General features: G+C 39.6%; 1 protein-coding gene, 1 long non-coding RNA gene and 1 other non-coding gene across 4 annotated transcripts; 1 reads left to right on the top strand and 2 right to left on the bottom strand.

Moving 5' to 3' along the window:
* Positions 1-78,701: 78,701 nt before the first annotated feature.
* On the bottom strand, positions 78,702-183,234 carry CYYR1 (cysteine and tyrosine rich 1). Its single transcript, XM_040484120.1, has 4 exons — positions 182,809-183,234; positions 177,199-177,301; positions 92,068-92,225; positions 78,702-79,866 (listed from the first exon to the last, which is right to left on the bottom strand). Exons 1-4 carry the CDS (start codon positions 182,879-182,881, stop codon positions 79,682-79,684), a joined length of 519 nt encoding a protein of 172 aa, XP_040340054.1. The 5' UTR covers positions 182,882-183,234; the 3' UTR covers positions 78,702-79,681.
* LOC121036048 (uncharacterized) lies at positions 106,718-175,342 on the top strand. Of its 2 annotated transcripts, XR_005793202.1 has the most exons (8): positions 106,718-112,023; positions 120,690-120,863; positions 129,113-129,319; positions 132,746-132,814; positions 135,895-136,648; positions 142,411-142,494; positions 166,491-166,602; positions 175,252-175,342. It is a non-coding gene; the product is annotated as an uncharacterized LOC121036048 (long non-coding RNA). The 2 variants fall into 2 exon arrangements; XR_005793201.1 differs by lacking the exons at positions 106,718-112,023; positions 120,690-120,863 and having other exon boundaries at positions 127,102-129,319.
* LOC121036610 (U6 spliceosomal RNA) lies at positions 162,919-163,021 on the bottom strand. Its single transcript, XR_005793420.1, has one exon. It is a non-coding gene; the product is annotated as a U6 spliceosomal RNA (small nuclear RNA).
* Positions 183,235-288,358: the final 105,124 nt, after the last annotated feature.

Below are 288,358 nucleotides of genomic sequence, written 5' to 3'. Positions count from 1 at the left end.
CTGAAAACAAAGTTGCCATAATAACCACAACATGGAGGGTGAGAAGAGAGGCGTGTGGGTGTGGGAGTGCTGCCACAAGGATTTCCTACTCTCAGGCTGTGTCTCAGACTATGGTTTACATAAGAGGTTAGTTTGTCTCTTGGATAGCAGCAAAGTCACATTTTCCTCATTGAAACACAAACACCGAGGCCTAGTTCTAGAAATCACCAAGGATTATGACATAGGTTGTTTAGGAGAGAGGAGTAGGACTAAACCAATTCTGAAATCTCCAGAGAGGGCTGCAGATAACAGCAGCAAGGAAAGCCGGTATCTGAGTTGTGTTAGCCATCCAGGGCTGCCATAACAAATACCACTGGCTGGACAGCCTAAACAACATTTATCTTCTCACAGTTCCAGAGGCTAGATATATCTGAGATCAGTGTCAGCAGGATTGGTTTCTTCTGAAGCCTCTCTGCCTCGCTTGTAGATGGCTGTCTTTTCCCTTTGTCCTCATATGTTCTCTCCTCTGTGCATGTCAGTGTCCGATTTGCTCTTCTTATAAGGACACCAGTCATATTGGATTAGTACTCACCTCAGTGACCTCATTTAATAGTAATTAACTCTGTACAGACCCTGTCTCCAAATATAGTCACTTTCTGATGTCCTGGGGGTTAGGACTTTAACACGTGAATTTCGGGGGACACAACTGGGCCCCAAACACTGATGATTATTGTTACGAGACCAGAGAGGGAGGTTAAGGAAATCAGAGTGAGAGTTGCCTCGCAGAACAGTGAGGACACCTACCCTACCGTTAGATCCAGTGTTCTCAAAGCCATTCCCAGAGAGGGCAGCAGGGAAAACTGTACAAAATGTAAAGGAAGGATTCAGAGAAGAGGGTGAAATTGTAGGAGTTTTGGTGGCTAGGTGTATGGTAACATACTTTATTCTTTACTAACATGATCCCCTGTTTCTTTTGTAGACCCCCAATACTTCTAGGAGTGGGATATCAAATATATGTTTATGAACATTCTTCTCATGCTTCTCATTCTACCCTAGCTCATTTGAGGAGCCTCCCCTTTCTGACAGTTTCTGGAAGACTTGCAATTCCCACTGTCTCAGTGGTGGCACCCTGAGTGAAAACCTGCCGCTACCTGCCCTTTCTACACCCCTCAAAGTATCAAAATGGTGTTCTTTTCCTCTTTGTCCATAATGAGCATGAAATACACTGCACTTCCTAAGAAGTAGGGGGCATGATCCTCATGTGCTCTGGAATGTGCTTTGTCCCCCAGACCATTATTCTTTTGTGTCTCATGAGCCCCTTGTGAAAACAATGCATTCCTCCATCTCAGATGGTGGTCTTTTCATTCATCTCAGATGTTGGTCTCTGGATCCAGGCTGGATAAGACACCTGACTGGTCTTCCTCAGTGCTTCTGTCTTCTTTTATGGGTCATTACTCCTTTCTCTTTCAGCCAAACCCCAAGGGCTATGGGCAAATTAAATCATGGAAACCGAGATCTCTTGGACCTGAAAGCCAGTTCATCAAACATGCCCAGACATGCTTGAGCCCTAGCAGCAGATGCTACTTAGCTCTTTGCTTGGAACTCCGTTCCCCTGCTTGTTCCTTCCCACCATTCAGGTCTCAGTCAGAAACTACACCTTGTTGGGAAAGACCCTTCCTGATCACTCTGTTTAAAGAAGTCATTTCACTTCCCCTCCACAGTCAGTCTCTATTGTAAGGTCCTGCTTTATTATCCTCCCACGACAATCAATATCTGGAATCATTTTGTATTTTTCTTGTTAATTCTGTGGTACCCACCCCATTAGGATAATCCACCAATGGTGATACTTAGAACAATGCCTACCATATGTCAACAAATGTTTGCTCAATAGATAAATTAATGAGTTAATGATTCTGCAAGCAGTGAGCTGCCATGGTGTTGCATCTGGTTTTATCCTTCAATTTTTTTAGTTAAAAAAATTTGTCTTTTTAAATACGATTCATTGTGAATCTAGTTGGATTTTACTGGAGGCTAATTTGCATTTGAAAACTTAGTCTTGATGAAGGGCAGATATGCTCTAGAACTGACCTGATTTACTAATGGAACCCCATACCAGTAAGTCCTAAGACTTTGCATTACTTCTGTTACCATCCTTTCCATTCTCCTTTCTAACTTATTTCTCACACCTATCTTTTGACTGTCCCCTCAGTCAGTAGCCAGTGGCCAAGAAGGTCTGGAAATACCCTTCAAGCCAGTCTTAATGTTCAAGTGCCCAGAGGCAAATGGAACCTTACCTGCTAGGCAGGAGCATCTCATTGCAACCCTATCAGTGACAGCCTTTCCTGTGTGATCCATTTGTGGGTTTGGCTAGGTGTGGGCTGCAGTGCTAACACTGATGTCTCAGCCGGTGGACTGGGGAGTTTACTATTGCCATTTCATTCTAACCCATGCCCCAGGTTATTGGGTGTTTACTTTGTATGCATGCCTCCAATCGCAAATCCCCTTGTCTCACGTGAGGCGTTAACAGCTGCCATTGCAGACAACTCCCAGTGCCTCATTCCATCCTGGTTCCTCAATACAGACCCCTTCTAGGCTGTCCAAGACTCAGGTTGAGTTTATTCTTATCCTTTTTACATAAATGTTTTTCTCCTTCTGCATGGAGCCACTTCTCCTTCTGTGAGTTAGTATTTCTCAGCTTCATCTAATTTGGTGCTAGCCGAGCCTTTCATTCAAAGCTTCATCTCTTCATAAGGGTTCCCAGCATATTTTCCTGCTTATGCATTATTCCAGCTGCAAATTCACTCAGCCGTCTCCTATTGAAACAGGTGTTCATAAAAATAAAAAGTAGAGAGATAGCAAATATGGAATACATTAAAAGGATTTAAACTCAGCTTATTTTCAGAAGGTGGACCTTAACAGAATGTTAAAGCTCCACTGGGTACATATTCAAATAACTGGGATAAAACCTAATATTACACAGACATTTAATGTAAAGGATACCAACCATCAAATTAAGCTCTTGAATGCTAAGAGCTGCATACTATAATACTCTGTGGTGATACGATTAAATTATGGTCATTCGGTCTGTTTTCTGACACCAACATGTAAATGGGCTTTTCCTGTGCGTGGGAAATAGAATAATTTATATTAGTCATTAATAGGATACACCAGTATTTATCTTTATGAATCTGTATTCAATATTAACTAATTGTGAAAATTATCAATGCCGCTGTAGCAAAGAAACATTCTAAGATAAAGAGAGGAGAAAACCCATAGCCGTATTGGTATTAAAGTAACAGGGCCCAGATGGTGTGTTGTACCAAAAGTCGATAGTCACTGTATTTATGGAAATACCATAAATTCTGTCTTTAGAGAAACACCAGGAAGGTAGTCCTTAAAGTTAGAGTTATAGTCCAGGGACACATTTGTTTATGACACTGGATGTCCATGAGAGCACCTTTGGGTGGATATTTCATGATAGTTAAGTACAATCATTATTAATTCTAAAGACTGATTTAAATGCATGTATCATATTGAATCATTGTGGGGATATAAAATATTTAAAACAAATCAGAAGATCCTGGGTGGCTCAGTCAGTTAAGCATCCGGCTCTTGATTTCAGCTCATGTCATGATCTCGTGGTATGGGGGATCAAGCCCTGCGTCGGGCTCTTTGCTGACAGCATGGAGCCTGGTTGGAATTCTCTCTCTCCCTCTCTCTCTGCCCCTCCTGTGTGCACATGCTCTCTCCCTCTCTTTCTCTCAAAAAAAAAAATAAATAAACTTTAAAATATAAACCAAATTGAATAGAGACACATATATTTAAAAATGCAAAGAAATGTATTTGTCTGGATTCTTTAGAATTGGGACATTTTAGGAATCAATAAACCACTTTAAGATTTTTAGAATGCTAAAGTGTTTGCTCACTTTCCACTATGGGCTCTTTCTAGGGAATAAAATACAGTTTTACTTTCTGCTTTATTACCTACGGGTGGTTTGTGGTTTAATTTTCTTTGCGAAGGAGATGTGAAAAATAATGAGAATCAGTGACATACTGGATTTAGGACAGTTAAATGTTTTGACCTTAACTTCCACTGGAGTTTTAAGTAATTGGACCAAGAGGCATCTCTTACAAATAATGTACATCAAGGAACATATAGTCTGATATCTATAGATAAGGAAATTTCATCCCTTGTGCCTATGAGTAGGAAGTTATTTGTTATTTATGGGGAATAGGGTAATGGAAAAATCTTTGTGTGCCAAAATGACCTCCCCCAAAAGCAAGCCATGGGACCTGAGATGCTGTCATTGTAGATGCCTCCCTGGGTGCTGATTCAACAGGGCCTGGTAACACCACGGGATGAAATGGCATCAGGGTCTAACGTGGAATCATTGGTGTCCATAAGCACCTGACACTCAGAAATCTCAGTTTATACTTTATTTTATTTTTTTTTGTAATATCTGACACCATGGTAAGTATACAGGATACGTAATACTGAAAAAAATGCAATTATGAAACATCACAGTGTTTACAGTTATAAAAACACTGAAATGGTAGCTGTGGTCTAAAAGAGGAAATTAGTTTTACAGATGACAAGAAAGAATTAAAGGGCTGTCTACATAAGACAAGTCCATTCATTCATGAACTTATCAGGCATTTGTTGAGCACATGATACGTATTCGCAAAGAGAACATATGCAAAAACATAATTGCAATATAAGAATGATAGCTACCCTAGCTACAGGCTTGTTTTGGGGTGGGATGATACTCTGTGGGTACTTGCAGAAAAGCCTGTACCTGTTGTTAAACATTAGAATGCTTCTTCACTGATTTATGTTCACTCTTTAAAGTTCCCGAAATGACCCTTCAGTGCCCCGGCTTCCCGGACCCCTTCTTAGGATCCTCAGGGCCTCACTTTAATTCAGCAATTAAAACTTGACATTTAGCACAGTGGGAGATCTCTCTGATCCTCCCACCCCCACCCCAGCTCAATTGCCATTGCACATATTGATTGGTTGGTGTCAACTTGTTTTTAGTGATTTTAGATATTACGCCTGTGCACCTGGTGAAAGAGCTTCCATTATTCTTTTGTTTCTTTATTCAAACTTCCATGGTTCTTTGGAGTCCATACCGGTGACTAAGCCTACCCTGGAACTCTCACATTAACCCCCCCACACCCCCAGGTGGGATCTGTAGGCAGGTTAAGAACTAGAAGAACATAGCCTGAAGGTATGGCCTACTATTTGGAAAGGAATTCGCCAGTTACACAATGAGTCTGTTGTCAAAGCTGAGGAAGAAACTCTAAGCCAGGTGGTCTCCATCTTGGTTGTACATTGGAGTCACCTGCACATAAGAAAAAAGACAAAAATCAAACAAAAACCAAAGATGATATCAGAGTCTTAGTCTAGGGATTCTAATTCACCTGGTCTGGGGTACGTACTGGACACTGGGCTTTTTAAAAATATTTCCTGGGGGATTTTAATGTGTAGCTGAAGTTAAGAACCACTGCTTTAAGCAAAGGATAAAACAAGTTAGAGCATCTAGCCTTGGCAACAAGTATAAAGGGCTTGAAAAAAGAAAAGCATAAAAATATATTGATAAGGTATATGTGTGTGTGTGTGTGTGTGTGTGTGTGTGTGTGTGTGTGTGTGTGTGTGTAGGTATGAGACTGAGAGAGAATAAACTAAAAAGGAGATGGTATAAATGGCCTTAAAGCTAGACATCCTTAAGATTTTCCTATATTCTAGCAACTATGTTATTATTACTTTTGGTTTTCTTTAATGTGTCTCTGGGTGATTGAGAGAGTTGACAATTCTGATCACAAAGATCCTGGTTTATAATATTTCAAGGCTTTACCAGCATTATAAAAACAGCTCAGTTCACTAATTGGTGCTTTCTTCTCTATTCGCCCTCATTTCCCTAAGTCCCTCCTGTAGGCCCAAGTGTTATTTGTCATCTTAAACAGCCTGCTTTCAGGGGTGCCTGGGTGGCTCAATCAGTTCAGTGTCTGACTTCGGCTCAGGTCATGATCTCGCAGTTTGTGGGTTCAAGCCCCTCATCAGGCCCTGTGCTGACGGCTCAGGATTTGGATTCTGCTTTAGATTCTGTGTCTCCCTCTCTTTCTGCCCCTGTCCCACTTGTGCTCAGTCTCTTTCTGTCAAAGATTAATAAACAGTAAACAAAAAGAAGAGGCAACTTTCAGCTGGAACTGTGACATCAGCCCTACTTCCTGGTGTGGTTTGGAATTAGGTTGTGCTGAGAACTATTTCCAAGACCCTGGGCCCTGGGACAAGCCTCGCTGCTGTGTAGCTCCTAACTTGCTGCAGTTTTAATAAGCGTTCGTCCTCTACATGTTGGCCCATTCTTTAGACCTGGGCTTCTGTCTTGAACCCAACCTTGTGGTGTCCATGCCCTCCAGCCAAAGACCACCGGGAACGTACCTGTGATCCACCAGTTGGGTTTATTACTTGTGTTGGTGAGAGAGAACACACACCACGGGAAACCACAAGGTATCTCAGTAGAGGGTGTTAGATCCACTTGCAGGATTTAGCCTTTGGTTGATACGAGGGAGGGTCTAAGAAAGCAGGAGTTCTCCCTAGATTGAGTGCTCGCAGAAAGCATGGGCAATTCTATGATTGAGGATCAATAAATCTTATCTATAGAGAGGGCAGAGTAGGAAAGAAGTAGCAGTCAATTATTTGTGCCAAGAGATGGAGTGTTTGGTGTTTTATGGGTGATATGGTGACCTGGTTTTATCTGCACTTAGACAAAATTATGAAGTAGACTTGTTTGTCTCACTTTATTATGGTCTCCGAGTAACCTTGCCTGATGTTGGTATTCACTGAGATTGTTTATATCCAACAGGAGAATAACATGGCCCAGCCATTCGTGCAAGGCCACTTTTTGTTCAAGAGCTGTTTTTTCTGTTTTCCTCTTCTCAATAGTTTACATGGTAATACCACCCAGTTTGCTTTTCTTTTCTTTTTTCTTTTTCTTTTCTTTCCTTTCCTTTTCCTTTTTCTTTCTTTTTCTTTTCCTTTCCCTTTTTCTTTTCTTCTTTTCTTTTTCTTTTCTTTTTTCCTTTTCTTGCCCAGTTTCTTTCTAATAGGACACTGCCACAGTCCATGTACGTTGGGGCTAATGCTATGTCCATTTCCAGACAGTCCCTTTTACAGAGAATGGCAGTGGTGATGGTTAGGGGGCTGCTAAAGATAGGATAATGTTGTGAAACCCTAAAATATGACTTCATATCATAGCCTGCCACCTTGATTTCTCCTTGCCAGATCTCCTTCCCAATAACTGAATTGAGCCCACTGGTATCACCTCTTGCTTTTATCAGACCCATTCTGACAACTCACTGGACCACTCAGTGACTCTGCTACCCAGACTGTACCTGGGGTGGGTGCACACAGGTCATGGTGGTAACCCAAATTCCCTTCTTTTTCTTCTTTTAGTAGTGCAGTGCTCTCCTCCTACATGTCTCCCATCCAGATGAGTCTGCGTGGGAAGAAAACATTTATGTTGAGTCAAAATTTATCTCTTTGAAACTCTCTCCCAACATTGTCCTGTTTTTGTCTGACAGTCACGTTGTTATTGATTACGTACTTGTTGGATGAATAAAGCATCTGGCATGTACTAGAACTCAGTAATATGGGGCGCTTTCTTTTATTTAGGGAGTTTGGAATGTTGAGAAACAATGTGGGCTACATAAAAGAAGACTGGGGAAGGGACATGGAGCAGATATGAAAGAAATAAGGCGATTAAGAAAATACAGTTCACAGTGGATAAATTTTCAATGAAGAATGAGAAATGAAGGAGAATGATAGGCCTTTACAGTTCCCTTATCATTTTCAGTTACCTTTCTGCCCAAAGAAATATTTCCTTGGACTCTGATGTAATTACACAGTTAACCAGGAATGTTGGATGGCTGTATCATAAGGATTGGCAAATAGAAAACCAATAATAAAGAGAATGCACATAATAGGAAGAAATTAAGGTGATACTAGAATGATCCCTACAAAGAGAAAATATGTATAAATTTTTCCATTGTTGTAGAAAGAAACGAAAGTGCAAAGAAAAGTCCAGATGACTTGGTTAAGGTTGCCTGAGACCTCAGAGCAGGATGGGGGAGTGGATTATTTTCACGGTGTCCACCAGCCCACGATGTTTCTCAGTCGCAGCCTATCTGCAGGCTAAACTCAACCTATAGCAGAGTTAGCACCGTGCTTCCTGCAGAGACTTGTGCAGACTGGCAGAATCACCATTTCAGGAGAAAGATTTATAGCTGTACTTAATGAATCTGAGTAGTTGTTTTTGGAAGTATTGTTACAAATATCTTTAGTATGAAGAAATAGAACTTGGCTTTGATGCCCGCCTCGTAAATGTCATAACAAAACGCTGGTTAGTGACACATCTAGCTAAAAAGGAAACATTATATTTATGAACTGCCATGAAAAAAATGTCTGCAAGATTCACATTTGGACTATAGTGCAATACAGGTGATCTTATGGATTATTAGAGGGAAATGTCTTGGGAACCGGCTACTGCAGGGATTTTGAGAATTACCTATATAAATAAAGTCAAATTGGGAGGGTGTACTATTCCCTCTTGACATAGAAGAAGTCATTTTATTTTTTAGGAGAGTATCCAATATGTACTAAAATAGAGTTTATCACTTGCTTATTTTATTGAAAACCTATTGCCCCTAGGACAGTACAACAGAACAGTACAGGTCAATAACTGGATTTAAAGTCAGGGATGCGCCCGGGCATGCACACATACCCATGCATAAAGGTTTCACAACATATTCTGAATTATTATATTTATAGCCATTTGAAGGAGGCTAAAGGTAACTACTATATAATGTCAAAGACTGGACCTATAAATGGCAAGGTCATACCGATTATAGCATTCTACAGCGTTGAAACCCAAGTACAATTGAATTACATCTTTTTCATTTTAATTATCAGACCTTAAAGATACATTTAATCTAATGCAGGCCTTTGTTATACTTTTTATCAAATTATATTCTGTCTGCCTTGAAATGATGATGACATTCTTTATGAGGTGATTAGATTAACCTGAATCATGAGCTTTGTTGGATATTTGGAGCCAAGAAGAAATAAATGGTGACCAGAATGACCTGTTTTCTGGGTAAACATAGCTTAGGGGAACGTTTTCCTGGGAAGGTACTCTCTACTTCCTCTAGTTAGTCAGCTGACCCTTTACTTCTTCATGTAGGCTCATGCACCACTGCCCAGAATATTCTTAAGACATTCCCCCCATTCCACCATGCCCAGCTTCCTTATATTGCTTTCTTATGCCCTCCCAGGACAACTACAAGAAGAAGAGTAGAGAATCAAATTGATGGATGCCCCATAACACTTCCAGTCAAGGTGTGGACATGGGGTTCCATTGAGTAATTTGGTGGCTCACTTCTATAAATGCCGTATGTGTGACTAATGCGTTCTTGAGATGCGTCCAGGACAAAGCAGCACTCATCAGCGGTATGATTTATGCTTTGTTTGCAAACATGGACCTTATTGTGGCCTGCAGCTCCCCACTGGCTCTCTCCCCTGAGTGTCGAACCTCTTCCAAAACAAGCCTTGCCATGATGGGAGGGCCATCTCCTCTCATCTCAGGGGCAGCCATCCTGCAAACCCTTTATTCTCAACCAGCTGGTTTCAGCTGGTTTTGACTGTGGCAGAAATGTTGTTGACATAGCAGATGGTCTTGATATTTCTGAAAACCAGCAACACATTTGCCATTTCCACCTCCACACACTTGGCTACTGTTTCTCCTTCAAGTGGTTTGGGTCATTTTTAGCAAACCTGTATATTCTGATGATTTTTCTTAAATATCAGATTAAGAGCAGTATAACACATAAATACCCTTGCAGAATATAGGCAGAGGAAGAATATCCAGGCTTCTCCACGCCCATGCAAAAAGACCCTCAAGCTGAGATAAATTTTGTTTGGCATGATGGATTCTTATTTGAATTAGAATGAGCAAATAGTGAGTAGATTTTAAATATTTCAGGTATGAAGTATCAAGCAGTGAGATGTGCTAGAAGAAATAGAGTCTAATATTCATGTGTTTGAAACCTTTTTGAAGAGTAACATACCGTTGAGTAATGCTTCTCCTTATTGAACCCAAGAGGACTCGAGAGAAGGGTGAGTATAATTGGGTTAGATAATATTCCCCAGCAGTGACTCCAGAGCCAAAGCAAAACGAAGGTGCCATAAGAACTTGATGATCTGGGACCCAATCCAGCCATTCTGAAAAATTAAAGCAGACTGATTTATTCCTTCTTGTTTGCCCCATGCAGGCAGGCAATGTGAACAGTCTCTTAACTCGTTAAATAATGGTATAAAAACCTCTTCTTCACTTGAGCTGTATAAATACCATTTTGGAAAATGTTCATTCTCCCGGAAAGGACTGCACAGATGGGAAGGAGACATGAGTAATGGTGGCCCCACAAGGTTCAGCCAGCCTCTTATGAGTCAGCATGCTTTTCCAAGTCTGTAGGACTCACTGACTGAGAGTGTACTTTGGGTTGGCTAACAAAGGACAGGTGAGGACCCTGTCTCCAGAATGTCACAGTTAAGACCCAGTTTACCAGATACAAGTCTTTCCTTCTCAAGGTAGTAGTAATGATCACAACAGCAGTGAGGTTTAGGCAATTGATTCCTCCAGATGCCAAAAGCAGCGTTCTAAGGATGAGAACATGGAACCATATGGACAGAGGGAGTAAGTATAAAGGATGGGAGGAAGTTGTGTAGGTGAACATCGATGTCCCAGGTAGGGCGAGTTGAATGAGGAAAATCAATTTGAGAGTGAGGTGTATGTAGGTAGGGAGTGGGAAGGGATGGGATGGGAAGAAGACATACACATTGCACAACAGAGCAGAAGGGCCAGCTCCGTGGGTCATTAGGAGAACCTAGGGATAGAAAGGCACTGGGTGTATGACCTAATTTTCTTTTTTTTTTTTCAACGTTTTTTATTTATTTTTGGGACAGAGAGAGACAGAGCATGAACGGGGGAGGGGCAGAGAGAGAGGGAGACACAGAATCGGAAACAGGCTCCAGGCTCTGAGCCATCAGCCCAGAGCCTGACGCGGGGCTCGAACTCACAGACCGTGAGATCGTGACCTGGCTGAAGTCGGCCGCTTAACCGACTGCGCCACCCAGGCGCCCCCCTAATTTTCAATTCCTACCTGCCCTGCTGATAATATTAGTAGGGTCTCCAAAGTAATGCACTGCTTGAATTAAAAGGTTGACTCCATGATGGGGAACGGCTCACCCAGCAAAGAATATTCTGGTAACCCTACCATCAAATCTAGCTTACTATTGCCAAGCATAGAATAGCAAGAATAATTAAGAGAATTTAGATAATATGAAAAATATTTAACTGGATGGAATGGACGACAAACGATCAGAATAGACACAGTCATAGAACTGGAGTGTTTGCCAGATCATGGGGAGTTCAGGGGAGACAGAGGTTGTGGGGGAGGCAATACTGGGATAATTCTAAGGACACTCAAGGATTTTAGTATTTTAATAACCAGACATACCAGCCAAATACAAGCCCTGAAGACAACCAACATTCCTATAAGTCATGCAGTGAAATAGGTTTGTCGATAACAGGTTAAGAGTCCATTTCAGAAACAGTAATAAAGTTTATAAAGCCAGGGAAAGAGCCCACATCTGAGACCCTTCTCACCTGTGAAGACTCCTTATTCTTTATCAGACTACATCTGCGAACCACCTATAACAAATACTAGTGATAAAAAGGATTCTCCCACACATTTGTCTTTGATATTAGACAGGAACTTCAATGGAAAAGTATGAAGATTCAGCAAAATGTTTAAATACAGATCACATGGAACATTAAAATACAAGTTAGGTTGATCTGGTCCTTCTAGACTAACCTCTACCTTCTTACAGTGTTCACCAGTAAACACATATTCAGAACAGATGTTGAGCCCATCAGGGACGCAGTAATGGCCTGTGATTCAGGTTATTACTAGGAACTGTAGAACCCTTGACATATTTGAGAGTGATGCCAATTCCTAGAGCACGTTTGAGTTCTAAAGCATTTTGAAAACATTTGGTAACCATGTGCACACATACGATATGTATAATTGTCCTTGAAAACAGGTATCTAATTGTCTGTTTAGTGACTATATAACTTTTTTGTTTTTTGTGTTTTTTTTTCCTCAAGAAACTATAGGTGGCCAACATTTTAGGAAACTATACTTCACACAAAGCCATGGAACATAGCTCAGTGGTATGCCTATGGGTCTTGAATATTTATTACTCTTTCCCAATACAAAATGCATCTATCCATCCATTTTCTTACTACTTACTACAAATACCACTTTTTCTTTTTTAGCCTAAGGATAATCTTGTCAAAAGAAAAAAGAATGTTATATTAGTTTTAAAAATTGCTTTATAGCACATTTCAGAGAAAAAAATCATTTTTTTCACAAAGAGATTTTCTCTGTATTTAAAATAAAATATTTGATAACATGTGCCATATATGAAAAGTATGTATGGAGAGGTTGCGTCAAGCTCAAAATCACATTGTGGTAAATCGTACCAATTGGAGGTAGATTCCTGTATTAGAAAAAGTTGTTTTCCAGGCTTTCTCTGTTGTTTTTGTTTTCAGGCTTATGTGGTTTTATTTAACAGACATTCCACCCGAGTTCCAAATTTATTTCTCAAAGCAACTAAGCTTCTAGGAGAGAAATTATACTGCAAAATAAGAGTCTATATGGAAAAACACACAGATACCCCCTCAAAAATCACAGTGAATGCAATCCCACCCCACATCTACTACTTGATAGACTAGAATTCCAGATAAGAAGAATAGAAATATGGAATTACAGTGATTCTTTCAAAATCATAATGATTAATCAGTAAACAATTCCTGAAACAGGGTTTTAAAATTCATCTTTCATGACCTGTATTTTTAGCCTGCTTGGGTATTAGAGATATCCATTTACATCCCCCACCCCCACCCACCACCTTGAATTCACCAAGAGCTCTTGGACTTTGTCTTGCAGTAGATAATTTAAGACATTATATTTGTTCTGCCTCTCCTTTTTCCTTGCTCCATTTCAAGGCAGAATCCAGACTTTGAGATTCCTTGCCGTATGGATGTTTGGCTGGCAGAAAATATAAGCAATCTTAAATCCAAGGCTTCATTTTTGTTCTGTATATAAACATTAGCCCTCTAGAGGAGGTGAAGTCTCCAACTTGGTGAGATATGGGGGAGAGCTTTTGAAAAGCAGGGGAGAAGCTAAGTCAGAATGAGAAGGGGAGAGAGGACCACAAGCTGCTTGTGTTGTGGATTCGAGCAGTCCAGCGGCACTACCGGGAATGAGGAATCCTCAGAAGGAATGGCTCTGTTTTCCCAGACTCACCCAAATCCACATGCCCTAAGTGTGACCCAGGGGCCAGATCGCAGGACACAAGGAGAACATAAGTGTTCCCAGAAGTAGAGTGAAAATCGAAAGGTCTTAAAAGGACCTTTCCAGGGGCGCCTGGGTGGCGCAGTCGGTTAAGCGTCCGACTTCAGCCAGGTCACGATCTCGCGGTCCGGGAGTTTGAGCCCCGCGTCAGGCTCTGGGCTGATGGCTCGGAGCCTGGAGCCTGTTTCTGATTCTGTGTCTCCCTCTCTCTCTGCCCCTCCCCCGTTCATGCTCTGTCTCTCTCTGTCTCAAAAATAAATCAACGTTGAAAAAAAAATTTTTTTAAAAGGACCTTTCCAAAAACTGTAACTTTGTTTTATCCTAACCATTGCTTTATGTATAAAGTGTGTGTGTGTGTGTGTGTGTGTGTGTGTGTGTGTGTGTGCGCTTGCATGCACACCTAGGGGTGGGGAAGTTAGAGGATGGGATTAAACATATGTGGGAATTCCAACGGCATGGGTCACAGTTGAACTAAGTTGGTTTCAGCAAATAAAGATGTGCTATTTCTTCTACTTAATGTTAGACTAAATTCACCTCTACCCCAGATGACCACTGAGGATTACACATAAAGAACCAAACCTTTAGGCTTAAATGCAAATGGAATCTATTTGTTTTCCAGGAAGATACATATATCATACTTATTATGTTTATCCCCCACAGTTACTTCATGTTAAATTGTGCTATAATACGTGTTATCTACCAAACGAGGTCATTTATTGTTTTCACACCATCACCCTCTAGGGAGGTGCGGTGAATGTTACTTTTTGCTAACACTCAGAATGCACTGATTCACTTCACACATGTTTACAACCAGCGTTCAGCATACACTGTGTCTACCTGACAACCAAGCACTGGCCTAGGTTTTGGAATGTGAAGATAAATGGTGTACCATCCAGTTCCCGAGGCACTCAGAGGTCCTGTGCTGACCATCGACTTCATACCCTATAAGGGAACCCTTGTATTTAACCGAAATCAACTAACCAACAGTGTTCCGCATTTGGATGTTTTGCCAAGGAGTGTCAATCAGTCCATCCTACTCCTCTGGAAGATAAATTTGTACCTAGAGCAGATAATGCTTCCCATTCCCCATCATGTCTTACGATGCGTATGGCAGGAGTGATGAATATGAGCAGATGCTGGAAATAAGACCGTTTGTCACCAAAATGCCAGCGAATCTTTATATTTCAACATGGGCTTACAGATCTCCGCGTAATGTGATTTCAAGTAAATTCGCATTATACGGATCGGCCAACTTGCTACACTGGTCAGTCAGTGTCTTTATGAAATATCTCTCCATTGCTCAGATGGGATTATTGCCATCTACAAATAACTCTGCTCTGTTTTAGTCATTCAACAATCTGTATAACACAACAGAAGTGCCAAGAACTAGATTAGGTAATGGCGGGCGAGGGTTAGGCCACCCTCGCCACTTTGGTTAAGCTCAATACCTCTTCTTGATTGTATCAGAATTTTCTCAGCTTCTTCTATTTGAATAAATACTTTTTTTTTTTGAGAAAATACTGAGTTATGTTCCAGCAGTTATAGAAAGTGAGGTAAAGTTTAGAGATATTTTGTAAGTGATACTCTAAGTCAGGGTTTTGTCCTGAAGGTATTTTTTTCCTTTTTCTTTTTTCTTTTTTTCCTCTCTCTACAGCATTTATTTCCTCTGTTTCAAGCTGTCTGTAGCAGAAAGAATGACTCGGAGATTAAACATCAGTGTTATTCTAAAAGCAATCATCTGCAAAATTTAGATTCTCTCTACAATGACTGCCTTGAAAAATGAAAAGTTCAGTCACACAATTGGTTTTTTCAGTCTTGAGAATATCAAGCAGCTTATTTGACTGGTTTTTGCTAAATTGACTGTTTAGTCATTTGTGGGATGATGTGCCCCTGAGGTAGGACAGCCTGGGAAGTTGTTTCCGAAGCATTTGGGACTCACAGCTTTTTGCACCCAAATGATCAGCATAGCTTCAAGACCATCCACTTAACTACCAGACATCTTCTCAGGCACAGGTTTTTCAGTACAAAGGGTTTATCACCTTCATTTATTGAGCCCTTTGGAGTGATACTTCCGTTGCTAAATGTAAGAGAATTGGTTTTAACAAGTCATTTTTGCTCCTTTAATCCGTAAGTTTCTCCTGTTGGTCCCAATCTGAGGCCAGAGTGTTTTCCTTCCACTCTTTAATATTTTTGTTCACCTAGAGTCACTGTTCAAAGGCAACCTGGAAATTGCTCACAGGGAGAAATTTGTGATGCAGTGTATGAGACAACAGTCCTATGCTGTGCGTGGTTACTATAGCTTATATATCAGCCATAGCTGTGATCAATAACTGGTTGTGGAGTAAATGAATAAAGGGATGATTGAATGTAATAACCAAAAATCAGTGGGTAAAAATGAGTATAAAGGAGTTGTTAAGTAATAAGATGCCATAGGAATTACTTAAATATTTTTATCACATTGCATTTTTTTCCAAGTAAGAAATATTTTCAGTTTCAATATTAGCCAACTTAGGATATCCTGTTGTTTCACCCAGTGTCCAGGCAGGAAACAACATACTCAAAAGGACCATTGAAGAGAGTTTAAGGAAGGGAGTGTTTCCAGTGATGTGGGCAGGGGTAAGTGTAATAACACAACAAAGGGTGGTGTAGTAGCCTGGAACCAGAAAAAGCAGGAATTCTGAGGGGACTGTATGGGAAGCAATTAGTTGCTGGAACATAGAGAGAGTAACTGGGTGGAAACATTTGCTCAGTGGCCTCAGGTAGAGGGTCAGAGCCAACTTGTGATGGCATGGCAGGGAGGTTGCTATTGGATAAAAGTGCCCTCTTCACTCTCCACTGATCTTACAATTTATTGGCACATATCTTCCATTGGCTGCCCTAGAAACTACAGGACAAGGAAGCCTATTGGCGTCATCCCTAGAGGTTAGTCTTGGGGTTCAGAGCAGAGTGGAGAAGGGCAGAGAGTGGATCTGGAAGGGGACTCAAAAATATGAAGATACCTTTCTTTATTAGCTGAGGTGGCTAATTGGTGGTCTACAAACTGTTGACACTTTCCTCCATATCTGTATGTGCTGGGTAATCAGAAGTGGGAGAAAACAGAAGGAAAACATGTGTGTCAACAATGAAGGTCCAACCAAAAGAAAAAAAAATATTGCAACAGAAAAGAAAAACAGAATTTCAATCTATTTTAGGTTCCTAATGGTATAATTTATAGAAAACCAAAGTTAAACAGCATTAACATCCCTCAAATTTATTTGATAAAAGGGCTAAAAATTGTCCACTTAGTTTTTTTTTCAATTTATAGTAGAAAGAACGAAGTCTTTGATTCTGTCTCTAAAACATGCATTGGGTCCTCTAAAAATGGAGTGTGTACAGGGATCCTTTAAGGGAGTGCTTGCAGGAGAAATCTACAAGGATAGGAAGAAAGCAGGAAAGTGAAGGGGGGAACCTAAACAGAGGTGTGGTTACTGCAACCCAGCACCTAGTGTCTGCCTGATTCCACAGGAGTTCTGGACTGTGAATGGTGCCACAAGACTGTCCTGCAAGGATGCCAGGCGTAGAATGGGTCGTTAGGTACAGGCTACTCTAGTGGTGGTGGAAGCATTCCTCCCAGGCATCTCCAGGCAAGGGGGCTCTCCATGGCTGATGGCAAATATCCAGAAGAGGGTGCATCTGTGAGCTGCTGGAAACCAATACCAGCAGCCAACGCTGCATTGACCTAGTGAAGGAGATCTGTGTGGGGGCACATCTGCTAAATACATGCAAGCTTGTAGGCAGAATCCTCCTTCCCTACAAATGTTCCCATATTCTAACTTTGGGGGTTGAATATGTCTTTTATGACATTGCAGAGCACAGTTAATCATCTCCTCTCTTACTAAATATCAACCAGGGAGAGTTGTTTTCAGGCGTTAGTGGCTGTCATTGTGATTGTTGTGCTGTTTCAAGTTAAACCTTAATAGCTGTGGCTTTGAACCTTAAGGCAGTCCTTCCCATAACAAAAGAAGCCAGAAACCCATCCCTAATACAATTACAATCAGAGCCCTGACATCTCTGATTTAACCCCAAATCCAGATTCTCATGAATCTGGATTCATGCATGAATCTGGATTATCCCTTGCATCTAGCATAAACAAAAAATTAAATAGGGATGTAGAAACTTACTTTTATTATTAGGTCATTATTTATTGTACGTTTTGACAGCAGGTGGATAAGAATTTTCCAATCACTGGTTATAACCTTGAGGAAATGAATAGATACCAGGCTATCTTCACTGGTATGTCTATAGTCAATGATTTTTCTATTCATAACTTTTTAAACTGTGGCACTTTAATGCATGGTACTGCTAATTTATTTTTTTTCCAGCATCATTTGTACAAAGTCTCCTAAAATCCATCACGGTTGAGAACAGAGTCTAGACAGTTATTATGATACAATCAAAAGGAAAGCTGGCAAATAAAAAAAAGGGGGGGGGGGGATGTGAGTAGAAGTGCTGATTAAAATAGCAGTACAGTTTATATGAGGCTCCTTTTAAATTTGTATTTTCCAAATTTCATCTTTTGGAAGACTGAAATCACACAAAGGTACTGTACTACTGGAAGTCAGCTTTATTTTATAGGTCTAAAGAGGAAAGAAGAAAGACTTGCATTTACTTCTCCACAGAAAGAGTTCTGCAGCCTAATCAAATAAATATTATGGCAGTGCGTTTGAATAGTTTTCCTATCAGTGAGGAGAGAAAATGCTCTGTTTTCCTAAAGCCATCTATTTTAGGCCACTGTTGAAGAAAGGCAAGTTGGCCATTGCTGAATAAATGGTTTTGTCCAATCTATATCAGATTTGAGGAAGTGATCATTTTTTATGGGAACCAAAAAATGTGAAATTGACATAATCCAGTCCCCGAACACAATCTTCCCCTTTAGGTTTCCAGAAGAACTCCTATTTCAATCTTAGAGCCATCTGCTATTGTCTCTTGCCACTGAGTATGTGGATAGATAATTTCTCAGGGTGCAGTTAAATGAACATGAAGGAACTCGTTCATGCTATAAAGGGATCTGGAAAAGCTCACGCATAGATGATAACATCTGTGCAAGGTATGGAGAAGGGGAGGAGGCAGAGCGTGAACATTAGTCACACACCGTCAACACAGAAGTCCCAAGTTTCAGGCCACTAAGCTGAATGGGACGATGACTGACAGAACATAAACTCATCACTGTCAAAGGGATAGAAAGGATGAATAATTGGTCAGAGGCATTCACCTGGCATGGAAAGGCGAAAGGAACTCAACTGATTGTATTAGAAAACAAAAAACAAAACCAAACCAACGTGAATGAAAGGCTAATTAAAACTTTCCAGGGGCGCGTGGGTGGCTCAGCCGGTTGAGCTTCCAACTCTTGGTTTTGGCTCAGGTCATGATCTCACAGTTCCTTTGAGTGTGGGGCCCCTCGTGGGGCTCTACACTGCCAGCATGGAGCCTGCGTGGGATTCTCTCTCTACCCTTTCCCTGCTCATGCTCTCTCTCTCAAAATAAATAAATAAACAAAAACAAAAAAACAAAAGAAAAACAAAAATCCTTTCCAGTCTTAGATTTGAATGAGTCGGTTTGTTAGCACAGAGTTTCGTGAAGTCCAAAGTGTCATGATGGAGATTGGCTTTTCTTCCCAGGGACCAGGGTTTTTGTTCTTTCTCAGCCTCTGCATCACATCCCCCTGTTGTAAGACGTTGGCAGATGAGCTCTGTAGTAATCTTTTCCAGGAGCAAAGGTTCAGTCCTTCATACGGGAAAGTCACAGTTTGGCAGGTGTGAAGAGATTTAATTTCACTAAAAGCCTACAGCAGAGGTTGCCTTCTCAAATTCAACACAAAGGATGCCCGTTGGACGATTAATGCAACTTTCACATACTCTTCATTTTGGCTCTAAAGTGTCTCTTTCAATGACCATAATTCTCTGACTGATAACTATCCCGGATGGGCCATTTAACGCATAATTCACCAGATTAATGTTGAGAGAGTTCTTCAGTAAGTCTTTGTTCTGGTAGAAAATCCAGAATAATATGCCCTTGGTGGTAAGCATCTTATTTTTAGGGTCATTTTGAGCTTCAAGCACTGCAGTGTTGGATCTCAAGGTCCAAGTGAAGGATTAAAGCCAGAGGCAGAAGCCTCCACTCCCATTGTTTCTGTATCTCCGACTGCCTCTCCTCCTCCTGCCCAGCCACCTTTCCACCTCTTTTCAAGGCCCAGCCCAACGACCATTTCTCCCTTTTCACCTTCTCTGGCCCGTCTAGTATTTACTAGCCACACTGAACAAGTCATAGTTGTTCACGGTGAGCATTTTTGCCCCTGTAGGGCTGGGGATCCCACACTCCAGTCTGCACCAGCATCACCTGGAGGACTTGTTAAACACACATGTCCGGGCCCCAGCCCACAGTTTCTGATTCAGCAGGGGTGGGAAGGGGCCCCGAGAATTTGCATTTCTAGCAAGTTCTCAAGGTAGGCCACTGCTGCTGGTCCAGGGACCACACTGAGAATCTCTGCTTTGTATCCTTCTCCACTTGCCATGTTCAAACTCATTTTTCAAGACTTGTCTCCACATCACCTCCTCCGTGACAGCTTCTCCTGGCACAGTTAGGCTTCTCTTCAGCCTCTATTCCCACTCACGAACTGTCGTACCTTGACTAAGGCAGGGTAGCTGCTCTGGTTTCCTAGTGTTGCCATACAGAATACCACAGGCTGGGGAGCTTACACAACAGAAATGTATGTTCTCATAGTTCTGGAGGCCGGAAATCCAAGAGCAATGTGTCCGCGGGGCTGGTTTCTTCTGAGGCCTCTCTGCTTGGCTTGAAGACAGTCGTCTTCTCACTTGCCCTCACACGGTCTTTCTGCTGTGCCCAGACCTCCCTGATGTGTCTCTGTGTGTCCTTAATCTCCTCTTCTTATAGGGACACAGATTGGATTAGAGCCCACCCTCATGGCCTCCTTTAAACTTCATCACATCTGTAAAGGCCCGATCTCCCAATACAGTCACATTCTGAGGAATGAAGGGCCAGAAGTTCAACATAGGAATTTAAGGAGACACAGTTCAGCTCGTAGGAGTAGCAAACTCAGAGGACTACCAAAGGGGACCCAGACAGTTATGCAAATGCCTTTGGCAAGATGCACGACATGAGAAAGGAAAAGTGGTCGTGCCGGCAGCCTCCCAATGGATCATAAACATCTTCACAGAATATATACGCTGTTCAGACTGTGAACAGTGGCCACCCTGTGACCATATCTGGGGCTCAGTCACAGGTCAGACACAGTCACACTGCAGACCCGAAAATGACCCTACTCCCTTCTGTCTGTTGCTTTACCTATGATAACTCTAAACCTCGATTTAACACCCCCACCTCCTACATAAAACATAATAAACTAATCAGTCATGAGAAACCCCGCCTCCTGGCAGTCTCCAGCCCACAACTTGTTCCATCTTCCTTAAATCCTCCCCACAATCCTCCAACACAGGTCCACGTCTGGTAGGAAGCTCCTCCCAGCTCCTCTCCACTGCCCCAGTGGCAGTGGTTCCTGGGGAACGTGCTTCTCCTGTGCCCGGTTGAGTTCACTAATGGGACCCAGCTCTGTCCCCTGTGTGCCTTCGTCACTGGGTGTTCCAGACAGTAGGAATGATGTGTTTGGCTCTAACTCCACAGCGGGTTTGGAATGATTTGCCCCTTCTAAAGGTATTCCAATTAAACAAGACAGAGCATCATGCATGTGAGATCGTGGAAGTTGTGGGCATGTTGTGCCAGTGGAATGTTGCCAGCTCACAGCCCTGGTTCAGAGGTTCAGAACTTCTACTCTGTTGACGTCTTCAGTTCTTATCAGTTTTTCTCACCCTTCGCAGACACTGTAAGAGGAACGAAAAGAGCAGCAAACATTCACATTGTTTCTTATGGCCTACGAAACCTGTTTACAACCCTTGCATCATTCAATTTACATTCACATCTACTAGCTAGGTGGGGTCGATCCATTGAAAAAATGAGGAAACTGGTTCTTAGAGATGTAGGTGTCTTGACCAACCTTACATCAACAGTGTGACCAACTTCATATAGTAAAGAAAAGAGTCAAGGTCTGAACCCAGGTTCCTCTGGATCGTTTTGCTCTACTGTGTTACCTCAACCTCCCAGGAGCCTGCAGCATCCTCAAAGTTACAGACCGTGTTATGTATTTCCCTGGCATCTCCCGTCGCTAGATCTAATGTAATGCTGAGCACATACAGACCCTCAGTGAGAAGTCGCTGACTGAATGAAACTCGTAAACATTTCTCGGAGGCAGACAAAGGGAAGACATTGTTTCGGAACCCGGGCAACTTTTCTGTCTTTGTCTCACAGTTGCAGGACCAGAGGCTGTAGTTATTTTAATTCTTCAGGGTGCTTGGAGTCAAAGAATTTTTCATGTCTCACAGTTTTTCTTTTCCTACTATGATTTCTGCACTGAAAAGTTTGGAAGGTTCACTTCCTGGGATTTTGTGCATTTTGAAAATATACATGAGGAGCATGTGGTAGAGAGCATGATGTGCTGTCCAGATCCTCCTTTAAGGGATAATTTGTTGGGGTGCCTAGTGGCTGGGTCGCTTAAGTGTCCAACTTCGGCTCAGGTCATGATCTCACAGCTTGTGAGTTCGAGCCCCGCACTGGGCTCTGTGCTGACAGCTCAGAGCCTGGAGCCTGTTTTGGATTCTGTGTCTCCCTCTCTCTCTGCCCCTCCCCTGCTCACACACACACACACACACACACACACACACACTCTGTCTCTCTCTCTCTCTCTCTCTCTCTCTCTCTCTCAAAAATAAACATTTTTTAAAAAATGAAGAAAAGAAAGGATTTGTTGCTCCAGCTATTGGGATTCTGTTGTCATCAGCCCTCACCTGTCAGCCCCTTCTGGGACTGCCTGAGCTACAGTGAGCTGCCCTGCCCAAGGGTGGCAGGCACCCTTTCCTGGAATGGCACACATCCAATGACTGCTCAGTGACGGTTTAAAGTCCTGGCCATCTTGATCTAACTCAGGACAATTCTGAAGGGGCATGATGCATCAGAGCTGTCATTGCTGAGGCCGTCATGAGTCTGGGTTATGACTCAACTGCTTCTGCCAAACCCAGCTTTCTTTTCTTTACTTCCTCAGGTGTTGAATCTTAGGGCTCTCCTAAGTGCACATTTTGCATGTAAAACTCCGTCCTAGAGTGTGCTTCCTGTGGAAACCAGCTTGGGACAGAGAAGATTGGTGGGGAGTGGGGGTGCAGGGAGAAGGACAGGCTGAGTTGGTTCATGTGAAGAAGAGGTGAAGAAGAGTCTACGAACCCTCAAGAACATAAATAAGTAGAATGTGCTTGGCTGTGATCTGTTACAGCTGACTGTGCATTACACAGAGATTGTTTGGATATGTCTTGCGGCATTGCTATGCACCCTTTATGCCTCCTATACCCTGAGGGTGATAAAAAGGAAGCTGCAAGGGGCAGAGAGGGCTCCTCAGAGCTCTTTGGGGACCCTCAGGGTTGATTCAGCTGCAGAATATCTTTCCACATCCTCTTCCCTTAAAGCTAGGTAGACGGTTTATTTGGTATTGTAATAGTTACACGATCTTGATCATTTGTAATCCAATGCATGGGGCACGAGTGCATCATGATAGTCCTCGTGTTTTCTCCTAACACTGCTGGTATCCTTAACTTCTGATTGAGCTCATGGCATTTTCTTCCATTTCCACCCAAGTTCAAGCCTGGTAAAAAGCCTTTAGGTGGTCATTGGTTTACTCTTTGAATCTTCCTTTTCTCCCTGGAACCAAAGGCGTGGGCCTTCTTCTAATTAGCATCATTTTGGCTATGGTGTCGACAGTGGCAAGCTCGGGGCTCCATTTGCTTCTCTATGTTCCCTGTCACATAGATGAATTTCAGGGTGCTCTTGGCACCAGGCCTCCCTCTGGAGTTTCCTCAGCAGGACTAATTTGATATATTGCCTCAACAAATCCCATCAGCCCTGCCCGATTTGGAATCCAGGGTAAAGATAGTTTATAGGGGCAATAACAACAGAACTGTTCTGTCTGAGACAGGCAAATAATTTCCTCTCTGTGCCAGTCCAATACTATTTCCCTTAATCTTCTTAATGCTTGAGAAGCTGCTGCTTCCAATGTCCATAAAGTCATTTTTTCCCCTGAAGGTTAATACCCTGAGGGGAGAGCAGACCCATCATTTCTGCTCCTTTGGGCAGGCAGCCTATTTTCTTTAGTTTCATTTGGCATTATATTAGAATGGCTCATGTTAAAACACATGATTCATAGTCATTGATGGTGTGGAATAAGCTAAGACCCCATGTTGCCTCATCAAAGGGTCCTTTAAGACAGAACCAAGATGGCTACCGGAGTCCTACCGGGTCTCTTGCCCTTGGGGACGGCTGATGACCCATTAGCTTACTCACCCAACTAGTGTGCTTGTTGGCTTACCAGTCTCTCTTGGTATCTGACTCAACTTTATTCCCATTTCCTCCCTATTCCTGCAGGGCTTTCCCTTACCTTTCTTCCTACTTTGAGTTTCCTGTCTTTCCATCCTTCCTAAATTGCCCTGGAAAAGACCTCACTCCAGTCAGCTGACATTTTCCATCTCTGGGTACTGCCGGGTTAGGGAAATGAGGGGCCAAGGCTGGGCTGCTGTGAGTGCCTCCCTGAGTCTTCAGTGGCTCCAGTGAAATCTGCTTTGGTTCACTGTTTAATCAATGCCTCCATTCTCAAATTTTAAAAACCTTCTTTTCGGTTTAAAACAGTTCCCAAATTTAATAGGGACATTCACAGTTCTGGTGTGTCTGTCCAGCTGGCCTAGCATTTTGTCAGCTATCTTCTTGGACAAAGACCTGCTGTGGCCTGCGGCCAACACTTTTTGATGAGAAAGGAGCAGAACACCTTCAACTGGAAACCCTCTGCCCATAACAACTCCTTCCGGGTTTCTACTGTTGTTTTTGTTTATTCAGAGTCATTTTTGGTGAACTTATAATGAGTGAGGTTTTTTGGTAACTTTATGGTAATCATCTATGTGGTACATGAATAACTAGGTCATAAAACTTAAACTCTAGAGCATTATTTTCATTATTTATAATTCCCCTCTTCCATTTTTTACTGAATTGCTTAGTTTCATTCACAAAGAGGGTATATGCTGTTGAGATTCTTGAATTAGTTGTATTTTTTAGTGATCTCTTTTATATTATCTATTAGTGTCTGGATCCAAATGTCATCAAGGTTGTAGGCAAGTTCTTTAAAAAAGAAAAAGGTATATTTCAGAAGAAGTTGGGGCTGGAAGTGCAATCTCTCTCCTCTCCTTTCAGCTGTGTGATACAATCAGTGTGGCCTTGGCCCCTCTCCCTCACTTTGACTATCTGGGCTTTAGTTTATTTATGAACAAAATGAATGTTTTGTACCAGGTGACCTCTAAATTCCTTTCCAGACCTAGCATTCTATGTGTCTGTGATAATGATCAACATTTTGAAGTTTGGGTTTAGAGATTCGAAATCACATTCGAATATGTCATTTTGAAAAGCATTACATTTCCTTTTGTTCAGAAATATTTTTCCACACCCTGATTGGAGACTTGCTGGAGGGAGTATCTCTCAAATGAGACTCATATGAGAGAAGAAAAGGGGGAAGGAAGAACTGAGTTTCAAGAATTGAATGAACACTTCACAAATTGTAGCTGCTGTCTTCCAATGGGCCTTGGATGCTGGGAAAGCATATATATATATATATATATATGTATATATATATATATATATATATATATAAAATGTATATGTATATATATGTATATATATTACCAAATATATTATTTGTATATATATTGTGTGTATATATATAGTCTATATATATTGTATGTATATTGTGTATATATGTATGTATTGTATATGTATATATTATAAATAGTATATATTTTTGTGTATATGTATATTGTATATATACATATATATGTATGTTGTATGTATATTATATATATATTTCTGTGTATAATATATTTATATATTTATAATTTACCAAATCAGAGAGAAATCCCATATATCTTGGATATATACTATATAAATATATATGCATTAGATATCTCTCTGTTTTGGTAGCTAAATCGCAATAAGTACAACATCCTCATATTTATTCTAGCTGGAAATAAAAAGCTTTCCATGGAATAGAGCGCTGGCTTTCATAGACATTTACTCTGTGTTGCATTTTTTCTTTTCTGCACTGGCTCCTAATCTGAGTCCAGGCAGATCTTTCTTGAAATTCTCATAACTAAGGACATGACTAAGTGATTCCCTTAAGAGGCATTTCCATGAACCAGTCTCTCTCTTTCCCAGACATTTTTTGTCTGCCTGGACAAGTTTATTTCAATAGCTGCCTACAGCTTTCAAGCCTTTTTTTTTTTTTTTTTTTTTTTTTTTTTAATCTGATTCCCCCTGTCTGTTGTTGTGCCTTTTGGGACTTGCACTTCACTCCAAGCCCTCTGTCCTCTGCCCCCAATCCTATTTCCAATGTCTTGGTCTCCAGTTCAGGTATTCATTTGCTGGCTCACTGATTTTTTTTTTCAGTCACTAAATTGTAATTTTAACATTTCTAAATATGGTTTTTACAATTAATGTCACTTCCACCTAATGCTGGAGCAAACAATACTATTTTGGACATATAAATTTTGGGAAGAGATATTTCTTCCATGGTTTTTGGAAGAATGAGCTTTTTTGCAGTGCTGATGGACTATCTAGATGAGATAACATTTTAAAGACACCTAGTTTGGGCTTAGACTTCTAGACGGTACTCTGTAAATAAATGGGGATACCCTTTCACTGTGTCCTCACTGTGGACTTTCATAAACCACAGCTGGTGAATCAGGGAATATGTTTTGCTCAAGGTTCACTTTCCTGAATCCCCCCATCATACTGTTAGTACCCAGTCTGCCCATTCACAAGGCCCCCACAGACATGCTTCTCATTTTCTCATGGCATGAAACAAGGATTTATGTCTCTACAAATCAAGCCTTTCAAGGGAGATTGACTCTCTCATTTCCAGGTCCAAAATTCCCATGGAGGTAATCAGTATTCATCCATCTTGTGTGAGGTCCTCACTTCCTGACCTATCTAAAAGGCTTAGGTTTTAGGGAAGACGGGATTAACCAAATTTAGATTTTGATAGGGTCTTCTGCAGTACATATTTCACAGAGAGGGCAGAGAATTAAAAACTCTCCCAGGCAGCTATTCATAACTTTGGCTCTCTTCTAAGGCCTCCAATGTCACTGCTCCATTTCTCGGTCTCAACCTTGATTTTTATTTCACTGAAACTTGAAAGCAATTAAAAGGGAATCTGACATGTTCTGCTAGTAAATCTAATACTTCTTTCTTTGCCTTAACTCCAATAACCATGGTGGATCTGCCCTCCCTCATTTCATCTATAGCCATTTCCTCTACTTTATCATTAGTTCCCATTTTCTCTGTTACCCCAGGTCTTCTGTTCTCCTGCATCATCAATTTTCCCTCTCACCATATCATTTCCATCAGCATACAAATGAACCATAAAATCTACTGTTTAAAAAGTGCTTCCCTTGATCCACATGTTCCTCCAGCTATGACTCCATCTCTCTTAGAAGAGTTACTTATAGTCTATGTTTCTAGCTTCTCTTTCATTCTTGTTGCACCGCCTCCTGTCAGGCTTTCTCCTCTTCCACTTCTCAAAAACTGCACTTGTCATGGTCACCAGTGACTGAAAGTTGTTCAATTCAAAGGTAAATCTCAGTCTTCATTTTATTTTAACCATTAGCAGCAATTGTCATAGTCAATCATTTCTTCTTTCTTAAGGCACTTTAAAAAAACATGTAAACAGGGAATTAGTTTTGGTAATTAAAATATTAAAACTCAACACAAATTCTACACCAAGTGCTACTAAAACCCATTAAATACTCCATGGTCAAAAGAGAGATGATAAGCATTTGAGACACATTCTGTTCTTCTGGGAAGCGAACTGAGAGTTGTGCTTTCCACAGTTTTTAAAACTGAGGCTAAAGAGTTAATAAATCTGGATGTGCAATAAACCAATGTCCCTTCAGAGAGGAGTTAATTTTTCTCTGCTGTCTGTGAATGTTCATTTATTTCTACTACATAAACCATTACTCAAGATCTATGGCTCCTACTTCCATTAAGAAGCATAATACTCTTAAAGGATCGGTGATCCTTTATCCTAATCCACAAAAAATAAAACAGTTCTTTTCTAAAATACAGGATGTTCCCCCCTCTTAACTCTAATGCAGGAGAATGATGTCCTGAACACCTACCTTATATATTACATCACTGTTATAACTCCACCAACACAACACATCCTGATTTAAGTTCACATTATACATCTTTTTGGGATTACCTCTTATAGTGGTAAATGTTTGCTGTTATTATTTCTAGGCATCTCAAACACACCCCATCTAAAATTAAGCATTTTATTGTTCATCTTCTCCTAACCTTCAAACCACAGGGGGCATAGACAATTAAACACTTTCCCAATTGGTTCTCCTTTCTTTCTTCTCAACTTCTAAATCTCCTCTCCATTTTACTCTCAGATCATGATCTTGCTTCTTATTTCACTGAAAAAAACCTATTCCTCATGCTGGGTTTTCAAACTCAAGTGTAGGCACTTCTTTTCTCCCAGGTATGCGGACAAAATACTCGGTGTCAAGATTGACCCATTTTTTTTACTATAGCTCATATCTAATCATTCAGCAGATCCAGTTGGTTTTACAGAATTCAGAAGTTTCCACCACTGTTACAACCCTGTGCTAAGAAATGTCCAATTACCTCTTGACTGGACAACCTCGAGTGGATAGCTGATCTCCCAATGTCCACCTTTGCTCCTTTTCATTTTTTATCCTTACAGCAGCCCAGGTATTTATTGTCTGCTTTCCTTACTAGAGTGTCACTGCAATGAGAGCAGGAAACTTTTCTGTTTTGTTCACTGCTATCTTCCCAATGCCTAGTACAGTGCCTGGCATACAATAGGCACTCAAAGCAATGTTAGTTGAAAGATAGGTTAATTTGTGAGCTCCTTGTGAAGTGAAGACCTTGGCTTATCAACTTTCGTATTTCCTGTGCAGAATGCACTGTAGGCAAAGAGCAGGTGCCCAAAATGTATTTGTTCAATGGATCCCTGAGTTACTGAGGAATAATACAAGGAAAGCATAAATTCCTCTCTCTAGCTCCTTTTACAGGTTGTCCTTTGTTCCTCTCACTGTAAGGGTACTATAAGAAGTCAAAGGAATAAATCTCTCCAGAACTACTAAAGGATCATTTGTTGGGATGAAGATTTGCAGATCACAGTGGATACAAAAGGCTGGAGGCAGGGATTGGATTCAGTGGGGAGTGCCAGAACAGAACTGCCTGGGAGATTGTTTGCAGGGAGATGAAGTCACGGACTCTACACGAGAAGTTAAAACACCTCTTGTGGCAGGATAATGGGGTCTATGGGTTTTCAGGAGCTGAAGGACAAAAAAATGCCCAGAGACTTTAGCATAGTGAGAAATAGCTGTTTTCCCTTCTTTTATCCATTCATTCTTAACTTTTTGTTATTCCATCCCTTCGTTCTTTTTTTCATTCATCTACTTGTACTGAGCCCTTACTAATGTGTCAGATATACAATGAGGTGAAGAGACAGACATGATTCTCATAACTACGGAGTAGATGGCACTGGGTTGTGTTGGGGGGGCGGCAGGGGGAGAGAGTCTGGCTGAGCGGTACAAATAGAACAAGGTGATAAAAGCCTTAATATGGCTACAAGAAGATGTAGATATACCCAAGGAGCTGTTCCCCAGAATATAGAGGAAGGGAAAAGAGGACATTGCCAGGAGCCTGAGATTTGGTCTGAATTTTATAGAATGAATAGGAACCTTCTAGCTGATAAAAAGGAGACATGCATTTTATTTATTATTTTTTTAAATATTTATTTTTGAGAGACAGAGAGACAGAACTCACGTGAGTGGGGGAGGGGCAGGGAGAGAGAGGGGGGGACAGAGGATCCGAAGCAGGCTCCAGGCTCTGTGCTGACGGCAGAGAGCCCAATATGGGGCTCAAACCTCATGGACTGTGAGATTATGACCTGAGCTGAAGTCTGATGCGTAACCGACTGAGCCACCCAGGTACCTCAAGAAAGGCATTTTACATAGAGGTGTGATAGCAGTGTGGAGATGCTGAGAGTACAATAGGGTATGTTTGGGAAACTGCAGTGGTCCCATGTGTCCAGGGAAGAGACGGCATGTGGGAATGATTAAGGAGATGAAGTTAAAGGTGGGCAGAGGCCAAATTATGAAGTTCATAGAAATTAAAATGAAGGGTCTGAACTTATTCTGGGTGCTCTGGAAAGCAATTTTAGGATTCTAATCCGGAAAGAAAAATAACTAATCAAGTTATAATTAGGGAAAGTATTATTAGGCTCATTCTAATGTTTAGGAAACAGAAATTTAGACAACTTCCCATAGGGATATGGGGATTCTCAGGGTTCTCAGACCTCTAATTCGAAATTCTGAAACTTTTCATCACCATTATCAGTGGTGCCTAGAAAAGAGGCTGAGGGAAGAGTGGCAGAATCGGCAGAGGGCGATGAGTTAGCACACAATTTCCCTAAATCTGGAGGGAAATGCTGGGAGTGGGAACTGGAACGACAGCAGTGGAGATGAGGGAAAAGATGATTTTGAGACAAATGAAGAAGATATAATTTGTGGGATGGTGACTAGCGGGATGTGGAAGAACAAGTAAAAGAATGAATGTTTGCAAGGTTTATGGCCATGGTAACTGGGTGGAAGGTAGGGCCATTTGCAGAAATATAGGTATATTAGGCTTGGAAGGGTTCAAATGTGTTGAGTTTGAGGGGCTTGTAGAACATCGGCAGTTGGATGTACGGGATTGAGGCCCCATAGAGGGCTGTGAGCTAGAGGACAGCTAACTGTTAGCACATAAACACGGGTAATTGACCAAGGGATGGTTGGTAGACTAATTAGAGCCGAGAGCTTAGGGTAGAACCGTGGAAACTGAACATTTAGTAGATTTACAAGAGGAAGAAAACCTGCAGAAAGAGTCTGAGAGGAAACAGAAGGAGAAATAGGAATAAAGTGAGGAGAGAGAGATCCCAGACCCAGGAGGGATTCCAGATTGAGGAAATGGGCAACAATGGAAAATATCACAACAAGGACAAGTAAGGTAAGAACAGAAATATGTCCATTTTATTTGATGGCATCAGGCTCATTGTTCAAAAGATTTCGTTGTTCCAAAGAACAGCCCAGGTGTAGGCAAGGGAGGCGTGCAATGGTGGCTAAGGGCAGGTTGGGGTCACAGGAAGGATTTTTGGGAGGGGCTGTGGAAATGATTTGGGAGGGACGGACTCCAAGGAAACTCCAAGGAAAGATGATTCTTGAATAACGATTATGCTGGGAAACCTCAGAAATAGATTTCTGACTTGTTTCAAACATGCATGTGAGATAGGGGAGGAGGGGTGCTATTTATATATATCCTTTTACCTTTATTCAGGCTTGCAACCTGCACAAATATTACCTCTTTAAGTATAAAATAGTTTATGTTTTCTTTCTTTCCTCCTTCACCTCTCTTTTTTTCTATCTAATGAAGCATAGGACTTGGAGAATAGAAGTTCTGATTTTTAATTCACCACCAATACATTTGTTTTCTTTCAGTAAGTTAGTATTAGCACTCCCTACCACAGTACTGCTGGAAGAAGATTTTGAGCTGGACCAGATGCCTGTTTGACACACTGCAGTATCCAGAGTTATTAGCAATGTCAAACTGACTCTCTATTCCCAGAAGTCTTGATTCCTCCCTTCGAAGCAGTCTGTGTCCTCGATTCCAGCTCTCACTCTCTTGAGTGAAAGACTGAACAATGTCCTAGTTCAGGTGTTTCCAGACAAGGATCAGGAAATAGCTTCTCCCTCTCTTAACTGGAGTAGGGGCACAGGCACTTATAATCTTCTAGAGGGACCACCGTGAACATTATCTTCATCTTTATGTTCACAAGTTAAAGACTTTAAATAAGGTGGAGTTCATTGATTTCAGAAGCATTTGATTGCAATGGAGGTGGGTGGGGAGGGAGTGGAGATAGCGGGGGGGGGGGGGGGGAAAGGGGGGGGGGACACTTCCTCAGATGGAGTTGTTTTTTTATACCTCAGAGACAGAGGATGCTGGGAGATGTAGACTACCAGGTTGGCTCTGCCCTTTGGTACTTGTATGCAGACTTTCATTTTTCCCAAGGGCAAGTGCAGCGGTTGGCACTGTTCACATCTGAGTTTCAGTGACTTCACTCTTAGGCCACGTCAAATGGCCTGGAACCATTTTGCTCGTTCTGGTGGGGGCTTATGCTGACCCTGTTGGAATCCAAGGTTATTCTGGTAAGCAGACTTTGGTGCTCTAGCTGGGCACCACTGAATGCACCACTGAATGAACAAAATCTTCACACTGGCTCCTGTGGATACTCAATGGTAACTTGAGAGCTGGCACTGATTGAGCTGAAACCTGGTAGGTCAGTCGATCAATAAGTAGTGTTTGGGAGCCTTAGCACAGTTTGGTGAAAACGTGACCAGCTGCGGTGAGTGGTTTTGTTACAGTTAAGAATTGAAGTTTGCCCCGTCTCCCGTTTGCGCAGGAAGCTCAGGGTGCTGACATCGCTAGTCACTTGCATACTTGCACCACACTTACTAATTGTTAAGAATAACAACCAAAATTTGTTTTATGCATTTTATTTATATATTACTTTCCAACATGGCACCTTATCTGAAGCTCATAACAACACTGAAGAGGAGGTAATTACTACTGCTAATTTAGAGATGGGGAAAACAGGGCTCAAAATACGTAAGGGCTGTGGCTAGAGTCACAGAGCCAGCAAAAGGCTAAGGGGAACTTATTTTTCTGTCTTCCGTGGCTTTTCTCTGCCTATGGTTGCTCCTGCCCTGGTGTCAGGAATCTTTCAGCATTATAGCAGCCAGTAAAATCAGTAAGTTCCTGGGTTTAGGAGTTCTGGGGCAAAGAGAGCTTGGAGGTTGCTGGAGGATGGATTTCTTAGCATTGGTCAGCCTTGAGGTCAATGCAATATTAGTAGCACTGAATAGCTTTGCCCTTGAGAAATTAAAACCCGTCACCTCTAAGCAGACTTGGATGAAGCCTGTTCTTAGATCTCATGAAGCATCACATGAAGGATCTAGCAAATTCTATTTTTTTTTAACGTTTATTTATTTTTGAGACAGAGAGAGACAGCATGAATGGGGGAGGGTCAGAGAGAGAGGGAGACACAGAATCCGAAACAGGCTCCAGGCTCCGAGCGGTCAGCACAGAGCCCAATGCGGGGCTCGAACTCACGACCGCGAGATCATGACCTGAGCTGAAGTCGGCCACTTAACCGACTAAGCCACCCAGGCGCCCCTAGCAAATTCTATTTTTATGTAATGCACGGAAGCCAAAAATGTATTTTTGCGTATTTTTCACAAAAGCATGTAAAGGAAGAGCGAAAACAAGAATAATTGGAACATAATCAAGTAAGTTACCAATAAACCTTTTTTCCACAATTCAAGCATAGAGGTTTCTCATAAGCCAATTTTCTAAAGGAAACAGAATTTTTAAAAAATAAAATTTAAATATATGGTCCATTAAAAATAATGTATTGGTTGAGTAAATAATGGTACATCCACAGAATGAATCACTACAGAGTTTTTAAACTTGATGCTGCTGAAAATACATAATGAAACAGCACAATATATTGTTATTTTTTTTCAACGTTTTTTATTTATTTTTGGGACAGAGAGAGACAGAGCATGAACGGGGGAGGGGCAGAGAGAGAGGGAGACACAGAATCGGAAACAGGCTCCAGGCTCCGAGCCATCAGCCCAGAGCCCGACGCGGGGCTCGAACTCACGTACCGCGAGATCGTGACCTGGCTGAAGTCGGACGCTTAACCAACTGCGCCACCCAGGCGCCCCTATTGTTATTTTTAAAGAGCAGCATATATAACAGTCTGTGTGTGTGGGGGGGGGGGAGAGGGAGAAATAGGGACAGGACTAGAAGGATACATACAAACTCTTAGCAGTTGCTACCTCTGGTTCAGGTTGGGTTATCTGTGAAGCAGACATTGTGACAAAGTTAAGAGTGCCAAAGGATTACTGGGGATTCAACAAATGGTGCTGGGGAAAACTGATATCCACATGTAAAATAAAAAAGTTGGACCCTTACCATATACAAAAATTAATTCAAAATGGATCACAGACCTAAATATAAGACTTAAAACTACAAAACCCTTAGGAGAAAACAGGGGGAAAGGTTGATAGCATTGGATCTGATGATGGTTCTTAGATATGACACCGAAAGCACAGGCAATAAAAAGAAAAATGGATAAACTGGACTCCAACAAAATCAAAAACCTTTGTGTATCAAAGGACACAGTCATCAGGGCAAAAAAGCAACCAATAGAACAGGAGAAAATATTTGCAAATTATATGTTTGATATTAAGTTATTAATATTTGATATTAAATATATATATCAAATTAATATTTGATATTAAATATATAAATAATTCCTACAACTCAATAACAGTAACAACAAACTATTAAACAGTAACAACAATACTATTAAAAATGGGCAAAGAACTTGAATAGACAATTCTCCAAAGAAGACATCCAGATGCCTGACAAGCATATTGAAAGGTGTTCAACATCACTCATCATTAGGGAAATGCAAATCAAACCCACAATGAGATACAGCCTCATACTCGTTAGGATGACTACTATGAATCCATCAATAAATTAATAACAAATGTTGATGAGGATGTGGAGAAATGTGTTTATGAGGATGTGGAGAAAATAAAACCCTTGTGCACTGTTAGTGGGAATGCAACGCTATGGAAAACGATATGGTAGCTCCTCAAAAACCTAAAAATATACTTACCATATGATACAGCCTTTCCATTTCTGGGTATGTATCCAAGAGATCTGGAAGAAGAGTATCAATGAAATCTTTGCTTTTCTGTGTCCGTGTCCATAGCAGCATTATTCACAATAACCAAAAGGTGAAAGCAGCCCCAGTGTCCATAGACCATGAATGGGCAAACAAAGTATTCTATGTACATACTGTACTATTGTTTAGCTTAAAAAGGGAAGGAAATTTTCAAACATGCTACATTATATTAAGTGAAATAAGCTGGTCACACAAAAAAGATACTAAATGATTACACTTGCATAAGGTATCCGGAGTAGTCAAATTCACAGAAACAGAAAGAAACAAATTCATAGAAAACAGGCCCTGTGGTTCGCAGGGCCTGGCGGAGGGCGGGATGGGCAATTGTTGTTTAATGGGTACAGAGTTTTATTTCTGCAAGGTGAAAGCTACGAAGGTTGGTTGCTCAACAGTGTGAATATACTTAAGATGAATGAATTGCATACTTAAAAATGGCTAATGAGGTAAACTGTATGTTATGTGTATTTTGCCACAACTTAAAGAGATTAGTGGGGAGTAACACCTGTTAAGGAAAAAGGAAAGGAAGGAGAATTAGGCAGGGGACCTATCACACTGTGATGCAGACAGTCGCCAGTAGGCTAGTAGGAGTTCTGGAGCAAAGTTTGCCCATCAGAAGGGGTTGCATTGGGTGGGTATGGCTAGGCTTTCGCATCACCCCTTAATTTTGGTTATCATGAATTTGGCCACCTTGCCTTACTCAGTCATTGATGAGGGGTTGCTCTGAGATGAGCAGGACCTCCGCCTGAAAGCTGAGGCAGACGCTGAAGGAGTTAACAGTTGGAGGCTGTCAGGCAGGCATGCTCCTTAAAGCTGGGCAGTGATTTCTTCTTTGAAAAGGAATCTGAGTGACAGATCTCCATGTCTGCCATATGGGAGTAAGAGTGACTGTTATTTTCCTTCAGTTTGCATTTCTGTGTATCCCGCCTTTCTAGCAATGAATAAAAATGCCTTTTTAATAAACAATAAATGAAAATTAACATGATATATGGCAACCAGTAATCTTAACTGTTGAGCAGTTAGTTACGCATTAAGAATCCATTTCAGATTATTATGTGCAGGCCCCTACCATGTACACAAACACATTCCATCCTAATAAATCAAGGAATTATGAATTCTCCTGTGAAGCTGAAAGAAAATGATTGTTCTGCCATATTGGTTGATATTTGTCAGTTTGATATTGGCATATGAAATGGGAGTCACTTTAGATATTAAAAGGAAGGTGCAAGTGAAATCGTCAGAGTGACAGCTCTTTTTTTAAATTTTTTTTTTAACATTTATTTATTTTTGAGACAGAGAGAGACACAGCATGAACGGGGGAGGGGCAGAGAGAGAGGGAGACACAGAATGGGAAGCAGGCTCCAGGCTCTGAGCCATCAGCCCAGAGCCCGATGCGGGGCTTGAACTCACGGACCGCGAGATCGTGACCTGAGCTGAAGTCGGACGCTTAACCGACTGAGTCACCCAGGCGCCCCAGAGTGACAGCTCTTTTAACTTTAAATTATTTATGGTTTATGTACCTGCATCTTGGGTATGCTGATGTCAAGAGGGCTTCATTCACAGAAGAATAAAACTTTCCTAATTCCAATGAAAGAAAAATGAACTAAGGGAGCAAGAAGATGGTACAGAGAATTACAGATCCAAAGGCTGAGAGAAAGGCAGGGCTGTTGGCTTTTCGACATCTGTTGGGAATTTAACTGCACCGAGGTGTTGGGATTCATCCATGCAAAATTACTTGAGTAAAAAATTACTTTTCCCTGCAAACTCGCAAAATAGAGGATCGATACACTGCCAGGAGATAGAAAACACTGAGTAATCACACTTATCAAACTAAAACTGTTCCTGCTGTATGCTTCTGAGACCTGGCTTTATGTCTAATTAAGCAACTGAAATGATTTATGGACTTTAACATTTACTTTAAAAGTGGAATTTGAAGGGCAAATCTGTCTTTCTAAATTTTACCTGTTCAAATAGGAATCTTAAGTCACCGGTGGTGAGACTCAATAAAATCTCTAGTTAAATGACTCACCTGATTTTGGATAAGGCTAAACTCATCACAGAGTAATTTCACAAGATTTGGCAAGATTTTCAAGCTCTTTTAACTTTCTGGGGGTTTAGGAGGGCTTTCGGTTTGTTGTTTCTGTTTTAGTTTTGCATGCATTTAAAAAAAATGTTTATTCTATGATAACTTCTTACAGCTAGGCACTGTGAATAAAACCAAACAAAAATTTCTGCCTTCAGGGAGTTTAGCACCTAGTGGGGGGAGGGAGAAAGCCATAAATAAAATAAATTAGTGAATAGTTGATAGAGTAGAGGGGAACTTTAGCTTCTGGTGTGATTCTGCCCATCGTATCCATCAAGAGGGGTGGCAGAGTTTCTGAGATATGAAGAAGGTGCTTCCATGTGACGGTCAAGAGGCGGGAACGAGGTCTTGGTGCAGTGTACATTCAAAGTGCCAGAGAAAAAAAATAAAGTCGGAAAAACTTACAGGAAAAAGAAGGTGAGAAGTGCAAGTCTAAATCCGTAGAACAGGGAAAGCCTCATTGAGAAGGTGACGTTTGACCAAAGACTGAAGGCTTGGGAGTGAGTGAGTGATGTGGGGAAGAGTGCTGCAGGTAGAGGAAATAAAGCATATGCAAAGGCCCTGCATCAGTCTGAGCAGGAGACCAATGTTTCAATCAAATGGGATATTTTGAGGAGAGTTGACAAAAGTGATTATTTACAGAGATGTGCATGGGTTGTAGGGGAAATGACAAAGAACGGTGTAGTGTTTAGAGAAGTGCACAGGTTGTAGGGGAAATGGCCAAGAATGGTATAGAGTTCAGCAACTAGAGACAGTAGAGCCCTATGATCATCACTGAGCTTGAGCGGATGACTGGTAAGTGGTTATTGGAACTTGGAGTAACAAACAACTGTGTTGGAAATCTGCCTGACAGGAGCTGTAACCCGAGGTTGAGGGATATAGGACCTGCAACACTGCCGGAAAGAAGCACGGGAAAGGAGCGAAAAAGAGACTAGCCTCACTCTCTTCCCCACTTCAGATTTCTGCTGGGCTCCCCATTGGCCTTGTGAAAATTACTAAAGGGAAACCTCACTACCATGGACCCCGGAGGTTAGAAGGGGAGGCTGGAAAGGGGAGCTGGGTCACCCATTGTCAACTAGAGGGAGAATGGTCAGTTACGGACCCCAACAGAAGAACCTCAACAGAAAAAACATCAAATACAGGACCTAACAGGGAAAGATGTATATTGCATTTCCTAGAAAAGTTGACTATCCTTGCAGCTCAGCAGATGAGAAACTATTATCACCGTGAACTCTTGCTTTTCTGCAATGGACTTTCATTCAAAACAACCCCTCTCAACTTCCTCCTTCTTCTCCATAAAATAACATTCTTCTTTTTTGTTTGTTGGACTTCTCTATGATTTTGCCATAGTTTGCATGTCCCAAATTGCAATTATCTGTTATTCTCAAATGAACTTCTTTTTGCCGGTTAAAAAAAAAAAAAAAAAAAAAAGGAAAAAAAAAAAAAAAAAAAACAGACTGCTTTATTTTTTTTAAGTTTATTTATTTATTGGGGGGGGGTGCAGAGAGAGAGAGAGAGAGAGAGGGAGACAGAGAATCCCAAGCTGGCTCCATTCTGTCAGCACAGAGCCCAACTCGGGGCTTGATCCCATCAACCACAATAACAGCAGCAAAGTTAGTGTATAGGGGCCAATGCTGGTGGGTGGGTCAATGTAGTGGTGGTGGGAACTTAAAGAAGTTCTCTTTCAATTCTATTATCAGTGAGGTGAAAAGAAAGGTCATCATTTGGGAGTGTGAAAGGGTAAGAAGGTGTGGAAGATTCAGAGAGAGAGGAGGAGGTATCTTATAATCATTTAATACATGGGAGTGTGAGTGGCCTAAGGAAATGTGACACAATTTGGGGACATCAATAAAAGCTTACTTGAAATTTGAAGTCATACATTTAAAATGAGACTAACCAGCGTGTTTGCACATTTCACTCGAGCCACACTTAGTTGCATAGATGGAAGTGTAGATAAAGTAGAGAGATGCATTTGACCAGGGTTCAAGTTTTGCTCAATGAGTGCAGTGAAATAAGAGGGGAGTCAGGGATTGGGAGTGTTCACAAGGGAGGTTCTCTAATGATTGAAATGGAATTTACATTTAGGTAAGGAGGAAAACAGAGACAGTTGGGGAATGAGTCGAGAGGGGGCAAGGTTAAAGGAAGGAAGATTCATTGGAGCAGAGGGATTGTTGTATGTCAGAGAAATGAAGTTTTGAAATTGAGATCAAGGGGGAGTTGCATTTCTTTATTATGACAGTCCTGGGTTACGGCCATGGGAGTGTGTGGCTGAGGAATTGCTGAAATTGTGACTATGGGTGAGAGGAGTTTAATGAGCCAAGAGCCCGTGGTGTTAAAGAAATCATTCATATGAATATTGAAATCAGTAGGATGAGTGGTAGCAGTGGTTCTGGAAAGAGAGTTAACAGTGAGCTGGATGCTGTGGATTTGTTTGCAAAACAAGAGAAATTCAAAGCTGGGTTTCTTAGGAAGCATACAAGGGTGTGGAAGTGGCAATGAGAAACAGAGAAGACACTTGTCAAGATCCCCATTTAGGGCTGTGGGAGAAGACAACCAACCTTGAGGGGGCTTGAGGTGCAACATGCCCTCACAAGATTGATACTAGTTAAACTAAGAAGGGCAATAAAGCCCCGGGGAAAGGTTGAGGTGGTTGGGTGTTTGGGGGATAAGGGCACATGGAAGAGTTTCAAGAGTTGGGGAAGAGTCAGGGATTGGGACAGACTCGAGCATACGGATACCTTAAAGAGGTGAAGAGTTGCCTGGGAACCTGGGCCTCTTGGGATGATGCATATAGATAGTGCAAACAGCTATCATGTGATGAATCCTGGCAGTCTCAAGGCAGAGTGGTGTTGAGTCTTCAAATAGGGAAAGGTATTGAGGAGTGAGGACACCCCCTTCATGGCTTCTGAGTGATGTGTGGAGGCTGAGGAGATGGGGTGTTACTTTGAGGACATGAGGTTTTCTCTTGTCTCCAGAAGATGGGAATTTTGAGTTATGGAGGGGGCACGTTACCTCAGGATGCAGAGCCAAAATTATTTTAATTAAAGGAAATGCTCTTGCAAATGTTGCCAGACTCAGGGAAAAGAAACCCAAATGATTACGTGGCGAACTGATGCAACATTTTGGAAAGCCCCCCCCCACCCCCCCATGGCTGGTAAAGAAATCCATAAACAGTGAGATAAGAATGTAGGAGAATTCCCACCATCTATCCATCTCTTCGTTGGTTAATTCAGTTTCAGTTTTCTAGCTTTTACAGATTTCGTTTTAGATGTTTCTTACCCAAATTGCCCAAGCAGTCGCTTTGGCTTAATACTACACTTTAGGAACAAGGCCATTAAGATTTCTTGGCAGAGTCCTGATCGGTAGGCAATCTCAGATATTTTGTTTTGGCGTTCCTTTAGACCTTAATTTCTCTGGATTTGGTGGCATAAACGTCATTCCAACTGGAATTTATTGAGTTTTGGTATGCACAGTAATTGGTTATGCCCTCTGAGAGCTCCAGAAGAACTCTAAGACGCTCGGTAGCTTAAATGAAAGTGAATGTTGCTTTGCATTTCTCAGCACTTTTTCCTGCTGAACATTTCCAGATAATATGGAAAGTGCACCCCGAGCTTCAATTAGTTTTATTATGGCTATTATTAAAATTAAAATTTATAATTTAAGAGAAGGCCTGCACATTTAGAAACCCCCACCCGTGGACATTAAATTGATTATAGGGCAGAAGCTATTTTATAGTTGTAACCAGAAAATCTGGGATACATAAACAGGCTTCAGCTACTGCCACACATCTCTGTTCTTTATAGCAAAATTCCTGGAAGATGTTTTTATCCTCGTTGGCTACATTACCATCACCTTCCACGCTCCCTGGTATCCACTCTGTTCAGGCATTGTCCCTATATTGTTCGTGGAGGCCATTAATGCTCTCCAGCTTGATTTCCATGCAATGAATGTTTAGTCCTCATCTTGTTCTCTCAACCATGTCTGACTCAGTTGATAATTTTGTCCGTCTCAAAATACTTCGGTTGCCTTCTCGGCTCTCACATTTTCTAATTTTCCTGCTTCTTCCCTAGAGATTCCTTATCAGACTCCTTTGCTGACTTTTCCTGGCCTTCCATGTCTGTAAGATGCTGTTAAAAACTCAGGACTCTGTCTTTGGCTCTCTTCTTTCTGAATAGACACTCATTTTGCAGGTGCCCTCATCAATCCTGTGGTTTTAAAAATTATCAATAGAATGGTGTTTCTCCAATCTTTCTTTCTAGCTGTGAGCTCTCCCTGAACTGCAGTCTCAAGTGTCCAACTGTTAGACATCTCTGTTTAGACGCCTAGTGAATGTCTCAAACTTACCAGGACCCCAAACTGAACACTGATTTCCTCCTCTCTCCAGTATTTCTCGTTTCGGTAAATGACACCACCCCTCACCTGCTTGCTCAAGCCCAACTATCATGGCTCTTTCCCCTTATGCCCAAAATACATTTATGCATCCTCTGGCTCTGTCTCTGAAATAGGTCTAAAACCCAACTACTTCTAAGCTCCTTGTCATTATTGCCCTGGTCAAAGCCTTTGCCTGGAGTGTCAACAAAAGCCTTATAACTGGTTTTCCACTCTGGTTGCTCTCCTAGAGTCTAGTTTGCATACAGAAAACAAAGAGACCTTTTAGAAATGCCAGTCAGATTATGTCCCTTCTTATCTCAGAACTTTCCAAAAGACTTTGCATGACACTGACCACTAAATACAAAGACAAGGCCCTGTGTTTCTGCCATGCTCCCCCTTTCCCATGCACCTTAGCCACACGGGTCTCCCCATTCCTTGAACACCCTAGATATGTTTGGACCTAGATTTTCACCCTTGCTCTGTCCTTTGGCTACAGTGCTTTCTGCCAAAATCCATACAAACTTACTTTATTATTTTATTCAGGTCTCTGTGAAAATGCCATCTACTCAGAGGACTTCCTAGACCACTGTTTCCGAATACTAACTCCCCACCTGCTCCCAGCTATCTTTCTGAACTTTTTACTGCCTAACGTTAAATTATATATGTATGTGTTTGTTGTTGTTTCTTCCTATGGAATGTAAGCTTCTTAGAGTCAGAGGCTTATTTTGTTTCTTTGTTGTGTCTGAGGCACCTCGAACATTTTAAGACTGGGAAAAATTAAATTATTGCTGGTGAGGCGAGCCAGAGTTGGATCTTCCCCAAGGAGAGTTTTGAGAATGGTAAGCATTTGACAGATGGCCTGGAGTTATCTTCTTCTAGCAGTTGTGATGGTCCAAGGGACTATTTCTGATAAGGAAACAGAAAGAACATTTTAAACATTTTACATTTTTATGTTTTAAAACCGCACGGTGAGGAACCAGACCCATAATAAGTGCTCAGCAACTTTTTGTTGAACAAATGAAAGAATGAATACAAGTATATGTATATGGGATACACAGAGATCATGTTACAAATTACTAGATCATCAGATGATTTATTTTGCGGCTACTATCCTTCCCATATTAAAAATGTTATTTAGTGTGGCAAATAAAATATATTTCACTTAGCTTTGTGTGGCTCCATTAGGTTTCAAGGTAAGAATATTCTATAAGTGAAAGAAAAATATGAGTGTATCTTAATTAACTAAAGATATGAATTCTTAAAAATATACTTAAATTGTAGTCTGAGAACCATTGAAGACAAAAATTATCTGTGTTTTCAAGCTTTCACACATCAGGTAACCACATGACAGGAATTTCTTGAAAAACTGTATATCCACAGTAAAGACATATCCAAATATAAGCAATATAATTTATTCAGTTTTGGAGTATTGTTTTCTTCCAGTCTTGCATTTTCATCATACAAAGAAATTAGGGTTTGACATTCTTGGGCATGAAATTCTGTCCCCTCCTTTCTGTGCTGATCAGGTTAAATGCTTCTTTCCTTTGCATTTCACCCAGAGCATAACAAGAACTGAGTGTGGACAGAGCAGGGGTTTGGAATGAACATCAGTTAAATTGTCAGGAAATGTGGCTTCCAGTCTCCATTTTACCTCTCGTTAGCCATGTGACCTTGGGCAAACCACCTAACCTCTCTAAAAAAGAAGGTATTCTTCTTGGCCGCTAAGAGGGCTTTTCATTCTGCAAGTCTCTGGATTTATGGAGTTCCCAACAATTCATTCCAGGGTGAGATTTCCTCCCACCGAAGTGCACCCATCTTCAACATTGCATGCCAAGGATGAGACCAAAGCAGAGTGGCTTAAAATCATTTGGAATTCTAAATTATGGTCACTCTTTTTATTGCTTCAGCATTAACACGATTCACATTCCTATGTTTTTAAAGTCAGTTCTTTATCAGGAAATCACTTGGTTTGCATGAAACATAAGCAGCATTCAACAAGAGTTGGTTAATGTCATGCACAGGATGAATGGGCGTCTTTTTGCTGATTTTAACATGCCGGTTCTAACATAGTTGAAGGATGCAGAACAAAATCAAGGTTTGTCCTTTTAGCACACTATTGTGCTTAGAGAAGAACGCAAGTTTCTAATATGCATTTTACATGTCAGAATTTTCAGACATGTCCAATTTTTCAAAATCAACTTTATTGGACTATAATTTACAGGCAGTCTAATGCACACATTTTAAGTGTACCGTTCTATGAGTTGTGCCAAATGTACAAGCCATGGGCTATGAGTTGAATTGTGCTCCCCTCCCCCCAAAAGAGATATATTGGAGTCCTAAACCCTAGTACCTTAGAATGTGACCATATTTGGAGAGTCTTTACAGAAGTGGTCAAGTTCAAATAAAGTCATTTGGGCAGGCCCTAATTTAATATTAGTTAACTTTATAAAAAGAATAAATTTGAACACAGGGGCATGCACACAAAAAGAATGTCCTATGAAGATTGAAGTTACATTTCCAGCCAAACAACACCCAAACTTGAAGAAAGGCTTGGGTCAGAACCGTTGGTGCCTTCCGGGGAAACATGATTCCGCTGACCCCTTGATTTTAGATTTCCAGCCTCCAGAATAATGAGACAGTAAATTTCTGCTGTTTAAGCCACTCAGTTTGTGATACTTAGTGATGGTGGCCCTAGGAAACTAGGATATACCATGTAAGATATACAACATTCTCCTTGCCCCAGAAACTTCCCTGGCGTCTCCATATGCTCAATGTTTACTCCCTACTCAAGGAAAAATACTGATCTGATTTCTATCACTATAGATTAGTTTCGACTATTCTCAGACTTCATATAAGTAGGATTGTGCAATATATTGTTTTCTGTGCCTAGCTCATCATATTATTTTTGAGATCTGTCCATGGCTTTGAGGATGTCAGTAGTTATTCCTTGTTTATTGTCAAGTGTTTCCTACTCTCTGCTGGTTGTTGCAACTCAACTGAACAGAAATGTCTGAGTCTGTTTCTGCATTCTCTGTTTCTCAACTATTTTGAAACTATTTTTGTTCTGCTACTCCAAGAGTAACATGAAAATAAATAATTAGTATGCTCTCAAAATAAGTTATTGCTGAAACTCAACTCTAATCCTAAAAGAAATGGTTTGACCCAGTAAGTCAGTCAGTCAGTCCCAAAAGATTAATATTATCAACACATCTTCTGGTAGAGAGAACAAATGATGCCATCAAAGAAGCCATTCAGGGTACCATTTTGTCTCTCGTGTAAGATCCAAATACTTGAAGATATTTACATACACCCTAATTTAGGGATATTCCTTCTTTTTGCTTCCTCTTTGTCCGTACATGTGCTTCACCAAAAATCCTCTACACGAGGAACCCTGTCATGCCTACATGCAGAAGGTGACCCATTAAATATTTATGATATATCATGAAGCTTATCCTTAACTTTGATCCACCCCCAATCAGATAATAATGACTCTTCTCTCAAAAAGTTACTATAAAAATTCCTTTACGTTTAGGTGGTACTAGACCTTGGCATTCTATACTAAGTTTACATTTTCCAACACACTATACCCATTATAATCATGTCATTCTTCAACCTGTCCCTCATACGTGTGCATGCTTGTAACGTTTCACTTGGAATGTTCTTTATCCCTGCTATCTACAGGGCCTTAAATGGATTTCTGTTTCTTCTACAAGACATCCCTTAACAGTTCCATTTGGCAGCGACCATTCACTTGGTCTGCTGCACCAAGCACTATAAGGGATGCATGATGAACACTGTGTAAATGTTTATTGAAAAAATGAAAGAAATAAGCGAGCACATCTTGGTAATGTTTTTCTCCCTAACTCTTAAGTTCTATGAGGACAATAGTAATTTCCTGAACATAAGGAATTTTATATGAAAAACTAATCTTCAAAGTTCAAACCATATAATAATTCTAAAATGATTTTTTTAATGAGATTTCATTTTTAAAAATCATGCTCTGGTGATAATTTACAAATAGTCCAATTTGATTGAAGAGAAGGATGCGTAGTGAAAAAGTGTTAAAGATGTGTGATCTGGGGGTGAGCTCTAGATATTTGATGTCAGTCTGTAAGCTACAAGGAACCATTGGAGGCTTTTAAAAAATATTTTCTTTTTAAGGAATCTCTACACCCAACGTGTGGCTGAAACTCACAACTCCGAGATCAAGAGTTGCATGTTCCACTGACCGAGCCAGCCAGGTACCCCACCATTGGAAGCTTTTAAACAGAGAAGCCTAAGGACAGTTATAGGCTGAACTGAAAGAATGGAGGGCTAAGAGAATGAAACAGTTACAAGAGTATTATAAGAGTTAGGATTATGCAGATTTGGGAATCTTGCATGACACCACTATACTGGCAGAGTCGATGGTATGATTATGAGGATTTGGAAGAGGCAGCAACCGAGGGAAGGGCTAGAGTGGACGTATATTTAAAAGATAGGTGTATTGACCAGTTGGATATAGGAAATGGAGAGTGAAGGGATTCCAGAATGTCTTAGTCTATTCAGGTTCCTAAAACAAAATACCATAGACTGGGTGGTTTCTAAACAATAGCGATTTAATTCTCACAGTTCTGGAAGCTTGAAAGTCCAAGATCATCATGCTGGCATATTCAGTATCTGGTGAGTGTCTGATTCCTTGTTCATAGACAGCACCTTCTTACTGTTTCCTCACATGGTGGAAAGGCAAGGGGTCTCTCAGTGGCCTCTTTTATAAGGGCACCAATCCCATTCCTGAGGACTCCGCCCTCATGACTTAATCATCCCCACAGGACCCACTCCCAAATACCATTACATTGGGGATGAGATTTGAACATAAGAATTTTATGGGAAAACAAATATTCAGTGCATAGCATAAGACATCTTCAATTTTTAAACGAAAATATATCTAATATTTTTAATGTTCTGATTCCTCTCCATTTATTTATTATTATTTTTAAATTTTTTATTTTTTAAGTAATTTTTACACCCAGCATGGGGCTCAGACCCACAACCCCGAGATCAAGAGTCACATACTCCACCAACCAAACAAGCCAGGCACCCCCAATTTCTTTCCATTCTACTTTCCCTTGTCCTCTTTCTTTTTCTTAGAGTGTAAAGAAAGCTATAAGGCCAGAACAGTGGCTTCAGAATTTGTCTCCATTAGATGGAGTCTCTGATGAATAACAGACATAGCCACTGTATTATGTAGACATTTTAAAATGAAATCTATTTTAGTAATGTTTTTTATGTATAATCAAGTGTATCGAATTAAATTCGATGCATAAGGACAGAAGACTTACTTGGCTGAAAATCAGGAAAATGACACCATTTTGAAGGGAGAGCAAAGCAAAACGTGCAATGTGGGAAAGATAAGAAAGAAAACAGAGGAAGGGCTGTTGGTAATGTCTTCATGCTTTTGAGCTAATGCTAATCTTCCGTCAGCGATAAGTGTGCAGACATTAGCCAACAATGGCTCTTAATAAATAGCATTTCTGATTAGCCTGACATTCCACATTCCTTTTGGCTTCTCTGTACTTCTTCATATTTTATTGCTTTTGGAAGGCTTTTCAACCTGAAAGTAGTGTATTCTCTATATGCTTCGGTAGAGAAGTAAAAAGAGAAACAAGGAAGAAATGAAGTAAAAGAGAAATAAAATAGAGATTAAAAAATGTCTCACATTATCCTTATACGGTCACAATTGTAGTGTATATTTGTAGCACCTCAACTTTCTTCACATTTCACTTTCTTATTTTACATGTATGATAAAATTGAAAAAGCGACCTCACCCCCCCCCCTCATTTTATAGATAAAGGAACTGAGTCTTTAAACATTTAGGTGATGTCTAGTATTTTATAATTTATCATTAGCTTGGCTTTTGGTTCCTTAACTCTTTTTTCAAGTTTCTTATTCCACTGTGGATTGTTTTTTGGGTTTTGTTTTCTTGTTAGGGTAGGGGGGCATGGCAGAAATAACTGGAAGATCAGTAGAGAAAGACACTTTCCTTTTCTAAGCCAACTGTCTCTCCTGCACTCCATCTCACACACCCGAAATTCAATAGCAGCAGTGACAGCTATCTGCAAAGCGAGTCTGGCCAAATTCCATCACCTTCTGTGTAATTTTCAGTGGGTATAAGTCGCTGTAACTACTGTTTTGTTCTGCTGTCCTTGACTGTACAGTCTTGGAGATATGGTAGTTTGCTCCCTACATTATCTGGTCGGTCACTGAAGTGGTTTCACACACCTAATTCTTCTGACACATGAAAAGTGAAGCAAAGCTGGAACAAGCACTAACCAATGTGTGCCTTTTGTCCAGAGTTTAAAGAGTGACATCATAATGGGAAAGCAGACCCATGAACTCCCCATCTCCGTGGTTCCCCACCTGTCGTGTTAGTGAGTCATCCCTATGACATCTCTTTGGGTCCCAGTCTGGCTTTGTCTTGTGCAGACAGAGCTCAGCTTTGCTCTGACTCAGCTGGTTGCTGCTCTGACTTGATCGGTTCCCGTCATCTCTCTCAGAGTTGCTGCCAACTTGCATCTTCTGCAGTTTCTAGCTCCAGCAGCTCTTGGCTTCCTGCCTCCTGACCACTCACCTCTCTGTTGCTACTTAATTTGCCTCTGTCTGTCTTCTTTACCCCAGACTCCCCAATCCATGTGGCATTCCCCTACCAGCAGGGAGCAAGTACAGGTCTTTTGACTCTGAGATTTGCCTTTTAGTCACTTGAATCCTGTCTTCTCATTGCTCTTGGGGAAAGGGCCACTGGACAGTACCTACCTTTGTGCTTTTCATCTCCTTCCGCATCTGACTGGGCCTTGAATGAGGTGCATGTCTTAGCTTAGAGTGAGGATCTATTTTCCTAAAGGTTGCAGCCTGGCCACTGTCTTAACTTAAGTGGGTAGGGGAGGTCTTAGCTCCTCATGGGGCTTGTTCTCGTTATTCTTGGGGCCTGCTACTTAGGATTGAAGAGCTCCACCAGGAAGTGTGAATTAGATTGAAACAATTCTCCTGATTGCTCTAGCAACTGGCAAAGACAGAAGATCTGATTCATGCCCAGTATCCCCTGAAGGTGTCCTTTGAAGTTGAAGATCATGACTCCTCATCTATAACAGTGTTTCCATATTAAAATAATAGAATACAAGTATATTTGAAATTGCACAAAATTCTAATTGTCCATTAAGTGTCTGAAGAGACTCGTGTGCATTAGCAATCGCCTTCTCTTACCGATTTAATCCTTTTGGTGGCTGTGTTCTAACAACATTGAGGCATAGCTGATACCAACGTGGGGGAGAAGCAGGGCCTTGGACACTAATACCACCTATGTCATGACAGATTTCAGCAGTAAGTTAAAGCTGAAGGAGTCAAATATGAGGCATGTCGTGCTTAGGATGACAGGGCCATATCCAAATGTTGCCAAGTTTGGCTGTGGCTTGGGCTGGCATCTCCAACAATACTGTAAGCCAGTGGGAGAATGGAGAGACCAGGACTGAGAAGAACCAGTGGTGGCTGCAGAGGTGGCTGCTTGCTCAAACAAGTTCATCTCAGCTTGATCTGGGCTGGCCTGGATTCTCCTTCTGGAACTAATGGGAGGTTTGCAATAGTGAGAGGAGAGCCAGGTCTGGGGGTTGTTGTACAGAAATGAGGGGAGTAGTGGAACTCACTATCAGATGAGAAATTGAACTGGTTCAAAAGAAGACTCTGGCCTTCATCAGGGAGTACAAATGGCAGGCATAACCCTCTCGTGGGAAGGGGGGGAAGGGTGTGGCGCGTTGGTAAACCCATAGATAAGAGGTCGGGGCATTATAGCAGGATTTCAGATCCACTACAGGAATGTATTCTCAGTAGGCAAGTATCTGGCCAATGTCCTCTTCAGGCCCATTAGATGGCAGGTGAGAAATAGAACCACAAATCTAAATGGCGGTTCCTTATATAAAGTCTTTCTTGGTTGAAATGAAATCACTAACTGGGTGGAACGGAATCTTCTGGTTGAGGGGAATTAGTTCCTATAGGCTGTGGGTCAGAGTGACAGTAGCAGTGACGTGGTGACATGCGGTGACTAGCCTTCCTGGTTTGTCCAGGATTAAGAAGAGATTTCTGGGACGTGGGCCTTTGAGTTGTAAAACTAAGACAGTCCTGTTTTAACTGCTGGTCACCCTACGAGGAAATAAATATATCTGATAGTCTTGGTCAAGCACCTCCTCAAGTATTAACTCAGGGTTAAATATGAAAAAAAAATTAGCTCTTTATGTTTATACAAAAGTGTGAAATGTGGGCTTGGCAGTAATTTTGGTGAGAAAATAATATTCATTCATTTTTTTTGCTGATGTATTTAATCATAGAATCTTAGAATTTCTGAGTTGAGATGGAAAGTAGATGTCATTTAATCTCTCACTGAGAGAATGATAAAATTGAGAGCCAGGGAGTTTCAATAAATAACTCAAGTTTGGATAGTTAATTAAGGGCATACATTTTTTGCTTGGCCATCCAAATTCTTTGCTTGGCCTCACTAATTTGTTCTGCAGCACCTAAAGCTTTTTCCTTTTTCCTCTTGGCAAGAGACTTTAAAAGAATAGATCCTAAGAATTCTCATCACAAGGAAAAAAATTTTCCTTCCTTCCTTCCTTCCTTCCTTCCTTCCTTCCTTCCTTCCTTCCTCCCTTTTTCTTTCTTTCTTTCTTTCTTTCTTTCTTTCTTTCTTTCTTTCTTTCTTCCCTTTTTTGTGTTTGATGGTTTTTTGTTTTTTGTTCTTTATTTTGTTTCATTTTGTTTTGCTTTGTTTTGGTATCTGTGTGTTAACTGAACTTACTGTGATCATCACTTCACAATATGTGAAAGTCTAGTCACTATGCTATATTCCTTGAACTTTTATGGTGCTGTGTGTCAATGATATCTCAGTATAACATGGGGGAAAAAGAGACTTTACCACACATAGAATAGGCTGATTGTTCTTTTTTCAGTTAGATTCAGTCAGCCTTCTTTAGAAAGTTGTAGTCAAATCTATTATAGAACTCTAAGAATATCAGGCTGCAATGTTTCTATGACAATTATTGCTCTTACTACCGAGAGCATGACTACCATTATCACAATTACTGTAGTATGTGGGGGAATAGAAGACAATGCTTGTTTCAACCCCAATTTCTTAGGTGGGTTGCAGTGAAGAATACCATAAATTCAAGGAGTCTAGGAGTACTTCTTGGCTTACTAGATATCTCTTCATGGTCCCTACTGTAAATCTCTGAGATGGATGCTGAGCTCTGGGGTCAGTCGATTTATTCTTTCTTACATGTTGTCATTTTGGTTACTGCCTGGGCTATAAGTCATGTTGAGTTCTTGCATCCCTGCAGTAGGAAAAGAAATAGAGTATTGCACAGTGACCAAAGTTTTGACCCTGTACACTGTTACAAGAGAATTCCATACCTGCAGAGTGAGTGAAAATGACAAATAACTCTTTAAGCTTCAAAGTTTAAAGGAACAGATCGATTTCACCTGGAGGGTCAGCCTGTCATTTTTCATTCCATGTATTGTCAGGTCCATCATGTTTAACATGCCCAAAGTAGCTCCTGGGGGGATTGTCTGCTACCGAGAGTCACCAATAGAAGAATGTTTTGAACAAGTGCATGGATAAGATGTGTTCGGGGGCACTTGGGTGGCTCGGTCGATTAAGCGTCCGACTTCGGCTCAGGTCATGATCTCACGGTCCCTGGGTTTGAGCCCCACGTCGGGCTCTGTGCTGACAGCTCAGAGCCTGGAGCCTGTTTCAGATTCTGTGTCTCCCTCTCTCTGTGACCCTCCCCCATTCATGCTCTGTCTCTCTCTGTCTCAAATATAAATAAACGTTAAAAAAAAATTTAAAAAAAAAATTTACTCCAGAACATGATCCTTGAAATAGCTCGTTGGTGTTTCATCTGGTCCCCTCCAAGGTTGCACTGAAAATAAATTTGATCTGGGTTAGGAATTGAAGACATAGACTCATAGTTTGTCTCTTCAACCTAAAATTACCAAATGAAAGGTCAAATAATTAAATATCATCACCAATGATGTTGTTGTTGTTGTTAACATGACATCACAGATTTGATTCGGTTGAATAAGAGACTGATTTATTTGCCAAAAAAGTGCCCTGATTATTTTGGAATTGAACAGACACTATTTTTGAGAAAAAACAAACAAACAAACAAACAAAAAACCAAAAACTTCTCATTGTTCCTAGGGAAATTATGGATTGTTGGAATGGTGAAGAAAGAAAATGGATGTTAGGAGGAGTCCAGGAAAGATGTATCTGTCACAAAAAAACTGTGTTCTTCCATAGTAGTGTCGAGCCGGGGAAGGGGAATTGATGTTTCAGAATTAAACGTTTCATCCCTAGAATTCTAGGACTTACTTTCTAAACCACCCCAGAAACTTCCTTTAGTTTTGCGCCTTTCCAGGTAGTTCTAAAACGTCCCTTGTTGACCAGTAGGCAATTTCTAATGGGGAGTTTTTAAATTTGGCCAATGTCACCCCTGTCATGCTCCCACATAAGCACTAAGTTTAATGTTATATAAGTGGTAATAACCTAGAGTTTCAGGTTTCAGTAAATATAAGGCCTATTAAGTACTAAGTGAGGTTCGTTGCTTTTGATACTTAGTAAGTGTTTAGCTTAAAATAGTCACTTTTTTTTTTTATTTTGGCATAAAAGACCTTACATGTACTTGTTGGACAATTAAAGATTAGCTTCATGAGAAGATCAAATTTAGATGGTTAATAAACCCACACCAGATTGCTCTCACAGGCAGAATAAGAGTTTTTCCCTGTAATATATTGTTTTCAATAAAGAATCAGTCCCTACATTAGCTATTCCAATATTCATTACAAAGGAAAACATAATAAACCATATCTTGTCGGATTAAGAAGCTCTTGAATCAACCTTCAGAAGACAAAGTGGAGCTTCTGAATAAACAAATTATACTATGCAGGGCAATGCCAACAGGCAATCTTAATTATGCTATCTTCCAAAATGTGATAGTATTTCTTATGAATTATTGTGGACAAACACTTGGGACAGCCACCAATAGTGTAATTTTTAGAGTAGCTGCATTGTGTGGTGGTTCTTACGCTTTTCTATTGTGCTTCAGAATGCCTAGTTTTACCATCTTTCTTTAATTTGATTTAACTCACATTTGATCTTGTAATTTGACCAAGAATAAATTTCTATCTAATTAACAAAACGCAGAAGGGAAGTAGGGACAACACATCCCATGATTTAGCCACATGCAAATGAGCAGGTACCTTCTTTTGGTGCATGCCGTGGAGGTTGAAAACCTTTACATATTTTCCTGTACTGATACACTAAGTGAGAAAGGCAAGCCAGAACCATCTTCTAGCTTATTTTCTCCTGTATAAAAATGGAAAAAATTGCAGTTAATGGATGCTACTTTTAGAAGGATGGTACAAAAAAGTAGCAAGGAATTTGCCTCAAGCAATATAAAACATTATACCCATGTTTTATGCACAAAAACATTGCTGAAAGTTTTCATTGTATATCTAGATTATATGAATAGAAGATTAAATTCACTAAGGTTGAACTGGTTATTTGAAATGTCATTGATTAATCTTCCTGCAAAACAGATTTTCATTTCTCATGCTTGCTGGAAGCATGACAGAAACCATCAATAAAGCACCTGTGTTTATAATAGACTTCATGAAGGTAGACAGAGTTTCCATATTTTGTGATATGAAAATCTGTTTTGTAGCCACAGTTTGGTATAGCGTTAGAAGCACTTTGGGCCATTTTTCAAGTCTGCCCAAATCAAGGAATTCCTCTGAAATGATCTCAAAAATTTGTCCTGATTCACCTGAATGTGCTTCTAGATCAAGGTTTCTGCATAAAATATCACAGAAAAGCAAATTGCCTTTGTCAGTTAGTTTAGTAGTCTTATGTATGATGCACACCTTTCTACTACCTTTGATATATAAGCAATTCGAGGTCAGCAGAAATAGCTTCTAACCAACAGTTTCATTCCAACATTTCCGACATGTACTGTCTAAAATGTGACCAAGATAATGTGATGATTGCTTTCTGAACTTCTCCTGCTATTTCCTCTATAAAAAGCATCTTTATGGGCAGATAATCTGTGACAAGCTTGACTTTTTAAGGTAGTTTCTCAAAGTGACAACCGTGGCCTATCTAATTTATTTTCCCCCACCTATATGACAGCAATCAACCTGAATATTTAGGTTTTCTTGTGTCAGATAAGATGTCCTAATATTAATGAAGGATAATTTTATGTATTTCAATTTTAATTTTATTTAATTTTTAAATAAGCAATATATTCACATGGTTCAAAAGGCACCAAAGAATATTCATTGAAAATTCTCTCTTCACCCTTGTCTTTCAGCCACCCAATTACATTTCCTGGAGATAAGAATGTCACCAATTCCTTGGGTATCCTTCCAGAGAGATTCTGTGCTGCATATATAAACATATACATCTATAGATATAAATATGCTATATGTTGGGGAGCCTCTAATGAGCTACGTAGAGTTTCCTGATTTCCTGTGTGGTGTTGGCTCCCTCGTACTTCCAGATGGCACATGCATCAGAATGTCTGAGTGGTTTCCACAGGTGTACCAGGCAGTAGCAGCAGAGAAGCCATTGGGTAGAAAGTGGTGGTGGTGGTGGCAGGGGGGGTGGTACGGATGAGAAGAGGTGTGCGAAGCTACGCTTGCGTTGAGGTGGGTCTTGAGTGACAGCTTGTGGTAAAAAGTTGAGCCAAGAGGGCGTGAGAAAAGGCACAAGAGACATCCAATACACAAGACATTCTGGTGGGATACACAGCCAGCCCATCAAAGTTAGAGACAGGTCAGGAAACAGGTGTTGATACTGAGATTATAGCACAGACTCAGATTTTAATACAATCTAATTCTAAAAAGAGACTCATCTTGAGAATTTTCACTCCATGGATTGGCTTTTCCTACTAGGCTTCTTATTTTGTATTTTTATGTTTTGGGTAAAATGTACATAACATAACATTTCCCATTTTAATCATTTATAAGTGCACAATTCAGCAACATTAAGTACATTCACATTGTTGTGCAACCGAAGAGGCTTTTGTAGAAGAAATGCATGGTAGAAACTTTCAAATATTTGCTCACATTGCAAGTTGCTATTTTATGCCTATTTTTTCACTTCGGCCCTTGCTATATCCAAAAGTGTATGACTTTGAAGTCTTTCTGTGAATTCACCTTCTGCAGATCCCATGCCATGGAGATCATTAAAAGAACAGTGTTATGTCTGGAGTTCTAGAACTCCATAAATGGCTGAGAAATTCCAGGGGAGAAGAACCATTAAAAATGGCCATTAAATATTGTTTTGAGAAATGCCACTTTTTGAAGTACCTGGACATGCATTATTTGTACTGCTGATAAGCCTGGGAGACATCAAATTGTGCAAAGGTCTTTCTCCTAAGCGGAAAGAGGGATGGTTGATTCATGATAGGAGTTGGCTTTGGATAAGTGCTTTATGAAAAACCACATCAACTTCAGATTGTGTTGATGACCATTGGTAGAGATAGGATGTGTCTTGATTATATAATTCTGAGGGAAAAAATATATCTTTCTACCTTTTAGTGGGTTTGCGCACTGGCTGGCGTAAATACGATTTTTCTCCTTTAAATCCACAGTTCCTTAAAATGTGCCTTGGGAAAATACCTAGATACTTTTCAATAATCAAGTATCTCTAATGGCATGTATACTGAATACTAGAATACAAAATTCCAAGAACATGAAGCATTTTCCTCTCAAGAAGCATTTGAGCCTTCCTCTCTCTGTAGGATGGATGAAGCTTCTCACTAATGGTGCCACACAGCACATTTGTAAACTCCTACTTCAGCGATGTCATCAAGTCTGTGATTGTTAGACTCATGGACACAAGCATGTACACAGACACACATTCACACATACAAACCACTGGTTAAGGATCTTGACCCCAAAGATCCTAGTTAGAAATAAGTCATATCAGAGTCACCTTCCATCTTGTACACACAAAAATTTATAAGAATGGGGGTAAATGCTGCTGCTTGCTCTTAGTCTGTTGAGGCTGCTATAACAAATACCATAGACTGAATGGTCTGTAAACAACAGAAATTTATTTCTCACAGTTCTGGATGCTGGGGAGTCCAAGATCAAGGCACAGGCAGATCTAGTGCCTGGTGAGAATTTGCTCCCTGGTTCATAGTCGGCTGTCTTTTTACTCTGTCTGTGCACCTGTTGGAAGGGGCAAGGGAGCTCTCCGGGTTTTTTTTTTCCCTTAATTAAAAAAAATATTTATTTATTTTTGAGAGAGAGACTGAGTGCAAGCAGGGGAGGAACAGAGAGAGGGAGACACAGAATCCAAAGCAGGCTCCAGGCTCTGAGCTGTCAGCACAGAGCCCGACGACACGGGGGCTCAGACTCACAAACCATGAGATCATGACCTGAGCCAAAGTCGGATGCTTAACCGACTGAGCCACGCAGGTGCCCTTCTGGGGTTCTTTTCCTAAGAGTACTAATCCCATTCATGAGGGCTCAACTGTCTTGCCCTGATTGCCTCCAACTGCAAAAGGCCCCACCTCCAAATACCATCACACTGAGGATTAGGTTTTAACATATGAATTTGGGGGTGGCACAAACATTCAGTCTATAGTAGTTCTTAAAGCATCTTGTCTAGGGAGATTTACATATAACAAACTTTTAATCATCTTATGCTCATGTTAATAGTTTAATCTGAGCTCTTTGGGGAAATAACTTGCCAATTTTTTCTGAACATGTGGCTATTCTTAAAGAATCTGTGCTTGGTATTTTTGACTTTGCAAATGGAACATAAGTAAATTGTTCAGTGCCTTTGGTATGCCGAACTAATCTGAAGATGTTACTGTGTCTGAAGTTTCCTGTGTCTTATCAAAGAGCAAGAGAGATATGCTTCACATTATGAGGAGCACAGATATTCGCAGCTTTGAAGTTATTTCTGTGTCATGTCCTATTGGATTATTTGGGCCACTGAAATAATTAATTCCGTAAAGGAATATTATTAGAAGACTTTATTATAACTTTTATGCAAGGCTCAAGGCAGTATTTCTCAACTTCGGCACTATTGCCATTTTGGGCCATCTAATTTTTCCATTTTTTTTTTCAGTTGAAGTATAATTGATTAGGTAACTATTGTGGAAACCGTAGGATGTTTAGCAGCATTCCTTCTGTCTACCTTCTAAGTGCTAATAGCTCCTTCCCCCATTTGTGACAACCACAAATGTCTCCAGGTGTTGCCAAACACCTTCCTTTGCAGGGAAGAATGCCCACATTTTGTACTGCTGGCTTCAGGGAATCCTGATTTAGGGCATGGTTTCTAGAATTAGTCTTAATGCCAGTTGCATAAATCGAAGATGCATAAGAACAGCTGTAGCATAGTTAAAATATGGAAATAATCTTCAGCCAATAGCTAAGTAAGTGCATATTTGTCTTCCTTCTTTTAAATCGTGTCCTCAAATTGAAAATATAGAGTCAAAACATATGCACATTTTGCATTTTGGTGTATGTTATCAAGCTGCTCTTCAGGAAGATTTGCCCAACTTACATGCTAATAGGGCGTGAGTTGTCCCCGAACCCCACATCTTAACTAGACACATGTCTTTGGAAATAGGTTTTTCGATATGTTAAGAAAGCCACCAAAATTTTGAAATCATGAATTGGTTTAATTTGACTGTTGAAGTTTGTGATTGTGTTTTCGTAAGCCATGATCATAAAATTCAACATCTTCCCAAGTGAAACCATGTTAACCCATATTAGAAGGTTTCAGGGACTCTAGAGAGAGATGAGAGTAAATTATATGTCTGGTTATTGAGACAAAAGACTGTATCAATATTCTTACGAGAATAGTGTCAGCTCTGTAGTTGAGCTGATTTTGGTTTAAGTTTCTCCCTTGGAAATTCTGGTAAGGAGTGGTGATGGTATTTAAAGTATTGCATTATTTTTATCACATTCAGTGACAAAGAAAAGCCTCACCTTCACTTCATAGTGCTTCTTCTCATGGAGTTATTTTTGAATCCCTTTTCTTCAATTGCTTTTGAGAGGCCAGAGCCCAAGTGAAACACAGTTTGGGTCTGGGTTTGATGTGAGATGGTTTCCAGAAATCAGGCCAGTAGCTCTCATTTAAAAGATAATGATGCCAGCCAGGCTTAGAGCCCTCTCCTCTGGTGGAATAAGGCCCAGCCTAGGGCTGAAAGATAGCAAATTACACACTGGAGTTGTTTTTTTGGTTTTTTTTTGTCCCAGGAAGCTCCTGTGAGAGAGCTCATCCTGTGCGACTTTCATTCCTTTTGCCCCCTCCCAACTTACCTACAAAGCCCAAAGGACAAAGGCAGTTTGCTTTCAGAATTTGCCTTATGAGTGGATCTCCTGTAACTTTGGGGGCAGGGGAGAAGGAGTAATGGGGTAAGGGACCAAAATTTATCAAACATGTGCAGCATTCTAGCCCTGTACTGGACTTCTTTCATTTCCATGGCAACAACATGACATAGTATGTTAGTCAGGGCTCTCCAGAAAACAGAACCATGTTGTGAGTGAGTGTGTGTGTGTGTGTGTGTGTGTGTGTGTGTGTGTTCAGAGAGAAAGAGAGAGAGAGATTTTATTTTTAAGGAATTAATTCGTGTAATTGTGGGGACTGGCAGACCCAAAATCTGACTGGTAGGCTGAAAACTCAGGCAAGGTTTCTATGCTGCAGTCTTGAGGCACAATGATCTCCTCCTCCTTGGGAGAAACCTCAGTCTTTGTTCTTATGACCACCCATAATTTGGAAGGTAATCTATTTCAGTCAATTGGTTGCAATTGTTAATCATATACACAAATACCTTCACAGCAACATCTAGACTAGTATTCGTCCAAACAACTAGGCACTGTAGCCTAGGCAATTTGACACACAGAATTTACCCTCACAGATGGTTCTTGGAAGCTTAGACAAAGCAATAGCCCACACTAAATGGTGTACCATTTATAGATGAGGAAACCTTGGCTCAGAGAAACTATGTAAGCTCAACGAGGTCCTGTAGCTTGTAAGCAGTGGGACTGGGATTTAAATCTGTCTCTGACTGATTCCCAAGTCTACTGTGTTCATTGCATGTTCATGCCCCACCCCCAACATATACACCTACATGCATTCACACTTTCACACACCCACATATTCATATTCATGCAACACGCTCGACCTCACACACACACCTCCTCTGGCCCCACGCATTAACTCTCTTACCCTTTTAGCCTGATCCCTGGAAAATTCACGTCATAGAAAAGAGAAAGTAACCCCTATCATCTCTCATAATCACTGACATCTGAAGGGGGAGGATGCACCATCGAGTGGGGATAAACTGAGTCAGAAAGGAAAGCAGCTCTTACGCTAACAAACTGAAACCTCATGATTTTGTTTAGGCCGTCTTTTAAGAAAATATTCTGCCATTTTCAGACATATGAAAATTATTTAGGGAACTGTAGTTGGGGCTGAATCTTCTATGAGCAGAGCTGAAGAGGAAAGTCAATAACCCTATCAAGTGTTTGAAGTATTCTAAAATATATATATTTGGAAGCATCAGTCTTCATATTTGGGGAGCATTTTAGAACTTTTTAGACTCCTTTCTTACCCCTTCCCTCTTTTCAGGGAGATTAGAATATTCCATTTTTTATCAGATAGCTATATCTTAGGGTATTGCGTACCCTCATACATTCAGTGCGTGCATTGAAGCCACTGGGAAATATAAAATGTGAAATTTAAGCAGTTAGAAATCAAATGGCACTACTTCGTTGGAATATAATCATTCAACCCCTAAATCATCATGTTTTGTCTGTGAGTTAGGAGGGGGCATGGTTATTTCAGAAAAAGGAAAATTGATTGCAGAGATAGCAGATTTCTTGAAAATGTCCACATTTATCTTTTTTTCCTTTGACTCACCTTATGAGGATAGCTTTGGGAGAAAGCTGGGAAATGCTATGAACTCTTGACTCAAGGAAAATGCTGATCTTACAATGGAAAACAGTGTAGCTATTTTCCAATTGGAGATCTCTCCTTTGAATGTTTTAGGTAGGTGAGCAATTTAAATCTGGTAATTGACATAGAAGACATTTGGTTGGTTTGTACGTTTTATTTAGTAATTGACTAATTTGTGGACGAACAATAATTTATATTCATAAACATAAGATGAGTTCTCTAGATTTTAACATTACCTCCATATCCATCTGCTATGAATGCTTAAATGAGCATCAGACACGCATACACACACCAAATCACTCACCATTAGAAATGTCGAAAGTATTGAAAAGTTACAGCAATAAACTAGAAATTTCTACTTTAGATGTGCACACACTCCTTAAATTCATTTTAAAGGGGAAGGGTAATAATATTTCCCATCTTTACTTTATATCTGCCCAAAAGAATGCACAAAGAATATTAAATATATACCACAAAGTACAATACCTTTAGGAAGTGAAAGGTTCGTATGCTGCATGTCAGTTCTGGTAGAAAGCTAGTAAAACATTCCATAAGAACATTCATAAGATCCCAGGACTTACCAGTCCTCATATACTTTTAGTTATTGGCACAACCTTTCTCGTCTCTATTCACCAGCCGTAAAAGGGATGAAATCAGCTGTCTATTTTTGTGTGGTAGCATAGAGATGATACACATTCAGAATTATAGACAGAACCACACATAGAACCTGATTCTCCAGTCCAGGAAACAATAAATAGTAGTGGTAGAATATTTCAGGGAGAAGACCTAAGGGCTTTTAAAAATGAAAATGAGGGGAGCCTGGGCGGCTCATTCAGTTGAGCATCCGACTCTTGATCTCACCTCAGGTCTTGATCTCAGGGTTGTGAGCTCAAGCCCCCACGCCCAGTGTGGAGCCTACTTTAAAAAAGTAAATTAAGATGAAAATGAATATTTGAGACCTAATCTTATCCTGTGAATTTTTATTTCTCGGTGTGCCTTTCTGAGCCAGCTAAGAAGGGCTGGGTAGAACTTGACCACAGTATTCTCCAGGCATAAGGCAGGGGACATTTAGAAGTAAAAAACAACTCCCCCCCCCAAAAAAAACCACCCAAAACTTCAGGGAACCAGAAATCCTCCCTCTTAGCTTTTGCTCTTCCCTCTCCCAGTACATCCTTTTTAAAAAAATGTTTATCTATTTATTTTGAGAGATAGAACGCAAGCAGGGGAGGGGCAGAGAGAGAGGGAGAGAGAGAATCCCAAGCAGGTTCCATGTGCCCTCAGCACAGAGCCTGATGTGGGGCTCGAACATTTGTTTGGACAAATGTATAATGGACATGGGTCCACCATTAGAGTAACATATATTAGTTTCACTGCCCTAATAATCCTTCCTAAACTCTGGCAATTACTGATTGTTTTATTGTCTCCATCGTTTTGCCTTTCCCATAATGTCCAATAGTAGAATCATATACTATGGAGCCTTTCTTTTCACGTTGGCTTCTAGAAAGGGCTTTTTCCAACCGTAACATACTTGAGCCTTGCTAAAACAACCAAGAAGCAAATGAACCATAGTTGTATAACCAAAAGGCTTAATAAACAAAACCAAATGAAAACAGTCACCATTAAGTAAGTCACATTAAAACAAAACAAAAGGAAAACTCCTGGGTTTCCAAGACCATTGTTCTTCTGCGGCCCCCCTGATGTTTTTTTTTTCAGATACACCAATTTTTTTTTAATTTTTTAATTTTATTTAAATCCAAGCTAGTTAACTAATACAGTGTAATAATGGTTTCAGGAGTTGAATTGAATGATTCATCAGTTACATATAACACCCAGTGCTCATGGCAACAAGTGCCCTCCTTAGTGCCCATCACCCATTTAGTCCTTCCTCCCACTTCCCTCCCCTCCAGCAGCCCTCAGTTTGTTCTCTATATTTTAGTCTCTTTCGGTTTGCCTCCCTCTCTGTTTTTATCTTACTTTTGCTTCCCTTCCCCTATGTTCATCTGTTTTGTTTCTTAAATTCCACATATGAGTGAAATTGTATATTTATCTTTCTCTGATTGATTTATTTCGCTTAGCATAATACACCTTAGTTCCCTCCACGCTGTAGCAAGTGGCAAGAATCTTTAGATGACATGAGCTATGAGCCTAACTTTAGCTGAAGTGCACACACGGTTGTATTTTGTCTTTTAGTGGTCCTGTCAGCCTTAGGTGTGGATGAAGATCTTCTCTGCTTCCTCTGTGTTTACCTGGTAAGAGCCCCAGGCTGGCTGCTTCCTCTGATTACACTCAGCTAAGCCATTTCACCTCCCAGGATGTCAGCATTCCTGCCTCTGAGATAACATGTTCAATCTTAATGACCTATAAGGTTGCTCTTAGGATAATGCGACCTGACAGTTGCATTTGATAAATTCCTACAATTGAATTTAATACCTTAATTTTGTAGTGACTCGTGTTTTGTGTTGTTTTTTTTTTTCCTGGTACAGAACACGGAGATTACTGTAATCTCTATGAGTCAAGGGACCGTGCCCATTTTCTTCATTGCTAGCAACCCAGCCTTTAGTGTCTGACACAAAATATGTTCTCCATAAAAATCTGTTGATTGAGTAAATGCCCGAATGCATGAATAAGTGGATAAAAGTGATTTTAAAGTGGACGCCTACAAATGTACCAGGCTTACTTCTGGGTAACCTGATGGACTTTTCTATTTTGTTCCCCTTCATATCAGTAGAAATATTACCTCTACTATTTTAATTTTACCGCTATCTCATAGTTTTAAGGCCTGACTTACTTAAATCCATGCTGAGGGCAAGTAGAAGCCAATGTTTTTATTTCCAAACCATATTTCAAGCCTGATGACAAGAAAACAGTGCTGTCTGATTGGATTTTCCCCTAATGAATGGAGACCATAAAAAGGACTTATGTTCAATGTCAGTTATTCATATTCCCAACAACTTGTACACTCACAACTTATCACTGGCCTCTTCCCCGACAATAAAATGAAGCTCCGCTTTGAATAGAATGCAGGTTGCTCGCAGGTAAAAATACATCCTGACTCGAACAATGGATATTTGCATCTGTCTCTTGGAGGCAGCAACCAACGTATGGCCATCACTTGGGTGAAACGTAGCAGTCAAAGCAAAATTGCAGTGAGAGAGGCCAATACGCTACTTGAGATATTCTTGCTGTGTAATCATCAGTCTCTGAAGTTCGAAAAAAAGAATAGAGGTGGAACGTTTACGACTCCCTTTGTTCCTCAGGCCAGCCAGTCAGCTGACATTGCTAACGGCATGTGTTAGGGTCATTAACTATCTGAAACATTAAAAATTAATGATACTTCACGTAATCATGGATTTGTACCTTTTGGGTTGACTCGGAGGTATCTGAGGAAGATCTTGGAGAAAATATTGACCCCTGGGGCATTTGGGGCAGGACGATTTTTTGTTTTATGTGATTGCCATCTGTGGTGTACTAAATGCCAGTAGCATCTCCATAGACATAGTGTCACCTGAAATGCTACCACATTGTTTCAAAGACTCCCTGGTTCTTGGTGGTGGTGGTACCACCCGTCATTCTGAATCATTCCCATCAGGGAAGGCTGTAGAGAAAAGGAGAAAAGAGGGAAGGAGAGAGTGTCTTGAGATGATCGCTTCAAATTTAAGAACTGTGGGCTTAAATTTAAAAACGTTCTCTTATTATAGCATTTGGGCAACGACATCCCATACCCTAGTTTGCAGTTCTGGAAAACACATTCAATAATGAATTTAACAGATACTTTTACTGAGTGCCTATATTTTTCCAGACATTTTACTGGATGCTGGGTATAGAGTTATACATTAAACAGACATGCTCCTGGTTCCAGGGAACTTACAGTCTAATGGAGAAAGGGGACAGAACAGAAACAAGTAAACAATAAGTACATCTGGATATAAGTGCTGTGAAGGCAGCACACGGGAGATAGTGCTGCAGAGCAATGGTAAGGCGCCGTTAGAGACTTACTCAGATCAGGTTGTTAGGGAAGCCCTAATATTATCATTTGGTATTTCAAATGAGATCAGGAAATAAGAAACACGGGGCATCAGTATGTGCAAAGCACAGGAAAGGGTGTGGCAATAACACGCTGAACCAACAAGTGTGGAGAGAAGTGGCATAGTGCAGTGGATAAAAGCAATGACTTTGAGGTCCTGATGATGGCCACTAAGAAGTTTGCTTATCACCAGTGACTTTGAAAAAGTCTGTCTATTCTGTGTCGATTTCCTCACTTAAGAAATAGGGATGTTACATGAAAATATCCTTATGAGTCTATGCAATTATTTTTATTGGCTTGTTCATTCTTGGAAGGTGCCAGAAGAAATTTGTTAGTTCCTCCTAGGATCACAGAACTAGAAATGATCTTAGAGGTCATTTAATCTAACACCTTTATTTTGTTTTCAAGAAAACAGTGGTTCTGGAGAATTCTTCATGGTCCTGAAGCTGGTTAGTGGTAGAGCTGGGACTAGAATTCAGGTGTCCTGCTTGCTTTCTCAAATAAATAGGTAACAAAACCCAGAGCAGTCGAGAAGAGACCTCTGGTCTATTTTAATATATTACATGATTCATATTCAGATACATGTTCTTAAGAATGCATGTTTCGGGCACCTAGGTGGCTCAGTCGGTTAAGCGTCCGACTTCAGCTCGGGTCACGATCTCACACTCCGTGAGTTCAAGCCCCGCGTCAGGCTCTGTGCTGACAGCTCAGAGCCTGGAGCCTGCTTCGGATTCTCCCAATCTCTCTGTCATACTCTGTCTCTCTCTGTCTCAAAAATAAATAAAAACATTAAAAAAATTTAAAAAAAAGAATGCATGTTTCAATCAGGACAAGAAACAAATGGCACACTCAAACTGGGTAATTGGAAGAGCCTTTAATGACATGTGTGGGTAGAGTATAGGGAAATTGCAAGTGGTTGCACAGTATACCCAGGCTAGTATCAGTGTGGAGTGTTACCAGCCCTGGGTCTGAATGGGGCAGAGGAAAGAGTTGGCAGAAACAGCTGCTTGATGAGTGAATCCCATGAGAATCAAGACTTCTTTGTAAGAGGCACAGCCCAAATAAACAACCCAAGTAAATACCCTATCCTATTCTTTGTTTTCCTTCTGCTCTTTTGAGGGGGCTCCCTATTGGCCAAACTCAACCAGAAGCCCAATAGGCAAGGGAGCTCACTGATGTAGTCCATACAGTATGACTCCCTGGGAAGAGATACAGGGGAGAGGGGTGGAGATTAGATCTGGATGGACAAAATGGGAGGTATGTGATACAGAAAGGCTTTATGCAAAGAGTATTTTTAACTTTTCTGTCTATTCAACGTTTTTTTTTTTCATCAACACTTTAGGTTATCTTATGTCATGCCATATATTTGCTTAAAAATTATTATATTATAGATAAACATTTGGCCTTTATTTTGGTTTCTACTGACCTGTCTTTAAGAACATGTCTACTGATTGCCAAAATGACAGTCAAATTCACATAAAAAGAATGAAATAAGTAATGAGTCCATCTAAATAGGTTGATAAAACTATTTTCTCAGTTCATCTGAATTTGACCAAACACTAGTTTCAATTAAGTTCTGCTTTATGGAAATTTATTCTTATTTTCTTAATTTAAGTTTTTATTTATTTATTTATTTTCATAGAGAGAGAGCACGAGCAGGAAAGGGGCAGAGATAGAGAATCCCAAGGAGGCTTCGCGCTGTCATGACAGAGCCTGATGTGGGGCCCAAACTCATGAATTATGAGATCGTGTCCTGAGCCAAAAATCAAGAGTCAGACACTTAACCAACTAAGCCATCCAGGCGCCCCATGGCTATTTGTTCTTTACTGAGAGACATACTGGGAGTCATTGAAACCACTGTATTTTGCTTGTAGTGCAGAATGCAGTTGCCCACTTTGAATTTCAACTGTCCATTCCCAGCATGTCCGAAAGTCTAAGTGGTAGAGCAGATCCACTGAGATTTTATTTGTATGAGAGATGATGAAGTCTCCTGGGCAAGTTTCATCTCAAGGGAGGAAAAGAGGCAGAATTACGTTCCCATAAAATGTCCCAGTTTTCAGAGAAGAGTAGAATTTTTTTTTTTTTTTAATGAAAAGAGCACAATGTCTATCACAAGAATTTGTCCTACAGTTATTTCCTTGTAGATCTATGGTCTAAGTTTAAGGAAGAGAAAAGGATGCTAGGTCAAAAATGAAAGCAATAGTTTCACAAGATAGCCCCTGAGACATTGGGAACTGCTTTGAGCTTGGCATCTTCAGTAAAAGAGAAAGAGTTCTTTTCCCATTTAGCTCAGGGTACAACATTTTATTCGTTTGTTAAAAGATGGAAAGAATATAGGAAGCGCTAGCATATTGGGGTCTCTACCCTTTCAGTGGCCCAGGCCTCAAGGTTTCTGTGTCCTAACTTTATTGGAGTCCACAGCCAGTAGGTTTCAACAATAGCCAGAGGCAGACACAGCACCCCAGTCATTCTCCAGGATAGTTCTGCCGCTGCAATAGTGGACAGTGACGATGCAACACAGGATCTCCCACAGCAATGATGGTGCTGGTGGCTGGGCACACCAAACCATCTTACCAGTGTCCCTAGCAGCATGGCAGTGCCACGTGACCTTCGTGCAATTTAGTGGTTGGCATGTCCGGTCAATAACCTCGGTAAAAGAGGAGGTGCAGGGGCGCCTGGGTGGCACAGTCGGTTAAGCATCCGACTTCAGCCAGGTCACGATCTCGCGGTCCGTGAGTTCGAGCCCCGCGTCAGGCTCTGGGCTGATGGCTCGGAGCCTGGAGCCTGTTTCCGATTCTGTGTCTCCCTCTCTCTCTGCCCCTCCCCCGTTCATGCTCTATCTCTCTCTGTCCCAAAAATAAAATAAAAACGTTGAAAAAAAATAAAAAGAGGAGGTGCAGAAGATGCTACCTGATAACTGAGAGGTCCTGGTGACTCCCAAATCTAATCACAGGTTATACTTTTCAGGAGTCTGGAAGTCCTACAGTACGAATGAGGCCCAGAAAGGGGCAATACCCTTTATTAGATTGCTCTGGCCTGGAGAAACGCAGACCTCATAAATATTTTAATTTTGACATTCATTCATATATAGCTTTGTGCTGGGCAAAACTACTTTATTCCTGGATTCCTGGAGAACGCTGCTGTTTATGCAGAATTATCTAGAAGACTATTACTGCCTTTTTCTTATTTAAACATTTCCCCTAACTTTTCTAACATATTGCTATTGTCTAATTTATTATTTTATTGCTTGTAGGTATTTTTCCCTTTAAAATTCTGCAGGGATCTTGAGTTTTTTCTTTTACTTTTTGAATGTATAACAGAAAGCTAACAACCAGTTCCATAGGAATATTGAGATACTGACAAAGTAGATGCCAGTGTTTACAGTTTTCATATACTCTATCAACATTCATGACTGTCCCTTCAAAATCACTTAAAAATTTACATCACTCTGCAGATATCCTCTTCCTTTATCTCTCTCTTTTTTAAAAAAATAAATATTGACTCATTCATTTGTACTGGTCCAAAGAAATATAGGACATTCACAGAAAATTCAGAGTGGTTTCTGTATTGGTGAAAGTCATGCCCTGAGAGATAATTGGGTGCAGGTGTCTGCTGGGACCAGGTGCTTTATCAGGGAACAGAGGGACCTTTTACTCTCCATCACATCGACAGTGTACATAAAAGTGGGAACTGAAGAAGAGAAAGTGATGAATTGCAACAGAAGGATGAAAGGAAGGATATGAGTCATTAAGATTGTTCAAACACGTAAAATTATCTGTTTAGAACCCAAGCCATGGAAAGGCAGCTTCTGTGATCAGTGACAGGATCACCACAGGTAGCTCTACAAGCAAAGAGTAAATATGGATATATTTCTTTGCATCATTAGAAATCTGTTCTCACCGAAAGATTTTTTTTTTTTTTTTAGGACTATGAAATGATACATTTACAGTTCCTAGATCTGCAAAATGAGGATGATAATAATACCTATACGATGAGATCGGCAGATTCAATGTAATTAAATGTAAAATGTTTAGAACAGTGCCTGGCACCAAAAAAATTATTATGATGTAAGGTAATACATTTCTAAGGATCCTTTCATTGAGAATCTTTTTACAATCGTATAACTGCTTTTTCAGAACTTGGATAAACGCACTAATGCTCTCTATACATATCAAATGATAACAGCACAAAGGATGGCAGCCATTTTATAACCTATTTCCACCAGTTTTCTTTTTCTTTCTCCTTTTTTTTTTGCTTCATTTCTGAATATTCAGTGTTTTTTCTTTTCTTTCTTTTCTTTTTTCTTTTCTTTTCTTTTCTTTCTTTTTTTTTTTTTAACATACCCTGAGGAAATGGTAATGGGAAAACGATGAAATCTTATTTTAGTAAAAATGCCTTTAGCAAATCCTTTGGACACTGCTTGTGAAGTCTAAATTACATTGTAATCTGTTCTATGGGAAATGTGATTTATGAGACAATTATTTTCTGATATTTGGTTGGTATTCTTTTTATGTAAAAGATGAGCCCAGATTTAATCTGAAGAATTATAAGAGCACAGCTCCCAAACTGGTGTGTTGTCTCGTTCCCACTAAGTGAGTCAGTCAAGAGGAGCATGTTCATTTACTTGAGTGACATGTGTTAATACCGTACTTAATGACACAATCCAGCTACATCTGGATCGATGTATACCATCAATTAAAAACTGAGACTATAGCCTTTGTGCCAGTTCTCTGACCCTTATCTTGGATTACGGACCCCACTGAGAATATGCTACTCACTGTAAACTCTCTTCTTCTATTTCTTTTTTTAAAAAAATTTTTAGTGTTTTTTTTATTTTTGAGAGAGACAGATAATGAGTGGGGAGAGGCAGGGAGGGAGAGGGAGACACAGGATCCGAAGCAGGCTCCAGGCTCTGAGCTGTCAGCACAGAGCCTGACATGGGGCTCAAACCCACGGACTGTGAGATCATGACCTGAGCCGAAGTCAGAAGCTTAACCTACTGAGCCACCCAGGCGCCCCTCTTCTAATTCTTAAAAACAGACATTTAACAAATCTGTAACGAGGGATACAAGGAGAGTACAAACTAGGTAGAAGCAGGGGCAGAAGTGGGAATCTGTGAATTTTGACGGGAGAAATCATCACACCTCCCAGAGTATAAGCCCTTTTGCTACATGTGGGAAGATGAGCAGGGGGTCCACAGAAGTGAGAAGCCTTTTGAAGAAGCAAGTTTAGGGGTGCCTGGTTGGCTCAGTCTGTTAGGAGTCTGACTTGGGCTCAGGTCATGATCTCACGGCTTGTAAGTTCGAGCCCCACGTCAGGCTCTGTGCTGACAGCTCAGAGCCTGAAGCCTGCTTCAGATTCTCTCTCTCTCTCTCTCTCTCTCTCTCTCTCTCTCTCTCTGCCCCTCCCCTGTTCGTGCTCAAACTCTCTGTCTCTCAAAAATAAGTAAACATTAAAAAAAAAGAAGAGGAAGAAGCAAGTTTGTCTTATGTGTTCAGGGAGTGGTGAGAGACCCAGGGAGTGGTCTCCAAATGCATTTTCATAGACAAAGCAGAAAGGATTGGACTTTAACGACTTAATTCTTCTGAACTGCCTTCACATTCTTTCCAGTCAACCAGGAAAATAAGGCGCAAGTTGTGTGATAATGGAGACATTAACTCACAATGAGATACAGAAATGGGAAAATCAGATCACTTGGTTCTATCCATCCTTCAGACCATGGAGACAATATGAGATCTCTTATTCACTTATTGCCTACGACCAAATGTGATTCAGAAAGGGATCCCCCTGCCTCCCCTTCGCACTAATAGGAGGCGGGCTGCACACACTCGAAAGCTGCTCAAAGCTGGGTAGGAAAAGGGAAAGCAGAGCTGAAACAGGTTAAAATCGAAGGGTCTAGCTGGACATTTTAAAACCATTTATTTCTTAATGCATCCAGAGAAGGCAAAGTCCCCAGCACACGTTCCTGCGGTTGCAAACATTTCCTTAGATTTGTTTCCCATGTTTAGTGAAGGTATTCCAGATTAGGTTAAGTAGCAGCTTGGTCCACTGAACACTCATCTGGAAACTCGTCTGGGAATTCTCTTCTTAATGGAGATTAAATATCTTGGCACGAAGTTAAAACAAAGGTTAGAACCGGGGCCACGTTAAGACTTGTCCATAAGGTATGTGGTACATGGTTTACTTTGTTCCCCTGCCAAAATTCGATGTGCTGTATCGCAGCTCATAGATGAAGTTCACGAGAGACACAAACGTTGTGGATCTCGGTTCAGTGTTCCTTAGGAATGCAACACTCACCCAGTCAGCATGCCTCTGGGATCGTCGCAGCTCCTTTCTGCCCCCGTCAGTTCACTAAAAGCAATTTGATCACAGCCAAGCTTGGCCCTGTGATTCTTTCACCTGTGGAGCTGGTACAGTCCTGTTAGGAAAGATTGCCTAAACTCCACATGATGGATCCACAGAGGATGAGAAAAAATATCCCTCCTGTGGTAGGCTGACTACTAAGATAGCCAGTGCTCTCACCTCCTGGTATTTGTGCCCTTGTGTATTCTCCTTCTCTTTTGTGCAGACTTGACCTGGTGATCTTATTCGAAGGAACTGAACGTGGCAAAAGTGATGGGATGTCAGTTCCAAGATTAGCGTTTAACTCTGTGACTCCCCTCTCGTTGGCACTATGTTTTGCTAACGTGTTCTTTCGCCTTATGGCTCTCGTTGCTTGTTCGTGCTGGGGAAGCAAGCAGACATATTTCAAGTTGCAGGTGGTCCCTGGCCAACAGCCAGTGAGTAAATCGGACCCTTAGTCCAAAAGCCCGCCAGGAATAGAAGCCTGTCAACAGAGTCCTCCAGGCACAGGAAAGAACTTGGAGGCAGGCCCTCGTCAGGTGCACGTGGAGGTGACCCGTGGGAGTCCCTGAGTCAGAGGACCCCACTAAGCCATACCCAGGTTCCAGGCCTACAGAAACTGAGATTGTTAACGTTGTTTCAAGGTGCTAAATTCTCAGGTAGTTTGTTACGCAGCAATGGATAACTATTATATCTGCTCACAGAAGTGGTAAAGCTCAGAAGTGGGAGAACAAGCATTGGAAAGAGAATTGGCATATATATTTGTATCTGTCGGACTCACCAACCCAGAGAGAATCTTTATGACAGTTGTTTTCTGTATACTGTTTATAATCATGGCAACAACCTGGCAAGGGTGGTGGTGTTCCCATGTTTTGGGTAAAACCGAGGTTGTGGAGACCAAGTTACTCGGCTCAGAACACATAGCTAGAAGGCGACGGAGGTGAGAGAAAACACGGTCTCTCACTCTGAAGCCTTCATTCCTTCTTCTGCCTTAACCATTGTAAGTGGCAAGGGGTGTGGTGGGGATTAGGGTGGAAATCAGAATCATCTGGAGATCTTTTTGAATCCAGTTATGTTGCTTTCGTTTCTGGAGGTCCTGACTCAGTTTGAAATGAGTTATACCACACAGTGGGGTCATACCAGAAAAGCACTGGACTTACAAGTTCAGCTCTCTCCCTTGCAACTTGGCCCTTTAATTAAAACCGCATTTCAACCACATTCAGATTGAGGATCTGGAAAGCGATTATGTGACCATATGACTTTGGCATTGTGGTGTTAGGGTGTTTTAATCAAGTTAAAAATAAAGCAATAGCACCCAGCTCTCCACTATTTTGACAGACTCAACATAGTCTGATGCATCCTGGACTTGACCTCACTTACGGCCAAAAGTTGGCAAAATGGGTTTGGCTAAGCAGGGACGGATTGGGAATAGAATGGAAGAATGGTAAGCGCGGCTTTCATTTGGTGGTGGGAACAAGATTATGAGATAATGGAAGCGCACACCTCAGTGCCTCACCTTAGGAAGATACGTTTGGCCCTGGATGCTCCTATAATGGCTTCCACAGTGGAGCAGGGCAGTTCAGCAGAACTGAGTAGACTTTGAGAAGGGCCTCTGGTTCTGTCTCACCAGCTCCTGGGCCAGAGTCCCTCTTCTAGATGCAGCCCTTCAGCTCTTGCAATACCTCCCCTGCTTCTGGCCCTGAGGAGAGACCGAGTGGGCTTCTTGCAGACCCCAGCCTCACTTCCACAGCAAAGGCCTCTTTGTGCATATTTGTGGAGGATGTCACCATTAGCTGGCAAAGCTCAGTTTCTCCTGGACGAGATGACTGTATCCTTCTTCATAACCTCCTTCCTGCTACCTCACTGCACTTTGCCTAGATTTTTCTAGAGCAGCACTGCCCTGTATGGTAGCCACTGGTCACTTGAGGCTATACAGCATTTGAAATGTGTTAGTGAGACTGAAGACGTGAATTTTCCAAAAAAAAAAATAATAATAATTTTTCATCTAATTTAAATTTGATTTATTTAAATTTTTTTTTCCACGTTTTTATTTATTTTTGGGACAGAGAGAGACAGAGCATGAACGGGGGAGGAGCAGAGAGAGAGGGAGACACAGAATCGGAAACAGGCTCCAGGCTCCGAGCCATCAGCCCAGAGCCTGACGCGGGGCTCGAACTCACGGACCGCGAGATCGTGACCTGGCTGAAGTCAGACGCTTAACCGACTGCGCCACCCAGGCGCCCCATAAATTTGATTTATTTAAATTTAAATAACCATATGTAGCTGGTGGCTAATGTGTTGGACAGCACGATTCCAGAGGCTGCTGTCCTTACGTTATTCTTTTGTTAACTTATTTTTGGTTAATATTTAGAGAACATTTTCTATTTGCCAGGCACTATACTTAGAATTTTGCATGTATTCATCCAATTTTCACAAAACCTGATGAACCTCGTTATATTATTTACATTTTCCAGAGCAGAAAGTTAAATTTCATAGAGATGAAGTGGCCTCTCTCAAATAATACAGGCAGGAGTCGGGATTCAAAATAAAGTCTATCCGGCTTCAGCCCTGTGTTTCTGTACAAAAGAATGAGGCTAAATCAGCAGAAATGGAGGGTGAAACAAAACGGACACAAGGCAATTAAAATATAACCCTTGGTATAATGAGTCATTTCACTTTATTGCATATTGTAGACATTGGCCACAGCACACACATTGGTTTTTGAACAACCGTAATTCAAAGCTTTCACATTATATGCTGTTTTCCTTTCAGATGTATCATCTATGAAAATATCAGTGAGCCCCAAAAGTCTATACTGGTAACGTTCACCTTTATGCTCTTGTGACACTAACTACAAATAGTAAAAACAGTCATCAGTTGTAGGTCTTTGGGCCTGTGCTGAGCCTTAAGGGTAGCCATAAAACAACTCAAAGAAGAGATATGGTGTGGACTGAAATGGCTCCTATGGGGGTAATGTTTGCAGAACATAGGAGGTACGCAGTAAATGTTTATTGATGGCGAAGATGATGAGAATTCAATTTCCGCCGCTCCTTTCCTCTCCATTTTTCCTAAGGAATTTACGGTTCATTTGCAACCAACACTGTGAACGTCACAGAGACCCCAGCACTGAGTCACATAGCTGCAGTGTAATTGGATGTGATCACACTTACAGGAGAGAGAGAAAGCACATGTACTGTTAAAACTGTGCTAAAATCTCAGTCACTAGAATAGTCTGGAGCTCTTGAATGCTTTGTGTCTTATAAGCCAGAAAATCGTCAGTGCCTAAGACTCAAGCAAGTACATTCAAAACAAATCCAGCTTTTAGATCTCACTGACAGAGTGCATTTCAGTCAGATCAATGTATTTGAAAGAAAAATATGCTACATATATTAACTACTAAGTTTCCTAACTACGAGGACCGGAACTGTAATTTTAAACCTTAAGGCATTTCTTTTGATTATTTTATTCAGCAAAATTCTTAGTGTCATTTTGGGATTTCACCAAATTATGATAGTGACGTTGGATTAAACTTTTTAGATTTAATTGCCAAATGACACAAACATTTGATCATCTGCTCCCAGTGTTCTTTTAGGCATGCAGTGCAGTGTTTAAGCAGACTTGTAATAAAGATCTTTCTAACCAGCTACTAGAAAGTTATGATTATCACAGTGTTCTTTCAATGAATAGAAGTGATACACAGTTTTGTTGTTCAGTTTTATTGAGAAATAACTCACATGCATCACTGTGTAAGTTTAAGGCACACAGCATGAAGGTTTCATTTACATATATTGTAAAATGATTACCACAATAGGTTTAACTAACATCCGTCTTCTCATATAGATATGATAAAAGGAAAGTAAAGAAGAATAAAAGAAAAAATTGTCTTCTTACGATGACAACTCTTGGAATTTACTCTCTTAACACCTTTCCTATATACCATACAGCAGTGTTAGCTCTAGTCATTATGTTGTACATTACATCCCTAGTGCTTATTTATCTTAAACTGAAAATTTATAGCTTTTGACCACCTTCCTCTTATCCCCCCTCCTCCCACCTCCCACCTTTGGAAACCACAAGTCTGAGCTCTTTATCTATGAGTTGTTACTGTTTTAAGATTCCACATATAAGTGAGATCATACAGGATTACTTTTGTCTTATTTCACTTAGCATATTACTTTTAAGGTCCATTGTTGTTGTCCCAAATAGTAGGATTTCTTCATTTTTTAATGGCTGAATGACATTCCATTGTGCACACACACACACACACACACACACACACACACATACCACCCTACACCCCATACCTTCCTTATCCATTCATCTATTGATGGATACTTAGACTGTTTACATGTCTCGGCTATAGTAAATAATGCTGTTATGAACTCATATGAGGGTACAAGATATCTTTTTTGAGGTAGTGTTTTCAGTATCTTTGGTTATGTTCTTAGGAGCAGAATTGCAGGATCATATGGTAGTTCTATTTTTAATTTTTTAATGATTCCTCCATATTATTTCCCATAGTGGCTGCACTAATTTATGTTCTAACAGTCTCTTCTGTTCCTTTGAATTTCTATGGTAATAGCTGTAATGTTTCTTTTTCTATTTGTAATTTTGTTGATTTGTTTAATTTTTTTCTCTTATTTCCTTGGTTGGTCTGGCTAGGATTTGGTCAATTCTATCTTTTCAAAGAAGAACTCTTAGTTGGTTTATCTTTTCTATTGTTTTTCTATTCTCTATTTCTGTGCTGATCTTATTTCCTTTCTTCTGCAAACCTTGGGGTCAATTTGTTCTTCTTTTTCTAATTCCTTACGGCATACAGTTAGGTTGTTTGAGAACTTTCTTACTTCTCATGTAGGCATTTATTGTTATGAACTTCTCTCTTAGAACTGCTTTTGCTGCATCCCATTAAGTTCTGGTGTGTTGTGTTTCCATTTTCATTTGTCTCAATAAACTTTTATTTCTCCTCTAATTTCTTCTTTGACCCACTGGTTGCTCAGGAAAATGTTAATTTCTATGTGTTTGTGAATTTTCCAGTTTTCCTCTTATTACTGATTCCTAGTTTCACACTACTGGTATGAGTTCAGTCTTCTTGAATTTGCTGGCCTGTTTTGTGGCCTAACATATGGTCTGTCCTAGAAAATGTTCTAGGTGCTCTTGAGAAGATTGTGTATTCTGCTGTTGGACAGAATGTTCTGTGTACATCTGCTAGGTCTATTTGTTCTATAGTGTTGTTCAAATCCACTGTTTCCTTATTGATTCTCTGTCTGGATGATCTATCCATTGTTGAGAGTGGGGTATTAAAGTTTCCAACTATTATTGGATTACTGTTTATTTTTCCTTTTAACTCTGTTAGTTTTTGCTTTATGTATTAAAGTGCTCTTTTCTTGGGCACCTAAATATTTACAATTGTGTATCTTCTTGATGTATTGATTTCCTTTATCATCACATAATAACCTTCTTTGACTCTTTTTTATTATTTTTAAAGTTTATTTTGTCTGATATAAGTGTAGCTATACTTGCCTTTTTTTTCTTTTATTTAAGGTTAAAGTGAGTCTTTTTTAAGGCTGATATTGTTGAATTTTTTTATCCGCTCTGCCATTCTTTTGATTGAAGAATATAATCCATTTACATTTATTGTAATTATTTATAGGTAAGGGCTTACTATTGCCATTTTGCTAATTTTTTTCTCATTCTTTTGTAGATCCATTGTTCCTTGTTTCCTATCTTGCTGTCTTTTTTGTGTGTGTTTTTGATTTTTTTTTTGTATCAATATAGTTTGACTTATTTATTGTGTTCTCTTGTGTTATTACTACAAGATTTTCCCTTGTGGTTACCATGAGGCATGCATAATATATCTTAACTTATAACACTATTTTAAACCTATATTAAACCTATTAATAACTTAAATAGAATTTTTATACTTTACATTTTTATTTCGGCCCCTCACATTTTAATGTTTATTTATTTTTGAGAGAGACAGCACGAGCAAGGGAGGGGCAGAGAGAGAGGGAGACACAGAATCTGAAGCAGGCTCCAGGCTTCAAGCGGCCAGCACAGAGCCCAATGCAGGGCTCGAACTCACCAGCCGTGAGATCATAACCTGAGCCAAAGTGAGATGCTTAACCAACTGAGCCTCCTAGGCTCCCCTCTGCCTCTCACATTTTAGATTATTGTTGTTACAATTTATGGTTTTTTAATATGGTGCAAATAACAACAGGTTATTGTATTTATGGTTATTTTTGCTACATTCTTAAAAAATATTTTTAAACTAGAGTTGTGAATGGTGTATCACTATTACCATATTGCATAATCCAATTGTGACTATATATTTGCCATTGTCAGTGAGATTCATGCTACCTTTTTGTGTTTTTATTTTTGTGTTAATTATAAGGGGAGTTAAAGAACTCCCTTTAGCATTTCTTGCAAGATAGGTCTGGTTGTAATGAACCCCCCTCAGCTTTTGTTTGTTCAGGACAATCTTTATCCCTCCTTCATTTTTGAAGGACAGCTTTTCTGGGTATAGAATTTTTGTTGACAGTTATTTTCTTTTAGTATTTTGTATGTCACCCCATTTTCTCCTGGCCTGAAGAGTTTCTGTTGAGAAATTTACCAATAGTCATATGGGGGGTTCCTTGTATGTAAGTTCTCTTTTCTCCTGGTGCTATTAAATGTTGTTGTTGTTTGCCTTTTATTTTTGGCAATACAATTATAATGTCTCTTAGAGTAGCCCTATACCCTTAGGTTCAACCTATTTGGGATCCTTTGGGCCTCATGGATCTAGATATCCATTTATCTCCCCAAGTTCAGTAAGTTTTCAACCATTTTTGCTCTAAGTAGACTCTCTGTCCCTTTCTCCTTTTATTCCTTTGGAATTCTTATGATGCAAATATTGTTGGTTTTCATTATCCTTTAATTTCCATAGGGTTTTCTTTGCCGTTTTAATTTCTTTTTTCTCCTTTGACTGGGTAATTTCCAATGCCCTATCCTTCAGGTTGCTGATTTGTTTCTCTGCATGTTTAGGTCTACTTTTGAAACTCTCTATTGAATTCTTCAGTTCAGTTATTGTATCTTTTAACTGCAGGATTTCTGTTTTTGTTTTTATTTTTTGCTGGTTGCTATTTCTTTGTCAAACTCTTTTTGTTCCGGCATTGTTTTCCTAATTTTGTTTAGTTGTCTGTCTCTGCTTTCACGCCATTCACTAAACTTCCTTAGGAGTATTATTCTGAATTTTTTGTCTGATAGTTTATAGATTTCCATTTCATTAGGGTCAGTCACTGGGGCTTAATTTGTTTCCTTTGGTGGTGACGTATTTACCTGATTTTTCATGAGCCTTAATTTCTTGCATAGGTATCTGAGCATTTGAGTAATTAAAAAAATTTTTTTAATGTTTACTTATTTTTGAGAGAGAGAGAGAGAGAGAGAGTTGGAGAGGGGCAGAGAGAAAGGGAGACACAGAATCTGAAGCAGGTTCTAGGCGCTTTGCTATCAGCACAGAGCCTGACATGAGGCTTGAGCCCGCAAACTGTGAGACCATGACTTGAGCTGAAGTCAGACACTTAGCTGACTGAGCCACCCAGGCAGCTCTGAGCATTTGAGTAATTAACCTCCTTTTCCAGACTTTACAGGTTTGTTTTGGCAGAGATAGCTCTTCAGTAGTCAGCTCATTTTAGGTGGGTGTGTCTGTTGGAATGCCTTTGGGCAGGTGGGACCTGCTATTATGGACTTCTTTGGGCAAGGCATCTATTCAGACACTGAAGAGAGGGATGGAGTGTGTTTACCACTGGCTGAAAATACTTGGATATGATTGCTGGCTTGGTTCCCTATCCATATGAAGCTATAGGATGGGGTCCTCAGTTGTCTTATTCTCTGCTCAGACTTACTAGATGTTTGGGACTGGGTCTATATTCAGTAGTAGATGGAGCTATCTTACCTGCTTCTCTGCTCTGGCAGGGCAGCAGCCAGGGCTCAGGACCCATACAAATCATTGTTTGGGGCACAAATCAGGCCTGAGTGTCCACTGAATTCCCTTGTCAGGTGATGCTGTGCAGATGGAGGAAGCCAAGGGCTGCACTCTCTTCGAGTCCCACGGTATGTAGGGCTGTTAGATGGGCTATGCAGCTTCCTGTGCGCTCTGGTTAAGTTCCCTGCTCAGATAGGCTGCAGGCTGTCTTCAGCAATAAGCAAGGCTATGAATTAGATTCCCTGCCTGGATGCAAGAAGAGGAGCAGCTCTAAAACCAGTAAAGCTCTTTGTTGCCTTAACTCAAGCAGACCCACACCACAAGTTCCCTGGCCAAATGAGGCCATTGGCTCTGCAAACTATCACCTCTGTCTGCTCTTCTTTCAGCTCAAGTGTCACTCGGTCACGCAGCTTCCAGGAATTGTCTCTAGCCCTTCTGGTCAGATGGGGCTGAAGGCAATCTCCACAGTTGGTGGGGCTGTGACTCAGTACCCTTCCTGGGTGTGAGAAAACTGGGCTGTAGGGCTGGCGAACTTCTTGTTTGAGGATGTGAATAAGGCAGATCTGCACCCCTCTGGGTTCCCTGATCAGAGTGTGTCCCAACTTGGCTCTACAGATGAGCAAAGCCCCTGGCTGAGATTACTATTTGGGCACCGCCAGTATGAACTTGGTCTGCCAACATCCATGGGCTGTTTGTTGCAAGCTCCTCCTCATTCTCTGTCACAGTTATATTTACAGTGGCTGAGCCCTGCAATTCCAGTGGTATGAGATCAGAGTAGGGGTTGCCACAGAGTGATCCACCATCCTGGGGCGGGGAAAGGGCAGTTAGTTGTCCTCCTCTGGGTTCTCTTTTCCACTGGAGGAACTGGAGGCTCAGGAGACATCTCTTCCCGTGGTGCTGCACTGTCCTGAGGGAGGGGCAATGCAGTCAACATGTAGTCACTTCTCTTACCCCTCTACTATAGTCTGTCTTGGTCTCTGAAGTTCAGGGGGGTGCTTCAGCCTCACTCCTGTGTTCTAGGATTCTCTCAGTGGTGTCTTGTTTTGGATAGTTGTTACTTGTTCTTCTTGTGAGGGGGGGCAAATTCAGCAATGATGTAGGTCACCATCTTGGTGACATCACTCTCCCCCAATATTTTGTCAATGTAAATTTTAAAAACATGAAAGGACCCACATAAAAATATAAATGCTAAGGTTACTTGCAGCAAAATATGGCACATTAGAATTATTTAGTAAAAACTTTTATAGTTGAAGGTAGGCACTTCGTAACATTTGGATTTTGGCAAAAGGCAACCATTTGGTGTCACTATCATAACCTTTCTATTAACTGTATAACTTTTTCAAGGGAGTAGGTTTTTAAAGTATTGCAAAAGAAAAGGGAAACAAATTTGACTAAGCTACATATGAATGGAATTCCACAGAACAGAATCCAAATTCTATTTTCCTCTCTTCTTTCTGTAAATTGTTGTATATCTTTTTTGTCAAGTTCTACGAGTCTACTCCTTGATGTAAAATCCCATGGGAATATTTGGCTTCTAATCTCTTAATCTGAAGAGAAGTATTTGTTGCTTGTGGAACTCAATACGGGCCCCCCCCCCGCGGGGGGGGAACGTTTGTCATAATAAAACACTACTTAAAGTCACATGATTTTTAGATAGCAGTAGCTAGCACTTGGCTTTAAGCAGCTGTTGAGTCCCTTTGATCTTGTTTTAGCTGTCAAACTAAATAGAGAAGATTCAACTCTTCCAGTTGTTTTAATTCTTGGAGGCATAGAGACTTACTTCACACTTACCTAAAACATGAACAGAATGTTTGGGGCCCAGTGGATCCATCTACCATTTGATTTAGCTGTCCTTTCTAGAGCATGTCTCTATCAGATAGACAGATTCTGTTTGAAGTCTTGGTAATAGAGAACTTCAAAAAACAATCTAGTGAATAAGGAAGCTCCAACTCCTCTTTCTTATACTGAAACCAAAGTTCCTTGTTCTCATCCAGAAACCAAAGTTCCTGTAGCTTCCATCCAGTGCTTCACAAACAGTGGAAGACACAGAGTGAGCTCTTAGGCACTTGAATAGTATTTATTGATGAAGGAAAGAATGAATAATTCTTGTTCCAACTTTTAAAGCAACGCAGAATATAGTTGTCTCCTTAGGTAGTCCAGGCTGTCCTCCTGTCTTTCCTAATTCTTCTCTTTTCCAGGATCAGTATTGCAATTTCCTTAAGCAACATGATTTTCAGATGTTTTGTCTGTCTTGTTACTCTTCTCTGAATGTGCTTACATTGACCGGTACATCTCTTCAAATATGATACCATCAAATCGAACAGTACGTCAGATGGGGTCAGCTCAGAGAAGGATAAAAACTCAGTGTTTCTTAGCCTGGACATTCCACTCGACATATTGTTTCACCCAAAAATGTATTCCTTAGAGCAAGCCTTTTATTCCAAGCAAGATCTCTGATTGGCACATATTCTGTTCTGGGAAAAGGACTGTTTTCTTGAATTTCCAGGATAAGGAGGGGGTGGAGAACGCTGCGCGGAAGCCTGTGGGGTCGGAGAGTAGGGAGGCGGCAAGTCGGCACAGTATTCCATCTCATGGTCATAACTATAGGGTGGTGGTGCCACTGAAAAAGAAAAGGTAAAGGGCGTCAGACATTTAGCAAATACTTAAGTGTCTACTATGTTTCAGCCACTGGACTGAGCACTTTGGGAGGTGACATAATTTTTGTCTGAAAAAAATCTTAGTTTTATTTGGTTGAAGATGCATGTATATGAAAGGGTAGGTGCTATAAAAAATGGCGCCATTGGCCAAAATGTTTAGAATTGGCTGCTTAGGGAAGTTTCTTGGAAATATGTGAAAGGGCAGATAAATTAAAGACTAGGGGCTAAATCAAGACTGAGCAAAAGCACAGAAGCAGAAGAACACTTTTGTTGAAAGCAAAAAGTACGTAGAGGGTGGAAATGGGAAAAAGTGTTGAGGAATCTGATTGTAGCATCATCATGGAGGGCTCTGAATATCACATAAGGAGTGTGTGATGTGCATTTACCAGATATATATATAGATATAGATATAGATAGATAGATAGATATAGATATATAGATAGATAAATATAGATAGATAGATATTTAAAATTTTTTTTACATTTATTTATTTTTGAGAGACAGAGAGAGACAGAGCACAAGTGGGGGAGGGGCAGAGAGAGGGAGGGAGACACAGAATCCGAAGCAGGCTCCAGGCTCTGAGCTGTCAGCATAGAACCTGACGTGGGGCTCGAACTCACAAACCGTGAGATCATGAACTGAGCCGAAGTTGGACGCTCAACTGATGGAGCCACCCAGGCACAACAGATATATATATTAATATGCTGGTAAATATGCTTTGGGAAGGTGATTGTCTCAGCCGTATGGATTGAAGTGGGCAGAAGGAAAGGAGAAATGATGTAATAGCATATGTGAAAGAGTGTAAGGGAGTCATGGCATTGAGTGAAAAAATCAGAAGAGATCTTGAGCAGCTGAGTGCTTACTTGATGACTGGGTAGGTGAAGAAAAAGATGGAGAGTGAAAGAAGGTGTCCAGGTATTGGGCACCCTTTATTGAGCTCCTGCAACTCAGAAGGTCATGGAACCATTATAGGAATAAGAAAAAAAGTGAGGGTTTTTCTCCCTTTAGGCAAGCACGTTTGTGAATAGGAATGAAAAATTTTCTTAATTTTTTATTGTTAATATATGTCAGTGTGTTTTAAATCATATTTAATACACTTTATCACGACTCTGTATGGATGTCTATTTTGTAGTGTGCCAATCCCGTGTCGAGGGTTGGAAGAGAAGCACCCTTTATGTACTCTATGTCTTCAAGAACCAATCATTCTGCAACATCTGAGCAACCCCTCTGATGATTTGGCAGTAGTTGAATTATCATCACGATCATGATTCTAATTGGAAATTGACGTGCCTTAATTGCTTACTATGAATGTAGCCTAAATCACAGGACTACTGTCATAATGATGCAAAAAATGGCCAAGCCCTTTAAACGTTACAATGGAAGAAAAGAACAAGCAACATTTCAATAAACTTATTTCTAAAATATCTTCCAGGGTCACCTGGCTGGCTCAGTTGGTGGAGCATGTGACTTTTGATCTTCAGGTGGTGGATTCGAGCACCATGTTGGGTGCAGAGATTACTTAGAAATAAAATCTTTAAAAAAAGTCTTCTAAATTGTGCTCTTACCAATAAGATTACGATAGTGTTCTGATTAATATGCGTGCACAAACATAGGGCTTCACCCTGTATGCAACACGAACAATGTTTCTTCTAGATCCCTTTAACTTGGCTTGCTTTACCAAGAGCTTGATGACTTGAACCACTTACTGATCTGCCTGTACTCAGGGATGTGAGGACACAGGATTGAGTCACCTGAGGAAAGAGGAAAATGGAGACACAGAACTGGGCAGGATGTCCTCTGAGGACTGCTCTACTGAGCAAAGGCTTTGCCAGTGTCTAGTGGGCTCTACAGGCCAAGGCCTCATGGCAGAGGACGCAGCTGTATACAGCTTCTCTAAGCCTGCTTTAATTAAACATTTGGAGTCCGGGCTATCACAAGCTTTGTTTTCTATAACAAAATGGAACAACTCCTGTGGACTCAAAGCACACACTCCCGCTGTATTACACCCACTCCTTTGCTTCATTATATCTAGGAAGAATGAGACAAAGAGATTTATAATATACTTCGTCCAAGCCAAGAAATGCAGGCTCCATGTAAAACAGGAAGTTACAGCTGGATACCCATTGAACCGTTTCTTATAAGCATGTGGTTCTAAGCTGTTTTTATACGGAAGGTTTCCCTGCCTCCCACTTGAGGAGCACACGTAGAATGATTCTACAGATTGACTCTGCATCATTCTCTGTCATGAAGCCGTGACAGTGTCTATTTATGTAACAAAGTGTTTATGTTTTGCCATCTGCATTAAAACGGCTAGAGGACATTTCAGTGAGATTCCCTATGGTTTATACAGCTGCATGTTGAACATGAAAATTTAAGATATGATTAGAGCAATATAGCTTTCTACTCATACAGCCTTTGAATTTTGCTAAAGTGATAACATAATGCAGAAGAGCAATATTTTGAGGACTATCCATCATGAAATAAACATGGCACATCTTTTATAGCACCAGCTACTGGAAAATATTTTGAAATAAGACTTGTATAACTGTGGACTGTGATAATCTTTCCTTCTTGCGATAATAAGGTTTCACTAGGAAGTAAACTTTTTAAGGTATCAATTCTCGAAAATTCCTGACTAACTCTAAGAGGCTTTGTTCTTAAAGGTCAAATCATCTTTCAAAGATGTATGGATGCAGCTGGAGGGATGGTGCCTTTGAAATTCTTTCATAATCAATATTCCAATTCTATGATTTAAGTAGGGAAAATATGCCATTTATCCTTTTTTAAAATTTAAATTTATCTATTTTATTTTGAGAGAAAGAGAAACCATGGGGAGAAGCAGGGGAGGGGCAGAGAGAGAGAAGAGAGTGAGAGATCCAAGCAGGCTCCACATTGCCAACATGGAGCCCGATGCAGTGCTGGACTCACTGATCACGAGATCATGACCTCAGTTAAAGTCAGATGCTTAACCAACTGAGCCACCCAGGTGCACCTATGCTGTTTATCCTTAATGTCATTATAGTTTTCTACAATATTATAAAATTTACAGACATTATGTAATTCATAGAAGAAACATAATGCTTTTCATCCACTCAGGCCAACATCTCTAAAGCAAACGTAAAGGGGAAGATACACAGTGTTACCAAAACATATACAACATTATTTAAAAAAATTTGGAAGCAGGAAAATCATCCATAATTTTGTCGCCACGATTTAACAACTATCTTTATATAATCTCTTCTAGTCATTTATGGTTTTTATATCCTTGTAGTCATGTAAAATGGGTATATGCTTTTTTTACTTTGTATTATAACATGGTCTTTTTCATTCTACTACATATTCTTCATAAACTTTATTGTTAATGTCTGCATATTATTCTGACTCTTCAGTTATTTTGAAATTAACAATTTTTTATTATTATAAATAATGGAGTGATGACTTTCTTTCTACACATAGGTTTTTTTGGTATTATTATTTTGATTTAGTTTGTTAAAATAAAATTCCAAGAATCAACTAACTGGCTATCACTTAACACTTTGGTAATTTAATGGTAAAAACGACAGCTCTTTATTTTACATTTCTTTGGTAGTAGCTAGATTTCACATTGTTCTACAACTTGTTTGCTGTTTGTAGTTTATATTGGGTGATTTTTAGTTTGTTTTAGGTTGGTAATTTAAAAAGTGGGATCTTAATTCGAATCAAGATATATTTAGCATAATATGATATGAACAAATATACAGAAGTGTGTATCTTTTCTAGGTATTTTTCTAAAAATAACTGTCAAAATGATTACTTATATTTTTTTACTTGACATACCACAGTTGAAAACTTGTACTTAAAATATATGCTTCATCTTTTTTTATCTCTTCTGTGTTGTTTCTAAACTTAGACATTTATCTCCTCTTTCAGATATCTGATACGTAACCAAACTATTTCTGAGGTTTTCCATTTAAATTTATGTATTATTTTATTTGGTGTATATTTGCATCAAAGTTTATTTTTTCTAAATTTAAAATTTTTGGCTAAGCCAAATTATCTACGTGCCTTCTTTTTTTTTTTAATTTTTTTAATGTTTATTTATTTATTTTGAGACAGAGAGAGACAGAGCATGAACGGGGGAGGGGCAGAGAGAGAGGGAGACACAGAATCGGAAACAGGCTCCAGGCTCTGGGCCATCAGCCCAGAGCCTGACGCGGGGCTCGAACTCCCGGACTGCGAGATCGTGACCTGAGCTGAAGTCGGCCGCTTAACTGACTGAGCCACCCAGGTGCCCCTCTACGTGCCTTCTTAATCCTCATTTTTCACATTGCTTTGTTGTCTCTCCTTTTGTTTGTGAAATTTTAATCTATTTGTTCTATTCCAATGAACAAGGCATATATTTTTGTACTAATATCCCATTTAGTTATTATGGATTTTAAATGGTTTTAATATCTGGTAGGCCAGGTGAATCTCTTGACTTTTTTTTAACATGTTTCAAAAAAGATTTTCTTACTAGATAAATTGACATATAGCATCATGTAAGTTTGAGATGTACAAAATGTTGATTTGACATGTTTATATATTGCAATATGATTACCACCTGTAATATTAATTAAACAAGGAGCCCATTACACTGAGGTGACTCCACTGTCACGGTAAGCAAACCAAGATGTAAGCCTGTAAATGCTTCAAAGTTACAAAATCAAAACACTAAGGCAACCAATCACAAAGAGCCAACTAGGATTTAAGCTGTAGCCGAGCATTTCTTCACTTCCACACTTTCTCTATATAAGGCAGGGTACTCCTAACAACTTCTGGTTGGTGCTGTCTGATTCAAATCAATTTTTGCTCAGATAAACTCTTAAACATTTTAATATGCCTCAATTTATCTTTTAATATACTTTAGCGTTCGCTCACAACTTATTTTTAATTTTTTAAAAATGCTTATTTATTTTTGAGAGAGAGAGAGAGAGAGAGAGAGAGAAGGAGAGCAGATAGAGAGAGAGAGACAGAATCTGAATCAGGCTCCAGGCTCTGAGCTGTTATCACAAAGGCCAATGCAGGGCTCAAACTCATGAATCACAAGATCGTGACCTGAGCTGAAGTTGGCTGCCTAACTGACTGAGCCACCCAGGGCTCCAGCTCACAACTTATTTTTAAAGATAACTCCTAATATTATTGCTAGGAGAAAATCTTCTCCTCCATCGCCTCCCAAATCCCACTACTCACAATTTGCCTGAACCGTACTCACAGCAGAAGCCCACAGAGCTCCCAGCAGGACCTCTCTACTGCTTCCATCCCCACCACACAGACCCAGTCCTGCCCACTTTTTCTCAATAGTGGCCTAAGATGTGCTTCCCAAAAAGATGATATTATTAGAAGCTGTCATTCCCCTTCCCCTCAGATGACATCAAGACCTAGTCCAGTCATGTTTTACATTTCTCTGTCACCAGAGAAACAAGCTACTAGACAAGCTACTAGAGCATCCTTCATTGTAGACCTCTAACTCTGGAAGGCTTTGCGCATGAATTTAATTAATTGTCTAAACTTTCCCCACCCCCTTTCACTGTACTCAGTAGACCACAAAGTCTGTCGTCAGAAAAGCCCTTTGTATCCTCACCTTTTCATCCCTTTACACTTTACTCTAGCTCAGAATATGAGGAAGTCTTCTTCTAATTGTGCCTGTTTTCCAGAGAAATGAGATCTGCTGAGAGCGAGAAAAATAGAGGGGTTTTTGAGCTTTTGAGAAGAAGGAAGAATACAGGAGATAATTATCTCAGGAAGTGAACATTCACTTTCTGTTTTCATTCAAGTCAGATTTGTCCTGAGAGGGCAGCTTCCTCTACAGCAGTATTAAATCAGAGGTCTTCTTTTTCTCCCGTATCCTACGTCCTATAGGGTCAGCAGGTGCACTGGGTGTCTTCTGGGATTCTCATAGCCATTTTTCAAACCGTGGCTTATGTGCCCTCTTTAAAAACCTGGGCTCTTTTGTAGCACACACTGTAAGATTATACTACTTTCTACTCCTCCTCGTTATCAATATCTGTGGTCTGCTCTGCTCTAGACTCTCATCCATTGAAGATTTAGCATCCGGCCCATTATCTTTCTCCACATCATGACTTCTATTAGCATTGTTGATGATTTCAACATTCATGTGTTGAAGTAATTTCTAGCCCCAAGATGGAGCTTACTTCTGCCCAGGGTGCTATGGCAGCAAACCAAAGCTTAGATAACCGTCATGTCCCTACGAAGCTCCACTTGACCTGGAACTTAGTAGATCCAGTCAGCTAATCCCCAAACCCCAAGCCAACTCTGGGCTCTATACTTACTTCCTGTTCCTTCTCACTCCAAACAAGGTTTATGCGGCAGCCAATCAGATATTTCCTATTTTTCTCTTCTTTGTTCTTTATTTTTTTATCCTCTAAAAGCTCCCTTCCTTCCACCTATTTTGCAGCTTTCTGCATGAAGACTGTCCACTTCATGAAGTGTTAAACAGTATTTTTAACACTTGAACTTTTTTGCCTGCAAAAATCTTTTTCTCACCCTTGCTGTAACCAATAACGGAATGGTACGTATGTAAATCTGACCGCGACTCTTTACCTTTCTAGAATGCGCATGCCAACATATCTTGAACTTCACCTAGATTTCCAGTTTCACTGATGACATTTAAAAAAGTTAATTTAAACTGATGTCACCTCTTTCCTGTCTTCCTATCTTTCTTTATTAAGCTTAGATTTATCATCCATCAGTAAAAGTATTTCTGTGCATTTATCAACTTTCTTATCTCTTTTTCTCCCCATTGCCTGATAAATCTCCAATCTTGATTAAATTCAACATTTTGGCTCTCCCAGACTGGTACCTAGGAGCTTAAAGTGGCTAGAGAAAAATGAACAATTATAACAACTGATTTCACTTTCAAGGAATGACTATATTCTTAAGTGTGGAAACCCTTGGCATTGCTTGGAAATTATGTATTTCTTTAGGTATTTCCCTGCCCCTCTGAGATTCCTTAACTATAAACATCTCCTCAACCCACTTTCAGAACAAGACTTGTTTCTTTTTTTTTTTTTTTTCTTTTCAACGTTTATTTATTTTTGGGACAGAGAGAGACAGAGCATGAACGGGGGAGGGGCAGAGAGAGAGGGAGACACAGAATCGGAAACAGGCTCCAGGCTCCGAGCCATCAGCCCAGAGCCTGACGCGGGGCTCGAACTCACGGACCGCGAGATTGTGACCTGGCTGAAGTCGGACGCTTAACCGACTGCGCCACCCAGGCGCCCCTGAACAAGACTTGTTTCTAATTTCTGTAAGAATATAGGCACAATCAGAAGATACTATCCTCCTATCACCAAATCCTTTGATAAGTATATGAAAGTCTGTGTGTTCAGTGCAAATACTAATAAGGTTACCCTCATTTGTGAATTAAATGATGCAAATAGATTTTTGATTTCTTTTTTTGAATGTTTAATTACTTTAAAAGAGAGAGATGGCATGGGAGGGACAAAGGGAGAGGGGAGAGAGCAGGTTCCACTCAGCACAGGACCGGACACAAGCCTTCATCTCATGAACTGTGAGATCATGACCTGAGCTGAAATCAAGAGTTGGCCGCTTAAACAGCTAAGTCACTCAGGTGCCCCTAGAGTTTTGAGTTTTTTAAAATTCTTTAAAAGCTTTGTTTATTTATTTTGAGAAAGAGAGAGCATGAGCAGGGGAAGGGCAGAGAGAGGGAGAGAAAGTATCCCAAGCAGGCTTTGCACTGTCAGTGCAGAGCTTGATGCAGGGCTTGAACTCACAAACCATGAGATCATGACCTGAGCTGAAATTTAATCAACTAAACCTGCCAGGCACCCTAGAGTTTTGATTTCTTAATGAAATATTTCCAGGAGATTTTAAAGACCATAAGTCAGTTATTTTATAGAATGCTTCTCAACTTGGCTTTGTCAGATTTTTTTTTTCTTCATGCTTAGATTCAAGCTGTAAACTTTCAACCAGAATCCTACACATATACAATTGTGTCATCTTCAGAGTAACTAATACCCAAAGGTGCAAGATGTCCATCTGTCCTTTTTTGGTGACTTTACTGGCTGGTCAAGATGTTGTTTGATTTCTCTACTGTCTGGTTTCTATCTTTCCCCTTATAACTAGCAGCAAACTTGGGAGTAGATACTTGCAAATGTCCTGCCCCCCTGCAGCCTCTTCCCCCAGATTCAGCATCATTAATGACTCTTGTCCCAAACTTTTTTTTTTTTTAGGTTTATTTGTTTATTTTGAGAGAGGGAGAGAGGAGCATGGAGGGGCAGAGACAGAGGGGAAGAGAGAGAATCCCAAGCAGGCTCCACACTGTCATTGCAGAGCCAATGTGGGACTCAAACCCACGAACCATGAGACTATGACCTGAGCCGAAACCAAGAGTTGGCTGCCTAATCTACTGAGCCACACAAGCACCCCTAAACTTTTCTCATGATGGTTTTAAAAATGATGATTTTTTCCAATTCCACAACCCCTTTCTACATGTATCCTTTGTCATTTTTCTGTTTGCAAGAACTTCCCCCTCCTTTTCCACTGTTTACCCAAATCAGTCTGTCTATCTGTCTATCTATCTATCATCTATTAGGCAATCAGCAGGGGACTCAACAATATACTTCAGATCTCAGATTTCTTGATAGCATTGAAATTCCTTGCTTTCCTTTTGTTGATTTTTATATCTTTGCAAAGCCTTCTGTTGTGGTCTTTCTGTATTCTTTTCTTTCAAGTGTGTATCATCCAAACCTATTTTTAAAAACAGGGTTAGCACGATCACTTTCCTTTGCTCACAATGAAGTTCTGGAAAGTAGTGGAAGTTATAAGACTTGACAAATAATTGTAATTAAACTGGACACTGGTCACTCTACCCAACATGGCAGGAACAAAAACTATTTTGGAAGGTCATTGTCCAACAAAGTATCAGGGGGGGCAGACTACCTTTTCTCAGTAATCTCTCTAGTGCACAGAAATAGCGTTCACTGCAGGTGTCCTCACTGAGCCCTTTCAGCAAGGAATAAGATGACCTTGGCCAAATTATTTTCTACTCATGCATGTGGCCCGCAGGCTGTAGGACTATACAATAAATTGGGTGGTTGCCTCATTTATCACAAGGTTATTTAATTACTGTGAGGAAAAATATGTAATATGTCTACAGATGAAAGATTTTGAAAAGCATTCAATACTACTCTGTGTGTTTTCCTATCTCTTAAGTAAAAGCTTAATTAGTTACTTTGTGAAGGAAATGAGAAGTGATCAAGCACATTATGTCTGTGAAGACCTAGCCTTTTTGCAGTAAAAATGCTTCCACCATAAGGTTTATTATGTTTCTCACGGTATTCGGTTCCCAGAACAATGCATTTACTGAAAATGCAACATGCTGTCGTGATCTGCCAGAATATATGATGCCATTCAAAAACATGTATCCATGCATGAAATAGAAACTTCAAACCCGAGAAAACATAAGCCCTCACATTCAAATATGTTGTATTTTACATTCTACTTTTATAAAAAATATTAAAAAAAATTTTTTTATATTTATTTATTTTTGATAGAGAGAGAGCACAAGTGGGGAAGGGGCAGGGAGAGAAGGAGACACAGAATCTGAAACAGGCTCCAGGCTCCGAGCTGTCAGCACGGAGCCTGATGCGGGGCTTGAACTCACAGACCACGAGATCATGACCTGAGCCGAAGTCGGATGCTTAACCGACTGAGCCACCCAGGTGCCCCCCAAAATATTTTTTAATGTTTTTAAATGTTTAATGTTTAATTTAAGCTTTTTTTGGTCAAGCAAAAGTGTATCTGGGGGCTCCTGCGCCGCTCAGTTTGCTTGAGTGTCCAACTTTGGCTCAGGTCATGATCTCCCAGTTCCTGAGTTTGAGCCCCACGTCGGGCTCTGTGCTGAGAGATCGGAGCCTGGAGCCTGCTTTGGATCCTATGTCTCCCTCTCTCTCTGACCCTACCCCACTTTCTCTCTCTCTCTCTCTCTCTCTCTCTCTCAAAGGTAAATAAACATTAAGAATTTTTTTTTTTAAGTGTATCTGGAATATTATCTACAGAGGGCTTCTCCTTGTCTTCTTTCTAGTTAATGTCTCTCTCTGACTGCTCTCTGTTCTCTTGAGTTATGGGCTGACCAGGTAAAAACAGGGAGATGTGAAGAATAAAAAACAACCCCCCCCTTTTCTCCCCTTTCCTCGAGTTCTAACATCATTACACTAATCCCAACAAAATTTTTACTAAGTTGGAAAGAATCCACATTGTGAATTGCTTTTGTGTGAGTAAAAGCTACATATTCCAGGGTGGAATTTAAAGTAAATTCTCTAGGTTTTTGTATATAACTACATCAGATCTTGTCATGAGTGGTGTTCCTCTCTTGTTCAACTACATCTGTTTAAATGGCCATTATGTGCCAGTCCCGGTATTATACTTGGGATTGAGTGGTGAACAGAATAGACAATGATTTCTTCTTTGTGGAGCTAATATTCTAGAAGGAGGGGATGGACAATAAACAGTAAATATAACAATGAGATAAACTATATGGTATCTTAGAAGATTAAAAGTACTCTGGGGAAAAAAAACCTGGGTAGAACAAGGACACAATGGGGAAGGACACAATACACTCTTAAATAGAGTGGGCAGAGCAGCCCTCAGTCAGGAGGTGATTTTTGAACAAAGAGTTGAATTGAGTGCGGGAGTCCATGTTCTAGGCAAAGCCCTAAGATGGGAGTGTGCCCTGTTGTGTTCACAGAGTACACGGAGCATGTTTCTGTGTTCAAGGAAGAGTGTGACTGGAGCCAGAGTGGCAAGATGGAGTAGAGAACAAAATGACATCAGACAAAGAAAAAGAGGAGCCAGTTCATGCATTGCCTTCTAGCCCCCAGTCAGGAATTTGCCATTTACTTTGGCTAAAATGAGGAACCTCTGGCTTTGACTGTTCCTCTGGAGAGGGTACCCCGAGGTACCCTCTTTTCTGAAGGAGCTGAGAGGGCACCTTGGTGGCTCAGTTGGTTAAGCGTCCGACTTCAGCTCAGGTCATGATCTCACACTCCATGGGTTCGAGCCCTGCGTCGGGCTTTGTTCTGAAAGCTCAGAGCCTGGAGCCTGCTTCAGATTCTGTGTCTCCCTCTCTCTCTGCCCCTCCCCTGCTCATGCTTTGTCTCTCTCTGTCTCAAAAATAATAAAACAAACATTAAAAAAATAAAAATAAATAAAGGAGCTGAGAAAGAACATACAGTGGATGGGAAATTATCTTTTTAAGAATGTATTACATTTAAAACTTGACTCCTTTTTATATGTCAAAATGTACATATATAGACTGACTTAGAAAACTCTACTGTGTAATCACCTAATGTAAAATGGAGTCTTTGGTTATAGAGTCATATGTATTCAATATGTTTATATGTAGAACTTCTAGCAGATTCTCGTCAAATACCTGTCAAATTATTAATGTATTACCTTTGCTGAGAATTTTCTTTGTTGAGAAGTTTGCTATTATGTTAAGAGGGTTTTCCTTGCATAAAGAGGACACGTAAAAACTTTAGTTAATACTTTTCCTTAAGACATACATACCTACTAGGTCAGATGCCAGTTTGTTAAGACATGTCACTTACACTTTCTCTAGAATTATTTGTCAGAACTCTGCCTGGTAGACACAGTGGGCGTGAATTGTCTATTTCTCTTAACTCCGGCTGATTGGGAATTGCAGTCAATGAGACAGGCATTAAAAATACGAATACCTTCAGGGGCGCCTGGGTGGCGCAGTCGGTTAAGCGTCCGACTTCAGCCAGGTCACGATCTCGCAGTCCGTGAGTTCGAGCCCCGTGTCGGGCTCTGGGCTGATGGCTCAGAGCCTGGAGCCTGTTTCCGATTCTGTGTCTCCCTCTCTCTCTGCCCCTCCCCCGTTCATGCTCTGTCTCTCTCTGTCCCAAAAATAAATAAACGTTGAAAAAAAAAATACGAATACCTTCAGATGTGAGGTAGATTTTGTTACTTGGACCTAATTAATCTCCAGTGAAAGTTAGAGCTTCAATCTACGTTAATTTAGAAATGCCCTACCTTCTTGGAGATGATTGTGGTGACCTCTTCAATGTTTCCTCTCTCCAAGGCATAGAGCATAACTAACAAATCTGACTCTTCCTTCAGAAGGAGTAAGCGATTGTGCTTACCAGGATAGGAGGAGATGGCATTGATGTGGGTGGTCCTGATGACGCCCACCCGGGTCCCACGGTTGTTTTTCATGCACATGCAGATACATATGGCAATCCCCGCAATGACCCCCATGATGAATACAATTCCAAACACGATGCCAGCAATTGCGGTGCCCCTAAAAAAGAAAAACAAAAGTACATTTGTTGAAAAAGCTCAAAAGTCTTTCAAATACAGCTCCATGACTATGTGACTAATGCTCCTTTACAAATCTTCTTAAGGATAATGTTAAAAAAAAAAAAAAAAGATAATTTCTTGAATCAGTCAAGTGAGTAGTCTTGTGTATTTCAATAGATAGGAAAACGTTATAAGCCGTCAGGGAATCCTCTTTCAGTACAGTGAAACTATCATTCAGATTCTGGTTTTAAAAATCCATATATTTATACGAAACACAATTATCCAGATATGCTCTCGAAAACAATAATTAAAAAAACATTCTGCTGTGTACTTAAGCAGCAAAGGATTTACCTATTGTCTGAGTACACATTTACTGAAAACAATTTGATAAATACCAAAATATTAAAGAAAATTTAACGTTTATCTTTATTAAAACACTTCACAAAGTAGAACTGGGATTTTTTTTTCTTAACAAAACAGAGAAAACCAAACCAAACTTTTCTTTTTAAGTTTATTTATTTATTTTTGAGACAGAGCGAAAGAGAGCATGAGCTGGGGAGGGGCAGAGAGAGAGAGGGAGACACAGAATCCAAAGCAGGCTTCAGGCTCTGAGCTGTCAGCCCAGAGCCCAATGCGGGGCTCGAACCCACGAACTGTGAGATCATGACCTGAGCTGAAGTTGGACGCTCAACTGACTGAGCCACCCAGGTGCCCCCAAACCAAACAGTTTTAAAAAATTATTCAGAAAACAGTTACGACAAACAATATTCTCATTAAATTTGGAAACAATGCAAGCGACACCTTTGTTCTTTAACGTTATGTTTTTCTCTGGAAGGCTTTTATCTCTCACAACAAAATCATAGAAGGGAAAAATACCGCATGAAAAAATCACCATTATCATTATGTGCACAGAGTATGATTTGTCAGAGTCTACATTTGTCCACATTTTGGAAAGTAATGGGGAAATCTTTGTGAAAAGGTAAATTTTCAACAGGCAGCATCATTTCTAGCAATGATTTCTGAGGAAATACAGCATGTGTGTACACAAATAATGTAACAAGGGTATTTCTCAATGTGTTGTTGCTAATAACAAAATATCAGAAGCACCTTAATATCCATATCAAGAAAATTACAAAAAGAAAAAAAATGTAATACACCAGAGAATGAATCCTATATAGTGACTTAAAAAGGTGAAGAGGTCCACATGGGTTGGGGTGAAATGTTCATGGTACATGGTTAACTTAATGCTACAAGTGAAAAGGCAAATATTCGCAGAATACCAGTACTGACAGATGATTGCAAGGAGAAAATTATATTTTTATATTTCAAAATTTTGAATGTATATCTAAAGATTTATTTTAAACATATGGGATCGGTGCCTGGGTGGCTCAGTTAAGCGTCCGGATTGTCATTTTGGCTCAGGTCATAATCTCACAATTTCCTGAGTTCGAGGCTTACGTAGGGCTCTGCACCGAGAGCATGGAACCTAATTGGGATTCTCTCTCTCTCTCTCTCTCTCTCTCTCTCTCTCTCTGCACTGTCTCTGTCTCTCTCAAAATAAATAAATAGACTTTAAACAAAAAACGATGTATAGACATGGGACAATAAAGAAAAATTTCACTTTCTAATTTGGGTAACTCCCCAGAAGTAACCATTTCAACTCTTTCAAACATTGTTTTAGTACCTTTCATCTTATTTCTCATTAATACAGTTACATTCCTTTATTTTTTTTAAATGTTTATTCATTTGAGAGAAAGGAGAGAGAGAGCATGCACAAGTGGGGGAGGGGCAGAGAGAGAGAGAGAGAGAGAGAGAGAGAGAGAGAATCCCAAGCAGGCTCCAACATGTCAGTACAGAGCCAGATGAGGGGCTTGAACCCACGAACTGTGATTTCATGACCTGGGCCGAAATCAATAGTCAGACGCTCAACGGACTTGAGCCACCTAGGCGCCCCTTTATTTTTATGGATTATCTATTGGCTCCTCTTAGAAGTATTTGGGAATTTCGACCCCACAGACAAACTTTATCCATGGTTAAATCAGTCATCAGTATTGACATTTACCATGACATTGCTTACTGCTGAGTCAAGCAAGGTACATTGGTAACTTTCATCTCTCTTACACTTACTTTGTTTATGGAATTTCCATGAGTTCCCATCTTTCCATATGCGTGTTGCTATTAGCCCCCACCCCCAAATTCTTAAGAAAATTTTCAAACAGTTATCAGAAGTTGTTAGCATTTTCTTTTCACTAGTATTCTGAAGTTGCATAATGTGCTTGGATTTTTTTTATAAATTATTTTTCCAGTCCCTTAGGATTTTTCATGTCTGGAGACTCATTCTTCAGTTCTTAAAATTGTTCCATAAATGGATGATTTCCGTTCCACCATTTTATGTGTTTCTCTTTCTGGAAGCTTTTTCTGAAATAGCTTCCAGGATAACTTCTTTAAGTTTTCTGATCTCTGTTTTCTTGAACTACTTTCTGGGGAACTTCATTGACTTTACCTTCCAAAGTTTCATTGAATTTTCAGGTGTCATATTTTTAATTTCTGGATGCTCTATCTTATCGTCCATTGCACCCACCCCCTTATTGTATCATGTCTTGTTTTCCTTTCATGGATATAGTTTCTTCTAATCTCTGAAGGTACAAATAGATGCCCAACCAACTTGAGCACCCAGGCGCCCCTTTATTTTCATGTATTATCTATTGGCTCCTCTTATAAGAATGGTGTACAATGATGTATAATTTTTTGAAATGTTCTCTTCTACACTTTGTATTTCTTCCGTCCTGTTTAGGTTCCTTTTTATGGATTATTTTGATCTGTTTCATGTTTGGCATTTTCCTTAAATGTCTGGTGATCCTGAATTTTCTGCTCTTTAAAAAAGAAGCACTGATTAGCTGCTTGAAAGTTCAGTGTGGAAGGCTACCATTGGACAGATGAAATCCATGGTGTAAGAGCACCCATAGTTTTTTCTTTGGGGCTGTTCATGGTGCCCAATGAACAGGATCCTCCAATGTTATGTATGAGGCAGCCTGACACTTTCTTGGAGCCTAGAGTTTTGCCTATAAGGGCATGAACTTCCACAAATCCTTGTGCTTTTAACTTAGAGACTGCATCCCACTCTGCTGCGACAGTGGAACCATTCAAAATTAGTCTTCAGTAACATAATTTTTGTGCTTCAAAAGAATGATTTCTAAAGCCAGACTGCCCGGGGTTCCAGCTGTAGCTGAGTAACCTTGGGCAAGTTGCTGAATGCCCCCCACCCACCTAGTTTTCTTACTAATTAAATGGAGGTCAGCCTGGTAATTATCTGACTCTTTTCTCAGATTTCATATCACGAAATATCTGTACTCCTGGACTCATTTGCCAGATATATATCTGGCATATTTTCATGCCATATAAATATCTATCCTATACTTTTATTTATTTAGTTAGTTATTTCATTAGTTTTTGAGAGAGAGAGTGTGGGCATGATAATCGGGAGGGACAGAGGAAGAGTAAGAGAGAGAATCTTAAGAAGGCTCAACACTGGGTGTGGAGGGCTTGATCGCACAACTGTGAGATCATGACCTGAGCCAAAATCAAGAGTGGGCGATGCTTAACTCCCTGAGTCACGCAGGCATCCCTCTATCCTTTTTTATCCTATACTTTGTTTCTATCCTATAATCTGTCCTAGACTTTTCTAAGACAGGTCTGTGATTCTCGTCCCAAACCCTTGAGGCCAGATATTTCTCTTAAATCAGAAATTTTAAGATTTTGTAAAGGGAATATAGTACATACACCATATATTGTAGGGTACTTCTTCCAGGGCCAGCATCCCGAGCACATACACATTTACATTTCCTTAAAAAAATTTTTTTATGTTTTTATTTTATTTATTTCAGAAGAGAGAGAGAGAGAGAGAGCACCAGCAGGGGAGGGGCAGAGAGAGAGGGAGACACAGAATCTGAAGCAGGCTCCAGGCTGTGAGTTGTCAGCACAGAACCTGATGTGGGCCTTGAACCCACAAACTGTGAGATCATGACCTGAGTGAAGTCAGATGCTTAGCTGACTGAGCCACCCAGGCACCCCCACATTTACATTTCTGCAGTAAAGGTGAGAATATTTTTTTAAGTTTATTAATTGATTATGAGAGACACAGAGAGATAGAGAGAGAGAGAGAGAGAGAGAGGCTGAGAGAGAGGGAAAGAGAAACCCATGCAGACTCTGAGATGTTAGCGCAGAGCCTGACGCACCGTGAGCTCATGCTCTGAGCCAAAATCAGGAGTCAGACGCTTAACCAACTGAGTCACCCAGGCGCCCCAGTAAAGGTGAGGAGATACATATATTTGTCATTGTTTTGTTTGGAGGATTTCAGAACTGCAGATCAGGAATTGTGAACACGTATTTGTTCTTTTCAGAAGAGATTTCCTTTTTATGACTTTTCCCGCTCTTAAAAAACAGAATGCCACTAATAATTCCAATAGACTCCAATAGACTTCTTTAAAATATTCCTACATGTTGAGGCACCTGTGCTGCTCAGTCGGTTAAGCTTCTGACACTTGATTTCAGCTCAGGTCATGATCTCGTGGTTTGTGGGATTGAGCCCCGCACGGGGCTCCACATTTGCAACATGGAGCCTGCTTGGGATTCTCTCTCCTCTCTCTTTGCCCCTCCCCTGCTCATGTACACACACTCTCTCCCTCTCTCAAAATAAATAAATAAGCATAAAAAAGTAAAATAAAATATTCCTACATGCATCTTAACTTTGTTAGTAAATTATGAAAGCAGAATGTGAGATGTATTTGGATGTGCTGTTATTAGTACTTAAAGAATGACAGAGTGTAACAATTTAATACATAAGTCTTTTCAAAAAAGAAAGATTTATCAAAGGAAATAATTTGAAATAGGTAAACCAAAAGTCATCTGGAAACCTTTTTATTGTAATTTTGAAGTCCAAATAAGATTGATTTGGTGGGCTTAATTTATGCTTCAGAAGTAATCAATGGCCCAATTATTCAGGCATAGAGTTTCCGAAATAAGTGTTATGGAAGCTGTTAAGATATCAAGTTGGTACATATTTATATTCATTAATTCATTTTTTAAACAGAGGAAAGTAGAAAATGAGTCACATTTTGTTTTCTTGTCAGCAGCTCCAGCAAAAGTGCCTGCGAGGTCAATACTGAGGGTGCAACTAATGTGTTAAATGAGGTTTCTGATTAAATCATGATTTTGGTGTCCTTGATCTTTTGACACCCATTAGCAACTGTAAATTAGTTATTAAAGACATGGCAAGTAAAACATTTATAGCATTATTTCCTCCATTATTAATTAAGAGAAACAATAAACAAGCAGTAACCTTCTGGCACATAAATAATTTGGTTTCGTCAACTGTCGGAAAGAGAGAAGCTATTCGTGTGAGAAATTGGGCATCATGAAAACCTTGAAAAAAAGTGTAGGGAATGTACTTCTTTTTTGAAAGAATGGACTGCCAAGTGTACATACTTTCCTTTTTAAGCTTTTATTTTGAAATAGTTATAGATTCCTAGAAAGTTGTAAAAATAGTACGGAGAGATCCTTGTGTCTCTTCCGCCCGGTGGCTACAGTACAACATCAAAATCAGGAAGGTGACATTAGGATGAAGTGTGTGCATAGTTCTGTGTCATTTTAACACAGGCAAAGATCATGCAGTCACTAAGGCAAGCAAATATTTTGCCCACAAATATTTTCCCCGTGCTGTTTCTTTATAGTTAGACCCATCTCCCTCCTCCCCACCGTTAATAACTGCTCAAATCACTAATCTGTTCTCCATTTTTACAATTTTGTCATTTCAAGAGTGTTATGCAAATGGAGTCACGTAGTATATCACCTTTTGAGATGGACTTTTTTTTACTGAGCATAATACCCTTGGAGCCCATCCTAGCTTTTGTGCACACCAATGCATTCCTTTTTATCATTAAGTAGTATTTCATGGTATGGATATAACACAGTTTGGTTATCCAGGACCTATTGTTGGGCATTTTGGTTATTTCCAGTTTTGGCTTTTGCAAATAAAACTGCCATGGACAATCATGTACAGGTTTTTGTGTGGGCATAAGTATTCATGTTTCTGGGATAAATGCCCCAAAGTGGGATTGCTGGGTTATTTGAAAAGTATATGTTCAATTTTAAAAGATACAGCCAAAGTATTTTCCTGAAGGGCTGTACTATTTTACATTCCTACCACCAGAGTATGAGACATCCAGTTTCTCTACATCCCTGCCAGCATTTGGTATTGTCATTATTTTGTATTTTAGTTTTTTTTTAATAGGCGTGTAGTGGTATCTCATTGTGATCTTAACTTACATTCCCTAATGGCTGAGGGCAGGGATATAAACATCTTTTTGTGGGCTTAGTTACCATCTGTGTATTATCTTTTTTTTTTTTTAATATTTATTTATTTTTGGAAGAGTGCAAGCAGGGGAGGGGCAGAAAGATGGGGACAAAGGATCTGAAGCGAGCTCTGGGCTGACAGCCTAACAGCAGCGAGTCTGATATGGGGCTTGAACTCACAAATCGTGAGATCATGACTTGAGCTGAAGTCGGACACTCAACTGAGTGAGCCCCGCGGGGGGCCCCCTATTTGTGGATTTATTTTTCAGTGAAATATCTCTTCATGTCTTTTATTCATGTTCTAGTTGGATTGTTTGTGTTTTTACTATTGAACTTTTAAGAATTCTTCATAAATTCTAGATAGAAGTCTTTTATCAGATATATACTTTGCAAATATTTTCTCAGTCTGTATTTTGTCTTTCCATCCTCTTAACGGTCTTTTGCGGAGAAAAAAAATTACTTTTAATAAAGTCCAGTTTTTCAATTTTTTCTTTAATGGATTAAGCTTTTGGTGTCGTGCCTATGAATTCTTCACCAAGCCCAAGGTTCTGAAGACTTCTCCTATGTTTCTTTCTAAAAGATTTATTAGATTTATGTTTGACATTTAAACCTATAGTCCATTTTGGTTTAATTTTTGGATAAGGTGCCAGGTTGAGGTTGAGGGTAATTTTTTTGCCCATGGATATCCATCCAACTGCTCCAGTACCATTGATTGAAAACACTATCCTTCCCCCATTGCATTGTTTTTGTACCTTTCTAAAAAATTAGTTGGCCCTGGGGCGTCTGGGTGGCTCAGCCAGTTAAGCGTCCAGTTTTGGCTCAGGTCATGATCTCACAGTTTGTGGGTTCGAGCCCCGTGTCAAGCTCTGTGCTGACAGCTCAGAGCCTGGAGCCTGCTTCGGATTCTGTGTCTCCCTCTCTCTCTCTGTCCCTCCCCTGACTCATGCTCTGTCTCTCTCAAAAATAAATAAACATTAAAAAAAAATAGTTGGCCATGCTTATTTGGGACTATTTCTGGGGTTTATTTTTCTGTTGTTGAATAGGGTGTTTGGTAAATGATTAGATTCAGCTGGTTGATGATGTTCAGTTCTTCTGTATCCTAGTTGATTTTCTGTCTAGTTATTCTACTAATTGATGAGGGAGGATGTTGAAGGCTCCAACTATACTGAATATTTGTCTGTTTCTCCCTTCATTTTCATCAGTTTTGCGCCATGTATTTTGTAGCTCTTCTGTTGGGTTTGGGCTCCCATTTGACCTTTACTGGTAGATGTTAGGATGGGGCTGTATTTGTTTCCTTTGTGGTTTTGTAGTCAAATTGTTATTGTCTAAAAGATTTCTGTCTTGCGAGGCTGCCTCTTTACTGGTGCCGCGGCTGGAAAGATTAGGCTTTTGTTGGGGCTTTTATTGTATATGTCCACTGGTGTTTCTGGGTTGCCGGTTACCTCCAAGTCTGGGATAAATGAGTCAAGAGAAAACACAAGGAATTCACTCTTGTGTTCTTTAGGCATGGGAATCCTAGCTGCTCTAGCACCTTCTCTTCACCTTTCAAACTTTTCTTGTTTGTTTTATAAATAACATCTAGGGTTTTCAAGTTGTGCTTAGAGGGAAGAATAGGAAAAAGTAGGTCCAGTCAGGCAATGGGGCTTTGAGAAATAAAATACTGCCCAAAAAGGTAATTGTTTAAAATTATAAAGTGATTTTTTTAAAGCGAAATATAGAAACACCTTTTTAGAAGAGACGAAATGTGATAAATATCTTTAAACATATAGCTGTTAATTTAGGCTGGCGGGGCAAAAATCGTGTGTCATTGACATACATATATGATTCCAAACCTTTTCCTGTGCATATTAGAGGTGCTCAAAAAATCTTTAATAAATCAATGAATGAAGCTATCTCACATTTATTTAACTGTGATGGAAATATCACCTATAAAATTCTTTCCCTGTAATGAAAGTATTTCTTTGTTTAATTGAAACGCAATTGACCTACAATGTGCCATTAGTTTCAAGTGGTCAACGTAATGATTAGCTAACTCTGTGGTTTTGCTACACTCAAGAGTAGCTGCAACCTGTCGCCATACCACGTTATTGCAGGGCTACTGACTATATTCCCTATGTTGTGCCTTTCATCCCCCTATCCATTCCATAACTGGAAGCCTGTGTCTCCCCTCCCCTTCATTTACTTTGTCCACTCTTCATCCCCCTCCCCTCTGGCAACCATCAGATTGTTCTCTGTAGTCATAGGTCTGATTCTGCTTTTTTTGGCCTGAGGTTCATTTGTTTTGTTTTTTTTTAGAGTCCACATATGAGTAAGATCATACGGTATTTGTCTTTCTCAGTCTGACTTACTTCGCTTAGCAGAATATTCTCGAGGTCCATCCGTGTTGTTGCAAATGACAAGGTTTTACCTTTTCTTGTGGCTGAGTAATATTTCATTGTATGTATATGTATGTACATATATACATTAATATATCAAATAGGTAATATTTATTTATTTTTTTTATTATTATTTTTTTTAACGTTTATTATTTTTGGGACAGAGAGAGACAGAGCATGAACGGGGGAGGGGCAGAGAGAGAGGGAGACACAGAATTGGAAACAGGCTCCAGGCTCTGAGCCATCAGCCCAGAGCCCGACGCGGGGCTCGAACTCATGGACCGCGAGATCGTGACCTGGCTGAAGTCGGACGCTTAACCGACTGCGCCACCCAGGCGCCCCATCAAATAGGTAATATTTATTATATACAATATGTATCAATATAAAAATTATATATATTTTAAAGAATTTCATACTATTTTCTTACAGTGGCCACACTAACAGTGCACAAGGGTTCCTTTGCCTCTACATTCTCGCCAACACTTCTATTTCTTCTCTTTTTGGCAATGGCAGTTCTGACAGGTGTAAGGTGATGATAACTCACATGGCTGATTAGTGAATGATTAGTGACACTGAGCATCTCTTCATGTGTCTGTTGGCCATCTGTAATGTAATGGAAGTATTTCTTACTGGCACTTCTTTATTATTAAATTAAACCTGAAAGGGCAGTTTTCTTGAGAAAAGAAAATGCTGTTAATTTTTAATATTTTAAAAATTTTGATGCTATTAATTTTTTAAATTTTAACTTCTGATTTCTGGATTATAAAGCACAATTTGAGGGACCACTGGGTGGCTCAGTTGGTTGGGCGTCCGACTTCAGCTCGGGTCATGATCTCATGTTCGTGGGTTCGAGCCCCATATCGGGCTCTGTGCTGACAGTTCAGGGCCTGGAGCCTGCTTCAGATGCTGTATCTCATTCTCTCTCTGCCCCTAAACTGCTCATGCTCTCTCTCTCTCTTTCTCTCAAAACTAAATAAACATTAAAAAAAATTTTTTAAAGCACAATTTGGATAAATATGTATGCAAAGACAATTTTCTGTTTTCAGGAGACTACTGCAAAACCTTTCATGAATTCTAAAAAAAATTTCAGAAATAATTATCTTCTCATGGTATTGAATAATTCTGTAAGCTTAGTACTAAACAAAAACATTCAGTTTTCTTGGTTATATACAACAATCAATAGGCAAAAATCCAAGTTTGTTAAAGCAAATTATTTTTTTAATTGTTCATTTTAATCATTTATTATAGTGAATGCTGTTTTACTCAGCCTAGTCCCACAGTAGGCAAACTAAGGCCATGCCTAGTTGTTTTAGCAAATAAAAGTTTTACTGGAACAAAGCCCAACCCATCTGTTTACATGTTGTCTGACTGGTTTGGTGCTCTAATGTCAAAGTTGAATAGTTGTGAGACCACATGGTCTGTAAAGTCTAAAATAGTTACTCTCACCTGTTACAGAAAAAGTATACTGATGTCTGATTTAATTCACTTGCGAATAAATTAACGTTGGTTTTTCCTAGATGACTTTTTCTAAAACGTTATGCCACTAATGATATTGTAACAAAGCAAGTGGTTGCATAGGCCGGGCAATTTGTACTGAAGATCTAACAGTCTATGGTATTTGGAAGATCTTTTAATTCTATTAATTAGAAACTCATGAGAGTTGCCAAGTTTGAATATACTTTTTGATTACCCCTACTGATATTTACCGTAGTTCATTTCTGTTGCTACTTCAATACAAAAATTACTCCTGCTTTGTGGTATAATAAAAAAAAAAAATAATAAACATTTGGTCTGGTCCCAGGGTCCTGGCATACAGCTCTTCAAACCCTTAGAATCTACAGAGTGATAAAAGTGTCTTTTGTTTGCTAATGAGATCACTGGTAGCTGGAGGCCCCTAGACAGCTATAAGAAGAGGGCTGATCTCTAGAAAAAGTCCTAAGCACTATTAATGGGTTGGAACTTTCAGCTCTACTTCTGACCTCGGAGAAAGAGGCCTGGGGCTGCAAATTAGTTAATCACCAATGACCAGTGATTTAATCATGCATGCACAGGGAGACCTCCAAAAAAACCCCTACGTGACGGGTTCAGAGAGCTTCTGGGTTGGTGAGCACAAGATAATGCTGTAGAAGGGGGAGTATCTAAAAAGTGCTTGAAGTTCTGGAAGCTCCACGCCCCACCTCCCCCCAGACCTTGCACTATGCAGCTCTTTCATTTGCTGTCCTGTATTGTATCCTTTATGGTAAGCTGGTAATTCCAAGTAAAGTGTTTTCCTGAGTCCTGTGAATTCTAGCATTGATTCAACCCCGAAGGAGGAGGCTGTGGGAATCCCTGACTTTACAGCCATGTTAGATGGAAGTGTGGGTAACCCGGGAACGTGATACTGGTGACTGGCATCTGAAATGAGGACAGTCTTGTGGGACTGAGTCCTTAAACCTGTGGAGTCTGACGCCAACTCAGGGACTTAGTGTCAGAATTGAGCTGAACTGTAGGACACTCCGTTGATAGGAGAAGTGATTCCTGTCAGGAGGAAAGACACCCCACATGCTTCCTTCTCTGTTCTCCAAAATATTTGCAAATGCCTATTAGTGTGTATTGTTTAACTCCATGGGTAGATACTGACCACCTGCTGATAATGAAAAACTTTTGAATGAAATTATAGATTGAAAATCTGTACCAAAATGAGACTTTATAATTAAGATATTAAATGTATTTGTAGTGGCTCTAATGATACTATAAATCTGTGGTCTATAACAAGGCTCAGGGATAATATATTTCATTCCATAAATAGCTTTTCATAAGTAAAAAAGATTCTCATAATGTTGCCATTGGCACAGTAATACTTACGACACACTTTTAGGGTCAGCACTGTTATCTAGCAACTTAATACAGATATCTTGACATGGTTTTACAATTAAATAATGTCTGCGGTAAATAGTAGATATGAAAAAATACCACTGTGATATTTCTCTTCTTCTCTGACATAACCAACTTACAAATGCATTTTATAAAACAGCATAATACAAAGGACAAATGAATATTCTAAGCAATAATCTAATAACACCAGTCTCCATAAAATAAGATAATAAAAAGGGCCACAGAAATATTCGATGCCCATACAAGATACAGGCAGAGCTACAGAATGTTTCCATTAGGAGAAACTTTGCATATGGACGAAAGAGTTTTTAAGAAGTACATGAAAAATAAGGGAGAGACAATTTTTAGAAGAGGGACTTTTCTGGGGAAAAAATGACCACGATTTCAAAAGAATAAACTTAAAATGGCCTCATCTCCTATTACAATGAAAATTTATAAGTGAAACAGAGGCCCTCTTTATTAAAGAAGGGACTACTAAATAATCCTATTTGTTTATGGTGATCCATATGCAATGAATTAAAGCAAAGAAAAAAATATCCCAACTGTAGTGCTGAAAGTAAAATGCACATGTGGACAGAATAAAGCTTGGCAAAATTTTTTCCTCAATCTATGATTCCATTTGCTCAATAACTGTTCTTTTATCCAATGCATTAAAATATTGTGGTATAATATTTTCATGTCCAGAAGTCTTTAAAACCAATATTTTATTCTAAATGTATTGACAATCGATAAGGTATAGGATTTAGTAAAATTCTGAACTGCTTAATTTAAAAATGATGCATTTTCTTGCTTTGATAAGTTATTACAGAATGTTTAGAAAGAAAAACAAACCCAATGGAGTATGGTTTTCAATATTAAAAATATTTAGTTCTGTAACTTCCATTAATTACAAGAGGACCCCGGAACTACATATATCTATGTTTATATCTGTCTCTCTCTAGCCAGCTACACGTACACCTATAATATAATAAAGAATTTATATATTCTCTTATATATAAATCAATCAGAATATATAAATCAGATATATATATCTGATATAAATATATAAATAAATATATACAGATATATTTATATCTGATATAAATATATAAATATATGCAGAATATATAAATCAAGTAAGACTACTATAATTTCAAATGGTTAAAGCATGACCAAATATTGTTATAACCCCATATGTAAAATGCTTATTTTAGGAGGGTAGAAACATCAATCCATAAGATTCTCCCAATAAGTCTATGTTACTTGCAAAAAAAATCCTGTAAAATTCAGATATGCTCAAGATAATTTATTTTGCCTTTTATCATGCTAATCTTCTTTACTAACTTCATTCAAATTATCCTTTTGGGAGAGGTGGTTTACCGGTAACTTCTCTGTTATCATCATAGTCAAATTAGAACCTAGGGGCGTCTGGGCGGCTCAGGCAGTTAAGTGTCCAACTTTGGCTCAGGTCACGATCTCACAGTTTGTGAGTTCGAGCCCCACACTGGGCTCTGTGCTGACAGCTCAGAGCCTGGAGCCTGCTTCGGATTCTGTGTCTCCCTCTCTCTCCGCCCCTCTCCCACTTGTGGTCTGTCTCTCCCCACCCCCCCCCGCCCACGCCCTCGCAAAAATAAAATAAGCCCCTCTCCCACTTGTGGTCTGTCTCTCCCCCCCCCCCACGCCCTCGCAAAAATAAAATAAGCCCTAAAAAATTAAAAACAAAATTAGAAACTAATGTTTCTCTGTATATGTGCTGCCAAAGTGAGCACAATGTTTCCCTACATGAATAAATCTACCTAATCTCCTGACTCAATCCTGTAGTAGAGAGTTGTCTACTTCAGTATTTGTTCTGTATGTTTCCCTTAATAAAAGAACTCTTGCCGGTTAACTCATGCCTACCTGAAATAAATACTATTGCTTACCTCCCTGATTCTTAAAGCTGGTCTTTTTTTATGTGATAAAGTTCTGGAAAAGTAAGTTGTAAGTAAAATATTTTGTGACATCTCTCAAGAAACCTCCTTAAAAAATTGCTTGAATGGGTTTTTTGTCCCTCCATCCTACCCTCCATCTGTCCTGCTTTCTGAAATGAAGACAGCCCTCCTCGGGATGGAGGTTTGAAGGAGATGCTGTATCAGCCTTGAATTGCTTATCTCTGGATTTCATGAGAGAGAAAGAAATGCCTTAAAAAATTATTAAAACCTTTGTTATTTCACTTTGTGTGTGTGTGTGTTTTTTGTGTGTGTGACACAATCCTTGACCCAAGCTTACATAATACAGATCCTTTGCCAAGATTAGCATACAGTATAAAGAAAAAGAAAACTTCAATATGGAAGAGCAGTTTTAAGTAGCATACAGGTACTCTGACATCCCCGTGAAAAAGTTCCAAAAAAGCATGTCAAAACCAAGAAAGCATGAGAGACTACATCCAACTTCTATTAAATTGGGATCATTCATCTTGCATCTTATATACAGCTAAATTTTAATGATTCAGTGAGAGACCTTCAAGAAATCACTACAATGCCTCGATGTCAAAGAGAATACAAAATGAGAATGACAAATGATCTTGAATGTGTTGTGACTGGTAGGGTGATCTACACAATAACATTTTATCACTGGAGTTCAATGGTAAATGATTTGACCGATGAAGAAAGCAAGAATAATTCAAACCAGAAGATACCCTTTGAGGATTGGTTGCTTTTCAGTTATCTCCACTGACCAAATTTTCTGAACGAGTTCCCCATACCTATATTAGATTTATGAAGTAAGTTCAATGAAGATCAAATGCATATAATAAAATAATAGTAATATTGATAATAACGGTTATTTATAAATTTGACTTTCATTTAGGAAAACAGCAATCTGATTGAAGATTCCCTAAACTATATTCCATGATATGTTCTATACAGTGTGTGGATTCCAAATATCATTTATCCGATTAGCTGCCAATATAGACTTGGGATAGCACAACATAATGTACTGTCAGTCAATGTCTAAATGCAACAATTCATAGTTACAGAAGGTCCTAGAACCTTTTTCTTGCAAATGCAGAAAATGTTTCATTTCATTGTTTATAAAACAGCAATATCTCAAAAAGTGGTATTGATCCACAATTAAATCAGCTTATTTTCCAGTCATGCCCTTGAGGTGTTTGATTTAGTTCTAGCATTATGCCTGCAATTCTAAATGGCCGCCGCTAGATAGCAACATTCATTATTTCATTCATGAAATCGGTTCTGAGCATCTAATGTGTGGTAGCCACTCTTCTGGGTGCTGAGATAAAATCTGAATGATACAAAAAAAATTTGAATGATATATGGTGCCTGCCTTCAAGAATTTTAGACCCTATCTGTAGGCATATAAGATGAAGACAAGAAAATAATTAAAGGATTTGATCAGACTCAGCAAAAGAGAACTGTTGTTTTTTAAACAGTATAAATGTCATAGACTAAAGACAGCAGCAATGATTTCTTAATACTTCTTAGTAGCATATAAAAGTTTTTGATCTGCAGGGTACCGTTGTGAAATAGAAACGGACCCGCTTGTTTTGCAAGTGAGAAAACCAAATCTGTGAGAGGTGAAGATAAAGATCTTCTAGCCAGTTTCATGGTAAAGAATAGAGCTCAGTGGTCCTAATCCCCGCTACAGAGCTGGTTATATTCCAGTGGACTGCCTGCTCTCATTGTCTCATCCATTCAGCAAAAGTTTACGGAGTCCCTTCACTCTACTAATAAGCACTAGGCATATAAAGATGAACAGTCTCGAAGGAAAGCAGAGAAGGAGAGGAGAAAGGATTCCTGGAATGTGTGGGAAATTGAAGCTCTAAGACCTGATGACTGATTGAATTGGAGAGTAAGCAAGAGGCCAGAGTGCAGAATGTCTTCGGGGTCATGGCCCCTTGCTGCATGAAATGCAGTTCATAAAAATGTGTTGAAATGAAGACTATATGAGATATGCAATCATAAGCTAGATTTAAATGGATACATAGGTTTTCCCTACATCCACATAAGTTTGTCTTTCAAACCTAAAAAATTTCCAATTGCTTGTAGATATAATACTCTCATTTATAATGCATTGGCACAGTTCACCGTTTTGAAGTAACCTTTGCTACAACTTCATACTGAGCTAATTACCTTAACTTGCTTATGATAATTACTTTAGGCAGGACTATCTTTTTCTTTCTGTACTTTTTAAAGTCATATTTTGAGTGGGGAAAAAAATCACAAACCAGTTTCTTAACAGTGACCATGGGGATTTCTACTGAAAATGTATTTTGTTGAGATTTAAGTCCTGAGAGCATCTAAGATGTAAGAGAGTGAATCTGAATATGAAAATTCAGAGCCCTCAGAGTAATCTGTTTTCCTTTTCATTGACTCCAGCATGGAGAGAGGCTCACACAGTTATGGACCTGGCAGAATAACAGCTGCCCTCCAGGCGTAGACTTCTAAAAATTTAATAAGGTTCCCATAGGACTTGGGTGGATGTTGGAGGTTGTAAACCTTTCCAAATTAACTGCTGAAGTTGGTAACAGACCTTGATATTGTAATGGGTCGTTGGTAGCGAGCCCATGTGCTGCCTAACCTGGTGTTTCCTCATGTGGTTTTACCAATGGCTAGACTATGCATTATACATTGGCCTTCCCACCCTAACAACTGTGATCTTCTTCCTGGACCTTAGCAAGTCCCCATCCTCAGCTGAGACAAGCCTGCAATTGATCACTGTCTGCTGGGGCCATCTTGTGTTTTAGGCTTGTCAGTGATTTGCTCAGTTCTGACATTTAGGATCGGCCAACAACTCTCACGAGCCTGGGACTGCCCAGACCCAAGAGCTGCTGTTGGATCACACCTCTCTGAACGTCTTGCTCACAACCTCAGCTGTGCCAGCCTGATGTGGTTGATCGGAAGTGTTACACTTTGGCTTCTTTGTAGGATCTAGCCTCAGGCTCATTTTAATGACTCTTAAAGTCATTCACGATCAATACATCCTTACCATAGCATCAACATCATTCTTTTTCACCGTAGGTGGCTGCCTCTACACAGCTTCAAACAATTTCTGAGCTTTATGGCTTACAATTAGCCATGAGAGAAAAACTGATTTCAACGATGTGTCATTCCAGTAGTTACACTTCCAGTGAAGGAATGAGATTGGCCTAGCTGGAGTTGGGGACCTACCTCTAGATCAACCCACTTGCCCACAGCCAGGAATATCACAATTGGCCCAGCTTGGCTCGGATGCTTGTTCCCAGACCTGCGATATATAACCAATGAGGAAAGACGTGGGGGAAATAGAGATGGTCAATTCAGGAAGAAAGGAAAAGTTTTGGCATACAATGACACAGACTATCACACACACTATAACTTTGTGTAGTTGACATGATTAGGATTCCAGGTCCAAGTTTGAATTTATGAGTATGGGCTACAATGATAGAGAATGAAAAAGACAAATGCCCTCAAATCCTGGTTTTGTCTGTCCTTCATCCAAATATATTAAAGGTGCCACAAAGTCAAAACGGTAGCGTCAGGCAGGTTTGCACGTGTAGAACTATGAGGATTTCTAGTGGCCATCTATTCTAGCTGACTTTATTTAAAAAAAAATAATTTAATCTCAAGGTTGGAGAGAATCATGAATTATGCAATATCAAACACTTCTTAGTATCTCTTCTAGCTTAGACACGATGTTGAAGGTTCAAGAAACACAAAGACTGACGAAGACACAGACACACATGCGTGTAGTCATGCATGGCATTAGGTGCAAATGGGGAAGCCTAGTCCAGGTTCTATGAGAGCAGCCAGTGCCGATTCCAAATGTGTTAGTGTATGTGCTAGCATGTGTGGGTAGAGATTGGGTACGTGTGAGAGTGTGAGTGAAAGAGGGTGCAGTGTCTAAGTGGTTGGGGGGTGTTTGAGGATGGATTCCTGAAGGAGGTAAACCCCTTCTGATTACTAAAAGAAGATTAGGACTGAATCAAAGGGAATTGAGGAGATTAGAGCAGAAGCACACTCAAGATCAAAAGAACAACATATAAATGCCATAGGAATGTAGTGTATCATGATATGTTAAAGGGATTATGAAAAGTCAAGGGCTGCTGGACGAGGAAAGAGGCAAATCTCTTGAAGAGTAAGCCACGATTTAGGGAGCAGATTGGGAGGATCTTCATTGACACTGCCGAGATCTTGTTTTTTTATTGTAATTTATGGAAAGCAAGTGAAAAGCTGTAAGCACAGGCCAGTCAAAGAGTAATATGGAGTGGAGTGGAGTTGATGGGTACCAGGCTGTGTCCGGGCAGTCCTTTTACAAGATCTTTGTAATTATCTGGGAAAAAGATGTCAAGAGACTGAACCTGACCACAGTAGTGGGATATGGAGGAAGGCAGACAGGAGGGAGTTCAAGAACAGCATAGAAAGTAGAATTAGCAGTGCCTTAAAGTCATCAAGTTCAAACTCTGAAAGGATTATCATAATTCTGTGTTATCCACCAGTCATCCAAAGCTGTTGGACATTCCCAGGACTTAGAAGTCATTGAATCTGGAGGCACCTTATTTCACTGTGCAACACTACCCTGTAAATGTGTGACACTTCAGTGGGATTTAGTTCACCAGAAATCTTCTCTCTCCCAAAGAAGAGACCTGTCACAGGGAAGAAGGGAAGGGTCCAGCCCAGAAGGTGCCATACCAAGCGCAGGAGATAAATTTTCCTGGTCTGTCTTTAATCAAGTGTGTTTTCCAAAGATGAATATGTTTATAAAAGGCCTATCTGCTCCGTAATATTGTATTACTTAAATTTTGAACATAACGAGCATGCAGGGGTAGAAGGTTTGCTTTATTTGTATAATCAACGAGCTCTTAACCATCCTTCTTTGAAACAACTGTCTTTAAACCTCTGTAAAATGTATATTAAAAATAATAATCTTTGAGTTTTTCTTAGATTGCTTCATGAAATCTGATCTTCTGATCCAGGTCTTTGTACAGTTAGAATCTAACTGGATCAGATGATGCCAGAGGTCCCCTCCAGCTCCCTACCACCACAACCAGTTAGCAGAAATTCCACTTTAATCACACAGCGGCTGCAGGTCAAAAAAAGGAAAGCAAACCAGAGGTGGAAATCTCAGCCTAATGAACATTGAGAAAAGATTAGAAGAGGGTTAAATTTCAGTGTGATAATTAATTACACTCCAACAAGAACAGAATTTTATGAATGTTGGCTAATTGTAATTCAAGCTATATTCATTCACACAAATCTCTTTCCCAACATCACCTCCAATTCTGAGGTGGAAAGAGACTATCTCTTTTCAGTATTTCTTATCTCATTTATAGTTAATACAAACAACAATCTCAAGTCTGTGGAGATGTAATTAATTATCAAGGTAGTATTACATATCTTACATAAGTAATTATAACTGCATGTACTCATTCATATTATCTAATCAGCTCAATTAATTATTCCTACTTTGGATGTAGTTTTATCTTAAGGATCTTGACAAAAAATGGTTATACCATGACACAACAGAATAGAAGATATCTTACATGCTATTTTTTAATAAAGAGAATAAAAGATTCAAAAATCAAGTGGATTCTGCGCATTTTTAAGAGTAACTATTACAATGTGATTGAACATTTCACTGTATTCTTTGACATTCCAATAGGCCAAGGGGCTACTCATTCCTTGAGCCATGCCACCTACAGGGAAGGAATTATGCCTGGTTTGAACCATCTGAGTGAACCATCTTTTTGCATGTCTCAGAAGTCAGGCAAACTTCATCCTATCCCATCTATTAGGAAAAACTAAAGGCAGGAGGAGTGGCCTGAGAAATAACAATTCTACCAGCAAGAAGAAAACTAGCCAATGTAAACTGTGCAGCCTGGCAGAATACCTATACTTACTCAGGTAACTTCTATTGCCTGTGTGGACAGGCAGAATAGCAAATTACAGTGTAAGTCATTACTGTAGATTAAAGATTCTTCTTTAACAATTCTTCTGACAAATTAATGCTGATTGGACAGAAAGAAGCAGATGCAATAAAGAGCAACACAGCCACAGGAGATTAAGGAAATAATAATCTTTCGTTCCGCAGAGGCACCTAAGGCAGGCAGTTGCTGCAGGAATAGTAACAGCCACGTGCTCCTCTCCATTTCTCATCTTCTCCTGCAGTTTGGAGGGGAGGGACTGTGTGAATAATTCTTCCCGACAGAATCTTAAAGGGAACGATGCATCACTTCCTGTCAAGGTTAGTTAAGATTTGGTGTTTCTTCTTCACCTCTTCCACCCTAGCCTGTCTATGTGACTGAAAGCAAAGGATTCTGGGATGGTAAGCTCACAATATGGGAGGAGGCTGAGTCACCGAGGCATGGCTTGAGACAGCCACGCAGGTGAGCTGCTGATGTGATCAAGAAATAAAATGGTGTTGGGCCAAGCCATTGAGATTTCAGGGTTTATCAGTTTCTGCAAAATTATCCTGATTAATGCACTGGTGTGAGTCAGAGCACAGGATATGAAATCAGCATACCAGTTTTTGAATCCTGTCTCCATTATCAATGAGCTCTGTGACTTGACCTCTCTGAAATTCTGTTTTGGGGGCAAGAATCTTGATGAAAGAAAGAGACATTGTAAGGAGTTCCAACTCAGGCAACAAAATGAAGCCCATGGGTGGGCCCTGGAAAGACTACCTTCCAAGAGAGATGAAACTTCCAAGGACCCAGGTTATTAGGCTCCCAGAATTGTAGAGCTGAATAGGCCCCACAGGGCACCTGACTTGGTATAGAATATGAAAGCCAGTCTCATTTTGTCTTGGAATGAAGGCTGCAGTCAACTCTGGATTTGCATTAGATTTAAATTATATCACAAAAATACTGATGCCCAAGCCCTAACCCAAATCAATTAAATCAGAATCCCTGGGGATGAGATCCAGCTAGGGGTTATATTTTTAATGTTACGCTGGTGGTGCTAATATGAGTCAAAGTTGGTAATCAATGACTAAGTGTAACAAAGAGGGTTTAAAGCTGCTTAAGGACTTTCTGCCTCAGTTGAAATTGGTTCAGGAGGTGAAGGATGGAGCCCAGGGGAAAAGTCAGGTGGATTCAGTGATGTGGAACTGAGGAAAAAAGGTGATTTTAGCAGCAATTTCTCAACAAAACCGAGACAGTAGTTTAAGTCAACACATTTTCATTTACAGAAATTAAATGGATGGAGTGCTGTTATGAATGCTATTATTTTCTTTTCAGTCCTATTTCAGATTCTCAAATCTACTAAATGCACTTAAAGTGTGGAAAGAAGTTACAAAATTAATATTCAATAGAGAAAAGTATTTGATTGTTTATATACAAAATTAGTAAAACATTAATAAAGTGGTACATAAATTAAACAATGCTTGCAACCTTTACATGTATAGCCATTAAAAGAGATGTTGGACTATGAAAATAGGCAGATTGCTGTTTCCCAAATGAGGAGAAAATTTAGCCCGGCAATCTAGAAATTGCCATACTGATTCAATCCCATTGTTTCAATGTCCCATTCTATTTATGATCAACCCACATTTAGCAAGGGAGATCAGTTTCCTACCAGATGTGAATGAATCTTAATGGGAAGGTGACCCTTAATTTCCTATAGTCATTTATAACCGTTACTCAGATTTCTCCCGTTTTTGGACTGCTAAGGTTCAGTGAGATGACAAACTCAAAACTATCTGCTGGTAACGACAGGTATTGATTGGACAGTGACATATTAATTATTTGCTTTTGATGATGTACAGAGGTTACTAAAGAATACTCAGCTTATGTAACTAAGTTGCATCGGCACCAAAGCTTTCTATTTTTTCTTCTTAACTTAAAGTCAAAGTCAGCAGTCTTAATAATTTTGAATGGTCCTTAAAATATTCACACATCTGCTCAGATTTAATTTAAAAATGATCCTTTCTCACCAATGTACCCTCATTAGGAAATACAAATCATAAAAAGTTTTAGGCAACAGCACCAATAACTGATTTCATGCAAACAGTTTGGGATTATGCCAATCAATTCACCATTTTGTGATTTCAAAGACTGTTTTATCAATCTCCTATCACTCAAGTCACAGAACATAAAATAAACCATTAACAAGAATTTGGATTTTAATCTATAAGACAGACAAGGTCACTTTTTAAAAGCAAATCAGCTAGCAGGAGTGCTGTGAGAAGCATGCCTACAAAGAAAAGTAGCCATTAAGCCTTTCAGCCCCATTCCATAAATCTTGACCTCTTTTTTCCCTTTTGCTACTAGAGGATAGTTTGCTTCTCATATCATTCCCTAAGGGAAGTTCTTGCACCACATGAGGCTAACAAATATAATTTGGTCTTTTACTACTTTAAGTTCAAGTTATTAAAATGCCATGGACTCAGTGAAGTGTGGCTCATGTTACATGACCAACCTGAGAAGGAGTCATACATACTGTCCCTGACAACAACATTATGACAATGTGAAACTAATAATTGCTTTTTGGGGGATCAATCAATTTAGGATCAAGGTGCCTGAATGTTGTGTTTTAAAACATAAGAAATACATATTCTTTTCTACACTGAAAGCCAAGCAAAACAGGGTTTTTTTAGGGAGACCCAGGTGTAAATATTGATTTTATGCTCTCCATTGAATTAGAAAGTCTGCATTGAATCTCACGTTTACTTTCTTTATTTCACCTGTGTCATATTTTCATTTGGTTTGAAATTTGAGCAGCTAAATTCGTCATCAGCTGTACAAGATTTCCATCTTTTACATTTGATAAGTTCTTGAAAAAGTGTGATGGATATATCTCTTCATGTATTCATCATCTATGGATGAAGTACCTATTCAGGTATACGTCTAGAAGCTGTGGACACAACAGTGACATAGAAGGTGTCCGAGTGGCCTCTCTACCAGGAAAGAAAGACAACTAAACAAAAAGACAGTATGAAATTTCAAGGAAGTGGTAATTAAAATGAGGTTTGAAAGGTGAGTTAGCCCAGGATGAAAAGAAAGTACTCAGGAAGAAGAAACAACCTGTGGAAAAGCAAGAGAGAGAACAGGGCATATTTCAAAACAGAAAAGTTCAGTACAGCAAGCACTGTATACAGTTTTGATGGCAGGAAGATATCTGACTAGTGGTTGCACACGAGTTTGGTGAGCTAAACTGGGATGAGATCATGAAGGGCTTTGAAAGCCATGGTAAAGGGGAAACTATAAAGCAGAAGGGTTGGTAGCAGGAATAGAGTTGTGTTTCAGGAAGACGGCAGAGAATATCGAGCGGAGGCAAAAATGGAGACAGAGATGCTACTCGGAAGGTTGCAAAAGAGACGAGGGAAGTAATGGGCAAGTATAGTGGTTGGAATGGTGGTCCCCAAAAGATCATGTCCATGTCCCAATTCCCAGAGCCTGTGAACGTTACCTTATTTGGAAAGAGTCTTTGCAGATGTAATTAAATGAAGGATTTTGAGATCACAAGATGACCCTGGATTACCTAAATGGATTCTAAATCCAATGACAAGTATCCTTATAAGAGACACATAGGGGAGATTTGGCAGACCGAAGAAGAGAAGGCAATGTGACCATGGAGGCAGAAGTTTGAACATGAGCCCAAGGAATGTCGACAGCCATGAGAAACTGGAAGCGGCAAGGAAGAATTCTCCTTTACAGCCATCAGAGGAAGCACGGTCCTTCATACACCTTGATTTTGGATTTCTGCCCCCAGAAATATGACAACAAATTTCTGTTTTTCTCTGTGAAGCAACAGTTTTTGGTAATTTGTTATAGCATCCACAAGTAACTAATACAACAAGGCAAGAAAAAGACACATGAGGCAGAAATACAGTGCATTTGGGACACTGAAAAAAGCCCATAGAGCAGAATCCAAGGGCATTTGTGAGTGAGAGGCCGGAAATGAGGTTGGACAGCCAAGCAAGAGGCTATATTGGTGAAAAGATGCTGGGTCTGAATGCACATGGGATGCCAAAGTATCAGTGAGTGGATCAGACTGGCTGGAGAAGAGCCATGGTCTTGAGGAATAGGGAGAGAAACTGGAAAGGGAGGAAAAAGGAACAAGATGCAGTACTTTTTGGCAGAAAGGGGGTCTGTGGCAGTGCAGAGAGGGAGGGGGAAAGGGCTGGGTGTGGGGAGTTTGCACCCCAGCAAGTACAGAGCAGTGTCTTAGTCAACTCAGGCTTTGATAAACGTACCACAGACTATGCGACTTAAACCACAGGCATTTATTTTCTCGACAGACCTTTCTGGACTCTAGGACGTTGAATATCCAGGTGCTGGCAGGTTTGGTTTTGGGCGAGGGCCCTCCTCCTATCTTGTTCCTGTCTTCCTTCCCAATGAATCCTCCCATGGCAGGGAGAGAAAGCTCTAGTGTCCCTTCCTCGTCTTAGAAGGGCACTAATCTCACCATGGGGCTTCACCCTCATGAGCTCATCTAAACCCAGTCACCTCCCAAAGGCCCCACCGCCTAATATCATTACATTGAGGTTAGGACGGCTGAGGAGAAGCTCTAGCTCCTTAAAAAAAATAACGTTTATTTATTTTTGAGATAGATAGAAAGAGAGAGAGAGAGAGAATGAGAGAATGAGTGGGGGAGGGGCAGCGAGAGAGGGAGACACAGAATCCGAAGCAGGCTCCAGGCTCCAAGCTGTCAGCACAGAACCTGATGAGGCTTGAACTCATGAACTGTGAGATCATGATCTGAGCCCAAATCGGATGCTTAGCCGACTGAGCCACCCAGGTGTCCCGAGAAGCTCCAACTCCTGAAGACTGCTGTCTGAGGGGCCCAGCACAGGGTAAGAAGCTGGCTAGGTATTAGGAACTGAGCTGGAACTTTCCTGTGCCCTTCTTTTCACTCTTCTGTCCTGCAACTTTCACATCGGTTGGTTGGATATGCACTGGTGGGTGGGGGGGAGCTGCTGGGTGGGAAACAGGTGGGAAAAAGAACTTGGCCACATTTCTCTTTCCAAACACAGGTGACCCACCAAATATTGTCCACAGTGAGAAGATGGGGAGAAGCCTGGGCCGAAGTTTGAAATGTTTGCATCTTAAATTAGGCATTTAAAATTTCCAAACAGGAGGGGCACCTGGGTGGCTCAGTGGGTTGAGCGTCCGACTTTGGCTCAGGCCATGATCATGGTTTGTGAGTTCGAGCCGCCCCGCATCAGGCTCTGTGCTGACAGCTCGGAGCCTGGAGCCTGCTTCGGATTCTGTGTCTCCCTCTCTCTCTGCTCCTCCCCTGCTCACACTCTGTCTCTCTCTCAAAAATAAAGATTAGAAAAAAATGTTTTTTTAATTTCCAAACAGGAGTGTTTTGAACTTAGAAGATTTAAGGACTAAGAGTGAGCAGGAAAGTCACAGATCCACCAAATTTTCAGCCACGGCAGGGGAAAAGCTTCCTGTGAAAAGGTAGTGAGTTAGAGTTGAATTCTGCTTATCAAACATCCTGCTTGTTCAATATACTGTTTAGATATTTAAAGAAAAAGACAGACATTTCCTCTAAGACATCCCAGTAATCAATGTATTTCCTCAGAAAACAATCACTAAGGTGGTAAAGGTCCACTCTGAACAGATGCTTCCCCAGTTCTAGTGCTAAATTTAGGATACCTACATCATGGTGTGATTATTAAGCAATGTTTTTCTTTACCTTTGCTACATCTTATCATTCTTAAGAGAAGTTTTTGTACAGAATGCATCACACACAGGTTCCATTTGTTTTCCCTAGCCAAGGGAAAGGTGTGCAACCAGGTAGATACAAAAGACCTAGGGTTGAGCAGCAGAACTGAAAAAACTTTTCCATTCCATTCACACAGGCTCCCTTTTCCTCCTTGGTTCACCACTTAATCTTTTGGTCTCATTTCCTTCATCTGTACAGTGGTGGTAATGGGTCTCAATTTCATTCTGTTTTCTTGATGCATGGATTCCCACAGTTCGACCAAATACAATTCTGGCCAGTAATGCCCACTTATCTACCTCCCTGAAGTGTCGAGAGAATTAATGATGGTCTGCAAAATGCACTGAAGATGAAGAGCACATCCTAAGGGAGTTGTTACGTATCATTTAAAAGTATCAGTCGGCTCAGGTCATGATCTCACAGTCCGTGAGTTCGAGCCCCACGTCGGGCTCTGTGCTGACAGCTCAGAGTCCGGAGCCTGTTTCGGATTCTGTGTCTCCCTCTCTCTCTGACCCTCCCCCATTCATGCTCTATCTCTCCCTGTCTCAAAAATAAATAAACGTTAAAAAAAATTAAAAAAAAAGTATCAATGGATAAGGATATTTTAATAAACATGGGAAATTCATGCAGCAAAAGGATCGTGGCTTGCTTGCCATAATACCTCAATGAGTTAGGGTAGAAAGGAATACACGTATTATCCAAGTAGAAAAATAAAGCAAAACAAAATAAAGCAAAAACAAAACCTGACCACCCATGACCGTAAACACATGAATAGAGAGATATTCGTTGCATCTTAAAAAATCTAGCTAAATTTTTAAAATAAAGCACTGGTTCACACACCCACAATGTAATGTATGCCTTGAAATTTTAGAATAGTCTGTACAGGAAGGCAAGGGACTAAAGACAGAGATGTTCAGAGATAAAACCAAGGCAAAGAGATCAAAGATACTTTCCTCCCCAGTTCAAAATGCGGCATGGGCAGAATTCATCTGCTGTGTATAAATTTGATAACTGCTATTATTGTTGTTGGTCTTGCAAAAAGAGATGAAATGGAGATATGAATATTGCTTGCTTTGGAGGATAGTCGGGGAGCAGATGAAAAGGCACAGCAAGTTTGACAGTAGTAAGTTACATTTATAGAGCAATAAGAGACGAATGTTATTTATGAATCTGAGCATTTTAAAAGAAAGTTAAAGTCACTGTTTCTTTCCTGCACACTAATTACTCCAGGCTGTAAAACCCTCCAGCAAACTGGAAATATTAAATTATTTTGGCCTTTACAATTTCTCTTGGTCTTTGCACCCAGAAGCATTAGGTATGGCAGTGTCTGTCTTTTCTTTGAGAGGGCTCCAATTCCTTGTATACCCTAAAGTGCTGTCCAGGTCCATTCATAATATATTTAATGGCAAATTTATTTTCTCTCCCATATTGTTTGCCTTTATGTTGTAATGCACCAGTGGTCTGTAGCTAATTTTAATGTTAAGACGTTTAGTTTAAATCCTCAAAAAATTAAAAATAGAGCTACCCTGTAACCGAGCAATTGCATTACTAGGTACAGGGTACAAAAATGCTGATTCAAGGGGCGTCTGGGTGGCTCAGTTGGTTGGGCATCAACTTCAGCTCAGGTCACGATCTCAAGGTTTGTGAGTTCCAGCCCCGCGTTGGGCTCCGTGCTGACAGCTCGGAGCCTGGAGCCTGCTTCAGATTCTGTGTCTCCCTCTCTCTCTGCCCCTCCCCCACTCATGCGCGCGTGCTCTCTCTCTTTCTCTCTCTCTCTCTGTCAAAAGTAAATAAACATTATATGTATTTACTTTTGAGAGAGACAGAGTGCTCCAAGCTGTCAGCACGGAGCCTGATGCGGGGCTCGAACTCACAGGCCATGAGATCATGACCTGAGCCGAAGTCAACCGCTTAACCGACTGAGCCACCCAGGCACCCCTAAAAATTTTTTTTAAATGCTTATTCAAAGGAGCATATGTACCCCAATATTTATAGCAGCACTATCAACAATAGCCAAATTATGGAAAGAGCCCAAATTTACATCGACTGACATGGATAAAAATATATGGCATACACACACACACACACACACACACACACACACACACTGAAATATTACTTGGTGATCAAAAAGAATGAAATCTTGCCATTGCCATTTGCAACACTGTGGATGGAACTAGAGTGTTTATGCTAAGGGAAATAAGTTAGTCACAGAAAGATATTATATGATTTCACTTATATGTGGAATTTAAGAAATAAAACAGATTAACATGGGAAAGGGAAGCAAAAATAAGATAAAAACAGAGGGGGGCAAACCGTAAGAGACTCTTAAATACAGAAAACAAACTGAGGGGTGCTGGAGGGGTGTTAGGTGGTGGGACGGGCCAAATGGGTGATGGGTATTAAGGAGGGCATTTGTTGGGATGAGCTCTGGGTGTTACACGTAAGTGATGAGTCACTAAATTCTACTCCTGAAAAAATAAAATAAGGTGAAATAAATTCTCTGATCTTTAATACCATGTGGAACAGATGGTGCTGTGCTCTTATAGATAAATATTTTTTGTGATAAATTTTTTTCTTTTTATTCTTAATTCACATATGTTAGTTTTTTCCCCCAAATGTTTGTTTTTTTCCCCCAAATATGGTCTCAGTGTATGTGCTGTAGTTAGAGGTGTCTGTTTTATACTCAATTCTGGAGGTAAGTGAACAATGAAAATAAAAGTAGGTGGATCCTAATTTCAGTAGGGCAATTTTATCACCATTAAAAACACTTGGAGATACTATTATAATGGAGAGAATATTCAGGGACTTCATTTATTTTGGATACTAGTGACATAATTTAGAGTCTGTTCTTTCGCCGTGGGACACACTTTGAAACATGTAAGTCCCGCCTTCCTAAACTGCTTATTTTAGTCTTTAAAAAGGATAAAAGTCACTTGAGCATTTGATCAAAGTGAATCAAAATGATATTTTCAGAGTATTCTGCATTACATTTTACTGATAAAAATGTAAATGCTATTAAACAAGTCCTGAATAAATGATTAAACATGTCATCTAACTTAAGAAATAAATCCTAGATTAAAATTTTTCTCTCAACACCTATCTCCAAGATACTAGAAAGTTCTGATATAGATCTATATATATCTCAAATACATCTACATTTCTGCTGAATTCTTCCTTTCTTCAAACTAACCGTCTCATCTCATTTCTGTTCGCTTTTGTGTCCTCTCTCTGCAGTAACTGCCAGGGATCCCGTTGCCTGGAGACCACTCTTGAACATCCATTGCTGTGGCCTCTTGGAGATTTAAGGCATCTAATAAGGAGCTGACAGAAACCATCAGCTTGCTCCTGAGAAAGTAGCATTTTTTTTAAATCACCATAAAGCACTTGTCTGGATATTACGTATTTCAGGTAACTGTAACAACGAAAGCATAGGATACAAAGAAGGAAAAGTACCTTTAGAAAAATCTAAATTCTACGAATCCATACAAAAAGGAGGTGGGACAAAAAACCTAAATGTGCACTTTTTAAAAATTTTTTTAATGTTTATTTATTTCTGAGGCAGAGAGAGACAGAGCACGAGTGGGGAGGGTCAGAGAGAGAGGGAGACACAGAATCTGAAGCAGGCTCCAGGCTCTGAGCTCTCAGCACAGAACCCAACGCAGGGCTTGAACTCACGGACCGTGAGATCATGACCTGAACCGAAGTCGGTCGCTCAACCGACTGAGCCCCCAGGCGCCCCAACTTTTTTTTTTAAATAGAAGAACGTTTCAACTCCCCCCAATTTTTCAAACTATTTTTTTCAAACTATTCTAAAAGGCTCTACTATTTGTATTTTTAGCTCTGTTATTTTTCTATTAACATTCTCGTTAGCCCAAAGGAGTTGTGAAGCAGAAAATTCAATAAAATTGCATAAGGCCAACTGTGAAAAAAAGTGAGTGAAGGAGATAAAACACAGCTATAAGAACTCCATATTGCAAAATCAACAAAATGAAAAGGCAGCCTACAGAATGGGAGAAAATATTTGCAAATCATACATCTGATAACAGGTTAATATCCAAAATATATGAAGACTTCATACAACTTAATAACAAAAAAGAAAATAATCCGATTAAAAATGGGCAAAGGACCTGAATAGGCATTTTCCCAAAGAGGTTATTCAGATGGCCAACAGGTACATGAAAAAGTGCTCAACATGACTGATCATCAGGGAAATGCAAATCAAAACCACTCTGAGATATCACCTTATGCCTGTTAGAATGGTCATCATCAACATGACCAGAGATAAATGCTGGCGAGGATGTGGAGAAAGGGAAACTTCTCTGGGTGCACTGCTGGTGGAAATGTAAATTGGTGCAGCCACTGTGGAAAACAGTATGGAGGATCATCAAAAAATTAGCAGTGGAACTTTCATATCCAGCAATTCCACTTCTGAGTACATACACAAAGGAAATGAAATAACTATAATTAATGCTGTATGGTGTATTTGAAAGCTGCTAACAGAGTAGATCTTACAAGTTCTCATTACAAGGGAAAAAAAACCTTTTGGTAACTACCTGAGGTGACAGGTGTTAAGAATGATGACATAATTATAATTTTGGAATATAATAAAATAATATGGATAAATCCAGTAAAGAAAACCCAGAAGAGCCTCATATCACCTTGGGGCATTCTGATTAGGATCGAAGAGTGCAGCACATCTTAATGGTGTCCAAGGATCAAGAAGAGATTAATATTTGGTGGAAGGCGTGCCCTGTTTAAGAAGTTAGGATGTATTTGAGTAATATTTTGCATTTCTGGCAGATAAACTATTTTTTAAATGTTCATGCTCAAAGGAAAAAAAAACTTTTGTAAAGTAGAAATTTAATGTGAATTAAAACACAGCTCAGAGATGAAATTAGAAAGAAAACAATAGCCCTTCTTTGCTAAACATTTATGGCTTTGATGCTCTTAATTACACTTTGTTTTGCATACAGTGCCTCATGGTCGCCAAGGTATGGTACATTATTTAGAATTAACATTTCCTCCAAAATTCTTTATCTCCAAGCAAGTAAAAAGCCATACAAGCCTGAACTGCAATTAAGATGTGCCTCTCCATGAGCATTTGGAGGCTGCTGGGAGGTGGTACATTCCAGAAAGCTTAAGATTGTGCTTTAATAACAGACAAAACTAAATTTCTGCCATATTTCACAATGTGACCATGTATTGGCTGTTCAACCTCCCTAAACTTCATTTTTCTTTTGCAAGAAAAATGCACGTATTTATTGTATTGAACTCCTAAGGTTGTTATGAAAATCAAATAAGTAGGTATGTAACCAGGTCCCTGGAACTTTATAAGCACTTAATAAACAGGAGCTATTGTCATTATCATTCCTATTAAGTTATATTAAGCCAATAGGATCATAAAGTTCTGAGACTGAGTTTGAGGGCAATGACAGCTTCACATAGCTAATTGTGAACTGCTGTTTAAGAAAATAAAAGGAAGCTATTGTCTACATAGTACCAAAGAGTACATTCTGAAGAAACTAGGTTAAGATTAGAAAAAAAATGTGTTTTTAATGCTTTTTGGAGATGTGAGAGAAGAAATGGCGGTAATGCTGCATTAGGAACTATTTATTCTAGGGAGAAGTATAAAATCAAGGTCCTGCACAGTTCTATCCCATCTGTTTTGTTTATTTTGTGTGTGTGTGCGTGTGCGTGTGTGTGTGTGTGTGTGTGTGTGTGTGTGTGTAGGTATAACTTACATAAGCAAAGTACATAAATATTAAAAATACTGCTTGATGAATGATTTTATGCATATGTCATGTAAACCCCTACTCATCAACATGTAGATCTTAGCCACCATCTCAATAAGCCCCCTTGTGCTAACAGTCAAAACACCATCCAGGCCCCAAAGGCAATCACTCTGCTGATATGAGGCTTCAGATCCTCTTCCCAATCTAGAAAAGGGGCTTGTGAGAAATTCAAAGCCTTCATTCTGTACCCTAACTAGACTTGACTCCTAATCCACTGCCTTTACTTCACCCACCTTCAATGTCCCCTTGCCTCTAGCCAACAGTCACCTTGTCATCAACATGCCCTTAATCTAATTAATCTGTACTATGTTAAGTATTCTCTAGACAGGAACAGCTGATGAACTGTGTGACATTCTTCTGATGTTTAGGGACTTTCCCTCCACTATACATTAATGATGTTTCATTGCATTTTTTGATTCACAAATTCTACAACCATCATTGCACTGTATTTCCCAAAGCATCCTGGGCCAATGCTAAGAAGGTGACAGAGAAAATAAGCTTTAAAAAGACCTGAAGGTGAACTGTACAGGTAGCTACATTTTTCTTTTTAAAGTTTATTTATTTATTGAGAGAGAGCCAGAGAGAGAGAGAGAGAGAGAGAGAGAAAGCACGTGGGGGAGGGGCAGAGAAAGAGGGAGAGGGAGAATCCCAAGCAGGTTTTGTGCTGTCAGTACAGAGCCCGACATGGGGCTTGAACCCACAAACCATGAGATCATGACCTGAGCGGAAACCAACCGTCGGTTGCTTAACTGACTGAACCACTCAGATGCCCCCGGGCAGCTATGTTTTCAAACTCAAATTCCCCAAAGAAGGTTTTCTGGTCGTAGTTAGAGTTAAATCATGGTGCAACAGCAGAATGAGCTTGGTATTCTTGGTCTGAAGCAGCTCTCCACACGTTTCTATCATCAGTGTGTTCTATGCTCTGAATCTTACCTCGGATACCTGACCCAGGTGCCCAGCCTGGGAATCCTTCCATTTTAGGGAAGAGAAACAGGCCCAAAAGGCGCACTGACCTTTGTAGGCTCCCTACCCGATCTAGGTGGGTGCCCACTTACCAAAATGACACTAACCCCTCATTTAAGCACTAGACCACTGATGACTGTACAAGAAAATAAGCCCATAATGAGCAAAGGATCACAGTTTACAGACGATCACAGAAAAACTCAAATCATTTCTAATATCATCCTTTTCATAACAGTGCTAGTGAGTTCTGAGCTTGGATTTTTCCACTTGCTGCATGAAAATACAAGGACTATAATAATACAACTGGGTCAAAAATCAAATAGTAGCTACAAAAACCCTCAGCCCTTGGGTTGCCATGATTTTCACTTGAGTACGCTCAAGGGTTCATTTTACGTTTGACTTTAAAATTCACACTCAATTTTGACACGAGATGTATGACTGAGTTCTTTACACTACCATCCTGTAAAAACAGATGACTCAGCCGCCAGTTCTAACAGCAGATTATTGCAGTCATCATCCAAACATGCCTTATGCTGACTAGAGAGGGCTTTCAAGTTAATGAGGCAAAAACAGCAATGTCCCAATAGAACATACGCTATCCTGTAATAAGAAAAAAAAAAAAAAAAAAGAACAAAATATAAATACTAAACAATGTGGTATCATTAAAATGTAGTCCCTTAAAAAATCAAGCATCTTTACTTTTTTCCCACTGTTGATTATTACTTTTAGAGTAGCTGCTCTCTTAACTCAAGTCTATTTTTACACAGCTTTAGAATTCAGATCCCCGTAGGAACCAAGAAGCTAGAGGCTGATTTTTCGCAACAGGTTTCCCCTTCATAGTCAAAGCGTCCGCTGGACAAGAAAATGAGGTCAGCCCTAAGAAGAATGGTAATCATTTAATAACATCAGGTGCAAGCCAAAGAATTACAAAAATAAGTCAATCTGAAGCAATAAAAAGCCAAAAAAAAAAAAAAAAACAAACAACCCAGAAACCCGAGCAAAAACAAATTCAAAATTAGTGTTTTTTTTAATCAACTTACCCAACAAACTACTTAAAGAAATTACTACATTCTCCCTCAAGAAGGATGTGGTAACACAATGCCATTTTTCTACCCACTGAGCAGCACAGGATGCGGGTCAGCATACAGATGTGACATCCCCTTAATTATATTAACACCAGGCAATAGAGTCAGAATGGGATTTAGAGTTATTAATTCATTCAACGTGGACTAATCACCTACTATATATATCCTTTCCCTCTGTCTCAGGGGCTTGGCATATAAAGTATTGTGTGGTGTGGGCAACAGATATGAGTTCTAAGGCACCACTGAAATACAGTTACATCTGAGGGGCCCTGGAGGCGGGGTCGGGGAAGGCTTCACAGTTGGTATCACCTATAAGCAGAGGCTGAAAGCGGTAGGAATTTGCCAGTCAGACAAGGTGAAACGATATTCCAGCAGAGGGCACGTGCAAAGTCACAGATGTGTGAAGTAGCTTAGGATTTTGGAAAACAACAAGCAGTCTTGTGTAGCTGCTGTAAAAATTGCAATCTAGAAGTGACAAGAGATGTGGCTAAAAATGGACGCAGGAACTTGATGGTACGGGATCTTTAAGTCCAAAGAGTTTAGCTCATCCTTGCAAAGAGGGGAGTGACACAATCAGATTCGTGTTTTAGAAAGATACTTCGTGTAGCTGTGTGCAAAGAATGGGACCTAGGTGATCCATCATGGACTGTCCCAACAATTTGCATGAGAGGGAACACGGGCTGGATTCGAGGTCGCACTGGAGAAAGTGAGGGGAAAGGGTTGAATTGTGTAGGACAAAGAACTTTCTAGAAATGGTTAGCAATCTCTGGGGTTTCTGACTCGAGCTACTAGAGTAATAAGGGTTTTCTGAACAAAGACCAGGAATCCAGTGGGCCTAAGTTCTGGAGTAGTAGACTGGTGCGAGTGGAGAATGGTTCCATTTTGGGAGACACTGAGCCAAAAAGTGTCTTTTGAATATCCAGATGGAAATGACAAAGCAAAGAGTTTGGAAGATTAATGTCTTCATTCTGTCATTGCCTAGGACACTTCAAGCGCTGGTTTGAAATTATATGCAAGTATTTTTGATGATTTACAGTGGAGGTTCAGGAGAATAAGGACTCTTGCAAGGATTTCTTTGATAGCTTTATGGCAAGTGTTTCAAATAAGGGCACTGTAGTCTAGGGTGTCACTGGGAACCTTGATAGAGGTCTGATTGTCATCCATATAATTTTCAGTGTGAGTTAACACCACCAGCGTCGGTTTGGTGTGAATTAGCCATGTATCCAAACCCCACATCCTGAAATCAGGGTTGTATTGCAACAACATCATCCAATGTAAATAACTGTTTAATGTCATAAATAGGCTTTTAGCAAACAATCTTTTAAAAATATAAATTAAACTATGTCACTACACTTCCCAGTGGTTTCTGCTTTCCCTCAGAGTAAGAGCCAAAGTCTTTATAACAGCCCACAAAGCTGTCCATGATGTGCCTCTTTCTCCTTAACTCTGACTCCATTTCTCATTACTGTCTTCCCCCAGTCACTGTATTCCAGCTACACTGGCCTCTAATCCTCAAATGTCAGAAACGTGACGATTCCCTTTTGCTGAGAATGTGTTTCCTGCAGATTTATCTGCATGGTTTTGACTTATTGGTCAAATGTTATCTTTTAAATGAGTCCTTCCTTGACCATTGATTTTAAATTGTGGCAACTAATTTTTTACCAATCCCTATTACCTTCTTTTTTAAAAAAAAAAGTTTATTTTTGAGAGAGAGAGAGAGAGAGAGAGAGAGCGTGAGTGAGGTAGGGGCAGAGAGAAAGGGAGACACAGAATCCAGGTTCCACGCTGCCAGCACAGAGCCCGACCCAGGGCTCAAACTCGCGAACTGTGAGATCATGACCTGACACTTAACCGACTGAGCCACCCAGGCACCCTGATATTACCTTCTGCTTTATTTTCTCAGTATTGCCAAAGTATAATTTTTGTACTCCCTCCCAACATCATAGCGGGAGATAATGGTGATAGCATCTGTTGACAGCATCTGTAGAAAGGATCTAGATGGGTTTTAGTAGAATAGGCTGAGCTTGTGCTGCCTTGACTCACAAGCCCAAAACTCAGTGGCTTAACTGAGATAGCTTCTTTCTTCCTTAAAGTCTGTTTAAGTCAGGTGACTAACCATGATGGCTCTCCTCCATGAAGTGACTCAGGAGTCCAGGCTCATTGTAGCTCATGGCCCCAATCGGTCAACGTATGGCCTCCATGCTTGCCCCCAAAAGGAAGGAGATTGTGTTGAAAGGTCCCACAGAGTCTTTTACATAACTCAGGTCAGAAGTGACATACATCACTTCTGCTCATGGTCCAATGGTCAGCTAGTTCCATGGTCCCACTTAACTATAAGAGGGCTGGTTGGGAAGTGTAGTCTTCTAAGGGCCCTTCAAGGAAAGGAACCCTGGGCATTGGTGAGCACTTCTCAAGTTTCGCACAACAGCCAGCTTTGGAATGGCTTCCTTAAGATGGAGAGAGCACAGGAGTAGGACCCAGCAGAACTGAGCATAGATCTTGTTGAACCAGTCACTACCCATGTTGCCTTGAGTAAATCAATCATTACCTCTGGGTCTCAGTTTTCAAATCCACCAAATGGGGAAAATAATACCTACCCTGCTTGTATTAGCGAGACTTTTTAGTTTCCGCTACAAAAGTCTGCAAGCAGAATTACCATATTTAGGCGACTGTTCAAATACAAGTACATAAATAATGCAGTATGAAACCTAGAAAGCCTGTCTGGATGAGATGTAACGAATTACGCTGTTCTACATCAACATTGTTAGAGCCGTAAACAATGGTACCATGTCCAGTCTTGCTTGCTTAACGGCTGAGGTGCCTAAGCAGCGAAGTAAGGAGCTGTTTACGTATCAGCCCTGGTGTATTTTCTATGTACAGAGTATGAAGAAAATGCAAAGGAAATTATGACATATGTTAAACATTAAAGATTACCCAAAGCACAAGTTTGGCGGCTCTTGTGGTATCTGATGCTCTGTTGCTAGAGAGCGTCTACCTAGATCAGCTACTAGGCCACAAAGCCGACCCTATGTTCCAAGGATGGAGGTGTAGTTAGGACAGAGTATAATACTGGCCAACTGTCAGCTATTTGAAAAATTTCATTACCGTGTATTTGAGGCGATATCAAAGTCTTTTAAAGACATCAATTTTTACAGATTTGGCTAATTAATGAGCATATTTGTTGTCAGATATCAAACGGTACTGAACGTACATGTAGTTCTTTTGTAAGTCACCTCAAGATTGCTCGTGATGGTAAAATTTTAATGGTAATAATGATAATCATGATTATTGATCATTTTTCCGTATGCAAAAAATGTCATCAATAGCAGGCGTAATCTTATAAATAGACATCATGCAAAGTACTCAAACGTGTGAATTCTACTATTAAAATATGCTTTGGGTTCTCTGGAAAACTCAGTGGAATCTACAGCATCATGACAGAAAGAGTCCAAGGCACCTGTTTTAAAGTGACAAACTGTCCCTTCTTTTTAACTCAGCCTGCCATTTATTTTCTGAGAAAGCTCATTCTGCTTGCATGTATCTATGTCTGATAGACGAGTATTTCCTACATTAAACAGATGGGCCTCCACAGAAGCTCCCCCTAGGGTTCTAGTTCAGAAAACGTTTCTTGCTGCTAGTAACAGTATTATACACACACGGAACATTAGGAACACGTTTATGGTCATTGAAAGGTCACGGATGGATTACAGCCTAAAATATTAGAGTCCAGGAACCAGTCAGTACTGTGGTAACCAACCCACAAAAATCCATACAAAAATCTGCTAGTTGAACTTTGTCATGGAATTTTTCTGCCTAGTCATTGGCCCACATAACTCTACGGTGACGAACAAAAGAAATGGATCGAATAAAGTCAGCTGCAAATAGATACCCCCGGCCACGTGCTGGAATGCAGATAGCATATCAACAATGAGATAAAGCTTTCTGAAGCAGAAGGTCACTGAACCAAGATTTCTGACACATGTCCAAGTGCTGGCTTTTAAAATGGAGCGTGACAGAAAGCACAGTGAGTGAATTTTATAGGATGTTTTATGTGATGTTATGATAAAATAGGACCGGGCTATTGCCAAGCGAATGCTCCTTTGTTTCCTTTTGCTAACAACTTCTATGTACTGTTGCCTTGACTCAAGGGTTTGGGTTCCTTCCCACCTCCCACGAAGATTACAGCCTCGAGAATGATTGTTTTTCTTCTCTTGAAACACTTCTGCTGCTGTCGTGGATAAAAGACATTCACAGGGCTGGTCACAGTTCCAAGTTGATGACCATACATTGTGTGGACACTTTGGAATAGAGAGTATAGAAAAATACACGGTCCAAATCAGAAGGCACTTTCTACATGGCAGTTAAAAACTGTGTCCAAAATAGCGCGCATGCACACACAAACGCAGATACACACAGCTTGAACTATGATCTCTTATCTCTGTCTCTCTTCTTACTAATCTCTTTCTTATTCAGATTTGACAGTATCGTGCTTGTCTTTAATAAATGCCATCAATGGTTTTCAATCATGGCCTGCATCTTAATTCCAGGAGTATCATTCACATGGAGTCTAGATTGAGGTCAGCAAACAATAACCTATGGGCCAAATCTGGTCTGCTGCTTATTTTGTATGCTTATTAGCTAAAAACATCTTTTTCCTTAACGTTTACTTATTTTTGAGACAGAGAGAGACAGAGCATGAACGGGGGAGGGGCAGAGAGAGAGGGAGACACAGAATCCGAAGCAGGCTCCAGGCTCCGAGCCGTCAGCCCAGAGCCCGACGCGGTGCTCGAACTCACAGACTGTGAGATGGTGACCTGAGTTGAAGTCGGACGCTTAACGGACTGAGCCACCCAGGCGCCCCTTAAAACATCTTTTATATTAAAAAACTGTTTATTAATTTTGAAAGAGAGGGCATGAGTGGGGAAGGGGTAGAGTGAGAGGGGGGCAGAGGATCCAAAGGGGGCTCTGTACTGACAGCAGAGAGCCTGATGCGGAGCTTGAAGTCACAAACCATGAAATCATGACCCGAGCTGAAGTCGGATGCTCAACTGAGGGAGCCACCCAGGCACCCCCCCCCACTTTTTTTTTTTTTTTACATTTTTAAATGGTTGAAACCAATCAAAATAATAATATGCTGTGAAACTCAAATTTCAGTGTCCATAAACAAGGTTTTATTGGAGCACATCTATACTCATTTGTTTATATGCTGTCTGTGCCTTCTTTTGGCTGCAAAGGCAGATTTGAGTAGTTGCAACACAGACCACATGGTCTGCAAAGCCTCAAATATTGACTATCTGGCCAAATAAAACAGAAGTTTGCCAGCCCCCACTATGCAAATGGGACCTCCTGGGGTTGAGTAGTACCTAGCCTGTGTGGCTGTCTACTACACCTGATCTCTAATACTCATCCTTTTAAGTGCTTTTTCTCGAGCTAGGCATTTAAGATTTTCCATAAGCTAGGCCCAGACCAGATTCTCTCCAGCCTTCCCACCCACTACTTACTCTTTCCTCGGTACCCTGTAGCTTTTTATGTTGCTTCCATGTTCTAGCTGTGTGTTGACATCTGTGTAGCTTCATCTGTCTGTTGATATCCAACCTGAAATCCCAGCTCAGATGTCACTTTGAACCTGGCAGCTCAGAAATGCGTCTACCTAATGGGATTCCTCGCTTCTGTGAATTCGCAGTGTCTTGATCTTCTCTGACACACTTACCGTATCTTGCCCTGCACTCTACTTAGGCATACTCTGGTGTCATTTCTCCTTCTTTGTCCTGCAATCCTTGAGTGTAAGGACTTGCCTTAGGTTCCCTTTGTACCTTTATGAATGGTGTGGGTATGGACAGGCCTGGTGACGATCCCGGTAGACTGAGGGACAAATGCCAGCATCCATCCAGGCCTCTGCACACGGGCAATCACGTATTTCCTTAGTTGCAGTGTCCAAGGAAATTCCAGTGGCATGGCAAAAGACCCAAGTGAGTGCTCTAATAAAGCTGCTATGGGGAGGGGTGGCTCGGTTCCATAAAAACAAACAAAATCTTGGAAGGGCACAAGCCCAGGACCCAATCCAGAAGCAGGCAAATACACCGAAGAACAGACAGGCCCTAAACATCGGCAACATTCAGTAAGTAGTGAGATTCCACTCACCGGACCGGGGTCCAGGGCAACAGAGCCAATAAAAAAGGGGATAAAGCGAGGCTGTGGCGTTTGGCCAGGAGAAAATAGCATCCGGGTCTTAGAAAGGCCGGAGTTGTAAAGAGGTGACTGGGCAAAAGTCCAAAGACAGAAACACACTCAAGGTCAGAGCTAGGCTACTACCAAGACAAGGACTGGAGCTGAGTCCCAAATATTGTGTAAGGACTCCTTAAATTATTCTTGCTTAGGTTTGGATTTAATTCTGAGACTTATAGAGCAGAGAAATCTATAAAGAAGGCTTCAGTGGCTCCAGCAGTGGGGGAAGACAAGAGACGCAGAGGGAGGGGGAGAGCAAAGCCTGGGAAAGGCCAGGGGAGAGAGAATTAAATGAGCCCTAACCACACGTCAGGCCTTGATAAGGCTTTGACTTACCGTACCTCATTTGACATGCATAAGAGCTGCGAGGAAGCAGCATATCCCCATTTTACAGAAGAAGAAACTGTGGCTTAGAGATTATTAGTGGAGCTGAGGTAAGAAGGCAGCCATAAATGAAGCCACACCAATTCCCCCTGCTACCTACCATTGCCCGTCGCACTTTTTCAATAAATATCTATTAAATGAATAATGCCGATAGAGAAATGACAAAGCGGTCTTTTTACAGTTCAACACGGTAAATGTGAGAGCACAGATATTTGTCTTTTTTATTACTGGCCCATTGAACGCAAACTCACAACTCACTCGTGGGTACTCTGTGTCCCATGTGCCAACCTGCACACGAAAAAATCTAAAAACATATTGGTTGCTGTGGTCAGGTGCTCTGGATTTCTGGCCTTCCAAGTCATTTTCACAAACATGTCCAAATTCCATTTCCAGATTTATTTTAGTGTGCTCAGTCCCCCTGGGTACTCACCGTCTTCCAATTAACCCTGGTACACCTCGTTCCCTGCATGTTAAATGTTCCCTCACTAAAACCCTCCTTGATCTCTTTATGCAGAAATGGTATCTCTTTCTTTCCTCCACTCTGATAGACATTTCTTTCTATACCATTTATATGGCTCTATCCTTAATCTGAAATAATAGTTGCATATAAGCTCCAGGAGCTTTAGAGTTTGTTTACATCTTTTTGTCCGCCCCCCATCCCCCACCCCAGCAACAGTGCCTTAGAATGGCATTCATACAAAAAGTGTTCAAAAATGTATTAAAGAACAATGTACACACGAAGTTTCACTTTCTTAGGCTCCTCAATGTGGGCATTTTTTCCCTCGGAGGTTTGTTCCCACACTCACCTTATGTTTGACTTGGTTCTTTTCAATTAATACAGTTCTTTCCGGTCACTGGAATTCTTTCAAAGAAGCAGTTGTATGAAATGGAAGACGACGGTATATTGAAGGTAACTAAGGCTTTTCATTTTATGCCAGTTCCAAAGCCAATGTAAGGATCTGAGTCTAAAAGTACTTCTCACTACCAGTAGGATATACAGGCCTATTGGCATACAATCTGTTTTTCAAAGTCTTTAACAAAAATACTGATTCGAGTATTCTTCCTCTGATCGTGTATTCTTCTAAGAAATGCTATTTAAATAACTGTATAATTTCTTTTATTGTATAATTTACATCATTGTTACAGTCTGATAGTTCACAGGGACCCCTTGAAAGACTTATATTTAGAACATTTTAAAAGCGTATTAAAAGGTATTTTCTTCTCATTTGATAAATATTAATGCATTTATTGATGGACAACCATTTAGGGTTGTCCTAAATTATGAAAAAAATAATCTTGAGTGTGCAGTTATTATAAGAAAGTTAACTATTACTAAAGCTGAAAATATAAAATATATTCTTCTGGAAACTGCACCTGAAAAATATTAATGATAGAATATCTGATGGTTTCTGCTGGATAAGCTCCCTCGTTTTGATAGAGGCCTCCCCAAATGCAATCATTTTAAATTGTCTGTGTAAATAGACAATAGTAGCCATGTAAATTATGGCTTAATATACATAAAACTTAAAGCCACTTATATTGGCCTCTAGAATGTGTTAAATACTTTAAGGATATTGCTTTAAAATTCTTTGCTTAACTTAATATGAAGATTATTCTACAAGCCAGCAAGTAATGAAGGGATTCTATGGAATAATAAAAGAAATGTTTAGCCAGGATTTAAGAATTCACTAGGATAATCTAACCAATTATAATATTGACTACGATTAAGGCTAAAAATAATGTACCTATCAAATAAAGTGAATTATAAGAAAGAAATAGAACACCCTGTATAGGATTATCTGAGCTGATCCTTTCTAGAATCCATTTTTTTTTACTTTTCATGTTATATGCAGTTTTAATATGGTATTACTTCTAATCTTTCAAGTACCACTGTCAGATAAACCTAATTATTTCCTAGAAATGGCTTGCTACTGAAAGAAAAATGTAGCAGAAAACTTAGTCGCCCATTTAGATATATTCAGTTCATATTAAAATATTTCCTTCTTTATTTTTTTCTCTAAAAGAAGACTCAAGTGGATGAGGTATCAGACATGTTGGCAAAAGTAAGATGAAGGTGGGTAGAGAAGGCGTAGCAAATCCCAGGACTTGACACAGACCAGACAATTCTTCATTAAGTCTCTAGGAGCCCCGGAAAATTTCCACAGATATTTCTTGGGGACTATTACGAATTGAGTATTTGTGTCCCCTCAAGATTCGTATGTTGAAGGCCTAATCTCAGTGCAATATATTTGAAGGTGGGGCCTTTGAGAAACAATTACATTTAGACGGGGTCAAGAAGGTAGAGCCCCCATGATGGGATTAGTCCACTTATGAGCTTGGTCTCTCTCCCCCCACCCCACCCCCGCCTCCAGTGGAGAAAGAAAGCAGCTGCCTCTAAATCAGAAACAGGGGCCGGACCAAGCACTCAACCATGCTAACTGATTTTAGACTTCCCTAGAAGTCTAGACTTCCTAGAGCTAGAAGAAATAAATGTCGATTGTTGAAGCTACCCAGTATGGTATTCTGTCACAGCCAACTGGATAGAGGATAAGGATTGTCAGTGTTCCTCTCACGTGGCCCTTGAAGTCTTGGCCGACAAGATCATGAATCTTGGTGTCACAGCACCTATGCTGACTGCACACAGCTTGCTGAAGATGTTGGTGCCACTCTCTGAGCATTTGGGAAGGCAATGCTGAGACGTGTCTGGTCCTACATCTGCAATCGTCTGAGATCCAGACTTAGACACCCAGCATGGTTGTCTAGGACGCTAGTTTTTGAAGCTATTGTTTTAATCTCATTATGAAAAGAAGAAATTATGCTACTTTACTCCTTGTACATCCGTGTTTTATGAGGCTCTCAGACTATTATCCTCCTAAAGTTCAGCCTGCTGACAATACCAACAAATGGTAGGATTTAGCTTTATACCAACTGATTACCTTAAGAATGGGAAAGGGCTCAGGATCATGTCTCACTCTGAGTTCAAAAATTAGGCAGTAATTTACATTCTTGAAGTATCATTGAAATCCTTGCAACAGATGTCTTTTCTCCCAAAATTGAATAGATGTGGTTAGAACCATCCCTGTTCCTTTATTCAGGGCTGTCTGTGGTCAGTGGCAAACAGTTTAATATAGATCCTAATGGTAGAGACAACATCGGTTAGTTTTCGTACAGGATCCTGTCTTCTTATACATTGTTGTATCTTCAGAATGAATTAATATGTAAATCTTAGGCTGTATAGTAATCAATTCATTCATCTGTTTTTTGTTTGTTTGTTTTTTTAATTTTTTTTTTTAACGTTTATTTATTTTTGAAACAGAGAGAGACACAGCATGAACGGGGGAGGGGCATAGAGAGAGGGAAACACAGAATCGGAACCAGGATCCAGGCTCTGAGCCATCAGCCCAGAGCCCGACGCGGGGCTCGAACTCGCGGACCGCGAGATCGCGACCTGGCCGAAGTCGGACGCTTAACCGACTGCACCACCCAGGCGCCCCTCAATTCATTCATTTGATTCAACAAATATTTATTGAGAGCCTACCATGTGCCAAGTACTATTTGAGATATTTGGAATACATTATTAAGACACTTGTCCTTGAAGAGATTACATTTTGGAAGGAGTGGAGGAGCAGGCAATAAACATAACAAAGTATAAATATTGTCAGAAGATATTAAATTCCACAAGGAATAAAACGATAAGTCAGCAGGATAAGGAGGATCAGAGGAAGGGATACAAGTGAGTTGAGATACAACGACTTGAAGGCAGTGAAAGAGTTGGCCAAGCGAACACCTGGAAAAGGGCACTCCAAGCAGATGGCACAGCCACCAGAGAGTAATTTGGGTCTCAGATAGTCAAGCAAGGAGGTCAACGTAGCTGAGGGAGAGTGCCGCAGGGGGAAAATGGTGGGAGATGAGGTCAGAGGTTAGCAGGTCAAGTCCAGAGGGACTCGGAGACCATTTAAGAACTTTGGCTCTTACTCTGCATGGACATAGGGTGCTGCTAAAGGGCTCTGAGCAGAGCAGTGACATGATCCAAAATTGGGTTTTGGAAGGAATCCCTCCGGTTGCTGGGCTGAGAAGAGACGGTCAGGAGTGAGGGTAACCTGAGAAAGAGGACTAGGAGGCAATGGCAGTAATCCAGGTGAGAGGTATTTTTCAGAGATGAAATCAGCGACCTTGGTTCTCCATGAGTTAACTTACCGATGCTAGCTAGCCCAGACTGAAACGACTTTATACATATGCTAAAGAAATTTATTTAGATAGATACAGCTCTGCCAATACATTTCACCTCGAGAAATGCTCGGGTATGCTTTTTAATTCTTACATTTTGTGAGCAGGTGGTACAATGAATGGACACCAACTTCAAATAAACTCCCATAAGAACCATCAGGACTAACTTACCCGAAAGGAACATTCAAATTCACATCAATCAATAACAGCTAATAATGGCCTCTGTTAATTTGTTTTAATTTTGACCGAGTGATAATATTGCCATCATTTTTTTTTTTAACAATCCTTGATGGAACTGCTACCTCTGTTGAACTCTTGAGTGTATCTCGTCCCAAAGAGAATGATCAACAAAATCAGTCCTGGATACACGCTATACATTCTGTTATACCTACTCATAGCTCATCTGTGACATAGCTTCTGAATTGAAAGCAAAGAAAAAAAAAAAAACTGGAAGAGAGAGAATAAAATATTTGCTCACATCTGGGAAGAATTCAACTAATTTCTTTAGCTGACTAAGGTAGGATTTAAAATGTTTCTCTCTCTCTCTGTCTCTCTCTTTTTGGAGCTCCTTGTTAGCTGTTTTGCCCTTCAGGAAAGGATCTGTGGTGGTATGGATTGAAAAGGTTACACTGTGATCATTTGCAAATGAATTCTATCTGGAATGAAAATTCACATCGTTTTATACTGATGTTGTAATGTTCTATGTGATATTTTGTCAAAACTATATGCTGCCTACAACATAATATTTCACCTTTAGTTATTAGCACATTGACACATTATGAGAAAGTAACAGTTGGCAATGTGAGCAATATTCCAACTATAGAGAAGATTTACCATATATTTTTAAAAGCTTACAGAAGATACTTTCACCTAGTCTTGATCTATCCCATGAGGGGATTTTAGTGGGCTTGAAAGCCTCCAAAATTATTTGCAAAGTTGTGTGTTCATATGAATTTGTGAAATGATCCAACAGTTTTTATCACAAGCTTAAAGGAACCTGTGACATCACCCCTCTTTGGAAAAAAAGAACTTAAAAAAACACTGACGTGGAAAAATGCACAGATGGTACTTTTTAAAGGTTATTTATATATCAGAAGAATACTCTCAATTTATGTACAGTTTGATTGCTCACAAAATTTAGTTTTGTTTTGATCAAAATGGACCTTTTGCTTTCACATCTTGATTTTCTAGAGAAAATATTTTATTTTACCTGTCATTATTTTTTTATAATGAGACAGACCTTAATTTATTTCAATCAGCACTGATGAGCCCCTACCATAGACTGAGGGATACAATGATGAGAAAAGATAAAAAGACCAGGTTCTTGACCTTGAGATTCTCACAGTCTATCGGGAGAGATGGAGACACAGCTATTGAGCATAAATTGTGAAAAACATTATTAGGGAAATGAATTCAATGGTGGTTTTATCCCTGGGATAACTGATTTCCCAGAAAAGAGCTGGGTTATTGGCACTGGGAAGATGACTATGTTTTTCTAAGCCAGGAAGAAAGTTAGAGTGTTCTGGGCACAAAGAACAACAGGTATGAAAGCGTGACCATTCAGTTTTGTGAGAATTCAGGCTTAGGGGACAGGGGTGGAGAGCTTGGCTGAAAGGAAGTCTGGAAAGATGAGGCCAGGCTCCAAAGAGCCTTGGGACCATCCTAAGAGTTTGGAGTTGCGTATGTAAGGTGAGGAAAAAGTACTGAAGGTGTCGGATAGAGGAGAGAGAGAATCGAATGAGTTTAGAAATCTGACTCTGGTGGATAAGATAAGGCCAGACCGAAAATACCAGGAAGCTCCTGGAAAAAAAAAACCTTGAATTAGTAATAGAATAGATATTCTTGTCCCTATTTTTTTACTTATATTTATATATATATTTATATATATATTTATATTATTATATTATATTTTTATATTGTTATATAAATTTATATATAAATATATAAAATTAAATATATATTTAAATTTACACACATATATTTAAATATAATATACATATATAAATACAAATTTAAATATTTATAATTATATTATATTTGTATATAATATAATTATAAATATATAAATATTTATATTTCTTTATTTATTTTTTATTTATACAAATTTCTTTTTTATCGTAGCCTATAGAAGGATCACAATCATCTTCCTCTCTCTTGTTCCCCAAAGTGGCTCTGAACTGGGGTCCCTGCTTTCTCTCTTGCCCCTTACAATCCGGACTCCACATGAAAGTGAGTGGCCGTTTACAATAAAATACAAATCAAATCATTCTCCAGAGGCCTCAGCCCTGACGAACTTCCTGACTAACGTCTGTATATTTCTATTTCTTTTTCTCCCATCTTCTTTTTGAGCCCACTACTACAACTCTGTATTAACTAAGTGACTGTATGAGCCTTATGGGAAACACGTCACCTCTGTGACTCTTGGTTTTGTTTGTTTGTTTGCATCTTTAAAGTGGTGTCAGAACTCTTGTCCTTACTTCAGGGTTCTAGATATCAAAGGAGACAGGAAGGTGAGGCATTTTAAGATTCAGGAACCCCATCTAGGGAACAAATCCCATGTCCCCCCAACACTGTGGCCCTGTTAATTCTCAAAAATCTGAGCGAAGGCATTCCTTTCCGTGCACAACATAAGCCAAGAGTTCAAGTCAATCGCTTGCAATGAATTAGACAGTAAAGAAAGTTGACTCCTTCAGTGAAGAAGCTCTGGACACTTCTATTGTTCTTTATTTTTCTTGCAAATATTGTGTTTATGACATGAATGATCAGAAGTCAAGGAAAGGCTGCCCTCACATAACTCACTTTATTCTGTCCAGGAAACATAGAGAAGGGCATTTGGACATTTGAAGCAAATTAAAGCCAGGGCAAAGGCCAGAAGCACTGCCAGCTTCCTACTTGTCTTTGTCCACAGGCCAAAATATTACCAAAACAAGTGTTTCCTGTCAATAAGCTGCAAGCACAACTTCTAAAATATTACGGTTTTTAATTTTTTTTCGGGCATGAAGTTCCGTAAGCTCATTATATTTTAATTATGTAGCATAACCCAAGTTACATAACAAATTAAAGTCAAACCACTGTTACTTTTCTCAAGGAATGCTGTATAAACCTCGAAGGTTAGAAAGTCAACCAAAAAAGACTATCTAATAGTAATTCTTTATATTATCCACGAATTTAGAAATCTTTCACTTTTAAGGACAGTTATTTGGTTTTTAAAAAAATTTTTTTATGTTTCTTTATTTTTGAGAGAGAGAGAGAGAAACAGAGCATGAGTGGGGTAGGGACAGAGAGAGAGGGAGACACAGAATCTGAAGCAGGATCCAGGCTCTGAGCTGTCAGCAGAGTCGGACGCGGGGCTTGAACCCACGAACCATGAGATCATGACTGGAGCCGACGTCAGATGCTTAACCAACTGAGCCACCCAGGCGCCCCAGTTACTTGGTTGTTGAATGGTTCCCACTTTCATCAAGTATAACTGGCTTATGTTGGGATTCCATTTCGTTGCTGTCTCTGTACATTTCTTTTAGTTTGCATGAATATGGCCAGATGAATCATACATAAAGAAAGCTCAGCTCCTCCAGAGCACCGCTATTTTGCTAAGAGCTCCACTGCCAAATTCAAAGCTAAATTCAGGTTTTAGGTGTCAGAATCTTGCATAGGTCCCCGGAGAATATTTTGTTCAAATAATGTAACACCTCAGCGATCAGAGGTTCTGTTCACCTGTTGTGCCTTTAGAAATACGATATTTTACAAAGTCTGAGGTAATGAATATTAAGGCATTATTGCTACCTTTTTTTTTAAAAAAAAAGCTCAGACAAAATATAGTGAGACAAAGGAGTGGACTGTTTTATGAAAACATCATACAGAAATGTCAAGAAATAAACTTTAGCAATTCTATAAAGAAAGGGTAAAGGAAAAACTTAAAAATCTGGAAATGCTCTGGTAGAAATCTGGTTAACTATCAATCAAAAAGAAGCAAACCATTTTGGCAGAAGAGAAATAGAAATATTAATTTTGAGCCAAAATGTTATCATTTTGCTAGTTACTGAATTTCTGCTTTTAGCTCAAAAGGTTTACAATTAAAAGCCTTTGGTCTCTTTTTAGAAATTCCTGTAAATAGCATTTGCTAGAAATTTGTTGGAAAGACCCTAAAAAGGGGAAAAATGTGAAAATAAAATCTAAGATTCAGTTCAATCTACTGAGATGGTATCTTTATTTATATAATCAGAAGAAATGTCCGAATTGGAAATCAATTTGCCTTGTTATTGAGGAGCTTGCTTACTGAGTATCTGTGGCCGTCAGACAAGAAAGTGTGTAAGAGAAGGAAGCACATTCAAATAAATCTCTCATGAGCCTTTTCAACACAGGTTTTCTGAGACAAGCAGGCTAAACCATAAAGTTTTGTTGGTTTGGTATCTATTTCACACACACCTAGTCCATTATTAATAGCAAACAAAGGGACATAAAGAAATTAAAATACTGAGTCCTTCCTCTCTATGTTTTACAAAGATACTTTACTTATTTTGCTTATTTCTCACAACAATCCAATAGCTGTGTATTGTCATTGCCACTGACCATACAAAGACAGTAAGGCTCAGAGGGGTTTACTAAGTTGTCTAAAGTCACCTGGTGAGTAAGTGGCAAATGTGTGATTTGAGTAGAAGTCTACTTACTGAGTTCAAAGCCCATTCTGTGTCTGTCACATCAGATTTTGTTACATATGCTCCTTTTGCATCGTTTTAGAAAGGTACAAGAGTTTTATGAAATAAATGAGCTTCTGATAAACTGGATACAAATGACCTTTTATAGATTGAGTCATGTATTCATATGGAGCACACACATGTAATTCATATATTGAATTAATGAGTGTTATGCATTACATTTGTAAAGCATAAAATGCGTGAAGAAAACAGATAACCACAACTTTGAACTGAATCTTAGAATACAAATGATCACTCTCGGCTTTGCTTCAAATGGGTCAAATGTATACAGAACTCGGTTTTGCTGGAGCCAGCAGCAGCCGTTGGCACGGGCTGGGAATCAGGGCACACTACTGCAGACCCAGAGGCTGGCTGGACCAACAGTGTGGCACAAAAAGACACAAGATCCTGAAGGCACAGGGAGACACAGCTTGCAACCGTCAGGGACAATACCACCAGTCTCTATTTCACTTAATTTAAAATTATCAGCTGCAGGTAATGTTGTTTTTGACAGAGGTCACCGTGGTTCAGTGCTACTGGATTTTACGTTATTAAGCACTTAAGCTGTTTGCTAGAATGATTGACGAGCAGAGGTATATTAGGAGGCCTTTAGAGGGAGTTAGCTCTTAGACCTTTGGTAATAATGGGTCTTCAAAATAAGGAAGCAAAAGATCTTTGGAAGTTCCTTGCCTTTTTTTAAATTAATTTTTTGGGGCACCTGGGTGGCTCAGTCGGTTGAGCGTCCGACTTCGGCTCAGGTCATGATCTCGTGGCTCATGGGTTCAAGCCCCGCGTCGGGCCCTGGAGCCGGCTTCGGATTCTGTATCTCCCTCTCTCTCTCTGCCCCTCCCCTGCTCATACTCTGTCTCTCTCACTCTCAAAAATGAATAAATGTTAAGAAAAATTAAAATTAATTTTTTCTTGAAGTATAGTATCGACACACAATGTTACATTAGTTTCAGGTATACAACACAGTGATTCACCTTCTCTATCCTGTATGTTGTACTCACTGCCAATGTCGCTACCATCTGTCACCATGCAATGACGTTACAAAACCACTATGTTCCCTGTGCTGTAACTTTCATCCTTTTGATTCATTCATTCCGTAACCTTCTACTCCCCTTCATCCATTTTGCCCACCCCCCACCACTGCCCCTCTGGCAACCACCAGTTTGTTCTCTGTATTTATGGGTCTATTTCTGCTTTTTATTTGTTCATTTGGTTTTTTTTTTTTAGAGTCCACATATGATTGAAATCACATGGTAATTGCCTTTCTCTGTCTGACTTATTCCAGTAAGCAAAATACCATAGGTCCAGCCATTTGGTTGCAAATGGCAACATTCTTTTTTGTTGCTGAGTAATATTCCATTGCATATATTGTATATACACACTACATCTTTATCCATTCATCTATCTCTGGACACTTAGGTTGCATCCATATCTTGGCTATTGTAAACAATGCTGCAGTAAACATAGGGGTGAATGTGTCTTTTTGAGTTAGTGTTTTCATTTTCTTTGGGTAAATACCCATGAGGACTCCTTTCTTGACAGTTTTATGTTACTGCACCCATCCCATTTTTTCTAGTGACAATGATGAGTTATGGCACAACACTGATACAGATATCTTCAGGAATACGAACATGTATTGGTCAGCAGCTCTACAACGATGGTGAGTACATGAACAGATCTTCCATTGGAGACTAACAAACCCACACTATATCATTTGACATACACTGTGAAGCTTAGGTTGGTCAATCTGCTTGTATTTGTGTGTTATAAAAGTCGTCGGAGCTGAGAAATGCTTATGGAATTCAAGCCCTTCATAATCAGCCTGCACGATCGTTTTCTGCCGTAATCAAGTTATGTGTTGTTAATGGAGGAATTTTACTGGTATAGAAGTTGAGTATCCTCTCACTTCGGCCACACGGCATGCAGCGCGTGCCAGAACTGGTCGTGACAAAACATCAACTAGGCTGTTGCTGTTGTCATTGGTGGTGGTGGTGGTGGTAGCAGGGTGTGTGTGTGTGTGTGTGTGTGTGTGTGTGTGTGTGTGTGTGTATTTTGTGTGCGATGCTTGGCATTGGTTCTGAGAGGGGACCAATTGCAAAAGTGAATGTTAGCAAACACTGGTCATGGAACATAACCAGCCAAAGCCACTTACTCTTTCACGGCAAAAGGCCTAGAAGGTTTGAAGAATTTAAAACTCAGATGTATTTGCTCTAAGACTGATTCAAATAATATAAAATTTAGTAGCAAATTCTAAGTACATGGAGCTGTAAGCACACCTGTCACGCTATTCACCAGTATTTCTGGCACTCTGTGGGCATGTGTCTCAAATCAGTGTAAGGAATTTGTCAACCCGAATCTCAAAAGAATGACCTTGTAAAATACGTTGTCAATATTTCACTAATATCACTATGATGTGTTGTCAGTTGCTTATTTACTTGTCTGATTGTCCCATTACAACTCCTTGTAGGCAGAAATCATGCTTTATTTCTTTGTATGCTCAGGACCTAGCAGAATTCTTTTACAGGATGGGGGCTGAATAAAGGGCTAATGTTAAATGAGTGAATCAATGAATAGGAGTCACTGCTTTCTTACTTTATCACACTCAGCTTCAGAGTCGGTGGCCATGCATTCCGTCTCTACTGTGTGTTAATATACTGGATATTTTCTTACCCCTCCTGACCCACTTTCCAGCCCTCTCCGTCTTGCTCAATAGTCAGGAAGGCTGACCCATAACAACTGTGCCAATACACCAACTTGCCTTCCGACGTATGCTTGGGTTTGGCCAAACTGGATATGGGGGATTGAAGGTTGAAAGGAACAGGAGAATGAGTCCTAGGACGCTATGGCTATCCCTCCAGTCAGTTGGCTGCCTTCTAGGGATAGCCATAGCTCTGGTGGGAGGTCCTTTTCATACAGGTACTCTGTCTGGACTTGGGTAACTACTCTCTTTCCTTGTCCCTCTCAGTCTTAGAGATTGGGAAAGGCTCTCAGCTGTTGATAGCCTAGAACATTGCACCATCTTTTGTTGGTTTCTCCAGTCCCCATCTGCACCTTTATGAAAGATCCTTTTATTAAACTCTCTCCAATCTCCCCTTTGAGTGTGCTGCTTCCTGCTAGGAACTTGACAGTTACCATATGGCTGCTTGCATAACTCTTAAACAATTAATGTTACTCTTTACGCTTGCAAGGAAAATGGGACTACTCCCATTTTAAAGAATGGCTGTGACAGAAATACACTCTACCTAGAACTTGCATTATTTCCATTCACTCATTCATTCTTTGTTCATTTTGTTTCCCAGAAGCCACTGGGCATTTGTCTGTGGACATTGCAGCTGCTAGGTGTAATTCCTGTTGAAAGAGTGGCACAGACACAGCCTGGCTCAAAGTGAGTATCTCTTTTGGATAAAAGAGTAAACTAGTTTAAGGGAGTAAACTAGTTGTGCTGAGTGAGGGAAAAGAGCAGGAGGGGGAAATTTATAAAAGGAGGAATGCAGAATACTTTAGCTATTATAAAAAAACAATACTGGGGCACCTGGGTGGCTCAGTCGGTTAGGCATCCGACTTTGGCTCAGATCATGATCTCATAGTTCCTAAGTTCGAACCCGGTGGTGGGCTCTGGGCTGACAGCTCAGAGCCTGGACCTGCTTTGAATTCTGTGTCTCCCTCTCTCCCGCTCTCTCTCTCTCTCTCAAAAATAAATAAAACATTAAACGAAGAAAGAACAGTACTGTTGGAGTTTTGCTCATTCTATTCGTTTGGGTGGAGAGAGACAGGCTTATGAGACCTTTACTGTGGCTATGGAGGAAAGTCAATGAGCTTTAAATCGGGTTTTGTTACAGCACCCTTTAAAATGTAAAAGACTCTCTAATTTCATTCATTATATACGCCCTGTCAGCATTCTGAGGGTTGTCTGAGGGCCACAGTAGGTCGATGGTCACTCTCAGATCCCACCCTCCAAGGGCTGCTTCAATTTCTCTATCAGGCTCAAGAGTTGAGTGAACTCTGAGGTACTTTCACGTGGAGATATTTGTAACTTGCCTCTCCAGTAGACCACCAGTGCGTTTGTATGTCTCCTTACGTAAGACTACTTAAGACTCAGAGTTTCCAGAGAAGCATGAAAGAGAAAGATGTAATATATCGTTGAAAGCCACACAGGTCTTAAGCTCTGCTTTTCTATGAGCTGTTTTATTGTGCTTTTAACAAATGGGCATATGTATGATCTATTATGAATTAAGAAATAGTGTACATTACCAGAGGAAGGCAATATCAAATTATAGAATTTCAAAATCGGGTATGGCAGGAACTTGGGATTTTTTTCAGATGGTGTAAGTCTCCCTACTTAGTACATTTTAAACACCATGGCCTCCATACTTCAGAGGCTTTCGTTTTAGAAAAGCATGGCAGGAGTCACTCTAATGTGATTATAAAGGGCCTGAAGGTTTGCTTTTAAAATTCAATACGTAGGTAGAAAGAAAGTGGTAACTTTTCCCCTTTGATTTCCAGTCACTATTTTTATAACACTGGCAGCCCTGAGACACTGGAATGGAAATGGACCTGCTTCTGGATGTTACCTGAGCACCACCACACCAGCCCTTCGACTGGCTCTTTGCATCTGTGCCTTGATCTTTATTTCTGCATTCCCCCAACGCATCATTTCTATATCCTCCAGACTTATTCTCAGCTTTCTTGATGCTAGGTGCACTTGTTCCGTCATTCAATAGATATTTATGGAGAACCTACTGTGTACCAGGCCCAGCCAAAGATCCTGCACTCAAAGAATCATGCGAAAGAGCCAAGAATTTGTAAACGCTGTGAAGGAAAACTACAAGGGTAGGAGCATATAGCCAGGGAACCTTACATGATGTGTGGATTCAGAGAAGCTTTCCTAGGGGAATTATTGGAAAGGACTGTGATGGATAAGTGTGCTAATTAATTAAGTGAAGGGTACAGGAGAAGGCCTAGGGAGAGCTTATCAGATAGAAAGAATGGTATAGGCAGGGACTCAGAGACCATGTGGTGCTAGAATCAGGTACTGATGTATGTAGTGTTTGACTTAAAACCACTGGGCTCCAGGTAACTTATGCATAATAAGATCAAGGCTCAGATACCAAAGGGTCCAAGCTGGCTTCTTCTATGCTGTTCTTCGGTGTGGCGTCGCATCCCCCTATGGTTCACCACCCAGAACACATAAAGAGCAGATGTAAGACCAAAGTAAGCCACAGGGCAATGCTTAACCTCAAACTACGGAGAAGGAGGAGCCTACCGCCATGAGGCTGGTAGGCAGACAACTAGAAATATCTGGTAAGAACAGTAGCGGTCACGATAGAGATGAACTTTCATTTATCAGATACTGTGGTCCATGGAAAGAGCAAGTTACTGGTACCCTGCCTAAAACCAACCCATTTTTTGCCCTCTCATTTTCAACCAGCTGCCCCTATATAGGTGAATAGGTGTGGGTGGGGGCACTGTAGGGGAGTGGTAGGGTGCAGAAGTGGAGATCAGAAGGTGTTCACTAACCATGGCAATGATTTGGAAATGGAGACTAGGCAGAGCAAATAAAATACCATTTTCATTTTTTTGACTTTTTTTCCCACTTCCTGGAAGAAGGAAAAGAGTAATGTTGTCCTTAATGTTATTTTCCACACATCTGTTGAACATTTTATTGAAGCTATCTTTTATTTTAGAGGGGCACAAGAAGAGAGAATCTTTTTGTTTTTAATGTTTATTTATTTGGAGAGAGAGAGAAAAGTGCACAAGCGAGCAGGAAGTGGGGAGGGACAGAAAGAGAGGGGAGAGAGAATCCCAAACCTGGGGCTCCATCTCATGAACCACGAGCCAAACTCAAGAGTCGGATGTTCAACAGACTGAGCCACTCAGGCACCCTTATTAAATCTATCTTCATTGAGTTTTCAAGAAGTCCTCTGGATTCTTTGCTCCTTTGTATGTGTATTGTTCTGGTCTTGTTTTACAGATGAAATAGAGTCTCTTAGTTCTCTCTGGATATTAATCATGATGTTCTTTTTTCATGAGTTTATTTTATCACTTTGTTCCTCTCCCTTCTTTGTTTCTCCCTATTTTGTTTTGTTCTGGCTCTACCTTTCAGAGTAGAGGCTGTCCTTAATGTCTGGTCTTCCTTAGCTGTCAAATCATATTTAAAAGTGAGGCCCAAATGAACTAGACTGGGAAGCATAAGTGTAGTTTCGTGATCTGTGCATCTCACTATGAGATCATTTGTTTGGCTGGGGGAAATCTCCAAATGCCTGTATCTGCATTTTAGGGGTTCTTAACCTATTTTGTGCCATGCGGTCTGGTGAAGCCTGTAGACCCTATTTCAGAATGTATTTAAATGCATGGAACCAATTATAGCAAAGTTTTAAAAATAAATCGGTGAAACAATAATATGTGCTTTTTATTAATGCATCATATAATAAGCTTTAGAGTTTGATCTAATAAGTGCTGAAGTAATGATGAATGAAAATATTATTTCAAGATATACGCGATGGATAATGTGATTAAAAAAATTACCGTTGGGGCGCCTGGGTGGCGCAGTCGGTTAAGCGTCCGACTTCAGCCAGGTCACGATCTCGCGGTCCGTGAGTTCGAGCCCCGCGTCAGGCTCTGGGCTGATGGCTCAGAGCCTGGAGCCTGCTTCCGATTCTGTGTCTCCCTCTCTCTCTACCCCTCCCCCATTCATGCTGTCTCTCTCTGTCTTAAAAATAAATAAACGTTGAAAAAAAAATGTTTAAAAAATAAAAATAAAAAAAAAAATTACCGTGATTCCTACCGGTGACAAAGTGACGGATACTGCGATTATTACGATGGTTTGTTACCTACATTCAACAATGACAGAGATGCTAATTTGCAGGTTAGTGGAAACAAAAATGAATTTTTGTGCTCATGGACCCTATGGTTAAAAATCCTACTGTAAGTCTATACTTTTGAGTGGATCCATTTTCTTCCAGAAGGCACTTCACCAATCTCCAACCTCAAGTATGTATGCCTGGCTGCAGGCCTTTCCAGAGCCATGCAGGGAACAAATCTCTCTTCAGTGGGAAGATTTTCCCATAATCCCTCTGATTTCAGCATAGTAACTCACCCTCCAACCTCAACTCTTCTTGCTGTCTCCAAATCCAGAGGCTATCTGATCAAACCTCTCTAAAAATAGACCCCAGGTTTTGTTTTGATGGAGCCAGGGTGGAGAGGGAAGATGGGAAGTCTGGTTTCTCTTTTAAGGATGTTCAGTTCAGAGGCACCTGTGTGTCTCCGTCGGTTGAGCATCCAATTTCGGCTCAGGTCATGATCTCCCAGTTTGTGAGTTCGAGCCCCGCATTGGGCTTGCTGCTACCAGGGCAGAGCCCGCTTCAGATCTTCTGTACCCCCCACCCCCGTCCCTCCCCCACTTGTGTTCTCTCTCTCTCTCAAAAATAAATAAATCTTCAAAAAAAAAAAAAAGTTCAGTTCACACTCCAGATTTCAGCCCCATTTTTTGCACACCTGCGTTCCAAGCACGGGTTGTCTCCAGTCTGAGTATTTTCATAGTTTTATGCGAAAATGACTGGCTTTCTGGCTTGCTGCCTCAACAGACTCAGATTGCTGCGTTCTCCAGTCTAAAGCAGCTACCGGTGGTTAAACTATTTCCCAGATTTCAAAATGTTACTTTTGTTGTCTGCTGTCTTCTTTTTGTCCTTGTGAATTTTTTTTTCTCTTAATTCCTTTACTGTCATTGCTTTGTGAGGCTTCAGGAGGAAGTTCAGATAGACATTTGCATTCAGCCTATGCTGTTTAAACAGCGCTTTGATGCATTCATAAATTCATAAGTAGCATTTTATTGTGTCTGGGATTCACATCTTTTTTTCTGCTCATAGTAGCATATCTCCTTCTCTCTGATTTAATATAAAAGTAAGTGAGACAACAAGGTTGATATGCAATGCCACTTTAAGGAAGACATCTATTCTGTGTTTTAAGGAAATCATTTCTTAAAGAACTTTTCTCAGACTCTCCCTAACTGCTTTTAGTGTCTCTGCTTAGGACACTACACTGAGTTTCTCAAAGTCGACAACCAAGGATGTGGGCAGTTTTTTCTTCTGGTACAATGGTAAACGTGGAGTAGCTCTTATGGATACAACCCTACCACAGGTAGCAACTGAGTTATTCGTCAGTATAAAACACATCTCCTTGAAGTCACTGGAGTGAAACGAAAAGCAGGCATAAATTGGAAGAGAGTCAAAACTTGGAAGAAGCGAATAGGAACTGGTGAGTTTCCTGTTGATCAGGATTTTTGCTAAAGGGCATGCGCTGGTCAGATTAAACAGATTCGCTAAATCTTGGATAGAAATCTTTGCAGTGTACCATTTTTAAGAATTAAAGGTCAGAATTTAGGACTGTCAAAGCAGATGGAAAATGAGGGAGGAAATCAGGGAAAGGAGAAACTCTGGGGGAAGGGGGAAGGGGAATATCAAACTGTGCACATAAATTCTGGGAGAAAAAATCAGGATGGCATCTGAACTATGCATGCATAAACCGTGAGCAGCCCTAAGGCTAAAAGAATTGAACCGAGATTTTAGCAGATACCCACTGCGGAGGTGACAAACATTAGGACTCGAGTCCTGTCACGTTAACTGCCTGATGAAACAAACAAACAATCAAATACGCAGGGAAATACCAGAATATAATCTCTATCATGAATTTTTCACAATGTCCAGGATACATCTCAAATTACTAGACACATAATCAAGAGGAAAGGCAACTGAGATGACCCAGACGCCAGAATTAGAGCACAAAAAATTTAATTTAGCTGTTATAAATATGCTTAAGGATATACAAAAATATATATTTGTGATAAATGGATAAACAGGATACCTCAACAGCGAGATAGTAACTATAAGAAAAGAATCAAACAGAAATTCTGGAAGTGAAAAATACAGTATCTGAGACAAAAACGTCATTGGATAGGCTGGACAACCATATTGGAAATAAAAGAGTCAGTGACTGAAGATCACTCCACTGAAATTATACAGTGTGGAGAACAAAGAGGAAAAAAATGATAGGAAAAAACCTGAGTCTCAGTGATTAGTGCACTGTATCAAAAGAGCGACTACATATGGAGTTTTAGAAAAAGATGATAGAATTGGGCAACCCAACATTTGAAGAAAGAATGGGCAAAAGTTTCCAAAATTTTATAGATTCAAAAACCTCAGAGAACTCTATGTGGTATAAATAGAAAAAAAGCAAACAAACGAACACAAGAGTTGGAAAGGTGACAGTTATTAAACAAATGAAAACAAAAAATAAAGAAAATCTTAAAAGTTTCCAGAAGAAAAAGGGACACATAACATATACAGGGCAAAAATACAAGTTACCAATGACTTCTCTCAGCAGAAACACTGGAGGCCAAAATATAGCTGGATGACATCTTTAGAGTGTCAAATAAAAACAACAAATTGTGAACCCAGCATTCTCCATGGAACAGAAATAACTTTTAGGAATAAAGGTGAAATAAAGGCAGTTTCAGATTAACAAAAACAAAGGTAATTCTCCAGCAGACTTTGCGTTCAAGAAAAGCTAAAGTAAGTTCTTCAAGCGCAAGGGAAAGGATTCCAGATAAAAATTCAGATTTTAATTAAAAACTATTTATGACCATTTAAGGTAAAAATCCTAGCATGTATAGCTTGTGTAATAAACATGAGAACTATAACATAAATTACAGGGTGTAAAAAACCTATAAGATTGCACTAAAAAAAACCAAAAAGATTGCAAAGTTATTACATTTTATGTTGTTAACTTCCAACAGACTGAAAAATCAAGGACGTTTGTTGTGCTTTGTAGATCACCACTAAAATAATAATACAAAGAGCTAAGCAAAACAGCCCCTGGATAATTAAAATGAAATTTTAAAAGCAATTTCAATGAACTCAAAATAACAGGAGAAGAGGGGCAGAGGAACACAAAACAAATGGGAAAAACACAAAACAAATAGTAACCACGTTGACCTAATCCAGCCACATCAAAAGTTACATTAATTACAAATTAAATACTCCAATGAAAAGGCAGGAATTGTCAGAATTGGTTGGTTAAAAGGCACTATATGCTGTCTGCCTGGAAGTTACTTTAAATAAAAAAATTCAGTTAGATGTACTCTGAATTCAAAGACTTACTTAAAGGGGCGCCTGGGTGGCTCAATAAGTTAGGTGTCCCAACTCTTGATTTTGGCTCAGGTCATGATCTCATGGTTCCTGAGTTCAAGCCTTGCAATGGGCTCCCCACTGACAGTGGGGGAGCGGGAGTCCCTCTCTCTTTCTCTCAAAAATAAATAAATAAACTTGGAATAAGACTCTCTTAAAGACAGGGAAGAAAACATATAAATACATAAATGTTTTCATAATGCTAAAATAAAAATTGAACAGAAGACTTAATATTCAGAAATGCATTTGCACTTAGAAACAAAAAGTTTGAAAATTCACGGGGCAAAAATTAGTAGAATTAAAGGGAGGAACAGACAAATTCACAATTTTGGTTGGACTTGTAACAACTTCTCTCAGCAGTTAATAGAACAACTATGTAAGAAGTCAGGAAGAATACAGATCGCCTGAACAGGACTATCAACAACCTTGAATAATTGACATTTATAGAACACTGCACCTAACAAGTGTAGTATACAGCCTTCTTTTCAAGTGCACAGGGACCATTCACTAAAGCCACATGTTGGACTAGACACAAATCTTTTCTAAAAAAAAAAAATTTAACCTTTATTGTTGAGAGATAGAGAGAGCACATGAACATGAGGAGGGGAGAGGCAGAGAGAGAGGGAGACACAGAATCCGAAGCAGGCTCCGGGCTCTGAGCTGTCAGCACAGAGCCCGATGAGGGACTTGAACTCACAAACCGTGAGATGATGACCTGAGCCGAAGTCGGACGCTCAACCGACTGAGCCACCCAGGCGCCCCCACAAATCTTAACAGAGTTTAAAATTTGAAATATTCCAGAGTATGTTCTCCAACGAAAAGAGAACTAAATTAGAAATCAATAATAAAATGATATTAAGTAAGAACATTTATAAATATCCGGAATTCAAGAAACACACTTCCAAGTAACTGGCGAGTCAAAAAAAGAAGTCATCAAGGAAATTAGAGTACACTTTCATGTCAATGATCATGAAAGTTCATCATAACATTTGTGGGATGTAACTCTATGATGCTTAGAGAGACGCTAATACCTTTAAATGGCTATATTAGAAAAGAAGTTATAACATCAGTGATCTAAGCTTCCAACTTAAGAAGCTAGAAAAAGAAGATCAGTGCAAACATAAAATAAATAGGAGGAAATAACTAAGACCAGAAATCAGTGAGTGAGAAAACAACAGAGAACATTAACAAAGCCCAAAGGTAAAAACCAAGGAATGAAGGGCTACATGGAATCTGGGCAAGGGGACTTAAGTCCTCTTTAGCCGAGAGGGCATGTCTGAGATCCAGGCCACTGTTCTTTACATCCCTGGCCACTCTGCCCAAGAAAAGGAAGCTGCCCACTGCCTCAGGTTTCTCCAAGACTTTCCACAGGGCTCCTTCCAGGAACTAAGCCCACGAGGGCAGGGACTGTGTGGATCCCAGGACCTGGGAGATGTGACTGCTCAAACAATATTTGTTGAAAGATCACCCTTGCAAACCCATCCTCAAAAAAAATTTTTTCTTTGAAAATATCAATAAGATTGAAAACCTCCTAGATAAGACAGGCCAATTTAAAAAAGAAAGAGAACAAGAATATAAATTAGCAATACTTAGAATAAAAGAAGGTTTATCACTAAAAATCCTACAGATAGTAAAGGATAGTAAGGGAATATTATGAACTTAATAAAATTAAATTTGAAGATTCAGGTGAAAAAAATTTTTTTAAATATATAAATGGAAGTGGAAAATTTAAATAGCCTCATGAATATTAAAAATTAAAATTAAAGTCATTATTAAAAATATTCCCCCAGGCGCCTGGGTGGCTCAGTCGGTTGAGCAGCCAACCTCCACTCAGGTCATGATCTCGCGGTCCGTGAGTTCGAGCCCCGTGTCGGGCTCTGTGCTGACAGCTCGGAGCGTGGAGCCTGTTTCAGATTCTGTGTCTCCCTCTCTCTGACCCTCCCCCGTTCATGCTCTGTCTCTCTGTGTCTCAAAAAAAATAAAATAAAACGTTAAAAAAAAAAAAATATTCCCCCAAATAGAACTGTAGACTCAGATGGCTTCACTGATAAAATTCCATCCAGCCTTTAAGGAAGAAATAAATCAATCTCACAAAATTCTTTCAGCAAATAGAGATGGAAAGAACACATGCTCAGCTGTTATATGAGGTTGGTATAATCCTGAGCACACAACAAGACTTTACAAGGCAATAAAATTACAGACCAATATCCCTCATGAGCATAGATGCAAAAATTTGTGACAAAGTCTTTACCAAATTAAAGTCAGAAACATATAAAAAGATTTTTTAAAAAATCATGACAAAGTAGGGATACTCCCGGGAATGTTAGGGTGGTTTAAAATTTGAAAATCGATATAATTCCCATTACAAGAAAGCTAAGCATACAATCATTTCAGGAAAGGCAAAAAAGTATTTGATAAAATTGAACCCACAATCATGAGGAACAGAAGAGAATTTCCTCAATCTGACAAAGAAGATCAATGAAAAAAATTTCAGCTGTCATACATTAATGGATGTTGCTTCTTCCTAAGTTCTGGAGCAAGGCAAAGACATTATAACTTCTATTCAATATTTCTAGGGCAATGAAGTAAGAAAAAAAAAAAGCATACACATAAAGGAAGAAGTATAACTCGGTTTGCAGATAATTTTTTACATGGAAAATCCAAACTACTCTACAAAGTAATTACTAGAGGTACTAGGTGAATTTAGTAGGGTGGTATACAGGATTTATATACAAACCCTAATTATATTTTTATATTCTGCCAGCAAACAGAAAACAAATTTACAAACAATTCCGTGTATTCAAGTGTTAAGAAACAAGTTACTACTTAGGGATAAATTTAACAAAGGCAAGGACTGAATCATGTTTACCTGTATTTCCACAGTGATTAGCAGAGTTCCTGGCAAACGGAATTTTTTAAATAAAATGTACAATATAAAAATAACACATTTAATGCATAAATATATAAAATTTAATATTTATTAAATGTGCGCTATAACAGAGATTTAATTAATGTCTTAGGATGTTAGAAATTGTTTTCTCCCTCATCTATCTGTCATGGAATAAGTGTACCAGGCAACAAAAGATAGCATCATACAGGGGGCTACACTCCTTCCTTCCCCACTTGGACCTGAACCACTTTTGCGTTCCAGCCAGAGTATATGTACTGAAATTGTACTTATCACCTCTGCCCATGTACCATTGGCTGTAGGTTACACCCAGCTGCAAGGAGGACTGGGAAATGTAGTGTTTATCCTGGGCAGATACTGTGCTCTGTGAAAATTACATTACTACGGAAAAAGAGAGTGGATACTTGAAGACAATTAATGGTTTCTGGCACACCAATCCTAACCTGGCAGGTACAGTCAACAATGACTCTAATTTTAATATTTTATTGTTCTTCCAGCTGCAATACTTTGAAATCATCATTGAGTTTAGAGTTCATTTCTATAAACTCACTCCCTAGAATACAGAGCAAGTTCTATTCAGCTGCTGTATTTGTTTAATCGAATTATATGCAAATTATCACTTTTAATCATTAACACCCTAAAATATGTACTTCTGAGACCCACTGTAAATGCAGAACACTTAGAAAACTGAAAACCTACACTGACCAGGATTTATGAATTACAGGCTAAAACAGAAGTCACAGAATAAGATTTATGCCTGATCAAATTATAGATTTTAGCATACTGACTCATAAATCAGTCCCTAGAATCTCAAGGGCAATGAAAGGATTTATAAATCAAAACTTATTTAGGATTTATTAGCTGAATGTTTATCATAAGAATGCAATGTTTATAAATCTTGTCTGACTTACACAACTAAATTTATAAGCTCTTTGTAGTCAGGGTCCATCTCTGATGACACTTTTGACGGGTATAGATTGTGATGTATACTGGTGATACTTAGGTTACATTGATTAATGACAGGATCAGAAGGAAAGATAATTTTATTAAATTTGCTTAACATGTAAATGGGTTTTAAAGGTTAACTTTGTAATTAAAACATAGCATCTATTTATATATTTTTACTATTATAGACAGATGGGTTTAAATATTTAGAGAATAACATAAATTATAATTTGAGTATAAAATGACACCAAAAGAACAATTTAGCTAAATGGCAAAACCATTTCAGAACAGGTTAAATGTTCCAGAAAACATTAATACGACATTTCTGTACTATGAATTCTGGTCTGTATTTAATTCCTAATTTGGAAAACAATTCTATGTTAAAACTATAAATTTTATTACAAATACAAGATATTTGTACTATTTCAACATACTTTACTTTTAAAGTTCTGTTTTCTCATTTATCACATTCTTTCAGGGTCTCCAGATCTGCCTCCCACCTGGTGAAATGGTATTCTTTAATCTAGCTGACTTCCTCATTTGGTTTTATTTCTCTGCTCAAATATCACATCTCTAGGGCCCACCCACATCGCTCTCAAGTTAAGCTTATTTATTTATTTATTGAAATAAATATTTATATAATTTAGAAATTATATATACATTTATTTATTGAAAGATACTAAGAAGCAACTAGAAGGTAGGGGCGTCTGGGTGGCTCAGTCGGTTAAGCGTCCGACTTCGGCTCAGGTCATGATCTCACGGTCGGTGAGTTTGAGCCCCGCGTCGGGATCTGTGCTGCCAGCTCGGAGCCTGGAGCTGCTTGGGATTCTGTGTCTCCTTCTCTCTCTCTGCCCCTCCCCCGCTCATGCTCTATCTCTCTCTGTGTCTCTCAATAATAAACAAAGGTTAAAATTTTTTTTTACAAAGAAGCAACTAGAAGGTTAATTCCCAAATAGCAAAGTGAATGAGTGATCGCACATGCAGACAGTTCTATGGTGAAGTTTCTACCTCCTGGTTAACTCGGTACTCCTAACAAAGTGAAAGATGGTTCACCTTATTCACTTTTCAATTATGAAAGCTTAAACAGATACTTTAAAATAATTTGAATAAGTGCTGACATTAGGTGTTTTCTTAGATGGACATGGGATGGACCTTGCTACCTTTAGATATTAGAGATTTCCAAAACAAAATAAAGCAGGAGGAATTTGTAACTGTTAAAACAAAATGCAATTTCAGTACAGATATGAATAAAACTATGATCTGCTTAGTCTTTTTTTTTTAATTTTTTTTTTAATATTTATTTATTTTTGAGACAGACAGAGACAGAGCATGAGCAGGGGAGGGGCAGAGAGAGAGGGAGACACAGAATCTGAAACAGGCTCCAGGCTCTGAGCTGTCAGCACAGAGCCCGACGCGGGGCTCAAACTCACGAACTGTGAGATCATGACCTGAGCCGAAGTCAGATGCTCAACCGACTGAGCCACCCAGGCGCCCCATGCTTAGTCTTTTTTTTTTAATGTTTATTTATTTTTAGAGAGAGAGAGAGACAGGCAGACAGACAGAGTGTGAGTGGGGGAAGGCAGAGAGACAGGGAGACAGAATCCGAAGCAGGCTCCAGGCTCTAAGCTGTGAGCAGCACAAATCCTGACGCTGGGTTTGAACTCATGAACTGCAAGATCATGACCTGAGCCGAAGTCAGACGCTTAACCAACTGAGCCACCCAGGCACCCTTGCTTAGTTTTCAATTTAAGAAAAAGTTAGGATAATATTTCTATGTGCTTTAAGTTTCTTGATTTTTCTTAAAATGTAGTTTTAAAAATACAGTATAAAAATTTATAAATAAAACATAAATACAAAACGACTTTAGGAAGTCACTTCCTATTATCGAACAGGTTTGGTTCAATATATCCCCCTCCCCTCATCCCAAGGTCCAATAATTGCATTGATAACAATAATAATAATTAATAATGGTAATAATATAACAGCAACTGATGTTTCTGCTATAACCTGATGTATGTAGTCCTGGGTTATGAAAAGTTCTACAATATCATGAATTAAAAATTAAAAGTAATAGGACTACAGAGTATAGACAGGTCAGTTAATCAAAAACCAGTGGTAGGTAGATCAGCGTTTCTTGGAGTCTGAAGAAGTTCTGAAGGAGTTCTTGCAGACTTTTGAGGACCCTTTATTTTGCAGAAGATACATTTGATTAACTGACTGACACAACTCAGCAGAACAAATTCCTTTATGTTTTACTACATTTTGTGGCTGCAAATTCTTGGAGCTCCTTTTCATGTAACAGTAACTCGTAATATCTTTTCCTAGACAGAGAAGAGAAAGATAATGCAGTCTTTCCTCTAACATGATGGATGGGGCTGTTTGATCATTTGGGGGAAGCGTTCCTATACAGAAATGGCTAACAGTTACAGCTATATATGGAAGTGACTATAAACCACATAAATATATACTAAACTTAGAAAAAATATATCCTACAATTCCCGTTACCCCCCAGCTGGTCCCTAAAACGGTACAGCCATTCCAAAGCCCCTGAGGGAGAAGTAATTGAAGTGGAAAGATTGTGGTCTTAAAAGAAACAGTCAAAATATCCTACTTTACAAGTTCTACAAAAATGCACCCCCTTCGATGCAATGAAGGGGCCCATGCAATAAAAAGAAAGCTTCATTAGGGCTACCATAGATTCTACTGAGCTCAGACTGAGTATTCCAGCAACAATAATGGATGCTCAGGAAATAACTTGCCCAGCTCAGGCAGGAAGCTCGCTGTGGCCGGAGGCTGCCTCAGAGGATATTAAAAAGGCACAGAGGCGCCTGGGTGGCTCAGTCGGTTGAGCATCCGACTTCAACTCAGGTTATGATCCTGTGGTTCGTGGGTTCAAGCCCTGCGTCGGGCTCTGTGCTGACCGCGCGGAGCCTGGAGCCTGTTTCGGATTCTGTGTCTGCCCCTCCCCCACTCGGGCTCTATCTCTGTCTCAGAAATAAATAAACCTTAAAATAAATAAATAAATAAATAGGCACAAAAACCATCAGGTGGAAATGCCGGCTCCCCAGCACTGAGGCAATGCAGACGGAAGCATAGTCTACCCAAAGTCAAGAGCTGAGCAAGGCTGAGGGTACATTTTTCTAGATGGGGAACCCCAGGTGCAAAGACTCATTTTTATTTTTCTTATAATAGAGCAAGAGAAGGTCTCCCATGTGCAGCATTTAAGCTAAGGGTCTGGGCCTTTCCTGGTGTATATTCCTACGTTTTTGATTCTCTTTGCCAAGGAAAAAATGTTTGAACCAGCATAGTTTCTGTGTTACGCTCATGCCATTACCTGCTTTGCCCAACATGTAGCATATAACTGATAATGATGGAGAAGAAGAGATAGTAGCCAAAAATTATTGAGCACTAGCTCTTGTTCTAAGTGGCCCATAAGTTCAAACTAATCTATTCTTCGTAGCCACCCATGGGACAGATTCTAATATTATCACCATTTTACAATCCGTTACTGTTGGTAACGGTAAAAGCTCTGTAAGAATGACTGCTGTGGGCTTACCAAGAAGTCATTGGTCATTCCTTCTATTCAATCACTTTGATCAAACCTAAGTAAATCTTTATAGCCTTTTATTTTCAATAAAAATACTCCTGGAAACACTTACCATAGTTATTTGAACTGTCTTTGTTAGGTCTGCATAAAGGCAAAGAAGTTATGGTTCGTTATATGACAATTCGATTCTATTTCTTAATTTGATAACTAAACAGGATAGTAGAGTCCAAAATGAAATGTACTTTGGTATAGTCAACTTAGACTAGTGTAGCCCAAGGGCTATTTGTTGATTAATAAAAATATAGATTTCTGGCTCCCATTTTGGACCTACTGAACCTGAATTTCTACATTAGGTCCTAGGAAAATGTAGTTTTAACAAGCACTCTCAGGTGATTCTGATGCATACTGAAGTTTAGGAACCTCTAATTTAAACTAATGTAGGGGCGCCCGAGTGGCTCAGTCAGTTAGGGGACTGACTTCGGCTCAGGTCATGACTTCAGCTCAGGTTTGTGGGCTGGAGCCCTGCATCGGGCTCTGTGTGGACAGCTCAGAGCCTGGAGCCTGCTTTGGATTCTGTGTGTGCCTCTCTCTACTCCTCCCCTGCTCATGCTCTGTCTCCCTCTGTGTCTCAAAAACAAATAAATGTTAAAAAATTAAAAATAAATAAACTAATGTAAATGCTGGGAAATCTCTACTTTCCTATGAACAGACATAATTAATGTCTGGTGTTTACAACTGCAGGGCATTTAAAAGCTTGGGTGTGATTTAAGAAATGGATAAATACGTTTTTGTTTCTTGTATGCTAATATAGCCTTAAAAGCGTTATTTGAAATAAATGACGCAGCACGGGGGGGAAAAAAACCTACGAAGTTGTGCAGGTCTTTAAATCATACGATCGATTAATGGAAACACCTGGGGGTTAGTCTTCCTAATAGCATAATCTGAAAAGTAGAACAGATTTTACTGGCTTTGGATAAATCATTTCAGGATAAGCTCTTTTCCCTCATGAACTACTTTCTTCCTGCACCAGGAAAGGAATGAATTTTGGGGTCTTGCAGTTCCTGGTGAGTTCTCCTTGCTCATAAATATTTAGATTAGAAGAGAAAAGCCAAGATCATTCTTTTAAATAGTTTCATGAATTTTTTTTTTAAATGTATGAACATAGTTGGGAAAGCCTGCCACTGATTAGATTCTTGGTTTTAATATTCTATTCTTTTCCCTTCTGAAATTCTCTTCTACGTTTCATGAAGTAATGTATTTCTCTTAATAAGCCTAAGTTGAAATTCATTATTGTAGTCACTTTTACCACAAAATTCAATTATCGATTCTCTTCATTTTCTGTTGTTGTGTCTTTATCTTCCTTTCACGTCACCTGCAGGGCACTCTCTGTCTATCTGGTACTTTTTCCCCCCTTAATGTTTATTTATTTTTGAGAGAGAGAGAGAGACACACATACACACAGAACGTGAGCAGGGGAAGAGCCGAGAGAGAGGGAGACACAGACTCTGAAGCAGGCTGCAGGCTCTGAACTGTCAGCACAGAGCCTGATGTGGGGCTTGAACTCACGAACCGTGAGATCGTGACCTGCAGTCGGATGCTTAACTGACTGAGCCACCCAGGCGCCCCTGCATCTGGTACCATTAAATTAATATCTCTGCCATCACTGCGACGGGTTTTTGGGGCACTACACGTGTGGGGCACCTCCTTAAATAGCTCATTTCCTAGTTGAGGTGATTACACATAAAAATGCCAGGAATTGCCAAGTTTTAGGTTGGTTTAGCATTAGAATACAGTAAATCTAAGCTTCCGTGGTATTATCTACAATTCGCTGACATGACTCACAATTAAAAAGAAAAAAGATGAACAAAGGGAAAATGCAAATAATTTCATCTAACCCTGTATGTACGTCAAGAGACACACACTGCTCTCTCCTAAGATGCGCTTCAGCAACAAACAATGAGTCTATTTGCTGTTTACAGAAACCAAACATCAACAGTTTGAATTTCTCTTTTTGATGGTTATGTCTTCTTGATCGATGGACCCTTTTCTCACTGTGCAATATCACTTTTTATCTCTGGTAATACTTTCTGCTCTGGACTTGACTTTGTCTTACACTCAAGTAGCCACACTAGCTTTCTTTTGGTTCAAGTTTGCACGGTCTGTATTTTCTCTATCCTTTTACTTTTTTTTTCTTTTCATGGCTTGATAGCTCATTTCCCCCCTCCCCTGCTGTATTAAGAGATAATTAATTTAAAAATTGCATAAATTTAAGGCATACAACCTGATTATTCAATATTTTCATATATTGTAAACTAATCACGACAATCAAGGTAATCAACATATCCCTCATCTCACAGGTACCTTTTTCTTTTGTGTGTGTGTTGAGAAAAATGTAAGATCTATGCCTTTAGCAATCACACAATGGAGTATTGCTAACTATAGTCACATGGTTACACAGCAGATCTCCAGGACTTAATTCACCTTGTATACCTGAAACTTTGTACCCCTTGACCAACATCTCCCCATTTTCCCTCCTCCCATTCTTTTAACCTACCTATATCATCGTAGTTGAAGTATCAGGTAGACAAGACAAATTTCTGTCAGTTAAAAAAAAAAAATCCATTCTCTGTCCTTTAGCTGATGTGTTTTGACCACCCATGTAATTACTGATACGTTTGGTCTATCATGTATTATTTACGTTCTGTTTGTTTTCTTTGTTTTTCATTCCAATTCCTCTTTTCTCCTGCCTTCTTTTAACTGTATTATGCTATAGGTTTTTGCTTTGGTTCTTTTTTTTTTCTTGCTTTTTGTTTATTTTTAAATTATTTTTAATTACTTTTTTTAGTGGGTGCTCTCAGGATTGCAGAACACATACTTTTCATCATTACTGAGAATCACTTTTATACTTTAGCTGGAAGGCGGAACCTCACTGTCTTACAGATCCCTTAATCTCTCCGTGTTATGCTATGGTTGTGTTATGCATAGCATTTCCCTCCACTGAAAGCACAAACCTACAATGTATATGTTTCTGCATCCAGCAGTCTAACATATTTTAAAGGACTCAAAAGGGGGAAATTACGCTATTATATTTACCCAAATACATGCCAATTTTGTACTCTTCTTTCCTTTCTGATATTGCAAGTTTCCTTCCGGCATCATTTGCCTTCTTTCTGAAGAAGTTCCTTTAGCAATCCTTTTGGATCAGGTCTGACTGCTAAATATTTTCTTAGTTTTTCTAAACCTGCAAATGTCTTGGGGCACCTGGGTGGCTCAGCTGGTTAAGTGTTGAACTTCAGCTCGGGTCATGATCTCACCGTTCATGGATTTGAGCCGCTGGTCCGGCTCTGTGCTGACAGCTCAAAGCCTGGAGCCTGCTTCGGATTCTGTGTCTCCCTCTCTTTCTGCTCCCCCCCCCCCTCTTTCTTAAAATAAGTAAATAGACTTTAAAAAAATCTGAAAATATCTTTATTTCACTTTTATTCTGGAAGGATATTTTTGCTAGTTATAGAAGTGTGGACTCATCTTTCTGTTCTTTCATCACATAAATCACATCACAAAATGTTGACACTTTGTCCTCCATGGTTTCTGATGACAAATGTGGACTCCTTCAAATCGTAGCTCTTCAGGAGGTAATTTGTTGCTTAGTTTTTTAGCTTCTTTCAAGATCTTATTTTCTTTACTTCTCAGTAGTTTGATTAGGATGTGTCTGGTATGGATTTCTTTAAGTTTCGCCTCTTGGGAGTTTGTTGAATTTTCTTGAATATGTGGTTTCTGTCACCAAACTTGGGAAGTTTTAAGCATCGTGGTACTCTTTTCTTGGACTCTGTGACATCAACGCTAGACTTTTCCCTGAGACTCTGTTCTTTTCTTCTTCTTCAATATTTTTTCTCTCTGTTGCTCAGATTGAGTAATTTCTACTACTCGCTCCCCAAGTTCACGTATGCTTTACTCTGCTACCGAGCCCATCCGGTGAATCTTTTAAACCTTATCTCCTGAATTTTTTTTGTTCTGAAATTACCATTTGGTTCTTCAGGTTTCCTATTTCCTTCTTTTTTCTGTTTCAGTCTTCTCATGAATTTCAAGTAGTGTTTGTCTTTACTTTTTGGGTCCTATTCATCATAGCTGCTTTAGAGGCTCTGTCAGAGAATTCCAACATGTCTGTTGCTTGATGACTGCTTGCCTTTCCAGTTAAGATTCCTTGTTTGTTTGATTGTTTGTTTGTATGCTGGGTGCTTTTGAATTGTATCCTGGACTTTGAGTGTTATGCTATGAGGATTTTGGTGTGAAGTGTATGGAGAATTCTGAGATTTTTGTTTCAGCAGGTGACCAACCAGTTTCAACTTAGACCACAAGCTTCAGACTGCTGGTTGTGGTTTTAATGTGAGTTCCATTTCCAGAGCCTTTGCAGTCAGGTTTGGATCTAGTTGCTAGTTGCCTAGCCTGTGTTCAGCTCTCAAGTTCTGTGTATACCGTTTAGGGTTGGATCCATGCATTAAAAAAAAAAAAAAAATGAAACGCTGCACAAATTTGCATGCCATCCTCACACAGGGCCTTGCTAATCTCCGTATAGTTCCCATTTTAGTACGTGTGCAGCCAAAGCGAGCACAAAGATCTCACCGGTACTTTCTGGTTCCCTGGGACAACACTTGCAGTTCTCTGGTCAAAAAATGGGCTTTATTTACTTTGCTCTCTGCGCGTTTCTACAAATGGGCTCATAGCCAGGGTGGACCCCAGGAGGACAAAGACACAAGAAAAGCAGTGGGGAGTTGCCCCATCGTCCTGGTATAACATCACTCTGATCAGAAAGGAAGATTCCCCTTTCTCGGAATGTTAGGCTCCTGCCAGGTTCTGCTGCTGCCATTACCCCTGGCCCTGTTGCAGCAACCAAAGGATCACTTGGGAGCTACGCAAGAGAGCAGAGCAAAGAAAAAATATCGGGGTATTTTCCCTCACGGTCTTCCAGCACGCGGAGTCCTGGGTTACTTAGCTGGAGAGATTCTGCTGTATCTACTTGACTGTCCGTGTAAGCTACTTCTGTGTTTTGGGCTACGTTTAGTCCAGAGTGGAGTAAACAGAGGGGGGAAAAACAACTGGTAAACTCATGGCTAGTTAGGCAGTACTTTGAATTTTGGTCTTGTTCCCCAATCTGTTTGCTACTGTTTACTTTCCATACACCTGAAAGGGCTTTTCCTGCCTCCCACCCCAATTCTATAGCTGCATTCAGCGGGAGGCAGAGAGTGGAGCACCCTTTCTGTGTCTCCCCCAGAACTGGAGCCAATCCTTGCCATGAACGGTAGTGAGACGAAACGATTGTACCACAAACGCGAAGCAAAATATATAGCATGTGCAATAAGCTGGCTGTTTCAAGCCAACACACTGAGTACACAGGAATTCATTTTAGGACTGATAGACCTCAGCTGATCCTTGCCATGATCAATGGCTTTTTACTCAGCGTAGCATCTGGCATTTACTCGTTACCACTGAAAATATTTTCAATCTGGCGATGTGGCAAATGTAGGTTATGTACAATATCATCAGAGGCAAGTCATTGCCTTTTTAATTTTTGTCTTTTAAGCACTAACTTACTGCTGATTAAGACATTTTTTAAAAAACCTAATCAGGGCATTTCTAAGCTTTTACATGCAAAGGCACACTCAGATCTATAGAGTACTGTGATCACTGTTGAAATGGTCAGCAGTTAATGTCTGTCTATTTTTGAGAGAGAGAGAGAGAGAGAGACAGAGAGAGGGAGAGTGAACAAGCTGGGGAGGGGTAGAGAGAGAGACACACATAGACACACACACAGAATCTCAAGCAGGCTCCAGGCTCGGAGATGTCAGCACAGAGCCCGATGCCGGGCTCGAACCCACGAACTGAGAGATCATGACCTGAACCAAAGCCGGACACTCAACCAACTGAGCCACCCACGTGCCCCTAAGTGGTCAGCAGGTAGAACACGTTTTTTGTGTATTAATTACTGACATGTCATCCACAGAGATGAACCAGGCTTATGTACAATACACATTTCTGAAAAATTGTGAATAAAATAAATTTTGAAAGGGGAATTAATTGGAACCCTATAAGGAATAGTTTAGTAAAACAAATCATTGCCTCCCCGATATTTGCTATTACCTGTGTGCTTTTTTAATAAATCAGGTTTATATATTTTTATTTGGACTTCCTTACCCCAGTGTTGAGTTGGCTTCTCTGATTCATAGGTCAGCCTAGGGCAACATGGAGCGTTTGTCTATTGTATGCACATGACTTTCTGGGCTGTATTACGCTTTTAGCAATTGCTGGGCAGCAGAACACTGTGTTTAATTAGTAGATTTTGTGGTTAAGAGATGGTAATCACGTTTGATTAAAAAGGTCGTTTATTTCATTCAAGGCTGAGGGTGCTTTCCTGAGGACAGAAGCCTATGTTTTGGCCTGGAGGACCAAAGAGGTCTTACACCCAAAGTGGCACTCACTTTGCAGATCAGTCATGGATTTCTGAATGACCTTGGAGAAGTCACTTTGCTTCTCTCTTCTCAACTCCAGATTTGCAAAGCCCGATGTTTTCATTAATGACAGGAAAATGTGCACAGTTCTTCTAAATGTTTTTTTTTTAAGTTTATTTATTTATTTTGAGAGAGAGAGAGAGAGAGCAAGCAGGGGAGTGGCAGAGAGACAGAGGGGACAGAGGATCCGAAGCAGGATCTATGCTGACAGTAGAGAGACTGATGCGAGGATCCAACTCACAAACCATGAGATCACGACTTGAGCCGAAGTCAGATGCTCAACCCACTAAGCCACCCAGGCACCCCTTTCTAAATGCTTTTAATAACAAATATATCCTTTAGCTAAATTCTGAGAGGTAGGCAAGTTGTTACTACTGTTCCCTCTTTACAAATTAATAAACCCAGGCTTGGTGACATTAGGAGAATAAAGTTTGCAGAGCATAAGAGCAAGAGAAACTCAAATGCATTTTTTGTGAATCCAAACATTCTTGATCTTTCTTCTACAAGTTCCTATCACTAAGACTTCTATCAGTTAATAAGAGAAATCACAAAGAATTGTTTTCTGTTGAATTCCACCTGGCAAAGGGCAAAGAGGTCTATTTGCTTAACGTAAGGATACGTATTGCTCAGGATTGCAATTGTCAAGTGGAGTTTTCACCACTAACTTGATACATTTAAGTATTTCTTCACGTATAATACTTTGGAGGTTGACCTTATATTATTCCTGGTGTCTGCAGAGAAAGAATGTTGTATCAACGTTGCGTAGGTGATTATTTGCAACCACAGGTGGCACTTACTTTTTGCAAAATGCAGCTCAGGGAGATACAGTTCTGCCCACCTTTTTTAACAGCCTGAATTCATACAGAGTATGTTTGGAGTCATTTGTCATGTTTTGCTCTATTTTGGGCAGATTGGTGCAGGGGCATTAAAAAAAAAAAGCATTCTTGTTAAGTGTCAGATCTTTCTTCTTCCTCTTTCCTTACAAATGAATACTGAAACTACAAATTCCATTTGTCTCTGAGTTACTACGGGTTAAATGGTCGAGGCTTTCACCCGTGGCCCTTTCGGTTGGAATCCTATTTCATTTTATGAGGTTATCACTGCCCTCTGAAATTTTCATCAGCTATGGGTGTGTTCATCCTAACATTTTGTAGGCAGGAGACATGGGTTCTGGCCCGTAGCTGCCCACCAGAACTCGCCCAGGATAATCCTGTAAAAAGCATCGTGTGTGCCTAATTCTTCCCTCCTCAATTTTGTCAGCAAAACATTTTATCTCCCCAAATTATGCAAGTGACTCGAGTCGCAAGGAGGCTGTTCCCTTAGTAATCATGGGCTGGCATCCTGGAAGGAGCACACTCACTCCAGAGATGTGACAAGAGGTCAAATCGTCATAATCAAATCGGTCTTCAAAGTCTGATCCCTATCATCTGATTATAATTTATCCTAAACGGTGTGACTAGAAACTGATGCATGGTTACATAGAGACCATTCCATTAATGACACCTGATTTATACTGCAGGAAAAGAAATTCTCTGAAATCAATAACATTTCCGAATTTGTTTTGTATTTATCCAGGTGATACATATTTGTGTAGAACCCACAATATATCCGGTTCTTCGGGAGCACATGAAGGACTGGCCTGTATTTAAACAATCCATTTATGGGGGCGCCTGGGTGGCTAGGTCAGGTAAGCATCTAACTCTTGATTTCGGCTCAGGTGATGATCTTGCGTTTCGTGGGTTCAAGCCCCACGTTGGGCTCCTTGCTGTCAGCGTGGGGTTTGTTGGGATTCTCTCTCTCTCCCTCCCTCTCTCTCTCTCTCTCTCTCTCTGCCTCTCCCCCAATCTGTGCCTCTCTCTCAAAAATAAATAAAAACTTAAAAAAAACACAACAGCCCATTATGGATCATTCAGTTGGTTCCACCCTCTACCTTTGATGGTAAATTGCCACACTGGCTTCTTACCCTCTCAGGGTCTAGAGTATGGAAGGGCAGAAAGATAATTTTGGAAACTGAGCTAAGCGATAAATAATAACAGAGTAGAGAAAGGATAATGTTATGGCAGCATAAGGGAGGGAATTTAATACAGATGTTAGGGGTAAAAAAGCGCTCTCCCCAAAGTACGGTGTTTAGGTCTCCATAAGGTCTTACAGCAATGAGTAGTGTCTACTCATCCCTTTTGAAATCTTCAGATCTGCCGGAGCCAGTGGGGAGTGGCAGTAAGACGTCGAGCACACACAGTTTTAAGTGCCAGCTCATTACACGGTAGCTGTATAAAATTAGAGAGATTACCCAGCTCTGAGCTTAACTTCCTCATCTGTACAGACAGGGAATAACAATACCTCGGTCATGAGGGCCATTCTGAAGATTAATAAACTAATATATTTTTAATTTAATTAATTTAATTTAAACTAATATATTTTAGATAATAAAACACAAAAAGCACATAGGAGAAAATAAGGACATTTAGGGTCCCCACCACGGGAGGTATAGTCAGGCTGATTAGTGAAGAACAGATAGATTTACACAGAGGCGAAGGAATATCGAAGGGATAGAAAACACTCTAAGGGAGGCTGAAATAGATGTAGAACACTTTTCAAAAGACTGATTAAATATAGAAAGGGAAGAACTCACAGTGTATTCCCGAATCTCCCCGGGGCTCTCTGGTTGGCTTGCTGTTCTCTTTCATACACCTCTCTCTACACCTTTTTCAACCAGCACCTCTAGGCTTTGTCCTCTCAAATCTATCTGTGCCTGCTCTAGGCTTCCCACGGAGTTCAGATTAGTCCGTTTCACCATTTGAAGACCCACTGAATTGAGCCCATAGGCTATAAAGTCTATTACCGCTGCTCCCCCACTGGCCCGCCACTCAACATATTAAAAATGGAATTAATTCCCCTCTCGGAACCTTCTTGAATATTTCCTATTAGTTCCAGCGCACCATCCACCCAATCATCCAAAGCAGAAGCTCCAGAATTAAATGTGGGCTTGTTCTTTCTTTTAGCCCCAGTCACTAATGTGACTGCCAGCAGTCCTCCAGTCCTAATCTCTTCTACCGTTTCATTCCATAGGTTAGGACGTTGTCAAGTCACGGCAGCCTCCTCAGCCCAAGTGTGCTTGGAGGCTGGGCTGTGACGACAGCCCATCAGAGGTGGTGAAAATTGCAGAATTTCGGGTCTTACCCCACAGCTACCAAACCAGAATCTGCATGATAACGAGGGGCTGTTGAGGCTTATAATAAGAAATTTATATTTGGCCCTCCTTCTATTTCTGGCACAAAGCTCCCCAGATGCTTGAAATTTCCTAAAAGTGTCTTTTGTTAGGTTAACGAGGTGACTTTTGGAAAGCATCTGAGGATGGGGGCTGGTGGCCAGGGCAACCAACCAGGTAATAAGGGATGGAAAACCTTCAGTCCCACCCACCCACCTCTGGGGAGGGGAATGGGGCTGGAGATTGAGTCCAATCGTGCCTCTGGAATGAAGCTTCCATCAAACCCCCAAAGGACAGAGTTTGGAGAGTTTCCTGGTTGGTGAACACACAGAGAGTTGGGGACAACAGATTGCTAGGGGGACACAGAAGCTCGGAGTCTTCTCCCCAGGCCTTGCCCTTTGCACTCTTCCATCTTGCTGTTCCTGAGTTGGATCCTTTTATAACCAAGTAAATGTTTCTCTGGGTTCTGCGGGTCACTCCAACAAATTCATCAATCTGTAGCTGGTTGGTCAGAAGCACAGGTGGCCACCTGGACTTGCCCCTGATGGTTGAAGTGGAAGGATGTCTTGTACGATGGAGGCCTTGACCTCTGGGATCTGAGGCTCTCTCCACACGGTAGCAGAATTGAGTTCATTGCTCAACGGTGTCTAGGCGACCAACTTGTCCCAGTTTGCCAAGGGCTGTCTCCATTGTGGCACTGAAAATTCTGCATTCCAGGAAATCCCTCAGTCCTGGGAAATCCTCAAATTCATGTATACCCTTCGCTCCCTCAGATATTTACACACTTACCACATGCCCATGTTTCCTAAGTAATGCACAGAATTATTTTATGTGTTTAACTTCACACAAATAGTATGTTTTGCACAGTCTATTTCTGTTAGCTCTTTTTCACATAGCATTACCAGTTTTGAGATTTATTATAGTGATGCATTAACATGCACAGATTTTTTTTTAAGCTTATTTATTTATTTTTTAGAGAGACTGAGACAGCATGAGCGGGGGAGAGGCAGAGAGAGAGAGAGGGAGACACAGGGAATGCCAAGAAGGCTCCGTGCTGCCAGCACAGGGCCCCACCCAGGGCTTGAACTCACAAAACCATGAGATCGTAACCTGAGCCGAAACCAAGAGTCAGACGCTTAACCGAATGAGCCACCCAGGTGCCCCAACATGCACGGATCCACTGTAATTTCTGTATCCCGTTCCATTGTATGAATGTAGTCGATCTATTTTCTTCTGATGGAAATTGAGGTTGCTCCCAATGTTTTGCTAGTTTAACACGTCTGCCAGTATTATAAATCTTGTTGCATATTTGGGAAATTTGTAGGGAATATACGTGGAAGAGGAATCGCTAACCTCCAAAGTATGCCCACGTTCATCTTTACTGTACTTGGTCTAATTGCTCCCCAAGTGCTGATAACAGGTGACGTTCTTTCCCTAGCAATGTGAGCTCCGTTCACCTTGGCTCATGCGGCTCACTGAACAGCGGCTCATGTCACACTGAACAGCACTGCCAGCCTGAGGGGTGTGAGATGGTATTTCATTTCCCAGCTTTGGCTCACTGGGTAGAGCATCTCCTATACACTTATTGCCCTTCCACTTCTCTGCTCTCTTATTTTTTTTGTGCACGCACATTGGTCATGTGGATTAAAGGTCAAGATTAAGAGATACAAACTGCCTGTCACAAAATAAAGAAGTCATGGGGATGAAAATCTTTTTTAAAAAGTATACAGTTGGGGCGCCTGGGTGGCGCAGTCGGTTAAGCGTCCGACTTCAGCCAGGTCACGATCTCGCGGTCCGTGAGTTCGAGCCCCGCGTCAGGCTCTGGGCTGATGGCTCGGAGCCTGGAGCCTGTTTCCGATTCTGTGTCTTCCTCTCTCTCTGCCCCTCCCCTGTTCATGCTCTGTCTCTCTCTGTCCCAAAAATAAATAAACGTTGAAAAAAAAATTTAATTAAAAAAAAAAAGTATACAGTTCATTGGTTTTTAGTTTTAGTAGTTGTGCTGGTGTTTTTACCTTTTATTTGAGAACTCTTTCCTATCCTGAAACCATTATGTCATTCTCTCCCTTTTTTAAAAGCGATAAATGTTTGCTTCATGCATTTATATAATTAATCCAATAGGAACGAATAGACTTCTGGGTGCGGTGTGACGGAGTGAGCGAATTTCATGTTTACCCATATGGATAGCTAATGCACCATTTATTGAATAACCCACCCACCTCCACTGGTCTGTAAGGCCATCTGTTATCTGTCAAAGCCCAATATATATATGAGTCAATTTCTAAGTTCTATATTCTATTGGTTTACCTGTAAACCAATATCACACAATTTATTTACTATAACTTTATAATAAATCTTGATGTCTCCAAGGCATGTCTTCTCACTTTGTTCTTCTTCATATCTTTTTTCTTACACCCTTTGCTATCCCATGAAAACGTTACACTCAGTCTATCAAACTCATCAACAACAAAAAGAATGGTCTTGTGGGTTGTGATTAGAATTCCACTGAATTTACATACAGTTCAGGAAGAACTGACATATGCCAATATTGATATCCTTACAACATTCACATCTAAAATTTGATAGATCTTTTCATTTCTGTAGCTCTTTCTTCTCTCAAAATTTTTATATATTTATATTACTCCATAAATGCCATGCATATACTATTACTGGATCTCTGACTAGGTATCTTATCATTTTTGATGTTATAAACGAGGTTTGGGTACACACATACATATTACATTGTCTGAATGTTGCTGATATAGAGGGATGAACTAATTTTTGTACGCTGAGCTTATATACGGCAATCTTGGTGAATTCTCATTCATTTTTATAGTCTGAAGAGTACAGGCAATCATAGCATTAATAAATAACAACTTAGCTCCCCCCTATCCAATTCTTATCACCTCTTTTTAACTTGTCTTGTTAGTTACACTGACCAGGATGCTGAATAGAAGCCCTACATGCCAGCTTGCCTTACAGATGGCTTTAAAGGGAAAGGTTATATATAATATTGTACCACTAAGTCTGGGGTTTGACATAGGGTTTTTTTGTTTTTTGGAGATTTTTCTTTTTTGAGATATTTATAAGATGAAGAGACTTTCCTCTGTATTCTTAGTTTGCTAAATCTTTTCTTTTAACTCCAAGTAAGCGATGCATTTTATCAATTGCTTTTCTTTTCGAGGTTAATCTTAGAATTACTCTCCTTCAAGAAGCTTTCCTAGAACCCTCAAACTGGACTAAAAGCTTCTCTTCCCTAATTCCACTGCATTTTGCACTTTCCCCAGTAGATTACACTATCTCTTTATAGGTCTATGCTCCCCAGTAGCTTATAAATAATTCAAGGACAAGAACCATGTTTGGTTCAAGGCTCTATCCCCCAGAACCTGGTGTACAACATAGAATCTCTGTCTACATATTTATAGATACAAATTCCTGAGAACATGTTCTAGAAACTTCACCCATTTCTTTCTAAACACAAATTATGTTTCTGACATTGAAGCTTAATTTACAGAGGCAGTTACGATGAAATAGAATGTAAGATTTGACAGAGAAGAGTTTTAGATTTCTAGATGTTTATTGTATAAACATCTTTATAAAATAACCCATAAAATAGAAATATCTTCTGAGACACACTGACGTTATTCTTAATCAAACAAAATTTGTTACTACGTTTGAAGCCAAATTCATATTTGTTTTAACATTATATTAATTATTTATCTTTGTGTCATACTAAAGGTAAGACCCTCCCCCCTCACCCCACCAACTTTGGTTTGCTCAGTAAGTGCCTTTCAGAGTTGTTTTTCTCATATCTAAGTACTAAGAATATTTTATTTTAATTACTTTAAATGATGTTCCCAATACCAAAGGGCCTTTCAAAATACATTATGTCCCAGTCAGTATTTGAAGAGCCCCACGTGTTTTATTCAGAACGTTCAGCTACTAAATGAGCATACGCTTCAAATGCCATTTGAAAATATGAAACCTTTATCTTTTAGCTCGGTTTTGCTTTCATGCGTAACATGGTTCTAAAATCACAGTGGTGATATTTATTAGCTGTCTTTGCAAAACTGTGGGCAATACATCTTTCACATTTCATTGAGGAGAAAAGAAACTTAATCCCACCAGGATCTCCATTATTAGTTCTTCCTCTTGATTTTTTTCCCCACGGGGATTTTGTGTTGGCCAGATGGTGCTCTGAGGAATCCCTCGACAGAGCTATATTTTACAGAGGCATACTGGAAAAGCAAATATCTATTTCTGAATAAAAGGATTAAATCTTATATCTTGTTATCGGGCTCACTAAGTCCATCCTAGGTATTACTGGGCTCCTATTCGACACCAGACAATACTTTTTTTTACTCACATCGCAGTTTCCCTTCACGTCCAGTAAAGTTTTTACTTTATTCCATTACTGACAGTAATTAGCCACTCAAGTGCACCCTCTATCCCCTTGAATTCTTCCAATGCTAAAGAGTACTCTACAAACCACGTCTTTATGCTGGATCCTCTCCCTCAGGCATGTCAATTGAACTTCATCAGCAGCAAAAAAATTGAAATATCCCTTTCTATATTCATCACAGATATTTATTTTTCACGGGGAAGAGTGGCTAAATGAAATGTTTGAGAATCATTTTGATGAGAAATTGTTTACTTCTTGAGTTGACCCAATTCTCATTTTCAAGCACAGTGAGGCTTTTAATCTTCAGGTAATTACCCTCATGATGACAAAATGTCTCAAAAAGGGAGAAATAATTCCAAGGTCACGTATCCTGTCATAAGTTGTTCTAAATAGCGCAACATCTCAAAGTGCTTATTCCAAATCCTTTCTTTATGGCATAAATAAGATAATGTCCATTTGGTACCCTTCTCACCCATGTCCTTTGTCATAGTAGTACCTAAGAGTATGTCATTTCTATATAAAACCAGCTATCTTAATCAAGAAAAATAATACATTATTTTGTTTCAGTTTTGTTAAGCATGACCACTAAAAGTATGTGAACGTAAGGACCTATCTTTTGTCTTCCCTACTTATTCGTATGTTATATTTAAAGTTTAACCTTCCTTCTACAGCAACATTGAATAACATGGGTTCTCAAACTGACCAGTTCCATTCTTATATCTTTGCCTTTGCAAGTGACAGTCTCTCTCTGGAATGTACCTCCCTTTCTTGGCTGTCCATTTATATAAATATCTTTCAATACTCTGATCCAATTTCATGTTTATGAGACTTTCCCTAAACATTTCTTTCCAGACACATATGCACAAAGACTTGGCTGTTTTCTCTCTTCCTGGCCCTCCAATAACACTTGATAGATTAATTCACTGAATCAGAATTAAATGTTCTGCACTTTCTTCTCTTATGACATTGTGAGATCCTAGAGGTCAAGGTATATCGTTTATTCATCCTTGGATCCCAGAACCTAGCTCAGTACTGCTAAAGTAATTAATGAGCCCTCAATATGTATTTGTAAATAACAGATTACATAGTATATGCTGACTTCTGTGAAAACATTCTTAAATTCTGGAAAATGGGACTATTTTTCTATATTGAACTTAGTATGTGTGACCGTAATGACCAAAAATAAATATGCTATTTAAAATAGACTTATTGTGGTGATCATTTTGCAATATGTACAAATATTGAATCAATATGTTGCACACCTGAAACTAACATAATGTTATATGCCGACTATACTCCAATTAAAAAGTAGATATGCCATTTTAAAAGTTGAATTTTTAAAATTTTTCAGGAGACACATGTAAAATTAAAAATTCCTGACTGAAGGGGTGCCTGGGTGGCTCAGTCAGTTAAGCGTCCAACTCTTGATTTCAGCTCAGGTCACGATCTCATAGTTTGTGAGTTCAAGCCCCGTGTCAGGCTCTGTGCTGACAGTGTGGACCTTGTTTGGAATTTTCTTTGCTTCCACCCCACCCATGTTCTCCCTCTCTCCCTCTCTCTGAAAATAAACAAATAAACTTTAAAAAATTCCTAACTGAAAAAAGAAAAAAAATGTGGGGATGTAGAATCTAAATTTATTTGTCAAAATTAACTCATATTTAGAATGTAAAATGTCTAAAAACAAGGGACCTGAGTAATGTAAGGCTTTTCAACGAAAAGGTAAATTTAGCTCTTGGGATCTCTTTACAAATGAACCTTAGTGGTTCATTTGTAAAACAGAAAAGGGAGTTGAAGGAAACAGAGTTAGGGATAAACGCCTCTCTCTGATTATTTTAGAGGGGCCTCAGCGATGAGTATTGACTGCACATTACCTTACCGATTTGTGAACGGTTTAGAATGACCCAGATTGTACTCTGCACTCTTTTTAGTTCATTTTAAGCTGAGCCAAGATATCTTCTGTTTTGAAAACATACAAAAATAGAAAGCAAATTATAACCAATTTATAAAATTAGCCATTTAGGATACATTACATCCCATTGTGTTTACAGCTTTCTTCCTTATTACTTTTCTAATAAGGACAAAGATTTAACTTTCCGTTAAGATGATTAAGATGATTTTAGCAAGAATGTGCCTGGATACTTGGAAGAGAGGAAGGTAGTTTATGTGTTCCAAAATAGCAATATTTGAAAACATGTGCATGAAAGAACTTTTGTAAGCATTCTTGGAATGATTTTGTCTCTATCTCCTTTCCCCCCACAACTTAAAAAAAAAAAAGCTTTGGGTGGAGTTAAGAACTCTTTTCAAATCTTAAACAATTACTGGAAATCCTGAAAATGTATTCTCCTTTATTCAGTGGGGGAAAACACTTTAAAGCTTCTCTTTATTTTTTCTCCTGAGAATTGTTTACCAAAGGATTTACTTAATGGCTTCTATTTTGAACACAGAATTCAGTTATAACCGCCTGAAATATAACGCCATCTGTGTTTATTCTCCCCCCAACTCAAAACACAATTCTTCTCTTCAAATATAACCAGTCCATGGCCCTAATAACCCAGACAAATAGATCAATTCCACTCTTTACTTTAACCAAGGGTAAAATTAAAGAGTTACAACGCATACCATAAAAATGTAAATCTGAATGCCAATATAAAACATACAAAGCACATCTGTAAATTTAAATTTTTAAAGTTCTGATTTTAGTAATTTTTTCTTCTCTCTCTATTCCCCAGGGTGCAGTTAGCTGTGAGGTGACAAATAAGGACACAACGCACACAGTAATGGATATTAGTGGATGGGACCAGGAGCCAGGGGACCAGAGAATCACGGAATCACTCTGAAGCTTGTTTCCTCAAATCTATACCACCTTTTGAGCCCACCTGCACCTCTCCCTGAAACACCAACAGCTGGCATGTGGAATCCACTGGAAAATGAAATTGGAATTTAGTAATTATGTATTTTAAATTATTTTAAATTGCAATTTTTTTTTAATGTTTATTTCCCAGAGAGAGAGAAAGACGGAGCGTGAACGGGGGAGGGCAGAGAGACAGAGGGAGACACAGAATCCGAAGCAGGCTCCAGGCTCTGACCTGTCAGCATAAAGCCCGACACGGGGCTCGAACTCACAAACTGAACTCATGACCTGAGTTGGATGCACAACTGACAGAGCCACCCAGGCGCCCCTATTTTAAAGTACTTCAAGAGTGAGAAGTGACATACAAATGTGAAACATCCTTATATATTTATATTGAGCGTATTTTGAGCTGATTAATCCCGTAAATATCATTCTGACTGATCTCTAATGTAAGAAGGAGACTTAAACCCTTTTTCAGCAAGACTTCCGGGAGAAAATGTCAAACATTTTATTTAGAGTTTATTTTGCATTTCAAGAATGTTTAAATTCCATTCATCAATCCTTATTACAGCCTGACAATTCTTAGAGCCATGGTAGACTTCAAGAGTATCCTGAAGTATGATTATTTTTGGCCTTATTCAGACAGTTATGATCTCCACTATCAGCCCCAACTTTGATTTTAGAAAGTGTATGTGATTTTAGAAAGTGACAGCTCTTCTGTCCTCAGGGAATGGAGAATGAGTTATCGTGATATTCACTTGAAAAATAAAAACTAAGGTGCTAGTCTAAAAGACTATATCCTGGCTGTTATTTGAAAGCCACGTGTGATTTTTGACTCCGAAAAGTCTTACGTTCCTAATTTTCTAATTTCTTGACTTTAAGATCCATGTAGAAGAACAAAGAATTGCAAACCCTTCAGACATACAACCCTGAAGGCCGTTCCAGCTTCTCCATGTCCCTTTGCCCAGGGCATCTCCAAAATAAATTTTCAATTTGTTATGGAGGAATGTTAAACACAGTCTATGCGTGTTTGTTTCACTTGTGTTTGTACTTGGTTACCACCGTATAGGGCTGATGCTTAGACTTTCTTGGGCTCTAAGCTTATTTCCTGAAGTTGTTCAACATACATTATGTAGAAAATGACATTTCGTATCTTAACTGTTTTTATTCATAATGTCTCTCATCTACTGAATGAGATAGACAAATACATGGCAAAATACACTAGCCATAATTAAATGACAAATTCTAACTTACAAATCCTTCAACAAAGCAGACAAAACCATATAATTGACAATGTTAAAAAATGATCAGTAAATGCATGTGGTCGACTAAAAACATTGTTATTATAGAACACAAATTAAGCGTAAAAGAATACTTCTTAACCCTCTTCTAATAAAAGCAGCTTATGTTGCATATCACTTTGCATATTTTGTTAGATAATATGACACTGTAGATAGTGATGAGTGTTTAATATCTCCAGGGAAGGCTTTATGTCAATAACCACTCTTTGGGCACCCGTGTGGCTCAGTCAGTTGAGCGTCCCACCCTTGATTTCAGATCAGGTCACATCTAGTGTTTCATGTGATCAAGTGTTTCATGTGGTCTCAGCTCAGGTCACACGTAGCATTTCATGTGACAGTGTGGAGCCTGCTTGGGGCTCCCCCCCACCGCCCCGCTCCGCTCACCATCTCAAAATAAATAAATAAACTTAAAAAAATAACCCCTTTAAAATTTCTTGCCCCTACCTCTATACCTTGGTACTTTGTGAACACGTAACTGAGGAATGGAAAGAGCATCAGTATTGCCGAACTTGACCAGTACTCACGAGAGGATATTCCCAATATAGGCGTAGTAGGAACAACAGTAGGGCGTGGCCCCATCGCAGCAGTAAGATCTGCAGTCTTTGCCACACTGAGCAAGGCAATCCTCTGCAAAAGAAACACCACACACGTCCTTTACAGTTCTGAAATCACAGCTTCATGAAAAATATTCTATTTTATGTCTCCATCGGTCAGCGACCACACTTCGGTGCATTTAGATATTCGTTTTGCATACTCAGAATTCTAAAACATGAATAAGCATCTAAACTAGTCTTCCTTCCCTATTGGACGTAAATCCAGAAGAGGCAAAGACCATTCTGTTTTGAATTTCCTTCATCCAACACCATAACTGGTAGTTGGAAGTGCTGAACGGGACAACGAAAGGAGAAATGAATGATCCAACAGATCAGCCATTCAATTTTGCAACAGAATTCTTATAACAATTTCAAAATGATAAAGTCTTTTGACTTGAGGGTCACATTAAGGTCATTTGATGGCATGTGTTATTGATGTGTATACTGTCAACTGGAGATACTTTTTAGATAATGTATATTTTTATGACAATGCATTATATGTTACTCTTTCTGTACATTTTGTTTTACCCTCTTAATGACAGTTTGCACACATATGGTAACACAACTGAGTCTGCATATCCTGTCAATTCATCTGGATTGGAAGACAATGGGTTAGTTGTAGGAAGGCATTTCCGTAGATAACTATCTTGTGAATAATTAACAATTTATTTAATGTTGGATTTAAGAATCAACAAGTTATGAAACAGCACTACGGGAAGGGAAAAAGGTGCTTTCTGAGTAGAAAGGACATGTTGGAGCTGATAAAGCCAAATCACTGTCTTTTTTCTTCCATATGTTTTCGGCAAGGAAAATTAGACCCCACATTTGAATAAAAATTGCCCTGGCTTTTAAAAATTCTTCGTGCCACCTAAATGATTTACGTTTAACAAGTTCAGATGATTATTTAATTACGATCACTGGTATAAATTATCATGGATATGTGAGTTTGAGGTACATGATTAGAAACTCACTAAATATAGTCTGGTAATTTAAGTTACATGTTCAAGAATCACAAAGGAAGTCCTTTCCAACTCAATCCCTAGAGGTAATATCAACTATTATCTAAATTATGTAACACTTTTGCTTGTCTGTCAAACCATAACCGAAAAGTACAAGATGTTACATTATGTCTGTGTGTCCAGGTGATTGATTTATCCAGAAAGAAAAATTTAGATTTAAAAAAATATTAATGTGTATTTATTTTTGACAGAGAGAGAGAGAGAGGACAAGGTGGGAGGGGCAAAGAGAGAGGGAGACACAGAATCTGAAGCAGGCTCGAGGCTCTGAGCTGTCAGCACAGAGCCCGACACGAGGCTTGAACCCACAAGATGTGAGATCATGACCTGAGCCGAAGTTGGACGCTGAACTGACTGAGCCACCCAGGCGCCCCTAGATTTTGTTTTTAAATCACCTCCCTGACAGGATGATTCTTGACAAATGAATGTCATCACAAAGTAGCAAAGTTCATTGATCTTTTTCAATAATGCATGGCCTTTGCAGAACACGTGAAAACGTTCACCTTTTTTCCCCCTCCATTTTACTTCTACCCCATAAATTAATAAACCTTAATGTTTTCTTCTGAGATGAGGTAAGAAGAAAGAAGAGGAAGAAATAATTACTTTGTAAGATTCAGTAACTCTACTGAAAACCACTGCTAAATTTTGAAGACAAGAAGCACAATCTAATGACCTACTGACAGGGTATGCTCTTTGCAGAGTGCATCACACTTTTTAAGGCTATTTATCTTCTCATTTTTCCCTATGAACTTCTATAGCCCTCATTTTTAGTGCTGTTTAGTTAATTCAAACATTTAGATTAGTTAGTTGTCTCAAGAGGCTTAACCGGGATGTTTTGCTGCATGTTCTCTAAAGCCATTCGGAAAGTGGAAGAGCCGATGTCCCCATTTTTTCTGTGTGAGCAGGACAACCCATATGTAAGTAGCTTCATGGGGTGCCTTCGGAATGATGCCCTTGATAGTGACGTCTTATTAAACTCTCCATGAATATCAAAGGTTCAATTACTATTATTGTATTCCAGTTACTACTATTATAAGGACGTGGTGTTATCAAAATATTTTGAACCAATGTTACAGGAAACCAACATCTTGTAGCCAAGGAGCTGGATTATACCTGCAGCAAACATCAGGATCGTGTCACAAGTTGTTCCTTATTTTGATGGCATTTTCTAGCACTCCTGTCTACTTCCCAGAATTAAACAACTGACAAGGGCAGATGTAAGAGTATGGCAAACAGATTCACAATCACAACACTCTCAAACTGAGGTTTTGACCACACGTCAAATCTTCTATGTTAGTTGCTCTCTTCAGTTTAGTGGAGAGCAATTCTGTGAAAATCGGATTTGGAAGGCACCGGAGCATTTTCTCACTTGTAAGGAATGGAACATTCCAATTGTTTCAGAAGATAATTGATATTACCTCTAATATTCGAGTGAATAGTCTTGAAAAGTAGCCAGTTCAAACTTTCTTCAGTGACTTGAATCAAAGGCATGATGTGGAAGAAGGTTCTCCAACCCTCACCCCCACCTCAAGGAATTCGTGGCACAGGAAAAGCGACATCTGGTTGCAAAGCACATGCTCAGAAATGGCTCTTGTAAGCTACAGCTGAGGATAAGGGAGGAAGGAAAGGGAGGGGACAGCAGTCACTGGCTGAGGCTGGGAAGGTAAAACCTTGGCCAAATCCTGTCTTTGTTGCCAGCGGTGGGAGTTGGATAACAGCATAAATGTCATCGGGTCTCTTTCCGAAGGTGGTTCCAACAGCAAAACGTGATGCTTTAGGCACAGAAACTTCGCCCCTACCTCCTTGTCAAAGGGAGCATGAATTTAGTGCATCTGCTTTGGGGGAAAATAATTCAGGTTATAGGCCGTGCATCTACATAGGTTTTTGTCCCATTAAAGCTGGAAATTTAAGTAGATTTTTTTTTCAACGTTTATTTATTTTTGGGACAGAGAGAGACAGAGCATGAACGGGGGAGGGGCAGAGAGAGAGGGAGACACAGAATCAGAAACAGGCTCCAGGCTCTGAGCCATCAGCCCATAGCCCGACGCGGGGCTTGAACTCGCGAACCGCGAGATCGTGACCTGGCTGAAGTCGGACGCTTAACCGACTGCGCCACCCAGGCGCCCCAGAGCTGGAAATTTATTTAACAGGGTGTCTCAACTGTTAGATCGGCATTGTTTCCTCATCATCCCCCAGTCCTCACTTCCAGCCACATGTCTTAGTTCCAACCAAAACGAATTCTGTATCATTACAAATATATATCTCACGGTTTTTGCCTTTGTTCACATTATATCCTCCTCCATTTCCTTATGTCCAAGGCTTCCCTCTCTAGTCCCTAAATTCCTCCTTAAGTTCAATTTCTCTGAGCAATTACTTATTGGGTTCTTCTTATGGGCCAGGTATTTTGCCGGTCTCTGAATATCATGTTGAACAAAACAGACATCATCTTCCTGGAGCTTACTCTCCTAAGCCAGCCATGAGGTTCCCTCCTGTGAAGAGTCCTGGCACATGACTGTAATTCGCCTATGACACAGCCTTGTATACATCATAATAGGCCTCCTTTATCTCCCAGATGAAACTCAGAGCAAGGCCTCCGTCCTATATAACACTCAAAATGCCTCACTCAGTGAATATTGGGTAAATAAATAAGGCAAACATAAAGGGATTTCTGAAGCAAAGAGTTCGGGAGTTAACACCAAAGAACACACTGGCTAAATATTTCTTATCAAAGATAGTAAGTTAATTTAGTATTATTGGCTTGTAGTTATTCTGTAGCTTTTGAGGGGGGTATGCCTAAGAAGAGAAGAAATGAAGGCAGAGAAACTTTCTAAACTAACCAAACTTGTTGCCAGAAGGCTTTGCAGATTTCCTGAACCCTGGGGATTGTTCACCAAGCACAGGGTGGGGTGGGGGTGGAGGTGGGGTGGGGGTGGGGTGGGGGAACAGGACGAAAGGAAGGAAAAGCGTGTGCATTAGAAGCTTTCAGTTTACCACAGGGAATAAAATAGACAAGAGTAAGTTGTTGTTCAACGGTGTGCTTGAGTAAAGATGAGTGAGGTTTTGTTCTATTTTCTTATTTTTACTTTTGTTTTTGGATAAACAGAGGAGGTGAAAAGAATCATTGCTTCAAATGAACGAATGGGAAGATTTTACTATAAAGCCAATAACGCAATTGTTTCTTTTAGCTTCGCAAATTCTGGAATACACTTTAAGGTACAGAAATACGCAAACGGATTAGAATGCAGCTTCTCCTCATTAAGTAGGAAGTTCTTTTCCTACTTTGATGAATTTTTGCATTTGAAAGTCAGAATTTTCCTTGCAATAAAATATCTTTTAAATAACTTAAAAACAGCCACTAATTCACATTTTAGTGTATAAATTGGAAATTTCTATAGAAGTTTGGGGAGTCATTTCTGTCAAGGTTGAATGAGAAGTTCAATTCTCTTGACGTTCACGTTCAATAATGTTGAAGAACCTCTTCATGTCAGTCGCAATCTTCGTTAAGTATCAAGAAATAAATCACAGTGCTACATAAATTTACTATTGCAAGGTCACAGGTAAGCCTGTGGTTTTTTTTTTTTTTTTTTTTCCTAGGAAGCGAGAGACATGAAAACATTTTACAAAGAACTTTGCTTTCAGCTTCTTTTGTGAATAGGAAGCAAATGCAAAACCACATGTGTAATTAACTTTATACATGAATAACCAGTGAAAAGCCATTTTGAGTTCCGTATCAATCATGAAACAAGAAAACCGCTTTGCTCCATCAATTATTAGCAATTCTCAGGAAGAATAATTAGGAGGAGGGAAATGAAATTCCTTTCACCTATAAACAGTGCTTCACGAAATCGATGAAAACAGGATTAGACTGGGTGAATTTACGCCTCCCGAAAACCTCCTATTTGAACTCAAAGCATCCAATTATCCAGACTACCACACTTGAGAATCATCTTCTAAAGTGAAAAAAACAAAACAAAAAACCCGATGGTCTAAGGCTTTATATTTCGAAATACTCAGAATGTGGGGGTAGCAAGGAGAGGAGATAGACTACCTTGAAATGGAAAAGTCACCACATTAGTTCATGTTAAAACTTCAGCAAATACCTCTGAATCTCGGGTACTTTAAAAAAAAAATGCTTTTCTCCCACCCTTCAGTCTCTGCCCTCAACCCCCAGATTCCTGAGTCGTGGACAGAATCAATGGAACGCTATCCAGAGAGTGAAATCCTCTAAATGTGCGTTTGGGGTTTTTAAATTGGACTGGGAGTTTTAAATTGCTTGCAGAGAGAGAAGGGAGGAGGAAAGGGGAAAGGGAAAGTTAAAGAAAAGGAGCAAAACAAAACAAAACCTCGGGGGAGGTCGAGCCGAGGGTCGCAGCACGCCGGCTTCCCTGGCTGCCCGGCGGGGACCACCCCGTCTGGGCTCTCCCACCAAGGTCCCCGTGCCTCCCGCCGAACCCGCGTGGCCAGAGGGCGACCCGAGCTCAGTCCCAAGTCTCGTTCCCCTCTCCCGCCGCCCCAGGCCACTGACCTGCGTAGACAAAGAGCAGGACCAGCTTCGGAAGCAAGATTCCTGGACCCCCGGGCAGCCTCAGCGCGTCCATCCAAGCCGGTGGCCGGAGGTTGCGCGCCAGGACAGACGGACAGACGCACAGACTGGAGAGAGGGCTGATGGGGCGGGGAGAAGGGAGAGCCCGGGCCGCGGAGGAGCCGGAGCGCGGTCAGAGGGAGAGGGCAGCGCTCCCGAGAGGGGGGTCGCGCGGGGACCGGGCCATTGCCCTGAGCGTCTTCGAGGGGAACCCGGCCGTGGCGCGCGGGGCTGCGCTGGGGCCGAGGTCTCTTTGTCTCTGCCCGCGGAGCTCAGGCGGCAGGCGAGGCAGCCGCTCCGGCGGCGTCCTGGGCCACCCGGGCTCACATTTCATCTCCGCGGGTGGCACCGACGTGGGGCTGGGGGCGGGGGTGGCCCCGACTCCTCCCCACCCTCGGGTTCTTCCTTCTGTGGCTTGAGTCCTGGAGCAAGAGGGAACTTCTTCCAGCCCAGTGCTCTGGCAGTTGCTCTTTTGAATTCCAGCCCTGCGCTCCAATTTTTCCTTTGGAGGCAATAGGAGAAGAAGAATCTAACTTTTCACCTTTCAACAAAGGTAGGGCAGTTGCAGGGTTGAAGGTTCTGGACAAAGGAAGCCACTAAAGAAAGCCCAGAAGAATTGGAAAGTCAGAGGCCGTGTGTAGCTTCTCTGCTGAGAGCTGATAAAATGTTTATTTGTTAAACACCTAAAGCATCGTTGGCAAAGTGGAAAACACAACAAGAATGTAAACTGTCATCGCTATTAGTTGATGCTGTTCTGGAGTTACTGGCCTATGCAATTAGGCAAGAGAAAGAAAAAAGTTATAAAAATTGGAAGCAAAAATTACCACTGGCAAATGATATGCTTGTATATGTGGAAAATCAGACAGAATCAACTATACAGCTCTTAGAGTTACAGAGACTCAATCATTTTCTTTCATGCAAATTAGAATCGATTAGAAAGTTCTGTTTTAGGCATGAAAGAAAAAAAAAAGCATGAGTAAGTGAATAAAGATAATTCTCTTTATTTATTAAAGAAATTCAAAAGAGTGATGAATGGGATAAGCCTCAACAGAAAATAACCATATTATAACATCACAATGATTGAAACAGTTTTCATTAACACTAGAATAGATAGGCTTAATGGAACAGACTGGAGAATCCAAAAATGGAGATACATATGCATAGAAATTAAATTTATAGTTTTAAAAAAGATACTTTTAAAGCAGAAGAGGAAATGATGGGTTACCCAGTGAATAGTGCTGGGGCCTTAAGTAAGCATCTGTGGATTCTTATCTCCTTTCATCAAAACAGTAGCATACGAATCAAGTATTTAAACTTGAAGATGCAATTATAAAAATATTGGATAAAAAGTGGAAAGATGACATGTAAATAATTATGGAAAGCTTTTCTAAGTGTTATATGATCTCAGAAGTCATAAAAGAAACAAATTGACCAATTTGACTCCATAAGAAATAAAACTGTCTGTATAGGACAAGCCACACATTTAACTGGGAAAAATATTTATGATGCATAGGATAGGTAAAGTCCTGATCTCCTTAATATGTAAGGAACTTCAAAATCAATAAGGAAGGGGCACCTGGGTGGCTCAGTCGGTTAAATGTCCGACTTCGGCTCAGGTCATGATCTTGCAGTTTGTGAGTTCAAGCCCCGCGTCAGGCTCTGTGCTAACAGCTCAGAGCCCAGAGCCTGCTTTGGATTCTGTGTCTCCCCCTCTCTCTCTGCCCCTCCCGTGCTCATGCTCTGTCTCTCTGTCTCTCAATAATGAATAAACATTAAAAAATTTAAAAAAATCAATAAGGAAAAGAAAACCAATAGAAAACTGAGCAGGAATATTAATAGATTGATCTACCTATCTATCTATCTAGGTCTTCTAGTCTTCTAAACATCCTAACTCCCCAAAAAGAAATGAAAGTGAAAACCAAAATGACAGTGAGACATCATTCTTTCATATATCAGATCAACCAAATAAATAAATAAATAAAATAAAAAATAAAAACCAACAACCCAACTTTTAAGAACAATGTGGCAATATGTATCAAAATTCAAATACACATTCAGTTGAATGCAGTTTGTCCTCCTCTAGGAGGTTAGTCCTATCAATACGCTGCTGCTTTGGTGTAAGAAGATGGGAGGAAAAACCACCTTCAAAATAAATATAACCGGAGAACCCTAGCAGGCTGTATGCTTCAGTGAAGGCCTAGCCATCCACCTGTCCAATAAGAAGCCCGGTCAATTGCTCCTCTCTCTCAGTTCTAACAGCTGATCTATCACACAGTTTTTCTGATGGTGCACCCAAACAACATTCAAATATATTTGCATTTTGCCTTCTATCTCTGCTCTAAGCTAGGCTCTTAGAGTCTCCATTACAACCAGTCTCCCTGGCTCCAAGGATATTCTCCAGACTAAAACTAGAATATTTCTTCTTAAATTATAGATTTCATCACATTCACTCACTGGTTTAAAACCCAGTGCATTCGTTTTGCTCTTGGGTTAAAATCCAGACATTTAATCCATGGTTTTTGAGAAACTTTATCAGTGGGTTCTGTTGTTCTTAACCTGATCTCAACATTCTGCTGGGGAACACAATTGCTAAGTAGCTGTGAGAATTTGTAAATAACTGGAGGAAGTCTCAGATATATAGGATTTTACGTCCTAAAAAAAGAAGATACGGATGTAAGTGAGTATTTGCAAAGCTGGAGAAGGATATTGAAGGTTTTTGGAATGGAAAGATGCTTTCCTCTGCAGATAAAACTGGATGCAGAACCCTAGGACTGGGGTGGTGGGGACAGGCATCTGGAGACGAAGGGCAGGACTGCTCCCACCCAGTTGTTGCACACAGCTCTGGGACTGGCAGCTTGTTGCCAATGAGGCCAGTGGCAAGTGGAATATGTTGATCGCAGCTTGCTTTTGAGAACAGAGAACCTTCTCCTCATACATGTCAATGGAAAAGGCCAAGCAGGCTTGCCTCCTGGTTTGCCATTGCAAAAGATAGTCCACCTTAAAGTACTCAGGGGCTTTAGGTGCAAAATATGTATGTATATATATGTATGTACATGCCTACACAAATCCATATGAAATGAAAACCCTTAAAGCACAGCATTAGAGGGAAGAAAAGAGTTTCTGGAAATTAAAATAAAACTTGACCTGGAATTTTAAAAATATCACAGAAAAATTACAAAATTGTCACAGATAAAAAAAAACAAAACAACTTAGGCTGTTAGAGGGGATAAGCTCAAGGAGAGGGCATATCTCCTAAGAGAAAAATATGCAAAGAAATACAAACCATGAATAAAAATATAAAAAATGCTACAGCATAGAGAAGAGACCGAATATGAAAATAATATGCAAGCTAGATGCAGTTTTAAAAGAAAAAAAATGAAGAAACAAATATTAAAAAGATTATTGTTTAAAATTCCAAGCTATAATAAAATTTGAATTTTCAAATTTAAAATGGTGAGTGAGTTCCAGGAAACCTTTTTTAAAAAGAGGAATGGATATATACATATCCTAGAGACTATTTGACCTAGCATTAACTTAAAATAATATAAATTTTTCTGTATAATAAAATAAGTTTGCTTAGAAAAAGAATCCGACATCAGACTTCTCATTTGCAACCTTAGAATTTAAAAGAGCAAAAATATTCCTGTACCTTTGAAAGATAAAGACAATAGCCCAAGAATCCTATTTCCAAATCACATTCCATTAACATTTGAGTTTGTTAACATGTTTATAACAGTATTTATAATAACTTTAAAACATGATAAAGAGCTTACATGTCCAGTTAAGTGAATTAGGATACATCCATATAATGGATTAACATCCAGTACTTTAAGATAATGGGGAAAGTCCTTGAGATACATAGTTAAGACGAAAAATGGGAAAGGAAAGTATCCAAGGGAAGTAATCCATGGATAAACATGTTGTGCTGTATATTCATACAGTGAAACACAACTTGGCAGTAAAAACACGTTTGAAGAATATGCAACAGCATGGATGAGTCTCTGGATGAATATGCTGAGCAAAGAAGCCAGACACAAACAAATTACTGTATAATATTGTTTGCATGATATTGTGGAAAAGGCAAAATTGATCTATAATGACAGAAAGCAGATTAATGATTGCCTTGGAATGGGGTAGGAATATAAGTTTTATTGCAGAGTCTCATGAGGGAATGTTTGGGGGTGATGGCAAAGTTCTATATCTTAATAATGGTGGCCATCACCCAGATGCATACATGTGCTAAAGTCATGGAAATGCACATTAACGGTACACTTAAAATATGCATGTTCTGGAGTGTGTAAATTATGCCTCAAGGAAGTTGATTTTTTAACGTTTATTTATTTTTGGGACAGAGAGAGACAGGGCATGAACTGGGGAGGGGCAGAGAGAGAGAGGGAGACACAGAATCGGAAACAGGCTCCAGGCTCTGAGCCATCAGCCCAGAGCCCGACGCGGGGCTCGAACTCAGGGACCGCGAGATCGTGACCTGGCTGAAGTCGGATGCTTAACCGACTGCGCCACCCAGGCGCCCCGGAAGTTGATTTTTTAAAAGCTATTGCTAATACATACATGGGAGATAAGAGTACATACAAATTTGTAAAAATAGCTATTTTTTGACTGCTAGAATTCTAATTAATTGTTATTTAATAACTCCCCCTGAATTTTCACTATAGCTATACATAGCTCATAGCATATAATAAATACTAGCTTTAAAAAGATGGTATCCAGGGGCACCTGGGGGACTCAGTCGGTTAAGTGTCCGACTCTTGGTTACGGCTCAGATCATGATCTCATGAATTCAAGCTCTGTATCGGGCTCTATGCTGACAGTGCAGGGCCTGCTTTGGATTCTCTCTTTCCCGTTCTCTCTGCCCCTCCCCTGCTTGCATGTGAATGTGCTCTCTCTCTCTCTCTCTCTCTCTCTCTCTCTCTCAAAACAAACAAACAAACAAACAAACTTTAAAAAAAGATGGCATCCATCTTTTGCAATATTACATTATTAAACTCATGTCTATGGAGAATAATAATACAGAAAAATGCTCATAGTCTTTCTAAGGAAGAAGCCAAATTGTATTTCCTTTGAGATACTAATTTAGGGAACACATAGATACATACTTCTTTATTCTTGCTCATGGTTTCCATATATCTTACAATAAGCGTGTATTATTTTATAGTGAAAAAAATGGGTTTTTAAATAAAATCTTTTAGTCTGGTCATGTCATTTAGAGTGGATATTTCCTAACAATATGAAAGCTTTTACATACTATCGCATTTTGAAAATTGAACAGTTTTATCTCTGAAGATATTTTAATTCCTGCCATAGTTCTGAAACTTTAAGAACTTTAAAGATGTTCTTTAGTGGGCTTTCTGAAACTTTGAGAACTTTAAGAAACTTTAAGATGTATACTTAGCAATGAGCATTTATTACGTGTCATGTGTAATTTGATGTTGTTGGATTTATATTATAGTTCTGCCTTTGGATGATGCATAAGCCAACACTTTAAACGTCTGAAGATGATTAAAAAGCTATAGGTGACATATGAGAGGTGAGTAATGTTAACCTATAGTATTATTTAGAACCAGAGAGTTAGAAGAGAACAAGATTTCACAGATTGTCCAGGTCTGTTTCTGAGGCCCAGCAGTCCCCATGGGGAGAGGTCGCATATCGGATTTTGGTATGATATGATAGAATATGTCTGAGTTTTATGATGGTTCCCTTTGAGTTCTTCTGACACATACTTTCTTTCTTCAGATAATGTATTTCACCATAGAACCAGATCAGTATAACTCCTTGCAATTAGTTACTCATTAATAAGTAAAAAAAAAAAAAAAGTGGGTACATTTAGGGTTCTACTTGTATCTGGTCTTTATCTTCATTAGAAGATGTGTGGATGCCAAGAAAAGCAAGACTCATACAAAGGCAAAAAAATCTAGAAGAAAGCAAGCGGGGGGGAGAAAAAGAGAGAAGAAAGAAGATAACCTAAAATATGGCACTCAGAGCACAGGAAGAGTATTGAATGCTTACTTTGTGTCAGAACCGTTTTTAAGTTCTTTACCACTGTAATTACTTTCAACCTCTTGATGAAGTGGATGCAATTATTATCACCCTTGTTGTAGGAGCAGAGTTATTGAGACGCTGCACAAATAAATAACTTTGCCCAAGGTCACACAGCAAGGAGTGGTGCCCTGAAAATGTAACTTCAGAGCAGAGCTCCTACTCTTTACCACAGGGGCTACACTGTCTTTCAAAACGAATAGCTTGTTTGGTTTGGGGGAAGTTTAAGATTCCCCTTTGGACCATATCAAAAACAAGAGACAAAGTACTTCCAGATGAGCTCTCTCAACAGCAATTATTACAGTTAGCTTCAATAACTAGGTCTCGTTTAATCAACCCAACAATCCTAAAATAAATTGTATTACTATAATCACTACAGTTTAGAAGTATAGTTCTGAAAGCTTTAGTGGGCTTCAGAAATACTTGCAGGTCTATTAAAACACAGATCTTTAAACCTATCCCTGATTCACACTAGGTTTAGGCAAACCACCCTTTAGAAGTCTTCATTTGTATGTCTCCTAAGGATATTTGATGGGCATCTCATAATTAAAAGGGGTTTTGAGTTTGTGGGGGTCCTCACTCAATATGGCTATATCAGCTTTTCAAAGGAAATTTGGGAGAGAGTTCATGTAATAACCATATGCTTTGAAATATTAATTTAGTTTTAAAAGTCTGTCTATAGGGAAGTAAGTTCACTGAATAATACATCTTGGAAATCACTCCGTATCAGTTCATAGGGTTTGTCTTCATTCATTTTTTATTGCTCCAGGATTTCTGGGAAGATGGCGGAGTAGGAGGATCCTACACTCACCTCGTCCCATGGATGCACCTAGACGACAGCCACATCAGTGCACCCAACCCAGAAAATCACAGAGAGGAGGCCACATCAAAAGGATGAAAGGGGTGGAGACATGATCAGGAACTAAACGCCTAGGGAGATTAACCAACCCCACAAACCTAAGGAGGGGAGAGGAGTAGACCCACACGAGGCACCCCAGGCATGGGGGACCCACATTGGAAGATGAGTCTTCATAACATTTGGCTTTGAAAATCAGTGGCGCTTAACTTTGCAAGTTTTTATAACCAGCAGGCTTACCATCAGGACTTTAGAAATTCAGTGGGCAGGAGAAAATCTGGGGGGAGGGGGTGGGATGGAAAACAGTCCCCTGCCCTTAAAGAGCCAGCATAGCAAACAACCTGCTAGGAACAGCATAGAAGCAGCAGTTTAAAAGGTTCCTGGGGCATTGGGAAGGATATTTGTTTACTAATCTCAGAACAAGTGAGGGGTGGGGATCTTAAGGAAACTTCTCCAAGGACAAAAGAGCTGGTGGGCACAGGTCCTTCCTACCCCTCACCGTAGATACATGGATTCCTACAGCAACCAGTGCGAATACCCTCCATCATTTGTTAAGGCTCTATAGTATTCTGTCGAAGATGTGTACCATACTTTTCTAGTATGTTGTGGCATTATAGCTTCCAATGTACAATTACAAACAATGCTGCAATAAATAGCCTTGAAAATATGTATTATTGCTGTATTTTTAGGGTAAATTTAGAATTGCTGGGTTGAAGGGTAAATGCACATATGCTTTTGTTAAATATTGCTAAATTCTCTCATTGAGAGAATGTACCGTTTTTCCATTTCTACCAGAAGTGCATATGAGTGCCTGTTTCTCCCCAGCTCTGCCAACATAATGCATTGCTAAGCTTTTGATTTTTGTTCTGCTTGGTCAGTTTGATGGGAAAGGTGGTATCCTTTGCAGTTCTGCTGTTATGAGTGACCACGAACATCTTTCTATAGGTTACTTTCAATCATTTTGTGAATTAGATATTCACATCTTTGCTTATTTTTCTATAGGAGTTTGGTGGGGCTTTTTCCCCTCAACTAAAAAATTATTACATGTTTGATCTTTTAAAGTTATATGTTTTGCAATTTTTTTTCTACCAGTTTTTCCTTTGTTTTTTGGTGCTTATGCCATGCAAGTTATTTTAATTCTTAAGAGGTCAAATTTTTTTACTTTTATTTTTTTTGGTATCTGACTTTTGAAGTCATGGTTAGAGAGCCTCTTCTTACTCCCAGGTTATAGAGGAATGCACCTCCAAAAAACAGTCCTCCTGTGCTTTCATTTTATACATTTTGCTCTCTTTGTGGTTAGGTGGTTCAGTAGGGTAGCAGGATATAAAGTTAGCATGCAACAATCATTAAGCATTTAAGTACACAAATCATAACTAGTTAGAAGATACTTCACGTGTTTTTGTTGGTGTGAGGTTATATGAGGAGATTTGAAATCAGATGGTCCCCATTGCTTTCCAATTGGAGATCTGATGCATTTACTTTTAAAAGAATTAGGAATTCTTCAAGTGGATAATATCTTCTTTGTGGTATCATGCAAAGACTTGTCTAGAAAAAAGTAGTGTCTCCGTCATAAAACACGAACTGGAACTCACTCTGGAGGGTTAAACACAAATGCAGATGTGGCTCATATTATCAACAATTATATTATCAACAATTTTACCTTCTGGGCTGATAAAAATATCTCACCTTACTAAGAGGGTAGGCAAGAGAACTCTTTCAATGAACTGAAAGAAGTGTCCCAATTTATATTGTTCTAAAGTAATATTAAGTAAAATTATTCCTTTGGGAAAGGAAAAGTATCATCCATGTTCTTACTAATTTTTCTTCTTTGATGTATGTGGGATAAATTCCCATGTAGTCTTTGTATGCATATATAACTTCACATAGTTGAAGCATAATGTCTGCTCAATTTTATATTCCATGTTTGTGTCAGGTAATACTGAATTCTAAACATTTTCAGCATTTGTACAATTTTCATAATCATTACTGTCAGTAGCTGCTTAGAATTCCATTTGGTTGTTTTAGTATATTTTACTTAACCCCCCCCCTTTATTGTTGCAATAGAGTTTTTAGTGCTCAGCCCGCACCTACTTTGCTCATATTCAATCTGTTCTACAAGTGTTAGCTTGAGTAGTCTTTTAGAAATGTTACATAGGCGCCTGGGAGGCTCAGTCGGTTGAGTGTCCGACTTCAGCTCAGGTCATGATCTCGCAGTTCATGAGTTCAAACCCTGCATCGGGCTCTGTGCTGACAGCTAGGAGCCTGAGCCTGCTTCGGATTCTGTGTCTCCCTCTCTCTGCCCCTTCCCCGCTCATGCTCTGTCTCTGTCTCTCAAAAATAAATAAACATTAAAAAAAATAAAAAAAAAAGAAATGTTATCAGATCCCATATTCCACTGATTGAAATTCTCTCATGTGTTTCCTTTGCACTTTGAATAAAGTTCAGATTCCTTACCAAGACCGACAGAGCCATGCACAATTTGGTTCCTATCTGCCTTTCCGATTTCTTAACCACATTTTCATCTTTCTGCTCTGCGATCTGGCTACAAGAGCCTCTTGGAACTTCTCAGAAGTTTCGCTCATTCTCTTGCCTCTGACCCTACTTTCTACTATTCCTTCTCTTTGTGGCTGTCCTTTTCCCAAACCTTCACCTTCAGACCTCATCTGAAAGGTCACTTCTTCAGATTTCCTGCTTTATTCATCTCCTTCTGCCATTCTCAATGAAAACACTGTATTAGTTCACCATGCCTTCCAGGTAATTCTGATGCATATTAAAATGTGAGAACCACTGGTCTAGGAAATTGCTGTCCAATAAAAACATAACACGAGCCACATATGTAATTGAAAGTCTTCCACAGCTATGTTAAAAAAGTAAAATGAAAGAGGTGAAATTAACTTAAAGATATATTTTCTTTACCTTGATCAATCCAAAATATTATTAGAACACACCATCAATGTATAGTATTAAGGTATGAGTAATTACTAATTATAGTATTAGTGAGATATTTTACATTCTTTTTTATAAGAAGTCTTTAAAACCCTTTGTATATTTGGGGCACCTGGGGGGCTCAACTGGTTAAGCTCTGACTTTGGTCAGGTCGTGATCTCATGGTTCTGTAGGTTCGAGCCCCGCATTGGCCTCTGCACTGATGGTGAACATCTTGCCTGGGCTTCTCTCTCCCTCTCTCAGTCCCTCCCCAACTCTCTCTCTCTCTCTCTCAAAATAAATAAGTAAACTTAAAAAAATAAATAAAAAGTAAATAAAATAAAATCCTTTGTGTATTTTATCCTTAAGAGCTTATCTCAATTTGAATACTGAACTTTCATCAGACAATCTGATCTGGATTTTGGCTTCATAAAATTTATAGTTGAAAAAGTAGATACACATACCAAAAGTTGTTCCAAATACTATACTTAAATGTCTTCCAATAACTAAATGAAGTGGCTGCTTTAAAATACTAATTTAGGGGCACCTGGGTGGCGCAGTCGGTTAAACGTCCGACTTCAGCCAGGTCACGATCTCGCGGTCCGTGAGTTCGAGCCCCGGGTCGGGCTCTGGGCTGATGGCTCAGAGCCTGGAGCCTGTTTCCGATTCTGTGTCTCCCTCTCTCTCTGCCCCTCCCCTGTTCATGCTCTGTCTCTCTCTGTCCCAAAAATAAATAAACGTTGAAAAAAAAATAAAAAAAAATACTAATTTATTTTTTGGGGGGGTGCCTGGGTGGCTCAGTTGGTTGAGCATCTGACTCATGATTGCAGCTAAGGTCATGAAATTATGGCTCATGAGTTCAAGCCCTCTGTACTGACAGTGAGGAACCTGCTTGGGATTCTCTTTCTCCTCTCTCTGTCCTTCCATCACTCGTTCTCTCTCTGTCTCTCAAAATAAATAAGTAAACATTAAAAAACATTAAAAAATCTATTTTGAGAAAGAGAGGGTGCACATGTGACTGGGGGAGGGGCAGAGAGAGACAGAGAGAGAGAGAGAGAAAGAATCCCAAACAGACCCTGTACTGTCAGCGCAGAACCTGATGTGAGGCTTGAACCCACGAACTGTGAGATCATGACTTGAACTAAAATCTAGAATCGGATACTTAACTGACTAAGCCACCCAGGTGCCCCTAAAATACTACTTTAAATTAATTTTAAATTTAGTTCATCAGTTATATGAGCCACATTCTGAAAGGTGGACAGATGCATAGAGCTATTAGCTACCATATTGGGAGGCACAAATCTAGAAAATGCCAAATTATACCGTAAGCCTGCCTAACTGGGGACTCTACACTTTGGGCACCAAAAACTAATATAAGAATCTCTATAAATTATTTCTCTCTGGCCTGGATGACTTTGCAAAGCCATGCCACCTTCACCAAAAAAAAAAAAAAGATTCTATTTATCCCTTCATCTTCACAGTACCTTCTTCTATATTTTATATCTTAACAATGCATGTGACCAGAAGGGCACAGTCATATGCCTGTGCCTTGGTTGCCAGAGAGGCTGAGATGTTGAGTTTTTAGCATCTTCCTGAGTCAGACCAGTTCATGTGGAAAATTTGGAAAACACCGGAAGGGTACTCAAAGAGTTCTGGGCAGTCACAGACCTGTGGTAAATAGCCACTGCATTTCTCCACCACAGCATAAACCCTTAAAGGTAGGAATCGCATCTTTTCTGTTTGTGGATAGTCTACCCAGAGCTTTAAATGTAATTTGGCTCAGATGGCTGTGCAACGATTTTTGGTTTAGTACTCGAGTTTATGATTCACACCAGAGAATGTGAACTAAGAAATACAAAATATATGTTCATTTCAGTGTCCACAGAAAGTCAGTTTCAACACTGTTGTGAGGGAGACATATACTTATCTATTTGCTTTTAACCTCTGCTCCTGCCAGGACGATTTTTCTGATACCTTCCAGGGATTTCTCTGGATGATAAATTAAAAATGGAACATGAATGATAGCAGAGCTGAAGGGCGGAATGACTTTGAGTTCACAGCAAAGGGTGATTCAGCTGGTGATTTCAAGAGATATGTCAGTCAGGAAGCTTGCTTACCCACAGGCTCTTTAAAAGAAACTGACGTGACTGCATTCGTGCTCTTCGGAAACTCCAGGCAGGTATTCTGGTGCTAACTGACCTTTTTCTGTCACAGACTTGATGACATTAGGAAAGGGTATCTGATGTACAAGTCAATCCCTGGACTGGCAAGCAGTTTATGGCATTACTTGGAACCAAAAGATAAATTCAGCCCATCAGATGATTTCAAGTTGGGAAATACCACAATAATTAGGCAGGTAATAGTGGGAGCTCAAGGTGGAGGAGGTCGGACTAGAAGACAGCAGGCAACTCCGATGACCATTTGCTGGCCTGTGTCAATGAGGGAGAGGCTACTATGAATGAATAGAATGAGGAAGTAGACAAGTTAACATAAATGTGTGTGTGTGTGTGTGTGTGTGTGTGTGTGTGTGTGTGTATGCATACTGTCGTCTGTTTGGGTTGCTGTAAAAAATATATAAGGTGTATATATATATATATGGTATATATATATATATATATATTTATTATATATATATATATACCATAGATTGGGTGGATATGAACAATAGAGATTTATTTTTCGTGGTTCTGGAGGTCAGGAAGTCCAAGATAGAGGTGCTGGCAGATTCAGTGTCTAGTGAGAACCTGCCACCTAGTTGACTGTCTCTTCACTGTGTCCTCACATGGTAGAAGGAGCTAGGGAGCTCTCTCTCGTAAGAGCACTAATCCCATTCCTGAAGGTTCCACCCTCATGGCTCAGTCACCACCCAAAGGCCCCTTCCCCTAGTACTATCACCTGTGAGAGGGTGATTTCAACATACGAATAATGGGGGGACACGAACATTCAGATCATGGGGCACATGCACACATGTGTATACACATACACACCCACATATATTTGGCACTGGCTCTTTACTTCTAGATTTCTCTTTCTAGGTCTTCATACGGGAAACCTTTAATTATGTCCTGCAATTGTCTTTTGGGTTTTGAGTGAGATGTCACCTCTTTAGTGAGTCTTCCCCAATTTCCCAGTCTAATCTTGCCTCTCTGCTTCCTCCCCCACCGCCGTTAATTTCTAACACATTACGCTCTTTTATTTTCTGTGTAGCATTTATCACCACCCGAATTATTTGCTTATTGATCAGTTTGCTATTTACTATCAGTTGCCCTGAAAGATTATAAGCACCACGGAGGCAGTGTCTCTGAATATTACATACAATTGCTGTATGTGCAGTACCCTCAGTGGTCTCTGACATATGGAAGGAGGAAGTAAATATTTCTTAAAAGAATATGTGATAAATATAAAATTATATATGCCATATATTGGAAGGTTGGTGACAGAAAACAAACGCTTTGTGCTGCAGAGATGCTGAATGTTGTAAATAGTGGAACATATGTATGAAGATGGAAGGATCCTACTGCTGGGTTCCTCAGAGCCACCTTGGCGCTTTCCACTTCCTGCCTCTCCTCGGGTCTGATTTCCTTTTCCTGAGGTCATATGATAATGTAGAGTCAAAAGAATTTCTTTACTTAGGTATAACTGACATATGACTTTATATTAGTTTCGGGTTGAGGACACAATAATTTGATATTTGCGGACATTGCCAAATGATCACCACTGAAAGTCTGGTGGCATCCAATGTCACACACAGTTACCAAAAATCTCCTTCTTGTGATAAGAAGTGTTAAGATCTGCTCTCTTACCAACTTTCAAACATACAACACAGTGTTATTAACTATAGTCGCCATGCTGCCCAATAATGCACCACTGTGACTTACTTATTTTATATCTGGAAGTTTATCTCCTTTTGATAGGGTGGAAAGTATGAAGATATATCTTGCTGAGAGGTTTTCTAAGTCATATTTTCGTGGATGAAAATCGAGGATCGTTCTTGTGTTTGTCACCCTCTCCTCCTTGCCCTGGTAACAGTACTTCCATTTTTCTCTAAATCGGTGGTCCTCAATCAGGGGAGATCTCCCCCATGAAACCCTCCAGGAGAAATCTAAAGATATCTGAATGCATTTTGTTTGTTACAACTGGGAGCATGTGTAGTGACCAGAGATGCTGCTAAATATCCTACAATGCACAGGACAGCTTCCCACAACAAAGAGTTCTCCGGCCCCAAATGTCAATAGTGCTGAGGCGGACAAATGCTACTCTACCCTATCCCCCCATTCATTGTTCTTACCCACATGACATCATATTTACTTTGCTACAAATCCAAGGGTTTTCTGCCACTGGTAATAGAAGAGTTGGAATAGAGAAACCAAATAAATGGAAAGGATACTTCCTAGAAATCAGGCAGATTGATTACACTCATGGATCTACTCTCACTCCCAACCTTCACTGAGGACAAAGTAAGAATTAAAAGTGTATCAATCCATAAGGCCAAACACAATAGGAGAGAAGACATCTGTAGAAGAGACTGCTGTGAGTTTTGGAAGCTAGGGAGTCCGTTAGAGGAGAAGCACCTGACCTAGCAGAGAGAAAAGACACCTCAGCTAAAGTATCTGCAAAAGGTAACCCAGTTGCAATGCTCAGAACTTGGAGGTATCAGGTAAACCGGAAAGCAGCAGTGAAACAAAAGGGATTGGGTGAACGCGAATATATAAAAGTGGGTGCTCTCTATGTCTCCCTGCAACCATGAAATGCCCATTGCTATGTTTTCCTTCTCTCCCCGCTCTTCCACTCCTCTCCTCCCTACTTTCATGAGCCTTTCAGATTTGGACCCTGGACAATTTGAAAGAGAGAGTTTCTGCAGTCAGTGACTCCAAGCATGGCTGGGCTAAGACAAGTGGCGGAGGAGTGGGACGGGAGGGTGGTGTTGGACTCAAGCCTCATTAGTTTTGGCAGACCGTGGTGAGAAGTTCAAAATTCATTCTAAATATGGCAGGAAGACTTAAGAATTCCAAGAAGAGGGATGTTGTAATTCGATTTGTCTTTAAAAAAAAAAAATGACAGATTGCCATATGGAGAATGGATTCTAGAGTGATGATGAGATAAGCAAGGAGATAATTTTGGAGACTACTTTTTTTGTGTTTCATGATGATTTGGACCTGGATGGTGCCAGAACTGATGAGAGAAATGAATTATTCCTCCCCCTTCGTGGAGGTCAAAGAATAAGAAAAAACTGTTAATGGGATATATGTAGGAGACGAAGGTAAGGGAGGAACAACAGATGACTTGTGGATTTTGAGACTGAATAGTGAGGCAGATGTCAGCCCCATACAATAAGACAAAAGCGACTTAGGGAGGTAGGACAGTTGATACGTTTTGCATGTGTTGAAATGCCCATTTAGATATCCAAGTGGAGATGCCAAGTAAGCAATTGGGAAATTGCTCAGGATCATTATAAAGATACACATTTGGGAATCATGAGTGTATGGATGTTATTATGGGTTGAACTGTGCCCTCCAAAAAGATATGTTGAAGTCCTAACCCCTAGTGCCTTCGAATATAGACTTTTTTTGGAAATGTGGTCATTGCAGATGTAATTAGTCAAGGCAAGAGGACTAATTTAGGATGGGCCCTAAATCTAATGTGACTGGTGGGTGTCCTTATGGGAAGGAAATGGAGAATAGACACAGAAATACAGACTCATGGGAGGGGGTGGATGCCATGTGTTGATGGAGGCAGAGATGGGAGGGATGGAGCTGTAAACCAAAGAACACCAAGGATTGCCAACAAACCACCAAAAACTAGGAAGAGGTAAGAATGGATTCTCCACTACCGGGGGAAAGGGAAACTTGGACCTGTTGAAACCTTGATTTTGGATATTTAGCCTTCAGAACTGTGAGACCACACATTTCTGTGGTTTTAAGCCCCCTGGTTTGTGGTAACCACCAAGGCCATGGCAACGCCAGGAAACTAGTAAGTTGGTATTTAAAGGCAAGGATCTGGATGAAAACATTCAGTGACAGAATATATATAGAATATATGCAGAGAATATATACAATAACTGAACCCCGAGGCACTCCATCTGTGAGATTCTATGGTGTTGCCTCAGTTCCTGACTGGTTTCTGACCCCAATGGTATCTAAGCATTTTCTTCCCACATAGACAACTTATGTTATCCTACATAGACTCTCTGGACATTTTTATCATCCTGTTCCCTGCGGTTGCCCTTGCACTTCTGTCTTTTACACTGACTCAAACCAGTGCTCTCTCACTAAGATGAGAGAGAAAGGCTGGCCAACTCGTGAGGTACCATTTTTATTGTCATCTTGTTAAAGGGGTTTATAGACATGTCTGGCTCACAGATAATAAACAACGGAGATGGAATATTAAGATAACAGAACTTCAAAACTCATTCTCTTTCCACCAGAATTCTGAGAGCAGGCAACCTTTCCAAATGGTGAATATGGTGCTATTTGGGAATCTCCTTCACAACATCTGATGCAGCTCATGTCCCATGTCATAGACCTAATGATTAACTACCTTCAGTATGAGACATTCAAACTAATGAGGAGAGACTCTTGCCTTCTGTCTGCTTCAATTAGTGCCTGTGCTCTCATTATCCCGCAAGTATACAAGGCTTCTTGTATATATGGCCTCTGGATTGTAGATAAGATATTATATGCCTGAGGGATGTCTTCTACTTCTCCATGGCCACACATTTGCTATTTCTATGTTTTAATGGGACACATAAGCAGGGATACAGTGATACTTCTGTTTTATGAAGTTAATTCAAACTCAGGCCAGTGAAGAGGCTTATTTACTAACCATGCAGAAGTTACCAGTGGAATTGAAATAAATCTGATGTTGTATCCTATCTATTCGCCAATCGTATTAAAGGTTTCTGTTATTAGGTTGAAGTCTTTTCCAAGACCTCTGTTTCCGAAACTTAACCAACTTCACCTTCTTCCCAAGTTCACTGTACCCATTCGTGTTCCAACTTCCATCTCATTCTGTTCCCTAATTAGAGTCCTCTTAAGAGATCTTTTTATCTGCATGTATCTCTTATTCTGCATTTTAGCATCTCCTTCCTCTCTGGCTCTTTTCCTCAGTATGTAAACATGACTGCAGATGTTATAAACTGAGAAACTATGTAGTCTCTCTGGTAATTTTAACTGTTGTGCATAAGTTTTTGGCAACGCTATGTCTCTACAGATTTTGTTGCTTCTTTGAGAGATGTGTTTCTGCTTTATGAATATATTTATAATGTCGGCTGCTTGTATACTATAATTTATTCTTTGAGATTGCATGTATTCTTGCTTGAGCAGCTGTTTTTTGGAATGAGAATCTCAGATGAAGACGACTTCAAGAAAGAGATACAGACATAATTTTAAACTTGCACTGGAAAGAAACCAGGAAAGGAAGGACATTTGTTTTTGTGTGTGAACGCTTTTGTGGGCCTTTGGTTTCTTAGCAATGAGCTTGTCTAAGAGCTGAACGACCTGGATGCCAAGAAATGACTCCATGCAGGGCTACTGTGTTCAGGTACAATTGTCCTGTTAGGGCCAGAGGAAAAGGCTACATCTCCGTGATGGGTGTGGGTAGGGGGAAGTGTCTCTTCTTGAGTTAATCAACTAGAAAAACTAGTTTCCGGTTAATCAACTAGGAAAAATGGAGAGTTGTGACAAGAAGACAAAGCTCACAGTAAGGTGAAAGGGAGATATTCTTTCAGTTGGGGTCTCGGGACAGGAGAGGCTATACTGAGAGGTATGATGATAAGAAGCTTTGTTAGAGATGTGAGTTGACACCTCCATGTTGAGTGCGGCCAGCAGTTAGGAACACTCTATGACTCTGCGAATGACCATGAACCCAGGGTCTCTGAGGCCATGTATTTACAGCAGACACTGATAGTTATTCTGTGTTGTAATTTTCCCATTATTAGCCCCAGGTGGCTGAGCCTGGCAGAGTGGCAATCTTATGTCAAAGCATCAATGGCCAACCCCATGGAAAGGACAGCATATTTAGAAAGAATCATGGAAAACTCGCAGATGTAATTAGAATAATATTAAGTTTCCAGGAGGGTAGATATGGGCTCAGAGTTGTGGCACTTTGGGGCATTCATAGACATGTGACCTTCAAGCCTGGTGAATACATACATCACTATCTTTAATAGCTCTTCATTTACCTTCCTGTCTCATAAGAAAAATGTCTTTCCTCTAACCCTGAGAATACGCATTGAAGAAATAATGATTGCACTCTAAATCATTGACATGTTGAATGCTAAGATGATGTCAAGAAAAATGTATTAACTTTGTTTTACTTGAAAAATTGCAGTCCATTTTTCTTCATAAAATGCTTCATTCCTCCTTTAATTACATATAACTTAAAGAATCGTCTTTGAAAAGAAGATCTCTGAGCGAGGATGTGCAGTGCAACCCTGTGCTATAGAAGGTTTATCTATTTCCATGGTTTTATGAACATCTCACTAACTGACAAAAAAAAATGAAAAAAGAAAAAGGAAAAAGAAGAAAAGAAAGTGAGAGAATATGAAAGAGGAAGACATGAATTCTCTTTGGACACAAGCTGGCTTGGGACAAAAAATATTTTGTGATATCATATACTTAAAAACTCTTTGTGAGCATATACCTCCTGGAAACATGCAGATGATTACCTATGCCCACCAGTGCATACGAGCAGATGAAAATCCACTCGGGGTGCATAACCATTACTGCTGATTCTGTAAAAGGTTTGTGGCTTCCTTGTTTTGCTGTTTTGTTTTTCTAATGAGGAAGATTCTCATCCAACCCACTGCACAACATTAACGTGTAGGGATGGGCATCTTTGACCTGTCAAGTAACAAGACTGGAGATCAAACATTTTGTGTATGTTGCTGACTATTCTTGAGTTTTGCCACTATTCTGGGAGATGAAATCTGTTGAGATGATGTCATTCCTTGCATTTAATTTTGTGACTATTTTGCTGTTGATTCAAGTCATCTGCCTTTTATTCACTTGGAATAAATATGCCCTGAATGATCATCTTGATTCCTGGAATCATTACTGACTGTTACAGATTCTTAAAATGGCAGGAATTGTATTAGTCTTGGAGATCCGGGATAAATTTAACTTCATTGCCATTTTATGCGAGAATGTGTTTACCAGGTATCCATCGTCGTGGTTTCTGCATTTGTAAACACCCACTCCATTTTCAGGCTACCTCTCCTCACTCTTAGCCAGCAAGTGCATGGGGAGTTAAAACTAATTTTAATATTACACAAAGCAAAACATCATTAAGAAAATGTGTAAAAAATTAAAAAGCTGCAATTTTTATAATGCAATTCACGACTAAATAGAAATGATTTTTTAATTACATGCTCATTTGAGTTATGTGCCACAGATTCCCAAGAGAGATGTCTGTTTAAATCTAAGTAGTGACCTCAGAACTTCATTATTACACCATGTGTTGGTGCCCAAGAAACTCACATTCCCCCTCCTGGTCCTTCCTTCTTGTCCAGGTCTGGGGATAGAGTGTGGAGTGAGGCTGTGATCCCCACTGTTCACAACCCCAGTCCTTTTCTCAAGAGTGTGCTCAGTTCTGGGCCATTGGGTGAGGGAGGATCAGTGTCCGAATGGCCTCTTATAGGGAATCTCAACCCTCCTTCCTTTTTTGAGACGCATCTGCCCACCACGTGTCGGTCCTCACTCAGCCTTTTCGTAGTTCTCTGGGTACAACGGATCTGCTTTCTGGAAAGGCAGGTAGCTTTCAGTTTTCTCCAGCCACCTGAATGCTTTATCATTTATCTGTGTCTTTTTCTATTTCTAGATTTCTTTTTGACCTGTCTGCTCTTGACTTCTCTACTACTCTCTTTAACCCTGTGGGATGATGGCTTTTACCTTTTTTTTTTGTCTCTTTACTGCCATTTTGGTTAGATTCCTGAAGGCAGCATGAGAAAATGCACCTGTCCAATCTGCCATTCTCAAACAGATGTCCCTGAGACAGTATTTGGAACGAGGGGGAAGTACGTCTTTCCTCTTTGCCTTTCTTTCTATGTCTTCTTCCTATTTCCATCTCACTTATGCCCTGAAAGGTACCTATAAAGTTCTCAACCAGCTGTCAGTTCATCTCCATCAAGACATTAGTTGATAGCAGCTTAAAGAATTAGCCTATCTAGAAACACTGCATATATTTTTTCATACTCTAAAAGGAATGCATTCTCTTTGCCACAAGAAAAAAAAAAATACAGACAGGCACAAAGAAATAGTGGAATTTCTTTTCAGTGGAAATCTAAAAGACCAAAAAGACTTTTAGACTACCAAGAAATAACTCTTGATTGAAATTTCAGGCTGAGACAAGTGCTTGGGGATAGACGATCATCTCCAATCTAATCTGATTAATCTGGGTCAGTTCAGAAAACCTGCTCTTCCCTGAGATACTAGCAATTGGTTTTAGCATTTGGTATGATATTAACCAAAAGTTACCTATTGTAGATAAATAACTGAGTGAATCAAAAAAGATCGTAAAAAGGAGTATATTTTTTTCCAACAAAGTCATTATATTTTACAATGGGGCTACTTTTTAATTAAGTTAGGTGGAATTTCTAAGCCATTTGTTTATACTCCAAAAGATTAGGGGAAAAAACTCTTCCCCCCCCTACAAATTTCTAAGTGTCAGTTCAATGTATGAAAAATGCGTTTGTTTGTTTGTTTTTTGTTTTTTTTTAACGTTTATTTATTTTGGGGGGGACAGAGAGAGACAGAGCATGAACGGGCGAGGGGCAGAGAGAGAGGGAGACACAGAATCAGAAACAGGGTCCAGGCTCTGAGCCATCAGCCCAGAGCCCGACGCGGGGCTCGAACTCACGGACCGCGAGATCGTGACCTGGCTGAAGTCGGACGCTTAACCGACTGCGCCACCCAGGCGCCCCGAAAAATGCGTTTTTAAAAGCATTTCAGTTGAGGGCATAAAGAAGTTAAGAACGTCATCTGATAGTCAATTGTGTGGGATCTCTGAAAAGCAGCTCTCTTTTGAATTACTATTTGTATTTTCCGTGCCTTAAAGCCACGGTAGCTGGAAAGACCACGGAACCAACATAAGAAACAAGTTCTTGAAAATGTTCATAAATTCTTGAAAAATAAATTGGGTATGTTATTTCTTCATAAAGTAGACAGAAAATGAAACAAACCTCCCAAATCCCAAGGAAAAAATAAACAGTAATTAAAAATCTATTATTAAACAGTGAGAACAGCAAAATTTATTTTTATGGCTCTCTGGAAATAATAGAAGTGTTTTTTTAAGTTATATATATAGCAATATTTACTATAAGCCAGCTACATGTGCAGAACATTGCCAAATGAAAATTTTAGAAATTTTATTGGATGTTAAATCTTTTAACAAAGAAGCTGAGATAGAAATGTTAAGTCCTCCTAGGAAGATCCCACCGGTCAGGCTTTCATCCGTTTTAACTTTAAACAAGAAACTTCTGCAGTTAGATCATCTTTCTAGTTTTGATCTAAGGTTAAAGAAAAAGTTCGCGTATTGAATGCCATCATTTAATGACTGTGGATGTCAGGGGTGCTGAGCTGAAGGTAATGAGACACAAAACAAAAATTCTTCTTAAATTACAATATTTCCTACGTTATTTGAGGTTTTAATCTTGTCACTAAGTTTTTCTTAATTTGCCTTCAGGAAGAGTAAACTTCAAACAGGTCTGAAGTCTGCATGGGCTTAGAAAAGACCCTGGAAAATTGACTCCTGACTTTCAGGAAACGTTTAGCAACGTTTAGTTTTGGGGGTTGCTTTACACTGGATTCATGCACCTGCTGAACAGCCAGAGTCATATTCTAAGACTTTCCAACAGTGCAGCAATGAGAAGGAGGTTCAAGAGGGCCTGAGACCTCTATGCGGATGTGCGAAAAACTTCTCTCACGTGGTTGTATGCTTTCTCCTCACAGATGAAATCATGCACAGCTGTCCATCTCCATGATAGTCCTGGGAATTGAGAAACTGTGCCTATGTGTAATCTCCCCCTTACGTAACCAAGTCCATACATTTCCAGATATTTTGCTATAGGTTTCTCTCTTTTAACTACTTGTTGACTTCGTTCTATCAAGGATGTCATCATTTCATTGTGGTAACAATGTACTACCTCTGATTTAGAGTATTTGAGACATGGAAGCATTTTACTGGAAACATCTGTTTTCGAGAAGGATAAAACTTACCTTCTGAAATGCAGGAAAGGTTGTAAACTTGTACTTTTAGATCAACATGGGAACTACCCTTAACTTTCTCTAGTAAGATCCTATTCTCCGGGTGCCCGGGTGGCTCAGTCGGTTGAGCATCCAACTTCGTCTCAGGTCATGATCTCACCGTCTGTGAGTTCGAGCCCCACATCGGGCTCTGTGCAGACAGCTGAGAGCCTGAAGCCTACTTCCAGTTCTGTGTCTCCCTCTCTCTCTGCCCCTCCCCTGCTCACACTCTCTCTCTGTCAAAAATAAAATAAACATTAGAAAAAAATTTTTAAAAAGATCCTCTTCTTCTACCCTTTTTTTCCCCTCCCCCAGTGTATTTGTTGAGTCACTCCGTATTCATTTAATCATTGGGGAAAATTTGGTATCATCTTGGGCAGTGGGTGACTTCTGTGTCAGACCTCTCTAACCGCTAGAAGTCTTCTGTGACAACTCTTTCTGACCTTAATATGCCAAAGCCTGCTCATACTAGCCAACTGTGCACATCTCTTCCCAACTTTGCATTCTTTAAATCATTGATTTATGGTAGCATAAATCAACCATGGTGGAATGTTTACACCACTGGAATGGACCATTGCTACAAATCAAGCTTTTATTGGCCTCCTGCCCCTACACAGGTTGCTAAACATTTACCAGCATACCACTGCCCCCAAGTCATCTATATATTCATATTCTGATCTAATTAATTGTTACGTTTGAGCACAACATAGTAACAAGGATCAAACAGAAAATGTGTTTTCAAAGCAACCTCCCCAGTCTTGAGAAAAGATCAGATATTCTTTAATGGTTACCCAGTGTCTCACTCATCATGCTTAACTATATGCAATGCTGATTCACAGACTCAAGAATCTAGAATTTCAGCTACTTCGACCTCTCCCAAACATTCTGGCTTCAACTCTTTTTACTTTGATATCCTCTTAGGAATTTGTTGAATCACAGGGTCGCTTCTGAGTGAGTTAGTACCATGAAAGAAAATTTGCTATTATTAAATATTTCAGACATAATAGAAAACACAAGAGGTATCATGATGATCACTGAGGTATCCACATCCCAGTGAAAAAAATTAGTTGAAGCTTTCTCTTATTCTCTTTTCATTTCTGCAAAGGTAGCTAATATTCTCCCTATGATGGTTACCATTTCTATATATTTGATATATTCTCACATAATATATGCTATTCTTTTATTCTTTTAAGTATTTAAACAAAAAGTATCATAACATCTGTTAAACTTGCTTTTTTTTTTTGGCTCAGTATTACATTTGTGACAACTACCCAAGTAGCTCATATTTAGTTATTTTCATTGCTATATAATATCTAATTTAATGATATATATCACAGTTTATCCATTCTGTTGACAACACATCTGGGCTGTTTTAATGGTTTTTGGTCTTTGTAAAAAGTGCTGCTGTGAGCATTTTTGTGGAGAACTCCTTATACACGAATCTGTGAATTTCTTCAAATGGTGTAAACAGGAGTGGGATTACTGGATAGTGGTGAATGTGCCCCTACAACTTTCTTAAAGATCACCAAATTGCTTGTCACAGTGATTACAATAAATTACATCCCATCCAGCAGAATGTAACTGTTCTGGTTGCTACATAATCTGCCCTAAATATGCTACTGTTAGACTCAAATGTTGGCTGGTATGACGGATAAGAAATTAACAACGTGGTTTTAAGCAAAGGCATGCTAGATGAATGTGTTGCTATACACAAAATAGCAAGACAGCCAAAAACTGGAAAAGTCCAAACGTACCTCAACACGACAATGGATAAACACGTGATGCTATAGTCATACAGCAAAATACTACTTAGCAGCAGAAGGGAACAAAGTACTGCTATGTGAAAAATATGGATAAATCCCAAAATGATTATTAGGAATTATCATGCTGATTGGCTCTGTTAATTGCGGGGAACTGCCTGACAGGGGTGCAAAGGGGCTTTCCAGGTTAATTGAAATGTTCTATAATAGTTAATACTGGGAATTGGTTACACAAGTGTATGTATTTGTCAAAACTCACCAAGCTGTACATTTAGGATGTATACATTTATAGACTGTAAATCATAAATCAATTTAAAAGAAAGAATATTAGAGAAAATAAGAGTGTAGATATCCGCATTAAGAGAAAGAGTCCCTTATTGCTTGAGTAGCTCCCTGGGATGCCTTTTTATTTCATATGGTTTTACAAATGTAAGTGAATCAGAAGCATGCAAAGATTTAGGGAGAAAGAATTCGGAGACGTGAGGAGGAGAGAGAAGGGAGATTAAGGGCAAATGCCTTGCCAAAGACACTGAAAGAGAGTCTCAGATAAAGAGATTTTAAACACATTTTTCTCAGAGTTAAAAATATAGTTTCTCTTTAATGCTTTCCAAAAGCAGCAGTAAAAAATTTAAATTGCCTTCCAATTTCTCTTGGATGTCGCAGTGATGCTTCATCTAAATGTATTCTCTCTGCTGAGATAGACCCAGGATACAGTGTCTCCTGAGACACCCTGGTGTAATTTGTTACATTTTAGTACATTTTATGGCTATTCTTAAGACATAGAAGTTTTAGCTTTTTTACAAACGATAAATGACATCTACCCATTAATTTCTTTTAAATTAATTATACAAGAAAAGTGTGATTTAAAAATAAATAATAAAAATTAAATGATGCACTTTATTTTGAAGTCAAATGTATATGGAATATTAAGTATGATGGTATTAAATGTGTATAGAAGCGGGGCGCCTGGGTGGCTCAGTCAGTTAAGCATCCGACTTCAGCTCAGGTCATATCTCCGTCCGTGAGTTCGAGCCCCGCGTTGGGCTCTGTGCTGACAGCTCAGAGCCTGGAGCCTGCTTCAGATTCTGTGTCTCCCTCTCTCTCTGCCCCTTCCCACTCACACTCTGTCTCTCTCCCTCTCAAAAATGAATAAACGTTAAAAAAAAATTAAATGTTTACAGATGCAACTTTCTTTATCCGCTATTGGGAAATCTTGCAATTTGTAATTTTTTCCCCAATAATTCTGTGTTTTGTTTATAGGTGAACAAATAGGAGAGGCCATTTAAAATTATTTCAGTCCTATTTTGCAAAATGCTTTGTGAGTTTGGGTAATCATTATTTCCAAAGACGTAAAGGTCAAGTTAGCGGTATTCCATCCAGGTGTTTTATCTTTTTAGCATTGATTTTTAAGCTCAAAGAATACATTTAAAATTCCAGTTAAGAATTTTGACCAGTTAGATGTAGTAAAGATCACCATGAAACAAAATTTTAGATTTTTGTCCTTTGTATGCCTTTCATTAAATTTCATTCATTCATTCTTCATGTTTCCTGCTTTTAATGAATGATCTAATATGGGTACGCATTACACAGGATATGATCAAAATTAAAAGTAGTAAAAACAAATTAAACTTTCATACCTCTCAAAACTACCTTGGTGTCCAGTCAAGTACAACTGAGTCATACATACATACATCCGTGCGTGATACTCAAGGGCTTAATTACATCTCTCACTTGATCTCTACTAGCTCACTCCATGTTGCGTTACAAACAAAACATTTAAAAATTTTGTTTCATGAATGGATTAACATTGGAGAAATGGAAATAGTTGTCACAAACTCTCCCAAGTGCTTTGACCCACTGTTGGACATTTACAAATCGTAGATTGTGAAAAGCTGATCTAGTTCATGCCCTTCATCTCGGCAAGATCAAATCAGCCCTGTAAATAATACCCCTCCTCAGATTTCCTGCGGTTTATAGCCGCATAATGTGCAAAGATTAGGAAATTGTAAACAGAATCCAAATGTGTGTATTTTTATATGTTTCTATTGATCAATACGGATATGAAGGTATGTGTATAATAAGATCACTAAGTAAACAAGACAATTCATAGTAAAGTGCATGTCTGAGTATGTATCCAAAAGAACTGAAAATAAGATTTTGAACAGATGCTTGCATTTTCATGTTCATTACAGCGTTATTTACCATAGCTAAGAGGTGGAAACAACCTAACTATCCATCAGTGGATGAATGGATAAAGAAAATGTGATGTATACACACAATGGGATATTATCCAGAATGGAAAATGAAGGAAAGGCCATCATACCTGACAACACGGAGGACTCTGGAGGCTATTATACTAAGTGAAATAAACCAGCCACAGAAAGACAAATCTGTATGATTCCATTTATATGAGGGATCTGAAGCAGTTAAACTCACTGCAGTAGAAAGTGAAGTGGTGGCTACCAGGGGCTAGGGAAAGGGGGAAATGGAACGTTGCTTCTTGCAATGGGTCATGCAAGATGAAGAAGTCATGCAAGGTGAAAAGTTCTAGAAATCTTCCATACAACAACGCTTATGCTGTTAGCAGTTCTGTACTTTTCACCTAAAACTTTGTGAAAATGGTAGATTTCACGTTATATGCTTTTTTTTTTTAACTTTTTATTTTTTTCAACGTTTATTTATTTTTGGGACAGAGAGAGACAGAGCACGAACGGGGGAGGGGCAGAGAGAGAGGGAGACACAGAATCAGAAACAGGCTCCAGGCTCTGAGCCATCAGCCCAGAGCCTGACGCGGGGCTCGAACTCACGGACTGCGAGATCGTGACCTGGCTGAAGTCGGACGCTTAACCCACTGCGCCACCCAGGCGCCCCTCACATTATATGCTTTTTTTAAAAAAGTTTTTTTAACGTGTGTTTATTATTGAGAGACAGACACAGAAAGTGAGCAGGGGAGGGGCAGACACAGAATCCGAAGCAGCCTCCAGGCTCCGAGCTGTCAGCACAGAGCCTGACGCGGGGCTGGAACTCACAAACCAAGAGATCATGACCTGAGCTGAAGTCAGACGCTTAACTGACTGAGCCACCCAGGCGCCCCATGTTATGTGCTTTTTATCACCATAAAAAATTCTTAAATATAAACCATAAATATGATTTTGTGTTCATTATCTGTAGGTAGTTGTTGATATGAATTTTAGTGGTCGTGAGGGAACAAAATAGCTCCTTAACATGGGTAGCTTCATGGAGAGTTTAGTATTTCAGCGAAAGGGCGGTCTATTAAGCACAGGTTCCCTAGGAAGCTGACTGCGCGGCAGATTTTGGAGTTCAGGAAGCTGTCCCTGAGGAGTGCTCTCGGGATCAACTTTGTGGGAGAATGGAGGCAGGAAACTGGAAGGGGAGAGAAGCCCAGATCTCGCGTAACCACAATCAGGTCTCTGCCAGGTTGGCAGGCAGCTAAAGCTGCCGAGGAGGAGGCTCCTCGAGAGTCATCCCAAATAGGGTCAGGTGTCCAGGCCTCTGTACCCTCACGTCTCCCAGTCACTGAATGCTGGCAGCCCCTGGGAAGGGGACGGGACTTGGATCAAGACGGCCTTCTTTTGTGGAGAATAACCACATAGAGGAGGCGGGTACTCAGTCCTGGAGTAGGAGCCCATCAGTCAGGAAGGAGGATCCATGAGCCAAACTAGAACATCTCCCAGCCAGGGTTGAGGGGAGTGAACATGGGCTATTTAGAGGTTACAGGGTTGGAAAGTGAGATAGAGACAGGAGAAATGGATGGGTGGGAGGCAGGTAGTACTATAGCCCCTTCGAAGAACAGAAGATGTGGGTTGGAATCTCAGCCTATTTCCGAGTCCAAAAAGAAGTTTGCTCAAAGGAGAGTTTATACGCATTTCTGTCTTTAGAGTTGTGGCCTTAGTCTAGAACTTTGGTTTACCTGAATATGGCTCGATATGTTATAAACACAATTTATTATTGTTTTCAAAGCAAATGCCATTTCATATAAAATCTATTACTTTACGTAACTTTCTGCCTTTAGACCCACAGCTAAACGTTTTTATTGTCTTGATAATTATCTATCTCCCTGATGTGTGTTTTGCTTGTGTACCACAGGTTCTTAATGAAAAATTCTCTTTACCCTCTAATCTCTGTTTGGAGGTTATAATGGCAATTAGATATCCTTCTTGCTCATACATAATGCATGAATACTGCAGAAGTAGGTTATTGAAGTATTTGACTTATCTCCTGCATCACCTTTTCAGCTGATGAGTAGTGAGTAGAAATTTAATATACAGATGTTATTCTACTTCTATGCTCCATTTACAGATCTAGGTTAGGTTTACATAAAGGAGAGTTTAAGGGCATTAATTTCTGAAGTCAACAGTGTACTCGATTGGATTTCAGTCCTGCCTCTGCTATTAACTTTGTGTGGGATGTTGACCAATCAGTTGTATCTCTCTGGGTCTCATTTATACATTTACTACAACTGCAAAGTGTAGTTTTGGATCGCATGCTTCATGACGACGTTGTCCAGCCACCATTTCATTGGATGAATGCATATGTTTGAATGAATATGGTTTTTTTTCCAAAGACAATGAATTTTTCCTCATTCACTATAGCTCAACATGCACAGATCATTTTGGTGCACAAATAACTTTCAAGCATGACACCTTCATTTGGTTTCATAAACTTGAACCCAGATCAGAGGGGTAGTAGGATCCATTATGTACACATATAAACTCATTATGTTATAAAGTGTAATAGTGTCATTATTTTCCATAACTGATCAAGAATTCCTAAGAACTTTCCATTGCCACTGAGGGCAAGAAAAAGTCAGACTCCCTTCCAGGCCATTTGCCTGGAAGCAAATTCACCATTGCATAAGCCTGAGCATGAGTGTCTAACCTCCTGTACATTCTTTTCCCTCCTCTTTCCTCAGGCTCTACATGGAACCTAGAAAGTCTCTCCTTCCCTTTTTGTCTAGCAGGGACTTCTCCTGTGTCAGTTCTTTCCTTCAACTTCCCAGAGTGGGATTCATCTTCCCCCTTCCCTAGCAGTAAGAAGGGTATTTCAGGTACTATTTGAATCATATCATCCCTACTGCAAAAGAATAATAGTTAAATCCCTTACAAGTGAAAACCAAGTCGCTGCATCTTGTATTAGGAGAGGAAAAAAAATTGCTTCGTGCGCCCTTTAATTCTGATGGCGATGTTTATCATGCTAGGCAGGGAGGTGCTGCTCTGAGCCACTTACTGGGTGACCCTCTGCCTGCTAAGCTGAAGTGTGGCCCAGAGAAGCTTCTTCAGCAGGTCCTGGAGGGCAAGCGACTATGCCACTTGGACCTTTTGAGCCAGCAGAATCAATTTTGCTTGAACTTTCTGCAGCAGATTGGATTGTTCCGTGGTTCTTCTAGCAAATCCCGGTAGAATGACTGTGAGGCCTCCAGGGCGGCATGCCTCACGCTGTGTGTTGTGACCCATCAGTGAGTTGTGAAATCCATTTAACAAGTCTAGAGCAGCATTTTTTAAAATATGAAAGATGATAGGATAGAAAGGAAAATACCAGAGTACATTGCCTGTAGTAAGGGCAACATTCATTAAAACTTGTTTATTTTGCTCAAGATCTTCTGAGTGTATTGGATTACAAATTAAAATGCATTTCCTACAGCATCCTAAGGCCACGATTTTGGAAACCCACTTCTTTAGGATATTTGAGCAAAGTCATGCCTGCTTGGTCAAATAACTTTTCTTTCAAGAAACAGCTCTTGGCGTGGTACTGGGAACTGGAAGATAGAGACTGAGTCCCTGATGGCAACACTGGAGGAGCATAGTACTCTTCTCGAACTGGATGTTCTCTGATCCACTGGTCCATAAAGGAGGGGCTGCCCAGGCCACAGTATTATTGAATGGAAATGGCATATATGGGATCGGGTACCGCCCGATCCAAAGCGCCCAACTAAATCATGGGAATAGATTGTTCTCACTCCTAGCATCCGTCATGCTTCACAGCTACCCCCTGTTCCAGAATCTATAGCTAGGGTCTCATGGGGAGTTCCATTTGAGATGTTGGCTGAAAATCCCTGTATAAATCCCAGTTTACAGATGGCTCTTCCCAAAATTCTAAAATGGGCTGTAAGTAGACGTGCAACATTACAATCCTACCACGTATGACGCTGAAGGAAAGTGCAGAATGGAATCCTTTTCAGAGAAAGGAAAGTAGGCAGAGCTTTCCACTGGATTGTCCATTTTTGCCTGGAAGAAGGGTCTGAAGTAAAGGTTAACATTATTTCCTTAGTTTTGTCGGTTGGTCTAGATTGTGAAAATCGGGGAGAAAAAAGGTTGGGTAGAGACATGTGGATGAGACTAAAGTATGGGGTTACTTGGGTTCCATGTGAATGCTCACTGCTATGGACTGAATGTTTATGGCCCTCACCCCCATCCCCCAATTCATATGCTTGAAGCACTAATGGGATGGTATTGGGAGGTGAGGGCCTTGGAAGGCAATTATGTCCTGAAGGTGGAGCCTTCATGATGGAATTAGTGTCCTTACAAGAAGAAGAAGAAGAGAGCTGACCCTCTTTCTGCTCTCTGCCATGTAAGGACACAGCAAGAAGACCACCGTCTGCAAATCCAGAAGATTTACCTCACCAGATATGCAATCTGCTGGCACCTTGATCTTGGACTTCCCATCCTCCAGAACTGTGAGAAATATATGTTTGCTTATGCTCCTCACTCTGTGGTAATTTGTTAAAGCAGCCTAAACTGAACAAGACATTCATCCAAGGGCCCTTTCTAAAGAGACAGCTCTTAATAACCAGGTGGACAATGATATCCGCTCTGTAGATGTCAGCCAATCTCATTCTCCAACAACCCCATCCCTGGCTCAGTGGTGTTAAAGGGACCAAGTTAACAGAAATGCATGAGTTTAATAATGCGGACTGCACTGTACCGAGTCTTATCTGACCACTGGACGTCCGATTTGCCGCGAGCAGAAGTAAAATCTGAGCCCATGTGGCAGATGTCATTGATTGCCTACTCAATAGTTATATCCTGACAGAGGAGAGATACAAAGAAGAAATAAATACGTGCCCTTTCTTTCTGCCTTTGGATAGCATCACAGCATAGCATGAAGCTCAGAACTCTCGCAACCATTTTACCACATGGTGAAGAGAGCCAACAGATTCACAGAAAAACTTGACCCAAACACCTGAACGTCTTTGAGCTGCTGAATTACCTCTGGATTGCTGTGACACGAGAGGATAAATCTTTATGATTTAAACCACTTTTTCTTGGGTGTGTTAGTGTCATAAGCCTTCCGTAACAAACGACTACAAACTTGGCGGTTTAAAACAAAACAGAGCAAAACATTTATTCTCTTACAGTTCTGGAGGTCTGAATTCTAAAATCAGTGTTGCTAGGCTGAAATCAAGGTGTAGGCAAGATCATACTTGGGGAGAATCAGTTTACTTTCCTTTTCTAGCTTTTAGAGCTACATTTTGCTGTTGTTGTTGCATTCCTTGGCTTGTGTCCCTCCCTCCATTTTTAAAACCAAATTTGTCTCTGTTTCCTCACATTGCTTTCTGTCTCTGAGGCCACATCTCCCTTTCCCTTCCTCTTATGAGGACACTTGATGATTATACTTAGAGTTCACTTGGACAATCCAGAATAATCTTCCCTGTCAAGATCCTAAACTTAATCACATCGGCAAGGTCCCTTTTTTTCCATGTAAGGTAACATTCACAGCTTCTAAAATCAGGTTAGGACCTGAATATCACTGGGAGCCATTATTTAGCCTACATCTTGGGTGTTTGCGCTCTCACTTGCATCTGAAAACTTTCTAATGAATACTCCCTTTAATATAGAACCATACATGGGGGATATCAGCACTTTTCCAGGCTCCAGGTTGATTACTTCGGGCTCCTTCCATCATGGAAGGAAATAATTTGCCCTTTGTGACTTACCCTCTCATCTTAGATTTGGATTTTCTATCTTTCCTACCATGCTATAAATATCTTCATCCTTGAAATTACCGAATACCTGAAAAATTCATCATAGTACCAAGTACAACATTGCTTCTAATCAAAGAACTCATTTTATAATGAAGAAAAAAAGAAGAAAGTGAAGGCTGAGACTCGTTGGATTCCCTAGTCTTCTTATGTGCCCTGTAAGTTAGAAGTTTCTAGTCTTCCAGAACAAAGACAAGGATTATTGTGACCTAGTTATAGCCAAGCTGGAAGTGTATTTTTGCAAGATACAGTATGAACCAGAAGGTAATATATATTGCCAATTCTCCTACTGCCCAAATATATTCTGAGAGTAGGGTGCAGAAGTGAAGGTGGCAATTCTTATATTTACACATGCATGCAAAATGTTGTTTCTGTCCCCCGACTCTGGGATGTATCGCTTTGGAGATTTTAGAGCCCAAGGAATAAATGCCGTCATCATGAGACACAACAGTTGGTTCAAATTGAGACTGGCCATGTCAGACTTTTCAGCCACTGGACACTGGATGAACATGAAAAAAAAAAGAAGGAGAAAAAGAAAAGAAAAGAAAAAAGAAGAAAAGAAAAGAAAAGAAAAGAAAAGAAAAGAAAAGAAAAGAAAAGAAGAAAAGAAAAATGTGGTCTTTTCTGGGGTGATATATCCTGTCAATGGGGGATGGGATAGGCATCTATATTCATTTATTTGCTGCATAATATGTATTTGTATATTATGTTATGTATACCCTTCCCAACTTTCGTGGTTAAAATGTAATTTAGGCCAGAGGTCCCTGGGTGACTCAGTTGGTTAAGTGTCCGACTTAGGCTCAGGGCATGATCTCGCGGTTCAAGAGTTCGAGCCCTGCATCAGGCTCTGTGCTGACAGCTCAGAGCCTGGAGCCTGCTTCAGATTCTGTGTCTCCCTCTCTCTCTGCCCCTCCCTTGCTCGTGTTCTGTCTCTCTCTTTCTCAAAAATCAATCATGAACATTAAAAAAAATTTAATGTAATTTAGGCCATACATCAAAGAATATCAAAAGAAAACTGTGCGTAAACTAGACAAAGATTGCAATGTCCTAGAGATCCTGCTTGGGGAAAATGATCACTCTGACACACAGATTTTATGGAAATTATGGCTGATAAATTCAGGGGACAAATTTGTAGCAAAAGCATGAGTGGCTGTCAGGCTGGAGAACGCTCAATGACCATGGCCCCTTGAGCCCACTCAGGTCTTCATTGGAGAAGATGTGGTGAGGGGCCAGGTGCCAGTTAAACATAAACATGAACTTTTACCAGTGATAGTTTCTGCATAATCACATTGTTTGATGGGTATACCTTCAAGGTAAAATTCATTTATACAATTACATCATATATAAACCGCAGTATTCAGCCATTTGGGGGAAATTTGAAAGCACTTTATAAATTAGAAGTCCCAGGGATGCCTGGGTGGCTCACTTGGTTGAGCATCTGACTTCAGCTCAGGTCATGACCTTGCAGTTTGTGAGTTCGAGCCCCGCGTTGGGTTTGCTGCTCTCGGCACAGAGTGCACTGTCTCCCTCCCTCCCTCTCTGCCCCTCCCTGCTCATGGGCTCTCTCTCTCTCAAAAGTAAATATTTTTAAAAAGTGTGCATACTTAAAAAGTAAATAAACAAATTAGAAGTTCCACAATGACTCAATGTCAGAACTCATGTCCTGGTCAAGATATTATATATTTTATGTATATTATATAATATTATATAATATTATATTTTAATCTTTTTATTTATTTTACAAATTTTTATATATTAAATATTTACTATGTAATATAATACATTGTGTATTACATAGTGTATGTTCTCCCTGTCCTTGCAATTAACAACATGAAGGGAAAGAGGGAGTATTCATGGAGCCTAAAAACATATAAGGGAACAGTAATTATAGAAACTCCATAGATGGATACTCTGCTGGTAGGTTTAAGAAAAGGTGAGGTTTTCTGGGACAAGTTTTTCCAAAGATACAAGATTTGCAGCACTGTTTAAAGGAGCCGTGGGATGAGAGATAGCAGGCAGGATGGAAAAAACTGTTTCAAGTGGTCTGGGGCTTGGAGGAAGACTCAGGTGGATAGGTAGAAAAGTGAGAAATGTGTGTAGATGACCCCCAAGTCAAGGCTGGCAAGGAAGGTGTTTTGGGGTAAGAAAAATGATAGGTGTCAGAACAGATGGATGAAATGAGAAATATTGCCAGAGATAAGCAAATGCAATATAAGTTTCTGTTTGATACTAAAGAAGTTTCTATTTGGTTCAATGATATAAAAGATCCAAAAGTGCTTAGAGGGTTTTAAAAAGCAAACATATTAAAGTAAAAAAAAAAGTTAGAATTATGCTGACAGATTATTCTAGAACCATATGTGGGTAAAATTATGCTACCATGTTATAAGCAATAAAGAGACTACATTTACTCAATGTATATTAATGTGTATTAAGATAAATAGTATTTGATTTCTTTTGGTCCTTTCATATAATAGGAAATGTTGCCGTGTGTAAATATTCCATATTCAAATAAGGATAACATCAAAGTTAGGTATTGATGTTTGTTTAGCATATTTTTACAATCTTTAAAACTGGTTTGTCTTTAGAAACTCAATTTACTTCACTGACTTTGTATCTGTTTAGAATTTTTAGTTGTTGGTCAATTTTGCCGTATTTCATTAGGGTTGGTGATTTCTTGATGTTAATTAAGCTTTTTCCATTTTTTCTATTTTTCCATTCTTCCAATATTCTTTGTGGACAAGTAAATTTTACTCTTCTCAGAAAATGTAAATCCTAACCTAAAAAGTTATATTTTGTGCCTAGAAGCTCTATAATTGATATTGTGAGTTTTAATAAAATGGATAAAAGTGATTTTTTTATTGCTGTTGCCTAATTTCCTTCTAATAGCCTCAGCTCCATTATTTCCAAGCAAGTAACAGAAGAAAAACGTATGGTATTGGAGAACCTGTTAAGGTCTATACTATCTAGGTACTTGAATTTAATACTTTCTTCTGCATTTTTGTAACTGTAATTGATGCAAATTAACTTTAGAAATCTTTCATATCCAAACTGAGGGTTGATGGAGGCACATGGGTAGGCGATGGGCTAAATGGGTAATGGGTATTAAGGGGGGCACTGTTGTGATGAGCACTGGGTGTTGTGTGTTAAGTCATGAATAACTAAATTCTACTCCTGAAACCAACTCGAACATATGTGTTAACTAACTAGAATTTAAACAAAAACTTGAAGCCAAAAAAAGAGAGAAAAAAACATGACATTTACTTGGAAGAAATATTATTTTTAAGAAAAATAGTTGCTTTATCAACATGAAAGAATTACTTGTTTCACTAATCACATAAAATATTTTTATCAGCATCATTCTGGTGTGCCTAATGTATGCACTGATTGGTTTAAAAATATCAGAAAATTTCTCACCTAATTATGTGTTTAATCAATGGACCACGAGAGCTCAACTCATTCTAGGTTATTGAGTAAACAAGCATTTATTCATGATGGAATTATTCCAGTCTCTTGCGTGAAAGTCTATTTTAGAATTTTTCAGAGAAAAAAAGGTAAATGCATTTATACAATTGTAATACAATTAGAATCTTAAGATGCAGTTTAGCATTAAAACCAGAGATGTTAGATATTCAATGTTTGAATACTGAGAAGAGATAATTTTAAATTAGTAAGGAATTTCTAGGGATAATTCATTAAACAATCTAGTGAGTAAGGAATTATTGTCAATTGTTCCCTCGATTTCTTCCTCCACCACTATCTTTCATGAAGAACAAAAGAAAACATTTTAGAAACCAACAATACCTTGAGGGAGAATATAAATATATTTTTATTACTGAAAAACTATTAAACCTCTAATCATCCTCCTTCTCAACTTAATCCTCAAAGCAAGTGGAAAAACAGGAAGAGGCCAAATGTGTCCCAAGCTCTTTGGTCACACAAATTGGATTTCACTTGACTCTTAAAGGAGTTCCTTTGTTGGATTTGCACAGTCATGTTTGAATAAGTAGTTCCCAAGTCCTCAGAGTGCGGGTCAAGTAATATGTTTCAAATTTCAGGAGTAGTTCACCTCGGATTTATCCCAAATCCGCTAACACTATATATGTCTATTAGAAACCTGGTTAAGAGTATTATTCCACTTAAAAATGGACCCATCTCTGATGTCCTTAAAGTTCCTTTTAAATGCTATCGGAACTGTGTGAGGGTGGAGGATAAACAGTATGGGGGGGGGGGGGGAATGATCATCTGACCTTCGGCATTTCCATTAAAAAACAAAATAAAATGCAGCCTTTCTGTGCCTTGTGAAAATGATGTTGCTATGGAGACTGCCTTTGTGAATCCTAATGAAATCGATGTGAGCAACCTTCTTCTGATTTTGACTGCCCATGAGTTAAGACTGTTTCTCATTCTCTCACCCTTTCTATTCTTTGTTTAATAGGCACCTCTAGGGCAGGAGAGCGAGGCATGTAAATCTGAAGGACAGTCGTCTTTTTATATAACAAGGTAGAAAACATGGAGAGAAGATGTTGGCATTTCTAAGAAAAAGGGTGCATTTACACGTTGTATGGAAAATATACGTAAAAATAGCTTTTCGTACTTGTTCAGCACACAGGGTAAATGGAGAAAAAGCCTAAGAAGTTAGAAAATTATTTTTGTGGTTTTTTTTTTTACAGCTTTTCATGTGGAAATACTGCATAAATAATATTTAAACCTGCTAATTTTATCTGTTGATTCACAAGAAATGCAGCATCCACGGAATTAAGTTTTCTCAGTAACATTTTTTTTCCCTTTAAATTTTATAATAATAACAGATGTCCTGTTAATTGCTTCCATAAACAAACACCAATTCTTTTTCTAAATGTTATTGCAACCCAGGTTGCATTATTTAGGAAGATGAGAGAACTCCAAATCAAACCAAACGGAAATGAAAACCTGTTTCTTCAATGTAGAGACACTAAGGGCCACACTGGGGAAGAGCAAAAGAGCTTTCCGCGATTAGGAGTTTAATACAGTGTTCTACCTTAACTCGTAAAGTATTAATTTTTAAATATGTAGTCCCTTTTTAAAAATTTTTAATGTTTTTATTTAGTTATCTTGAGAGAGAGACAGAGAGCATGAGCGGAGGAGGGGATGGAGAGAGAGACACAGAATTTGAAGCAGGCTCCAGGCGCTGAGCTGTGAGCACAGAGCCCTAACCCGGGGCCCAAACTCAATGACCTGAGCTGAAGTCAGATGCTTAACCGACTGGCCCACCCAGGCGTCCCTACTCCCTTTTACAGGTGACAATTTGGGGCGCCTAGGTGGCTCAGTCAGTTGAGCATCCGACTTCAGCTCAGGTCATGATATCTCAGTCTGTGAGTTCAAGCCCCGTGTTGGGCCCTGTGCTGACAGCTCAGGGCCTGGAGCCTGCTTTGGATTCTGTGTCTCCCTCTCTCTGCCCCTTCCCCTCATATGCTCTGTCTCTCAAAAATGAATAAACGTTTAAAAATAGTGTGGTCATTGTCATTCCGTCCCTAGCATATTGCACAGTGCCTGGAAACTGGGAGGCACTCCGTCTTTATTGAAGAACACAAATCAAATCCCTGCCAAATGCTTGGTGAATTCTTCTCGTGTCTTTTCTTAATGGTTTCTTTAAAATGTTTGTTTCTGGTGGTCGGTGAATGTAGATCTTTAAACTCTCAGGTTCTTTCCTTATTCAGAGAATGGGCTTACATTCTCGGTGAGACTGGATGTCATTTCCAACAAGGTTTCAGGGATTGTAGAGATATGAGGACAACATCTCATGGAAGTTTTACTTCAGTAAGACATAGCAAAGTAGAAAAAGAATGAAACAAACAAGCAAAACTTATGTGGGGAGTACAGAAAATTTCCTTTATATGACCGTACCTGCTCTGGGAGATATGCATTAAAGCATAAGTACTGTTTATCTTCAGGTACATTAAAATGACCAGAAAATCTTCATGGAAAAGTAGGGGGAAAATGTAGATTGTTTTCAAGTGGAGCTCCATTCATGACACTGCTGCTGATTTCTTAAAGTTTTTCTTCCTCAGGATTTGTAAGAGGACTTTTCTTCTCTTTCAGTTTTATTTTTTTCATCCATTTTCACATTCTGTTTCTTCTCAGCACAGTCTTTCCTCAGAGTTCTGCTCAAATCCGTTTCCCTGTAACCCTGAATTCTCTGCCTCCTTTTTCGGTTTCCTGCTGGTTTTGGTTTTGGTGCGTTTTCATTGCCCATGGGCTTGATATCGTCAGCATCAGCCATCCTGATTCTTCCAAGGCTCCTAACACTTAACTCATTGTCATCTTTGCTCCATATCTATCGGTCTCTCTTTTATCCATGCTTCGGATATGTCGCTCTCTATTCCCGTCAGCCACCCAAGCACGAAATCCAAGAATCATGTTAACCTTACCCTTTCCTTTAACCCACACATCCAAGTCCTCCCAATTCAACCTTGTTTAAAGAAAAAAAAATTTTTAAATATTTATTTATTCTTGAGAGAGAGAGAGAGGGAGAGAGCGATCAGGGCAGGAGCAGAGAGAGAGGGAGACACAGAATCCAATACAGGCTCCACGCTCTGAGCTGTCACACAGAGCCAGACGCGGGGCTCGAACTTACCAACCGCGAGACCATCACCGGAGCGAAAGTCAGCCGCTTAACGGACTGAGCCACCCAGACACCCCCCAGCTTAACCTTCTTAAATATTTCTACAACCGTGTCCTGACTCACCATCTTACTGAGGCTCTGATTGACTCTCACACCTGAACTTTTATAATAATTCCTTAATTGGTCTCCCATTTTTTTAGGCTTGACCTTTTTGAAATCCATCCACCACCAGAAAAAAAAAAATTATCCCAAATAAATGTGACCTTTTAAAAAATCCATCTCAAGATACTCTTTCTCTGCCCCTATCATATGAAGTCCCCATGACCTGGCCTCGCCCATCTCGGGAGTTTCACTGCTTTAATTTGGGCCTGACATTTTACTCCTTTCACTTGTTACCCAACTAAAGAATTTATATTTCTCAAACATATATGCTCAGCCTGTTCTCTCTGCCTGGAACGTCTTTCTCAGTTTAAAAATATCCGGCTTATTATTTATCCTTCAATATTTAACTAAGACATTGCTTTCTTTATGAAATCTTCCATTTATAACTTCGTTGGATTAAGTTTCCCTGCTCTTGGGAAGTCTTTTATCTTTTATTTATTAATTGATCCTTATATCTTATTTATTTGTTTGTTTGCTTATTTATTTATTTAAACGTTTATTTATTTTTGAAAGGGAAATTGACAGAGGGGAAGCAGGGGAGGGACAGACAGAGGAGGCACAGAATCTAAAGCAGGCTCCAGGCCCTGAGCTGTCAGCACAGAGCCCTATGTGGGGCTCGAACCCACGAACTCTAAGATCATGACCTGAGCCGAAGTCAGACGCTTAACCGACTGAGCCACCCAGGCTCCCCATTGTATCTTATTTATTACATTATAAGTATATTTTACTTGTATCTTTCCTGCTAGACATGGGATTTCTTGCCCCAAACTATTTCTTATTTACCTATCACATTGCCTAATACACTGTAGGAATTCAGCAAATGTTGTTAAACTGAACTGAGTTTAAAGAAGGAAAAACATTTGGTTAATATTTATCATTGTCTGTTAGGGTTTTGCACAATACCTAACAAAAAAGGCTACCATTTGGGGGCATGTATCACTGCTCGCCACTCTGTTAGATTCTGCACATAAAATGTTACTTAAATTTTTATCCCCATCACAAACGCGGGAGTGTGAGAGAAGTGTCATTGGTACCGTTTTAGAGCTGAGGGGGCAACTTTAAAACTTATACAGAGATAAATCCTTACCAGCACGGCCTCCAGTGGGGTAAGAGATCTTTTGCTCAAGCTTTAAACTAAGGTAGGCATGCATTTTCCAGGAGGGTGTGTGTGTGTGTGTATGTGTGTGTGTGCGCGCATGTGTGTGGCACTTGAGCTAATCGTGTGCTAATTGTGCTGGTTCCATTTCTTTACTTAACAGAGTTTGAAAATTAGAATGTATCTATCTCCCTTCCTCCAAGGATGAGCTTTCTGAAGTATTGCTATAATGTGTAGAAAAGTGGTCAACAGGGATCATGCAAAACACCAAGCTAAATTGTTATGCGCTTCTGTGGTCATTTAAATAATTTCTACATGACTGATTATTCTCCCATGGAAGTTTACTATGATGACCTTGGATTAATGACCTTTTATGCTTGTTAAAGCCCTAGGCAAAAAGCCTCTGGCAGTTTCAGAACCTGGAAACCTCTAGAAAGAAGAAGAGACCGTGCCAATTATCCTGCGCTTTCTATCTTAAATAAAATAAATGTTTTAATTTTTCATTGTGTCTCTATAGCATAATGCATAATAGAAAAGGATAATCATTATTTTATATGCTACACTTTCAAACTGTGTATTTTCATTCTGAAAAAGAATCGCAGTCCTGTCTATTGGAAATAATAGACTTTTTCTATAGAGCATTTTTCGTATCAATTTTGTATTTATATTTTATGTAATTGTACTACTGCATAGAAAATGATGGAGAAATCATTACAGAAGCAAACGGAATGCTAATGACATGGAAGTAATTCAGATCATCTCCTGTTAAAATTTTATCAGAAAGCATTCAGCTGAATACCAAATTTGGGTAATGCTCTATGTTTGCACACTTTGATTTTTAAGACTTCAAAATATAATTGAAAAGTAAGATGTATGCGTGTGAAAATGTCCTTTCTGCCTCCATCTCAGGGGTAAGTCACCAGTCCAATAAATTTGGTTGGTGGCTGCCCATGTGGTCATGCTCTTCTAAAGTGGTAAGAGAAAATCGAAAGGCTTTATCTCACAAAATACTAAGCTTGCAATGATAGTTATGAACTTTAGGAGACCGTGATTATGTTATGGCAATTATCCATATTGGAATACATCTAGTTCATGTTTGTAACTCTTGTTTCACACTACTTGTACGTGTGAATATACCACCACTTTTTTATTCGTTTACCTACTGGCGACATGTTCAGGGTTTTTTTTTGTTTTCTTTTTTTTTTTTTTTCTCTGCTAGAAACGACGATGCAATGAACAATCTCATCATAATCCTTACAGATAAATGTCAGAACTCCTCTAGGTCAGATACCTTAAAATAGAATTGCTAGGTCCTAAGACAGGGTGTATGTATGCTCAATAATACAAGATATTGCCAAATTGCTTTCCAAGTTGCCAGGTGCTATTTGTATAACCATCAACGATGTATGAGGAGGGTTCCAGTTACTCCACAGTCTTGCCTAGTTGTGATGGTTTGATTTTTTTTCTTTTTAATTTTGGTGATCTGACTAGGTTAAACGTTATCTCAATGTTGCTCAGTTTTGTTTTTCTCAAGTTTATACGATTGGGCATATTTTCATACACACACTTTGGAATTTTTTATCATATCCATTAGCTATGTTTCTGTTGGGTTCTTTGCACTTTTCTTCTTGAAGTATCTAACTTTTTGACACATTCTGTCGTCAAGTGTTTTTATGAATCATATGCAAAGATCATCTTCATGCCAGGGGCTTGCGGTTTTGCTTTCTAAACGGTATCTTCTGACATATCCTAATGTAGTCTAATTTATTCCTTTATGGTTTATAGTTTGTCTTTCTTTTATTCTTAATAGAAAAATTTGCCACACCTTGGTGTCAAATATCTGTATTCTTTCATATTTTCTTTAAAATTTTTCATGTTTTGCTTTTCACTTTAAGTCTTAACCCGAGGCGTCTGGGTGGCTCAGTCGGTTAGGCATTCAACTTTGGCTCAGGTCATGATCTCGCATTCGTGAGTTCGAGCCCCATGTCCGGCTCTGTGCTGACAACTCAGCCTGGAGCCTGTTTCGGATTCTGGGTCTTCCTCTCTCTCTGCCCCTCCACTGCTTGTACTCTCTCTCTGTCTCTCAAAAATAAATAAACAATAAAAAAATGTTTTTTTTTTAAAGTCTTAACCCACTTGGGAGGGGGTGTATCTGTATGTGTGTGTATGAGCACATGTGCACGGGCATGTATTTGTGTGTTACAGGTATTTATTTTGCTTCATTTGAATAATCAATCATCCTATCGCCATTTATTAAATGGTCCCATTACTTTTTCCTCATTTGTAATTTTATTTATTATTATTATTTTTTTTAATGTTCATTTATTTTTGAGAGAGGGAGAGAGAGCGCAAGTGCAGGAGGGCAGAGAGAGAGGGAGACATGATCCGAAATTGGCTCTGTGCTGACAGCAAGAGGGCCTGATGCGGGGCTGGAACCCACATTTAGCCAGATCATGAAGTTGGATGCTCAACTGGCTGAGCCACTGTGGGGCCCCCTTATTTGTAATTTTAATACCATCTCTGGTTTATATCAAATTATAATATTCACACCAGTCTCTTTTTTTCCCTGGGATGTCTATTTTGTGCAAATGGTCTATTTGTTTATTCCTATGTCAAGGCTATATTGTCTTTATTAGTGTAGTTTTATAATGAGCCTTGATATTCAGTAGAAAAATATGCTCTTCACCAGTCAAAATTAAAGTATTTCTTCAAAATTGTTTTGGATATATTTGACCCTTTGTTCTTCTGAATATATTTTTAAATGAGTTTGTTAAATTCATCTAAAATCCTGCTAGAATTTTTATCATAATTACATTCAGTTTATCCATAATTTAATGACTCTATGTCTTTATGGTATTACACCTTCTTATCTGTGACTGTATGTTTCCATTTAATTTACGAGGCTTTAAAACTGTTTTTAATAGGGACTCCTGGGTGGCTCAGTCTGTTAAGCATCCGACTTCCGCTCAGGTCATGATCTCACCATTCGTGGGTTCGAGCCCCGCATCGGAGGAGCATGAAGCCTGCCTAGGATTCTGTGTCTCCTTCTCTCTCTGCCCCTCCCCTACTCACTCTGTCTCTCAAAAATAAATAAATGTAAAATCAAAGTTTTTAATAAAGTTTTATGTTATTTCCCAGACAGTTTTACTACAGATTTTGGTACATATTCACAGAAAACATTATTTATTATAATAATAAAACTTAACATCACACATTTTTTATTGATAATTAATAGGGAGAGGAGTAATTTTTATGTTAGATCCTTATGTTCAATAAACTCACTGATTCTTATTACTTCTAATGATGCTTGTGTTTGTCTTAGCCTTTCTATATACTTAATGATATCATTTGTGAGATTGAGTTCTTCCTATCTGATTCTTATTTCATTATCTTGTCTCACTACTCAAGCTGACAATGGTAAAATATAAGTAGTAAAATGTTATAAGTGCTCAGTCAGATTTGACAAGCTTTATTTTTCCAAGAAATTTTGAAATTCATTTAAATTCTCAAATTCATTCGTGTGAAATTGCTCAATGTAGGATTTTGTCAGAGTGTATTTTCACTCCTATATTGTTTATTTGTGACTTTGCTCTTATTTTCTTAATAAGTTTTGCTAGATGTTTGTCTATGTAAGGAGCTTTTTCAGACAAATAGCTTTTGGATATATATATGTATATATATATCTTGAGTTTATATTTATATTTTTCTCCTATATTTAAAATTTTATGCTATGATTATTATTATTATTATTAGAGAGAGAGAGAGAGAGAATCTTAAGCACGCTCCACATTCAACACAGAGCCTGACAGGGGGTTCAATCCCAAGACCCTGGCATCATGACCTGAGCCAAAGTCAAACATTGGTCACTCAACAGATCGAGCCACCCAGGTGTCCCAGCCTATCATTCTTATGTAGACATTCTCTGTTCTGTTTCTAACCTCTTCAATTGTACATTTGCTGAGTGTTCACCACTAGTGTTCTGTGTTTCCTTTTTACATGAAATAAAAATTTATTACTACAAATTTCTAAAAGTGAGTTACCTAAATTCCAAAAAGTTTTATGTAAATATTTTCATCATTTTCAGTGTTGTGTTTTATAATTGCCACTATGATTCTTCACCTCTGAAGTTAGTTATGTATGTGTTTTGTAATTTGAAATGTTTGCATTTCCTCACATTATCCTCTGATATTATTAATTTATTTTATTTTATGTATTTATTTATGTATTTATTTATTTTTTTGAAGGAGAGAGAGAGACAGAGCATGAGCGAGGGAGGAGCGGAGAGAGAGGGAGACACAGAATTTGAAGTAGGCTCCAGGCTCTATGCTGTCAGTACAGAGCCGGATGTGGGGCTCGAACTCACAAACTGTGAGATCATGACCTGAGCCAAAGTAGGCTGCTTAACCAACTGAGCCATCCAGGTGCCCCTAGTCTTTGATATTATTAATTTTATTTTAATCTCATGTTCTATGTGATGGCAGTATCTCCCCCCCACACTTTTTTTTTTTTTTGAGAGAGAGAGAATGTGTGAGCGAGTGGGAGAGGAGCAGAGGGAGAGAGAGAATCTTAAGTAGGTTCCATGCCCAGTGCAGAGCCCAACATGGGGCTTGATCTCACGACTATGAGATTGTGATTTGAGCCAAAATCAAGACTGCTTAACCAACTGAGTCACCCAGGCACCCCAATATTTTTCCTTTTTCAATTTTTTAAAATTTTAATGTTTACTTACTTTTGAGAGGGAGAGAAAGAGAGAGAGAGAGAGAGAAAGAGACAGAGTGCAAGTGGGGGAGGGGCAGGGAGAGAGGGGTCACAGAATCAGAAGCAGGCTCCAGGCTGTGAGCTGTCAGCCCAGAGTCTGATGGGGGACTCGAACTCACCAACCATGAGATCATGACTTGAGCTGAAGTCAGACACCTAAACTGACTAAGGACCCAACCACCCCAACATTTTCCTTTTTTAAAATAAGTTTTGAGTTCTAAAATGTAGTCAATTTCAGAATTTCACATATATTCTGTAATTATAAGATGCAGCCATCTATACATGACCAATAGATAAAGTTTGTTAAGTTATGCTGTTCAACTCTTCTGTATCTTTACTAGTATTTTATCTGCTTGATTTATCAATTGCTGGGAGATTGTATAAAACTCCCATTATATGAATTGTCATATTCTTGCTCATTCTATAAAAATTTGTTTGCTGCATTTTATTTTTTTATTTTATTTAAAAAAATTTTTAACGTTTATTTTTGAGACAGAGAGAGACAGAGCATGAACAGGGGAGGATCAGAGAGAGAGGGAGACACAGAATCTGAAATAGGCTCCAGGCTCTGAGCTGTCAGCACAGAGAACGATGCAGGGCTCAAACTCACGGACCGGGAGATCATGACCTGAACCGAAGTTGGATGCCTAACTGACTGAGCCACCCAGGCGCCCCTGTTTGCTGCATTTTAAAGGCTGCTTTAGTATGTGTACATAAGTTTATAGCTACTATTTGTTCTTGGATATATTATTTTTATTGTTGTGAAGTAACTTTTTTTACTCTATTGATTTATTTTTGTTACATATTCTAGCTTGTCTGATGTTATAGGTGAATCATGACTCTTTTTGACCTTTATGTGTCATTAAATTTTAAATGTGGACTTCATAAATAGTAGACAGGTGAGTTTTAAGTTATATTTATAAATATCTACCTATTAAAAGCTTTTTAGCCCACTTATATTATTGTAATGACTCATATATTTGGATTTATTTCTACCACCTTACTTTGTTCTATTTACCTTGATTTTCCATTTTTTTGTTATTTTTTTTTTCTATCCTTCCATTAGACTAGTAAAATGTCTTTGTCTCTTTCTTTTCTTATTTTTATGGCGTGAAACTTATATATTCATTTTTATATTTTAGGAGCAAGTCTTAAATTTTTAACTTGTATATCTGGCTTAAAATTATAAAATGTAGTATTATCCGTACCTTTTTATGAATAATTCAAGTATCTGAAATTGCTTTAATTCTGAAAAACTCTCTCCTTTTGTGAGACCATTTTCATCTAAGTAATATAGGTCTAATTTCATCTCTAACTTTGGAAATTTCATCTCATAAATGTGGAGATATGAAATAGTGGTATCATGTTCCAGTTATATTCAGATTACACATGAGAAAAATAAAATATACACACAGAGACACACATATAGAAGATATAAAAAACATAAAATAAATTAATTTACACAAATCTTTGAAAACAAATTGAGAACTCATAGGAAATATATGCTTTTAAATTTTTTTTTTCAACGTTTATTTATTTTTGGGACAGAGAGAGACAGAGCATGAACGGGGGAGGGGCAGAGAGAGAGGGAGACACAGAATCGGAAACAGGCTCCAGGCCCTGAGCCATCAGCCCAGAGCCCGACGCGGGGCTCGAACTCACGGACCGCGAGATCGTGACCTGGCTGAAGTCGGACGCTTAACCGACTGCGCCACCCAGGCGCCCCCGAAATATATGCTTTTAAAGAAAAATGTAAGTTACCAATACTGAGCCCAGAAGGAAAGAAAAATAACTAGAAGAAATGAAAGAAAATGAGATACTTGTCAAGGAGCTAATACACACAGCAGGGAAAGGATAAGACCAGATAGTTTCACAAGATTATTGTTTGTTAGCATTAAGGAAAAGATCCTTCTAAATCTAGTTAAACTCTTCAAGAGCATAGAAAAAGAAGGACAATGCTTCAATTATTTAATCAGCATAACGTTGGTTTCTTCTTTTCCTGGAATGTACATTTATTATAGCCATTTCATATGCTTCTTACACATGCTAATTTGAGAACTGCTTCTATGAAGAGTAGAGGGATATGTCTGATTACATTAAAAGATCATTATTTGTGGCAAAAGCGGGCAAAAAATCATTCAAAAGTGTAAATGCGAGCAATGAAATAGGGAAGTTATTTGTATCTAACATGATGGAGAAATGATGAAATTGATTAGTTCAAAGGAGCTCATAGAAATCAATATGGAAAAGACCAGGAACTCCATAAATTCTGGTGTGGAATAAATAAACAGTTCAAAACAGAGACATATATGACCTATTGACATTCGCAAAGATGTTCAAATTCACTAATGATTTTTTAAATGAAAAATTTAAAAGGACATACCATTCCTTAGCTGTTAGAGAGATTAAAGTCATTTTTATTACCTATGGTTGCCAACAAGGAAGGAGGGAAATGGGCATACATTCGTGCAGGCTTTTTAGAGAAATATTAGGTAATATTTTTCAAAATAAATATGAACATGGCATTTGATTCAATTATCTCACTTTGAGAAAACTACAACTTTTGCACAGGTGCATCTAAGATATAGATACAAAGATATTCCATTTAGTATTGTACAGAAGGGTTAAAAATAGAAGCAGCCTACGTAGGCACTAATAGAGACCAATTAAGTAAATTATGGTATATCTTATTAATAGAATAAAGGCAATTATAAAAAGAATAAATCATTCATGACTTTGAAGAAATATTCATCTCTCAAAATTACATGGAAAAAAGTTAAGTCCACAAACATAATTCTACCTTCACATTTCTGTCCCTATACAATATGCAAGTGTATTTAGTTTACGGGGGGAAGAACAGAGCAAAATATTAAGAGCAATAACCAGTTTAGAAATGGGGAGAAAGAGGTGGGAAAGAGTGACTTTGCCATCTTTTCTGTTATACACTCTACAAGTCGATTTGTTTTGTGTCCAGAATAGGTTACTTTTCTAGTTACAAGTTTCAAAAGTACGGATGTAAGGAGGATTAAAGCAGAGCAGAGGTAGTTGGGAGGGTGTAGGCCAGTTATGCACTGTTCTAGGAGAGCAGGTGGAGATTGTTTAGCAGCAGGAGAACAGCTGAAGGTTTCTGAGCAGGGAAATAGTGTGCTCAATATTGTTGTGTTGGTGTGCTAGAGACTGAATGTTTGTGTCCCTCCAAAATTCTTCTATTGAAGTTTAATCCTGCTGTGATGGTATTTTGGAGATGGGGCCTTTGGTAGGGAGCAGACCCCGAATGGGGTTAGTGCTCTTATAAAAGAGATTCTGGAGAGATCCTTCATCCCTTTTACTCTACAAGATCACAGCAAAAAGATGGCTGTCTATGAACCAGGAAGTGGGCCCTCACCAGACAATGAATCTTCTGGAGCCTTGATCTTGGACTTCCGGCTTCCAGAACTGTAAGAAATAGATTTCTGTTGTTTCAAAGCCGCCCAGTCTGTGTTACTTTGTTATCTCTGTCTGACTTAACTAAAATATAGTGTTCAGCCGTTAATGCCACACCCCTAGGAACCATTAGAGGTGTGGAGACCAGATAGAAGGTAAAAGTAATCCAGGTAAGAGACGCCTGGGTGTCTCAGCAGGCTGAGTGATTGAGTCTTGATTTCAGCTCAGGTCATGATCCCAAGGTTGTGGGATCCACCCTGAGACAGACTCCACACTGAGCATGGAGCCTGCTTCAGATTCTCTCTCTCTCTCTCTCTCTCTCTCTCTCTCTCTCTCTCTGCCTCTGCCCCTCTTCTCTGTGGTCTCTCAAAAATAAATAGATAGATAGATAGATAGATAGACAAGATAGATAAATAAATAAATGAAACCCAGGGGAGATAAAAAGTGTACCTGAAGTAGGTGACCGCCTTGGCAATGGACAATTGCCATTAGAAGGAATAAATAAATCCTAGGTGTCAGAGTATGGTTGTAGGAAACAACAGCTTACAGAATGTTGGGGGTGACAGAGAAGGACACCATAGAGATACTTTAGAAATGGACCCAGCAAGGCTGAACGAGGGCCAGATAGCTCCCACGGAATTTATTTTACTATCTTATGATATTGGTTGTTGAAGCACTTTTCGTTGACATGTTTTTCTTTACACACAAAAACTCAATAAGCATGACTTATGTTTCTTCTTTGGATATTTTCTTTCAGAAGATGTATATCTTGCAGGACTTGTTAACAGAGCGATACCAGGGTGGGCAAAACTTTTCATATCATAAAACAGGAGTGAGGAATAAGGAACTTTTTCCCCCCTCATCTATCCTGATGTTGATAGGGTTGAAATGATTACCTGACTCTTTTTTTTTTTTTTTTTACATATAGTCACCATATAAATGGTTCTCTTAGAATATCAAGAAAAAAATAATAACAAGATAAAATAGAATTTCTTTGCCTTCTAAGTTTATTAAGCATTCAGTTCAAAGAAAGTCACTGGAGCAGTTATATTAACAATTCTTATCTTGTGATTTTAGTCTAGCCCAGAGGAAGCAGTTTCATCTCAGATGGGTGCAGTCAACAGAAAAGCTGGTTTTGTTCATGTTTGGTAATTTCCCTGTAGTGTGTTTTAGCTGAGATCAAAGGATAAAAGAGTTGCTTTTGGAAAAACAGAAGGAAAAAGAAAGTCTCTCATCATACAGTGGAGCCAGAATCATCCCTTTAGTTTTACATATTCACACACACACGCACACACACACACACACACACATACAGCCTAGAATAAAATAAATAGGAGTGATCAATCCCCCCCCCCAAAAAGACAAACAAAGATGTGGAAATAATTAAGCCAAGTTTAAAGTAAAGCACACAGGAAAATGCATACTATATATTACTCACTTTACAGTAATAGAGGGGCGCCATGAATTTGGAAAGCAATGAAAAGCATATAACTGAGTCATGGTAATATATATTATATATATATAATATATATATGTTATATATATATATATAATATATATATATATAACATATATATATACACACACATATGTATTTAAATTGTGAAATGCACAGATATTTTGTGAAATGCACAGATATTAGGGATTAAATTCAATCATTTGTCACAAATGAATATACCCATTGAACAACATGACATTAAAAGTTACCATCACCCCCAAACTCTCTCAGACTCCATTCAGTCGATTCTCCCAGATAATCGCTCTTCTGATTTCCACCACCATAGGTTAGTTTTGCCTGTTCTTGAACCTTACACTAAAGGATATTTTCATAAAGATGCATTCTTTGGTTAATGCATTATTTGGTAAGAGAAAGTTTTTACATTCGTTTATGTTGCTGCATTATTGGTACTCGTGCTTTTGGGGGGGGCGTTTGCTTGCTTGCTTTTGTGTGTGTGTGTGTGTGTGTGTACACGTGTGTGTGTGTGTTTGCTGTCAATAAGAAATGTATTTGTTTGAGAAAAATCCAAATGCTGGCATTGTTCAGAAAAATTTAAGAGGCTTATTTAGAATTGTTATAAAGGTGAACTGCTAAAGCATTCACTGAAACATTTTGACTTGCATCAATTAATGCTTTCGGTCCCTGCATTTATATTAAAAATTCACACACAAATGAAAATGGAAACACTGGCAATACCCGATTTCTATCCCTTACTTTTCCAATTGCAATCATATACTTAGGGTACCTTTTGACCCCACGGGGTGGGGCGGAGCATGTAACATTCAGAACTACCAATAAGAAGATTTTTTTTTTTTTAAGAAAGAAATATTTTCCATCATAGTGGATTCTTCGTCAGCACGTTCTTCGCGTCCGCGGCATGCCAGCTGGACGTCTTCGGGCACAAATGTTAATGCGTTTGACGTGGAGAGCACACAGGTTAGCGTCTTCCAGAAGGCCCACCAGCTAGGTCTTGCTTCCTGCGGAGCACCAATGGTCTGGAAGTGCGGATCTGTTTTGAGGTCCTGAGCAATTTCTCCACCAAACGCTGGCAAGAAAGCTTGAGGATGGGAAGTTCAGGGGCTTTTCTGATCACTTCTCCTTTCCTTAAGCGCTTTGGCACCAGGCCAAGAACAGTGAGGTTTCCTCACCCGCCAGTAGAGGGCGCACTCTTGCCAGTTGCTTCCTTGGTGCTTTCCTACCGGTAGATTTGGGACCAGTGGATTTTGGAGGAGCCTCGGTAGAGAGACCTCCTTACCCACCCCCCTTCTCCTTCCGCTGGAGCTCGGATTGCTAAGAGGCGGTGCTGGCGAACACAATTCGAACATCATTTTGTTTAACCATTTTCTTATCACCAGCATTTTAGGTTGTTCCCTGTCTGGGACTGCTTTCACTAAACTGCTACATTTGGGGTCAGTCTTTTGTGGACATACATTAATATCAGTTTTTCTGACCAGTTCTGTGAGACCAGAACCTGAAGGAAGTAGAGAGGGAGCTGGAAGCCTAGGCAGTTTGGGTATCTGGCGGGACACCGGGGACCACTGTAACCTTCCACTCCCTTCCTGGGGCAATCATCCTCTTCCAGTTGTGACGCCGCAGCATGGAGGGCGTCCTGGAGGCGTTCTCTTCCGCTAAAGGGTCTGCCAGCCTCATCTCCAGCCCTTTCTCCCTCCCTTGCTTTCTTGGGAAAGAGGGTTACCAGAAGGCTCTTAGGCAAATCTTTTATTCTAGCCCCAACTTGCTTACTTAAGTTATGGATAATGCTAATTTCACATCAGGTCACTGGGACACTTCTGCCGTCTCGGATGCTGTTGTAGATTCTCTCTTATTTCTACGTTCTTTTACATTTGTCTATTTTTCCATCCAGGTTCAGGGTGAAAAGCATTGGATGCCAATAGCATAGACATAGATTTGCCCAGATGTACTCTTTATTCAGAGGTTTTTGGGTTTTTTTTTCTTTAGTATTTCCTTAGAAGTTTAGTATTTAGGCATTAGTATTTCCATGTTACCGAAGAACGAAGGCAAAACAGCCGAGACATTAATTAGATTTTTGTGTGTTTCAAATTCTGGCATAATACCCTTGTTCCAAAATGCCACACTGCTAGATTTCCCCCAATGTGGTTTCTGGCTCTGGTTGAATCTGAGCAATACCCTTGAGAAGAGATTGCACAGTCCCTTCCTTTGCCATGTCATGCTTTGCATGTGTCATTTGATATTATTTTGTGTTGATCGGCTTTAAAAAGTTGACAAGAATCTCAATGAGGAAAGATCCAAAAAGGTTCAGTTTAAAGAGTTCTACTTTATTATATGTATCATGTAAGAGAATGATGAGTCATAACCTTTATTTAGATAATTAGAAAACAGGCAGATTATTTTTTTTTTGTTTAAAAATTTTTAATGTTTATTTTTGAGAAAGAGAGAGAGACAGAGTGCGAGAGGGGGAGGGGCAGAGAAAGAGGGAGACATGGAATCTGAAGCAGGCTCCAGGCTCCAAGCTGTCAGCACAGAGCTGGATGCGGGACTCGAACCCACAAACCGTGAGATCATGACCTGAGCTGAAGTGGATGCTTAACCAACCGAGCCACTCAGGCACCCCAGGCACATATATTTTATAATAGAGAACCTCATTGTATTGCTATATGTATTTAGAGTTACCCTAACAGAAATAGTTTTTAATATTGATTATGTAGTTGACATGCCTATCAGTGAAAAAAAAAATAGATGAAGATATCATTGTTTTTAAACATTTTAAAAATGTAAAATACAACACACACGTAACGAAAAAATACCAAAAATTTATATCTTAAACAATGATTAATAATGTTTTCACTGAAATAGATACGGAGAAATTTCACAAATCATAATAGGAACACTCATGTAAACATGGTTCGAGTTCTGCAACAGTGTTCACATCACCAACATTCCAGGTGCCCCCTTCAGACCTGCTCCAGAGCGCCGCCCCGATCCCTATCCAAAGGTCATTGCTATTCTGATTTTTAGTACCATAGATTAATTTTGCATGGTTAAAAATGTTTTCAATACACTTTCATGGACTTAAGACATATGTTCAGAAAAGTGCACAAATCGTAAGGTTTCCTAAAGAGGGTAAATCTAGAAAAGCATCCCAGGTGCCCCCTCACGCCTCCTTCCGGAAATTCTTCCTCCAACCACAGGATACCTACGGTACTTACTTCTCACACCACAATTTACTACTGCTTGTTGTGTATTTGGGTAAAAGTGAAATCATACTCTATGTCATGTTTCGTGCTTGCCTTCTTTTTAAAAAAAAATTTTTTTTAACATTTATTTATTTTTGAGACAGAGAGAGACAGAGCATGAACGGGGGAGGGTCAGAGAGAGGGAGACACAGAATCCGAAACAGGCTCCAGGCTCTGAGCTGTCAGCACAGAGCCCGACGGGGGGCTCGAACTCACAGACTGCGAGATCGTGACCTGAGCTGAAGTCGGCCGCCCAACCGACTGAGCCACCCAGGCACCCCTGTGCTTGCCTTCTTTTATTCAACATTACGTTTTTGAGATTCCTCCTTGCCAATGCCTGTGGCAGTAATTCATTTATTTTTCATTGCCCAATGACATTCCATTCCATAAATACACCAAAATTCACAGACATTGGAGTTGACCAACATATGCTTGTGTTGAGTTTGGGCTGTTGCAAATGGCACTGCAAAATATTTCGGAATGAGAATAGGAGATTCATCAGGGCTGTGATGCACACTCTTACTTTTTTGGCACGCATAAATACAGAATTCTGTTGGTTATATACCGATCTGTGTAATTGCTGGGTCGTAAGGCATGCATTTGCTAAGCTTTAGTAACTACCACCAGCTTTCCAAAGTGGTTACATACATTTACATTCTCATCAGCAGGATATGATGATCACTGTTGCTTCATATTTTAGCCAACGCCATGTTGCTAGTCTTTTTAACTTGGGTGAGGACAGCATGTACTTAATATTCTTTTCCTTGTTATTTGTGAGGCCAAGAAACTTTTTACAGGTCTATTGGTCATTTGAGAAGACTGTTCAAATCTTTCGCTCATGTATTTTCTATCGTATTCTCAATCTTTCATTGATTTTTAAAGTTAAAAAAGAATGACCCCAGATTCAAGGCCTTTGTTGGTTGTCGATGTTGGAAATGTCTTTTGCCTTTCTGTGATTTGTATTTTCAGTGTATTAATGATGTCTTTTGGTTAGTATGTGTCCCTCCTTTACTATAGTCCATTTTTATTAAACCCTAATGGTTCATGCTAACTTGATAAGAAATCTTTGCTAGCCCAAGGTCAAGAAAAAATTCTCCTATGTTTCTATCAGAAATTTTATTGTTTTACCTTTTGTCCTTAGAGCTATAATCAACCTGGTATTGGTTTTTGCATGCAGTGTGATAGGAAGGATAATTTATTTCCATGCAGATATGTTATTGATCTAACACAATTTGCTGAAAAGACAGTATTTTTCCTCAGGAATCTTTAATTCTGTCTTTGTCAGAGTCAAGTACCCATGTATGTGTGGGTCTGTTTCTAGATCTTTTATTCTGATTTACTTGTTTATTTATATGTCACCGTGCCAATATCTCATGTGTGATTACTGAAGATTTAAAAATTTTTGTAACTAGGAGGACAAATCTCTCCCGCTTTGTCCTTTTTGGTCTTTCAAGATTTTCTTGGATATTTTTCGCTGTTTTCAGTTCCATATGTATTTTAAAATCAGCTTGTCGTTTCTCAAAATTTATCTGTTGTGATTTTGATTGGATTTATATTGAATAATAAGCCATTTGTTACAACTGCATTTTTAAATAGTCTTTAAAATAGACATTAACACAGTACGTCCCTCTATTTATTTAGGATACCTTTAATTTTGTTAATAGTGCTTCCTAGTTTTTTGTACAGAGTTCTTACACACTTTAAAAAGTTTTCTTTCCTACTTATTTGCAGTCTTGATGCTATCAATAATATTTTTAAGAGTTCCTTTTTCTCATTTTTTGTTGCTGATAGATAAGAATGTAAATGTTTTTTGTATACTGACATTATTTATAGTGATCTTACTGTTCCCTTATTAATTCTAATGGTTTATCTGCATATTACATTGGATTTTTTGCATATACGGTACTCATGGCCAGCAGTGAAAGTCTCTTGCCTTCATTTTTCAAAGATATTTCTCTTATGATTCTGATTCTATTTTTTCTTGTTTTTTTTTTTTTGAAATATTTTGTCTCTTTGTAGGCCTAGTTATTTTTGATTGATTCCAGATATAGTGCATAAACAATGTAAACATAATTTGAGTCTCTGAATTATTGTTTTCCTCTAGAGAGGATTTAATTTTCCTACTGGCAGGCTCTTGAGCTATTAGTTTATTACTATAATCTAATCAATCTAGTTAAGGTTTGAACAGGTTAGAATCTGGGCTTCAGTCCTTATAAGTGCTAGTCTATTTCTGGTAGACAAACTTGTAGGCTATAGTCTTTGATGTTCAAGTTGAAAGCCTTGGGAGTTTACCAGGGTTCCTTTTCATTGACAAAGCTATTTCTATGAAGCTGCTCAACTTCTCACTCCCTTTACTGTTTTCACATAGGGCACCTGGATGTCTCAGTTGGTTAAGTCTCTGACTTTGGCCATTTGGTTCCTGAGTTTGAGCCCAGCGTCGGGCACTGTGCTGATAGCTTGCTTGAAGCCTGGAGCCTGCTTCAGATTCTGTGTCTTCCTCGCCCTCTGCCCCTCCCCCACTCACACACTTTCTCTCAAAAAAAAAAATAAATAAAACGTTAAAAAAATTTTATTTTAAATTAAATAAAATTAATTAATTTATTTATTTTAAATTAAATAAAATTCCCTTTTAAATTAAAAAAGGGAAATTCTTAAGGGGAAGGTGCACTAAATATTAAGCTCATCTCTCTTGACATCCTCTCAGTCTCACAAATCCTTGCTGGCTTGGTAGCCTTCTAATGTCCTCAAGTATATATATTTATATCTAAGTCTTCTTTAGTTTTTCTAATTGTTCTTAATGGAAATATTCACTAGAAACAAACTAGTCTTCTATTGCTTGAAGAGAACATGAAATGTTTATCTTGTTACATTCAAGGCTCTTGCTACCATGTAGATATCTGTTAAAAGCAAAACATAAAAGAAATTAAACTGGAAAAATTATGTGACAATATGCTATGTTTTAGATGAAAAAAATCATAAGCCATTCATTAAATAACAATTCACAAATACTGATAATTAAGTGCCTTTCATACACCCTACCCCAAAATGCCATACAATGAGAAAGCAGATAAGATTAAACTAATAAGGAAGAGGCTACATTGTTTCAGTGATAAATATTTTGTAAATCATATTATGAAGACCATAGTACTACAAATATTATTAATGGCAACAGCCAAGAAGATAATCTTCTAAATGTTTTTTGTGTATACACAGATAACTGTGCTATAGAGATTAGAACTAGTTTTTCACATTTACAAAAAAGGTACAGGGACGCCTGGGTGGCTCAGTCGGTTAAGTATCTGACTTTAGCTCAGGTCATGATCTTGCGGTTCGTGAGTTCAAGCCCTGCATTGGGCTCTGTGCTGACAGCTCAGAGCCTGCAGCCTGCTTTCGATTCTGTGTCTCCCTCTCTCTGTCCCTCCCCCATTCACACTTGGTGTCTCTCTCTTTCAAAAATAAACAAAAAAAATTGTTTTTAAAAAAATAAAAGAATGGTACAAATAATAAATAAGAACAACGAAATCATAATTTTTTTTAATAAAGCAGGTGCCCAGGAGAACATATATTTTATCCAATGGCCTAAATTTGTATATCTATAGGTTATCACAAAAGTTGGGGCTATATAGTAATAATGCTTACATTATATTTTATATAATGGTTCAGAAAGCTAGAACTATATAACACTTTTAAAAGCTATCAATGAAAAATTCAGTACCAAAAGGGTGATGTTCCAGTCATTTGGATATTTAACTTGTCTAGAATATTGCATTCTTCTAGAGAACTGGTTATTTGTGGTTTGATCAATACACTCAATAAATATTTTGTCGTTTGGTGACAAGTGTTTGTGTATGGTATGAGGTACTATGGAATATCTGAAAGGAAAATTTTTATGTTAATTAATTTCCTTGGAAACAATAATGGCTAATAGGAGATGTAGTCCCATGAAATTTAAAGCGTCACTTATGAATAAGAGACATATACTGGCACTTGGAAACTGATTTCCACCTTGCACATGGGAACAGTATCTCTTCTTTTTCTGGGCTATTATCTCTGAGATAGGATATGCAGCGATAGTAAGAACCCATAGGGTACACACTGGACTTGAAACACTTCAGCGATCGTTTTTCCGATCTGAATCCCGCCCAAAAGAAGCTGATGAGCTCCAGAACCCTATACTCATTGCTGGCTTCTGTAAAAACCGTGCTGTGCTGACGGGCAGCTGGCTACTATGACTTGGCAATACATTCTTCAAACATAGAATGGGAATCCGATTGACTCACCCAAGCACTTGTCCCCTCGTTATTAACCTGCTTTCAGGACTGTCGCCACCAGTGACTAGAGGACACTTAGGTTCACTGCATCTTCTGTCTGTCCCTGTTGTACAGGCAAATTCTAGTGCTTGAAGGAGTAACGAAATATTATGGGGAAAACGGCCAGTGACTCTAATTCCAGGATCCCCAGCAAGAGTAAGGAGAAGTGGATAAATTGCCTTTGGTGGGTTACTTGACAGCTGATGTGCATGAAGGATGCCACGGAGTATGGTGAAATAGCGTGTTCTGTTTGTGGCAGACATAGAATAAGAACACACTAATGCGGCATTCTCAACAGGGCATTGTAGGAAACAAGACAAAAGTGAAACGGGGAACCTCTCTTGGCCTTCTATTATGCATTCAGTAAAGCATGTTGGAGAATTGTTTCACAGGGAAGAAATCTTTTTAAAGGGGCTTGAGGGGTGCTTGGGTGGCTCATTCAGTTGAGCGTCCGACTCTCGATTTTGGCTCAGGTCATGATCTCACAATTCTTGAGATGGAGCCCTGCGTTGGGCTCTGAACCCGCGGAGCAGAGCTTGCTTGGGATTTCCTTTCTCCCTCTCTCTCTGCCCCTCCCCTGCGCACACAGACACACACACTCTCTCTCAAAATAAATAAATTAATTAAAAGAAAAATAAAGGGGTTTTAGAGGCTTTCATTCGAGGCTTTTATAAAGTAATATGCGGAGGTTGTATTTGTTTCTCACAGCAAAATACATTCTCACAAGATTGAGTTTTTTCTTATTATAAAAGAAAAACCCATGTAATAAAGATATTAAAAAATCAAAAGGAAAATCAAAATAAGCTATCATCCCAGAAATAATTTAACATAGCCTTTCACATCACTGTATAAATGATTTCTGGGTACGGTATTTGTATATGCATTATTTTTAATGAGAATATACCGTTCATATTCATTGAATATTGTTCATTTAACAATGTGTGGCTATTATTAATGTTAATGAAAACATGTTGTAATGGTCATTTGAATGGTTTCTGAGAATTATTTAGTTTTACTAATGGATCCTAATTCTGTAATCATTTCCTTGGTGATAAGCATTGAGGTTTGTTTTTTTTTCCCCCTTAACTCGCCTTGTCTTGTTTTCTTATTTATTTTTGGTATAAGCCATGTTACAATGAAAATCTTAATAGCTATATATGTGATTCATACTTGATTATTCCTTATGTCAAATAACTAAAAATATAAATAATTGATCAAAGTATGTGCCATGGCCAAAATGAACAAATCAGGAGACTATAGATGCTGGAGAAGATGTGGAGAAATGGGAACCCTCTTGCACTGTTGGTGGGAATGCAAATTGGTGCAGCCGCTCTGGAAAGCAGTGTGGAGGTTCCTCAGAAAATTAAAAATAGACCTACCCTATGACCCAGCAATAGCACTGCTAGGAATTTACCCAAGGGATACAAGAGGGCTGATGCATAGGGGCACTTGGACCCCAATGTTGATAGCAGCACTCTCAACAATAGCCAAATTATGGAAAGAGCCTAAATGTCCATCAACTGATGAATGGATAAAGAAATTGTGGTTTATATACACAATGGAATACTATGTGGCAATGAGAAAGAATGAAATACGGCCTTTTGTAGCAACGTGGATGGAACTGGAGAGTGTGATGCTAAGTGAAATAAGCCATACAGAGAAAGACAGATACCATATGTTTTCCCTCTTATGTGGATCCTGAGAAACTTAACAGAAACCCATGGGGGAGAGGAAGGAAAAAAAAAAGAGGTTAGAGTGGGAGAGAGCCAAAGCATAAGAGACTCTTAAAAACTGAGAACAAACTGAAGGTTGATGGGGGGTGGGAGGGAGAGGAGGTTGGGTGATGAGCATTGAGGAGGGCACCTTTTGGGATGAGCACTGGGTGTTGTATGGAAACCAATTTGACAATAAATTTCATATATTGAAAAATAAATAAATAAATAAAAAATAAATAAATAAGTAAAAACAAAGTATGTGCCATGGTATAGCAATCAGCTGGACTCAATAGGACACCAGAAAACAGCATCTTTAACCTTCCCACCACTGTCCTTTAAACTTCCATTGTGAACTGAGTCTTTCGTTCTACAACGGGATGAAATCTTGGGAAGGTTTCATAGCTTTTCATAACCCTCTTAGTTAAGGAACAGATCTTTTGTTTGACATTAAAAAGAACTGCCCAAAACCGAGACGATTTTTACTGTCTAATGTGATTAGGTGTTCCTTCTGGAAGTAATTACTGTTCCTGATAAAATTCTCTAGGAGTTTTGTGATAGGCATTGATAAACTTTAGAACCTCTCCTAAAATCCTAATGGTGTTCACCCTTCGGAAAACCTAACGTCCTCAAACCGATCTCGCAGTCTACAATGTTCAGCCAGCTGTTAAACTATTAACCACTGTCTAAGACTATTTTACATGATCTAAGACTGTTATAGCCATTTTCCTTCGCGAAATGTCCCTCTCAGAGGAATTATCTGAATTGTCATGTTCATAGCTCTTTCCTTTCTGACAAATTTCAGGAAAAACTCTATGTGTATTCGTAACCAACTTGTCTGAGAAGATGTTTTCAGAGATATTAGATAGTTCTATCTACCAGACTGAATGGGGTTTGTTCCAGGTGGATAAACATCCAGGCAGATTTTTAAAAAATCAACATAATTTGTTACATTATTGAATAAAAAGTAAAGGCCATGTAGATACAGAGAAAAACATTTGGTTAAATTCAATACTCATTTATGATTAAAACAAACAGAATTCTTTTTTATGAATTAGAAATAGGCATTTTCTTAATGTGACAAAGGATTTCAGTAAATAACCCATAGCAAAAATCATACACTAAGGTGAAAATATCCCCTCAAGATTAAGAACAAGATGATGACACCTCTTTTAGTCAATATTTTAATTAGGTCCTTAGCCAATAAAATAAAGCAAGAAGGAAAGGAAAGTATAAGGATAATTAAGAGGAAAATGAAGATGTCATTACTTGTAAAATAAGATGATCATGCACATGGAAATTCTAAAATACTTTTAAACTATTAAATTAGTAGCAGATTGAGCAATGTCACTATGTTGATGATTACAACAAAAAACAATTGTACATTTATGTACCAGCAATGAATTAATGAAAACAGTTGTAAGAAAGATATTGCTTATAATAACATCATAGCCATCAGATATGTGGCAATAAGTCTAAACAGTGATGGGCAAAATCTCTTTACTAAAATCTAAGAATGAATTGGCAGAAATTAAGTGAAGCTTATGTACGCGGAAAGATTTTTACAAGAAAGATAGAAAGATTTTAGAAAGATTTTTTTTTCATGAACTTTTAGAAGTCTCACTGTTATAAAGTATTTATTTATTTATTTATTTATTTATTTATTTATTTATTGTTTAATTGAGCTTCATGCATTGGTCCAGCGTGGAGCACAACGTGTGGCTTGAACTCATAACCCAGAGATCGTCTTGAGCTGGGATCAAGAGTTGGATACTTAACTGGCTGAGCCACCTAGATGCCCCCACTATGGTAAAGTTTTAAATTATTCTCATACTAACCTTAGATTCAATAAGATTGAGTAAAAAATAGCATGAATATTTGTGTATGTATCTACGTATGTATTGATTTACTGAAAATCACTAGGCTGAATTAAAACGCATTAGGACATGCAAAGGGCCAACGATGGTCAAGGCAATCTTTTACAAAACAAAGCTGAAAGTCTTATACTTTTGTGTAGATTATTATAGAGCAGTTCATTAATTAAGGTGTTTTTAATAAATAGACTAGGCTATGTGGATATTCAATGTGGAAAAAATAATTTTGGCCCTAACTCACCTTACAGAAGAAAACATTTTTTTTTCAGAAGAAAATTGTTTAAAAGCGAAACCATGAAGATATTAGAGGAAGATTCAAGTATCTTCCCAATTTTGATGAAACAGGACAACGCCCTCCCCCACTAACCATTAAAGAAGAATTTCTCTTAAAGAAATTTTTTTATCAAAACGCATGTTAAGTCTTCTGCTACGATCATGGGAGAATAAGTGGGTTCTGCCATAAACAATGAGAATGCTGGGCAACATTGGTAGTGGTTTTTAGATATTTGAAAACAGAACACAGAACAGTGATCCATGAGTCAAGGGGAACAAAGGAAGGGAGTGGAGGAACACTCTGGTAATCTGTGTGGAAGCACTTTCTGGATCATGATGCAGGGAGTGGAACCATAGGGAGGGCACGATAGTCCCCAGGATTTGAGGGGATGGAGTCCAGTTTTGGAAGAATGAGTTAGCAACAATTTGCAAGGAAAAGTACCAGGGAGGAAGAGAACTGTGTGGAGGAAGCTCTAGAAATCATATAGAGATACCCTTGACTGAGTTGATGTTTACCAAGCCTTCTATGGATAGGGCAAAATGCCATGAGATTGGGAAAAGAACAACCAGGAGGATGTACTCTGAACGGTTCTCAGACCTCACCAAGGGCTGCAAGACACTATGTTTCAGCTTGACAGAAAGAGTGTCATCATTCAATACCTGGGACATCCAGTGAGACTGACAGAATGGCCATGCCTTTGTAGTGGGCTAAGGCCCAGAATAATGGCTACTCTAGACCCACCATAACAAAGGTGAAAAAGAAGCTCGGAGAAGACCAAGCTGCTTTGCAATGAACTTAAATACTTGACAGGACAAAGGTTAACACTCTTGGAAGGAAGATTACAAAACTTAGTCCTCATTAACATAAGCACACCATGTCCTAAATTATCGGACATGCAAAGACATGCAAAGAAGAAAAAAAATGTCACACATTCACAGGAGAAAAAAAACAGGTGATAGAAGAAAATCCTAAGTGGCAAAAATGATGGAATTAGCGGACAAGGACATTAAAAGAGCTTATATAATATTCTCAATGTGTTCAAGCATTTAAAGGGAAAGGAACATAATGAGAATAGAAATAGAATAGCACACAAAGAACACACTGAACAAAGAACATGCAAAACAAAGATCAAGAAACAACTCATTGGCTTAAATGCAGAATAGACATTGAAGTCTAGAAGTTCATTAGTAAACTTGAAAGGGAAGTAATTGAAACTCTAGAAACGTAGGCACACACACACAAAAAGACTGAAAGTCATGGCCCAACATGCTGTCGTAGGATGAATTGTGTGCTGTCCACCCCCCGCTGCCCGCCGTTCGTATGTTGAAATACTAACCTCCAGTATCTAAGAATGTGACAATATTTGGAAATAGAGTCTTCGCAGATGTCATTAATTAAGATTAGGTCACCCTGGAGTTAAAGTGGCCCCTCTGCTGATGTCCTTTTAAAAACTGAGAAGTTTGGGCACAGACACCCAGGGAGAATGCCATGTGTGGATGAAGGCAGAGATCGTGGTGATGCATCTACAAGCCAAGGAGAGCCAGATTGCCTGCAGACCGCCACAATCCCAGAGAGGGCAATGAAACGGATGCTTCTACAGCTTTCGGAAGGAACCAGGTCTGCAGACGCCTTGATCTAGGACTGCCAGCCTCTGGAATTTCTTGTGAGACAATAAATGTCTCTTGTATTAAGCTGCCCAGTTTGGGGCACTTTGCTACACCAGTCCCAGAAAATTAACATACATGCAAAAACCTATGAAAATGAAAAACCCCCAAAATTATCATTTGAAACAGGGGTCAGAAGCAAACAGATTCATTTACAGGGCCTGCTGACAGTGTGTGTGCAGCACGGGTAGAACAAAAACGTACACTACAGGAGATATTGACAAAAAGATTGAAGTTGACGCACAGGAGAAACACCTTATTTTTAAAAAGTAGGTGTCATCATTATATCATGAAACCGGTTTAAGTCACCTTTGCTTGGTATGTTTCTTTAAACGAAGAAAGCTTTTAAAATACAATGCTGAGATATAAATGACACTAGGAGCAGAGTGTGAAGTACAGAAATCGAGTTTATCATTAATTGGGTTTTGCCATTAGGATCTCGCGTTTTGCTAGCTCAAAAACAGCACGATACCACCTCCAAAAGGTTTAAATTTAGCTTGAAATGTCTTTAAATTCTAGCAAGTGGAGCTATGTAATTCAAATTTTCTCTTTGTGTTTCTCTAGTCTTTAGGACTAATGGAATTGGTTGGTGAATTATTATTAAAATGTCTTTCAAGTTTGAAGCATTTCCTCACAAGTCATTCAGAATGCATGTTGTTATCCTTTAACCGGCTTGCATTTGTATTTTATGGGTCAGCGACTAAAATGTAGGATACTCTGTAAGTCAGAGTGACTTCAATATAAAAGACGTTAAGGAAGCAAAATTGCGTGCCAAGCAAATCTTTATCTTAATTAGCTTCTAGAACATAAAGAATTTGCTCGTCTGCCTAAAAAGTAACACAGCTGCATACTTATGTGTATGTAGCCTTTATTGTACTACCCAATACAGATTTTTCCCCCATAGGTCACCCAAGATACTGAAATTTTAGAGGAGAAAAAAAAACCCTCCTTTTCTTGGGTGCAGTGTATTCTGCATAAGAGTGAACCTTGTGCATTTCCATTAGAACAGTACTTACCTGCTTTTTATTTTATTTTTTTTAATGTTTATTTATTTTTGAGACAGAGAGAGACAGAGCATGAACGGGGGAGGGTCAGAGAGAGAGAGAGAGAGGGAGACACAGAATCTGAAACAGGCTCCAGGCTCTGAGCTGTCAGCACAGAGCCCGACGCGGGGCTCGAACTCACGGACTGTGAGATCATGACCTGAGCCGAAGTCAGCCGCTCAACCGACTGAGCCACCCAGGCGCCCCCTTACCTGCTTTTTAAAATACGCCATTGATGCTTCGAATTTGAGACCGCAATTTTCAAATGGCAGGCAATTATTCATCTTTGTGGGGCAGAAGAAGATGTTCTTGCACCTGTTTCCCCCCAAAACTGGCCAGCACTCCCCTTTTTTTTCCATAGTGAAATTGAGGAAAGGAGGAGTTTGTGAATCTCTTTGGAACATGTTCATCCATATCATTTTAACTCTGCGAGACTACGAGACAGCGTCAGAGTGAGACTGCAAACTATTCCATGAGGCTTTTCTAAATGAATTCATTTGACACAGGTGCTTTGCTCCTGACCCCACTTCTTTTGGATAGTGCAGGAATCCTTTACCTTGATCACAACTTTTAAAATACAGCATTCTGTATTATTTGTCCAGATCTGGTGGGTCATTACATGTGGACACAATGACTTGGAACTTGGAAACATTGTTTATGGAAATGCATACAAGATAAGAAGCTGACAGCTGTGGCTGGGGACCGAAGAGGCAAGTTATTTTATGACTTTACAAGAGTTTACTGAGAATTTACTGTGATAAGACTATATGTGACCATATAGGAGATGCCGAGACAAATTATTTCAGAAGTTATCGTAAGGGTATGATGATAGATTGTGCAGGTTGAATTCTAAAGAGACTACTTGTAGCATCCCATTTCTGGAATGCCATTCTAGAGCTCAGATTGTCTGCCTTCGACTGAAAGATGTGTCCTGTTGTGCCTGCTGTGTGTCCTCGTGTGGTTACCTTTTTCGGTCTCCTATCTGCGGAATATTTTCCATTTTCTCCCCTAGTTGCATTTTCCACCCTACTTATGCCCCAGGATGCTGGTCTAGACCACAGGTCTCCAGTCCTCTGAATTCAGGTTGGGTTCAACCAATGGGAAGCACAGAAGTTAGGCTTTATATTCCTCAGATCCCCTCCTGAATGTTGGTTATTTCTTCCCTCTACCGGAGGCCAAAGATTCTTCAGGAATCCCTTTCGATATTAATGTCCTTTTCAAGTTCAAATCATTGCTTCTGACCCTTCCCCTTCTAACCTAGGGATAACACCCCTCTAAGTTAGTGGAATCAAATTCAACACTATTCCTTACTAAGTGTCCCTAATTCCTGACAGCGCCTTTTTAAATCAGCCTTTTATTAAACTCTCTTTAAATTACTCAGTTTGACTAGGGTTGATGGGGGGGGTGGGAGGCAGGGGAGGGTGGGTGATGGGTATTGAGGAGGGCGCCTTTTGGGATTAGCACTGGGTGTTGTATGGAAACCAATTTGACAATAAATTTCATATATTGGAAAAAAATAAACAATTACACCCCCCCCCAAAAAATAATAAATTACTCAGTTTGAGCATGGCTTCTTTTCTTACCAACACCCCTGCTGATACAACAACTAAATCTGCAGTTTGGATATGTGTCTATAAAGCCCATACTTTCAAGTTAGTAGACTTGTATTATATTATAAAACCAAGGATTCCACAATAAAGAACATGCAGAAAGGAGCTAGGTTGACATCATTCACAGTTTTCCCAATTAGCAGAGATCCACTGGAAAAAGATTGGGCTAACTTCATGGCTTTATTTCTGAAAATGCTTCCTGATTTATGCAATCACAGTAAAATAAGTGTTAAAAACAGATGGTTTGCCAGATACACTTGTGATAATTTTCTGGGTTTTAAAAATAGGAGATGAGATGTGTGTGTGTGTGTGTGTGTGTGTGTGTGTGTGTACGTACACAGGGTAGGCAACGAGGACTATAGTTTACCCAAGTCCCAGTTGTTGGTATGGAACCATAAAGAATTATTTTAATAACATGCAGATATATGCTGTGTTATTTGACATCTTGAGCCAAAACATTTCCCGAGTACTGGTGCTCTGAGCACAGATTGGACCATTTGAGCACAAGGTGAAAGGTATAAGCCTCACTTCCCTCCTTTCTAATCCACTAGTAAAGATGACAAGCTGCTAGATAGAACGAAAAAAATAATCCAGGAAGGATGTCAAAAAGGCATTTTTTTAAAAAGGTATAGCAATATCAAAGCATTATCAAGAAGTCAATGAGAAAAAATATGGTGCTTAAAAGAATTACTCTAAGTTCTATGGCACTGTAGGTAAAACCTACAGTGAATAGGCAATAACCTTTTTCAATAGGTAAAACCTTTTTTCAAGGAGGCGGATTCCAGAGCTGTTTAAACGGTAGTACCCAATGCCACAGGGAACAAAGGGGTAATTTGATGGTTGGAAGCATGATTCTGGTCTCTCAAGAAAGAGAGAACTATGCTTACTGATAATTTTCTGAGAAATGGCGCATGAGTGGCAAAGTGTATTTTATAGATGAGCTGTCTTCTCACATTAAGTATCTCATATGCAGCAAAGAAACTTCTGAGAATGAACAAACCCATCGAAACTCCCATGTCTACTGATTTATGCAGAAACAAGTTCTATTATGAGAATGAACTAGAAATATTAAGGCAATTGAAATCTTGGAAGACAATTGATGACTGAGGCCACATGGAAATCTTTTACCTTTATCTGTCACGCAGAATGAAAGTTTCCTCCTCAAAGTTGATGCAAAAATGCAATTCGGTTTTCTGCCGAATGATGTATGATTCCAACATGTCTTTTGAATGGAGTAGTCCATCTCATGAGTTCTGGAAAGAATGTGTTTGACAGGAAATTTGCTTACCTGACCAAAGGGACTATGGACATGAAATATGAGACAAAATAAACAACATAAAAAAAAACCCAAACATGAATCGGGATCCTATGGAAAGCCACAGCTAATACAGAAAAAAAAAATAACAATATGGCTGATTTGAATCAATGTCTTGGAGGAAAAATAATGTTGAGCTTCTGAGAGATCGAAGATAAAGGGTTTTTGCTTTCATCAACCAGAAATGTTTTCACACTAAATTACTGGGCAACCTTCTTTCCACCTATGTAACATCAGTGAGCTTGACCTAGAAATGGTATGGAGGTAATTGGAGCCATATTTCCGTTTCTACAGATTTCTTAATCATTCTTGGAGGCATAATAAACTGTATTCAAACAGTGTTTAAAGAAACTAGGTAGAGTTTAAATGAATAAATTGAGCTTATTTCTAAAGCGTGAAATTTTTATTTATTTATTTATTTTTTAATTTTTTTTTTTCAACGTTTATTTTATTTTTGGGACAGAGAGAGACAGAGCATGAACGGGGGAGGGGCAGAGAGAGAGGGAGACACAGAATCGGAAACAGGCTCCAGGCTCCGAGCCATCAGCCCAGAGCCTGACGCGGGGCTCGAACTCACGGACCGCGAGATCGTGACCTGGCTGAAGTCGGACGCTTAACCGACTGCGCCACCCAGGCGCCCCAAGCGTGAAATTTTTAGATGACTGCTACCTGTGACCACAGACTTAGTCACTCATCTTTCGGACTTTTCACGCCCTTTCCACCTTCCGGACATTCCCTCTACCTTAGACAGCTCACCTTAAAATGACCGGCTTTCAGGCTTCTGTAGGAAAATGATATTGTGGGCTAGCAATTTTACTACCTACTGTGACTTTACGTGAAACTATCCTTAAATATGCTGGTATAATTATAGCAAGGCAGGCCGTGTTTTAAGTTATAACATTTTAACAGATCTATTTATAATTCTTGCAAAACTATAATGAAAAAATGTTGCACTTAGTTCTCTCTACGCGCTGACGGAACACATGGTCCGAAAAGAGCATCAAGCTGATTTTATTTGCAATTTCTTTCTTTGGAGAGATGCCATTTTCTTCAAGAAAACAGCTTATTACTTTTGTCAGAAAGTATTGACTGCTCTCTTAAACAACTGGCTTATTTGTATTTTGCAGCCTGTGATCCATTGTAACCAGTGAATCAGTTATCTGATCTACCCTGGTGTGATCATGGGATCCTTGTTTCTTGGTTGGCAGAGTAGAAATCTCAGGTCCTAATTAACATCTCACCTTTAGCCAGTGGAAAATTCCCACCAAAGACATTTATTTACTATCCTCACGCATGGTTTCAGCTTATGGTTCCCAAATTTATGTTCCTTTCACTTCGTGTATTAAGTATTTACCGTCTCGTTGTGTTGTGTCTGTTTTTTGTAAGCCAGCCTGTATCCTTTTTGAATCAAGCTGATGTGCAAATAGACAGATAGATGATCGGCAGGTGAACAGATAGATAATAGATAAGAATAGATAATAGAATTCAGTCTGCATTAAGTAGCAACAACTGCACATATGCGTGGTGCAGTAGCAAGGCTAAAACTGGAGAATCGCTGTTTGGTTCCCGTTCCGCCCTTAACTAGCCCTGATATTTTGTAAAAGTCATTACATTTCAATAATCCTCAATGTTCTTATATGCCACTAGGGAGAGAGATTGCATGTGTAAAGTCCATTCCAACTTTCATAATACAGTATATGGGACTGAAAAATCTCACCAGCCAAAGCTTGTAGAAAGTTCTAATGCAGAAGCATGGCACCGATAACCACTGCCATGTAAAACTTGTTGCTATTTTCTTGTGCAATGACGTTTTCTAAGACGGAGAGTAGAAAGCTCAGGAGAGCTTCGAGAGTGCCTCCTTGTAGAATGTCGAACACTAGTTTTGAATGGTCTAATCAAAGACGTGGGACTAATAGTGAATTTGAGTCTTCAGTCTGATTTTAAACTACCTTACGTATGAAAAGGTTGGTGACAGATCAATGGTAAAATCTAACGGAAACGATGGGAAAAAACTTCCAGAAGCAGCTAATTACCTCTAAAGATTACTTTTAATGAAAGGTTTTGGCTGATTTTCTACACGCACCCCATATTTAATATGCAAATTTTTATTTTAATGTAAGTATTTATTTATTTAAAAAAATTTTTAAGTAGGCTCCACGCCAGACGTGAAGCCCAGTGTGGGGCTCAAACTCACAACCCTGGGATCAAGACCGGAGCTGAGATCAAGAATCAGACGCTTAACCAACTGAGCCCCCCCCCCCCCCCCCGGGGCCTCTAAGTAGTTCCATATTTAAAGTTTTCTTAAAGTTTGGTGGGGTTCCCCCCTGCCCTCCTCTTGTAGAGATTTTGAAACTTCAAGACTGAGGAATTGACAGATGCCAGCAGGTGCCCCTACTTAATACATGTTCCCCTCCGTAAATTCTTAGGCCAAAGACACCAATAGACAGGTTTTATTTTAAGGAGCCAGTGCACCCGTGTCCCACCAATAGCCCACTGCGTCCATCTGAGACTTGCCCTGAGTTGTTAGAAGCCACCCCACCTACCTGGGAAATCATTGAGGGCTTAGGCTGCACCCTAGAAGGTAGCATGCGACAAAGATGGAAATATGAAAGATTCAAAAAAGGCTCTTTGCCTCTTTGCCTCAAAAAAGGACGAGCCTGTAGTGCCATTCGTGGCCCAGAGCCCCTCAGGTGGTGGGGCTCAGGCTGGACTTCTGCTAACTCATCTAGGCTGTGGAGCGGGGTGCCTGTAAGCTACATTCCCCAGACTATCTGGCCAACCCTGTTCCTGTTAAGTCCTGTTAGGGGGCGGTGTGCTGGCAGGTGAGAAGGAAAGGGGAGAGAAGAAGCATTTCGTTCCTCTCTCCAACAGTGGCCACACTTGTTGGTGTTTACCGTAGAGGCAGCAGGGCCAAAAGAAAGATTCCAGTAGCCCCAACAGTGGAGAAACTTCTGTTGGTCAATTGCTCAAGCTAATGGGCTTGAACAATTTCCTGATTTCAGGATGTTTCCTTCCTTCCTTCCTTCCTTCCTTCCTTCCTTCCTTCCTTCCTTCCTCTTTTTCTTTCTTTCTTTCTTTCTTTCTTTCTTTCTTTCTTTCTTTCTTCTTCCTTCCTTCCTTCCCTCCCTCCTTTCCTTTTCTTTCTTTCTTTCTTTCTTTCTTTCTTTCTTTCTTCTTCCTTCCTTCCTTCCCTCCCTCCTTTCCTTTTCTTTCTTTCTTTCTTTCTTTCTTCTTTCTTTTTTTTCTTATCTAACAATTCCCCTTCTTTTTGCTCCTCCAACATTTTTTTTTCTTTTTTTTTTAATTTTTTTTTAACGTTTATTTATTTCTGAGACAGAGAGAGACAGAGCATGAACGGGGGAGGGTCAGAGAGAGAGGTAGACGCAGAATCTGAAACAGGCTCCAGGCTCCGAGCCATCAGCCCAGAGCCCGACGCGGGGCTCGAACTCACGGACCGCGAGATCGTGACCTGAGCCGAAGTCGGACGCTCAACCGACTGAGCCACCCAGGCGCCCCTCCTCCACCCTTTTTAACATCATTGTGAACAAGTTCTTGTATTAAATCCCTACTTTTTAAAAATACACAGAGTAGTTTTCTTTTCTCCCAGCTGATCCTAATAATAGTTAATATTTATATACCATCTCCTATAAACCAGGAATTTTGCATAAGTTAACTCATTTCATCTTTAAAACCAACATGTGAGACACTGTTATTTTATAGATGATGACCTTGAGGCACAAAGTTTAAGTCATGTGCTTAAGGTAACATGGCTGGTAAGTGGCACGGCTGGGATTTGAGCCTAGGCAGTTGGGGAGCAGGATTCATATTCTATCCTACGTGTTAAGAGGGCACATCATGTTCTTCTTGGTGTTAGTTGTCTGCTATCCATCTATTAAGGACTAAATATTTGTGTCCCTGCAAAATTCATCTGTCAAAATCCTCATTTCCAATGAGATGGCATTAGGAGGTGGGTCATGAGTGTGGGGCCCCCGTGAATGGAGTTAGTGCCCTCGTGAAAGGAACTCTCTTGATCCTTGTTATATGAGGATAAAGGGAGAAGATGATAGTCTGCAGTCTGCAAGAGGGCTCTCACCAGAACCCAGTCATGATGGCACCCTTACCTGTGACTTCCAGCCTCCACAACTTTGAGGAATAAATCCCTGTGGTTTATAAGCCACCCAGTCTCAGACTTTGTTATAGTGGCCTGAACAAAACAAGACAGCTTCTTGGGGCTCCTGGCTGGCTCAGTCGGTTAAGCATCTGACTTCAGCTCAGGTCACGATCTTGTAGTTCATGGGTTTGAACCCTGCGTTTGGTTCTGTGTTGACAGCTGAGAGTCTGGAACCTGCTTCAGATTCTGTGTCTCCCTCTGTCTCTGCCCCTCCCCTGCTCGCCCTCTGTCTCTCTCTCTCTCTCTCTCTCTCTCTCAAAAATAAATAAACATTTAAAAATGAAAAAAAGAGACAACTTCTAACATCCCTTCAATGTTTAGAAGTATGTGAAAATCATAGATAATTTATGCCTTTCATGTAGATTTACTGTATTTGCTTTCATGTATTCAGCTGTACTTGAAATCTCAAATAATCTAATGCTGGCTTAACAATTAAAGAGTTCCTCATTCTCAGGATTTTGTTGGCTGAAGTAAGTTGACGTTACTGTTGATGTGATGAAATGAAATGATACTGAAAATCTTAAGGGAATATGTGTAAGATTATTTGTTTTGGTATCTGTTTATTTAGAAACCTATGTTCTGAACAAAGGAAGGAATAAATATTGAACTACAACAACATTGATAGTTTGTGTAATCAATTTGTCTGTCAGTTTTATCAGTCAATTTTTTTGATCCATTTCTCCTCAGCCATACTTTTTTCTCTGACATACAATAAATTCTTAAGTCACCAAGGACTTTATACTCTTTTAAATAATAATGAGGAGAGAAGGGGTTAAGTTTATCAAACTTCTAATACCCCATCTAGTAAATATATAGTAAATCATATTAGCCTATGTCAGTGATGAACCAGGTTAACATTACACATTTTTTTTATTTTTTTTTCAACGTTTATTTATTTTTGGGACAGAGAGAGACAGAGCATGAACGGGGGAGGGGCAGAGAGAGAGGGAGACACAGAATCGGAAACAGGCTCCAGGCTCTGAGCCATCAGCCCAGAGCCCGACGCGGGGCTCGAACTCACGGACCGCGAGATCGTGACCTGGCTGAAGTCGGACGCTTAACCGACTGCGCCACCCAGGCGCCCCACATTACACATTTTTTTAACCACGTCACAATGATTCTGTTACTAGCTAGAAAAATTATTTAAATTTTCTGTTCCTCATTTTCACAGCTGAAAAATGAAGGTAATAAGGCCATCTCATAGGGTTGAGGCAGTGATGAATTCAGATAAAATATATAAAATATTTGCCTGGCAGAAGAAAGTGATATATGTATTAGTCATTATGTCCTTCCATTCTCCCTCCCTTCCTCCCTCCCTCTTTTCTTTTCCCTTCCTTCCTTCCTTCCTTCCTTCCTTCCTTCCTTCCTTCTTCCTTTCCTTCCTTCCTTCCTTCTTCATTATCCTCACTAGGGCCCACAAACCTCCATTTTAGACCATTTTTCAACCTAGTATGTCCTCAGCAGACTCAATCTAGAAAAGACTTGCAGTAATTACTGACCTCACAACCACTGCACATTTTTTTCTGGACTTCAGTTTCTTAGACCCAAATGCCCAGGAAGCTCGGCTACTCTACACTACTGCTGATTTCATTGTTTTGCTCTTTTAGGACTCCTATTTGCCAGCCAATGTCATAAGAACAGTCACACGGTCACAGCTGGGTGATCAGACGATGATAGAGCATTATTCTCCTAAGTCACAGGATGCCTAAGGTAAGAACTATTGCAAGCACACAAGCACTGAACAGTATTTTGTTGGAGTGAGTGTAGAGCTATCCAGATACTCAAGTCTGCTTTTGCTTCAATCTCTAAGGAATGTAGTTTCTCTCCTTCTGCTTAAAAGAAGTCACTGACAACTCTACTATCTCCATAAATTAAAAGTGGCATAAATAAGAGCAGTTTCAAGCAGTTCGAAAACCACCAAAAGGAGAGCATGAAAGTGTAGAGGAATCTTTCAGCCCCACACTGCAAGCCCTTCATGTTTTACAACACTGGCGATAAAACAGTATATCCTCCCTTAGGGGAGAAAAGCCCAGTGAAGCTCAAGTTAGGATGGAAATTATATTTCTTTTTTTTTTTTAACTTTTTTTTTTTATTTATTTTTGAGACAGAGAGAGACACAGCATGAACGGGGGAGGGGCAGAGAGAGAGGGAGACACAGAATCGGAAACAGGCCCCAGGCTCCGAGCCATCGGCCCAGAGCCCGACGCGGGGTTCGAACTCACGGACCACGAGATCGTGACCTGGCCGAAGTCGGACGCTTAACCGACTGCGCCACCCAGGCGCCCCAATATATTTCTTTACTTAGGTCTCATAAACATATTTGACTGATCATTTAAATTAATGAGGCAGGGGGAAAACTTCACTTTGCATTGCAAATGGAGCAGAGAAACCCATGATTCAGGGGGAAAAGAGACTGACTAGCTGTGAACATAAACCATATCACTACAAAGGTCAGAATACTGTTTTCTCTTCCCATAGCAAACAGAATCACAACGTCAGGAAAGGCATTGCTTTGGTATTCCTAGATCATGTGATAAGTAGGAAGAAACCTTGGCCATAAATATTATGTTTTTAACAGTCATCTTCCTTCCTCAAAAAAGGGATTAATGTTACTTACACAGACACCTGATTTACATACAAGAACTTTAGGCCTGTGGAAATTCTTCTTTAAAATCGTCAGCATAAAGGGGCGCCCGGGTGGCTCAGTCGGTTAAACGTCCAACTTCGGCTCAGGCCATGATCTCGCGGTTGGTGAGTTCGAGCCCCACGTCGGGCTCTGTGTTGAGAGCTCAGAGCCTGGAACCTCCTTCGGATTCTGTGTCTCCCTCTTTCCCTGCCCCTCCCCTGCTCTGTCTCTCTCTGTCTGTCAATAATAAATAAATGTTTAAAAAAATTTTTTTTAATTGTCAGCATATGTTATATTAACATAACATGAAACTCTCAAAGAAAACACTCATGTTTGTTTTGCTTCATTTGTATTAACTGTTTGGTTAAGCGCTTTTAAACGTTCTCTGTTGTATATGTTAAAAAGAAGTACTCAGAACCTAGAAGGTTGGTTTGACACAAAAGAAAACTGCAGTCGATGTAACTACAATAATTAGTTTATTTTGTGTTTGGGAAGAGTCTGAAATAATTAGAACGATTGTTTAAAGATTGTCTTAATAACCCAAAAGGTGAAAGAGAATGGTTTAGTGGTTTTCCCAAATTGAACCAAAAAGTAACCTGTTTTAAAACTCTTTTTCTTGTGTAACATAAAATTACACATCCAATTAAGATAAATAAAAAGAAATAAAAATGAGCCAGGTTCTGCTTCACTAATTTAAAAGCCAGCCACTTGAGTATAACCAAGCTTCGAAGGTCAGTCAGCTCGCGAGCGTGATTGGTTACTTCTGACCTGAAGACCAATGTGATTAACAGAATATGAAACTCATTTCGATATTTCTTCCCGTTTTATCAGCTTGAATGAAAGAGCAAAACCTGAGAAAAGGTGAGACAAGCATCCTATCTGGTTTCGAAAAAATGAGCTATCTGCCCATCAGAACGTAGGCATTATTGCTGTTTTACGCACCAGATGATATTCCAGTATATCATTATCCAAACATCAGCGAAACGGAATTTATCCATTAACATAAGGCAGCTAATGGTGTCCTGGTTGATATTGACTAGTCAAAAGAGGCAGAAATTCATCAACATATAAGCTGGATGTATTACTCTTGACGGTGTCTTAGTTTAATTAATGTGGATCAACTACCTTCTGAGTTCTTTTATTTTCAGAGATTTCCAACCCGAATCTTCAGAATCATAGGATTTCAGGAAACTTTCTTCTGCGAGTTCTTTAATAGACCCTGGCAAATTTGTAGTCAGAATTCAACTAAACTTCTTGGTTTCCTTCCCCCATTTTCCTAACTCGTGGGATAAATTGTACTGTGCATCCCAGAGCCTGGACTTTAGAAGGCAAGACCTTTGACCATTCACTGATTGATGTCCTCTCTCCTTCGCTGGCCTCTTCATGTTCTCACTGTGGTTCAGGTCTCTAGCACTTTTCTTTCTTCCCGGTAGTTAATGTGCATTTCTCAATTTCTATCCCAGACTATTTTATATATGCATGTATGTATTTAAGTTATTTGGAGGGGAAGGGCAGAGAGAGAGAGAGGGAGAGTGAGAGAGAAAGAATCTTATATAGGGGCTCGGTCCCACGACTCAGGGATCATGACTTGAGTCAAAGTCAAAAGTCGGTTGCTCAACCGACTGAGCCACCCAGGGGTCCCAACCCCAGATCATTTTAGGTTCAGTTCAGATATGAAAAGGGTTTGGTCAGTTTTTACTTTGAGCCATGGATTTTCCCCCCTTTAACCACACTTGTGAAAAGAATTCCAAAGTGCCCCGCATTTAGAAATGGCAAACATCATCCTCTCTAGACCATTTGGTGTGACTTTATTTCATGGAGAGTCACCTCTAGGTTTTGTCTTCCCTACAACATTTCGTGTTCTTTCTAGAGCATCTAGTCTTTGTTTCTTCTCTCTTTCCCTCCCCCCACTCTCCTTCTGCTTTCCTTAGGTTCTGTTCAAATTAGGTGTCTCTGTTTGTCTCTATCTCTTTCCCCTCAGAAGGCTCAACTCCATCAACTGTCAGAAAACTATGCAAATAGTATAAGAAAGGCTTTTATTGTTCTTCTCAATGGGCCGGCAATCTAATCTTTCCACCCATGGGATAATGTACAAGCAACTATCAAAAACTATCGTATTAACTTGGCACATGGAAAGAGTACTGGTGTAAGAGTCAGCAAACACAAACATAGCTCTGGCTGTTAGTCCCCTGACCTGAGTCACTTAAAGCTTCTATAATTTCAGTAAGTCTGTACACAGCATTGGAGTAACAATGTCATAATGCTTGTCTTTTAAGGTAGTTTGGAGCATGGACTTTTGAAATAAGGCAGGGGAAGCGATTTGTTAATCACAAAAGCTATACAGATTCAAATTATTGTGCTTATTTTATTATTTGCTTTATTTCTTTAAGTCGTAAGCCTGGACACAGCAGGGACTTTCTTCTGTGAGTTCTTTAATAGGCCCTGGCAAATTTGTTGTCAGAATTCAACGCATTTCCAGGCATGGAAGTTAGCAGATGTTAAAGGAAATCATTTAAGTCATTCCTCTCCTTCCAAAAACACACATTCCAGTGTGCTTAGCTTTCTGTAAAATTAAAGTAGCAGTGGTCAGGAACTAACAAAGAGTGGCTTCGTATATCTGTGTTTAGAAAATAAGGCTGAGAAGGCTTATCTGGGGAGAGCAGAGGGGGTATTGAATGTAAGTACGAAGCAAGAGGGAGAAGCGATGATGTTGTTCTACATTTCTGGCCTCATTACTCTGGAAGAACTTTCTTCTCCTTATTGCATCCATGCAACTCCCTGAATGTTAATGAAAGTGTTGTGTGCCCAATGAAGGGAGAAAAGAGCTAAGATTGAGAACCAGCACCAATGATGCACATTTAATGAACTGGTCTTACAGTTTCATGCACTATTTCTTTAAAATTCTGACTTCTTTTTTTAAAGGTACGTTAGCGGTGTCTATTTGGGACCCAGAAGAAGTTGAAGCGGAAGGAATTGCTCGTTTGAAAATTAAAGGGTGAATAGTTTCCACTGCACACAAACGCTTCTGGTCGTGGAGCCATTTTGGAAAATTCCCATTTCCGGTGATTGTTAGAGCGATGTGGGAAGTGACCAGTGGCGGCTCTTTTGAAACCCTGGCATGTGCACCAAACATTTCTTGTCCAAGTCTCGTCCATGTTTTTGTGCTTTTTGTTGCACTCTTGTGTTTGGAGAGGGGATCGAGTATCATAACTAGCTGAGGTTTTAGTCAATTATAAGATCATTTGTTTTGCCCTCCACTGTCATTTTGAATCTTTCTTCGGTTTGGAAAATTCCAGTCAATGTGGCGTCATCCAACGTTGGCATAATGGGACCAAGAGTCTAATCCAACATTTTATGATATTACAGTAATGTACCATATTTCAAAAGCTTGTAATAGAGAACCATCAATTTGATCTCTTCTCAATGATTCAGCATATTATGGGACCATCTTTTCTCACAACCTACCCAGGATGTGGCTAGGAACATCACTTCTCTTCAAAATTATAGTAAGCAAAGTTAGTAAAGCAAATAATATATTGGAAAGTCAATTAACAATACCTATGTTCTCCACTCTTTTAGATAAGTTATATCATGTCTCTTCCTTCAAGTACCATGGATAGTTGAGAGATGGATGCCATCACACCTCACCAAAAGATACATTAAAAAAAAGAATCAATACCAGCATCCATGAGGGGGTGATTTTTTTAAAGCAGTTTTTCTTAAAGTATGATCTTGTACCACCAACATCAGAATCATCTGGGTACTTTTAAGAAGATGTTTCCTGGTCACCAATTGTCCAATCTTATTAAGTAGACAAGAGAGGTATTTAATTTCTTTTTAATGTTTATTTATTTCTGAGAGAGACAGACAGAGTGGGAGCTGGGGAAGGGCAGAAAGAGGGGGAGACACAGCATCCTAAGCAGGCTCCAGGCTCTGAGCTGTCAGCACAGAGCCCGATGTGGGTCTCGAACCCACAAACTAGGGAGATCATGACGGGAGCCGAAGTCGGACGCCTAACCGATTCAGCCAACTAGGCGCCCCGATGAGACAGGTATTTAAATGTTTTAAACTACTTTTGGTCAAGCATGTAACTGGAAAGTAGCCATACAAAGAACCAAACATTCATGAAATATATGAACATTATTGGGCTCCAAACTTGGTAATTTGCATTTTATGTATGTGTTAGAAAGGACAGTGACTGTAATAGCAAATAGACCCACGCTTATAGTGAATATTATATATATTCACCATATATATAGTGAATATTAAATTTTAATAGTTACAAAAGTCATTTTTCCCATTGAAATGGTGCCAGAAGGGGCATCTGGGTGGTGCAGTCAGTTAAGTGTTTGACTCCTGATTTCGGCTCAGGTCATGATCTCATGGTTTCTGCGGTGGAGTTCCTGCACAGTTGGGCTCTGTGCTGACAGCCTGGAGTCTTCTTGGGATTCCCTCTCTCCCTCTCTCTTTGCCCCTCCCCCACTCACACACATACACACTCTCTCAAAATAAATGAATAAACTTTAAAAAAAGAAATGGTGGGGTTCCTGGGTGGCTCAGTCGGTTGGGTGTCCGACTTCGGCTCAGGTCATGATCTCACTGCTGGTGAGTTCGAGCCCCGCGTCGGGCTCTGTGCTGACAGCTCAGAGCTTGGAGCCTGCCTCGGATTCTGTGTCTCCCTCTCTCTCTCTGCCCCTCCCCCACTCACTCTGTCTCTCTCTCTCAAAAATAAAAATAAAAACATTAAAAAATTTAAAAAAAAGAAATGGTGTAAGGAAACAAATGATTTAATATCAAATCCAAAATGATTATTCTTCCTTAGGTGGAACAAATTCCATAAAAATAGCTTCCTTTTTGGCCCCTGAATACACTCTGTTCATCAATTCTGTTAAAATCATATTTATTATTTTTCTGATACGACGTGTTCTTTCAAGCCCATGCTTTTGTTTTCATTCAGATTTTTGCTGTTCCAATCTTACAGAAAATGGGTAGCCTTTTAATTTTTCTTCTTGGTAAATCTTCTAATGCTTTGGTTACCTAGGTCAGTCAGTTGTAAAGTCTTTGGTTTCAGAATTGCTTTTAGCAGCTATAATTTTATTTTACTTGATCCAACGTTTTGGTCTTTTATTTTCAGAGGGAGTATAAAAGTGCTAGTAATGTGGATTTCCATAATTTCACGATAAATGGCCAACAAGGAAACAACCTTAGTTTCCATTCCTTCAAATTGTTGACTGAATTCATTTTCAATTCTCACAACAAAAACAAGGAGGGGTGTAGGAACAGAGCTCAAGAAGAAAGCAAGATACTTCAAAAAAAACTTTGTTTGAAGAGCAGCTGGGTGGCTCAGTTGGTTAAGCGTCAAACTCTTGATTTCGGCTCAGGTCATGATCTCATGGTTGAGATTTGAGCCTGCATTGGCTCTGTGCTGAGCATGGAATCTACTTGAGATTCTCTCTCTTTCTCTGCCCCTTCCCTGCTCATGTGCTCCCTCTCTCTCTCTGTCTCTGTCTCTCTCAAAACATAAAAAAATAAATAAAAATTTAAAAAATCATTTGAGTAAATGTTCTATTTTTGCCTGTATGCCTCAGTGACTTAGCCTTTATGGAGTTTAGTCGACTAGATTGGACGACTACGGACAGATGGAAATAAAGCTCTTCCTCACTCTAATGTAGTCATTAGGGGATTATCTCATCCATTCAGTCCTAAGTGCAAGTTCATTGTCATTTTATTCCTAATCATCTACCTGTAACCAATGAGGCAAGCAATTTGGGTCTACCTAAACTTAGTATTGTGCTTCTAAGGGAAAGTAATGGGATGCATATGCTTCCTTTGAAACTTTAACAGTAGGGCATGACATTCTAAATTAAAAAATAGCCTCCTGACAGAAGCTTGCACCATGTCCACGTTCAAGAGTTAGTAACAAGATGATACAACTATCAACATAAAAAGTGCAGTCGTAGATGTTCATTTGATTCTGTATTCAGATCATATCTTCTATTTCCATTGAAAATATTGAAACCATTCAGGATCTACTGTTACAAGTAGAGACTCATAATAATATCACCAGGGACTTGAAATTGCTTTATGCTGATATTCTAACCCTACGGAACTATATTTTCTCTTACTTTCATTTTGAAAAGCGCAGCTTCCTGGAGATGTGTAACTTTTACCCACTCTTTCTTTTTTTTTTTTTTTTTTTGCATTTTTTGAAATATAATTTATTGCCAAATTGGCTAACATGCAGTGTGTATAGCGTGCTCTTGGTTTTGGGAGTACCTATTCATTCTTAACAGAAGAGAATAAGATTGCCACTATGGTGGAAGCTCTCAATAAATGAAGGAATCAAGGGAATAGCAGGGTCTTTATCAAACATTTGGGTTGTAACCATGTCTACCTCCTACCCCAGAAAATTTTCTTCGTTGGTGTTTTCAAAGTGGTTTGCTTCATGGTACAGATGTTTTTTATAGACCAGCACCTGCATATTTATGCTCATTTTAATCTACATTTGCATGACACCTCTCACTCTGAAATCAAAGTGTCTTGAATCATAAATTGGAATAAACTCAATTAGCCACATTGAAAAAGTTTGATAGCAAAAGTGTTCCAGAGACTGGAAGAATCGTTGAACCTTATGCATCATCCCTGCCTCTCAAGGAACAGTTATCCATTTTAAACCACAAAGTCATAGATGTTGTAGAAGTTGTTAAAAATAAAAGGCTAAGGCAGAGTGACTGTCCTCAATGTTGGCGTAAAGCAATCAGGAATTCCAAGCCCACATGACAACTTCTGTCTGTGGCAGGTGAGTTATTGTGTGGCTCACTGGTGGCTGGGGCAGCTGGAGAAGGCTTCTTGCGGGAGTAGAGGAATTCTTTGGGTACTGAACCGTAAAGAGCAGTTAAGTTCATAGAGAAAAGAGAAAAGCATGTTAGACTGCAAATCCTCATGATGGTAGAAAATAGAGTCATTCTCATTGTGTGCCGAGAACCCACCACACAGGGTGGCTGAATTATTTTGGAGGAAGGTTGAGTAGTGGAAAACGAAACTGCTGGAATGTGCAGGAAATGACAAACATTGACCTGGATTGAGTGGAGGGATAATTAATTCAGATGCAGGGGGAGAGGCATGATGTAGGCTGCATTTTATTTTCTTTTTTAATGTTTTTAATGTTCATTTATTTTTGAGAGAGAGAGAGAGAGAGCAAGCGGGGTAGGGGCAGAGATGGAGAAGGAGACACGGAATCTGAAACAGGGTCCAGACTCTGAGCTGTCAGCACAGAGCCTGACACGGGGATTGAACCCTGACGGGCGAGATCATGACCTGGGCTGAAGTCGAAAGCTCAACCGACTGAGCCACCCAGGTGCCCCTGTAGACTGTATTTTAAAAGCTGAAACAGAAATAAACAGTAATTATAAGCAACTTAATATAGAAGTGATTATTGGGTGTTTTTCAGTGAAATGGTGGGTTTATCTGATTGTACAGAAATAGTCACCTTTGATTGTTCATATTGACTATTGCAACTCAGTAGGGAAAGAACTTGGGTTGTAGAAATCTGATAGTGATACAAATAAATTTTGATAAAATTAATTTCTGCTCTCTAGCAAAGATGAGCTCAAACACCACATTTTATTGTCTTACTGGATATTTGTCAGTTTTGCCTCTACTACCAACTTCAGTTTAGCATTCCTGATTTTATATACACACATATACACCTATGTATACATGTGCACACATAAACATATATATGTACATATATGTGTGTGTATATATATATATATATATATATATATATATTCTGTTCTCTTTTGAACTACTTTTAATGTTTTTTTTAAATATATTTTTAAGAGAGAGAGACAGAGACAGAGTGTGAGCAGGGGAAGGGCAGAGAGAGAGGGAGACCCAGAATCCGAAGCAGGCTCTTGGCTCCTACCTGTCAGCACACAGCCTGACACGAGGCTCGAACTCACGAACTGCAATGTCATGACCCGAGCCAAAGTCAGATGCTTAACCAACTGAGCCAAGCGCCCCTCCTTTGAACTACTTTAGCATTGATTCCCTCAGTCATTAATTCCCTCACTTTGATTCTTGCTCATCTTATATTTGAATGATAGTCATAATTTTAGCTGTTTGAAAATTTTACATTAGTAGCAGAATGAATTGGTTTGGGGTGGGTGGAAATTCAAAGTCTAGAGAATAGTGAGGACTGTTGTAAGGAATTATTCTCGGTACTCGAGGTATGAGTTTGAAGTTCTAGATTTGGGTAACCACAGTGTTTTAGAAAAGAGCAGAAGAATTTGAGATATTTTGAAAACAAAATCAGAACAGGATTTGGTGGGATGTTTATGGAGGAGCTATATGATACTTACCCTATAATATGTACCCTACAAAATGAAGGTGGAAGTAACTTGTTTCACTAGTCTCTTTAGAGCTTTCCCCCTGAAGTCAGGAACACGACAGGGATGGCCACTCTCACTGCTGTTGTTTAACATAGTGTTGGAAGTTCTAGCATCAGCAATCAGACAACAAAAGGAAATCAAAAGGCATCAAAATTGGCAAAGATGAAGTCAAGCATTCACTTTTTGCAGATGACATGATACTATATATGGAAAACCCAATAGACTCCACCAAAAGTCTGCTAGAACTGATACATGAATTCAGCAAAGTCACAGGATACAAAATTAATGTACAGAAGTCAGTTGCATTTTTATACACCAATAATGAAGCAACAGAAAGACAAATAAAGAAACTGATTCCATTCACAATTGCACCAAGAAGCATAAAATACCTAGCAATAAACCTAACCAAAGATGTAAAATATCTGTATGCTGGAAACTAGAAAGCTTATGAAGGAAATTGAAGAAGATACAAAGAAATGGAAAAACATTCCATGCTCATGGATTAGAAGAATAAATATTGTTAAAAGGTCAATACTACCCAAAGCAATCTACACATTCAATGCAATCCCAATCAAAATTACACCAGCATTCTTCTCGACGATAGAACAAGCAATCCTAAGATTTGTATGGAACCACAAAAGACCCTGAATAGCCAAAGTAATATTGAAGAAGAAAACCAAAACAGGAGGCATTACAATCCCAGACGTTAGCCTCTACTACAAAGCTCTAATCATCAAGAGAGTATGGTATTGGCACAAAAACAGACACATAGACCAATGGAATAGAATAGAGACTCCAGAATTGGACCCACAAATGTATGGCCAACTAATCTTTGACAAAGCAGGAAAAAGTATCCAATGGAAAAAAGACAGTCTCTTTAACAAATGGTGCTGGGAAAACTGGACAGCAGCATGCAGAAGAATGAAACTAGACCACTTTCTTACATCATTCACAAAAATGAACTCAAAATGGATGAAGGACCTGAATGTGAGAGAGGAAACCATCAAAACCCAGAGGAGAAAGCAGGAAAAAACCTCTCTGACCTCAGCCGCAGCAATTTCTTACTCAACACATCTCCAAAGGCAAGGGAATCAAAAGCAAAATGAACTATTGGGACCTCATCAAGATAAAAAGCTTCTTTTTGCAAAGCTTTTCCTTTGCACTACAAAGGAAACAATCAACAAAACTAAAAGGCAACCGATGGAATGGGAAAAAATATTTGCAAATGCCATATCAGACAAAGGGCTAGCATCCAGAATCTATAAAGAGCTCACCAAACTCCACACCCGAAAAACAAATAATCCAGTGAAGAAATGGGCAGAAGACATGAATAGACACTTCTCTAAAGAAGACATCCAGATGGCCAACAGGCACATGAAAAGATGCTCAATGTCACTCCTCATCAGGGAAATACAAATCAAAACCACAGTGAGATACCACCTCACGCTGGTCAGAGTGGCTAAAATGAACGAATCAGGAGACTATAGATGCTGGAGAGGATGTGGAGAAAGTCCCTCTTGCACTGTTGGTGGGAATGCAAACTGGTGCAGCCACTCTGGAAAACAGTGTGGAGGTTCCTCAAAAAATTAAAAATAGATCTCTACCCTGTGACCCAGGAATAGCACTGCTAGGAATTTACCCATGGGGTACAGGAGTGCTGACGCATAGGGGCACTTGTACCCCAATGTTTATAGCAGCACTTTCAACAATAGCCAAATTATGGAAAGAGCCAAAATGTTCATCAACTGAGGAATGGATAAAGAAGATGTGGTTTATATACACAATGGAATATTCCTTGGCAATGAGAAATAATGAAATCTGGCCATTTGTAGCAACGTGGATGGAACTGGAGAGTATTATGCTAAGTGAAGTAAGAGAAAGACAGATACCATATGTTTTCACTCCTATGTGGATCCTGAGAAACTTAACAGAAGACCATGGGGCAGGGGAAGGGAAAAAAAAAGGTTGCACATAGGGAAGGAGGCAAACCATGAGAGACTCTTGAATACTGAGAACAAACTGAGGGTTGGTGGGGGGAGGGAGAGGAGAGGGTGGGTGGTGGGCATTGAGGAGGGTACCTGTTGGGATGAGCACTGCATGTTGTATGGAAACCAATTTAACAATAAATTATATAAAAAAAATAAAATAAATTTAAAAATTAACAATAAAAAATGTTGTCCACAAAAATACCTCCTTGAGGGGCGCCTGGGTGGCGCAGTCGGTTAAGCGTCCGACATCAGCCAGGTCACGATCTCGCGGTCCGTGAGTTCGAGCCCCGCGTCGGGCTCTGGGCTGATGGCTCAGAGCCTGGAGCCTGTTTCCGGTTCTGTGTCTCCCTCTCTCTCTGCCCCTTCCCCGTTCATGCTCTGTCTCTCTCTGTCCCAAAAAAATAAATAAACGTTGAAAAAAAAATTTAAAAAAAAATACCTCCTTGAAATACACCTGCTTTAAATGTACCAATTAACTTTTAAATATATTATTGTGATAAAAAGAATGCAAATAACCTAAGTGTTCAGTGAAAATGAAGAGTAATATAAATTATGGCATATTCATTCAATGGAGTGTTGTTATTCATTCATGAAAAAGTATGCTTGGGCAATTGATATTGTAACAATTGCTTATGATTTAATTTATACAGTAGATTTTTGAGGTGCAGATAAAACTTTGACTTTAACTAAGGAAAACAAACAAAAATATAGATCTACTCATTGAGATTCTCCTGTGTTGGGTCCAGTAGTCTGTATTTAGAAATTTCCAGATAATTCTGTTCAGTGGCCAGGTTTCGGAACCATTAGTCAAACTTAACAGTTTCTGACTCATGATAATTTATTTAGGAACATGCCGTCTTCTTGCCTACTTGTATATTTGTTATTCCAAAGCCAGAGAGCAACTTGGATGCTTGGATGCTGGAAATTTTTGATTTCTTAGACATTTATTCAGTAAATATTGTCGAACATCCACTATATGCCAGACATGTGGATGGGCACTGGGGATGCATCACCAAACTAGATAAACATAAGTAACACTGATCCCTTTATTTAGCCTGAGTCACTAGAGTGTAAATTACTATAACATAAGCACATTCTAGTGGCTTAAATCCTAATGACTTGGTATAAATAAATAAAAAGGCAGCTCTACATTTTAATGACCTTTATCTAAAGGAACAACTTGTGTGTACGGCAGGGTAGCTTTTCTATCTCCTTACCCAAGTGCTACAGTTTGAACAAACATTTGAATCATGCTAGGTGCCCAGCACTATTCTCTGCATTTTATATGCATCAGTAACGACATCATCTTATAGCAGAGTCCAAGATCGCAGAAAAGGATCATCTGTCTTCACCGGCTCTGTCCCACATAGCTCACCTTACTTTCTCCCAGACAAGGATGCCAGCCAGACCCCTGGCTGTTTGCTCCGCATTCTCTCCGCTTTGGCTGGGCTGGACACACACAACCCCACCTCAGCCACCTCCCTTCTCCCTGCCTCTTTCTTTTCCGGTCAGTAACAACACACACACTATGTGCGACGTTCTGAGAAATGACTGGGCTTTCACCTTCTTCGTCTCGTCGAAACTTTGAAGCTGATCTGCGAGGGAGGAGTTAATACGGTGTTTTACCGAACAAGGCTTAGAATGGTTAAAGGTTTAGAACTTGCTCCAGAATCGGAGTCATGGTTAACTTTTATCTGTGATTCACAAGTGATATTGACATTCTTTCGATTTGTTTTCTTAAATAGTGGGATCCTGAGTACTTCTGGGCTGGCGATAGAGGTATTAGAAGATGAGGAACACTTAAGTATATGGAAGTTATTAGTAAGGTTCTTGTTATTAGCTTAGATGAAATACTCATGAGTGTTCATTATCTTGTGTTCTGCTTTATAACCAACATATGTATCACTTTATGTATCTGTGTATATAAGCATATATATCAATTAAAATAGGTAAAAGAGGGGTGCCCGGGTGTCTCTGTCGGTTAAGTGTCTGACTCTTGGTTTCGACTCAGGTCATGCTTTCACGTTCGTGAGGTTAAGCCCGGCAGTAGGATCACACTATCAGCTTGGGATTCTCTCTCTCTCTGTCTCTCTCTGCCCCTCCTCTCTCACGATCTCGCAAAATAAATGAATAAGCATTTTAAAAAATAGGTAAAAGAAAACAAAAACAATTATAAGAGCTAGATAAACAACAAAATTGGTCATTAACTTAGTGTATGTTTGAAAATATGCAAATTCTAAGAAACAATGGAAAATATGCAAATTCCAAGACACAATTGAGTTACGTTCCATTCCTTAAATCACCATGCTGTTAGAACACTAGTTTTTCACTAAGACTTCTAGCTTTATTATCATAAATTTTGGCTGAACTAGGTTATTAATAGTTAAACAGTGCTCTTTACAGCTTGATATATTATTTAAAGTTCAGGCTAGCCTGCAAAACTACACTGGTTTACACAAGATGTGAATGTGTTTCTCTCTCGTGTTTGGTTCAGAGCTGGGCAGAAGATCCACAGCAAGTCCAGGTTCCGAATTTTATCACTGAGTCTACACTAGCTGCTTAATTGTTACCTCCACCTTGACCTCAGAAGCAGGGAAAGTGAAGTGAAGGGAAGCAACTTCCTTTCTAAAGACATGATCCGGGGGCGTCTGGGGGGCTTAGTCAGTTAGGCGGCCAACTTTGGCTCAGGTCACAATCTCTCAGTTTGTGAGTTGGAGCCCCCCGCCTTGAGCTCTGTGCTGCCAGCTCAGAGCCTGGAGCCTGCTTAAGGAGTCTGTGTCTCCCCCTCCCTCTCCGCCCCTCCCCCGCTCCCATTCTGTCTCTTTCTCTCTCTCCAGAATAAATAAACATTTTAAAAAGTTGAAAGGAGTGACCCAGAAGGTGCACACATCACCGCCACTCACGTTGCTTGAGTCACATGAACACAACCAGGTGCAAAGGGGGCTAGGAATTGTTAACATATAGGGCAGTGAGAGGGGCGAGAGGCACTCACAAAAGCTATGTGGGAACAGGGGATTCTATATTTGCAGTGAGGAAGGGGAACGTGGATACAGGAAGACAGCGAGGTTTGCCCAAATGCTGCAAAGCCTTAATACACTATTGTGGAGGGTGAATGTCCTGGCATGATGGGTGGGATTGAGGGGGCCATGAAGTGCAGAGTTTGACAAACTGAGACACAGAGTTTCTCAAACTGATTTAAATTGCTTCTGTGTAGTAGTTGGGTGTGATGACCCAAGGGCACGACCTGGGACACGGACCTCACCTTGGAGGTGAATTCAGCATGACTGGGGATGTTGAGGCTTCCACGTACGAGTACCCATACAAATAAAATGGCCTCCGAAGAGTGTAAAATGGCACAAAATTATCAACTGTAGTGACGAGGAATCATGTGGTTTCAGTCTTGTAGGTCAGGTCTCAACCTGCTGTGAAGTGGCTTTCATACTTGTGAAGTCATAAGGACAAGGGGGGAGGGGTTTATCTCAGTCTTTTCAAACTCATGAGCCAGGGAAGATAAAATTGAATCCTCAAGCACGAACACTGAAAACTGGAAATAGGGCTGATTTACCACGTGCCGTGAATAAAATAACAACCAATGGTGCCAAATGCCCGTTCTCCCCCACATCGTGTTGCCCATTCTTGGTTCCAGGACATTCTCGAGGTTTGTAAGTTCTCCATCGAAGAAAATATGACTGTAAAAAATAAAAAAAGATTATAATAGCTCATCGAAAATTGTGTCAGGGTTGAACTGGGTTTCTGCCAAATATCCCATCCAAAAAAATAGAATTGGATCTCAAGGTGTCACCTTGATAGAACAACGTGGTTTGCAACACAGAGGACTCTCATGCTGTAGCTGGACCCCAGGTCTCTTTTTGAAGCAACCTGCAAGTTATTTACTGAAGAGTGGAATGTGCTCTTAACTAATCTTAGTAAAGCAGGGTTTTTTCCCCCTCTCACTGTCTTTTATTCATAAGAGATACTGTGTGTGTGTGTGTGTGTGTGTGTGTGTGTGTGTTTGCATGCACATGCGCACGTGTGTGAATGGGTGTGTTCTCGATGGCTTTCTCTTGCTTGAATAAAAAAGTAAAATAACACTAGAAATTAGAACACTTTTGAAATGAACTATGATGAGTATGAGCTTACCACTTGGGCTTTCTTACCAAATTCATAGAGTTCACTTTATTCCCAGAAAATTGCTTTAGACTCACTATTATACCTGCAATTTTCTTATCTGCGTTGTTTTATTGTCCAATGATAGAAATCTAATTTTCCTAGCCCCTGAAAAAAAAAATGGAGCCAGTACAAAATCTCTGAAGTATTAATTGCATTTAAAATTAGAGTGGGAGGGGCGCCTGGGTGGCGCAGTCGGTTAAGCGTCCGACTTCAGCCAGGTCACGATCTCGCGCTCCGTAGTTCGAGCCCCGCGTCGGGCTCTGGGCTGATGGCTCAGAGCCTGGAGCCTGTTTCCGATTCTGTGTCTCCCTCTCTCTCTGCCCCTCCCCCGTTCATGCTCTGTCTCTCTCTGTCCCAAAAATAAATAAACGTTGAAAAAAAAAATTAAAAAAAAAATTAAAAAAAAAAATAAAATTAGAGTGGGAAATGTCGGCATCCAAAATTAATTAATTAACAGGTTCTAGAGTGTAAAGTATCCGAAAAAAGTATGTTTTTCTAGTTTATGATAGCATATAAGTAGTTTCGCTAATGGGTGAGGAGGATGTGGAAAAAGATTTGAGAGGAGAATGAAGACATTTGACCAGGATTCATGTGTAAGATGATTACAAATTGTTGTTTGTTAAAAGTCAGGCTTGCACAGCGTAAATTATGCTACCATAGGATCCTCTGGACATTCTGAATTCAAGCCTACCTTCTAAGGTCCTCTGAATCATATTAAACTTTTTCTTCTCCATATTGTCTCTGATAATCACAGGAGATAGGACCACCATGAGCAGTGAGGAGATAAGAAGCCTGGTCAGGAACACTGAGAGCTTCTAAAAAATTCTGGATGATTCTAAGGTAGCTCTCGGATATGGCTGCTTTTGTTTAGTTTTTTTTTGTTTGTTTGTCCAAAACTGAAGATATTTATGAAGATTTCATAAAATCGCCCCTTCTAAAAGAAACAAATAAAAAACAGATAAAATGTAGTTGCTTAGGACATCATTCCAGCATAGTTCCCTGTTGATAAGATATTCTCCCCAACCTTAAAAGATTTCTCTTAACCATATTATCTTTGCTACATTTTTTTATAGAAAGAACCAATTCCTTGTTTGTTTATTTTCAAATCAATAAAAGCCACTTTTTTGTTACCTTCCTAATAATGAGTCACTTTCACAAACAGCAGTTGATATAAATGACTTAATGAACCAGTTGCATATTTGACCAATATAAATTTCATTTTATTTATTTATTCATTCATCCATTTATTTATTTACTATTTTTTCTAATTTTAGACAGAAAGAGAGAGTGAAAGTGTGAGCAGGGGAGAGGGATGGAGGGAGAGAGAGAACCCTAAGCAGACTCCATGCTAAGTGCTAAGCCTGACACAGGGCTCGATCCCACAGCCCTGGGATCATGACCTGACCCAAATTCAAGAGTTGGATGTTCGACCAACCAGGCCAACCCAGCACCCCTAAAATTTTATTTAAAAAATGTTTTAATATTTATTTTTACGAGAGAGAGAAAAAGCATGAGTAGGGGATAGGCAGAGAGAGAGGGAGATACAGAATCTGAAGCAGGCTCCAGATTCTCTGCTGTCAGTACGGAGCCCAATGCGATGCTTGAACTCATGAACTGAGAGATCATGACCTGAGTCAAAGTCGGATGCTTAACCGACTGAACCATCCAGGTGCCCCCCCCCCCCCCCAATAAATTTTATTTTATTTTATTTTTTTAATTTTTTTTCAACGTTTTTTATTTATTTTTGGGACAGAGATAGACAGAGCATGAACGGGGGAGGGGCAGAGAGAGAGGGAGACACAGAATCAGAAACAGGCTCCAGGCTCCGAGCCATCAGCCCAGAGCCTGACGCAGGGCTCGAACTCACGGACCGCGAGATCGTGACCTGGCTGAAGTCGGACGCCTAACCGACTGCGCCACCCAGGCACCCCAACAAATTTTATTTTAAAAATTAACGAAAGTTTTTTAGAAAGATTTAAGATAGTAGTACAACTGTTCATATTACATGTCTTCTCAAGTTATAATCTTTTGGGGGAAGAATTAATAACATTTCTCAATAGAGACACTGTCAGAGTGGAATAATTTTGTGATAAAGCATAGTGGGATGTTTTTCAGATTCAGAAGCCTTTACTCTACAATTAGGATTAAAAACCTCATTTCTTCAAGAACACCATGACTTGTGCCATTATATAGTTGGGACAATTTGCAAAAAATCCTAGAAAACATCCACTTGGTAGAGTGTTATGCCCCTTAGCATGCCTTGCTAAAATGGTTTTGCTAATAAGGTAATTTTTTTTTAATATTGCATGAATTTGTTGATATAAAAATGAGAAAGCTTACCGAAGACATTACATTTCTGGCATACTAAATATTATAATCTTGCTTCTTAAACAGAAAAGCTACCATAGCATACATAGTAAATTAATATGTTTGGGGGGGAAAAAACAACTTATAAGCTTAGTTACACTTCTATGCAAACTAATCTTCCTTTCTTCAAAGCTAATTGGAGATTTAAAAATTCTATTCAACATCATCTCAACCCATGGGAGATATCCAAATTTAGAAGACCCGTTCAAAGTCAGATGGGGTGAACCCAAATGATATTTTGGAAATCAGAGAACTGAAACACTTTTTAAAATAATTTGCTATAACATTGACATTTTGTGATTAAAAGCTTTTCTATTTTTCTCTCTTTTACTTACGATCCTTGGAAGTCATTGGAATTCTTTCTAAAAGCTTTCATTTTCATTTCTATAGCTTAATCACCTGTAATTTAATGCTTCATAATATTTCACGCTATTCACTTACACAGTTTGGCGTATATTCCTAATCTAGTCATGGCCGTAAAGTTAAGGGCAAAGGGAAAGCCTTCTAAGATCCAGTACAGGCAACTTTGTTCTTTCTCATGCCACCACTGCCTATGATATTTAGAGTTATAGTAGATCAACTCTAAATTGCCATTTTCAGCAGAAATCGCGTGTACTCTCCACATTATCTCATGCTCCTAACCTGTGAAATAGGGACTTATAAATTATTCTGTTTAAGGTAAGCATGTTCACCTGAAATCTTCTCCTTTGCTGAGCAAGCCGGAAATGAACAGTCCTATAAAGTACAGTTGCATACGAATGAATGCTCTTACTGTTTATTTCAGATTCCCTTATATCTCCTGGTGTATTTCATTCAGGCAAGTCCTTGAATGGCATCACTCGATGGTTTGTCAGTGCGGCTCACCACATTTGAGACCACACTCGTGAAATACACTTAACGGAAGGGTCTCAGAGCCTTCTTAAGTGTTTTGCTGAACCAGGAGAGCAATTGAATTATAGATTAAAAGAGCCAACACGCTTCACTGGGCAAAATGCTGTCGTAGAGCTGCAGGCCTTGCCAATCTCTCCTCGTCCGACAAGGTATTTCACTCAGATAGCTGTGGTAAAGCATTCATTTCTTGTCACGAACCAGATTACTTTATTTTTTTTTTTCAACGTTTATTTATTTTTGGGACAGAGAGAGACATAGCATGAATGGGGGAGGGGCAGAGAGAGAGGGAGACACAGAATCGGAAACAGGCTCCAGGCTCTGAGCCATCAGCCCAGAGCCCGACGCGGGGCTCGAACTCACGGACCGCGAGATCGTGACCTGGCTGAAGTCGGACGCTTAACCGACTGCGCCACCCAGGCGCCCCATGAACCAGATTACTTTAAAATGAGCTTCCGACATTGCTCTAGAAAATAATTTTTTTTTCTCCACACAACCCCCCCCCCCACCACACACACACACAAAGGAAGCTGTGTCCCAATTTATTTGCTCAGTAGAGAAAAGAAATTCTTTATCTTCTTCATGTAATTCTTTTCCTTTTTCAGATCTAGGGCTGGGAGAAAAAAGCAACAGAAGGATTTGATGTAGGAATAACTAAACTTGACTTATTGGACTGTGGGATAGAAACTTGACAGGCAGACTTTAGTTACAGAAGGCTACACATTGCATAAGCTGTATGGTTGACATTTGCTACCAGAAACTACGGGGATTTATAGAGACAAACCCTGCAATTAGGAAAAGGAATCTGAAGTTTTCCCATTCGGTGTATTGCCCCCCAAAGAACAGAGTAGCACCATAGTCAGGAACTGGGCGTTTGTCACAACACTGTCTGTATTCAGTTCCTGCGTCTGTTATTTCTCGGTCTTGTTATTATTATTATTATTTTCATCTGTAAAATGGGAATAAGACTCGTATTTAGCATAACATTCTGTTGTGAGTTTTAAATGAGATAAATCCATAGAAAATGCCTAGCACAGTGCCAGACGCATAGTAAATTCTCCGTAAATACTGGCTCTGACTATCCTCATAAGAATTTTATCTTCACCTCTGAAAGTTTTGAATTGCAAAATGGAAAGGTACTCATTCATTATTTACTCAATAAAGATACATGCTGTGCCTTCAAAAATTAGATGGTGGGATGGTGAATTAAAAATGAAACACACGAAAGGGGCACCTGGGTGGCTCGGTCTGTGAAGCAACTGACTCTTGATTTCAGCTCAGGTCATGATCTCACTGTTTGTGAGTTTGAGCCCCACGTGGGGCTCTGCGCTGACAGTGAGGAGCCTGCTTGGGATTTTGCTCTCCCTCTCTCTCTGTCCCTCTGGCACGGGCGTGTGGTCTCTCTCTGTCAAAAATACATTAATAAACTCTGAAAGAAAATACAGGAAAAGGGTGCTTTTCCCCCCAAAGTTCTGAGCTGTATTGGGTTGTACCAATAAATTGACTCAACCTCTCTAAGTTAGTTGGCTGTTTTATGAAGATATGTCATTTTCCACAGGAAAATCTGGATTAATACCAATTCATCACCTCCATTGATTCATTTGTCCACGGAACAGTCCTTTATTTCATACCTACCACATCCCAGACTAACGGGAAGAGCTGAGAGCACAGGGACTCGATCACACACAATCTCTGACTTCAAGAAACTGGAGATCTCATGGCATGATAAGATGTGTAAGATAAATTGTACTTAATTGACAGAACAGTCAATATTGGTGCTGAATTGGACGAGTAAACTGAACGCTGGGTTTTATTTTATTTTTTATTTTATTTATTTTATATTTTTAAAATTTTACTTTATTTTTGTTGCTGTTGTAAAATATTTTAATCGCAAGGAGGAAAAATACAATACAAAGTAATAGTGCCCTCTCCTCTTCCATCCTGAGTCCATTCCTTGGAGGTAACTCCTATTAATAGTTCGGTGATGAGAAGCTCTTTCTCATTTATTTATTTTTCTCGTGGTTTATGTTGGGTGGGCACTGGCCTTTCTGCAACAGTCGAAGCTGAAAAACAGTGGATTGGACACAAATGTCTAAAAAACAATAACTCATCGTTCAGGACTCCCGAATACTGGATTTTAACTCAAGATTTGGATTTGGATACGCAATTAAGCCAGGAACGGCATCCTTAGAGTGTGAACACATGACCCAAGGAAAGAGGTCAGCAAGAAGATGGCAAGTGTGGAAATGGAGAGAAGCTTAGTACAGCCAAGCTGGGACCATAACACGAAGGGTCTTCTATGTCAAGCTAAGAAATACATACTTCTGAAAATTTGTAGTAACCACTGGGGGCTTTTAAGCAGGGGCTGACTTTGTAGCAGTGAGAAGAATGAACCAGAAGCAAGGACGTTGGAGATACTTACAACACACCTCTGATAAACAGATCAGCCAGAAGCTGGTTGCAGTCCTCTAGATGAGAGATAGCAGGGTTGGAAAAGCTGAATGGGGACAAAACACCAAACAAACAAACAAACAAAAACTTTGAAAGTGAGTCAAGAGTAGAATCTTTAGGAGTAAAGGCATGGGTATATTTCATTGGAAAAGGGAGTCCTTTGTGATTTGGTGATTAATAGACTCTGAACTTGAGGTGACTGTATTCTGACATAATACCATAAGTGCAGAAGTTTGATGTAGGTATTTAGAATTTGACTTATTTCAAAACTGGCCTATAACTTGATGGATTTGTCTTAGAAACAAAAATGGCCTTTTCCTTTTAGTCAGGATTTTTTGAACCCATATATGAAAGATGCTTTAATATAAAATCGGGTAAGCTTTGATGTAAAAATTTTTCACTTTATGCTCAGCTCCTCGGGAATATATCTAAGATGGAAAACGAGGTGGTGATATTGCAATGCATCTTCTCCTACATTTTTATAGAAAATGACCCATGATCTATTTGGGCTTATATGATCCTTACTCATAAATATATATGAGGATAAGGCCTTGCAGCTTCCATTTAATGCATTTATGAAAAATGTTCACATTCTGGGAAGCCTTTCTTTCACTCTGGTCTGCTGCCTGGAAACACTTATGATCTTTGTGGAGAAACTTTGAACATGCATAGGCATTTTGTGAAAGGATGCATTGTTAGGCAATCAAAAATCAAAAATCAGAAATCAATACAGTGACATCATTTTGTTGTCAGAGGCATGAATTCGTTCTGCCATGTTTAGGCTTTCAGAACTTGGGAAAGTTCTGTTATCTTTCTGAACACCTATTTCCTGACCTGTAAAATGGGGGTGCCATTATTTATTGAGTAAGTAGATAATCAATTACAGTGACATTTCTTTCCTGTCACCATCTTCTCTACTCAAATAGCATATGCCCTACCAAGATAACTCTTGGGTAGAACACCAGTTTAGTAGGATACTGGTTTCTGGCTATTTTAGGATAATAAATTGCTGGCAATGCTCAACTCGAACTTGATTTGAACTGGCTTTTAGAATTAGTAGTATTCTTTCTATGTCATAAAGACTAGTTGATGAGAGAACCCCAAATCAGAATTCAGAGCTCTTGGCATTGTTTGCCTGTAGTTATTGTAGTTCACCTGGCTATGACTGACTGCTCATATCAAGGTAGAGCATGTGATAAGTAACAGTGAGGTGGGATGGGCCAGAGAGAGCTTTCTCAGGTGCAGGTTCCCTGGTGGAGGCCAGTCTGGCTGATGAACAAACATGGAACCCAAGGATTTAAAGAACCTCCATCCGTGGTAGAGTTGGGAAAAGACAGGATGACAAGATGAAGTTACAGATGATTTGAGAAAGAAAAGTTCCAGAAGAGATGATTACTGAGAGGTTAGTTAGCCTACTTTCAGCGCCCACAAGCTCTGCCTCCAGGTAGCTGACTTCAGACCCCAGACAGGTGCCCAGGAGAACCTCTCACTGTCTCTACGGGCAGCACTCGCATGTTTTGTACTGAGCACTGCAAACCTGAAGCACTTTGATGCCCTTGGGCACCACCCCCGAGATCCTCTGAGCATGAAGCGTCAAAGTGTCCTCATAGTTTCTGTAGTTGTCAGTGATTAGAAGCTACATTCTGTTCATTGTACAGACTGCCTGTCTCCCAGGACTGTGTTCCTCTCAGCTCATCACATTTGGCCTCATCAAGATTCAGGCTCAAGTTTTTTCTCTGTGGGGACTTTCAGAACATGCTTGCCTTCAGAAAGCTACCTCTTATATACCAAATGTGTGCTATTGTTGAATTATCTTGTGGTGTTCTTCAATTTTTCCTTCATGTTGGACTTTTCTCCCCAAGGAGATTGTAAGCGCCTGGAGGCAGCATCGTGTTTTATATTTCCCGGGGCCTCATACCATTTGAACATACAACCAGACTGGCACAAAAGAGATGCTTAGTGATTCTTTTATGGAACTTGAAATCTGAAACTGCCTATTCCAAAACTGTTGCTATGAATTTGTCTATTCTCAGGATTTTTGAATGAAAATACTGTGGGTAGTATTTCTTTACATTCTTTTCATCTGTTTCCATGAACTACCAGAGTTTATATCTCAAATATCTTATTCTTTTGGATACTGAGTTTACTGCTTACTTTAGGAAGAACAATTTTAGAGAGAGAAAGTTGGCTTGTTTATTCCATTTTCCTATTTTATATATTAGGATTTGTCCATGAGGTATTACTAAAGCAGCTTGAAGCAAAAGAAAGGCCTAACATTTGCATTATTTACTAGAGTTGGGCAGGTTTGGGGTATAGATTAGCCCACCAGATAGAGGTAGATCTGCATGGCAAATTAAAGCTCATCTCCAAGGTTATAGCTGTGACCACTGTGTAATTAGGCCAATGTTTCATACAAGATCAAGTAGAAGATCTCCCAACAGATAGAGTTAGAGAGGTAGTATTCAAAAGTCTACATAGACGCTTCATTATATCTGAAAGGTCTCTCTGAGTGTAGAAAGACCTGATCTTTCTGGGAGCAGAGCCATGGGTTTAGGGAAAGTCTGGAAAGAAAAGTAATGGGTTCCAAGCTTCTTGAGGAAATGCTTGGATTAAACATTACTGGAAAAGGGATTTGGAATGAAGATAAAATGAGAGCCAAGTGTATGCACACTGTGATTTGGGAATATGGTGCATTTCTACATAGTGTCTGGACATCAGAATGACATTGGGGAGGGAGCTTGGGCTCAGGGCACAGTTCTAGGGGCACACTATATAGATAGAGCCAGGGCAGCCTGCCAAGGAGAGTGACACATGGCTAAAATATATTTCACTTAATGACTTAATGATATGATGACATCAAATATGGTGATTTAAAATATTTCAGATCTTTATTCTGTTTTGATTTATAAAAGTGGGGTGGGTGGGTATAGTGGTGAGTTTACAGATAGGATTTTCAGACAAACATTTGGGAATATGTGGCAAAGAGGGTCAGGGAGATAAGATACTTGTCCTGTATTCCACCTGAAATGAAAAACAACCCATTCCTAGTTGGTTTTCTTGTCTAACCAAATGAAACACATGGGTGCTGATGGCCAGCAACTTGAGCAATGGCATTATGACACAGGGTGTGTTAGTTGGGATCTTCTTAGAAGCAGACACCCAGGAGGGATTAAAGGTACAAGGAATGTACTAGAAGGATTGCCTGTAGTGGAGGATGGAGAGACAACAGGGAGAGGCTGGGACAGCTGTCTGATCATAAAGCGGGTCTGACCCCCAGTGAAAGAGGGAGGGAAGGAAGAAAGGAAAGTTGGAAGCCTCTTAGACCACACAGAGTTCTACAGAGTTCTTGAGTCAAACTCACCATCAGAAGAGTCTCCTCACTACTAGCAATGGACCTGCGTCAGCAAAGCTGTTATGCTCAGTCATGGGCTAGGAGCAGCCAGTGGGAAATGTGAGTGTGAACATGGGATGGGCTCACAATAGCTGGAGCCCTTGGTCCACTAGACTCCCTGTAGCATAGAGCTGAAAGAATATTCTCATGATAGCCATGTGACCACTACAAGTACACTGTCATAAAGAAAGTGCTGTGTGGACACAAAACACAGTTTCAGGAAATGTCATGGGTATTGATTTTGCTGAAAAAGGCAGCATCGAGGATGTTGAATATGTAGCCAATATGGGGAGAGGGATTATTTGAGTAAAATTAGTAGGTTCCAGAGGAAGAGTTAGAGTTGTTGTTTGCTTCTTCATCAAGGGCACAACCTGAAGATTCCCTGATGGAGAAAGGGCCCACAGTGAATTAGACAGCTTGATGAAGGCATGTCATATTCGTTATTCAAGATTAAAAAAATATAAAATTTCTATATAGCCCCCCCCTCACAATTCTTATGTTGAAGCTCCATCTCTAATGGGATGCTGTTTGGGAATGGGGACTTTGGGAGGTGATTGGGATTAGATGAGGTTATTGTGAGTGTGGGACTCTCTTGATGGGCTTAGGGCCTTTATAAAAACAGAAAGAGAGACAGATCTCCTTGCCATGTGATAACACAAAGAGAAAGCAGTCTGTCTACAAGCCACAAAGCAGGCTCTCACCAGGAATCCAAACTGCCAGCACCTTGATCTTGGACTTCCCAGCCTCCAGAACTGTGAGAAATAAATGTCTGCTGTTTAAGCCACCCAGCATATGGCATTTTGTTATTGCAGCCTGAGAAGACTGATACAAACATTTAACAGAGAGAGAGCTCAAAGCCAAAATGAATGATTTTTTTTTTTAGTTTTATAGTGAAATGCTTTTGAGAAACCACATGTGGAAAGCTGCCGAGTCCCCTAGGTCTTGCTATGTTCTTTGTTCTAACTGTTGCTTCTCCTGATGGCTGGTTGGCTCTGAAGTTGGTCTGTTATTCGTGGTTCTCTGTTGGAAGCAACAGAAGCCTATTGGGTCAGAAAAAGCAAAGCAAAAGCAAAACACATTTATTATAAAGATGTGGAGTAGCTCACTGAACGCAACCAATGATTTGGAAATCATTGAATGAATTAGAAAGTCGGGCTCAATGTCTTAAACTTTGCTGCTCTGCAAAGAAAATACTCCATTTGCCACTGGCCACTGGATGTTCCTGTGGCAAGTGCAGCCCACTGAGCAACCTTTACGTCCGCATGGAGTCCAATTCTGTAGCCACTGCTACCGCTGTCATTGCCAGAGAGAAAAGCGACCTCTCTGTCCTTTCTTTTTATGTTATTCATTCCAACGGGCAGAGCCTAACTGAGATGCCCATAGCTAGCTGCAAGGGAGGCAGGAAAATACTGAACATTCTCAGTACTTCTAGGTGGAGAAAGTCTGTGTGCCCTACCAAGACTCAAAAAAAAAAAAAAAAAACTGGAAACTTCTTCAAAGAAAGAAAGATGTTCAACTGCTGGGTAGTTGAAAGGCCTGTCAAATGTCCCCTAGAGTTGGGTGTCATCTCTGTCTTCATCAGCATTGCATGCTAGTGACTAAAAGTGTGGCCTCAATAAATATTTTTTGAATGAATTAATGTTTCTAGAGAAAGCACATCATTCTAAACAATCTCAATTCATAATTGAAAGGATGGAATGTTTTATATGTCTGTCTTTTATGATATGAGATTTCTGGGCAGAAATTAAATGAACGGTTTTATGGACCATTATTAGGCAAAATTCTCCTTGGGTAAAATCTTTCTTCTCACCTCTTCTTGTCAAAGGCATTTTGGGTTTTCCAAATGTCTTTGTGACTAGCTACAGTTGACTTGCTTCGCTAATGTCTGTTCATTTCTTAAGCCCATGGTTCACTGGCTTTCTTCCAGTGAGGCTCCATGCCTAGTTGATAGTCTGCCCTTGACTGTGTTTGTCTCAATGGACTATAATCTCTTTGAGGTCAGGGATTTTGTGTCTGGCTTGCTGTTGAATACAGGACCCAGCACAATCACTAGTGCCTATTATGGATTCAGTATATGTTTGGTTGGACAAATGTACAGTATCGTTATCTATAGGCACCACCCTGCTTACAAGGGATCGAAGACATGGTAAAATACATAGTTATTACAGACATTCATCTGGTGTAGAGAAGACCTAATTTTCCATGATGGGGTTTGGTTTCTGAAACTGTATTTGTTCAGTCCCCTTCTGGAGTCAGATTCACATGCATACCTATTAAATGAATATATTCATATCATCTCAGAGAGCCATAGGATGACAAAGAACATATACTGATTGTCATTTTTGCCTTAAAAAAACAGTGATTATAAGCAACTGTTTTTCATAGTGTTCATTTTATAAACAACACAGGAGCTATGCATTTAAATAAGGAAATTGAGTGAACTCTAAAGTCAGAACCTACCATATTTTGGATCATAATTCACTCCAAAAGCATCTTAAGGACACTTCTATATTCCTGTATGTTACTTGCAGCCTGCGAATCAAGGACGCCAGGATGTTAGTGATGAGCGGTATAAACTTGGGTTGGATTTGTTCGGATGATTTAGAGGGAGTGGGTGGAAAAGGCAGAACAAGAGCGATTCAGATTAACCATATCATTAAATCTTTTCTTCCAACATTGTCTTTGCCTTGTGTCTGTGACATAATGACTTCCCTCTTTACTCCTTTCTTAGCCTGTGGCACTAAGCTCTCCTGTTTTTGACATCTCGTGTTTTTGACATGGTACTCGGCCTAAATGGGAAGCACGTGATGCCTGCCAATGGGGTGCATTCACGCTGACTTCTGCCCCCAACACTCTGTTGACCATCTTCCCCATCTTTTTCTTTGTACCCCAAACACCCATCCATATGCTGCTGACTTATGGATATGGATATCCACGTCCCATGGCTATGCAGGGCCCTCATGTTACAGTCCTCTGATATTTGGCATCCATGGATGGAGTCCTTGCTCCGCATGCTTACCGCTCTCCAGAGGCGCTGGTCTACAGGAATCGGCTCTTAGCAAGCTGTCAAGTTAGAAAAGGAAATAACGAATCATTAGCTGGAGAGTAAATATCTGATAAGGCCTCATCTACCAGCCTTCACAGTAGTGCTTGCATTTTCTCCTGGGAACAATTATTTGAAAAATGAAAAAAAAGAAAATGAAAGAATGATGATATTTAAAGTCTAACGTGCAGGATAGTAATGACTTGGGGGAACGAATGGAGCTTCCTGATGTCAAGAAAGCCACATCTAAGCTTCTTTACAGGTTAGGACCATTCGTGAGTTCTTATGATGATCCAGTCAAAAAGAAAAAATGAACTAAAAATGGATAAACATTTCAAAAAACTTACATGACTCAATTTTTTTTCCTCAGTGACTGGATAACCAAGGGCACATTAGCTGTGCATGTAGACACATGCTTTAGTTGTTTTGGGGGCATTTTGAATGTAATTAAACATGAACGCAAAAAGCCAAAAGTCCTTTATTTTATAAGGGACTCTTCTGCCCCCACCCCCATCAAGAAAATAAGGACATAATCTTCTAGCAAAAAATGACTATAAAAACCTTATAATTAAAGGACACATGTCCAATTTCCAAACTTTTAAGTTAGCATTCAAATTTTTTTTTTCAACGTTTATTTATTTTTGGGACAGAGAGAGACAGAGCATGAACGGGCGAGGGGCAGAGAGAGAGGGAGACACAGAATCGGAAACAGGCTCCAGGCTCTGAGCCATCAGCCCAGAGCCCGACCCGGGGCTCGGTCTCACGGACCGCGAGATCGTGACCTGGCTGAAGTCGGACGCTTAACCGACTGCGCCACCCAGGTGCCCCTTAAGTTAGCATTCAAATATTGCGGTTTCTTTCCCCCTTCATTCCCTGTTGCAAGGTGTTATTTAAAACCCAACACAAAACATCCACCCCCACAGCTCATATAACTGGCATATAAATAGGGAATGTATGTCAGCTTTCAATTTCTAGATTCACCAAGGAAAAAAAATGATAAACTTTTAATGATTTCAACACTAGGGAGGGAACGTCTTAACCACCATAAAATTGGTGTCTTTGGAAAAACAATCTATTTTACATCTCCATATTAATAATATTATTTGCACTGTTGTTATACTTTTTCATAAATGGAAGAAAGTGGCTTGCTTAAGCTTATTGTTGCATGCAAGTAAACACTTTTTTAAACATAGAATATATCTGTGTAATGTGCATCCGGGATGAAGCCTAGAAAAGAAAATCACTCGTTAAAAGTGTCACTTGTGACTGCAGCAATAATCAATAGAGCATTAAACGTCACAGTTTATTGCAATGAATGGGGAATAAACATGAAGACCACAGTGCACTCTTGTAAATGGTATGACTTGTAAATGTCAGTGAGGACTTATTTAACAACTAAAAGGCTATAAGAATTTGCAAAGGGAGTTTTAAAATTCATCCAAGACAGCTGAAGGTTACATGAAGAAAGGGCACCTATACATAGCATGCACACACACAGGTAACGTAAAATATGAATGGATAAAAAAGAACCAAACTCAGTTCTAATTGGAGTCTTCATTATAGTTGGTATTCTAGAAAGTGCATGTATTGAAGCCTGCAAGTTTGGCATTATGAATATTTTATAGCATACCTTGTTTTATATTCACAGAAAGCAGGTTTTCTTTTCTCAGTATAAGCAGTATACACGTAGAGGTAGAGAGCAAAAAGCAGCCTGATAGATAAATGTGGCTGAGAATGTATCTTTCAGATAGATTGCAGTCTCTTCCTGGGAAATTATCTAAAAGTTTATAATATGCAACGTTTAGTTCCACAAAGTTTTCATCTCCTCACCACCTGAGTTAAATTTGGCTTCATTGTTCTAGGTGTTGCTCTACAAACTTGATAATTGATTGAGAAACTTCTTAGGAATTTTCTAAGCCCCGTGTTTTTGTAATCACAGAGTTGCATGGAGGACAGTCAGAACATTCTGACATGGGTGGAGAATCAACATTACATGATAACAGGAGTCCCTGCGGCTTAAATTGAGGGGAAATGGACAGGGTGAGTTACAAAAACCGTATCTGAGAGGCGGCCTGGCCATTTGCAAAGCAAAATTCTCTTTTAAGGGACTAGTTTCAGTTTTTCTGCGTGGATTTACTTCAAGGGGAAAATGTTAGGGAGACTCCATGGAAAAGATAGGTGTTGTGCTGTGAATAGGCTGCAGCAATTAAAAAGTTAGTGTTACAATGCAAGTTTAAGTTAGCATTATTCAGAAAAAAAATGATAAGAGAAAGCCTGGGATAGTTTCCACTTAAACAAAAATTCATTACAGCATCCAGATATTTTTAGAGATCAAAGGAAAAGAAGGAGGAATTCATATACATGTCGCCTGTTCAACCCCTGAGAAGCACCATACCCCCTGTGCTTCCAAATACATCACAAAATTAGCAGTCCAACTTTCTATGTGAATGAATACAAGAATTTAGCATTTTTTAGTTGGTTAGTGAAACTGTCGTTTCTAACACAAGGACAATTGTCAAAACAGTGCTGTTGCTTTCTGTTTCTAATAATCTCTAAAACAGGGGAGAGGTTTTTTTTCTTTTTCTACGATTCCATACTGGAAAATGATACCAATTAGAATAGAAAGTTTATTTCTACGAATACCTAGAATTGAACAATGGCAAGCTAGCAAAATCTATAAAGCAAGCTAGAATAAGAAAAATATTCAATGGTAATAATAATTCATTATTTTCAAATAAGGCTGTGTGGCCGGCATTGTGTTCAGAACTTTATACATGTTCTAGTAGTTTCCCCCTGTTGCCATAACAATGAGACAAATGTGGTGGCTGGAAAAACACACACGTATCATGTTACAGTTCTGGAGGTCAGAAGTCTGAAATGGATCATGGGGCTGTGTTCCTTGTGGAGGCTGTAATGGGGAATCTCTTTCCTTGTCTCCTCTAGGCCCAAGAGTTGCCCCTATTCCTTGACTTATGGCCCTGCATATCATTCTGACCTCTGCATTACAACTTCTCTGAACTTGACCCTCCTGTCTCACTGGTATCCCGTTTGACCCTTGTGATTGTATTGGGCTCACCCAGACAATCCAGGTGAATTTTTGCTTCTCAACATCCTTAATCACATCGGCAAAGTAAGCGCCTTTTTCTATGCAAGGCAACACGCTCACTGGTCCAGGCAGTATAATGTGAAACTCTTTGGGGACCGTTATTTTGCTTACCACCCATGAATCTTATAGAGATGTTGTGTAATTTCTGGCCTACTCTGTGTCTGCTAGTTGGCCTTTATCATCCGTTGCTTTGAAATGTCCCTTTCAATGCTGGGAGAGAGGGGGATGGTCTGTCTCCATTACTGGATCTGTAGGAAACAGAAATGACGCCATTTTACTAAGGTCTTTAAGCTCCAACCACAGACCTCTCCTCAACATATTTAACCTACAGCAAAATTGGTTTCAATATAAAAGGACTCGATTTTAATTACCTTTTCTGCTCAATTTCAACATGGTTGTTTCTTGCAAAGGTGCAAATGAGGTGTGAAATGAGGGGATCTTAGGCAACCTTTCTGGGAGAGGCAGTTGGAGTATTGGTTCACATGCAAGACAACAAAACTATGATTACTTAGGGAGAATATGCTCCTACTTAATAAACAATGGGATGACAATGATTGAACTGCCTCCTGACAGAAAGGTCATCTGGTGGATTTTGCAGAGAATCAGGACAAGATGGTCTTTCTCCTCCTGCCGACTATCTTCCATTGGTAGGACTGAGCTTTAACTTTGAGAGAGACATAGTGTTTACTCTTCTTCTGAGGGAAAGAAACAAAGCAGAAAATTACTTGGGATCTTTTTTGGGGTCTCATTTTCTATCATCCTGTGTACGCTGACATTTCACAGTAGTGAAATTCTAAGGACTCCTGTCTGTGCCTTCAGGGTAACTAAACCAACGATATAATGAAGTTATCTGCTTACGGCGGGTTTTCTGAAAGAAAGAAATCAGTACATAAACCTGTACACACTCCCCCAATTTCATGTTCTAGTGAAAATCATTTAAAATGAGATCTAGTTGTAGTAAAGGAAAATAGTTCTCATGTTTCCATTTTGTATTAAAACAACGAATTTTGAATGTTATATTTTTGACGTGACTTGCGAAGATATCTTTATAAATTTAAACAATTATTCCTGGAGATGTACTCCGGTTAATTAACTCAGCTTCTCTCCTTCTATAAAGGCCACACCTTTACGTGTGCTCTGGGTAAAAACCCCTCTCACGTCCTCAAGGATCGCACCCCTTGCTTTATCATGTCTGGACCAGGCATCCTTAAATCTCTCTCTCTGCGAGATAATTTCCTTCAGCAGAGAAATACCCTGTGGTAGCGTTGATATTAAAAACCAAAACTAAACTGAAAGCAAACAAACCTTCCCTTAATGCCTATCTTCCTGATGCAAATTCTCTTCACTCTTTTATAGCCAAACACTGTCCAAAGCCAGTCTGCACCTGCCGTCTCTATGCCTTTGTCCCATCCGGTCTTTCTTTGTTACTAGTAGTACATGTGGTAAGCAATAAGAAAAAGATAGAGAATAACATAATGGCCATTCAGGTACTTCCCACCTGATTTTGTAAAGTCTTAGCGTTTTGAAAAATTTGCTTCCTAACTTCTTTATAATTACTTACTTTTTTATTCAAGTATCATTGGCATACAATGTTACATTAGTTTTAGGTATATGACATCACGCTCTGACAGGTCTATACCTTAATCTATGCTCTCCACAAGTATAGCTATCGTCTTGCCTTATAACTTTTTAGTTTTACTTTTAATGTTTATTTATTTATTTTTAGAGAGACAGAGACAGAGACGGAGAGAGAGCTTGTGAGTAGGGGCAAAGGGAGAGGGAGAATCCCAAGCAGGCTTCACATTATCAGCACAGATCCCAGTGTAGGGCTGGATTCCACAAACCATGAGATCATGACCTGAGCCAAAATCAAGAGTCAGACGTTTAACGGATTGAGCCCCGCCCCCACCCCCCACCCCGGTGCCCCTACAACTTGTAAAAAGTAAAATAATTCAATGGAGATGAACCCTCTTTATACCTCCCAAATCCCATTCCACCCCCCTTACAAACATATCAATGCTGTTCTGAACTTGCGTCTATCACTGACTATTTTCTTTCTAGCTAACTTTCTCTTTTCAATCCTCTTTGACTTCTCCATACCAATGCTTCACTGGCTTGTCAAATCTGACATATCACAAACTGGGCCCCTGGCCATTATAACTCGCTTCTCTTTCTCTGTCATTTGTAAGTCAACGTTATCACCATCTACCTAGGTGTTTACGCCGGAGACACACAGGTCCTGCTTAACTCCACGTTTCTGCTTCTCTCTTCACTTAATCTTCCAGTTGTACTGGAGTCTACCCTCAAAGCCTACAGGCGGTTCCTGGTCTGTTTGTCCTTCTGTTGTTCTCTTCTCCATTGAACGTGGCTGGTTCCTGCGGTCTGAATTTCCCAGGCTCCAGGGTAAGCTGGATTCCAGCTGGACTTTGTCAGTGGGAAGCATTTTGGGGTGAGTGACAGTGTCAGACGATGCCTCTTGCCTTGGGCTCCACCCTTCAAAATTGCCTCATC

This window comes from Herpailurus yagouaroundi, unplaced genomic scaffold, assembly GCF_014898765.1.
Source record: "Herpailurus yagouaroundi ecotype Mexico unplaced genomic scaffold, PumYag 162, whole genome shotgun sequence".
Lineage (NCBI taxonomy): Eukaryota > Metazoa > Chordata > Mammalia > Carnivora > Felidae > Herpailurus > Herpailurus yagouaroundi.
This window is presented reverse-complemented; position numbering and strand designations above follow the sequence as displayed.

What these genes read in the sequence shown, in the direction of transcription:
- CYYR1 (XM_040484120.1), bottom strand. Translation starts at nt 182,881, where the DNA reads ATGGACGCGCTGAGGCTGCCCGGGGGTCCAGGAATCTTGCTTCCGAAG. An exon ending in CCTGCTCTTTGTCTACGCAG is followed by an intron (nt 177,302 to 182,808) that starts GTCAGTGGCCTG and finishes TTTCTTTTGCAG; the next exon opens with AGGATTGCCTTGCTCAGTGT. An exon ending in TGCCATCTCCTCCTATCCTG is followed by an intron (nt 79,867 to 92,067) that starts GTAAGCACAATC and finishes TTTCTTTTTCAG; the next exon opens with TGGCACCACCACCCTATAGT.